At 39.1% G+C, this 262,897-nt stretch overlaps 8 protein-coding genes and 5 pseudogenes across 13 annotated transcripts; 6 read left to right on the top strand and 7 right to left on the bottom strand.

The window, feature by feature from the left end:
• Positions 1 to 7,823: 7,823 nt before the first annotated feature.
• On the bottom strand, positions 7,824 to 12,797 carry LOC127433577 (trace amine-associated receptor 13c-like). Its single transcript, XM_051685615.1, has 2 exons — positions 12,774 to 12,797; positions 7,824 to 8,801 (listed from the first exon to the last, which is right to left on the bottom strand). The coding sequence occupies exons 1-2, from the start codon at positions 12,789 to 12,791 to the stop codon at positions 7,824 to 7,826; spliced, it is 996 nt and encodes a 331-aa protein (XP_051541575.1). The 5' UTR covers positions 12,792 to 12,797.
• An 18,303-nt stretch (positions 12,798 to 31,100) lies between these two features.
• On the bottom strand, positions 31,101 to 32,114 carry LOC127433443 (trace amine-associated receptor 13c-like). Its single transcript, XM_051685353.1, has one exon. It carries the CDS (start codon positions 32,064 to 32,066, stop codon positions 31,101 to 31,103), a length of 966 nt encoding a protein of 321 aa, XP_051541313.1. The 5' UTR covers positions 32,067 to 32,114.
• Positions 32,115 to 41,600: 9,486 nt separating this feature from the next.
• LOC127433432 (trace amine-associated receptor 13c-like) lies at positions 41,601 to 42,620 on the bottom strand. The gene has a single exon (XM_051685341.1). The coding sequence runs from the start codon at positions 42,618 to 42,620 to the stop codon at positions 41,601 to 41,603; it is 1,020 nt and encodes a 339-aa protein (XP_051541301.1).
• Positions 42,621 to 43,958: 1,338 nt separating this feature from the next.
• LOC127433576 (trace amine-associated receptor 13c-like) lies at positions 43,959 to 44,978 on the bottom strand (annotated as a pseudogene).
• Positions 44,979 to 69,088: 24,110 nt separating this feature from the next.
• LOC127433423 (trace amine-associated receptor 13c-like) lies at positions 69,089 to 70,156 on the top strand. The gene has a single exon (XM_051685331.1). It carries the CDS (start codon positions 69,089 to 69,091, stop codon positions 70,154 to 70,156), a length of 1,068 nt encoding a protein of 355 aa, XP_051541291.1.
• A 13,198-nt stretch (positions 70,157 to 83,354) lies between these two features.
• LOC127433575 (trace amine-associated receptor 13c-like) lies at positions 83,355 to 86,250 on the top strand (annotated as a pseudogene).
• A 4,045-nt stretch (positions 86,251 to 90,295) lies between these two features.
• Positions 90,296 to 91,360, top strand: LOC127433426 (trace amine-associated receptor 13c-like; annotated as a pseudogene).
• Positions 91,361 to 100,351: 8,991 nt separating this feature from the next.
• On the top strand, positions 100,352 to 101,416 carry LOC127433427 (trace amine-associated receptor 13c-like). Its single transcript, XM_051685335.1, has one exon. It carries the CDS (start codon positions 100,352 to 100,354, stop codon positions 101,414 to 101,416), a length of 1,065 nt encoding a protein of 354 aa, XP_051541295.1.
• Positions 101,417 to 104,124: 2,708 nt separating this feature from the next.
• LOC127433574 (trace amine-associated receptor 13c-like) lies at positions 104,125 to 105,781 on the top strand (annotated as a pseudogene).
• A 5,071-nt stretch (positions 105,782 to 110,852) lies between these two features.
• LOC127433573 (trace amine-associated receptor 13c-like) lies at positions 110,853 to 111,999 on the top strand (annotated as a pseudogene).
• A 6,399-nt stretch (positions 112,000 to 118,398) lies between these two features.
• On the bottom strand, positions 118,399 to 122,238 carry gltpb (glycolipid transfer protein b). Its single transcript, XM_051685351.1, has 5 exons — positions 122,136 to 122,238; positions 121,080 to 121,138; positions 120,818 to 120,951; positions 120,417 to 120,567; positions 118,399 to 118,581 (listed from the first exon to the last, which is right to left on the bottom strand). The coding sequence occupies exons 1-5, from the start codon at positions 122,236 to 122,238 to the stop codon at positions 118,399 to 118,401; spliced, it is 630 nt and encodes a 209-aa protein (XP_051541311.1).
• A 901-nt stretch (positions 122,239 to 123,139) lies between these two features.
• Positions 123,140 to 144,551, bottom strand: git2b (G protein-coupled receptor kinase interacting ArfGAP 2b). Of its 2 annotated transcripts, XM_051685299.1 has the most exons (20): positions 144,380 to 144,551; positions 142,549 to 142,682; positions 141,886 to 141,998; positions 141,685 to 141,790; positions 140,599 to 140,685; positions 140,243 to 140,373; positions 139,040 to 139,134; positions 138,870 to 138,915; positions 138,609 to 138,660; positions 138,320 to 138,392; positions 136,397 to 136,494; positions 136,161 to 136,272; positions 133,953 to 134,095; positions 132,251 to 132,403; positions 130,991 to 131,200; positions 130,190 to 130,279; positions 129,257 to 129,339; positions 127,988 to 128,167; positions 125,175 to 125,238; positions 123,140 to 125,036 (listed from the first exon to the last, which is right to left on the bottom strand). In XM_051685299.1, the coding sequence occupies exons 1-20, from the start codon at positions 144,432 to 144,434 to the stop codon at positions 124,857 to 124,859; spliced, it is 2,205 nt and encodes a 734-aa protein (XP_051541259.1). In that variant the 5' UTR covers positions 144,435 to 144,551; the 3' UTR covers positions 123,140 to 124,856. The 2 variants fall into 2 exon arrangements, with proteins under 2 accessions (XP_051541259.1, XP_051541260.1); XM_051685300.1 differs by lacking the exon at positions 130,190 to 130,279.
• Positions 144,552 to 147,787: 3,236 nt separating this feature from the next.
• gramd1ba (GRAM domain containing 1Ba) lies at positions 147,788 to 215,453 on the bottom strand. Of its 5 annotated transcripts, none has more exons than XM_051685292.1 (21): positions 215,351 to 215,453; positions 212,159 to 212,726; positions 210,401 to 210,478; positions 176,755 to 176,971; positions 173,834 to 173,854; positions 169,114 to 169,198; positions 168,444 to 168,547; positions 168,054 to 168,149; positions 167,894 to 167,974; positions 167,683 to 167,798; positions 166,185 to 166,338; positions 164,980 to 165,166; positions 164,605 to 164,751; positions 164,282 to 164,400; positions 163,030 to 163,172; positions 162,813 to 162,916; positions 160,918 to 161,121; positions 160,599 to 160,689; positions 159,901 to 160,008; positions 153,088 to 153,208; positions 147,788 to 152,964 (listed from the first exon to the last, which is right to left on the bottom strand). In XM_051685292.1, exons 2-21 carry the CDS (start codon positions 212,530 to 212,532, stop codon positions 152,875 to 152,877), a joined length of 2,640 nt encoding a protein of 879 aa, XP_051541252.1. In that variant the 5' UTR covers positions 212,533 to 212,726; positions 215,351 to 215,453; the 3' UTR covers positions 147,788 to 152,874. The 5 variants fall into 5 exon arrangements, with proteins under 5 accessions (XP_051541252.1, XP_051541253.1, XP_051541254.1 ...); XM_051685293.1 differs by having other exon boundaries at positions 164,605 to 164,748; XM_051685294.1 differs by lacking the exons at positions 210,401 to 210,478; positions 212,159 to 212,726; positions 215,351 to 215,453 and adding an exon at positions 206,122 to 208,726.
• Positions 215,454 to 262,897: the final 47,444 nt, after the last annotated feature.

The following is a 262,897-nucleotide window of genomic DNA, read 5'->3' as shown; positions in this document are numbered from 1 at the left end:
CAATGTCTCGTTCCATCCATCAGGGAATGGAGGTTATAAAAGTAACCAGGATGTATCTACCAGTTGGGTTCAAAAGTCTCCAAATATCTACAAGACCAAGATTTTTACACATCCTATGAAGTGTCACAGTTGCTCTAGTGGACTTACACACTTTTGCTTCACTATGATCAAGGACTGAATCCATCAATAGATTAAAATCTCCTCCCAATATTATATCATGAGGGGTGCCAGCGGCTTGCAATCTCCCTTCAAGATCTATAAAAAAGCCCTGATCATCAGTGTTAGGTGCGTAAATATTAGCCAAAATTAAACTGTAGGGCTTTACTGGTTGTTTAGATCAGTGCTACTATCAGAAATAATTGGTAATTATTTCTTTAGTTATTAATTAATATTTAAATTAATTAATTGAATCTAACTCATTAAAACCTCATATGGGTCTCCAGTAAATGTAGTACGCTACATTTAGGAGCGGGTTTGGTTATTAGCAATAATTAATAATTATCAAAGATAATTATTAATTATTAAAATCAATAGAACATTGATGAGAATCAGTGTTAGTTTTTTTAATCCTTTAAATCAACAATTATCAAAGATAATCACCAATCATTAACATCAATGAAATATTAAAATTAACACTAGCTTATTGATCATTCAAATTCAACAGTCATCAAAGATAATTATCAATTATCAAAAATCATTACAATATTAATAAGGATTAATATATACGGGGCACCACCCTGGAATCAGGGACTAATAACCAGATTGTATAACAGTCTCAATATTAGATTGTTTTCTTAGGAAAATCGACATCCGAAGAATATCGATTTTCGGGAAAAAAAAACAATGAATGAAGGCTTGAATCCGAGCACTGACATCCCGTCAGCATGACACAGGTGTATGCAAAACAAACCAAAACACTTCTTTTTGAAGTATAACAAAGTTTATTTATGCAGTAATATCAATTAATAATTAATACAATGCAGTCAATAAACTTCCGACTTACAACTACAAACTAAACCTATAACACATGAGGGTGTGTGTGTGTGTGTGTGTGTGTGTAAGGAGGGACGCACACAAAATGGCGGACGTGACTCTCGTGGAGAGTATGTCACGCGAGACTTCCGGCCAGAGAATATGGCTGCGAATGTGGGCGGAGAGAAACCAGTCAATGGCGTCTACCAGTTACCGTGTGTATCCGCTTGTTTGATAGCTTAGGGACAAAGCTGAGCTTTATCACGAAGCTATCTACTAGCCAAAATGTGTGCGAGAATGTTTGTGAGGGGTCGCGTGTGTGTGTGTGTGGTTAGTACGAGAGAGAGAGAGAATTAAGTGATGGCCCGAAAGCCGGTTTTGCGATCGTGGGAGAGAAAGCAGCTGTTAGTTTATCACTCAGAGACTGCGGCTCATAAACCGTCCCATGGTCTTTGATTCTTTAATGGATAAACTCAGTTTGCCGGTCTCACCCGCGATGGCGGAAATGCACAACAGTCCAATATGGTTGGACTACAATACAGCAAATCACATTCGTGATAACTAATACCCTGAGTGTTAATCATAATGAGCAGACTCAGTGGTCCGTAAACTGTACAAGCAATAATGTTGATACACAAGAATAACACACTATAATATTCTATCTCTGCCCAGACGTAAACCTCTAACTTGAATCGTATGAGGACGCAGACGAATGTGTGTTCATCCGTCCTTTAACTCCAACTTGGTTCCTCGAGGCTCGGGTGATGACGGGAGGCCATTTCCTCGCTCTGTCAGTGGGCGGTATGGCTGCTGATTCTCGGCAGGCTGGTGGAGAAATCAGTGACGTCAACTTGATTGAAGATGGAAGAGAAATCTTTTATCTCTTCACTTCTGCAGGCAAATGGATGAAGATGCGGATTGCTCGGCGGTCTCCTTCGGATCCGTTAGAGTGTTGGGTGGAACACAGAGTAATCTCAACTTGTCCAGCGAGACGGAGATTGTATGGCCACAGTTTCAAGTCGGACGTTGCTTCCTTGTGCCACGAGGCTGCACCTGAGAGCTGCGATGAGCTGCATCTACACACGGCGAGCAAAGTTGCTGGAAGCAAATCCCGGAAGCATTTCAGAGGTATTTCTACTCCTGATGATGTCATGGTTGAGGTGCTTTCTGTCGTGTGCCTCATCCAATAGGAGTTGAGAGTTTGATCCTTTAGTGAGCAAGGCTTCATGGGATTTGTAGTCTGTTTTGGACTCCCTTTGTCTGATTTTGGTGCGATTTTTATCAGTAAAATGTATGACTTGGTATGTGGGCCTGAGTTAGGTTTTACGACTGTGTTAGGCCTGCCTTTGTCCTCTATCTGAATACATGAGGCCCAACAAAACTTTGCCCCTGATTTCTGCTAAAACATTAATGACTCTTCCTGATTTATCTTTGATCTGTTTGAGAAATTTGAACAGTAGATGTTTACTTACCAGTGTAATGACCCCCCTGCTCTTACTTGAGCTTGCACTAAAGAAACATGTCCATCCCATATCTTCCAAAATTTTTCAACTTCCTGCTGGGAAAGGTGCATTTCTTGAAGAAAGACTATATAACATTTCTTACATTTAAGAAAAGAAATAATCTTCCTTCTTTTAATAGGTTGCCCCAACTCATTCACATTCTGTGTGGAGAGAGATAATCCCCTCATATTAACATTTGACATTTGATATAATAGAAAAAAATAAATCGTGTGTCAAAAACAAGATTATACAGACCACATTCCAACATTATTGCAACAATCAAACCCCGAACTCCCCCCCGAAAAAAGAAAAACATGCGCATTAACCCCGCGCCAAACAGCGTCAATCCCTCTAAACTCAAAAGGTCCATGTATGCATACAAGTGTCCCCGTGACAACTTTGCCATCGGATAGCTCAAGTCCCGTGCTTCTGCACAAATTTTGTAAGGCAAAAATTACATAACAGAAAATGCTTTGTAACAGACCCCAGCCAATAGGCAGAATAAACACAAAGAACATATGGATTCATTCACTGAACTGACTCGAAGGTGTGTTCCTCCACAAAACAAATTCCAGCTGATATAAAGCCGTTCAGTTTCCTCGGACAGACAGACAAGTGTTCAGTGAGCCAGTTGTTATGAGTTTGGCAGATGACGTAATCATTCTAATGTCCCTTAAAAATATTCCACAAAAACAAACTCCAGCCAACAGGAGGCATAAGCACAAAGAACGAACAGATTCATCCACAACTGTCCCGAAGGAGTGTTATTCAACAAAACAAGCTCCAGCCACTAGGCGGAACCAGCACAAAAAAATAAAAATCAGAGTAAGTACAGCGAGTTAATCCACTCTGGAGCTACATGAAAAACCCCAAATGGCTTACTCACCCATTGTTTTTATAAAAGACAGTGCTTGCTTGGGGCACGTAAATACCCTGCGACCATCCTTCGTTTCTATTCTCAGTCTGGCCGGAAAGTGATATCCTCCAAGTCAGCATCAACCTTCGTCAGCATCACCGAGATGTTGGACAGTTGACGCTGAATTTCTTTTCCCGATGTGCCATCCAAATTGAGTCCCCGGTCCGCAGGTCCGCCAGAGGTTTCAGCTAGAGTACGTAAGTGTCTTTAAATGTCTCCAGAGTCTGAGGATTTTGACTTCTTTGCCATGTTTACCTCAAAAAGCAAATATGTAATTGGGTGTATCAAATCTCACCGAATTAAACATGAAAATAATTAAAAAACTAGCAAAGTGCGCAGAGACAGTCGCTCACACATCTGCTTCTCACATGGCATCACGTGACCTCGAACGCTCAACATCCTTATATTTAAACAGTAAAGTTTAACAGTTTAACTAAAGCCTTCATCACCCAAAAAACAAGGGACAGTGCATCTGTGTGCACTTCCACATTTAATTCAGGATGGACTTCAAAGACTTTTAGTTTTTGTATGAATCTTACAGTTCATACAAAATCATTTAGTTTAAAAATTGGCCACCAACATTTACTTAGTTTACTGATTTAACCCATGACTTGTACTACACCTAAAAAACTAATATTGGCATGCTATTCATGCTGTTTAGCCAGAGGGGAACTGGCTCCCACAGTGAGCCTTGTTTCCCCCAATGTTAATGTTCTCCATTAACCAACATCTTATGGAGTTTTGTGTTCCTTGCCACTGTCACTTTTGGCTTGCTCACTGGGGGTCTAAATACAAATATTATTTACTTGTATTTTTAAGGTGTAATCTATAATCACGTTTTTATCAGACCGCACAATGATGACTCTAAGACATTACATACATTACAGCTTAATTTTCTGTCATAGCATAATTTTCTGTAAAGTTGCTTTGAAACTATGTGTGTTGTGAAAAGCACTATACAAATAAATATGACTTGATAAACACTTGTTACATCTCTCTGATGCTCTAACATGTGCAGGTATTTACTTTGCTTTGTGGATCAGTCCATTTTAATAATATAAGTAGGCCTATGTTCCGATTTATGTAATATAAATAATATATAAATAATATATTTAAAATATCATCCTATTAACTGTCTTTAATAGCCTATACATATGATTATTTATTTTCCATAAACATCATAACTGATTTAGCAGCAAGTTCCCGTTTCAGGATTCATTCTTTTAATTTTCAGTGCATTTTGTCAACTTTAATCTAGTGAGAACTGACTTGAACTCACAAACCCTTTAGCTGACCCAAAAATGTATATTCTGTCATAACTTACTTACCTAATGTTTAGCGAACCCATATTACTTTCTTTCATGGACCCCAAAAGGAGATGTTCGGCAAAATGTTAGTCTCAGTCACCATCACTTTCATTGTATGGGAAAAAGATAAATTAAAGCGAATGGTGACTGGGACTAACATTCTGCCTAACATCTCCTTTTGTATTCCAATTTTTCTCATCTATGGTCTTAGAACAACATGAGGTTTGGTGGTCAGAATGACAGAATTAAAATGTTTGGGTGTACTATTCCTTTAAATAACTGTTTAAGTATTTGTTTAAGGTATTTGCCAAGAACAACAAGAACAAGTCGTTACACTATTGCATCACGTTTTCCTGTGAAAAGAATCACTAATTGAGAATATTGATGTGAATATGGATTCTGAATAAATTACATTTACACCACAATGGGATTTTTTCCCCCTTTTTCTCTCCGGACAAATAATGTTTTTACTCCAACAAATGAATGACCAAATTAATATATTTCAAGGGATTACAGGATTACAGGTGTCATGTGTATTGTGTTGATTCATGTCTTTTATTTTGAAATTCTAGTTCCTGGTTCATGTCATGTGTTCCTGTTTCCCTTGTCATGTGATTTCTGTTTTCCCTCCATGTTCTTGTTTCATGTTTTCATTGGGTTATTGTTTAATTATCTTGTTATCAGTTCTGTTTGTTCATTGGTTTATGTTCCCCCATGTCCATGTATTTAAGCCTCATGTTTTCCATTGTGTAGTTGTCTAGTACTGAATGTGAATGTTTACAGTCATGTTTACAGTCAAGTCATGTTTACAGTCAAGTCATGTTTACGTTTAGTTCACGTTTGTAGTCAGGGTTTTGGGATTCCACATCTGTAAATAAATTGCACTTGGGTTCTTCATCTTCACGTCTTCGTCATTGCCATCATTGTCAGCAGTTCCAGCATACGTTACAGAATACTAGACCCAACCATGAACCCAGCAGTTTTACTTCTGCGCCTACGTCAGGGGAATCGTCCCCTGGAGGACTATGTTGAGGACTTCTGCAATCTAGCCAGCCAGGTGGACTTTAATGAGGTTGCCCTCAAAGACTGTTTTAGATTTGGACTGAATGAGTCCATTTCTTTTTTGATGCCTGGCGGTCGCAGTTCCCTCAGCCTGGCTCAATATATCGACCTCGCCCTACGGTTCATTGGTTCTCCGTTCACTGTGGGGGAGGCGGATGCCAAGCCAGAGTTCCACGTCATGGCCGCCGCCGTGCCAGAGGTCCACGTCATGGCCGCCGCCGTGCCAGAGGTCCACGACATGGCCGCCGCCGAGCCAGAGTGCCACGTCACAGCAACGCCTCAGCCTGTTCCATGCCACGTCACAGCAACGCCTCAGCCTGCTCCATGCCACGTCACAGCAACGCCTCAGCCTGCTCCATGCCATGTCACAGCCACACCTGAGCAGTGAGACTTGGAGATGGTTCCCACCCTTATACCCACCCTTAGTTCTCCTGAGCAGGCAAGGGGAACTTTCGGCCCTCCGATCCCGCCTGGACCCTCTGAGCCCTGGACTTCGCCTTGGCCTGTCGGTCCCTCGACATTGCCTCAGCTCGGCGTTCCCTCGGCTCCACTATGGTCCTTCAGCCTGTCAGCTGTGCCGGGGTCCCTCGTCCCTCCGGCTCCTCCTTGGTCTGTCGGTCACCTGGCTCTGCTTTGGCTCTCCGATCCTCTGGCTGCGCCTCGTCCCTCCGATCTGTCAGCTTCACCGAGGACCTCCTTCCCTATGGCTCCACCTTGGTCCTCAGTCCCACCGGCTCCACCTCAGTCTTCCGATCCCTCAGCTCTGCCTTGCTCCTCCGAGCCTCCAGCACCGCCTTGGTCCTCCCTGCCATCGGCTCCACCCTGGCCCTTCGAGTCTTCGGCTACTCTCCGGGCACCACGTTCCATGGCTCTGCCCCTCGAGCCTCTTATGGCTCCACCTTCCATGGCTCCGCCCATCGAGCCTCTCATGGCTTCACCCCCCACGGACTTTGCCCTGGTCCCATGCCCCTCGCCCTTTCTTGCCACGCCACGCCCCACGCCTCAAGACACCCCCCCTCTCCCCGCATCTCTCTAAAGAACTTTGAATTTATGTCATGTTTTACGTGTTTTGTTTGTCATGTTAGGTCAAGTCATGTTATAGTCAAGTTCATGTTTACGTTTAGTTCACGTTTGTAGTCAGGGTTTTGGGATTCCACATCTGTAAATAAACTGCACTTAGGTTCTTCATCTTCACGTCTTCGTCATTGCCATCATTGTCAGCAGTTCCGGCATACGTTACAACAGGTTTAGTGGGGGCTCAACCCCCCCAGTTTAGCATGAGATGAAGTGATCTATTTTGTGTTTTGCTGCAATTTTCACTGCATTATTATTTGTCTGTGCTGTATTAACGTTTTGCACTACATTATTTTTCAATGCACTGTCTGTAATTTTTTTCCTTGCACCATGTGTATTCTTTATTATTATCATGTGAAGTATCATTTTTGGAAATAATGCATGGGGATTCCTAGAAATCTTGCAGAGAAAAATCAAACAACAGAAGCATTTGCACTGCTAGCACATGCGCACATTGATCAAAAGTATTTGACAAATATTTTGATAGTGTTTGTGAAACTTATTCACATTTTGAGGTCATGAAGTTTTTTAATTACTTTATCAACACTTATTTGAGAAAACTCTTTAATCACACCTCTTTCCTCTTTATGACTAAGTGAAAACATTAGGGATTTGCTTTAATTTATTCAACGTAATATTATGAGCCTTTGCAGCTGCGAATCTAGATTAGATAAATGTTAAATATTTTCACAACATTAGTGTTTAAGCTTGATCATTTTAAATTGTTCTTTTAACAACACTTGGAAGCTGTGATGTTTAATATCAGGCTTTTTTTATATCAGGAGACTGGCAACAAGGCATTTGTATACATTGTAATTCAGATCCAAGGTTTATTTTTAACAATGCAATTGTACAAAACAATTGCATACAAAAAAGTTGTTTCTAACATTTGGAATGTTATATCTACAATAGTATATTACATAAGAAATTGATTTGATCATATTCATGTTAAAAAACAAAAAAACACAATTGAATTAAAAATCATGGATTCTAATCATTAAAACAGTCCACCAGAGACGATCCTTGTTGAAATATTTTAAAAGTCAGAATGCGTTTAACTGACAATTTAAACCAGGGGTAGAACAAACCATAGATCAGAGGATTCAGACCAGAGTTTGCATACAAAATCCATAATAGAATAGTTGTGGTAGAAGCCATTTCTGCATTTTCTGATAGAGACAAAATAAAGTATGGAATCCAACAAATCAGATAAACTGTCACAATGAGTCCTAATGTCATAGCAGCCTTGCTCTCAGATTTTCTTCTCACGGAGCCTTCTGTTACATGTTTTCCTCCCTTCACCAGAGAGTTTATAATTTTGACTTGCATTTGTGCTACATAGAATATCCTCAAATATAAAGTTATAATCAAAGTACATGGAAACAGTAAGGAAAAGAACAGATCAGTGACTCTCCAGGCAAAACTAATCACAAAAGTGCACTCTCCATAACACACATCTGTTCTGTGCGAGTCAAAATGTCTGCTGCTGGTCACAAGAGCAGCATTGTAAGCTGAAGAGCAAAACCAGCAGAGACAGATGCATGCCAAAGTTTTAGTTGTAGTTATTTTCTGTGGGTACAGTAAAGGTTGACACACAGCCATGTAACGATCAACAGCAATTAAAACTAAATTACTAAGAGATGTTGAAACTAGAAGCCCAATGAATATTGAATACAGTCCACAGAAATTGTCTCCGAAGTACCAACATGTCTCAATCAGCTTGATAGCCTCCAAGGGCATAACGATAAGTCCAACAAGCAGGTCGGCCACAGCCAGAGAGAGAATGAGCAGGTTTGTTGGAGAGTGGAGCTTCTTGAAGTGAGAGATGGAGATGATCACCAGCAGATTCAGAAACACAGTCCATGCAGACAGCAATGATACAAACATGTACATGAAATTGTATTCATAAGTGGAGCGTTCTCTCTTGATGCATGATGAGTTAATTGTAAGAAAGCAGTACTGAGTCTCATGATCCTCTGTCTCATTGGCCATGAACAAGTCTCCTCCGGTCAGGAGTCTTTTCTGCTCTTTTTCTTGTGCTACACTTTATACATCATCTGGATCAGATTGGTCAATCCATCTACCACCCACTTTGATGCTGTATAATGATGTCATTATTATTATTATAATTTTTTTGCATTTAAATGCAAATTTTTTTTTTCCTGTGGATAAAGCGAGATCCTTACATTGCATGTTGAGAGTAAAAGTTGTCCAAAAACAAGACCCACGTGACCCATTTAACTTTGATTAATGTCTCTTTTAAAACCCTTTCTGTTCTCTACAGTCAGCTGTTGATTAAAAACAACAAAAAATAAACATTTAATTAAAATCATACATGGCACAGATGAGATAAAGCCGCTCTCATTAACATGTGCTTTTCTACAGATGCTTTTTACAGAAATGCCACGTTGTTAAAGAGACAATATTGGTTTTAGCTCGTTCAACAAATCAATGTAAATACTTGTAAATAGTGCACGTAAATTATGCAATTAAACAATAATCATACAACAAAAAAATAATATATTAAATATATCTTATTTATTGATTGAATACATGTATTTGCTCATTTTTAAAAAGACAAAATGTGACCAATATGATGAAAAACTAATTAAATATAATTAGTAAAATTAATATTTTCATAATGTACCCTGTATAATTAACAAATCAAGTCATTTTTATTTGTATAACTCTTTTCACAACACACATCATTTCAAAGCATGTTTACAGGAAATCATGCATAAAAAAATAGAAAAAAAAATGAAACTGTAATATCTATAATGTCTTACAGTGATCATTGTGTAGTTTGATTAAATATAATTGTAAAATGTGAATATAAATTAAATAATTAAATAATAATTGTATTTAAAACACCTGTGAGAAGCTGAAGGCGACTGTGGCAAGGAACACAAAACTGTTGTTGGTTAATGGAGAAAAATAACCTTGGGAGAAACCAGGCTCACTGTGGGGGCCAGTTCCCCTCTGGCTAACAACATGAATATAATGCCAATATTAGTTATTTGTGTGCAGTGCAAGTCATGGTTTAAAATTTGTAAATTAAGTAAATGTTAAGGTCCAGTGTTTTAAAAATAAAAATAAAATATTTTTTATGAACTTTAAGATTAATGACTAATGTCTTTGAAGTCCATCCTGGATTAACTGCAGAAGTTTACATAGATGCAATTGTCCTTTGTTAGTTGGCCGATGAAGGCTTTTGTTGGCAATTAAATTATAGTCTATGTATTCCATTTCAAGAGTGAAGTCCATCAATAGACAAAGGTGATGCAGGCAGAGATAAATGATGAGGTGTATTGCAGTTCAACCTGCAGGTCATTTTGGTGAGGTTCGGTGGGGTCCATCCTAAGTCCAAGGTTCAGGCAGTGGCATATGAAGTATCCGATGTATTACAGTTGGAGTTGGCATCATTTCATCCTCTGAAGTCAAAAAACTGAAGTGATATCTGGCTAGCACCGGCTGTAGTTTGTCGTCATAGCTCAGCGATATGTAGCAGTGGAGTCCGACACCAAGCAGGAACGGAGCTGGATCTGGCAGGCTCTGGTAACCTCGGGATATGAATCCCAAGGTTGAGACATGGAAACAAATAGAATAATATTAGCGTAGATGCCATTCAATTTTATACAGAGTTATAAATCATGATGGATGTTTCTGGTTCTGACAGACCTAACTAAAGCAGCCTAATTGTGAGTTGAAGGATAAATTAGGTGTATGCCTGGCTAAATAGATGAGTCTTAAGTCTAGACTTAAACTGAGTGAGTGTGTCTGCATCCCGAACAGTGTTAGGGAGAATATTCTATAGTTTAGGAGCCAAGTATGAAAAGAATCTCCTTTTGTGGATTTTGATATTCTTGGAATTATTAACAAGCCAGAATTTTGTGATCGTAATGAACGTGACAGAATATAGCATGTCAGAAGGTCACTTAAGTACTGTGGAGCTAGACCATTCAAAGCTTTGTATGTAGTTAACAGAATTTTTAAATTAATATGAATTTTAACAAGTAGCCAATGTAACGACGATAAAATTGGGCTAATATGATCATATTTCTTAGTTCTAGTCAGCACTCTGGCAGCTGCATTTTGAACCAATTGAAGTTTATTTATTGAACTTGCTGGACATCCTCCCAGTAATACATTACAATAATCTAGTCTTGAGGTCATGTGTCTCAACAGAGAGCATGTGTCATAATTAGGCAGTATTTCTCAGGTGGAAGAATGCTGCTCTACAATCATTGGAAATTTGATTTTTAAAGTACAGATTGGTATCAAATATAACACCTAAGTTCTTTGCTGAAGAATACGACAAAACAGTACATCCATCGAGAGTCAAATTATATTTTAGCAGCTTATATTTAGAGGTTTTTGGTCCAATCATTAGTACCTCTATTTTGTCAGAATTGAGTAGAAGGAAATTCTTGCCATCCAATCTTTGATTTCACTGATAAACTCTGCTAATTTGGAGAATTATGAATTTTCATTGGGTTTAGAAGAAATATAACGTTGGGTATTGTCGGCATAACAGTGGAAACTTATTCCATGATTCCTGATAATATCTCCCAGGGGAAGCATGTAAAAGGAGAAAAGCAGAGATCCTAAATCTGATCCCTGTGGCACTCCATACTTAACTTTTGTTTGATTTGACAATTCCTCATTTACACATACAAAGTGGTAGCAGTCTGATAAATAGGACCTAAACCATGGTAATGCAAGTCCACTAATGCCAGCATAATTCTCCAGCCTATTCAAGAGAATGTTGTGATCTATTGTGGTGAAGGCAGCATTAAGATCTAAAAGTACTAAAAGAGAAACGCAGCCACGATCAGATGATAAGAGCATCAAAAAAAGTCATTTGTAACTCTGATAAGTGCAGTCTCAGTACTGTGATGGGGCCTAAATCCTGACTGAAATTGTTCATATATTCCATTTCTCTGCAGAAATGAAATTAGTTGGGAGGACACTACCTTTTCTAGTATACATAAACAAAAAAGTTGCTTATAAGCAAAATTATGAGACACTGTTTTCTGAGGTGATGTGACGGTTGATTGCATAGTTCTGATTTTATTTCTGATTATTTCATTTTTATCAATAAAGAAATTCATGAAGTCATTACTATTGTGCTGCGACGGAATGTCTGGTTCAGTCGATGCTTAATTCTTAACCAATTTAACCACAGTACTGAATAAACACCTAGAATTGTTGTGGTTATTTCCTGTGAGTTTACTAAAATGTGCTGACCTGGCAGCTTTTAGTGCCTGTCTGTAGCTACAGACACTATCATTCCATTCACCATGAAATACCTCTAGTTTTGTATTTTTCCACTTGCGCTCCATTTTCCAAGCTACTGTGTGATCATTGTACCATGGTGTGAGGCTTTTTTATTTAATTTTCTTTAATCGAAGGGGGGTAACACTATCAAGAGTGCTAGAGAAGACTGTACAGCATTAGTATAAATTTCTTTCATATTTAAGCAAAAAATACATTATAACGGAAATATACCCATCTGAATTGATATCGAATCGGAATCTAACCGAGAGCTTGTGAATCTGAATCGAATCGGGAAATCTGTATTAAAACCCAGCCCTAGCATACAGCCATATAACAATCAATGGCACTTTTAATTATATAGAGATGCTGAGAGGAGCAGTCCAGCGGTCACTAGAAAGAGTGAACAAACAGTATCTCCAAATTAACAATGCTTCTCAATCAGTTTGATTGCCTATATGGTTTTTAAAAATAAGTCCAACAAGCAGGTCGGCCACAGCCAGAGAAAGAATAATTGTATTGAAGTGAGAAATGGAAATGATCCCAAGCAGGTTTAGAAACACAATACAGCAATGGAAAGATCACATACATGATACTGAATTCATGTTTTGAGTATATTTTTCTTGATGTATGATAAGTTAATGGCAAGAAAGTAGTATTGAGTCTCATGATCCTCTGTCTCATAGGCCATGAGTAAGTATCCTGTTAGAAGTTTGTTTTTCACTTCATCTTATCCTTATCATTTATACATGTAGTGGAGTGGCCAATCCATTTACTTCCAACTCTCGAAAAAACTCTCTACCAATTTGTTAAGGATGTTCATGCTGTTAAAGGTGCACTCAGTAATTTTTCCTCATTGAAAATGTTTAACTCCTAAAGACATGAATTGTAATTTTGCAGTATATGTAGGAAAACATGACCACTCACATTAAAATGAAGACTCCATTCATATCAGTAACCTTATAAAACCTGTTCTATATGGAGAGGGTCCGCACAAGGGGGCGATCATGTTAGAATCACATGACTAGTCAAATACTACTCGCTTAATCTCAGTAACAGTCCTGTTATTCGACACTTTCTCTCACTGATTAAAATAATCATGACTGACTGTGAATACTACATTTCTACAATGGCATCTGCAACTGAAAACTTTTGATTTTAAATGATGCTGCATCCACGCCGCTAAGTGTCAGTGTAAGTCCAATATGACACAAAGAAAAAAGTTAATTAGTGCACCTTCAATCACTAGCTCATTATTGCTTGTTTGTGTTGTTGTTGATGCAGTTGTGAAAGTTCACTTGACCTCATGACCTCAGGCCTGCCTCAACTGCATACTGTATATGCTCTCTCCTCAGAAGGAATTTGTGGAAGATTGCCTGAGAAGACTGTGTGCAGATAATTTTTTTGGTCGGTAAAACGAGTAGTCCTACCCTATACTCACATATTGGTTAAGGGAAATGAAGAGAAAGAGCTGTATCTGAGCAGCTGAAATACGACACAAATCACTAGTGTGGATGCCAAGTATGAATCTTACCTATGCATCTGTGTTCATTAACATAGTTGAATCTTTATTCATTTATTTGGTTAATAGTCCACACAACAGGACTTTAATATCTGTTTAATGTGAGATTCAAGATTTCTGTTAAATCTTGCATAATTGTGGAATAGTTAAAAATGTGCACATGCCTGTTTACATTTTGACATCAACAGAGAATAACCAGATGATATTAAATCTCATGAAAGTGTTTTTTTATTTTATTTTTTTTATTTTTTGCTCTTCAGAAATGAATCATCTGAGAAATCCATCACAGTAAAAACTCTGAAGGCCAATTATAGTCGTTTTGGCTTGTTATTTAGGAAATGTACACCTGAGGGTCCTGTTAACACCTGTGCTGCAAGCATAGACAATCCTCTGCTGATCCATTCATTAAAGGTGTTAAAGAAACACAAGCAAGCACTCACAACAGACTCATGCAATAGCTGCGACTCTCTGCTCTTGAGTTATGGCACAATGATGTTTTGTTTTGATGTCTTTTGATGAGCTAATGAGTTAATATACTAATTTATTCATCATCTAAACTAACACAACAAATAAAATTCAATAGTCATAAAAATTATCTGAGATTCTGATGCTGACTAGATGTTCAGTCAAGACAACAGTGAACAAACTAGACATATGGAATTATCATAATAGATTATTGTTAGCCTTAATTCCTCTTCATAGTCAGAATTCTTGGCAATCTGCTGAATGAAGAGTTGTCAATTGAAACAATTGTCTCTATAATGTTAATAAAAAGAGCTGATCATTATTACATGCAATTATCTGTGTAACTGACCACAAATCTTGTAAAGCAGCATTATTCTCCAACATTGGATTTAACACTTATACCCCATAAGAGAAGACTGACCATGATACTGTTAAAAATATCATGATGAGACTAATCAGAAACTTTATCATACATCTAAAAATTAATTAAATATGATTATTTAATTTTGATGAAATTACACACAAGGCAGAAAGCAAGACTGACTGCTTGGGCATTGTTCCACAACTTCAGAACTCATACCTTCTGATGAAGCAAAGAGTGAATAACATCTTGGTTACAGTTGTAACCTCTGTTCCCTGATGGAGGGAACGAGACGTTGTGTTGATGTAGTGACACTAGGGGTCGCACTTGGGAGCCCCAAACACCTCTGATATTTGAGAAAAGGTCAATGAAAATGAGCGAGTGGAATTTGCATGCCACTTTCCCGGACACTCATTCAGGTTTGTGCTGAGGAGCCGAGACAGAGTCCCAGCCATTTCAGCGGGTAGTTCAGTGTTGTGGCAGGAGGGACACAATGTCTCGTTCCCTCCATCAGGGAACAGAGGTTACAACAGTAACCAAGACATTCCCTATCTGTCACTCACTTGAACGTACTTACAATGGGAACAGGCCGCACCAGCCACTTCTGCCTTTTCTTTTTCTCCCACTTTCTTTTTATAGAAAATGAAAATCATTCAGCTGGGGCCAGATGTATTCATGTTGGGGAAGGTGTTCTTTTTTCCCAAGAGGAAAAGACACCGCAAAGACCGAAGGGCAGGTTAACGTGTGGAGAATACATCATGTGGACTTACCAACCGGTAATACACATGTGGAAAGAAGCCCCCATGGTAGGTCCTACCCAGAAGGGAGTAACTCTGCAAATGCGGCGGCTGGGGGCAGAGGAGGCTCTGCCCGAGAGAAGACATGGGTTTGCCATCAGGGAAACCGTACCGTGGAATATACATCTCATGGGGTTACGACAGGCAACCTCACACGTGGAGCACCTACCCCAGTACAGGGCATACCAGCACAAGTACTGGGCCTTGCATCGAATTCCTCTGCCGAACTCGCCTGCCACAGGGCTGAGGAAGAAAGACATCCAGGGTTCACCGTTCTCGGGAACTCACATGGGGGAAAAGTGCATGGCTTCCCCTTGGGGAGGGGAAAGGCGCTGTGTGCAAGTGGTACACCTGGCCAGCTGCCCGCCACTGATGAATCTGGCTCAGCCTGGAGATTATAAAACCTCGCAAAGGTATTGGGTGTCACCCAGCCCACTGCTCTACAAATGTCTGCTAGAGAAGCAGTGTTCGCCAAGGCCCAGGAGGATGCTAGACTCCTAGTGGAGTGTGCTCATACTCCCAGGGGGGAACGGCACACCCTGGGCCTGATATGCCAAGGCGATGGCATCCACAATCCAGTGGGCCATCCTCTGTTTGGAGACAGACTTTCCCTTCTGCTGACCCCCAAAACAGACAAAGAGCTGCTGGGAGCATCTAAATCTCTCCGTGTGGTCCAAGTAGATACATAAAGCACGTACCGGACACAGTAATGACAAGGCTGGGACTGCCACCTCCCGGGGCAGCGCTTGCAGTCTCACCACCTGGTCCCTAAAGGGAGTAGTGGGAACCTTGGGCAGATAGCCCGGTCAGGGTCTCAAGACCATGTGAGAGTATGCCAGACCGAACTCCAGGCACGTACTGCTGACAGACATGCGACCTTCGTCATGTTGTCCATCCGCTGCGAAGCCTCTGCAGGGCCAGCAATACCGCCAGCAACTTGAGGCAGTTGATATGCCAGCACATCGAGACATGGAAGTACGTGTCCTTCAGGTCTACCGGCGCAAAACAATCTTGATGTCGGATGCACGACAGGATGCACTTCTGTGTCAGAATCCTGAATGGGAGTTTGTGCAGGGCCCGATTCAGCGCTTGCAGGTCCAGGATTGGCCACAACCCACCGCCTTTCTTTGGTACGATGAAGTAGGGGCTGTAGAACCCCTTCTTCATCTCGGCTGGAGGGACAGGCTCTATCACGTCCTTCTGTAGAAGGACTGCGATCTCCACTTGCAGGACAGTGTTGGGCCTCATGTATTTAGATAGAAGACAAAGGCAGGCCTAACACAGTCGTAAAACCTAACTCAGGCCCCCACATACGAGGTCATAAATTATACTGATAAAAATTGTGCCAAAATCAAACAAAGGGAGTCCAAAACAGACTACAAATCCCATGAAGCCTTGCTCACTAAAGGATCGAACTCTCAACTCCTATTGGATGAGGCACACGACAGAACGCACCTCAACCATGGCATCATCAGGAGTAGAAATACCTCTGAAATGCTTCCGGGATTTGCTTCCAGCAACTTTGCTCGCCGTGTGTAGATGCAGCTCATCACTGCTCTCAGATGCAGCCTCGTGGCACAAGGAAGTAACGTCCGACTTGAAACTGTGGCCATACAATCTCCATCTCGCTGGACGAGTTGAGATTACTCTGTGTTCCACCTAACACTCTAACGGATCCGAAGGAGACCGCCGAGCAATCCGCATCTTCATCCGTTTGCCTGCAGAAGTGAAGAGAAAATATTTCTCTTCCCTCTTCAATCAAGTCAACGTCGCTGATTTCTCCGCCAGCCCACCAAGAATCAGCAGCCGTACCGCCCGCTGACAGAGCGAGGAAACGGCCTCCCTTCATCACCCGAGCCTCGAGGAACCGAATCTGAATTAAAGGACGGATGAACACACATTCTGCATCCTCATGCGATTCAAGTAAGAGGTTTACGTCTGGGCAGAGATAGAATGTTATAGTGTGTTATTCTTGTGTACTTAGGTTATTGCTTGTACAGTTTACGGACCGCCATGTCCGCTCATTATTAATACTCAGGGTATTAATTATCACGAATTTGATTTGCTGTATTGTGGTCCAACCACATTGGACTGTTGTGCATTTCCACCATCGCGGGTTAGACCGGCAAACTGAGTTTATCCATTAAAGAATCAAAGACCGGGACGGTTTATGAGCCGTTCACCACGTCTCTGAGTGATAAACTAACAGCTGTTTCCTCTCCCACAATCGTGAAACCGGCTTTGGGGCCGTCACTTAATTCTCTCTCTCCCTCTCTCGTACTAACCATACACACACGCGCGTGCGCGCGATCCCTCACAAACATTCTCGGACACATTGTTGGCTAGTAGATAGCTTCGTGATAAAGCTCAGCTTTGTTCCTAAGCTATCGTACAAGCGGATGCACGTGGTAACTGGTAGACACCATTGACTGGTTTCTCTCCGCCCACATTCGCGGCCATATTCCCTGGCCAGAAGTCTCGCCTGACATACTCTCCACGAGAGTCACATCTGCCATTTTGTGCGCGTCCCTCCTTACACACACACACACACACTCGCTCTCACACACACACCCTCATGTGTTATAGGATTATTTTGATTTCCATATCTAATCATATCACTGTTTAGTTTGTAGATGTAAGTTGGAAGTTTATTGACTGCATTGTATTAATTATTAATTGATATTACTGCATAAATAAACTTGGTTATATTACAAAGAGAAGTGTTTTGGTTTGTTTTGCATACACCCGTGTCATGCTGACGGGATGTCAGTGCTCGGATTCAAGCCTTCATTCATTGTTTTTTCCTGAAAATCGATATTCTTCGGATGTCGATTTTCCTAAGAAAACAATCTAATATTGAGACTGTTATACTGTCTGGTTATTAGTCCCTGATTCCAGGGTGGTGCCCTGTCAATGTTAATCCTTATTAATATTCTATTGATTTTTGATAATTGATAATTATCTTTGATGATTGTTGAATTTGAATGATCAATAAGCTAGTGTTAATTTTAATATGTCATTGATGTTAATGATTGGTGATTATCTTTGATAATTGTTGATTTAAAGGATTACAAAAACTAACACTGATTCTCATCAATGTTCTATTGATTTTAATAATTAATAATTATCTTTGATAATTATTAATTATTGCTAATAACCAAATCCGCTCCTAAATGTAGCATACTACATTTACTGGAGACCCATATGAGGTTTTAATGAGTTAGATTCAATTAATTAATTTAAATATGAATTCATAACTAAAGAAATAATTATTAACTATTTCCGATAGTAACACTGATCTAAACAACCAGTAAAGCCTTACAACAGCGGTGTCCTTGCCTCTTACCGAGGTGAAACAGACGTCATTGAAACTGGGCGGGCGCCTGGCGAACTGAATCGCGTAGCCGAGTCAGATCGTCCTGGCCAGCCAACGTGACAGGTTGGAGAGCGCTAGCCATGCCTCCAACCTCCAAGTGAGGGGCACCAAGGAAACAATCTTGTTTGACATACCTGCGGATGGGGCCTCGTGGCAGGGCGGAGCAGGAACTGCCACGTTGAGGAGCCTGGCATCCCGAGCCCGTGGCTGTGCTGAAAGAACCGCTAAAGCACTTACCTTGCTCCGCATGCCCACCATAGGACCTGTCAGCGATGGGGGAGGAGGTTGTGCGTCCTCGTGATTCATCACAACCGCCTGATATGCCATGTATGTGCCGCAGCTGGGTGCGCGAAGGCGGGGAAGCCTTATTCGTAGCACCTCGGGCCGCGAATGTCCGTAAACACCAAGTGTGTGACCCAGTGTAATGATGTTGGCTGCTGGCAATGATGGCAATGACTAAGACGATGATGAGATGAAGAACCCAAGTGCAGTTTATTTACAAAGTGAGAACCAATAACCCTGACTACACATGAACTAAACTAAACATAAACATGAACATGGCTTGACTTGATTTAAACATGGCTTGACATAAACGTGGCTTGACTTAAACATCTACGATCACATTCAATACTTGACAACTAGACAATGAAAACATGAGGGCTTAAATACAAGACATGGGAGAACATAAACCAATGAACAAACAGAACTGATAACAAGATAATTAAACAATAAACCAATGAAAACATGACACATGAACATGGAGGTAAAACAAGACATCACATGACTTGGGAACAGGAACTAAACTTTTCAAAATAAAAGACATGAATCAACAAAATACACCTGACATATCCCCCCACTAAGGGGTGGCTCCTGACACCCCAACACATAAACAAAACACGTAAAACATGACATAAATTCAAAGTTCTGTAGGGAGCTGGGGGGGGGTGTAGGGCGTGGCATGGCGAGAAAGGGCGAGGGGCATGGGACCAAGGCAAAGTCCGTGGGGGGTGGAGCCATGAGAGGCTCGAGGGGCAGAGCCATGGAACTTGGTGCCTGGAGAGTAGCCGAAGACTCGAAGGGCCAGGGTGGAGCCGATGGCAGGGAGGACCAAGGCAGTGTTGGAGGCTCGGAGGAGCAAGGCGGAGCTGGGGGATTGGAAGACTGAGGTGGAGCCGGTGGGACTGAGGACCAAGGTGGAGCCGTAGGGAAGGAGGTCCCCGGTGAAGCTGACAGATCGGAGGGACGAGGCGCAGCTAGAGGATCGGAGATCCAAAGCGGAGCCAGGTGACTGACAGACCAAGGAGGAGCCAGAGGGACGAGGGACCCCAGCAAAGCCGACAGGCTGAAGGACCGCAGTGGAGCCGAGGGAACGCAGAGCTGAGGCAATGTCGAGGGACTGACAGGCCAAGGCGAAGTCCAGGGCTCGGAGGGTCCAGGCGGGGTCGGAGGGCCGAAAGTTCCCCTTGCCTGCTCAGGAGAACTAAGGGTGGGTATAAGGGTGGGAACCATCTCCAGGTCCCACTGCTCAGGTGTGGCTGTTCCCACAGTGCAGAAACTGTATGCCTCTAAAGTTATACTTTCATGGATTAATCTCAAAATAGAAATAGTATTAATAGAAAGACATTCAATCCTTCTTTGTAGCACCCACTAACATTTATTTAAAGTGAGGGTACTCTCTGGAAAGTTTGGGGGAGTAACCAATCCAATAGGTAGCTCTAACTTTGCCATCAAGTTTGTAATATTTACTCTTCAAATCAATAAATCAGCAGTTAGAAAAATTTAGACCCTCAGAACAATTTAGGTATGGGTATTGAACCCATGGATGGCAGTCTGGAAAATCATAAACCCAATTGGTGGTATAAGACTGAAATCAACTTATCCAGAGAAATTTTAATCCACATTTGAAATGTCAAATCAGCAATGATTACCAGCAGTAATTACAGCTGGAGGACCAATCGGATAAAAGCCCACCTCATTTTCAGTGTTCTTTTTGCCCGGACTTCCTCCTGCAGTATTAGCAGATTCAATAAATCACCTGGCCCAGCCATCTGCAATGACTGGAGACTGATTCCAGAATGAGTTAGTGAAACAACATACACATAATGATGACAAAAGAAATGGTAAAACATAGTTAGTTTCAAAGACACACAGAATAGACACATCAATATGAAGTTATTAACATTCATAGTTGAGGAAGTTACGATGTTCAATTTAATCTTAATGTTTCTTTATGGGTTTCACTTACTACCAATGACCAATTTTTCCTTAGCATTTTCAATAATTTTTACAATCAAATAGGTCAAAAATATTTCTTAAATCTTCAAATCAGAACTTCTAGCACAAAAAAAAAAAAAAAAAAATGTATGCACTTCCAAAATAAGAAAACTTCTATTTTATTAGATATCAGAGCACCTGAGCAAAACTGTTTACAATGTTTGCTTAAGTCTGCCTCCTTATTGGAGGTTGGGACTTTTCCATTTTACCTGGCATGACTGGTCACAGATCAAACCCAAGATAAAAGCATCATAATATTGGCAAGGCTGTCACACATAAAGATCAGGAAAACAGATATTAAGTGCACAACTTCAGCAAACTGAAAAAGCAGAGAACATGAAATGATCCAAATCATTCTTAAATTATTTTTCCTTTAATTTTAGTCTCAAAGGCAGATCTCACTGTACCCATGATCAACCAATGCCTACATTGTGTATATAAAACAAGAAAATAAAAGAAATATAAATATCTAATCTAAACTAAAAGAATCTGCTATCTATCTTTTCTAAATTCAGGGCATCCCTTTCTGAGTGGAGACACCAAGAGAGATGAGTTTTCCCATTCAAAGTCTGCAGACTATCATTTGCACGCCATCCTCACAGAGTACGGGGTGTAACCCCTCCCGCTCACTCTCCTTACAGAGCGCGCAGAGTCTTAGGTATCTTTTTATTCAGGGCACTAACAGTATCTCACTCAATCTCTCCATCAGACAGTCCCTAACAAAATAATAAACTCTACCTATCTTTTTTTGTTGTTGTTGTTGTTGGTTGATCAAGTTTACACAGATAAACTTGCAACTCACATGTAAATTTGTTCTCCAGACATACTTAAATACATAGAAAACAAAACAAATAATCATGGGTTCTTACATTTAGATATCAAGATTTTACAGTGTTTAATTTAATATTGTTCAAAATTATATTATATTAAACTGGACCAGACAGAACTTAAAACAGACACATGAATGTGAAGTTTTCACATTTAAGGTTTTCTTTTCATACTCAAGTTACAAAATATAATTTTTCTTATTAGTCAGTTTCACCCTTATTTTTAATTTATCTTTCCCATTTCTTTGAGATTTTATCAATCAGTTCTTTTTACAGTGGATTTCTAGATTTTAGTATTTCCACTGGAGTGTTTTCCATAATTATACCTTATCGTAATGTAACAACACTTATCTTCAATACAACCTTTGTTTAAAATCCAATTATTTAGTTGACTTTAGTTTAAAGTAATATACTGGACTCAAAGCTTTATTATTTGTCCAGATAATGTGATATTCCAAATGGAATTCAATCACTTTAAAGTTCTTTATAATTTTAATATTCTTACTTGTCACTGTGATATGAACTTTAACTCTAAGCACAGTTATGCAACTTACTCTTTCTCAGTTTAGTTAATCTTATATCACGCTTCCTTCACGGCATGAAAAGAACACCCCAAGGCAAAATTTTGTCCAGCCTTAACTTTTTGCTTTCCTACACATTTAGTTTCATGGGATACAGCTGTGTTGTCTCGCCGTTTTTATTCTTTTTCCTATTGTCAATTTATACTGTATTACATTTACTCTTCCATATATTTTTTATCATTGGTACTAACTCCACTCTCATACAACCAGAATAGTTTTTAGTGCCCTCTCTGCCTCTAATGGTCAGATCTCTTCTACCTCATATATTGATGGAAGGTTGAGAATAGGCCTAAATAGATTTTCTTTTCTGTAAACTACATATATATTCCTCATTAGTTACACAGCAAAGGTTGAGTATCTCTATCTGGATCACAAATTCTACAATTTGAAGAATGACCAAACAACCTACAAAGCCAATATCTTGGAATGTTTTTAGTTTTATCTGTGTTAACAAAGAAAATTCCTTTCCAAATTTTCACAAGAGATAGGCTTTCATTCCCAACATTCATTCAACATATAAAAGACAAACCTTCTTTATTAGACAACATTTACTCCATTCAGTGTCCATTTATGATTTATGGCTCATGAAACAGTCACTTTTTTGTTCCTTTATTTTTTAGGGCTCATATTTGTACTCAGTCATACACTTCCAAACACAATCGCAATACACACACTTTCAAACACTGATACAGATACTCTCACAAACACAGAAATGTTCACACTTCTTACAAACACAAGGCCTTCATAAACACAGAGTTCTCAAATACAATAAACTTCTAAAACACAACTATCCTATCACCTCTCTTAGTCAACCTAATAAGCAGCCCTTCTCACCGATTCACTCCCTCGATACGACAGAAAGCGGTATTAGTAGGATTTATTCCTACCCGTGCAGCCCTCTGGCTAATATAGCAGAGCGGTATCCGTAGGACTTTCTTTTCCTGCCTATCTGTGCAGACCTCTTATCGCCACGCAATAGAGCGGTGTCCGTAGGACTTTTTTCCTGCCTACCCGTGCAAACCTCTTTATCGCTAATATAGCAGAGCGGTATCTGTAGGACTTTGTTCTCTGCCAACCCGTGCAGACCTCTTGTCGCTACGCAATAGAGCGGAATCTGTAGGACTTTCTACACATTAATTTATCTTAAATTCTCACTGTTATCCATCAAGGACCACTTAACAGTAGAACACAATTTTATGCATGCGAGTCAATGCTTTTGGAAACTTGTCTGTTCTTTAATTTGGAGAAGCCTTTTTAAGAATGATCTTACCCCTATGGGCAGACTTTGTGGTGAACTAACACAAACTTTTATACTAAAAGCAAAAATGCTTACCTCAGAGTGGCCACTCGTTTGTATATAGCTCGTTACAGCTGTCTCGATGTGGCAGCCTTCACTCCGTTCCTGAACCAATTCCTCATCGCCAAATTATGTTGTGGTAGATTTCTTCAACACAGCAATTGAAGTGCATTCGAGTCAAAGATTTCTGGAGACACAAAGTTCTGATTCCAAAAGCATTTATTTGTACAACCCGGCCGGGGGAGAAGCTCCTGTGGCTTTTCCCCTCTTTAATTTATGACAGGCTTATATAGGATGTACTTATGTATAGTTCCTTGTTTATATGTGTTTTTCTCCTCAGCAGATTTCCATCTGATATCAGCGAAATATCTTTTAGGATGCATTTGTATACATTCTATGTTACTCCAATGATCAGATGCATGCTCTTTATAATAAAGAGACATTTGTCTTTTGCTCAAAAACAGGATGTTCCATTTGAACTCGTAATTACAATGCTTTTCCTAGCTGCAAAGTACCTAACTATTATATTTTCTTTCACACTAGCAAAAGCATAACTATCTTAATTTATATGCATAAAACACACTATAATCACTTCATATAGTTACATACTAAATGATTAAATAAAAATATACCATAACCCCTGGTGTTCCTCAGTGATCAGTGCTTGGCCCCCTCCTCTTCTTGATGTACACAACATCACTCTGCCTCCTCCTGGGGCAGCGCTTGCAGTTTCACCACCTGGTCCCTAAAGGGGTGGTGGGAACCTTGGGCACATAGCCCGGTCAGGGTCTCAGGATCACGTGAGAGTAACCTGGACCAAACTCCAGGCACGTTTCGCTGACAGAGAACGCTTGCAGGTCACCTACCCTCTTGATGGAAGTGAGCGCAGTCAGGAGGGTAGTCTTCAAGGAGAGTGCCTTAAGCTCGGCTGACTGCAAAGGCTCAAAGGGGGCTCTCTGTAGACCCTGAAGAACTACAGAGAGGTCCGATGAGGGAACAAGGCACGGTCTGGAGGGATTTAGCCTCCTGGTGCCTCTTAGGAACCTGATGATCAGGTTGTGCTTCCCTAAGGACTTACTGTTGACTGCGTCGTGGTGTGCTGCTATGGCGGCAACGTACACCCTCAAGGTGGAAGGGGACAGCCTCCCTTCCAGCCTCTCCTGCAGGAAGGAAAGCACTGATCTGACTGTGCATCTCTGGGGGTCTTCCCGACGGGAAGAACACCACTTAGCGAACAGACGGCACTTAAAGGCATACAGGCGCCTCGTAGAGGGGGCCCTAGCCTGAGTGATCGTGTCTACCACCACAAGTGGTAGACCGCTTAGGTCTTCCGCGTCCCATCCAGGGGCCAGACATGGAGATTCCAGAGGTCTGGGTGCGGGTGCCAGATGGTGCCCCGTCCCTGAGAAAGAAGGTCCTTCCTCAGGGGAATTCGCCAGGGGGGAGCTGTCGCGAGGAGCGTGAGGTCCGAGCACCATGTCTGGGTGGGCCAGTAGGGTGCTACCAGGATGACCTGCTCATCATCCTCCCTGACCTTGCACAAGGTCTGTGCAAGCAGGCTTACTGGGGGAAACGCATATTTGTGCATGCCAGGGGGCCAGCTGTGTGCCAGTGCGTCTGTGCCAAGGGGGGCCTCGATCAGGGCGTACCAGAGCGGGCAGTGGGAAGGACTCTTGGGAGGTGAACAGGTGCACCTGTGCCTGTTGAATCGACTCCAAATCAGCTGGACCACCTGAGGGTGGAGTCTCCACTCTCCCCTGAGGGTAACCTGTCATGACAGCCGCTGTAGTGTTGAGGTTGCCCGGGATGTGAGTGGCTTGCAGCGACTTGAAGTGCTGCTGACTCCAGAGGAGGAGACGGCGGGCGAGTTGTGACAAACAACGAGAGCGCAAACAGCCTTGGCGGTTGACATATGCTACCGTTGTCGTGCTGTCTGTCTGAACTAACAAGTGCTTGCCCTGGATCAACGGCCGAAACCTCCGCAGGGCGAGCAGAATTGCCAACAACTCGAGGCAGTTGATGTGCCAATGCAGTCGTGGACCTGTCCAGAGGCCAGTGGCTGCATGCCCATTGAAAACAGTGCCCCAGCCTGTTTTGGAGGCATCTGTCGTGACCACGACGTGCCTGGAGACCAGTTCTAGAGGAACACCTGCCCATAGAAACGAGAGGTCGGTCCAAGGGCTGAAAAGATGGTGACAGACCTGCATGATGACCATGCGACGTGTCCTGTGGCGCCATGCCCATCTCGGGACTCGAGTCTGGAGCCAGTGCTGAAGTGGTCTCATATGCATCAACCCAAGCGGGGTGGCCACCGCCGAGGATGCCATATGCCCCAGAAGCCTCTGAAAAGGTTTCAGTGGAACCGCTGTTTTCTGTTTGAACACCTTCAAACAGGCCAGCACTGACTGGGCGCGCTCGTTCGTAAGGCATGCCGTCAAGGAGACTGAGTCCAACTACAAACCGAGAAAAGAGATGCTCTGAACCGGGAGGAGCTTGCTCTTTTCCTAGTTGACCCGAAGCCCTAGTCGGCTGAGGTGTGAGAGCACCAGGTCCCTGTGTGCGCACAACATGTCTCGAGAATGAGCTAGGATTAGCCAGTCGTCAAGATAGTTGAGAACGCAAATGCCCACCTCCCTTAATGGGGCAAGGGCAGCCTCTGCGACCTTCATAAAGACGCGAGGAGACAGGGACAGGCCAAAAGGGAGGACTTTGTACTGATACGCCTCACTCTAGGACGCAAACCGCAGGAAGGGTCTGTGTTGAGGAAGGATCGAGACGTGGAAGTACGCATCCTTCAGGTCTACCGCCGCGAACCAATCTTGATGCCAGACGCTCGCCAGAATGCGTTTTTGCGTCAGCATCTTGAACGGGAGTCTGTATAAAGCCTAGTTCAGAACTCACAGGTCCAAGATTGGCCACAACCCACCGCCTTTTTTCGGTACGATGAAGTAGTGGTTGAAAACCCCTTCTTCATCTCGGCTGGAGGGACAGGTTCTATCACACCCTTCCGTAGGAGGGCAGCGATCTCTGTGCAAGGTAGCAGTGTTTTCGTCCTTCACCAAGGTGAAGTGGACACCACTGAACCTGGGCGGATGCCCTGCGAAGTGAATCGTGCAGCCGAGTCGGACGGTCCGGACCAGCTCTCGCGATGGATTGGAAAGCGTAAGGCATGCGTCCAAGTTCCGCGCAAGGGGGACCAAAGGGACAATGTCATCGGACGTACCGGCAGGTGGGGCCTCGCGGCGGGGCGAAGCTTGAGGTGCCACACCACGTCGTGGCTGTGCTGAGTCTAAGGACATCGAAGCACTTACCTGGCTCCTTGTGACCACCCCCGGAACAGCCTGGGACAGGGGAGGAAGAGGCCTGTCCTCGTGACCCATGGAGACTGTCACATCGGGGGCGGATTTGTGCCACAGCTGGGCGCTCAGGGGCAGGAGACCGCTGCTGGAGCGCCAAACCTGCCAAATAGAGTGGTGGACGGTGGTCGTGATGACGGCCGTGCACACCGGATACATGACCCAGGGAACAAGGAAACCGCTCTTGCTGAGTTCTTGAGTATTGCAGCCACTTGGGCATGCAGTGCAATTAGATGCAAAAGGTAACAAAAAGATGGAGATCTGCTTACCAGCTCCAGAACAGCGGGTTTCGTTGTCCCTGGGTCGCCCGTCTCAAGGGCACTTTGAAGCCTTTCACGCTTTCTGGGCGGCTGTGAGACGGGTGGCGTCTGCTTCCTGTGGTGGGCTCCATGCTGGGGCCAGGCCGAAGGGGCGGGCTGCGGTGGAGCCAGTGCAGTCACCGCAGGGGGACGCCCTTGGCAATGAGTAGATATGCTGGCTAGCATCTACTGCTCTACCATCGAAAACTACTGGGCAAAGTCCTCGACGGTGTCGCCGAATAGGCCCGCCTGGGAAATGAGGGCAGCAAGGAATCGTGTCTTGACAGCCTCACCCATCTCGAGCCAAAGGTGGTGCTCCTGGACCACTAGTGTGGCCATCGTCCGCCCAAGAGACCGCGCTGTGACCTCCGTCTCTCGGAGAGTGAGGTCGGTCGCCGAGCGCAGTTCCTGCATCAATTCCGGGGTGGAACTACCTTCGTGCAGTTCCTTTAGCGCCTTGGTGGACTTTCAGGAGAGCCATGGCGTGCAGGGCGGAGGCGGCTTGTCCAGTGGCACCGTAGGCCTTGGCCGTCAGAGACGACATAAACCTACAGGCCTTGGACGGGGGCTTTGGGCACCCGTGGCAGGTGATGGTGCTCTGCGGGCGTAGGTGCACCGCGAGCACCTTTATCCACCGGGGGATTGCCGAATAGCCCTTGGCCGCCCCACCATTGAGGGTAGTGAGGGCGGGGAAGCTGAAAAGATCGGGACCGGGCAGTAAAAAGTGCCTCCCGCGACCTTGTCAGTTCCACTCTAGCCGATGCTCGCGGCTGCCCGGGAAAGCATGTCATCATCTCCACGTCAGCCTGTGACTGGGCAATCGACCCCGAAGGGAGGAGCCCAGCTGAGGCTTCTGACTGGACGAGCCCGCTCTCCGATGCTGTGCTCGAGAGCTCATCACTTTCGCGGGCTCCGAATAAGAGGTCGAACTCGCCGTGAGACGAGCCAGCGGAGTTCAATGAGAACATGACCATCCACGAACGCTGTCTCCATGTGAGCAGTGCCCAGACACGAAAGACAGTGATCGTGACCGTCAGAAGGCTAGAGATAACGAGTGCAACCAGGAATAACACACAATCGGAAAAGCATCTTTAAAAAGACGCGTCTTTAAAAAGACGTTCCGTGTGTGCCGCTCTTTTAGAGAAATATACTCTTTTAGAGAAATATACTCTTTTAATTCTGCCGAAGCGCCCAGGGGCATTCTCTGCAGTGCACCAGTGCAGAGGGGGGAGAAGCCACTGAAATGCGCCGTCAGATCCAGCAGAGGTGAATGAACAGTAGTATTCAGCTCAGTGAGCAAGACCGTTCAGCTCCGAAGAGAAAATCTGAATGAGTGGTTGCATACCAGCTCCTTTTATACACATATGTCCGGGGGAGTGGCATACAAATACCACTTGCCAATTTTCATTGGCCTTTTATCAAAGACCAGAGGTGTCTCGGGCTCCCAAGAGTGACCCCTAGTGTCACTACATAGACACAACGTCGAGTGAGTGACAGATAGGGAACTGTATATAATACTGAATAAAATGTATAATAATGCTTAGGGTCCTGATATTTGATAGTCCTGATAGTGCCAAATGTAATGTTTGATTTCACCAGTAAATTTATACTATGGAAAACATTAACTTACCGGATAAGCATACACTGCCATTAAACATTTATTTTTGAAAATAATAGTTCAGAAACATGTAATCAGTGACAATACTATTTTAAAACTTAAAATAATAATTTAAAATAATTAAAATGTATGTAATCAATGACAGTGCATAAGCACAGAGTATGTATTTAACATAATAATGTCTTTTTTAGCTGGGCAGATTATTATATATTTCTATTCTGGTGTCATTATTGCCCTCTGCTGGGCTGGTATTTAGTACCACGCCACCCTCTTTGGATCATTTTACTCAAAGTAACTGATTTTTACCAGAAAAATAACAAAGTTTTACAAGCAAAGGAAATTAACTGTTTTACATGTGTCATAAAAGTAATAATAATAATAATAATAATAAATCGAACTTAACTTTTCATGATTTAGGATTTGTTCAAAATTTTGTGAGTAAAGAATTGTGAATTCGGTACCGTAAATCGAACCAAATCCTTACGCCCTTTATCATTTCTGTTTTTTAAAAATCACATTTTAATAATATACAGGAAATAACATTTTATAAAATAAAAAAAATATTAATAATATTAAATGTTTTATAATAAATGTCTGGTTAATTGAATAATCGAAGAAAAAATCAAATATTAATTTATTATCAAAATGCAGCCCTACTCAAAACACATAAAAGACATTAATTTGCTGCCACCTACTAGTTATGGTGTGATTTATAAAAATTTTCACTGAATGCATCAGTGAACGAATCTGAACGAATATTTTTGGTAAATGAATTGAAGAGGCTTGAGTCAAAATTTAATGACAAAAAGAGAAACATCATCTAGAGTTTATTCACTCCACTTAATAAATGTAACATTTATTGTAGTAATAGGTTTTGTGGTGTTTGATATAACTGGAAACTGTAAAAGTTTCAAAATAATTGATTCATGTTGTATGGATGAACAAAATTGGAGAACAAAAAGGAATGATTAGGACATATAAAATAATAAATAGTTGTTTCTAATAAATAGACAGTTACACAAAATATTTGGTTTGTTTGTATTTTTCAAGCTGTTTTGGTTATTTATAACTTTATAAATATTTATTATAAAACAATATTCTGAATAAATATTAGCTTGCTGTCTTGAATGATGTAAAAACTGTTTAAAAAGACCAAACATCTTTGCAACAGAGTGGAATACATTCAATGTGCACATCTTATACTGTCGTTGGGGGCTGAGCCCCCCTAAAATTTTAATCCTAGAATCGCCCCAGCACCCTCATCATCATATTCAGTTAAGGTTTAAGTTTAAACTTTCAAAACTTTTCTGCTTTTAAATATTTTACAACCAACTTACATAAATGTATAACAGTGTGGGCCTCTCAGAGAGAAAGATCAGCTGGTCTGATTGTGTGTTTTGTTCATTTGACCTTGTTCGTTCACTCCTACTGACAGAATCAAACAGAAATGAACAATCTGAGTAATCAATTACAGCAAACTATAAAGTTAAATTGTAGTCATTCAGGTTATGGACCTGAATGTCCTCTAAACATCTGTGCAGCATGCAAAGATGATACAACCACTGCAGCATTCATGAAAAGTGTAAAACAAACATACAAACATAGATGTATAATGATGTGCCTTGCTTATTTAATTAACCAGTAGTAATTCATGCAAATGAAACATTCATATTTGAAATTAAATTCAGCAGTACAATAAACTTAAAGTTTTTCAAAAGATGTCCAGATACAATCTTAATGTTAGAAACACATAATTTTTTTTCATAGATTGACAAATCGGCAATGTATATGCATAGGTTATAAATTTGCTGAATTTCACAGCAAATACATTTTTATTATTCATTAACGCATGAATTAATATGTAGTGATTATTCACTCACTAATGCACTGTATATAATTTTCAGAGCTGAATAGTATATACAGTGCACTGGGATAGTGAAACTAAATGTATTCAAGACAGTTTGTGTGCAAGTGTCCATGAGTGTTTCTTTTTGCTTCTTTCATCACTTTTTTATTCATCGAGCTTCAGTCTGACATTGAAGGATTTATGACTAAAACCCCATATAAGAAAACTGACACTATTTTACTGTGGTTTATTTTATTTTGGTACATTTATATAAACAATTAAATAAATTAATGAATATATAAATCATGAGTCCTGATTTATTTTTTTATCTTTATTTTTTTAATTATTATTATTATGGTAAAGTCCAACCAAAATTATGCTGGCCGAAATATTCTAAGCGTTATGATGTGTTTAACTGACATTTTAAACCAGGGGTAAAATAAAGCATAGATGAGGGGATTCAGACCTGAATTGATATATGACATCCATAATAGAATATAGGCTGTAATAGAGGTCATTTCTGTGTTGTCATTTAAAGACAAAATAAAGTATGGAATCCAGCAAAACAGATAAACTGTCACAATGATTCCTAATGTTTGAGCAGCCTTGCTTTCAGATTTCCTCCTCACAGAACCTTCAGTTACACATTTTCCAAACTTTACCAGAGAGTTTATAACTTTCACTTGCTGATGTGCAACATAGAATATTCTCACATATAAAGTTACGATGATGGTACAGGGAAACAAGAAAGAAATGACCACATCAGTGATTCTCCAGGCAAAAGTAATCATGAGTGTACATTCTCCATAACATGCATATTTTCTGTTTGACATACTGATAACCATTGCAACGATATAAGTGAAAGAGCAAAACCAGCAAAGACATACAATTATTACGGTTCTAACTGTGGTTATTTTCTGTGGGTACAGTAAAGGGTGACATACAGCCACATAACGATCAACAGCAATTAAAACTAAATTACTGAGAGATGCTGAGAAGCACAGCCCCACAATGATTGAAAACAGTTTGCAGAAAGTGTCTCCCAAATACCAACATTTCTCAATCAGCCTGATCGCCTCAATGGGCATAACAATAAGTCCAACAAGCAGGTCAGCCACAGCCAGAGAAAGAATGAGCAGGTTGGTTTGAGTGTGGAGCTTCTTGAAGTGAGAGATGGAGATGATCACTAGCAGATTCAGAAACACAGTCCATGCTGACAGCACTGAAAAAAACAAGTACATGCAATTGTATTCATGTATGGAGCGTTTTCCCTTGATGCAAGATGAGTTAATGGCTGGAAAGCAGTATTGAGTCTCATGATCCTCTGTCTCATTGGCCATGAGCAAGTCTCCTCCTGTTAGGAGTTTGTTCTGCTCTATTTCTTGACCTTTTATTTACAGTCTCTGGCCCACCTTTCTACCACCCACTCTGAATCGACATAATGATAAATCTTTTTTTAATCATGTAGTTAATTTCAAAGATAAAAACAACAACAAAAAATGTGCAGTCTGGGTCAGGCAATTCTTAAAGACACATATAACAATAATAACCAAATTTATAATAACCACATGTTTTATGCTGAATTCAAACCTGGAATGATGTTTGAGATTTTAGAACTATGGCACAAGGGAATTTAAATTTCAGTCCTTAAAAGTGCTATGAACTATTTTTATTGTGATTTTTTTGTCCTTTTTAGAGCTTTACAACCTCAGTAACGATTTACCTTAAATGCATGGTGAAAAAGAAGCCAGCTGAACAACTCCTTTGTGCTCCAAAGAAGAAATCGAATAGGTTTGGAATAACTTTAAAGAATTAATAATGTATTACTGGATTTTTAGGTGAACTCTTTTAAAGGTAAACATTCACAACAGAATTCTTGTTTAATTATTGGTATTTTATTATAATATAAATAATTATTATAAGTAAAAAAAAAAAAAAAAAAAAAAAAGTACAGTATGTTACCATAGCTTATTGTTAAGCATTTTTTCTGCTCTCCTTTCCGGGGTTTTATTAATGCAGTGTTTAGGTTTGGCTGTCCAACCCATCCAATGCCCACTCTGATGCATAGTAATTCAATTAATAGTTATCAATTTATTGGACAGACTATGTAGACTAAGAGTAAATAGACTCTGCCTTTATTTCAGCCTGATCTCAAGCATTAAAGTGGCTTCTCCCCCTCTGCACCGGTGGAGTGCAATGAACATCCCTGGGCACTTCGGCAGACTAAAAGAGTATATTCTTCCTCTGAAAGAGTATATTTTCCTCTAAAAGACTGGCACTCACGGGCAGTGTCTTTTTAAAGATGCCTTTCTGTTTGTGTATTTTTCCTGGTTGCGGTCGTTACCTTTCCGCTTCTGACGGCCACGATCACTGCCTTACGTGTTTGGGTGCTGCCCACGTGGAGACAGCTTTTGTGGACGGGTCATGTCCTCACTGCGAGAACATGACCATGGCAACATTGCGGTTGCGGCTTTGTTTCATCAGAGGGAAAGCCACCCCAGCGGCTCCCCACCTCCGTCCTTCTACCTTCGGGTATGAGGCCGTGTCGATTAGCACTGGGGGCGATTTGGGGAACCCAATGGGAGCCACTTCGCCGGGTATGCCCCTGCGGACCTCCCATTCCCCAGCACACTCGTTTGCCCCGGTCAAGTTCTGGGATGAGACCGCCAGCTCGTCTCAGGGAGGGTTCACGGTCTCATTCGGGGCTCATGAAGAGGATGAGTTGTCGATCGCAGCATCGGAGAGCAGGCTTGTCCAGTCTGACACTGAGGACTCGGCTGGGCTCCCACCTTTGGGTGTAGTCGCCCAGTCGCAGGCTAACGCGGAGCTGGCGGCCATGCTTGCCCGGGCGGCTTTGAGCATCAGGCTGGAGTGGAACCCTACACTCCCCCCTGAACCCTCGCGGCTTGATGATTGGTTCATGGGCCTAGAGCGCCGCTCACGGCCATGCTCTGCCCCCGGTCCCTTTCTTCCCGGAGGTGCATGAGGAGCTTACGAGGACGTGGCGGGCACCTCTCGCTGCCTGGACCCGGTCTCTCAGCTCCTCTGCTCTCACTACCCTCGATGGTGGGGCTGCCAGGGGGTACTCGGCGATTCCCCAGATGGATAAGGCGGTCACGGTGCACCTGTGCCCGCAGAGCACCGCCACCTGGTGGAACGGCCTGAGACTCCCGTCCAGGGCCTGTAGGTTTAAGACGTCTATGGCGGCTAAGGCCTACAGTGCCACTGGACAGGCAGCCTCCGCCCTGCATGCCATGGCTCTCCTGCAAGTGCACCAAGGCAAGGCGCTAAAAGAACTGCACAAGGGTAGTTCTGACCCTGAGTGATGCAGGAGCTGCGTTCGGCAAATGACCTCGCTCTCCGGGCGACAAAGGTCACGGCGCGGCGTCTCGGGCAGGCGATGTCCACCCTCGTGGTCCAGGAACACCACCTTTGGCTCAACCTGGTCGAGATGAAGGAGGCCAACAAGGCACAGTTCCTTGACGCCCCCATCTCCCAGGCTGGCCTATTTGGCGACAACGTCGAGGACTTTGCCCAGCAGTTCTCGGCGGTTAAGAAGCAGACGGAGGCTATTCAGCACATCCTGCCCCGGCATGGATCAAGATCCTGCACCCTGTCTGCTCGTCACCAAGGGTGTCCCCCTGAGGAAACAACACCAGCTCCGCCGCAGCCCGCCCCTGTGGCCCGGCCCCAGCGCGGAGCCACCCGCAGGAAACAGACGGCCCCCGTCTCACAGCCCGCCGCCAAGAACCCAAGGAAGGCTTCGAAGCGCCCCTGAGACGGGCGACCCAGGGACGAGGAGACCCGCTGCACTGGAGGTGGTGAACAGACCACTCCATCCACTGGTGGAAGGCTGGGAGGAGAATCTTTTGTTTCCTTTTCTGTTGATTTCGCCGCATGTCCAGAGGGCTGCGGTACCCACATTGTCAACAAAAGAGCGGTTTCCTCATTTCCTGGGTCACACACCTGTAGGGCTTTACTGGTTGTTTAGATCAGTGTTACTATCAGAAATAATTAATAATTATTTCTGTAGTTATTAATCAATATTTAAATTAATTAATTGGATCTAACTCATTAAAACCTTATATAGGACTCCAGTAAATGTAGTGTGCTACGTTTAGGAGCAAGTTTGGTTATTAGCAATAATTAATAATTATCAAAGATAATTATTCATTATTAAAATCAATAGAACATTGATGAGAATCAATGTTAGCTTTTTTTTTAATCCTTTAAAATCAACACTTATCAATTGTTAACATCGATGAAACATTAAAATTAACACTAGCTTATTGATCATTCTAATTCAATCAAAGATAATTATCAATTATCAAAAATCAATAGAATATTAATAAGGATTAACATTGACGGGGCACCACCCTGAAATCAGGGACTAATAACCGAATATTAAAACAGTCTCAATATTAGATTGTTTTCTTAGGAAAATCGACATCCGAAGAATATCGATTTTCGAATAAAAAAACAATGAATGAAGGTTTGAATCCGAGCACTGACATCCCGTCAGCATGACACAGGTGTATGCAAAACAAACCAAAACACTTCTCTTTGTAATATAACAAAGTTTATTTATGCAGTAATATCAATTAATAATTAATACAATGCAGTCAATAAACTTCCGACTTACAACTACAAACTAAACAGTGATATGATTAGATATGGAAATAAAAATAATCCATAACACATAAGGTGTTTGTGTGACAGTGTGTGTGTATGTGTCAGTGTGGTTAGTGAGAGAGAGAGAGAGATGATTAAGTGACAGCCCGAAAGCTGATTTCGCGATAGCTGGAGATGAAGCAGCCGTGTTCATCACTCAGAGACGCGGTTTTACGAGCGGGGCTCGTAAAAGTCCTGTGTTATTTGACTCTTTAATGGATGAACTCAGTTGCTGTCTCACCCGCGATGGCGAAAATGCACAACAGTTCAATTTGGTTGGACTACAATACAGCAAAACAAATTCGTGATAATTAATACCCTGAGTATTAATAATTAGCGGACATGGCGGTCCGTAAACTGTACAAGCAAAAACCTTGAAACACAAGAATAACACGCTATAATATTCTATCTCTGCCCAGACGTAACCTCTTACTTGAATCGCATGAGGACACAGGTAGAATGTGTTTTCCTCCGTCCTTTAACTCTGACCCGGTTCCTTGAGGCTTGTGTGATGACGAGAGCCGTTTCCTCGTGCTGTCGGCGGCTGGTACGGCTGTTGATTCTCAGAGGGCGGTACGGCTGTTGATTCTCGGCGGGCTGGCGGAGAACTCAGAAATGTCGACTTGATTGAAGATGGAAGAGAAATCTTTAATCTCTTCACTTCTGTAGGCCAACGGATGAAGGTGCGAATTGCTCGGCGGTCTCCTTCGGATCCGTTAGAGTGTTTGGTTGAACACAGAGTAATCTCAACTCGTCCAGCGAGATGGAGATTGTATGGCTACAGTTTCAAGTCGGACATTACTTCCTTATGCCACGAGGTTACACCGGAGAGCAGCAAAAAGCTACGTCCGTATTCAGTGAACGAAGTCGCCGGAAGCAACTTTGGAAGCATTTTCAGAATTATTTGAAGTCCGGATGATGTCATGTTTGAGGGACGTTCTGTTGTGTGCCTCATCCAATAGGAGTTGAGAGCTCGATCCTTTAGAGGGCAAGGCTTCATGGATCTGTAGTCTGTTTTGGACTCCCTTTGTTTGATTTTGGCGCGATTTTTATCAGTAAGATTTACGACTTAGAAGGAGGGGGCTTGAGGAATGTTTTTGACTGTTAGGCCTGCCTTTGTCTTCTATCTGAATACATGAGGCCCAACACACCCTGTGCTCACGGCCGTCGTTATCACGACACCAGACACCGCCCCTTTACGACAGGCATGGTGCCCCAGAGGTGGGCCCCCCGCCCCGGCGCGCCCAGTTGTGCCACAAACACACCCACACCAGGGCAGTTTTGTCAGACTACGGGGACGACTTCCCTCCTTCCCCCTCCCTGACCGGTCCTATGGTGGGTATCCGGAGCCAGGTAGTACTTCGACATCCCCAGACTCAGCACGGGTTCGGGGCTCAAGCCCCCTCAACGTGGCGCCTCAGGCTCTGCCCCACCACGAGGCCCCACCCGCCGGTCACGTCCGATGTGATTGTCCCCTTGGTCCCCCTCGCCTGGAGTTTGGAGGCATGGCTTGCGCTCTCCAACCCGTCGCGGTGGCTGACCCGGACCGTCCGACTCGGCTATGCGATTCAGTTCCCCAGGCGTCGGCCCAGGTTAAATGGCGTCCGCTTCACCACGGTGAAGGGAGTGAACACCACTGCCCTGCGTGCGGAGATCGCGACCCTTCTGCAGAAAGAATGCGATAGAGCCTGTCCCTCCAGCCGAGATGAAGAAGGGGTTCTACAGCTCCTGTTTGTACTGAAGAAAGGCGGTGGGTTGTGGCCAATCTTGGACCTGCGAGTACTGAACCGGGCCTTGCACAGACTCCCGTTCAAGATGCTGACACAGAAATGCATTTTAGCAAGCGTTCGGCATCAAGATTGGTTCGCAGCAGTAGACCTGAAGGACACGTACTTCCACGTCTTGGTTTTACACTCAACACAGGCCCTTCCTGCGGTTTGCTTTTGAGGGCCGGGCATACCAGTACAAGGTCCTCCCCTTCGGTCTGTCCCTGTCGCCTCGCGTCTTCACAAAAGTCACAGAGGCAGCCCTTGCCCCACTAAGGGAAGTGGGCATCCTCAACTATCTCGATGACTGGCTAATCCTAGCTCACTTTCGGGATTTGTTATGTGCGCACAGGGACCTGGTGCTCAGGCACCTCAGCCGGCTGGGGCTTCGGGTCAACTGGGAAAAGAGCAAGCTCTCCCCGGATCAGAGTATCTCTTTTCTCGGGTTGGAGTTAGACTCAGTCTCGATGATGGCGCACCTCACAAGCAAGCACATGTAGTCGGTGCTAAACTGCCTGAAATCATTCAGGTGGAGAACAGCGGTCCCACTGAAGCAATTTCAGAGGCTCCTGGGGCATATGGCAACCTCAGCGGCGGTCACACCGCTCGGGTTGATGCATATGAGACTGCTTCAGCACTGGCCAAGATGGGCATGGCACCACGGGGCTCATCGCGTGGGTATTACGCCAATCTGTCGCCGTTTGTTCAGCCCTTGGACAGACCTGGCATTTCTACGGGCAGGGGTTCCCCTAGAGCAGGTCTCCAGGCAAGTCGTCGTCACGACAAATGCCTCCAAGTCAGGCTGGGCCGCCGTGTGCAATGTTTGGCAGCTCACGGCCATGCTCTGGAGTGGAGGGGGGAGTGGAGGGTTTGCCGGCTCCTGGACGGGGCCGTGACTGTGTTGGCACATCAACTGCTTTGAGTTGCTGGCAGTGTTGCTTGCCCTGTGGAGGCTTCGGCCGCTGATCCAGGGCAAGCACGTGTTGGTCCGGATGGACAGCACGGCGACGGTAGCATACATCAACTGCCAAGGCGGCTTGAGCTCCCATCGCATGTCGCAACTCGCCCGCCGTCTCCTCCTCTGGAGTCAGCAGCGATTCAAGTTTTTGCGAGCCACTCACATCCCGGGCGACCTCAACAGCGTGGCGGACGTGCTGTCATGGCAGGTCACACTCAGGGGAGAGTGGAGACTCCACCCCCACGTGGTCCAGCTGATTTGGAGTCGATTCGGTAAAGCGCAGGTAGACCTGTTCGCTTCCCGGGAATCCTCCTACTGCCTGCTCTGGTACGCCCTGACCGAAGCTCCCCTCGGCACGGATGCACTGGCACACAGCTGGCCCTGGGGGCTACGCAAATATGCATTCCCCCCAGTGAGCCTACTTGCACAGACCCTGTGCAAGGTCAGGGAGGACGAGGAGCCTGTCATCCTAGTAGCACCCTACTGGCCCACCCAGACTTGGTTCTCGGACCTCGTACTCCTCGCGACACCCCCCCCCCCCCCCAGCGAATTCCCCTCAGGAAGGGACTTCTTTCTCAGGGATGGGGGACCATCTTGCACCCGCGACCAGACCTCTGGAACCTCCACGTCTGGCCCTTGGATGGGACGCGGAAGACCAAAATGGCCTCTGAGCAGCGCTTTGTCTGCTTTGGAGGACAGCGGAAAGGGAGCGCTGTCTCCAAACAGAGGATCGCCCCCTGGGCCATTGACGCCATCGCTTTGGCATATCACACCCTGGGCTACGAGCACACTCTACTAGGAGTGTGGTGGCCTCCTGGGCTCTGACCAATGATGCCTCTTTAGCAGACATCTGCAGGGCAGCGGGATGGGCAACACCCACCACCTTCGCAAGGTTTTACAATCTCCGGGTTGAGCCGGTCTCGTCCCGTGTGTTGTCAGGTTAACCATAAAAACCTCATCCAAAAACACGCAAAAAATTACAATCTTTCATGTCTTTATTGAACACTTTACAGTAAACATTCACGATGCTGTGGAATTAGCAAGTGGATTAATAACTGTTTGATCCTCCTTTGGCAGCAATAATCTCAACCAAGTGTTTCTGGTCATTACGGAATAGACCTGTACAACGTTCAGAAGGAATTTTGGAACATTCTTCCATACAGAGCTGCTTCAGCTCAGCCATATTGGCACAGCATCTCTATTGGGTTAAGGTCTGGGCTCTTACTGGGCCACTCCAAAAGGTGGGGTTTCTTTTTTTTTTTTTTTTTTTTTTAAGCCATCTTTAGTGGATTTACTTAAATGTTTAGGGTCATTGTCCTGCTGCATCACCCAGCTTCTACTGAGCTACAGCTATCGCACAGCCACACTGACATTATCCTGTAGGATATCTTGATACACTTGGGAATTCATTTTTCCTCCAATGAAGGCAAGTGGTCCAGGTCCCGAAGCAGCAAAGCAACCCCAAATCATGATGCTTCCTCCACCTTACTTTACCATTGGGATGATGTTTTCATTTTGGTATGCGGTGCCCTTTTTACGCCATAAGCAGTGCTGCGTGTTCTTCCCAAATATTTCAACCTTAGTTTCATCAGTCCACAAAACATTATCCCAGTAGCATTGTGCAATGTGGCCTTTGGCAAATTCAAATGCTGCAATATTTTTGTTGGAAAGCAACGGCTTCCTTTGTGGTGTCCTGCATGCACACCATACCTTTTTAATGTTTTCCATAAAATAGACTCATGAACAGAGATGTTAACCATTTCCAATGATTCCTTCAAGTCTTTAGCTGTCACCCTAGAGTACTTTTTTTACCTCACTGAGCATTATGTGGTGTGCCCTTTGAGTCATCTTGGCTGAACAGACACTTCTAGGGAGAATAACTATAGTAATAAATCGTCTCCATTTATAGACAGTCTGTCTAACTGTGGACAGATGAATATCTAAGCTTTTCGAGATAACTTTGTAACTCTTTCCAGCTATATGCAAAGTAACAATTCTTGATCATAGGTCTTCTGAGATCTCTTTTTGGAAGGCATCATCCACTTCAGCAGGTGCTTCTTGTGAATAGCAAACTCAAAATGTTTGGTGCTTTTTATAAGTCAACGTAACTCCAACCCACACCTCCAATCTCATTTCATTAATTGGATGCCAGGTTTGCCAACTCCTGACTCTAATTAGCTTTTGTTGACTCAATTAGCCTAGGGGTTCACATAATTTTTTCAAACTACACTGTGAATGTTTGAATGATGTATTCAATATGTACAAGAACAATACAAGAATTTGTGTATTATAAGTTAAAACAGTTTGTGTTTGTTCATTATTGTAACTTAGATGAAGATCAAACCAGATTTAAATACAAATTTATACATAAATGCAGGTAATTCCATTCACATACTTTTTCTTGCCACTGTATTTTATTACCAACTTACAGAAATGTATAATAGTGTGGGCCTCTCAGAAAGAAATGCCACAGGAGCTGTTTTGTTATATACACAGTGTTAAGTGTTAACAGGTATTTGACCTGTTGTGAATTCACTCCTACTGAAAGAATAAAAAAAAAATGAACCACCTGACAAATTAAGTACACAAAACTATGACGTCCTGTTTTAATCAATAGAATTTGTTTTTTATTTATGAAATGTACACCTGGGGTTCCTGTTAACATCTGTGCAGCATTCAAAGATGATACTTTACTGAAGCATTAATTTAAATAGTAAAACAAACACACAAATACATAGATGTCCAATGATGTGTATTGCTTATTTAATTAACCAGTAGTAATTCATGCAAATGAAACATTCATATTTAAAATGAAATGTAACAATACAATAAACTTTAAGTCTTTCAAAAGATTTCCAGAAAAGACCATATTTTCTAAACAAACATATCATTTTTTTTTTATAGATCATATATCTATCTATCTATCTATCTATCTATCTATCTATCTATCTGTCTGTCTGTCTGTCATGGAGGCGGCATGACACTGATTAACAAGCAAAATAAAAAATGGCACTTCATGTCAAAAAGGTTGTAGACCCCTGCTGTACATCTTTTAATGAGTATTTTAAAGGCTTTGCAATGTAAACAATACTATAATAAAGTATATTTATACATTAATATGGTACCAAACACATTAATATAGGCATAAAACACAACACTTTTTTATTTTATGTTTTTAATAATATTAAACAACTGCTCTGTCTCTTTATCCACCAATGGGTAGAGGTTTAAGACTCCTGCCATAAGAGAAAACTGATACTACTTTTACTGTTGATATTTTTATTTAGTTACATATAATAATTGTAATACATTACAAATAATAGAAATCAATGAATATATACTGTATACCTATTTATCTTCCCTATAATTTATTTTGCATGAATAATAGTTTGTAATGAACCCAGTGGCAAACATTTTTGAGAAAACAATGCCTGTAAATCATGAGTTAGAATTATTATTATGGTCAAGTCCAACAGAAATTATGTTGTCTTAAATATTCTAAGAGTTAGAATATGTTTAACTGACATTTGAAACCAGGGGTAAAATAAAGCATAGATAAGAGGATTCAGACCTGAATTAATATATGAAATCCACAATAGAATATAAGCTGTAGTGGAAGCCATTTCTGTATTTTCTATTAAAGTCAAAATAAAGTATGGAATCCAGCAAAACAGATAAACTGTCACAATGATTCCTAATGTTAGAGCAGCCTTGCTCTCAGATTTCCTCCTCACAGAACCTTCAGTTACACATTTTCCAGCCTTTACCAGAGAGTTTATAACTTTCACTTGCCGTTGTGCAACATAAAATATTCTCAAATATAAAGTTATGATGACGGTACAGGGAAATAAGAAAGACATGAACAAATCAGTGATTTTCCAGGCAAAAGTAATCAGAAGGTTACAGTTTCCATAACATGCAAATTTTCTGTTTGACATACTGATAACAATTGCAAAGATATAAACGAAAGAGCAAAACCAGCAGATTTGTACAATAATTAATGTTCTAGCTGTGGTTATTTTCTGTGGGTACAGTAAAGGGTGACACACAGCCACATAACGATCAACAGCAATTAAAACTAAATTACTGAGAGATGCTGAGAAGCACAGCCCAAAGATGATTGAAAACAGTCTGCAGAAAGTGTCTCCAAAATACCAACATGTCTCAATCAGTTTGATAGCCTCAATGGGCATAACAATAAGTCCAACAAGCAGGTCAGCCACAGCGAGAGAGAGAATAAGCAGGTTGGTTGGAGTGTGGAGCTTCTTGAAATGAGAGATGGAGATGATCACCATCAGATTCAGAAACATAGTCCATGCTGACAGCAAAGAAAAAAACAAGTACATGAAACTGTACTCATGTATGGATCGTTTTCCCTTGATACATGATGAGTTAATGGCAGGAAAGCAGTATTGAGTCTCATGATCGTCTTTCTCATAGGCCATGAGTAAGTCTACTCCTGTTAGGAGTCTGTGCTGTTCTCCTTCTTGACCTTTCATTTATACAGTGACTGTTCAACCCACTACTGCCCGCTCTGATGCTACATAATGGCAACATCTTTTTTTTTTTTTTTCATTGAGACTATATTAATTTCATTTACTTTTACTTTCTTTATGCCATTATTTGTATTTATTTTTTACACAAAATAATAATAATAATAATAATAAAATAAGCTCTGATGATTCCATCTGGGCATGGCAATTGGTCAAAAGACATGTAAAGACAAATAATGTTTGATGACATTGATGAATCTGGCGCAACATTTTCTGAGAATGTTGACTTAAATTTCAGTTATTTAGTTACACAAAGCTATCATGTAGAAGAAAGCTCCAGTAAGAATTCAATTTAATTTCTAATGCTGATGCAGTGAACATGTCATGTTTTATATTTAATGTTCCATGATCATGATGCAAGGCAAACATGTCTCAAATATATGCCCTAATCTTTTAGCTGCATTTAGTATCAAATTCGGCTGTTGGAATTATAGATTAAGAATTTCAAATGCATCTTATATACAAACATTTTTTTATGTTTTGTCTGAGGTTCTCTTACAGAATTTTTAAACAAGTCAGTTACTAACTTTACGTATAAATGTCAGTGAAATTAGTCTTTGCGCACATCCCTAATGTTTGCGTTAGTAATTTTTGTGTTTAGCATTTGTTCTGCTCTCCTTTTTTTGCTTTCATTAATGCAGTGTTTAGAACTGACTGGCCAACCCTTTTACTTCCCACTCTGATACATAGTAATTCAGTAAGTAGTTTATTTCATTATTTGGTCACGACTGTAGTATTCAATAGCAGATGGCTCATTCAGACTCAACATAATCACATTCAATTTGTCATGACTTCAGTTTAAAGTTTTTTAGTCTGCTTTTAAATATTTAATAACCGATATACATAAATAGTGTGGGCCTTTTAGAAAGAAAAGTCAGATGGTCTAATTTGTCATGGCCACCATTATAACTGTGAAACAAACAAACACAAACACGTAAATACATAGATGTACAAGCACATCTTGATTACATAATTAACCATTCATGAAAATAAAATGAATTCATATTTCAAATTAAATCCAACAGTACAATAAACTTCAACAGATGTACAGATAAGACAGATATTTAAATAAATAAATAAACACACAAACATTTTTTTTTTTCAAAATGTTTGGAAGTGCAGATACTGTATATTTTCCTTGGTACATCCTTGGAAAATATGCTGAATTTCAAAGCAAATAAATAGAGATTATTCACTAATGCATTAAAAATTTAACTTTGTAATTTTTAAATATCACTCAAAGCTCACTATGATGTACAGTGCACTGTTAACCTGAACAGAATATTAAAATGGCTGAAATATTCTAAGAGTTAGAATATGTTTAACTGAAATTTTAAACCAAGGGTAAAATAAAGCATAGATAAGAGGATTCAGACCTGAATTAATATACGAAATCCATAATAGAATATAGGCTGTAGTGGAAGCAATTTCTGTGTATTCTGTTTGAGACAAAATATAGTATGGAATCCAGCAAAACAGATAAACTGTCACAATAATTCCTAATGTTAGAGCAGCCTTGCTCTCAGATTTCCTCCTGACTGAACCTTCAGTTACACATTTTCCAGCTTTCACCAGAGAGTTTATAACTTTCACTTGCAGTTGTGCAACATAGAATATCCTCAAATACAAAGTTATGATTATTGTGCATGGAAACAAGAAAGACATGAATATATCAGTGATTCTCCAGGGAAAAGTAATGATAATTGAACATTCTCCATAGCATGAATAATTTATGTGTGAGACACTTATAACAGCTGCAGTGTTATAAGCTGAAGAGCAAAACCAGCAAAGAAAAACAATAATTAAGGTTCTAGTCATGGTTATTTTCTGTGGGTACAGTAAAGGTTGACACACAGCCACATAACGATCAACAGCAATTAAAACTAAATTACCAAGAGATGCTGAAAAGAGCAGCCCCATTATTGTTAAAAACAGTCTACAGGGAGTGTCTCTAAAGTACCAACATGTCTCAATCAGCCTGATGGCCTCTATGGGTATCACAATAAGTCCAACAAGCAGGTCGGCCACAGCCAGAGAGAGAATGAGCAGGTTGGTTGGAGAGTGGAGCTTCTTGAAGTGAGAGATGGAGATGATCACCAGCAGATTCAGAAACACAATCCATGCAGACAGCAATGAAAAAAACACATACATGATATTGTATTCATGTGTGGAGCGTTTTCCCTTTTTGCATGATGAGTTAAAGGCAGGAAAGCAGTACTGAGTCTCATGATCCTCTGTGTTATAGGCCATGAATAAGTTTCCTCCTGTTAGAAGATTTTTCTGCTCTTATGCTTGTATTCTCATTTATATAGTATTTGGCCCACCCAGGTAACACCCACTCCGATGCTGCATAATACTAATGTAAACATGTAAATGTTATCAAAACATATTTTATTTCCTTCATTTCCTTTGAAAAGGTATTTCCCTCCTTCCTTGTGCCACTTTTGAAAAAGTACAGAGAATAGTCTTACTGTCATTGACATGTTGTAAAGTTAATCTCTGGATTGTTCTGTTATTGGGATCTCATGTACAGTAATACTCAGTTACCTCAACATTAATTTATTAATGTTCCTTTTAGTTTCAGTAATTATGTCAACATTGCATTGTTGTTGAGGTAGCTGTGACCTGACCTTATGACCTCTGGCCTTCATCTACCACATATACAGATGGTCTTTATTTTTCATGGATTTTAATGGAGTGTATATGTGGCATCACGTATGCAGATATTTGTTGTGAAGTCATGTGAACGAATCTCTACTTCAAGATTACATTATCAAAGCACCTGTGTCCTCTATTTGCTGCTGCATGCACAAGGTGCTCATGATTTCAAGCAGGGGGCAATAAAAGCCTTTTGACATTGCTGTGTGGCTGTAACTAGGGCTATCACTATCAATGATTTTTGTTATCCAGTAATCTGACGATTCTTATGACGATTAATCAAGTAATCGTAAGAAAATATTTCATAACTCAGATTGTTGAGGTGAAGCCACGTTTGGCTAAAATGTGTTCATTAGCCAAGGTTTTGATGTACACTATGTTTCAAAGATAACAACAACAAAATGATGGTGTAAACAATATCTAAAGCCAACAGACACCCAAAGCAGATCTATAATATTCAAATGTATACAGTATAATTCCAGCTGACAGACACAGGCTTCTCCAGGTTTTCCCCCAAAAAATGAATGCAAAATCTACTTTTTCATTGACAACTTTTACAAGCACTTAAGAAAGCAGGTTATTCCAGGTTTTTTTTTTTTTTTTTTTTTTAGAAAGCGGCATTATGAAATGTCATGTAAATGAGAACGGCGATTTCCTTACGCCCGTTAAGGGATTAAGAGAAAGCAGTTTAACACACCTAGGTTTCTCACAGAGAATGCTGCTGCTTATGTTGCCATGTAAACACATAAGCGGCGTTCTAACAGGTTTTTGAAGAGTGTGCATGTGCGTGGAACAGATCGAATAAGAAATGTCATAGGATGGAGCCCAACAACAAGTCAACAAAACATTTCTGGGGCTGCATTCCACTTCACTTTTAACATCCACTCACTAACTCCCCTAAGCACTTCCCTCAGGGGAATCCCCACCGCAATTTTGGAAGTCCTTTCCACTTCCTTCAGTGAGCAATGGAAGTTTCTACTGACAGACCCTCAATCCCTTGATTTTGACCAAGGGAGTGAGCCTATTCTGATGTACACTTCAGGCAGCTCCATATCCCACAATGCAACTCGACTGTGATGTGACAGCATATCGTGCTTCATCACCCCCCCCCACCCCCCACACACACACAACTCTAATGTATAATGAAAGTGAAGTTAGGTCAATTAAGCAGTTTAGAAAAGTTATATTGAGATTTAACTGCAGAATACTTGTAGCTACCTTAAACTATCTGTTTGTTGATCACGGGTATAGGGTGTTCCAGTTAAACCCACTGCACAAGTTCCATCAGTAGTGGGCACTCGCGCAACGTGAGCAATGATGTACATCCGAGTCCGTGAGACAGAGGGAAGTTAGCGAGGGAAGGGCATAAAAATATCAAGTGGAACGCAGTCTGGGAGTACAGTGGGAAAAGCACATATACTATACAATACCCATTAATATACACCACTGTAAAATATCGACGATCCCTTACTTTCGCATATATGCGCTCCTACACTGAAGGAATCCCGGAGTTTTATGTATAGGAAACCCCACTATTGAAGCGCAATTCCGCTGCAGGTCACGAAAGAAAGGTAAGGACACAAACACAGCAACAACTCTGGAATATCTGGAAATAAAGTGAAGCAATAGAGAAAAAAATTTTGAAGTCTTCCTTGGAAACCATTTTTTTACACAAGCGTTGTGGGGAAATGATGTTGCTGTGGAGAAAGCTGCTTACTGACCAAGCCATATAAATACAGAAGTAAAGAGTATGCCACTTATACAGTGCATGTAAACTGGAACACTGCTTTTTTGCAATAACCCGCTTTCTGGTGTCCATGTAAACGTAGTCACTAACTAGTTTAATGCAATCTACCCATTTCATTTTAGAACTCTAATATGGGAAAACAGACCATGGAAATAAAATATTTTATCTTTTCGGATAAAACATGTCTGCCCACCAATCACGTTTATTAAAGATGATTTATATTTATGGTTAAACAATTTTATGGAGAAAACATTTAGAGATGTTTTCACTCTCTTGCGTTGAGCTGCAGCAGTTGAAAATAACCTTCTTGCATTGTCTGGATTCAGTCAGATTTACTGAGCAGAAAGTGTTTGTGCATACGTTAATGGGTGTGGAACTTTCATCAAGTCCAACGGATGTCTTTTTCATGACATTATTTTATGTTCCTTAAAGCCTTCACTGCAAATGATTGTGTAGATAAATAGGTTTAGAGTGCTTTCAATGTGTTTTTTGGTGAGTTTAGCGTGTCCGTGTGGTAATGAAGGGCTCAACTCCTATTTCTCTTCTGGATGCAGCATTGCAAATCACAGTCTACCTACAGCAGTGAACTTACAGTGCTGTGACAAGTGGGTCTGTGAAAAGATGAAATTATGTTATGGTATTTTAGGTCGAAAATGAAATATATTGTTTTTCAAATCTAAAGTGAAAAATCTCACACAGCTGACACCTCTTGTCTTTATGAGCTGACAGCCTCATCTGCGGACTGCATTACTTCCACCTTGTTTTGGATTTGTCGATTAGGCAGTTTTCTAATTGAGGAATTTTTTTAAATTGAGGAATCAAATTAAATCGAGTAATCGTGACCGTCATAACTGATCTGAGATGCATTAGTAGGTCATGCAAGTAAAAGCATCCGCTCTAAGCTGTCCAGTGAAGAACTATTTTGAAGAACTCATAAATTAATGCATTAATTTATCTATCCATTAAACTAATCCAAATGTCAAATGCAATGTAACATGCTCAAGGAGTAGCAAACCAGCTGATTGATGTTCTAACAGACATCACATCAACATCTGCCTGAGCCTGGCATTCCTGTTTTCTTTAAATCCACTGGTGCTGAAGAAGTCAAGTGTATTCTGCCTCAATGACTACAAGCACGTGGCACTCACACTTTATGAAGTGGTTCAAGAGACTATCGTGAGTCTATAAAAGCTTGAAGATAGTTCCACAGCATCAGTGGTCTTTTGATGGAGCATGTGGAGTGAACAACAGGGGCAGGCTACCGGTACATATGAGGATATAATCAACTGTGAAAATGTTTGAGGAGAGCATAATGGAGGACGACAGCCGAAAAATCCAGTATTGCTTTACAAACAACAATTTGTCATGTTTCAGAGAAATCAAACCTGAAGTGGAATACATTGTTTTGTACATTTTTGTTTTTTCACTCTCAGTGTTCACTGTATATTTCTATCAGCAATATATTTCTATCTTGGACTGCTCCTCTCAACATCTCTTAGTAATTTAGTTTTAATTGCTGTTGATAGTTTTATGGCTGTGTGTCACCCTTTACTGTATCCACAGAATATAACCATGGCTAGAACCTTTATGAGCATCTGTATTTGCTGGTTTTGATCTTCAGCATACAATGTTGGTTATATAATTAGTAGCAGATATTAAGACATTTCAAACAGAACAGACATGTGTTACGGAGAGTGCTTCTCAATGCTGAATTTTGCCTGGAGAATCACTGATCTGATGTATTCCTTCCTGTTTCCTTGTACAGTGATTATAACTCTGTATTTGAGGATTTTCTATGTGGCACAACGACAAGTGAAAATTATAAACTCTCTTGTGAAGGCTAGAAAATGTGTAACTGATGGTTCAGTGAAGAGGAAATCGGCTGCTCTAACATTAGGAATTGTTGTGAGTTTATCTGCTTTGCTAGATTCCATACCATATGTCTTCTATAGCAGAAAACACTGTAATCTCATCCACTATTTCATATTTTCTAATATGGACCTTGTATATTATCTCATGTATAAATCCTCTTATCTATGCTTTGTTTTACAGTTGGTTTAAAAAGTCAGTTAAATATATCGTCATGGTTACTGGTGTAACCTCCGTTCCCTGATGGAGGGAACGAGATGTTGGTGTCGATGTAGTGACACTAGGGGTCACTCTTGGGAGCCCGAGACACCTCTGGTCTTTGATAAAAGGCCAATGAAAATTGGCGAGTGGTATTTGCATGCCACTCCCCCGAACATACGGGTATAAAAGGAGCTGGTATGCAACCACTCATTCAGGTTTTACGCTGAGGAGCCAATATAAGGTCCGGCCATTTCAGCGGGTAGTTCAGCGTTGTGGCAGGAGGGACCAACGTCTCGTTCCCTCTATCAGGGAACGGAGGTTACACCAGTAACCATGACGTTCCCTATCTGTCACTCACTCGACGTTGGTGTCGATGTAGTGACACTAGGGGTCCCTATACAAAACGCCACAAGGCTGAACTGTGTTACGTGAACTGGCGGTGTGTGGTGGGCAGACTTGCTGTGTGCCTCATAGCCAGCACACCAGGTCGACACGTAACCTCCCCCAACACAGTTATGAGTGTCGAACGGCCCTTTTTGGGGACAAGTCGACTACCCAGAGATAGAGACAGGCTTAACCCAGTCGTGGCCTCTTTCCCCTTCTCTTTTTCCACTCCCTAAAAAAGAAGGGGGATTATCCGACTGGGCCGCCAGGTCTAGTCGGGGGGTGTCCCTCCCAAGGGGAGGACACCGCGGAGACCACACCTCGCCCCAAGAGAGGGGGGATATTTAAGTGGAAGAATACATCACATGGTCTTTCCAACCATGTGGAGAGCCTTCAAGGTAGATCCTGCCCAATGGGGGAGGAGTTACTACAACATGGAGACTGAGGGGCTCTGCCCAAGGAAGACGCAGTTTGCCAGTAGGGAAACGAACTAGCGGAAGATATAGATCGCATGGGGTTAGCCTTACAGGGAACCGCCACATGCAGAGCACCTACCCCAGAACCGGGCTCTTAGTCAGCGCGTGTACTGGGCCGGCAGCGAGTCTCTCCGAAAACTCGACTGCCACAGGGCTCGGAGGAAGTCAACCAGGGAACAACTTTCGTGAACACTACTGGGAATTAACAGCGCACGTCTTCAGCTCAAAAGGAGGAAGGCGCTATGTGCAAGCGATACACCCGGCCGGCTATCCCGGGCTTATCCGCTTGTGTTGCGTGCCACTACCTGGGACGAAACCGGTTCCACCCGGAGGTTGTAGAACCTCGCAAAGGTGTTGGGTGTTGCCCAGCCCGCTGCTCTGCAATGTCTGTTAGAGAGGCACCTCTGGCCAGGGCCCAAGAAGCCGCTACACCACGGGTAGAATGGGCTCGTAGCCCTTCCGGGGGCGGCATGTTTTGGGCGAGACATGCCATAGTTATGGCGTCAATGAGCCAGTGGGCGATCCTCTGCTTGGAGACAGCGCTTCCTTTCCGCTGTGCACCAAAGCAGACAAAGAGCTGCTCAGAGATTCTAAAGCTCTGCGTGCGATCCAAATAGATGCGTAAAGCGCGCACCGGACACAGCAACGACAGGGCTAGGTCTGCCTCCTCCTGGGGCAGTGCTTGCAGGTTCACCACCTGGTCTCTAAAAGGAGTGGTGGGAACCTTGGGCACATAGCCCGGTCAGGGGTCTCAGGATCACGTGAGAATAGCCCGGACCGAACTCCAGGCACGTTTCGCTGACAGAGAACGCTTGCAGGTCACCTACCCTCTTGATGGAAGTGAGTGCAGTCAGGAGGGCAGTCTTCAAGGAGAGTGCCTTAAGCCCGGCTGACTGCAAAACTCAAAGGGGGCTCTCTGTAGACCCTGAAAAACTACAGAGGTCCGATGAGGGAACGAGGCGTGGCCTGGAGGGATTCAGCCTCCTGGCGCCTCTTAGGAACCTGATGATCAGATCATGCTTCCCTAAGGACTTACCATCGACTGCGTAATGGTGTGCTGCTAGATTCCAGAGGTCTGGGCGCGGGTGCCGGATGGTGCCCCTTCCCTGAGAAAGAAGGGCCTTTCTCAGGGGAATTTGCCCGGGGGGAGCTGTCACGAGGAGCGTGAGGTCCGAGCACCACGTCTGGGCGGGCCAGTAGGGTGCTTACCAGGACGACCTTCTCCTCATCCTCCCTGACCTTGCACAGGGTCTGTGCGAGCAGGCTCACTGGGGAAAACGCATATTTGTGAATGCCAGGGGATCAGCTGTGTGCCAGCGCGTCTATGCTGAGGAAGGCCTCGGTGAGGGCGTACCAGAGCGGGCAGTGGGAGGATTCTTGGGAGGCGAACAGGTGCACCTGTGCCTGACTGAATCGACTCCAAATCAGCTGGACCACCTGAAGGTGGAGTCTCCACACTCCCTTGAGGGTAACCTGTTGTTACGGCGCGTCCGCCGAAGTGTTGAGGTTGCCCGGGATGTGAGTGGCTTGCAGCGACTTGGTGCTGCTAACTCCGTTGGAGGAGACGGCGGGCGAGTTATGACATACAGCGGGAGCGCAGACCGCCTTGGCGGTTGACATATGCTACCGCTGCCGTGCTGTCTGTCCGAACTAGCACGTGCTTGCCCTGGATCAACGGCCGGAACCTCCGCAGGGCGAGCAGAATTGCCAGTAACTCGAGGCAGTTGATGTGCCAACGCAGCCGCGGACCCGTCTAGAGGCCGGCGGCTGCGTGCCCGTTGCCAACAGCGCCCCAGCCCATTTTGGAGGCGTCTGTCGTGACCACGACGCGCCTGGAGACCAGTTCTAGCGGAACACCTGCTCGTGGAAACGAGAGGTCGGTCCAAGGGCTGAAAAGACGGTGACAGACCGACGTAATGGCCACGCGGTGTGTCCCGTGGCGCCATGCCCGTCTCGGGACTCGAGTCTGGAGCCAGTGCTGAAGCGGCCTCATATGCATCAACCCAAGCGGGGTGGCCACCGCCAAGGACGCCATATACCCCAGGAGCCTCTGAAAATGTTTCAGTGGAACCGCTGTTTTCTGTTTGAACGCCTTCAAACAGGCCAGCACCGACTGGGCGCGCTCGTTCGTAAGGTGCGCCATCAAGGAGACCAAGTCCAACTCCAAACCGAGAAAAGAGATGCTCTGAACCGGGAGGAGCTTGCTCTTTTCCCAGCTGACCCGAAGCCCTAGTCGGCTGAGGTGTGAGAGCACCAGGTCCCTGTGTGCGCATAACCCGTCTCGAGAGTGAGCTAGGATTAGCCAGTCGTCGAGATAGTTGAGAATGCGAATGCCCACCTCCCTTAACGGGTCAAGGGCAGCCTCTGCGATCTTCGTAAAGATGCGAGGAGACAGGGACAGGCCGAAAGGGAGGACTTGTACTGATACGCCTGACCCTTGAACGCAAACCGCAGGAAGGGTCTGTGTCGAGGAAGGATCGAGACGTGAAAGTACGCATCCTTCGGGTCTACCGCCGCGAACCAATCTTGATGCCGGACGCTCGCTAGAATGCGTCTTTGTGTCAGCATCTTGAACGGGAGTCTGTGTAAGGCCCGGTTCAGTACTCGCAGGTCCAAGATTGGCCGCAACCCACCACCTTTTTTCAGTACAATGAAGTAGGGGCTGTAAAATCCCTTCTTCATCTCGGCTGGAGGGACAGGTTCTATCGCGTCCTTCCGTAGGAGGGTAGCGATCTCCGCGCAAGGTAGCAGCGTTTCCATCTTTCACCAAGGTGAAGTGGACACCGCTGGACCTGGGCGGATGCCCAGCGAAGTGAATCGTGCAGCCGAGTCGGACGGTCTGGACCAGCCCTCGCGACGGACTGGAAAGCGCAAGCCATGCGTCCGAGTTCCGCGCAAGGGGGACCAAAGGGACAACGTCATCGGATGTACCGGCGGGTGGGGCCTCGCGGCGGGGCGGAGCTTGAGGTGCCACACCACATCGTGGCCGTGCTGAGTCTGAGGACATCGAAGCACTTACCTGGCTCCTTGTGACCACCCCCGGAACAGCCTGGGACGGGGGAGGAAGAGGCCTGTCCTCATGACCCATGGAGACTGTCACATCGGGGGCGGATTTTTGCCACAGCTGGGCGCTCAGGGCGGGAGACCGCCGCTGGAGCGCCAACCTGCCAAATGGAGTGGTGGACGGTGGTCGTGATGCCAGCCGTACACACTGAATATGTGACCCAGGGAACAAGGAAACCACTCTTGCGGAGCTCTTGAGTACTGCAGCCACTTGGGCATGCAGCGCAATTAAATGCAAAAGGTAACAAAAAGAAGATCTGCTTACCAGCTCCAGAGCAGCGGGTTTCGTTGTCCCTGGGTCGCCCGTCTCAGGGGCGCTTTGAAGACCTCCGTGGGTTCTTTGGTGCCGGCTGTGAGACAGGTGGCGTCGGCTTCCTGCGGTGGGCTCCACGCCGGGGCCGGGCCGGAGGAGCGGGCTGCGGCGGAGCCGGTGCAGTCACCGCAGGGGGACGCCCTTGGCGATGAGTAGATGGGGGGATCTTGAGCCACGCCGGGGCAGGACAAGCCGGCTAGCATCCATCTACTGCTCTACCATCGAGAACTGCTGGGCAAAGTCCTCGACGGTGTCACCGAATAGGCCCGCCTGGAAAATGGGGGCAGCAAGGAATCGTGTCCTGTCGGCCTCACCCATCTCGACCAGGTTGAGCCAAAGGTGGCGCTCCTGGACCACTAGTGTGGCCATCGTCCGCCCGGGAGACCGCGCCGTGACCTCCGTCGCTCGGAGAGCGAGGTCGGTCGCCGAGCGCAGTTCCTGCATCAATCCCGGGGCGGAACTACCCTCGTGCAGTTCCTTTAGCGCCTTGGCGGACTTGCAGGAGAGCCATGGCGTGCAGGGCGGAGGCGGCTTGTCCAGCAGCGCCGTAGGCTTTGACCGTCAGAGACGACGACGTAAACCTACAGGCCTTGGACGAGGGCTTTGGGCACCCACGCCAGGTGGCGGCGCTCTGCGGGCATAGGTGCACCGCGAGCGCCTTTATCCACCGGGGGATTGCCGAATAACCCTTGGCCGCCCCACCATCGAGGGTAGTGAGAGCGGGGAAGCTGAAAAGATCGGGACCGGGCAGTAAAAGGTGCCTCCCGCGACCTTGTCAGCTCTTCATGCACTTCCGGGAAGAAAGGAACGGGGCGGGGCATGGCTTTGAGCGGCGCCGCGAGCCCAGGAACCAATCACAGAGCCGCGAGGGTTCAGAGAAGAGCGGTGAAATCCACTCTAACCGACGCTCGCGGCTGTCCGGGAAAGCATGTCGTCATCTCCGCGTCAGCCTGTGACTGGGCGATCGACCCCGAAGGGAGGAGCCCAGCCGAGGCTTCCAACTGGACGAGCCCGCTCTCCGATGCTGCGCTCGAGAGCTCATCACTTTCGCGGGCTACGAATAAGAGGTCGAACTCGCCGTGAGATGAGCCGGCGGACTCACCCGGAAGCCGGATCGGGGCAGACGAGCGTGCTGGGGAATGGGAGGTCCGCGGGGGGATTCCCGGCGGAGGCGGTCCCATTGGGGTCCCCAAATCGCCCCCAGTGCTAGCCGCGCCGGCCTCAAACCCGTGGGTAAAAGGACCGAGGCGGGAGCCTCTAGGGTGGCTCGCTTCCTTACGAAGGCGAGCTGCGACCGCAACGTTGCCATGGACACATTCTCGCAATGACAATGTGACCATCCACGAACGCTGTCTCCGCGTGAGCAGTGCCCAGACACGAAAGACAGTGATCGTGACCGTTAGAAGGCGAGAGATAACGAGCACAACCAGGAATAACACACAATCGGAAAAGCATCTTTAAAAAGACGCGTCTTTAAAAAGACGTTCCGTGTGTGCGCTCTTTTAGAGAAATATATACTCTTTTAGAGGGGAAAAATGCTCTTTCAGAAAATATACTCTCTAGTTTTTCTGCCGAAGCGCCCAGGGGCATTCTCTGCAGTGCACCAGTGCGGAGGAGGGAGAAGCCGCTGAAATGCGCCGTCAGATCCAGCAGGTGAATGAACAGTAGTATTCAGCTCAATGAGCATGACCGTTAGGCTCCGAGAAGAAAATCTGAATGAGTGGTTGCATACCAGCTCCTTTTATACCCGTATGTTCGGGGGCGTGGCATGCAAATACCACTGGCCAATTTTCATTGGCCTTTTATCAAAGACCAGAGGTGTCTCGGGCTCCCAAGAGTGACCCCTAGTGTCACTACATCGACACCAACGTCGAGTGAGTGACAGATAGGGAACTTGTCTCTAAAAAAATTTCATCCAGCTTTTTCTTTACTAAACATTTTTACAGAGCATTCATTATTTTTTTAATTGTTGAACAGTTTTCTCCTCAAACTGATATAGTGAGAGCAATTCCTGATATAACTCTTCATTGTAAATATTGCACATGCCAAAGAATCAACAGAAACGTTTTTGTAGCATTATTTTTGTCATTGTGTTTAGCACTTTAACTCAAACCACATGTATATTTTTAACAGTGAATATGGTGTATAACAATGTATATTGTCTGTCTTTTACTCCTACACAAAGTCTGCAACCAAGGCCTCAAACATGTGACCTATGGATGAGAGAAATATGGATTGTGATGTATTTACAAACAAGTTGTAATTTTGTAATAAAAATAAATAATAATAAAAAATATTTAACAAGTGGAAACATAATGAAACCATCTCAACATATTATGACACCATGTACTGACTGAACAAATAATTTGTTTATTGAATTTTGCTGCGACAGCTGTCCTGAAAGTATCATGCTTTTGTACATGAAAACTAAATAAAACCACTTCTGAGGATTTCAGCTTTACAGAGGCTCAGATCCCTATGATGCCCCTTATGATATGGCTCAGATGAATATTTCAGGGTGCTAATTGCAGAAATAATCACATTGTCAACATAAACATTTAACAGTTGAATCACATGATATGTTTTCCTGATATCAGAGTAAATAAAAAAAAAAAAAATGACACTTAAATGACAATTTAACACAGTGACCATTTGTTTGTGGGAGACAAATAAATATATACAGACTGAGCACATGAGGAACAGGTGAAGACAATCAACATAATGAGGCCTAGACTAGGAGGAGGGTCGGGACAGCACATGGCAAACCACAACACTGACTAAGACACGTGCAAATGCACAACACAAACACACACAGAAAATAAACAGATAAAGAACATAGGGCAGACTGAGTGGGACCATGACACACAGTTAATTATTTTGTTTGCAGTAATGTTTAGGCTCAAAGATTAGGCATATATAAAATGTAAAGTATACACATCCACAAAACAAGGGTGCAGGAGCTCACTTAAAATAAGTCATCAAAAAGGGAACATATGCTACATTAATTTGTATTTCATATTTATGCTACATAAAGATTATAATATGATCAAGAGAACAAATGTTAATAATAATTTTCCTATTTTTGCATGTAAATAGACTGCACTGTGCACTGCACTGCATGACATACATATTAATACACAACATTATGCACTGATCTGCATTAAACTGCCATATAAACTGCCATTTTTCATTTTCATTGTACTATAAAAACTTCCAGAAAGTTTTGGAACTCACAACTTCTTCCCTAGTCCAAAAGAGCATTTATTGACACCAAGCTGCAAAAACGGCTTGTTCCCTACTTCCGTGACATTTCTTCATCACACGGGGGCTCATTAATTCTTGACCATCTCCAGAGCAAGATATCAATGCCTCCTTTATCTTTATCTCCTTTAACATTATCTTGTTTCCATCTGTGCTTTTTTTAATCGTTAATGTTAACACACACTAGATGGATGTGTCTAACCATTTTGATGCGTTTCTGGCTATGTGTGCCGCATTTTAAGTGAGGAGCAAGTTAAAAAATGTGTCTTACTCTGATTCATTCCACTGCTGCTGCAAACAGATATAGAAGATGTGAGATGCCGCGGCTGTGAAGACCAGCATCTCTGCTATGGCCTCTGTTGAAGCATCCCAACATTAGGCAAGAGTGGCTGAAGTTTAACAGTTCCTGATTGCATAAGGGCACGATTATATGTGTATATTGGACCCATCTGCAAAACAGAAGTAACTAGTTTCATTTATTAATGTGTCAATCTGTAATTACTCTTTGGTATTTATAGTTATGGTGCTGCTGTACTTGAGTAAACCATCTGATACATTTGAATGCAACGTATTGGATGTTCGTTTGTGTAAACCCTGAAATATAGTTTTTGGTTTTGTGGGGCTGGTTCATTCTCTTTTAATTGAGTTTCAAATATACACACACAAAGCACTTTATCAGGAACACTATGGTACTAATAAAGTGCCCAACATGGTCTTTTGCTGTTGTAGCCCATCCGCCTCAAGGTTCAATGTGTTGTGCATTCTGAGATGCTATTCTGCACACTACAATTGTACAATTGAGGGGTTATCTGAGTTACCATAGCCTTTTTGTCAGCTCCAGCCAGTCTGGCCATTCTCCATTGACCTCTCTCATCAACAAGGCATTTCTGTCCCCAGATCTGCTGCTCACTGGATGTTTTTTTGTTTTTAGCACCATTCTGAGTAAACTCTAGACAGTTGTGTGTGAAAATCCCAGGCGATCAGTTACAGAAAAACTCAAACCAGCCTGTCTGGCACCAACAAACATACCACTGTCGAAATCACTGAGATCAAAAGTTTTCCCCATTCTGATGGTTGATGTGAACATTAACTGAAGCTCCTGACCTGTATCTGCATGATTTTATGCATTGCTCTGCTGCCACACGATTGGTTGATTAGATAGCTGCGTGAATAAGTAAGTGTACAGGTGTTCCTATAAAGTGCTCAGTGAGTGTATATGACTATATTCGAGGGGCTGCACAATGTTAGCCAATCATAAGAGTGGGCGTTTACATTTGAGATTTAAAGAGGAACAGAGGGCCAGTTACAAGGTGGGAAATTATTATATATTATGGAAACCCTGAACCGCACTGTGAAAAAAAAAAATAACTTCACTAGGTCTCAAAATGTTTTTTCTCTCCAAAAAAAAAAAAAAAAAAAAAAAACAAAAAAAAAACAATTCTCTCCCAAAAAATATTTTCTCTCCAAAAAAATAAATAAAATAATAATAATGTTTTTTTTTTTTTCTCTCCCCCAAATTTTTTTTCTCCTCAAGAGGCAACAAAGGAGAATTTTTTTATTTTTTGTTTTGCTTGCTAGCTAACAATTAGCATGCGGTACCAGCCTCGGACTCCAGGTGCCACTATCAGTAAGCATGAAATCTTGTGCTTAAGGTGACAGATGACAGCTGTGGTGCTTGATCTGTTTATTTTTATTGTTGTAAAATACAAAAGGAATGTTTTGCAAATCTTAATTAAGGAAAGAAACATGCTGTATATAATGTTTGAGAGTCTACTAATACGTGAGATCCCACAATTAAATGAATATACCTCAGGTTACTATGTTTCATTTGGCATTTGTTGTGAAGTGTGACAACGGGAGCTCTTTCTGGTTTTTTGATTACATTAACCGATGGGAATATCGATGCTGCTATTGATATTGTGCGTTTTTTTTAATTGTATTTTATTATTTGTTGGCCCATTTAAACATGCGCTACATAGACATCTTTGACCGTTACAACACCTCTCACTCTGGTTTCAGTGCTGTGTTTAAAGGGATGACTCATGTTAGAGTTGCCCAATTCAATGAACTCTTTGGAGTGATGCGTCAGCTTCAACCACGGCACCATGTCAAGTTAAAGGAAGATGCAGAGCTGCTTGAGGAAATGGTGCACACTTCGTGTTCAGTCATCGTCTGGCTTTCTGGTTGACCTTGTTCTGTCAAATGAGGGGAAGCACTGAGAACTTTGCGTCTCTTAAATATTGCAACATAGGCAATGCCTGTCCTTTTGTTGTGATGTGTGTACAACTGGTAATGTTGTTGTAAGTAATGTTATAATTTCTTTTACGTTTAACAAAAGTAAAATCATGCAGATTTATTTACGTTGGAACTTCGTCACAATTGAAGCTCAGCAATATGAGATCATGAAATACAGGTGAAAATCCAAAGCCTGCATAGAGTTTGCAAAGCAAATTGTTAGATCTTAATAATCGTATTATAATGTGGGTTGCTTTTGGTTATATGCTACCAGGATGGTGTGCCCATTAAAACACTTTCAGCTCACATTCTCATTTTCCATAGTGTGTTCCGGCAGCAAGTGGTTAAATATCCCATAAAAGAAGCTGTTGATTTAAAACGCAACTCCAAAATGGTTGCGGTTCAAAGCTCTCGTTAATTTACAAACGTTTTTACAAACTACTTAGATAACGATGCTTTTAGGAAACGTGTATTAGAGATTAAGTACTACTTAAGTGCTACTAACATTCTACTTAGTGCTTCGGGATACCCAGCCATATAACCAAGGACGGATTAAGAACATAAAGGCCCATGGGCCAGTACACCATGGAGGCCCTCAGTGACATGTCACATGACTACGTTCACTTTTATGCGCACAGGACGCTTGCCAGGTTTGGTTGGATTTTTCAAATTGACGGGAGAAATGTTTGGAGCAATGTCTTACACAGACAGTTATATGTACTTTTTAATTATGAATCGATCCAAAAACATGCATTATTAATAAAGATGTGCATGGTATTCAAATAACACTGCACGTGTTTAGAGTTCTTCAACCCGATCTGAGTCCGACAGTACCCAACAAACCTACAAGTTTTGGTCCAAGTTCGGGTCAGTTTTTTCTACACAATTTCACGGCGAAATCGTAAGGATTCATACGACTTTTCTAAATTTGGCAGATTCATATGCTATCGTACGACTTTCACTACAGCCAATGACGTCGCTGGACATCATTTCCATCTAATATGCGACAAGTACTTGCTTCTGTCACACACAACAGCTTCCTATCATGTTTACTCAATCCACTGATTGGTAAGGTTTAGATAAGTGGTTTGGGTAAGGGCATAATATTAATAAGCATGTCCTTAATGCCTCGTGCGCGAAACTCACACTTACTTACACATTAGACATCTGGGCATTTGTACATGATGAAATCATACAAATTCATGCAACGAACTCGTACGAAATCATACGAAATAGCTAACTCATAAAATATGTTCAAATGTTCATGAGACTGGGTTGGTTTTTCAAGTATGCTATAGGGTGAGTTACAGGCTGTTCACACGTGTGTCGAGGCCATGTTAACACGCACTGGATGGACGTCTTTGATCGTTGGTCCACAACTCACTGTTAAGTTTAAAAGAACTTTAATATTTATAAACGCATCTCAAGACACCTGCGTTCTGTTTTACAATTTGTTGTGCAGGACCGTCACATTTTTTAGACACTGTTAACTTCAAAATAATTTTTATATGAATGCATCTCGAGACACCTGTGTTCTCTTTCACCATTTGTTGTGCTGCATCAAGCTTTTTCAGTGCTGGTGTCACAAATCGACATTCTGATGAAGTTCAGGTTGCAAAGTTTCACTTGATTCCAGATTGTTTTTCACCTGGCAAAGTTTCAGCGCTTGATAAACTGTGAGCCAATGTTTTTCCACCCTTTTGCTCTGGTGTGCAGACAATAATTGCACAAGTTAAAAGCTGAATCATTTAAAACCAAAGCATCACAAAGAAGTACTATATTGCTTAGCGTTCGCTGCCTCATGGAAAGTGAAACTGCCTGGGCAGAATTACGCATTTTCCATTTATTAAGAATAGGCTGATTATGTTGCAGGCAGTGACAGATAGTTTTTGTTCAACTTTAATGTGATTTTATCATTTGAAGATCTATGTATTGTGCTATTTAGGCTACATAGCTCACTGTGCACTTTATTCCCTGCTCTCTGAGATTGTGTTTGACGCATCCATGGCAATAAACCTTTTTTATTCCTGAGTCCCAACTCCCGACAAATACCACAATAATCGTTCGTGAACTCTCGTGGTTAACCAAATATTAAAAAAGGTTACTGTGCACACATTTAGGGTATTAAGGCACCTTTCTCTTCATCATTAAACATTAAATGCATACAGGACTTTTTAAAGTCCTCTATACTGTTGCACGAATTCTGTCGCATATAAGGTAGTGTAGTCAAGAGCAGGGGTTTTCAATCCTGTTCCTGGGGACCCACAGCTCTGCACATTTTGAATGTTGCCCTAATTTAACACACCTGACTGAAATAATCAGTTCATTAGTAGAGGCTCAATGACCTGAACTGGGTGTGTCAGATTAGGGAGACATACAAAATGTGCAGAGCTGTGGGTCCCCAGGAACAGGATTAAAAGCCCCCGGTCTAGGGCATATTCAGGCATACGCCGTATGCCCATCTATCTTTCTTAGGATTTTGCGTATGCCCACCTGAAATAAGTGATGATACATATGGCTGCCAAAACAACGAGTAGTCGTTTGACCCGGAACTTTTTCAATCTACTAATGCGATACTGCAGCACCATTGACTGAATTGTGTACAGGGTACATTTACATTTTTTTAAAGTGTACTAAGATTCTCTCTAAACGTGCATGGAGATGGAGATGCTTATGTTTTAAGTTAGGAAGAGTTCAGAAATCAATATTTGGTGGAATAACCCTGATTTTCAATCACAGCTTTCATGCGTCTTGGCATGTTCTCTACCAGTCTTTCAAATTGCTGTTGGTTGACTTTATGCCACTCCTGGTGCAACAATTCAAGCAGTTCGGATTTGTTTGATGGCTTGTGGCCATCCATCTTCCTCTTCATCGCATTCCAGAGGTTTTCAATGTGGTTCAGGTCTGGAGACTGGGCTGGCCATGACAGGGTTGACATTGATCCAGTGGTCCTCCATACACACCTTGATTGAGTGTGTGGCATGGAGCATTGTCCTGCTGGAAAAATCAATCCTCAGAGTTGGGGAACATTGTCAGAGCAGAAGGAAGCAAGCTTTCTTCCAGGATAACCTTGTACATGGCTTGATTCATGCGTCCTTCTCAAAGACAAATCTGCCCGATTCCAGCCTTGCTGAAGCACTCCCAGATCATCATCGATCCTCCACTTGGTCGTCTAATGGTTAGGCGGAGACCTGGAGAGGCCTTCAAGCCACAGTGTCTCGCACCCACTGTGAAATTTGGTAGAGGCACGGTGATGATCTGGGGGTTCTTCAGTGAGGTTGGAATCGTGCAGATTCGTCTTTGTAAAGGAGTTACGTTGCCAATTAGTTGGCTAAATCATTAAATTAATTACCAATAAGGACGAGTAAGTTACGTAACTGGTACATCATGTGTTAGCAGGGATTGTTTTTGTACATTAAGCCACATTAAGCGTTTTCTTTATAACGGTTTTCTATGGGAGGAAATCGCATAACGTGCAACTTTTCACATTGCATTCAGATTCTGGGTTCATCTGCTTCTCTGTATATAGTATGCATAATCAATAAGGTGCATACAGAATCTGGCCTTCAAATATCTGGCCTTTAGTAAATTAAGCCATGTTCAGCATTTTTCACATGAAACATTTTAGAATGTCCCCTATATTTGTAAAAAGGATAACACTTTTTAACGCTTTTCCTTCCTTTATGTTTAAAAGAACAAAATCGCCACTCTAAGCAGTGTTTCTCAACTGGTGGGTCGCAGGTTTTCAGCAGGGAAGGAACAAAACATAATCCCCCATTGAAATATTTTAAGCGGCCACCCACATGAAATTTAGGTCTGCCGAAGCCAATTTAATGATAATCTAATACACGCAAAAGACTTCTCTACAACACTATATTTTCGTGATGCGATTAAAGCCTGTTTTGCATGCAAGCGTACGAACAACTCGTGCCAGTGATCTGCTCTAATGTACTGTATCTCTGGAATGGCTTCTAGTGAGAATTTTCTAGTTTAAATCACTATGGAGGAAGTCAAACCTCTCAAACAGGCAGCCCCGACATTATAAACAGCGGTGAGTTGGGACAGTCAACACTGTGTTATGCAGCAAAATAAAGTTGTTGTTTTTCTTTTAGAAGAAGAAGCTTTATTTTTGTCACACATTATTCATTTGCACATATTCAGAGAAATTCTTTTTTTCACATATCTCAGCTAAGCTGGGGTCAGAGCGCAGGTTCAGCTATGATACGGCACCCCTGGAGCAGGTAGGATCAAGGCCCTTGCTCAAGGGCCCAACAGTGGCATCATAGGTGCTGGGGCTTGAACCCCCAACCTTCTGGTAGTAACCCAGAGCCTTAACCACTGAGCCACTACTGCCTTAAAATTACTCATCACCCTTACAAAAAATGTTTCATGATTTTACAGTAGTAACACTAACCCCGGTAAGCGAGTCTGACATGAGCAGCATGGTGGAAAGGTGTGTGAGTGAGTGTGTGTGTGTGTGTGTGTGTGTGTGAGTGAGACTGTGTGCTGTAAACTAAACCTATTGGCTTTTTTTAAAAACGAGATGAGAAACGATGAGTCATTCGACATGTTCCACCCCTAATTCCTGTTTCAGTAGGAAATACATCAAAACAGCGAACTAAACAGCACACGTCAAGGCACTTCAGTGCAACGTTAACTGTTATTTTATTTTGTTCTAACTGGTTACCATTTGGAAAGAAGGCATGAACTGGAGTGAATGAACCAAAATAAAGAATATTTAGTTATTAGTCCCTGATTATAACTACAGTTTATATAAAGTGTACTGAACTTGGTACATTGTGCCTGTTGGCACTTCTGCTACATTTACACTGGGATGTGTATGGTTGCTATAACTTCCTCAAGTGTCCAATCATAGAGTGCTTGTAAGCAGCTCCTAATCAGGCAATCCTGATGTAGGAGGCAGGAGTTGTCGGAATACAGGTGGAAAAGCAAGTGAGCAGTCTACATTTTTAAGCACTCGCAGCGTGCGTATGAGGAGAGAAATCAAGTGAGAACTTGCACATGCAACAAACTATGGAGTAACATAAATGTCAGAATTCTGTGCAAATTCACATTAAAATAAACTTTGAGTGCAAAATTTATTTTTAGTTTGCTCAAAATTCATTTGTCTTTGCAAGAAGATACATTACAAAACTTATCATGTAAGTTCATGCACGTGCAAAATAACTTTTTGTGCGATCAAAGTATCATCTTGTGTGCTTAAAATATAATCTTACGCATACATAATATTTTAGTGCACTAAAGACTTCATCTTGCATGCTCGAAATATCATCTTGAGCATGCAGAGTTGTGGCAAAAAAAAAAAAAAAAACCCATAGCTGAAAACAGATGGTACTTCAAGCTTGAATTGCTCCGATGGTAGGAATATTTGTTTTTACAGTCCATAATTAATCACACTGAATTATCACATTAAATTGACGGCCCTAATTTTTAATTATTGCAGTCATGTCTATTCAAATTTTATTGTTAGATATTTTACTGCCAGGAGTAACAAATATCATGTTTTATGTACCTAAGAGCTATACATTGCAGTGTATTGTGCCCTGGCACTTTGACCTCTGATGCATCTACAGTAGCTGTAACTTCTTATGAATAAATGTGGTGGTGACTTGGCACAACCTGTACACATTAGATGGAACTATAGAGAGATGGAGATGAGAGATGTAATACTGTTGAAGTTGTGTTTAAGCATTTATCTTCACTCTGTTGCTTAATACAGGTAGTTCTGGTAATAGCATTTTACACAAAGCATTTTTGCTATTTCTGCCTTACTGGTCAATGGTGCTGTATTATGAGCGAGCGGCGCGAAGTGACACAGCAAAACTAGATTGCAATGTAGAAAGCTGTGTTGGTTCTAAACAGAAGAAATAGATTTATTGCGTCACTCACTTGCAGAGACATGGTATAACAAAATTTGTGTGTTGAATTAACAGGCTTATATATGTTTTACCCAACGATCATGCATCTTTAACATAAGTTTAGGAAATATGTGAAAACGCGCTTCCTTTGCTCACTGCACATGCTTATATTACACTCAAAAAGCGTACAGTGAGCTGCTGAATTAATTAAGCATGAGAGAGAGAGAGAGAGAGAGAGAGAGAGAGAAGGACACGGTAGTGCTTGTTTACTTGCTCTGATACAGAAATCAGAATCAGATAAAATTATCATTATCATCTGTGTGGACTCAATTACTACTTCCCAACTTTATGTTAAAGTGAATAAACGTGTAAAAGATTTCCTCACATTATGAATGCGCAAATTGCAGAAAATATTAAAATATTGTGCACAATTCTAGCAATCCAGTGCCGAATTTTAGACCCTGGTAATTCAGTTTTGAAACAACATAAGGTTGAATTAATTATGACAGAGTTCAAAGGAATGTTTGCTTATGCTTCATTGTCCAAAACGACAATAATATTGTGCTTCATACTGGCACCTGTCAACAATGCAGCATCTTTCAAAAGCGCTTTCATATCTCTCGTTTTTGTCCTCTTATGCACATAATTTCACTGCCAAGTTTGGAATTATTCAAATAAAATTATTATTTCATTCTGTAACATCAAAGGGGGTGGTGGATGGACTGGCCATTCTGATCCAGACTGTATAAATGAAAGGACAAGAAAGAGAGTAGAACAAACTTCTAACAGGAGCAGACTATCTCATGCCCTATGAGACAAAGGATCATCAGACTCAGTACTGCTTTCCTGCCATTAACTCATTGTGTATAAAGAGAACATGCTCCACCAGGGGCGGACTGGCCATCGGGAGCACCGGGCGTTTTGCTGATGGGATGCTGGGTAATTTGGGCTGGCTCGTTGCTGCGCAAGTACTTGCCCATCCAACAGTTGATATAGGCGGCCACCCTGGGATCCAACATGCCCGCACGGACCCCATTACAGAGTGAATATTCAAAAAACTCCCCATTACAGAGTGAATATTCAAAAAATTCTGTAAGTCAATACAATGGCTTATATTTTGAAAAACTTAAATAACTTTCATTTTGGGATTACTTACACATCATAGCACAATTCCCTATGTGCGCATACCTCCCTAACTCCTGTGGAGCTCATTATTTGACATACAAATCCCAGTAATGGTGACAACCAAAGACAACATATTAAGTATAAGATGAATAATCAAAAAATGACAAATAACTGCAAGTTACAACAAATACAATAACAGCAGCATATATAAAATCTGCAAACAGTAAAGCTATGAGCAGTACATAGTCATTTGAATAATTTATTCATACCGCAGAGAGCTGAAGTGCGGAAAATAAGTCATGAAAATATTACTTTGTGGCTATTTGAGTCTTTGAGGCTTACTTTGTTTAAAGTAAAGCAGAAACAGTGCTTGTCAAAGCATTGGGCTTTTCACTTTTTCTCAAGAATTATCTGGGGAAGGAATTAAAATATTGCAGATATAAAGATGCAACAAACTCACATAGAGTGAAAATATGAGCAATTAATCTGTAAAATATCTGCAAAGTTCTACACTTTAAGAGGTATGTTTATTTTGTTTTACATATATTTATTTATATTTATATATGTACATATTCTGGCCAACTTTTGAAAATGTAACATTTTAATTTAATTCTGCTCAAATGAACGAAATGACTTTAATAAAGATTCGTTCATTTTGCTGAATGAGACTCAAAGATCCAAGTCAGTAAAATGACCCAATCTTCCCATCTCTGCTGAGAAGAGAGAAAAAGCTCATCAGTTTATTGTGTTTGTCTGTGTTTATTTTATACCTTTAATGAACAGTTCACACTTTAATTGAGGGTTCCGTGTAGGATCAGAACATAACAAATCATAACAATTATAAATGTGCCCCAGAGTCCTCAAGTTTTCTGCTATTTTTATCTTACTTTTTTCTAACAGTAAGAGTAAACAAACTCAATAAAGACATGTCATTTTGTATGACAAGTCTACCCACATCACTTTTCCTTGAGAGAGGACAAGCCCACACTGTCATTTGTTCATTGTATTTACTTCAGAGGATCAAATGACACCTGCTGTGTATTTCTTCCAATAATGTTCATTTCTGTCATTAAGGTGGTCTGGATGGCCAACCTAACATTATGTGTACAGGCCTCACCCATGTACAGTAGCTGTATTGTGTATAGCTCTACGGCAGGGTTTTTCTGCAAAATCCAATTGCCTGTACCATAAACTGTACAGTTTGCTAGTGGGAAATAAGGGATGCTGGTGGTATGGTAAATGTCATTGTCTTTACAAAACCAACCAAATTCAGCTGAATTGTACTAAATTGCTGGATTTCTATGTCACTGAACAGCAGTGGCGGCCTGTGCATTTTAAGTCTAGGCCTTCAGTGCGATTCATGCCATTAAGAAAACACAGTTTCACAATGAATAAGACACTGTATGCCTATTATACATTACGTGGCAGTCAACTAATAATACCAACTGACATTTTAAAAACACGTCCACGCATGAAAACCAGAAGCAAGGAAGTCTAATACGAAGAAAATTCTATCTAATATTTGCGGTTTAAATGTTGCTTGCAATAAATTTTGTTTCATCAGGGTACATGGTTACTTTTAAAAACTTGATCCAACACTGAATGCTCAAGCAGCTTAATTTCCACTTAGAAAACTCCTGATGTTACTATAACAATGCAACAAGCACTTACCAATTTACTTGAAGTGAAAATCAGCCCTCCTTTCCTGTTTAATTAATCAATCGTATGATCATGCAGAACATCTCAGGTTTTTAAATCCATAAGGATCTCTTTCTCAATGGTGATGACAGCAGTGACAGCTGACTCATCAGCATCTCACGCTCTTTGCTTTCAAATTACATACATCACTTAAAGCGTGATTGCTTCACTCAAGGCCAGCTAGAAGGCCTGGACTGGGACATATCCTAAAGACCACACCCACCAAGAACAAATAAATCAATCCAATTGGCTGATGAATCTGACAATCTGACTTTAGATGCCTATTCACTGCAGTGTTAAGGGATTCTGTGGAAATACTGAAGGCCCAATGGGGTGGAGCTCAGACTCACGCACTGCTTCAACTAAGGAGCATGGATTCGGGCATGCGATTTGTGAAACAGTTGTCACACTTCGCTTGTAAGCATCGAGGAATAAATTCTGATTGGATGAACATTTTGTTTTTTGCTATTTGTTTGTAGTTGAATTAGGAGTGGAAAGCGATTGCAAATACATAGGCAAAAAGGTCAATGAGAATGAAAGGATGAAAAAATATGTCTTTATAAGGCATGTTACACCAGCAGAGAAGGCTTTGATGGCCCTGAGAAATCACCACTGCTGAACAGTTCTCGTAAAGAAAAATGGCATTAGCCTAAAACAGTGATTCTCTTACTCAGTAATAGAATTGTAAGTCTAAAGGAATATGTTGTCAATCCTTTTTCAAAGGAATACCTCTTTAAAATTAAAATTCTGTCTAGAGTACTCAAGCTTATGTAGTTCCGATCCCATACTCTATCATTTTCTTTTTCTTTTTCTGTGGAACACAAAAGGAGAAATTTTAAAGAATGTGCATGCTCATTTTTTTTAGAATCAGGAGCACAAGACAATATTTGCATTGTCAAAGACCTTCTGCTGTGGCTGTTCTCATTTCCAGATCTTCTATATAAATTTTAAATTTGTCATTGCTAAACCCCCATTAAAGCTCTAATGAACAACTTAACTGTAACAATGCAGCAACAACATCAGTATTGTGGTACGACTAAAAACACATCTTTTCCATGAGCACTTAACCAGTCATTAAATTTTTTTTTTTTTTAAATTCTGTTGCACTTTATTCTGTTTTGAATACTATTATGATGCTAGTGATACTTTGTAATACAGCACTTTTCATACCACTGTCTCCTAAGATGATTCGCTTATGTTTTCCTCTTTTGTAAGTCGCTTTGGATAAAAGCGTCTGCCAAATGAATAAATGTAAATGTAAATGTAAATGTATAGATAAATCCTCCAGTGTTTGGAGAGGCCTAGATAAAGTTACTAAATCTACTTGAAACAAACAAGTAATAATAATAAACAGAAAACAGGCCTTATCTATTTTGTGTTAAAGTATCACATCAAGGTTAGAGTGCTTAAAATAAACTTTTTTTTTTTTTTTTAAAGAAATGTAATTATGCAGCATTAGAGTGGGCGGTAGATGGGTTGGCCAGACTGATGAAGACACTGTATAAATGAAAGGACAAGAAGGAGAGCAGAACAAACTCCTAACTGGAGGAGACTTACTGATGGCCTATGAGACAGAGGATCATGATACTCAATACTGCTTTCCTGCCATTAACTCATCGTGTATCAAGGGGAGGCGCTCTATATATGAATACAATGTCATGTACTTGTTTTTTTCATTGCTGTCAGCATGTACTGTGTTTCTGAACCTGTTGGTGATCATCTCCATCTCTCACTTCAAGATGCTCCACACTCCAACCAACCTGCTCATCCTCTCTCTGGCTGTGGCCGACCTGCTTGTTGGACTAATTGTCATGCCCATAGAGGCCATCAAGTTGATTGAGACATGTTGGTACTATGGAGACACTGTTTGTAGACTGTTTATGATGATCACTGGGTTGCTTCTCTCTGCATCTCTTGGTAATTTAGTTTTAATTGGTGTTGATCGTTATGTGGCTGTGTGTCAACCTTTACTGTATCCACAGAAAATAACCACAACTAAAACTGTAGTGAGCATCTGTATTTGCTGGTCTTGCTGTTCAGCTTACAACAGTGCTATTGTAATTAGTAATGGATATTATACCTCACAGAGAAAAGACATTTGTTATGGCAAGTGTATTGGTATGATTACTTCTGCTTGGATATTCACTGATTTGACAATTTCCTTCTTGTTTCCTTGTACTGTGATCATCACTGTATATTTGAGGATATTCTATGTCGCTCATCGGCAAGTGAAAGTTATAAACTCTCTGTTTAAAAGTGAAAAATGTGTAATGGAAGGTTCTGTGAGGAGGAAATCTGAGAGCAAGGCTGCTTTAACATTAGGAATCATTGTGACAGTTTATTTGCTTTGCTGGATTCCATACTATATCTTATCTCTAACAGAAAGTACAGTAATCTCTACCACTACAATAACAATTCTGTCATGGGCCTTATATATTAACTCTGGCCTCAATCCTCTTATTTATGCATTTTTTTATCACTGGTTTAAAATGTCAATTAAACACATCTTTACTCTTAAAATATTTCAGACAGCATCATCTCTTATGGATATTTTAACAGATTACCATTCATGATTGCTTCAGGGGTTGACGTTGAATTTAGAGCACAACCTCTGAGATCATTCACTGAAAATGCATGAATGCTGATATTACTGCAAATATCATAAATAATTTAAATTCCCTATTACACTCCTTTCATGTATATTAATGAACAGAGAGGAATGTACTGGAGATGGTACCAATTCACTCTTTTAATATTGGGGCCAGCATCCTCTTTAGTGGACGTTTTTACAGATGATTAATTATTTTTGTTTTAGATTGATTTTAATATTATTAGTTTGTTAGTATGAATTATTATTTAGTCTAAGTTTGTAGACTGAGCGTAAACATATTACGTACTGATTTTCTTTAATTGTCATAAGATCATTAACAGGAAAACTAAAATATGTTTCACATTTAAATAAAAGTAAATAAATACATATAAGCTGACATAAATAAACCAGCCAAACTAGTCCTGTGCTTAGCATACAATTATATCATGGTAAAAAAATTCAAACATGTCGACAGTTTGTTTTGTTGATATTTCATGTTCTTTCAGTATGCATATTGTCAGCTATACAAATCATATATACAAGTCTGAACCATAATAGTCATCACAGTAAACAAATGAGGTACAAACACTTTTCTTTCTTTTTTTTTTTTTTTTTTTTTTTATTTATTTATTTTTTTTTTTTTGGTGGTCCAAGCAGAATAAGAAAAAAGGCCAAAATTCATGTTTGACAACATTTCTGTGCTATTATGGATGGTAACAATCCTATTTATAATCCAGCCTTGAGATGTCACCAGAGTATTTAATGTCTTTCTTTACAAATTGACAAAGGAATGACTTAATTGATTTTGTTCCCATAAAAATACTAAATGAAAGCAATGACACTGTAAATGTATCATCATTTAGTGGAATAGTTTTAGCTGCACTATGCATGAGTCCTGACAGTCTTGAGTGCTTTGCTGTGGAGCATAAGAAACTCTGTTGCTCAGTCTTATTCTGACTGTGGCCGACTTGCTTTTTGGACTTATTGTAATTCCCATGAAGGTAGAGTCGGCTGAAATAAGTAAGGGGGCATTTGGAATTTCTAAGTGGGACATATTTTGTGACAATAAGCTAAATCTGAAGATCGATCGATAGATAGACAGACAGATACATAGATGACATTGAAATATGTACTGCTTGTATATCTGCTCCCACTCTCCAGACCAGTCCACTATCAGCATGTGTAAATGAAATTAAAAAAATGGCTTAACTCCAACTTCCTAAAATTGAACATGGATAAAACTGAGATCATTATTATTGGAACACCAACACTTACGAAAAAATATTCTTTATGACTTTAGTTGTTATATTGATGGCACTTTCATTAAACCATCCAATATTGTAAAATTAGGTATCAGCTTTTATCCCTCCCTCACTTTTGAAGCTCATATTAACTACGTCTCTAAAATTGCCTTCTTTCACCTTCGCCGCATTGCTCACCTTCGTCCCTTTATCAGTCTCAAAGGTGCCGAAACACTGGTTCATGCATTTATATCCACACGTCTTGACTATTGCAACGCCCTCTTCATTGGTTTACCTGCTAACTCTATTGCTAGGTTGCAATATATTCAAAATTCTGCTGCTGGAATTCATACACATACCAAGCACTCAGCTCATATTACTCCATTCCTATTTGAACTTCACTGGTTACCAGTTTTGTTTTGCATCAAATATAAAATCCTGCTTACAGTTAAATTACTTCATGGTCTGGCACCTCGCTATCTTAGTGAATTGCTTCTCCCCTACAACCCGATCAGCTCGCTCAAGTCTTCTAGGTCCGGACTCCTTTCTGTTCCTAGATCTCGCCTCTCTACTATGGGTGGCAGGTCATTCAGTGTAGTAGCACCCAATATTTGGAATTCACTCCTCTGACTCTTCTCAGCATCTCTTCTATCTCTGAGTTTAAATCTCAACTTAAAACTTTTTTGTTTTCTCAGTGTTATTTGTCTTAATGTGTTATGTATTCACTCTCAGTGACTATACTATCTGAACTGTGTTTTTGTGACCTTTCATTGTTTATGTATTATTGTGTTACTATTGTAAAGCGTCCTTGAGCTCTGGAAAGGTGCTATATAAATTAAATATATGATAGATAGATAGATAGATAGATAGCTAGATAGATAGATAGGGGTCTTGATCAGTGCATCGATCTAATCATCAATGATGCGATGTTATCGATTCAACATGTACATGTAAACATCGATGTCTAAGCAACCTTATGATATTCATTTCATTTTATAACTACTAAATATGCTTCTCATGTCAGGTGGGACACAGATGTGTGCGGAGTGATTGAAGCCTGAGGTTGCACTGTGCTCTATCCATGCTCGCCCATCAACAGGGCTGAAAGCTCTGGTGTAGATAGTGCAGAATGGCTCACATGTACGATTAAATCAGGCTTCCCTTGATATCGTTGTGCATTCAACACATTTGAATTCTGCATGCAAATGTTCTATTTTAAAGTACTATTGAGCAATTCAGCCAATTCAAATAACTAAACAGCCCCAATATTCTGAACGGGGCTGAGGAGGGAAAGAGAAAACAGCAGCCCTACACCGACATAAACTACAGTTGATAGTTATGCATTTTTAATCTTTATGCTTTTCAATATACAGAATTGTTTATTCGCACAATTTAAACTTGCTTAGTTATTGATGTTGGGTCTGTTTGGATAGGTGTAATTGTAGGTAGGTGGGGGTGTGTGTGGGGGGGGGGGAGGGGGCATTTTAAAAATCTGCTTAGGGCCCCCAAAAAAACAAGGATAGCACATACTCTCCTTCCGTGGGTAAGTATTTTGAATTGAACCAGGAACCTGGGAGTGGTGGTAGATGACCAGCTTAATTTCACTGCACACATCTCATCAACCGCCCGATTTAGCAGATTCATGCTTTACAACATCAGGAAAATCAGACCTTTCCTATATAAATATGCTACACAGCTCCTGGTCCTGGTCATTTCAAGACTGGACTACTGCAATGATCTGTTGTCTGGCCTTCCAGCTAGCACAATTAAGCCACTTCAGATGGTCCATAATGCAGCAGCATGTCTGGTCTTCAATCAGTCAAAAAGTGCATGTCACCCCACTGGCTACCTGGAGCAGCCTGCATCAAATTCAAGGCTTTGACTCTGGCTTTCAGGACAGCCAATGGAACCACACCCTCTTACTTCAATTCACTTCTTAAGGTCTATGCTCCAACTCGCTCTCTGCAGTCTATGAACGAGTGACACCTGGTGGTCCCATCACAAAGTGGCTCAAAGTCTGTTTCACGATCGTTCACTTTCTCTGCTCCTCTGTGGTGGAATGAACTTCCAACCTCCACACGATCTGCTGATACCATCTCAACATTCAAGAAACAACTGGAAACACATCTGTTCCACGAGCACTTAACCAACCCACACTACTTGCCCTTACCACTGCACTTAACATGCACTTAATGTAAAGAAAAAATAAAAATAAAAAAAAAAATAAAAAAATAAAAAAATCCTTGTCTGTCTTTTTCTTCTGTCCTAGCATCTTTACTACTCCAGCCACTGTGAGAACTTGGCAGTCCTATACTGCAGATGTAAACTTTGTATGACAAATTGATTGCTATGTGTCTCATTTGTAAGTCGCTTTGGATAAAAATGACTAAATGTAAATTGAAAGACGTGCTTGATTGTTGTAGAGATGACAAATTGTCATTATAGTGTTTACCTCATTCCAAAAGGCAATGAGCTGTCATCAAAGGAATTATGATCACATGTATGCGACTTTATTTTTTTATATTATTTATTTTTCTGTATTATATTTTTTTGTGTGGATGTCCCAGTGTGGTTGCTGGATTTGCACTTTTCAAAGAGCACAATAAAATGTTCAAATTATAATCAAAGTGCAATTGTGAGATGTGTAATTGATTGTGTGCAATAGGCACATAATATCGTAATATAGATCGAGGGCCCCTGAATCAAATCGAAATCACATTGCAGCAGACTTTAAAGTATCAGAAAACATCGGATCGTGATTGAAGTTGCGATTTTCACCCCTAATATACAGTGTATATATATATATATATACACTGGGGGCCAAAAGTTTGGAATAATGTACAGATTTTGCTGTTTCGGAAGGAAATTGATACTTTAATTCACCAAAGTGGCATTCAACTGATCACAAAGTATAGTCAGGACATTACTGATGTAAAAAACAGCACCATCACTATTTGAAAAAAGTAATTTTTGATCAAATCTAGACAGGCTCCATTTCCAGCAGCCATCACTCCAGCACTTTATCCTTGAGTAATCATGCTAAATTGATAATTTGGTACTTGAAAATCACTTGCCATTATATCAAACACAGTTGAAAGATATTTGGTTTGTGAAATGAAGCTTAACATTGTCTTTGTGTTTGTTTTTGAGTTGCCACAGTATGCAATAGACTGGCATGTCTAAAGGTTGATATTAGAAGAAAAAAAAACAGCATTCTCTAGAAACTCGTCAGTCAATCCTTGTTTTGAGGAATGAGGGCTATGCTTGAAATTGCCAAAGTATGAAGATTTCAGACAAAGGTGTACACTACAGTCTTCAAAGACAAAGGACAATTGGCTCTAACAAGGACAGAAAGAGATGTGGGAAGCCCAATGTACAACTAAACAAGAGGATAAGTGCATCAGAGTCTCTAGTTTTAGAAATAGTTGCCTCACATGTCCTCAGCAGACAGCTTTATTGAATTCTACCCACTCAACACCAGTTTCATGTACAACAGTAAGGAGAAGACTCAGGGGTGCAGGCCTTATGGGAAGAATTGCAAAGAAAAAGCCACTTTTGAAACAGAAAAAGAAAAAAATGTGTTACTGAAAAGAATGTTATGGATCTTAACTCCATTGAGCTTTTGTGGGATCAGCAAGACTGTAAGGTGCGTGAGAAGTGCCCGACAAGATAGCCACATCAATGGCAAATGCTACAGGAAGCGTGGGGTGAAATGTCACATGAGTATCTGGACAAACTAACAGCTAGAATGCCAAGGATCTGCAAAGCTGTCATTGCTGCACGTGGAGGATTTTTTGATGAGAACTCTTTGAAGTAGTTTAAGAAGTTTTGAACATTTTTTTTCAAATTCAAACAGCTGAATGCCAGTTTGGTGAATAAAAGTATCAATTACTTTCCATAAGAGCAAAATCTGTACATTATTCCAAACTTTTGGCCACCAGTGTGTGTGTGTATATATACAGGTGCATCTCAATAAATTAGAATGTCGTGGAAAAGTTCATTTATTTCAGTAATTCAACTCAAATTGTGAAACTGTATTAAAATTGTGTATTAAATAAATTAAATGCACACAGACTGAAGTAGTTTAAGTCTTTGGTTCTTTTAATTGTGATGATTTTGACTCACATTTAACAAAAACCCAACAATTCACTATCTCAAAAAATTAGAATACATCATAAGACCAATAAAAAAAAACATTTTTAGTGAATTGTTGGCCTTCTGGAAAGTATGTTCATTTACTGTATATGTACTCAATACTTGGTAGGGGCTCCTTTTGCTTTAATTACTGCCTCAATTCGGCGTGGCATGGAGGTGATCAGTTTGTGGCACTGCTGAGGTGGTATGGAAGCCCAGGTTTCTTTGACAGTGGCCTTCAGCTCATCTGCATTTTTTGGTCTCTTGTTTCTCATTTTCCTCTTGACAATACCCCATAGATTCTCTATGGGGTTCAGGTCTAGTGAGTTTGCTGGCCAGTCAAGCACACCAACACCATGGTCATTTAACCAACTTTTGGCGCTTTTGGCAGTGTGGGCAGGTGCCAAATCCTGCTGGAAAATGAAATCAGCATCTTTAAAAAGCTGGTCAGCAGAAGGAAGCCTGAAGTGCTCCAAAATTTCTTGGTAAACGGGTGCAGTGACTTTGGTTTTCAAAAAACACAATGGACCAACACCAGCAGATGACATTGCACCCCAAATCATCACAGACTGTGGAAACTTAACACTGGACTTCAAGCAACTTGGGCTATGAGCTTCTCCACCCTTCCTCCAGACTCTAGGACCTTGGTTTCCAAATGAAATACAAAACTTGCTCTCATCTGAAAAGAGGACTTTGGAACACTGGGCAACAGTCCAGTTCTTCTTCTCCTTAGCCCAGGTAAGATGCCTCTGACGTTGTCTGTGGTTCAGGAGTGGCTTAACAAGAGGAATACGACAACTGTAGCCAAATTCCTTGACACGTCTGTGTGTGGTGGCTCTTGATGCCTTGACCCCAGCCTCAGTCCATTCCTTGTGAAGTTCACCCAAATTCTTGAATCGATTTTGCTTGACAATCATAAGGCTGCGGTTCTCTCGGTTGGTTGTGCATCTTTTTCTTCCACACTTTTTCCTTCCACTCAACTTTCTGTTAACATGCTTGGATACAGCACTCTGTGAACAGCCAGCTTCTTTGGCAATGAATGTTTGTGGCTTACCCTCCTTGTGAAGGGTGTCAATGATTGTCTTCTGGACAACTGTCAGATCAGCAGTCTTCCCCATGATTGTGTAGCCTAGTGAACCAAACTGAGAGACCATTTTGAAGGCTCAGGAAACCTTTGCAGGTGTTTTGAGTTGATTAGCTGATTGGCATGTCACCATATTCTAATTTTTTGAGATAGTGAATTGGTGGGTTTTTGTTAAATGTGAGCCAAAATCATCACGATTAAAAGAACCAAAGACTTAAACTACTTCAGTCTGTGTGCATTGAATTTATTTAATACACCAGTTTCACAATTTGAGTTGAATTACTGAAATAAATGAACTTTTCCACGACATTCTAATTTATTGAGATGCACCTGTACAGTAAAACAGACACTCAGTATTAAAGTACAGGGCTTAAAATTGCTCAAAGTAATTTTTTGCTTGTGTTTCATTGTCCAAAATGGCAATATTACTGTGCTTTATACTGACACCTCTCAGTGTGAAAATAATTATGAAATAACTAAATCCCCTTAAATGCTCTCGTGCATCCCTGGTTTAAAGTAGGATGTTTAAATCGTATCTTTATTTTGAAATATTGGGGCCAGTATACTCTAGTCGAATTTTTACAGATTATTCATGATTTTTGAAGAAACTCTGCTGTTTATACTCTCTTTCTTGCTGTAGCTGACTTGCTTGTTGGAATTATTGTCATACCCACGGAATCATGATCATTGTGTTTGTTAGTGTTATCAATATGGTCATTGACACTTTAATGACACTTCCATTTGACTTCTGGATTAGTTTAAAGGAAAGACAAATTATTAAATTTCTCATTCATCAGAAGACATCAAAACAAAACAGAATGCCAAAGACCCCTGAGAAGAAAGACAAAGCTATTACATCAGTTTATTTTGTGTGTTTTCCTGTGTTTATTTGACACCTTTAATGAACAGTTCACACCTTTAATGGAGGGTTTAGTGTAGGATCAGAGCATAACAAATCATAACAAGTATAATTGGGCCCTGGAGTTCTCACATGTTTTCTAACTTCAGTAAGAGTAAACAAACTGAAAAATGTTACTTTGAATTACAAGTCTACCCACATTACTTTTCCTTGAGAGAGGACAAAGTTCACTGTATTTACCTCAGAGTATCAAATGACACATGCTGAATATTTCTTCAAATAATGTTAATTTCTTCCATTAAGTTGGTCTGGATGGCTGACCTAACATTATGTGTACAGGCCACACCCATGTACAGTAGCTGTATTGTGTATAGCTCTACGGCAGGGTTTTTCTGCAAAATCCATTTGCCAGTACCTTCTTTTCCCTCAGCTGTCCAGTTTGCTAGTGGGAAATGAGGGTTCCCTATCTGTCACTCACTCAATGTTGAGTCGATGTAGTGACACTAGGGGTCACTCTTGGGAGCCCCAAACACCCCTGATCTTTGAGAAAAGGTCAATTTGCATGCCACTCTCCCGGACATATGGGTATAAAAGGAGCTGGCTCGTAACCACTCATTCAGATTTTTTCTTCGGAGCCGAGCGGTGTTGAATCAGCTAGTTCCACTGCTGTTCCATTCACCTCGCGATTTGTATGCTGTTGGATATACGGCGCATTACAGTGATTTCTCCCCCTCGTGCACGACTAGTGCAGAGTACGCCCCTGGGTGCTTCGACAGCTAAGAGAGTATATATCCTGATAAAAGAGTATATTTACCTCTAAAAGAGTGGCACTGATGGAGAGCATCTTTTTAAAGATGACTTTCCATCTGTGTATAGTTTCTGGTTGCGGTCGTTACCTCTCTGCCTCTGACAGCCACGAACGCTGCCTCACATGTCTGGGCCACAGCCACGCTGAGACAGTGTTCGTGGATGGCTCATGCGCTCACTGCGAGAGCATGACCATGGCAACGTTGCAGTCGCGGCTTTCCTTCCTAAGGAGGAAAGCCACTCCGGCCGCTCCCCGCCCTGGTCCTTCTAACTATGGGTACGAGGCCGTGACGGTTAGCACTGGGGGCGATTTGGGGACCCCAATGGGAGTGGTTCCACCGGGTGAACCCCCACGGACCTCCCATTCCCCAGTGCGCTCATTTGCCCTGGTCGAGTTCTGGGATGAGACAGGCGGCTCGCACCAGGGTGAGTTGGATGTCTCATTCGGGGCTCGAGAGCAGGATGAGCTCTCGATTGCAGCATCGGAGAGCGGGCTGATCCAGTTGGATGCGGAGGACTCAACTGGGCTCCCACCTTCGGGTGTGGTTGCCCAGTCTGAGGCCGATGCAAAGCTGGCTTGCCCGGGCTGCCGCGAGCGTCAGGCTTGAGTGGAACCCTCCACCCTGCCCTGAGCCCTCGCAGCTTGATGATTGGTTCTTGGGCTCAGAGCGCCGCTCATGGCCATACCCCGCCCCGGTTACATTCTTCCCGGAGCTCACGAAGTCATGGCAGGCACCTTTTACTGCCTGGACCCGACCTCTGAGCTTCTCCGCTCTCACTACCCTCGACGGTGGGGCGGCCTGGGTGTACACGGCGATTCTCCAGGTGGACAAGGTGGTTGCGGTGCACCTGTACCTGCAAAACGCCGCCACCTGGTGGAATCGCCTGAGACTCCCATCCAAGGCCTGTAAGTCCACGTCGTCCATGGTGACCAAGGCTTACAGTGCCGATGGACAGACCACCTCCGCCCTGCATGCCATGGCCCTCCTGCAAGTGCACCAGGCCAATGTGCTGAAAAAGCTGCATGAGGGTAGTCCCGACCCAGGACTTGGTGTGGGCTCTCGGGCAGGCAATGTCCACCTTGGCGGTCCAGGAGCGCCACCTGTGGCTTAACCTGGTCGAGATGAAGGATGCCGACAAGGTACGTTTCCTTGACGCCCCCATCTCCCAGGCTGGCCTGTTCGGCGACTCCGACGAGGACTTTTCCCAGCAGTTCTCGGCAGTCAAGAAGCAGATGGAGGCTATCCAACACATCCTGCCCCGGTGTGGCTCAAAGTCCTGCACCCCATCTGCTCGTTGCCATGGGTGTCCCCCTGTAGTGATGACACCGGCTCCGCCGCAGCCCAGGCCAACTGCCCGGCCCTGGCGTAGAGCCCCCCGCAGGAAGCTGACGCCCCCGTCCCATGATCCAGCACCAAGAACCCTAGGAAGGCTTTGAAGCGCCCCTGAGACGGGCGACCCAGGGATGAGGAGATCCGCTGTAAGCTTGGAGGTGGTGGACAGACCATTCCATCCCCCGGTGGAGGGCCGAGAGGAGAATCTTTTGTTTCCTTTGAATTTGATTTCGCTGCATGCCCGAGGGGCTGCGGCACCCACATTTTCAAAGAAAGAGTGGTTTCCTCATTTCCTGGGTCACACAGCTTGTGTTAACGGCCGTTGTTATCACGACAGCTGGACACCAAACGTTCACGGCAGGCACGGCACTGCAGAAGCGGGTTCCCCACACACACACCCATGCCCAGGCAGTTGTGACGAGTCACGAGGATGTTCACCCTCCTCCTCCGTCGCTGACCGGTCCTGTGGTGGGCACGCGGAATTAGGTAAGTGTTTTGACCTTTCTCTCAGCACAGCTACGAGCTCGGGATGCGAGGCTCCTCGACGTGGCAACTCCTGCTTCGCCCCACCATAAGGCCCCACCCGCAGGTACGTCAGACGCGATTGTCCCCTTTGTGACCCTCGCTCGGAGTTTGGAGGCATGGCTAGCGCTCTCCAATCTGTCGCGCTGGCTGGCCAGGACGATCCGACTTGGCTATGCGATTCAGTTCGCCAGGCGCCCACCCAGGCTCTGCATTATCCGCTTCACCTCAGTGAGGTGTGAGAATGCCACTGCCCTGCGTGCAGAGGTCGCGATCCTTCTGCAGAGGGACGTGATAGAGCCTGTCACTCCAGCCGAGATGAAGAAGGGGTTCTACAGCCCCTACTTCATCGTGCCAAAGAAAGGTGGTGGGTTGTGGCCAATCTTGGACCTGCGAGTGCTGAACCGGGCCTTGCACAGATTCCCGTTCAAGATGCTGACGCAGAAGCGCATTCTGTCATGCGTCCAGCATCAAGATTGGTTCACGGCGGTAGACCTGAAGGACACGTACTTCCTCATCTCGGTTTTACCTTGGCACAGACCCTTTCTGTGGTTTGCCTTCGAGGGCCAGGCATATCAGTACAAGTTCCTCCCCTTTGGTCTGTCCCTGTTGCCTCGCGTCTTTATGAAAGTCGCAGAGGCAGCCCTTGCCCCGCTAAGGAAAGTGGGCATTCGTGTCCTCAATTATCTAGATGACTGGCTGATTTTAGCTCACTCTCGAGACCTGTTGTGTGCGCACAGGGACCTGGTGCTCAGACACCTCAGCCGGTTGGGGCTTCTGGTCAACTGGGAAAAGAGCAAGCTCTCCCCGGTTCAGAGCATCTCTTTTCTCAGGATGGAGTTAGACTCAGTCTCTATGATAGCGCGCCTCATGAACGGGCATGCGCAGTCGGTGCTGAACTGCCTGAAGTCGATCAGGCGGAGAACATCGATCCCACTGAAACAGTTTCAGAGGCTCCTGGGGCATATGGCGTCCTCGGCGGCGTCATGCCGCTCGGGTTTATGCATATGAGACCGCTCCAGCACTGGCTTCAGACTCAAGTCCCAAGATGGGCATGGTGCCACGGCACGCATCGCAGGGCCATCACGCCAGTCTGCCGCCGCATGTTCAGCCCTTGGTTGGACCTTGCATTTCTGCAGGCAGGGGTCCCCTTAGAGCAAGTGTCCATGTGTGTCATTGTTACGACAGAAGCCCCCAAGTTAGGCTGGGACATTGTGTGCAACAGGCACGCAGCCGCAGGCTCCTGGACAGGGCCGCGACTGCATTGGCATATCAACTGCCTCGAGTTGCTGCCATTATTGCTGGCCCTGCGGAGGCTTCTGCCGTTGATCCAGGGCAAGCACATGTTGGTCTGGATGGACAACACGGCGTTGGTAGCGTATATAAACCACCACACTGAAGTCGTTGCGCGCCATTCACATCTCGGGCAACCTGAACCATGCAGCGGACGTGCTGTCGCAGCAGATTACGCTCAGGGGAGTGTGGAGACTACCAGGTGGTCCAGCTGATTTGGAGTCGATTCGGTGAAGCACAGGTAGACCTGTTTGCTTCCCGGGAATCCTCCCACTGCCCGCTCTGGTACTCCCTGGCCGAGGCTCCCCTCGGCACAGACACACTGGCACACAGCTGGCCCCGAGGGCTGCGCAAGTGTGCGTTTCCCCAAGTGAGCCTGCTTGCACATACTTTGTGCAAGGTCAGGGAGGACGAGGAACAGGTCATCCTGGTGGCGCCCTACTGGCCCACCCAGACTTGGTTCTCAGAGCTCACGCTCCTTGTGACAGCCCCTCCCTGGCAAGTTTCCCTGAGGTAGGACCTCCTCTCTCAGGGACAGGGCACCATCTGGCACCTGCAACCAGACCTCTGGAGTCTCCATGTCTGGCCCCTAGATGGGACGCGGAAGACCTAAGTGGCCTACCGCCGGCGGTGGTAGACACGATAACTCAGGCCAGGGCTCCCTCTATGAGGTACCTGTATGCCTTGAAGTGGCGTTTGTTTGCAAATTGGTGTTCTTCCCCAGGTGAAGACCCCCAGAGATGTGCAGTTGGGTCGGTGCTTTCCTTCTTGCAGGAGAGGTTGTAGGGGTGGCTGTCCCCCTCCACCTTGAAGGTATATGTGGCCACTATAGTGGCGCAATACGACGCGCTGGACGGTAAGTCCCTTAGGAAGCACGACCTGACCATCAGGTTCCTTAGAGGTGCGAGGAGGTTGAATCCTACGCTGAGCTACCTGCTGAAATGGCCGAAACAGTGAAAAACCTGAATGAGTGGTTGCGAGCCAGCTCCTTTTATACCGGTATGTCCTGGGGAGTGGCATGCAAATTCCACTCGCCAATTCCCACTGGCCTTTTCTCAAAGATCAGAGGTGTTTGGGGCTCCCAAGAGCGACCCCTAGTGTCACTACATCAACACAACGTCTCATTCCCTCCATCAGGGAACGGAGGTTATGACAGTAACCAAGACGATGCTGGTGGTATGGTAAATGTCTTTGTAAAGAATGTGTTGGTAAAAAAAACAACTAAATTCAGCTGAATTGTACTGCATTGCTGGCCTTCTATGTCACTGAACAGTTCTCATAAAGAAAAATGACATTAGCCTAAGGCAGTGATGCTCTTACTCTGCAGTAGCATTGTAAGTCTTAAGGAATATGTTGTGTCCAACCTTTTTTAAAGGAATACCTCTTTAAAATTAAAATTCTGTCTAGATGCATTCAAACTCACGTAGTTCCAAACCCATACACTATCATTTTTAATTTTTTTATTTTTTTTATTTTTTTGTGGAACACAAAAGGAGAAATTTTAAAGAATGTGCATGCTCCTCTTTTTAGGATCAGGAGCACAAGACAACATTTGCATTACCTTGCCAAAGGCATTCTGCTGTGGCTGTTCTCATCTCCAGTTCTTCCAAATAAATTCTAAATGTGTCATTGCTTAACCCCCACTAAAGCTCTAATGGACAATATGACAGTAGCAATACAGCAACAGCATCAGCATTGTGGTATAGATAAATCCTCCAGTGTTTGGAGAGGCCTAGATAAAGTTTCTAAATCTACTTGAAACAAACAAGTAATAATAATAAACAGAAAACAGGCCTTATCAATTTTGTGTTAAAGTATCACATCAAGGTTTTTTTTAAGAAATGTCCTTATGCAGCATTAGAGTGGGCAGTAGATGGGTTGGCCAGTCTGATGAAGACACTGTATAAATGAAAGGACAAGAAGGAGAGCAGAACAAACTCCTAACAGGAGACTTACTCATGCCCTATGAGACAGAGGGTCATGATCCTCAGTACTGCTTTCCTGCCATTAACTTATCGTGTGTCAAGGGAAGGTGTTCTATATATGAATACAATTTCATGTACATGTTTCTTCATTGTTGTCAGCATATGCTGTGTTTCTAAATCTGCTGGTGATCATCTCCATCTCTCACTTTAAGAAGCTCCACACTCCAACCAACCTGCTCATTCTCTCTCTGGCTGTGGAGACCTGCTTGTTGGACTAATTGTCATGCCCATAGATGCCATCAAGTTGATTGAGACATGTTGGTACTATGGAGACATTGTTTGTGGACTGTTTATGATGATCACTGGGTTGCTCCTCTCTGAATCTCTTAATAATTTAGTATTAATTGCTGTTGATCATTATGTGGTCGTGTCACCCTTTACTGTATCCACAGAAAATAACCACAACCAAAACTTTAGCAAGCACCTGTATTTGCTGGTCTTGCTGATCAGGTTACAACAGTGCTATTGTAATTAGTAATAGATATTATGCCTTACAGAGAAAAGACGTTTGTATGGCAAGTGTATTGGTATGATTACTTCTGCTTGGATATTCACTGATGTGACCATTTCCTTGTTTCCTTGTACTGTGATCATCGCTGTATATTTGAGGATATTCTATGTCACACATCGGCAAATGTAAAAAGATGGAAAATGTGTAATGGAAGGTTCTGTGAGGTGGAAATCTGAGAGCAAGTCTGCTTTAACATTAGGAATCATTGTGACAGTTTATCTGCTTTGCTGGATTTCATACTATATCTTATCTCTAATACAATGTACAGTAATCTCTACCACTACAATATCAATTCTATCATGGGCCTTGTATGCAGTGGCGTATCCAGGACATTTTTACTGGGGTGGCCAAAATGGGGCACAGACCTAGTGAGGGGTGGCGATACCGGGAGAACCTTTATGAATGGCACATGATCAAAATGTGTAAATATCGCATTGCTTTGCTTCAACATCTACACATGTAGAATAAATGAATTCTTAAACTCATGTTAGCATTCACTGAATTGTTTGTATTCAATATCAGACTGTTGTTTTGACATTTGACAGTTTTCTATTCCTGTTCTATTTCAACCTATTACAGTTTCTGGGAATCTCTGGTTATTTTAACATAACATCCATTTTTAAATCATTAATTGTTTAGGAAAAGTCAGTTACACATTTTTAAGAGCTATTCTCATTGTAGAGAATTAATCTGCGTATAAAATCAGGTATAGTGTATAATCATAAAAAGATACAATTACAGGTGATAACTGATTGAGGCACAATTCAATCAGTCATTCAATCAATTATTCATTCATTTATTAGCTATAACTGCACTGTCCAGCAGAAATATTGTTAAATTGGGTACAAATCAGTGTGTGAAATTGGCTACGAGGGCTTATAGGTGTCTGTCTGGAAACCCCAAAATTGCAGATTGAGCTCTGAATACAGTAAAAAACATTTACAGCGTCTACTCAGGTTTATTTTCCACATGTTCTGATAGCTTCAATTACTTTGAATATTACCAAATAAAATAGTTAGTCAAATCATTTGCAGCATTTAAGTGCAATTTGCCCTGCCTCTGCATATTTAAAATGTCAAATAAGGTTTAAAAACTTTGAAGATTTTATTGGTCTGACTGACCAATAATACACATAAAGAGCTCATAAATAACTCATGTAAAGATTCAAAGTACAGTCACAGCACAAACCCTTCCATTTCACACACAGGTTAGCCATATATATATAACTTTAGCTATTGAACATATACATCTGTAAAACGCTTTACACACCTCCGTCATTAAATCAGAAAACATGGCATTTCATATTTCATGTCAATATAAAGATAACATGCTGAATGTGGTGTAGGGTCTAGCTTACTCTTTAACCTAGCTACTGTAACAATGAAAAAATGTTTTCACATTCACATGGAAATTCGGGATAAATTAAAACGTTAGATTAGATGAAGATACCTCTCAAATAACAGCTTTCTTTTTGACCACAAATCGACGTCGTCAACTCATTGGAAGTTGGAGGTAGACGCTAGCTCGTGTCAGCTTCGTGCTTCTGACCGACCATTATACTCCAGACCTGGCGCCCGCTGCCCGCGACCTGCGGCACCTGCCTGGCCACCCGTGGCCTGCTCCTCCCCCCACTGATCAAAGAGCAGCTCACACAGCTTCAGTCCCACCACTACTATAATGGTCAGAAATATAAAACTGACCCTGGGTCAGTGTGGCTCTAAATCAACAAATGACCTGAGATGTCATCTTTGATTGACAGGTGTTTCTATTGGTTCTTTGTTCTTGTGGGTGGCCAATGAGATTTCAGGGGTGGCCCAGGCCAATGCCAAGTTTTCATTTGGATAATCTGGACCCTGCAAGAAAGTAGTTGAAGAGCCTGTGTCAGACGGGTTTGGCTCATATGCTTAAATTTAGAGAAAACTTGATGTGAAAATGTAGTAACTACAGAATCCACATCAAAATAATTTGATGGATGGACGGACGGACAGACGGATAGATTGACAGATGGATGGATGGATGGATGAATGGAAAGTAATGCCATGTCAGCACCAAAGGTTATTTTCATGGCAAAAACAGAGTAGTTTAAAACGTAATTACAAAAAACAAAAAACTATCACAGCACTGTAAAAAGATGCTGTATCCAGCCATTGTCACAAATGGTACCATCAGCTAATATTGGCAGGTATGGAACTTTACAATTCAGGTCCAGTATTTCGCGAACACCTGCAGCATGATTTTGGGGAGATGAGGTGGAGGGAGTGTGAGATATTTGATGAGCGGGAAGAGGGAGCCTGTGTGGTACTTTAACAGAAGCCACATAGTCACTGCTAGAGACACTACTAGGCATCTTTACAGATACTAAAAACCTATGCATTGTACAATAATATCTCATATTACCATTCTCGCTCGCATGACGTCTCCGAGTCTCTGGTTTGCAGCATCCGCTTCTTGAGCATGTCATTGCTTTTGGCCAATGACAAAAACAGAAAAATACTACAAATTTCTGGTGCTATTTTGTGATTGGTTGGGGTAGTCTATAGCCCTCCCTCAATGTTTGCAACACATAACCAGCCCCCAAATTGCTTTTAACCCTCTGGGGTCTGAGGGTGTTTTGGGCCCTGTAGAAGTTTTGACATGCCTTGACATTTGTGCTTTTTTCAGTTGCTTAAAAACATATTAATGGCTAAAGTCTGATAACAATGTATTCAGTACAAACTGGGCTACAATAATATGTGAGCAACATGTATGTACATGTTTGTATTTTTGAGAAAATAACGTTTATGCATGGTTTTTGAAAAAAACAAAAATTTTAAGTCACTGAAATAAGGCCACATAACACATACTAAACATTTGTTCACAAAACCTCTGAGAACTGGATCTTGTAGCCTAGAGTTTTTGCTTCAAAATGATGTGAAAACCATCCTGATCACTCATTCATACAAAACAATATAGTAATTTAACTTTTGTAAGACACTTTTAGTGTTAGAAAGGCCATATGCGAGGAGGCGTGGATGATCATGAATATTGATGTGATTCACTCCTGATGAGACAAAGACCCCTCCCCTGGGCCTATCAATGAGGAATGTGACTGAGAGAGAATGAATGTGAGGAGACTTAATGATTGAATGTATTGTTTGTAGCTTATTCACAAAATCAAGTTTAAGTTAAAAGAAGTAATTTGACTATACATTTACATAAAGACTTTACTTAAAAACTTTAGACCTACACTACCATTGAAAAGTTTTAGATCGGTAAGACTTTTTAATGATGTTTTTAAAAGAAGTCTCTTCTGCTCACCAAGGCTGCATTTATTTGATCCAAAAAACAGCAAAAACAGTGATATTGTGCAATATTTTTACAATTTAAAATAACTGTTTTCTATTTGAATATATTGTAAAATGCAATTTATTCCTGTGATCAAAGCTGAATTTTCAGCATCATTACTGCAGTCTTCAGTGTCATATGATCCTTCAGAAATCATTCTAATATGCTGATTTGCTGCTCAAGAATATGCTGCTTTTATATCATATTATATATCATATTTATATCATACAGCATTCAATTTAAATACCTGCTTTAGCCGAAACAACATTTAAATGTAACTAAAACTTGCCTATTAGGACATATTGCACATTTCAATACTCTGAATACTAGTAAAATATGTACATGTTTATATAAAATAGCATGTCAACTAATGTAAGTAAAGACTTACTCATCCGAAATTGTATCCTCGGCTGGATCAAGTTGCTCTTCAAAATGCAAATGTTCATCGTCGGAGTCCTGCTCTACTTCTGAGGAAAATGTGAACTCTTCATCACTATCCAGGACCATCTGTAGAGCTTCCTCACCTGTGTAGCGTGCCATCTTCCAAACACACAGGAAAGTGAATGAATCTGATGAGAAACTTAATGCTTTTTAAGGCATTGCTGGGGACATTTACCATTTGCTTTGATCGCCTCAGCACATTACCTTATGAATAGCACACTCTGCACGTGGGTGGGATCACATTAACGATAATTAGCTGAGCCAGGAGAAACTGTACATCTCTTTAGTTTCATACAGATTACATTGCAGGAGAATATTTGTTTTAAATTTGAATTGTTTATTTAAAAGTAGACATTTTAAGCTTTCTTTAGACATATGTTTCATGTTTGTCTGATAAGTAATCACTGAGTTTCAGTTCATTTTTGTGACATGTTTCAGAAAGATGCTTGCAGAGACAGAGACGGCTGAAAGCACACCCTGTTTATTTTCTTTATTTTACAAAAGCACAAGGTATTGTTGTTATTTTGAGTGTACACAAATAAAAGTAGACCCTTTATAGTCTTTAATGATGTCTTACACTTATCTGTATGCCCAAAAATGACGGACTAGCTTAAGTTGTTTCCGCTTTTATGAGGAAAAAATTCAGCAGGACCGTCCGTCGACCCCTGAGGGTTAACCAATGCACAAATCGTAAAAAATCCAATATTTTATTTAATGCAGTTTGCCAAATGTTTGATAGGGTGGGCAAGACTTATGTTTGGGTGGGCTCAGCCCACCCCTGCCCATGCCTACATCCGGCCACGGCCAACCCGCTGAGACATGGACTCTACAAGACCCCTGAAGGTGTGCTGTGGTATCTGGTACAAAACATTAGTAGCAGATCCTTCAAGCTGCAAGGTGGAGCTGCCGTGGATCGGACTTGATGGTCCAGCACATCCCACAGATGCTCAATTGGATTGAGATCTGGGGAATTTGGAGGCCATGGTAACACCTTGAACTCTTCATTATGTTCCTCCAACCATTCCCGAACAATGTGTGCAGTGTGTCACGGCGCATTATCCTGCTGAAAGAGGCCACTGCCATCAGGGAATATCATGAAGAGGTGTACCTGGTCTGCAACAATGTTTTGGTAGGTGGCACATGTCAAATTGACATCCACATGAATGGCCGGACCCAGGGATTCCTAGCAGAACATTGCCCAGAGCTTCACACTCCCTCCACCGGCTTGTCGTCTTCCCACAGTGAATCCTGGTGCTATTATTTCCCCAGGTAAACGGTGCACACATACACGGCCATTCAACACGTTGACTATGAGAACTGATTGTTCGCTTACCATCTAATCTACCCAGACCTTGACATGTGGCCTTATTAAGAGATGATCACCATTATTTGCTTCACCTGTGTCATAATGTTTTGGCTCATCTGTGTGTGTGTGTGTGTATATATATATACTGTATATATATATGTATAAAAATAATGTACTGTATATATTTACACTACTGGTCAAAACTTTTGAAACACTTCACTGAAATGTTTCTCATGATTTTAAAAATCTTTTGATCTGAAGGTGTATGCTTAAATGTTTGAAATTAGTTTTGTAGATAAAAATATAATTGTGCCACCATATTAATGTATTTCATTATAAAACGAAACTTTAAATGAAAAAAAAAGTTTAAAATTTATGACTTGGACTAAATAATAAAGAAAAGCAGCCAATAAGTGCCCAACATATATGGGAACTTCTTCAATACTGTTTAAAAAGCGTCCCAGGGTGATACCTCAAGAAGTTGGTTGAGAAAGTGTCAAGAGTACATGGCAAAGGCTGACTACTTTGAAGATGCTAAAATATAACAGTTTTGATTTATTTTGGATTTTGTTTAGTCACAACATAATTCCCATAGTTCCATTTATTCCATAGTTTTGATGACTTTACTATTATTCTAAAATGTGAAATATATATACAGTATATATATATATATATATATATATATATATATATATATATATATATATATATAATAAAGAATGAGTAAGTGTTTCAAAACTTTTGACCGGTAGTGTGTGTATATATATATATATATATATATATATATATATATATATATATATATATATATATATATATACACATTTTTATAAGTGACTTTATGAAAAAACAAGCCCAAAGTCACTAATAACAAGCAGACTTGGCAACTACGCCTGTCAGATGCAGAATCACTGAGCGCGAGCTGCAGTAGCCAAACATGCCATTGGCCACTGCGGTAATCAAACACACGATTGGCCGTGATTGTAATTCACGAGAGGACCGTTGAGGTAACGTATGCCTCATTTAGAGTTCAGGCAGTTAGACATAAATAAACTCTTACATATCGTCAGCATCAACTGTAATATACTTACATTTGTATTTTTTACATTGCAATACCAAATGCTGGGGTGAAATAAAAAGAAATAAACAAAAAATTTAACAGAAAACAAGTATATTCAATCACATCAAGGTTGGAGCTATTAAAAGAAAATAATTTAGTCATTATGCAGCATCAGAGTGGATGGTAGATGGGTTGGCCAATCTGATCAAGACACTGTATAAATGAAAGGACAAGAATGAGAGCAGAACAAACTTCTCACAGGAGTAGACTTACTCATGGCATATAAAACAGAGGATCGTGAGACTCAATACTGCTTTCCTGCCATTAACTCATCATGCATCAAGAGAACACGCTCCAAACATGAATACAATTTCATGTACATGTTTTTTTCCTTGTTGTCAGCATTTACTGTGTTTCTGAACCTGCTGGTGATCATCTCCATCTCTCACTTCAAGAAGCTTCACACTCCAACCAACCTGCTCATTCTCTCTCTGGCTGTGGCCGACCTGCTTGTTGGACTTATTGTGATACCTGTGGAGGGAATCAAACTCATTGAGATGTGTTGGTTTTTTGGAGACACTTACTGTGGACTGTTTATAACAACGAGTGGGTTGCTTCTCTCAGCATCTCTTAGTAATTTAATTTTAATTGCTGTTGATCGATATATGGCTGTGTGTCACCCTTTACTGTATCCACAAAAAATAACCATGACTAAAACTTTAATGAGCATCTGTCTCTGTTGGTCTTGCTGTTCAATTTACAATTTTACCATTGTATTTAATAACAGTTATTTTGATACCTTACACAGAAAAGTGTGTTATGGCAAGTGTATTGTCATGATCAGTTCTGCTTGGAGTTTCACTGATTTGACGGTATCCTTTATATTTCCTTGTATTGTGATCTTCACTTTATATTTGAGGATATTTTATGTTGCTCATAGGCAAGTGAAAGCGATAAACTCTCTTGTAAAGGGTGGAAGAAATGTCATAGAGTGTTCAGAAAGGAGGAAATCTGAGAGCAAGGCTGCTCTAACATTAGGATGCATTGTTACAGTGTATCTGTGTTGCTGGATTCCATACTATATCTTGTCTGTAACAGAACACACAATAATCTCTTCCACTACAATATCAATTCTATCATGGGCCTTGTATATTAACTCCAGTCTGAATCCTCTTATCTATGCTTTATTTTACCATTGGTTTAAAATATCAATTAAACACATATTAACTCTTACAATATTTCAGCCAGCATCTTCTCTGCTAGATATTTTTACAGATCATTCATGATACTTGCATGATGTTGAAACTTATTTAAGTTTAACATTTTTCAATCAGATAAACCACAAACTCTGATACTTATCATATTGTGATGGTTCTATAGTATTAATTTGTTGACCATGTGTTATTTTATTTTTATTTATTTTACTTATTTCCCTGGCCTATAGATTTTTTGAGGTTATTCATTAAAGTTAGTATACCTGTAATACTGTTACCAGTAGTGCCATTCCACGAAGATCTGGGCCTTTTCCATTTTTATTTTTATTTTTATTTTTTTTTAAGGTGATTAGATTCTAAAGTAAATTTCTTTAAGATTTTAAACATTCTATCAGACAAATAATTTCTTGTAGTGTAAATAAATGTATTTACAATTTATTTAAATATATACATTTATTTCAATATTTCTTTTAAATGTATGTTGGTATATATCTACTGTTTAAAAAACTATTTTATAAAGAACTAATATATATATATATATATATATATATATATATATATATATATATATATATATATATATATACACTATATTGCCAAAAGTATTCGCTCACCCATCCAAATAATTGAATTCAGGTGTTCCAATCACTTCCATGGCCACAGGTGTATAAAATGAAGCACCTAGGCATGCAGACTGCTTCTACAAACATTTGTGAAAGAATGGGCCGCTCTCAGGAGCTCAGTGAATTCCAGCGTGTTACTGTAATAGGATGCCACCTGTGCAACAAGTCCAGTCGTGAAATTTCCTCGCTACTAAATATTCCACAGTCAACTGTCAGCGGTATTATAACAAAGTGGAAGCGATTGGGAATGACAGCAACTCAGCCACGAAGTGGTAGGCCACGTAAAATGACAGAGCGGGGTCAGCGGATGCTGAGGCGCATAGTGCGCAGAGGTCGCCAACTTTCTGCAGAGTCAATCGCTACTGACCTCCAAAGTTCCTGTGGCCTTCAGATTAGCTCAAGAACAGTGCATAGAGAGCTTCATGGAATGGGTTTCCATGGCCGAGCAGCTGCATCCAAGCCATACATCACCAAGTGCAATGCAAAGCGTCGGATGCAGTGGTGTAAAGCACGCCGCCACTGGACTCTAGAGCAGTGGAGACGCGTTCTCTGGAGTGACGAATCACGCTTCTCCATCTGGCAATCTGATGGACGAGTCTGGGTTTGGCAGTTGCCAGGAGAACGGTACTTGTCTGACTGCATTGTGCCAACTGTGAAGTTTGGTGGAGGGGGATTATGGTGTGGGGTTGTTTTTCAGGAGCTGGGCTTGGCCCCTTAGTTCCAGTGAAAGGAACTCTGAATGCTTCAGCATACCAAGAGATTTTGGACAATTCCATGCTCCCAACTTTGTGGGAACAGTTTGGGGATGGCCCCTTCCTGTTCCAACATGACTGCGCACCAGTGCACAAAGCAAGGTCCATAAAGACATGGATGAGCGAGTTTGGTGTGGAAGAACTTGACTGGCCTGCACAGAGTCCTGACCTCAACCCGATAGAGCACCTTTGGGATGAATTAGAGTAAAGACTGCGAGCCAGGACTTCTCGTCCAACATCAGTGTCTGACCTCACAAATGCGCTTCTGGAAGAATGGTCAAAAATTCCCATAAACACACTCCTAAACCTTGTGGAAAGCCTTCCCAGAAGAGTTGAAGCTGTTATAGCTGCAAAGGGTGGGCCGACGTCATATTAAACCCTATGGATTAAGAATGGGATGTCACTTAAGTTCATATGCGTCTAAAGGCAGATGAGCGAATACTTTTGGCAATATAGTGTATATATATATATATATATATATTCAATCAAGATGTGCATTTTTGCTAATACCTAATGACAAGTTGGGAAAACAGGGCTGGGGACAGGCCAGAAGGCATCCTCATAAAGAAAGATAATGAAAAACAAACACTTCAAAATAAAATAATGTTACTGGATTTTTGCTGGTGTAACAACAATATTGCCTATAATAACTTGTCATAAAAGTTATAAACTCTAAGTCATTGTTTACACATATGTTAACAAAGGACACAAAAGACACAGAGTTTGCAGAATTACCCAGGAATTAGAAACAAATGGGCAACTTCACGTAACAGTTGGGGCACTTTTACGCGTGTTTTTTTTTTTTTTTTTTTTTAACCTGATAACCTGCGTCTTATTCACTAACTATCCAGTTTAACCAGGCACAATGAGCACTAAAATACAGCTGCGCTGTGAGTATTTAAATTAAGTAATTGTCAGTCTTTTCAGCACAGATCCAAGGCTCACTGTACCTTAGATTGTGCTTAATTCACCAAGCTGCAGTTTTCCTGGTGCAATAAACATTGCAGTGTTGCCACCCACAGAAAGCAAGGAGTAAATGGAATTTTACTTAAAACAAAGATGTTTGTACACATTTTTTAGTGATCATGGCAGGAATGATTCATCAAGTTGTAATCAAATGTTGGAGAAGAGCATATTTAACTGGCCATATATTTAGACATGTGGTGTACTTAAGAGCATGCTCGGCATTTCAATTGCCGAAAATCTTGCGAGAATCGCATGCCGCATTCACAACATGTTTTTTTTTGTCTAACAGAAGTCCCACAGAAACCCTAAATCTACCCTTACCCCTAAACCTAACCGTAACCCTACCCCTAAATCTAACCCTAACCCTAACATAAGTAACAAAAGAATGAGACTCTTGTGAGTCTTTGGCTGCCGGACGGTTACCTTCTATCTAGACACTTACGTGCCATCACACATATGTGACGGTTACTAACTGGGCCCCAGACAGTAGCGTCACACGTGTTTCTGCAACAGCCAGTTATGTTACAAGCTTCTAGATTCAAATCGGCTTTTGCGCCGACACAGGATGCGCTGGTCAAATGTCTGTAATTTATATTTGCTCAAACAGTTACTCATACAGTCTTTTAAACCACGGAATAAGTTTATTTTATGTACATACATCCAACTCTTCACCAAAGTACCACGATAAAAAGTTTACAGCTCTTATACGCACAGTCAATACATCAAATGCGATATTCCTCCGATGCGTGCTGCCATTTGTTTACATTAGTAGCGGTTGTCATTCATCAAACAAATAGTTACTCAAAGAGTCTTTTCAAGCACATAATATGATTATTTTATGTAACAAACAGCCTAGCTGTCACCAAAATAACATGATAACAGTTCACAGCTTGTATATGCACAGCCATCAAATCTAAACGTGATCTTCCCATGCACGCAGCCACATCTACTTATTAGGTGCAGATGCGGTTTTCATTCACACAATCAGCAACTCAAACAGTCTTTTCATATAATATGTTTGTTTTCTGAAATAGACAGCCAAACTATCACAAAAACACCACGATAACAGTTTAAAACTTGTATACTCACAGTGAAAACATGCTGGTTGAGCATAATTATCCGATGCACGCAGCCAAGTCTGTTTACATTAGCGCTTGTCACACACAAACACACACACACAATGTCTGAGAAGTCAAACAGTGAATATAGGCAAACCAGACTGCTGATATTATTTGTTTTTTACAGCTATAAAAATGAAATAAATAAAAGAAATACAATACAGCAGACATAACCTATTTGTTCACATGTTTACTATATTATATACAGTATTTTATTATTTTTTTTATGACAAGAAATTTAAAAAATTAAATTAAATAAATGAAAAACTACTCCACTACACTCTGTCCTCCTTGTCAAGGTTCGCGTTCCGCGTGAACCTAGGAAGAAAGGGCAGGACTCAAAAATACAGAATGATGGGTGTTTATTAAACAAACTAAAGTTACAACATAAAAGGAAACAGAAAAACAAAACCTCCAAAAGGGGAGAAAAGCACAGTCCAGGGCGACTAAATAAAGACGAGCTGGGCTGGAGCAGACAAAACCTGATTGCGCATCGCAAATCAGCCACATGATGCACGCAACAGGCGACAAAAGAGACGAGACCCATGTGCAAGAGTTCGGCCACAAATAAACCAGACATCTCAGACCGAAGTGACGAAACCTCAGCACAACGTGAAGACAGATCGTGACCTGGACACGTAGCGCAAAGTGGGCGCAACGCGAAGCGTGCACGAGGATGCAAGAGACCGGGATTGGGAGGGTCACTTTTGTAATGTATTCCACGACAGATTACAGAATACATGCTGTAAAATGTAATTTGTAACATATTTCGTTAGATTACTCAAGGTCAGTAACGTATTCTAAATACTTTGGATTACTTCTTCAGCACTGGTAGATTTTTCACTTGTTTTGACTATAAAAACTCTGTCAGTACAGTAAAACAAAATACACATGTTAAAAATACATTCTCTGAAAAACCTAAATATCTTATGCAGTGTTGTTTCTAAAACAAGATCAATCAGACTGATCTTGCTTTAAGGATTTTTAGATATTTTTACAGGAAAACAATACAAAAATTATCAAGAATATGATTTTTGCCCTAATATCAAAGGTCTTACTAGAAAAAAGAAATTATGATCCAACGTGAATTTTCTTGATAAAAAAATATGATCGTGCCTGGTAACACGTGCATGTAAAAAGGCTTGAAATAGCATTTTAGCTTAGCAAAAAGCTGACAATTTAAACAAGGTTTATTTCTATTTCTTCTGCTCCAAACTTACTTCAAACTTACTTCTCTGTCTGCTCAAATGAATGTAACACATCATAAGAAAATGTTTCACTACTGTTCAAATGCACTTTGGATCGCATCATTTATATGTATAAATGTTTTCCATCTGAAAGGACTAAATATTAAATTAAACAATGAAATTAAAATGCAAAGTAATCTCTTCAATAATCAAAATACTTTTTTAATGTAACTGTATTCTAAATACCAATGATTTAAATTGTAACTGTAGTGGAATACAGTTACTTATATTTTGTATTTTAAATATGTAATCCCGTTACATGTATTTCGTTACTCCCCAACCCTGCGAGAGACAGACACAAACCACTGGCGCGAGTGCATACGGCCAAGATGACAAAAAGAGCAATGCACTCACACCAGTAACAGACAAGACATGAGAACGCATGACAATGCCAATAAGGCAAGCCATGCATTCTCACACAAGACACAGACTAGACAAGACACTAAACATGAATGTCAGAGCTCAGCCACAAAGACAATAAAAACATTAAAAACAATAAAAAAAGACAATAAAAACCCTGACACACCTCTACCAGCTGTGTAGTGTCATGTGGAAAAAATAACTCACTCCAGGGGGCACTGCAGGAAAATTTAGACCCTGCTCATGAAAAGGTTATAAACATAACAAAACAATAAACAATTCTGTGAAAGATTTCATTTTTTAATTTTAATTTTTATTTAATTTGTATTTTTTTATTGTTCTGTTTTGTTTTGCAAAACTTGACCTGGAGAAGATCGACGAGAGCAAGAGCAGGAAGAGGAGACAGCTTAGATCAGGGGTCAGCAACCTGTGGCACGTGTGCCAGCATTGGCATGCGGAGGAGTAATCACTGGCACGCCAGCAATGGCGAGAGAGGAGTAGACTATTTTATTTTTATAAATTCCGCACCTGCATTCCAATCTACATCTTGTAATCCTTCCTTATGATCACACATTGTGTTTTCATGCACTGAATGGGCAGTGGCATATCCAGGACATTTTTACTGGGGTGGCCAAGATGGGGCACAGACCTAGTGAGGGGTGGCGATACCGGGAGAATCTTTATGAATGGCACATGATCAAAATGTGTAAATATCGCATTGCTTTGCTTCAACATCTACACATGTAGAATAAATGAATTCTTAAACTCATGTTAGCATTCACTGAATTGTTTGTATTCAATATCAGACTGTTGTTTTGACATTTGACAGTTTTCTATTCCTGTTCTATTTCAGCCTATTACAGTTTCTGGGAATCTCTGGTTATTTTAACACAACATCCATTTTTAAATCATTAATTGTTTAGGAAAAGTCAGTTACACATTTTTAAGAGCTATTCTCATTGTAGAGAATTAATCTGCGTATAACATCAGGTATAGTGTATAATCATAAAAAGATACAAGTACAGGTGATAACTGATTGAGGCACAATTCAATCAATCATTCAATCAATTATTCATTCATTTATTAGCTATAACTGCACTGTCCAGCAGAAATATTGTTAAATTGGGTACAAATCAGTGTGTGAAATTGGCTACGAGGGCTTATAGGTGTCTGTCTGGAAACCCCAAAATTGCAGATTGAGCTCTGAATACAGTAAAAAACATTTACAGTGTCTACTCAGGTTTATTTTCCACATGTTCTGATAGCTTCAATTACTTTGAATATTACCAAATAAAATAGTTAGTCAAATCATTTGCAGCATTTAAGTGCAATTTGCCCTGCCTCTGCATATTTAAAATGTCAAATAAGGTATAAAAACTTTGAAGATTTTATTGGTCTGACTGACCAATAATACACATAAAGAGCTCATAAATAACTCATGTAAAGATTCAAAGTACAGTCACAGCACAAACCCTTCCATTTCACACACAGGTTAGCCATATATATATAACTTTAGCTATTGAACATATACATCTGTAAAACGCTTTACACACCTCCGTCATTAAATCAGAAAACATGGCATTTCATATTTCATGTCAATATAAAGATAACATGCTGAATGTGGTGTAGGGTCTAGCTTACTCTTTAACCTAGCTACTGTAACAATGAAAAAATGTTTTCACATTCACATGGAAATTCGGGATAAATTAAACGTTAGATTAGATGAACATACCTCTCAAATAACAGCTTTCTTTGGAAGTTGGAGGTAGACGCTAGCTCGTGTCAGCTTCGTGCTTCTGACCGACCATTATACTCCAGACCTGGCGCCCGCGACCTGCGGCACCTGCCTGGCCACCTGCGGCCTGCCCCTCCCCCCACTGATCAAAGAGCAGCTCACACAGCTTCAGTCCCACCACTACTATAATGGTCAGAAATATAAAGCTGACCCTGGGTCAGTGTGGCTCTAAATCAACAAATGACCTGAGATGTCATCTTTGATTGACAGGTTTTTCTATTGGTTCTTCATTCTTGTGTTGATGATCATGATGAACTACCAATCAGTTCTGGGGTGGCCACAGGGTGGCCAATGAGATTTCAGGGGTGGCCCAGGCCACCACAGGCCACCCCCTAAAATCGCCAGTGGGTACACCCTCCTTAAACCATGGTCACACTCAAAATTACATTAAACAATTAAAAGAGAAAACATTAATCCACATCGTGGGCTTCAAAAATCTGAGTCTATTCAAAATATACATTAAACCTGGAAATCAAGTTTTAGGATTTTGCAGGTGCGATTCACCGAAAAGGGCTAAATAGTTGAATGGCTGTTGATGCGCGAATGGCTTGAATGCACAGCACGAGTCTCGTTACACTTTAATATTGTTTAGTCTCGCATTCAGCTGACGAAAACATGCTGCGTGATCATGAGGAAGGATTACATCAAGATGTAGATCGGAATGCAGTTGTGAAAAACTTCTTATAAGTAAAATAGCCTGCTCCTCTCTCAATGTTGCTTGCGTGCTAGTGATTACCCCTCTGCGTGATTTTGAAAAATGTATGGCAAAATATAAAAAGCACTTTCACAAGATGCCCTGTGAAAATTCACATGCAGGATCATGATTATATATTATATCATCGGGTTTTGTAAAAAAAAAAAATTCACTCAAAATACATGCTGATAATATAATTTGTAATGAAAAATAAATGATTAAAATAGAAACATTTTCACAAGTGGACTCAGTCTTCGGAAAATCACATCCATGCTCATGTTTTTATTTTCTTTATTGTTTGTCCCCTTTTCATCGCTTAGCATGATTATACTTGTGCTTCCAACACAATGCCTCTTGAAACAATTGTGTAACTGTGTAGTTTTCTAACACTGATTTCAACTAGCTATAAAATCAACGCTGTAATAAATAGGATAGATAGTATGTACACATAACAAACATTACACAGTTCAAAAACATATTTTTTAGTGCATAATGCAAACATTAAAACCTTTAAAAGGTGCAAACAACAGTGCAAAAGAGGCAGTGCTAACAGGTAAGTAAAATATGTAAAGTACTAAATAGCAGAATGAATAAGAAAATAAAAATTGAAAATATTTTATTATAATAAAGAGCCTCTCATAAAAAGTTCACACGAGTTGTGTGGCAACAGTCTTGGTTCAGTTAATTAACTCTTACAGGTGACTGAAAAAAAATAATCATTTTAGAAGCCCAGTAGAAAATAAAAACTCAATTTAATGTCACAATCAGGTGCTGGTGGAATTTATTTCCTTGATTCAAATGGCTGGCAAGTTAAAGGCACACTTCCCCGGTGAAGTGCCTTTCTTGAAAAGAACAATAGTAAATGTTCTGTGGACATGTCTTGAAGAGAAAAAATAAATAAATCAGTTTGAACTACTAAAAGAAAGTAATTATGTTGGCTCGACAAAGCCAACATGCTGTTATTTTATAAACTTGGTTTAGGGTTTTTTCACAATCCCTAAACCAAGACCAAACACTAACTCCTCCTAGATCTTTGAAGCTACATCCACCAAACTTGGTATAGACATTCAAACTGTTCTGACTTAGTGTGCTATGTCTTTTCTAATGGACCGATTTTACGGTTTTCGTACAATGTACGATTAAAAAAATGGAAAAATCCCATAGACTTGACGAAATGTTCAAACTGGCCAACAATTGTTTGGAATTTTAGAATGCGCTATGTCCTCTGCCAGATGCGTCCGGTGTATGACCCCCTTTAAGCTACTCTCTACTCAGTCTATCTATCTATCTATCTATCTGACGGTTTATCTGACTAAACAGGTGGCTGTTTGTCTAACTGTAATGTTTGTTTAACTATCCAACTTCAAACTTTTAAAACTAGTTCAAACTTTCAGACAAGGCTTTGTCAAGCCTCAAAGTTTGTCTTAATAAACTTTACCTAATTATGTCATTATGTTGCATCAGAGTGGGTGGTAGATGGGTTTGGCAGTCTGATCAAGACACTGTAAATGAAAGGACAAGAAGGAGAGCAAAATAAACCCCTAACAGAAGGAGACTTACTGATGGCCTATGAGACAGAGGATCATGAGACTCAGTACTGCTTTCCTGCCATTAACTCATCATGTATCAAGGGAAAACGCTCTAAATATGAATATAATATCATGTATGTGTTTGTATCATTGCTGTCAGCATGGACTGTGTTTTTGAACCTGCTGGTGATCATCTCCATCTCTCACTTCAAGAAGCTCCATACTCCAACCAACCTGCTCATCCTCTCTCTGGCTGTGAACGACCTGCTTGTTGGAATTATTGTGATACCTGTGGAGGGCATCAAATTAATTGAGACATGCTGGTACTTTGGACACAATTTCTGTGGAATTTTTATATTAACCATCGCACTGCTTTTCTCTGCATCACTTAGTAATTTAATTTTTATTGCTGTTGATCGTTTTATTGCTGTGTGTTACCCTTTACTGTACCCACAGAAAATAACCATGACTAAAACCATACTTATCATCTGTCTTTGCTGGTTTTGCTCCTTAACATATAACATTACCGGACTGATAAGTAATGGATATGTTGACATATCGAACAAAACAGATGTATGTTATGGACAGTGCTTCATAGTGGCTAATTTTGCCTGGAGGGTCACTGATCTGTTCTTGTCCTTCGTGTTTCCATGTATTGGGATCATAACATTATATTTGAGGATATTTTATGTTGTGCATAAGCAAGTGAAAGTTATAAACTCTCTGGTGAAATTTGGTAAAAGTGTAATGGAAAGTTCAGTGAGGAGGAAATCTGAGAGCAAGGCTGCTCTAACATTAGGAATCATTGTGACAGTTTATCTGCTTTGCTGGATCCCATACTATATTTTGTCTGTAACATATACTGAAAATGCTTTCACAATAATGAATTTTCTAACATGGGCCTTGTATGTTAATTCAGGTCTGAATCCTCTTATCTATGCTTTATTTTACAGGTGGTTTAAAATGTCAGTTAAACACATCTTAACTCTCAGAATAAGTCAGCCATCATCCTCTCTGCTGAACATTTTTACAGATGTTGTATGATGTTTGTGGGGTTTGATTTATTAAAGTCTTGTTTTTTACACACTCATAAAGTACAGAATCTGAGTTCATTCGTCTTTGTTTGTAGACTGGATGTGAACACTTTGAATACTGCTGTATGTCTTGATTAATTGACATAAGCTAATACTGCATCAACAAAATGTGGCATTTTAAAAGATATTTTGCATTTACTGAAGGCAAATAAGTACTTTTAAGCTGTCTCAGCATTAATAAACCAATCAAACTAGTGTCTCTTTCCTCTGACCTGACTGCTTGGTTTATAATCCTGTCATGGCCTTTGTTTATTTAGAGGTGATTTTTAAACATGCATGGCTGTCCTGATTTAGATGCAATTGAGACATAGCTGAGTTGTTTCAAAAGTTCACTTTTTTAAAGAAAAAATAAAAATAAAAAATAACAAAGAATGTGCTTTACTATTTTATACTGCAAATGCATTGCATATTTAAAAGCAAAAATGAAAGCAGGTGATTCTAGGTGATTCTCACACATTTGACTTGTGCACAGACAATCAGTGAAGCTCTCTACATTCACTGAAGACCCTTCATAGTTATTGTTAGTTACCATTTTTTGAGGAAAGGTGGGGGCTTTTGAATATTGTCCTGGTTGGCCTTAGAGGATCCTAAATAAGTAGATCATTCATTTAGATTATCTACATGGCTACTGGTTTTTAGACCTATATTAAGTTTCAAAAACTACTTGAAACAAACAAAGACATAATAGCAATAGGCACAGGCCTCAACCCTTTCGCACCTGCGATTAAACCAGTGTGATTACACTAGGCTGTGCTCAGAGCCGTGCCATCAAAGCAGTGTGATCTGAATTTGCGCTACTGTTTACCAGGAGAGAAAGACTGCAGTAGTTGTCTAAATAAAAGAGTTTCTTTTCAGCATTACAATATCTTCACTTTCATATTGCAAACATTCAAATATCACAAAAGAACTTGGAAAAAAGTTGAAATCTGTTACCATTTGAACAGGCTGGCTACAAATGAGTATTGTACAGAGCGTACGTATGTGAAACATAAAAACAACCTTTCAAGTATTTTCACTGCACGAAATGTATGAACATGCAATAGACAAGAGGATATTAAGAAGAATTGCTTGTATATCAATCAATGCCTATGTTTTCACTTTATTTGCTCATTAAATAGCTTCTAGATATCCAACAAGCTAGCATCTGGAAGACTGCATGCCATTATATTTGACATTAGGATAGGTTACAAGTTCTGAATAATGTGGCTCTTTCATACTAATAATATCCTGATTTTGGGACAGTCTGAAATGTACATAAATTCCAGCTTGAGGCTAATTTAACTAAAGTTGGCATAAGAACATAAAACGTTCTTGTTGATTCATGGCGCCATTGTGTGGTGGGTTCGTAATACGTGCTATTGACTGAAATGCATTGAGGTAGGCAGTGGGAAATTTAAACTTGGTTATATCCATCGCCAACTTTGTCTGGAACACGGCAATTTCAAAGATGTGCAGAGGTGGAAATACCAGAGTTGAAATTTCTACCATGACTCCACAAGTCAGATATCTGAGTTCAAGTGCTGTTCCAGTCTGTATTTACAAGTAGGAGGTGGGAAAATTAAGAGTTCCAGTACAAGCTGGCTTTCTCTTTTGGTAACTGCCAAAACACATGGAACCATTGTCCATTCGGATATTTGAACTCCCCAGCTGAGTTCAGTATCTTCCTCCATAAGGCCATGAGTGACATCGCTACCCGCAGTAAACTCATCTACATGGATGACATCCTCTTGAGGAACCAGACCATTGATGAACACTTGACCGAGATCCAACATGTACTTAACCGACTCTCCATCACTGGAGCCAAGCTTGCACTAGCCATGGGCCAGTGGTGCCATACCAAGGTTGAGTATGTGGGTCTAACAGTGAGTGCAGATGGCATCGATCCCCAAGCTGGGAGAGTTCAAGCCATCCACGAGGACTATGCGGAGGTAGCCAGAGCCCTCACGGAATTACTCCGTAAAGATAAAACATTCGAGTGGGGAGAGCCCCAGGAACAGTCTTTCCTCCAGATGAAAGACAAGCTCAGCTCTGCACCCTGTCTGGCCTACCCAGACAAGGATAAAGAGTTCCACCTCGAGGCAAGCTTCTCATCCCACTGTCTCAGTGCCACCCTGACAGAGAAACAAAACACAGACAAACGTGTAGTCGCCTACAAGAGCCGACCTCTTAGTGTTGTTGAGATTAAGTTCTCTGACTGCGAGAAGGCCCTCCTGGGCTGTGGAACACTTCCGTAGCTACATTGGGGGTCAGAAGACAGTCGTTGAGACTTGTCACCAACCTGTCACCTTCCTGAACAGCCAATGGCTGAGGGAGGGGTTGGTATCCAACAGTCACATTGCCACTTGGATGATGGCACTGCAAGGCTATGACATTGAGGTAAAGTACACCCAGAATCATAAAATGGCCTTGGGCCAGGGCCTGGCTGAATGCCAACATTGTGACTGTGAAGGGCAACCGAGCCCAGAATCCTTACTTATCACCACTCTGCTGCTCCTGTCAAATCATCGTTACTATGATGAGAATACCTGTGCAGACCTCACAAGAGTCTATGTGGATGGTTGTTCATTCCACCACAAAAGTCAGACTTGGGCAGGAGCCGGTATTGTTTGGTTCAACCGCAACGTCAACGAACCAAACAACTACTGACTGGGCAACAAGATGATCCAGTACGCCGAGATTGTAGCAGTGCTCATCACGCTCCAGCAAGCCGCAAAGTTGACTGTTGAGCAACTGACGATCTGTTCTGACTCAAACTGTGCTCATCATAGTTTTATCTCTCACTTTCCCACATGGAAAGAGAACGGCATGAGGAACTTGAGAAACAAGGAAGTCAAGTACCTGGAACTCTTCCTGGCTTGCGATTGACTTGTGACAGCCTTGGGAATGACAGTGTACTGGAAAAATTTCAAAGGTCATTCCCAAATCTCCGGTCCTGACAAAGACAGTAATGACGAAGCCATTATTGCGGATATTACACATTGTTTATTTTTATGTGTTCGCATAGCACAATCTGGCAAATCAAATTTAATACACACAAACATACAGATATACATATTAACAGAGTTGTAGTAGACTCATGATCAGTTACACATATCATTGCAAGCTTTTGCCGACCCATTTATTGTCATGCCCTTCAAGGTCATCAAATTGATTGAGACGTGATGTACTTTTGCGACTCTTGCTGTGGACTGTTACAAATTACCCTTGGATTGCTTTTATCAGCATCTCTTAGTACTTTTTTATGTGGCTGTGTGTTTTCCTTTGTAGTACCTACAGTAAATAACCAAAGCTAAAACCTTAACGAGCCTCTGTCTCTGCTGGTTTTGCTTTTCAGCTTAAAACACTGCCATTGTGAGCAGCAATAGGTGTTTTGACTTTTCAAACAGAACAGATGTGTTTCATGGAGAATGCACTTTATTGATTAGTTTTACCTGGAGAGTTATTGACATCTTCCTGTCCTTCCTGTTTCCTTGTACTGTAATCATAACTTTATATTTGATGATATTTTATGTTGTACAACACCAAGTTAAAAGGTTGAACATGTGTAACAGAAGCTTCTGTGAAAATGTGAGAAGCTTTAAAGTGAAAACATTCTCATTCTCTCTCTGGCTGTGACTGACCTGCTTATTGGACTTCTTGCCATGCCATTTCAGGCCATCAAGCTGATTTAGATGTGTTGGTACTTTGGACATACTGCCTGTAGACTGTTAAAAATTACCCTCGGACTGATTGCCTCAACATCTCTTAGAAATTTAGTTTTAATTACTGTTGATCGTTATGTGGCCGTGTGTCTCCCTTTGCAGCACCCACAGAAAATAACCAAAACTAAAATATTAATGAGCATCTGTTTCTGCATGTTTTGCTCTTCAGCATACAACACTGCTTTTGTGAGCAGCAGTGAAAATTTTGACACTTCAAACAGAACTGACGTATGTTATGAAGACTGCAGCTTCATGATTAGTCTACCTGGAGAGTTATTGACATATACATGTCCTTCCTGTTTCCTTGTACTTCAATCATAACTTTATATTTGAGGATATTTATTGTAGTACAAGAGCACGTGCAAGTTATTAACTCTCTGGTGAAGCCTGGAAATTGTGTAACAGAAGTTTCTGTGAGGAGGAAATCTGAGAACAAGGCTGCTCAGGCATTTGGAATCATTGTGACAATTCATATGCTTTGCTGGTTACCAATGTACATTTTTTTTTTCTTACAGAGACAGTAATGTCTCCAGCAACTATAAACATTTTAACATGGGTTATGTATATAAATTCAGGTCTGAATCCTCTTATTTTACCCCTGGTTTAAAAAGTAAATTAAACACATTTTAACTCCAACCAGCGTCCTCCTTGGTCAGTATTTGTATAGATCATCATTCATGATTCGTATTTCAGTATGATTTGATTTCTCAAGTGTAAAGCACAAACACAAGCGATTTTTGTTTTTTGCAAACATGTAATTCCCAATTTATCTAGTTTGTGCTGTTTCTAAATTAAAGATGATAGTTAAACAATATATTGTACATGATAAAGAACTAGCACAGTTTCAACACTGTGCACTAAAGGACAAACATCGAGAAATTAGAAAGACAGAAATTGCCATTGTTATCTCTGCTTTGACTGGATCTGTTTTAACACTGCAATTTTCATTTCCAATAATTGATTTTTAAATCGCCAAGAATTCTTAATCAGATGATGAAAAAAGTATCATGTTAATCCATGCAGACAACAGACTTTAGTCAAGGTGGACACAATACTTCATTTTCTTCAATTGAAAATTAGGCTGTTAGGTATAGATGTACAGTCAGTTCAATGGGTAGTACTATCTAAAAAATAATTAAGATCACATCTAATTATCAAAACCCATGTTTCTGGAAGTTTATGTCAACAAGATCTCTTTTGGCGTGACATATTTTTAATGTTTCGTCAGCTGAACAAAGATACTAAACAATACAACCCATAGAACAGAATTGAACAGCTTCAGAAGCTCACAGATTTTTTTCATTTTTATAAGATTGTAACAATTCATTCAGACCTTTGGATTAGTTTAGTGGACAGATAAAGGATTCAACTGTTTGTTTATAAAGAGGAATCAAATAACAGTATGTTATTGACCCCTGAGTTAAGATCAGCAGCTATTGCATCAGTCTGGTGTGTGTGTTTGTTTGTTTCACACCTTTAATGAGTGGCTCAGTGGAGGATCATCTTTGTACTGTATTCAGCACAGGTGTTAACAGGACCCTCATGTGTACATTACTAAATAATAAATCAGAATGACTATAATTAGGATTCAGAGTTTTTACTGTATTTGATTTCTCAGATGATTCATTCTTATCTGACAACACAAACAAAACATTAATTTAACAAATAAACTAAATCCTATGTGACCCAGTGAGAGGCAGTTTAAACCTTTGTTTTTACATCAAAATACCAAATGACATATATTTGTTCTATTAATTATTTTGAATAAGGAAAAATGACAGCTCTAACCATGTCTTTGACCCAGGACATATTTCTAAAATGTTACATTTTTCAGACACAAGAGCATCAGTGAGGTCACGGTCATTGTGGTTTAAGGATCAGTAACCGCTTTTCCACTCAGGCCCGGTTCTACGGGGGTGCTTGAGGGTGCTAAGCACCATCAAACAAACCTTAGAGCACCCTCAATTGCAGACCAGGGCAAACTACTGCCCGCGGGTTGATTTATCATGAACGTTTTTTATTAGATCTTACATTCATCTGGCTTTGGGACCTTTCGCACATCCACAAGCTTTTAATATGCTCAGGGTTGTCAGATAATAGATGCAACACCCTAATCAGAGATTTATATTTGCACAAATAGGAAATATTTTGCCTTATGTCATACTTAATTTATGCAATCTGGCAACCATGCATGCGAGTGCGCGCGCTTTCTCCTCTTCGAAAAAAAACCTTAAAGTGCTCAATAGTGCAATATTCAAAAGTGTGATGTAGCCACTCCGTGTCCATTCATGAGGCTGCGTGTGCTGTTTAGTGCCAAGTCTGCGAGCAAACCTTTTCAGTGATGAACTTTAGTAAAATTCCAATAGATCTTCGCGTCATTCGCACACGGAGGGGACACGCGAGCAAAACCAAGTGAGAGAGGAAAATGTTTGTTCTTTGTGTTATTTGTAAAATGATGAAGTCCCTCACACATGTATGTGAATGTTACTCAGGCAGTAATCATTTATCAGTGTCACGCAGCCTGTTTTATTCAGTGGTGTGCTGAATGGGGTGCCAAACATTGACAAGACCCACATCATGACCCATGAGCATGTAAACAGGTTGATAATGTTCTGAGAATAAAACAAAAGTGTCCACATTGCGGCAAACATTAAAATAAGCCTTTAGAATTTATAATTTCAGAATATTTTATTTTACAATTAAACCAGACTCCTAATGCAGTGTGTTAAATTGAATTCAGTTTTACTAACATGTGGTAGAAATGTAGCAGCAAAACTTCAAGCAATCGCAGAATGGTCCCATCAGAATACACTTCAGAAAATTGTGCATCATTCATTGAGTGCATGAGTGCACTACTACTTCTGGGATTAATAGATACAACTATGCAGAAATGTGTATCTTCTCTCTTACATGTTCTACTTAATGGCTGATGTGACCCCTGTACCAAAACAAGTGCACACCTCTGCTCAGTTGAATATGTAAGTCTAATACTGTAAATTGGCAAGCAGATTTCCTTGAATCCCATCAAACACACAAAAATCCCTGCAGTTTGTGAACACACAATTGCTGCATCAAAACTTATAAATGTGTATGATTGTGCAAATCAGCATGTCCTAATCTGCACGCGAAGAATTTTGCTGTCATTTTCAGCGACAGATCATTTGAAAAAACTAAGCAATAAATGTTTTGTACATAAAAAACTGTTATTTATATCATTTTAGTAGCATTTAAACATTATTTTATATATTTTAAAAATGTGTAATTACAATACACTTTATACAGAGCACCCCCACTATTTTTAGAAGAACCCTCAGTAATTTTGATCTGGAACCGGGCCTGTTTCCACTTTATCGGGCCAGTGCGAGCCAGGACGATCAGCCGGCCAGCCGGGGCCAATAGCCTTGGACCTCGAGCCACGTTCCCACCATCGGGCCAATAGCCCCACAGCATTGCCATAAAACCCACCCTTAATACACCGCTCTGGTGCCAACGTCACACACTCCGCCCATTTCACAAACAAACAAGCTGAGGTATCAGACTCTGGAGAGGAGATTAGCTAGCCCTTGAAATAAACATGGATTTGTACTGTGTCTGCAATGTTTTTATTTTTCCCAAACCTGTACCGTTGTGCTCTAGATACACAACTTGGCAAGTTTGGCAACAATATACATAATCACGTCTTTATTCGGCAGCAGTGTTAATCTCGTCAACGAAATCACTATTGAGGGTTTGTGTGTGTGTGTGTGTGTGTGTGAGAAAGATTTCGTCAACATTCGCAACAAGACGCATCATGATGATAATTAAACAATTTTATTAAAGCATACTGATGATGAAAATATGACAAGAAAAATAATATTACTGCAAGACATTAACAGTGCAAGATATAAACAATAGTATAAGTGAAATATAGCATAGAATCTAGCTAAATATCTGTTTATAAAAGAAGCTATTAGATATGGATTCATCTAATTTAATAATCCAGTATGTTGCTTGAGTTGTGTGAGTTGAATGTGCCAAACACAGGCAAAATGAAATGCTTTAAAATGGGTTAATTACCTTGGTACATGTTTAAATTAAGAAAATGTTTATACATTTTTCCTAAAAGTTTGAAAATTTGATTAAAGTTTGGTCTTACAATCTGACACGTTTTGTGTGTGTGTGTGTGTGTGTGTGTGTGTGTGTGTGTGTGTGTGTGTGTCATTTTGCACATTATCATCAACTAAAATATATTTTCGTTGACTAAATATGTAATTTTAGTCAGAGTAAAACTGACTAAAATTAATGAAAATGACATGATGAAATATTGACAAATTTTAAAGGACATTTTTTTTTTTTCTCAAAAGACTAAAACTATGACTAAAACTAATTTTTAAAAAAACATTTACACTGTTCGGCAGAAAAGGTTGATGTGACGTTGCACATTTTCATCAGTACAAATATTCAGAAGAGCCTTGATTTCGTCTACTGACCAGTACTGACAATTCATCATTCTCCGTTGTTCTGTTAAGGTAAGCTTGTAGCTAGATATAAAAAAATTGTGAATGAGTATCTTGGTGCTGAAACATCTGAACTGACTCAACTAAACTCTGCCTTTGACATCGATGCCACCTCAAGCCAAAGTTTGGCCCAAGGGTAATAGGCAGACTAGGGCGCTTGTCCATTGGCCCCGAGTAAGCCCCAAGTAGGGATGGGCGGATTGATCCTAAAGTATTGATATTTCCGATTCTGGTGTTGTATCAAAAATATCGATACTCACACAAAAATATCGATTCTGACATTTTTTTTAAACTAGGAATTTTATCATTTGGTTACCATGAACATGAACAATAATCATAAGATTCAAAGTGAAATAAAAATGATTAGGCTATATTAGCAAATACTTGTGCAGGATGGGAACTATTACTTCTTCCGCTCATCTTAACATGCATGCTGAAAGACACAAGCAGACAAGCACTTGTGCCGTAACAAGGCTTGGACCTGAAACTATTGCTATCGAAAAGTAAATAAGTGGTATCGCCTATCCCTACCAAGGAGGCACGATGAAGCCCCGGAATTGACAGTGGGAATACAACTGGCCCTGGCACTCACTAGCTCGCCCTCATTTGGCCAGATAGTGGAAATGCGGCTAGTGTGTATGATGGGTTGAAAATCTCAACTATTGGTAGTGGTAACCTCTTACAGTAAAAAAAAAAAAAAAAAAAAAAATTAAAAAGCAACTTATAAAATAAGAAAATATAGGCTATCACCTGCTCAACCATGCAAAGCAGCCATTTACCATACTTTCCAGAATATAAGTCACGTTTTTTTTTTTCATCATCTGAAAGGTCCTACAACTTACACCGATGAGCCAAAACATTATGACCACCTGCCTAATATGCTGTTGGTCCTCCACATATCGCCAAAACAGCACCGACCTGCTGAGGCATGGGCTCTACAAGACCCCTGAAGATGTCCTGTGGTATCTGAAATCAAGATATTAGCAGCAGATCCTTTAAGTCCTGTTAGCTGCAAGGTGGAGCCACCATGGATCTGACTTGTTGGTCCAGCACATCCCATGTGGTGATTACATCTTCTTCTTGCACTTCTTTGTGACCACAATGACCCAAAATGGGAGTGTTGCCACCTTGTGGACCCACTAATTAGTGCAAATAACTCCAGGCGCATGCGCATTCTGCGCATTCAAAGATGCACAAAGGTTAGAAAAATTGGGCTGCATGCGTTTGGTGCTCACACACTCTGCTGATGAAAAGATGTGCATCACGCATCCTGTACTCAGCTGTCTTTATTAAGACAATCTCATTTGCATTGCATTGTGGGGAAAGTAAGACACCAAACAACTTTAAACAAAATTGCCGACACTGATGGGTTGGCCAGTCTGATCTAGACACCGTATAAACTGAAGCTCAAGAAGGAGAGCAGAACAAACTCCTAACATGATGAAACTTACTTATGGCCAATGATCATGAGACTCAGTACTGCTTTCTTGCTATTCAAGAAGCTCCATACTCCAACCAGCCTGCTTATTCTCTCTCTGTCTGTAGCCGACATGCTTGTTGGACTTATTGTTATGCCTATGGATGGCATCAGGCTGATTGAGACCTGTTGGTACTTTGGAGACACTGCTTGTGGCTTGTTTTTGATTACAATTAGTTCGCTCCTCTCTGTGTCTCTTTGTAATTTAGTTTTCATTGCTGTTGATCGTTATATGGCTGTGTGTCACCCTTTGCTGTGCCCACAGAAAATAACCACAACTAAAACTGTAATGATAATCTGTCATGGCTGGTTTTGTGCTATAACGTACAACATTGCTCTTATAGTAAGTAATGGATTTTTGGAAACTGTACATAGAAAAGATGTTTGTAATGGGGCACACACTATTATAATTAGTTTTACATGGACAGTCACTGGTTTATTTTTTTTCTTTCTGTTTCCATGTATTCTGATCACAGCTTTATATTTGAGGATATTTTATATTGCACAGCAGCAAGTGAAAGTTGTAAATTCTTTTATAAATAGTGTAAAAAGTGTAACAGAAGCTTCTGTGAGAAGGAAATCTGAGAGCAAGGCTGCTCTAACATTAGGAATCATTGTGACAGTTTATCTGCTTTGCTGGATCCCATACTATATCTGTTCTTTTACGGGGAACACAAACACATCCTTAGCTACATTAAATGCTCTATTATGGACTATGCATATTAATTCTGTTCTGAATCCTCTTATCTATGCTTTGTTTTACCCTTGGTTTAGAAAATCAGTTAAACACATCTTTCTACCAGCATCCTAGAATATTTCTACCAGCGTCCTATCTGGCCTATTTTACAGATTATCATAAATAATATTATTTTATCAAAATAATAAAGCACAAATCTGACTGCAATCCCTGATAAAATGTACATATGACATATGCCATTATATATGATTTTAATAACCATGGTAGAATTTTTAAGAAATTTAAACTGAGTTAAACATTTTAAAATTAACGTTTTTTGTTGCATTTAATGACAAATGTGAATAAATTACTATATTAAATGTTTGGTTTTGTTGATTGAAAAAAAAGTCTTGACAATGAACCAGATGAGCAGAAAAGTGGCAGTTATTATTGTCCTCACATGGATAGTTAAACACCTGAAATCTCTGACATTGTGAGGAGCAGCCAACGATCCCTACAAGAAAAACAACTGGGTAAACATACTAAATAATGTCTTAATGAAAATATAAAAATGCAAAAAAGGTTTCTGCGCAGGTTAGTAAACATGTGAAATTAGTAAATGAACAGATCAAATGAATAATAGCACTGTATGCAAATATGACAGGCTCTCCCTTAGGACATTTCTTTGCAAGAGGCCTACTCTTCCATAAATACAGTTTACGTTGTTTACATAAATGTGTTACAGTCTTCATTCCAGAGATACATGCTCAAAAAGTGATAGACTAAAGAAATAACTCTGTATCAAACTGACAGATCAAATAAAAAGATAAACAGAAGGGAATTAATCAGGTATTGTACACTACAGGACTCAAGCTCGTCTCCTTTGATGTTTTGAGTCGCCGACTGGTCTGCAATGAGTCTCGGATCTCACGACGAATGGTCTTGTTGTGTGCGCAATCCTACGACAGGCCTAGACTAGTCCCAGATGCTACGACAGACTTCAAAACAGCTTGATATCTAGACGTCTTATCGTCAGGTGTTCAGACAAACGAAAGACCGACAATGAGCCAAAGCCAATAAATATAGAGAGAGCGCAAGGGGAGAGCAAGGTGTTGGGAAGCAGAAGACAAAAAATTATTAGAAAATAAAATTAAACTGGGGGTACACGTGACGTGTTGATGATGATGCTGTGCTAGAGAACGGCTCCATAAACCACTCGTCTAGTTTCAGGTCCGTAGAGGTAATTCAGACATCTAATTGCACCAGACCACCGTAATGGCGACCTAGACTACTCCTGTTCATGCCGGCGACAGTGGAAACGTATTTTATTTATAAACTTTATTAAAAAGAGATTAAAGATTCATCCACCGTCTCTCGGGCCGAGTGGGACGATGCCATTTTAGCTGCTGTGGAACTGGCTCTGAGCAAACAGCGAATCGAGCTGAACGAAGTCATCACTGCTACTGTTAAGGTGGCGATAGATTAAGTATTAATACCGTGAATTTCAAACATGAAAAGAGAGCTTGAAAATACCATCAAAGATGTCACCTTCGTGATAGGTTGAGCCGAGAAACTAGAAAAGGCAGTTCATGCACTTAAGTCCAGGCACGATTCCATCCAGGCTGCTGTGTGGGGTGACAAGGAACAGATCAGGGTGATGAAGTTGAAAATGGATGACATCTAACGTCCAGTTAGTCGGCCTTAAAGAAGGTGAGGAGGCAGATAACCGCATGGTCTTTCTAAAGGCCAATCTGCCTAAATGGATACTCTTTCTTGCGGACAGAGAAATTTAAATCGAACTGATAAAGTTTAGTGTTATCCTAAAAAGATGGACAGCACTGTGGAGGTAGGAGGTAGCGTTGTTTTCTTTTCTTTTTATTTTTTTATAGAATTATGCTTTATTTGGGTGTATTGTACCTTCACAACACTGTAAAGGTACACCAGAGGACTGATGTGCATATTATTGAGGTTTACTCGCCACAACCTACAAATGCGACATTTGGCAAATGGGGTGGAGCACACTGCATGCCAGTCACGGCTCTAACAAACTGTTCTTGTACATAAGCCAGAAGGTTGACACAACGTTTGCAGCTTGTACAGTCTCTGTATATAAACTCAGCAAAAAAGAAACGTCCCTTTTTCAGGACACAATATTTTAAAGACAATTTTGTAAAAATCCAAATAATTTTACAGATCTTTATTGTAAAGGGTTTAAACAATGTTTTCCATGCTTGTTCAATGAACCATAAACAATTAATGAACATGCATCTGTGGAACGGTCGTTAAGACACTAACAGCTTACAGATGGTAGGCAATTAAGGTCACAGTTATAAAAACTTAGGACACTAAAAAGACCTTTCTACTGACTCTGAAAAACACCAAAAGAAAGATGCTCAGGGTCCCTGCTCATCTGCGTGTACGTGCCTTAAGCATGCTACATGGAGGCCTGAGGACTGCAGATGTGGCCAGGAAAATACATTTCAATGTCCGTACTGTGAGACGCCTAAGACAGCACTACAGGGAGACAGGAAGGACAGCTGATCGTCCTCACAGTGGCAGATCACGTGTAACAACACCTGCACAGGATCAGTACATCCGAATATCATGCCTGCGGGACAGGTACAGGATGGCAACAACAATTGCCCAAGTTACACCAGGAATGCACAATCCCTCCATCAGTGCTCAGACTGTCCGCATTAGGTTGAGAGAGGCTGGACTGAGGTCTTGTAGGCCTGTTGTAAGGCAGGTCCTTACCAGACATCACCAGCAACAACGTCGCCTATGGGCACAAACCCACCTTTGCTGGACCAGACAGGACTGGCAAAAAGTGCTCTTCACTGACAAGTCACGGTTTTGTCTCACCAGGGGTGATGGTCGGACTAGCGTTTATCATCGAAGGAATGAGCATTCCACCGAGGCCTGTACTCTGGAGCGGGATCGATTTGGAGGTGGAGCGTCCGTCATGGTCTGGGGTGGTGTGTCACAGCATCATCGGACTAAGCTTGTTGTCATTGCAGGCAATTTCAACGCTGTGCATTACAGGGAAGACATCCTCCTCCCTCATGTGGTACCCTTCCTCCAGGCTCATCCTGACATGACCCTCCAGCATGACAATGCCACCAGCCATACTGCTCTTTCTGTGCGTGATTTCCTGCAAGACAGGAATGTCAGTGTTCTGCAATGGCCAGCGAAGAGCCCGGATCTCAATCCCATTGAGCATGTCTGGGACCTGTTGGATCAGAGGGTGAGGGCTAGGGCCATTCCCCCCAAAAATGTCTGGGAAATTGCAAGTGCCTTGGTGGAAAAGTAGAGTAACATCTCACATTCTGGCAAATCTGGTGCAGTCCATGAGGGGGAGATGCACTGCAGTACTCAATGCAGCTGGTGGCCACACCAGATACTGACTGTTACTTTTGATTTTGAAGTTCATCTGGAGAGGAAAGCGTCCCAGAGTCAGTCTCTCGACATTACAGCGCATAAAGCCACATGGTGTTCTCGCTCTTCCACATCTTAAGTTTTACTACTGGGCCTTCCAATTGAGGCCAATGTGAGTATGGGGGGACTCACGTTCCAAAGTGCCATGGAGAAGCATTGAAGCAGACCACGCTCTTCCTGGTAGACTTCAGGATATCCCTTTTGCTGGTATACAACCACTGAACTTGAAAGCTAAATTCAGAAGCATTATTTCAACCACTCTGATGGCATGGTACGCTGCTAAGAATGTAGCAGGACACTCAAAGACTGTTTCTTGCCAATCTCCCCTCTGGAACAATGTTAATTTGCTTTCAGAAGGCCAGCCCTTCGTTTATCCCCCCTGGTCATCGAGATTTGCTGATATCTTCAATGGTAATGGACTGCATATATTCCAAGACATTCAAGGAGTTTACTCTCTACCAGACACATCTTTTTTTCTTTATCTGAGGCTCAGTTCTTCAATGAAGGCATACAGCGTCCTATGGGACTCCCCCTTAATAGAGCACCCTTTATTAAAGTGAATGGATCACACTGTAGGCTCTCAGGGTGCTGTCACTTTGAGCTACAACAGCCTATTTACAGTAAATATTCCTACAAGCCATTGAAAATATTGACTACCTGGGAGAGGGAACTCACTTGGTTAGGTTTCAGGCTGGACTGGGACATGATATGGTCTAATTTTACCTTATTCTAAAATCCCCTCACACATACGAATTATTTTTTAGACTATTCACAGGATGTACTGTGCCCCATGCAAACGATTCCTAATGAAGCATTCGCCAGATCCTTATTGTAGTTTGTGTAATTCTAACTCCAAGGATACTTTCTTACATATGTTTTGGGACTGTACAACCATCACATGTTTTTGGAAATATGTGGTCCAGGTACTTTGCCATCTTATGAAGCTCCAACTTCACCTTGATCCTTGCCTACTGTTACTTAATGGCGATTCTTCCCAGAAAAGGTTGCTGATGTCAGGCTTTACTGCTGCTAAAAAATAAATTAAAAATAAATAAAATTAAAAAAACTATTCTGCAATCATAGATTGCTCCAGATACTAACATGAACAGATACTGATGCAGTTTTAATTTCAGATGTCTGTAATGAGATTGTAATGTAATGGCATTTTAAGATATATTTAATTACACTTTAATTTAATAATATATGAAATATGGCATGTTCAAATTCATTTCATATGGTACATTTCAATGTAATAATTCACTTCATTTAATGTAACAAAAATGATTTTTACTTTGGCTTTGATTTTACAATGGATTTTTCATTTGTATAGATATCATATTTTTTTAGATCAGAAAAAGGAATACTTACTAGTAACATGAGTTGACAAACCAGCACAAAAATTGTGGCCTGATATAGGCTAAACAACCTTTGCTGAAATGCCTTTGAGATGCAATGATTTTTTGCCTTTTTTAGGCATGTCAAAAAAAAATAAAAATAAAAAATCATTCTAATGTGTCATTGCAAGTGCCTCACTGTAACCTTGATTTGTTTTTGTTTTGTTTTTTCAAAGTAAAAATAATTTTTTGTGGTAATCATTATTATGCCACAAATGCTGTCTATTGACCCTGTATTGAACCCGGAAATGTCCTATAAATCAAAATCACACTGAGCTAGCTGACAAAGCACTCTCATAATGATACGTACCTATATGCCTTGCCTGCGCCACCTAAACATCATTTTACTCATCGCTTTATTTATTTATTGGTTATTTGCTTATTGTTTTGTTTGCTGTAGGACATAGGCCCCTTTTACACCTTGCATTAACATGCGTTTCATATCCGGATAGTATCTGGATATTCTTTAGTTCCCTGTTTAATCCATGTCTTCTGAAGCGATCAGATCGGTTTTGGGTGAGAACAGACCAAAATGTAACTTCTTATTCACTGTACATCTTAACATCTGCAGTCTCCTTGGCAATCATGATTCCAAGCTCGAATACACTTCCTAGTGCCATCTAGCACTCTGTGCATGCTTCAAGCACTAGGAAGTGTAATCGAACTTGAAATCATGATAATGCCTAGAGACTGCAATGGCAAGATGAAAAAGGATTTACATTTTGGTCTGTTCTCACCCAAAAACGATTAGATCGCTTCAGGAGACATGGATTAAACCACTGGAGTCTTATAGATTACTTTTATGATGCCTTTATTTGCTTTTTGGAGCTTCAAAAATTTGAACCCCATTCACTTGCATTGTATGAACCTACAGAGCTTAGATATTCTTCTAAAAATCTTCGTTTGTGTTCTGCAGAAGAAAAAAAGTCAAACACGTCTTGGATAGAATGGTAGTAAATGATGAGAGCATTTTCCATTTTGGGTGAACGATTCCTTCAATGCTAGGTGAAATGGGGCCACAAAGGGTGTTTCCAGAATATACGGTTCAAAAAATGAGAAAAGCACCATAAAAATTATCATTAAAATAATCCTTGCTATTTGTGCGATGGATTCAGAATTTTCCAGTGTCATGTGATGGCTTTGTGTGAGGGACAGATCCAAATTCAGGCCTTTATGCATCTACCGTAACAGTCAGATCCCACTCTTCTCTTTTAAACATTCAAAATTGCTGCCACAACAAGCGTTACAACAGCTTTGATGTAAGTGATTTCTTTCATAGTACTTTTTTGTCTTTTGCAGGAATAAATTATTGTGAATGTACTTGTAACTGCTTGTTACATCTTTTATATTGTTGGTTGGTTATATTGTTGTTATATTATTGATTAGGTTTAGACGTGGGGGGGGGTTCGGTGTTCAGAATATCTATTTTATAGTGTAATGTAAATAAAATTATTGTGACTATATTTACCTGCCAGTTACATGTTTTATATTGTAAAATGGACTTATATTTTCCCTATCTGTTTCCACTGACAAAAGGCTATGTGAGAAATTAAAAATAGCAAAGTTAATTAAAAATATTTATTATCTGGCTATTTTTAAATTATGCATGCAGAGTATATTATTTATCTGATATAACAACACAATAAAGCATAAAACAGTCAGTGATGACTCATGATGAGAGGGCCCTATCAAACATTTATCACATTGTCTATATAAACTGTGCTGAATAGTCAAGGCCACCGAGAGTGATGTTTCAAACCAAGTAGTCCAGTTCAGCATTCATTGTGGAATACATTTCATAAATGGCATCCACAGTTGTAGTGAAGTTTATCAAGAACTGATTCACTTTTGCTAAGCAATCGTCCTCTGCAACTTCTTGATCCTTGGATAAAGCTTTTAGAAAATCGGACCGGCATGGTGCAGCAAATAATGCAGCCTATAGTGGAACAAAGAAAAAGTAATTATTTTCTTATTCAATATTCCATTTTTATTCACAGCATATCTTGGGATATGGACTACTTTTGGTCTCCGTTAAAAGGCCCATAAAACATACACAGCAAAATTCTTTGGATTATATATATTTATACAACAGTTAGTTGCGGTCCTTGAATCTGATTGAACAAGAGGCGTTGCAAATTTGTATCACTTCACTTGTGTTTGTGGCATTCCAAACCAGGGTAATGAGAGCAACGCAGAGAGCTAGAAGTTGGGATTTTATTCATCCCTGTAACATTACTTATTTATGCCAATAGTTGGTGACAAATGGCCATCAAAAGCACTGTAAACACTGTGTCCGATTTTGTGTACTGTCAAACTATGTACTGCATTTGATAAAGAATGTAGTTGGCTGTTAAAACTGTATGTTCTTTAGGTAAAATAATATTAATAATAATAATAATAATAATATATATATATATATATATATATATATATATTAGCCTATGTTTTAAGATTTATGCATTTCTAGGGCCCTGTGATTTCTGTCATGCAGAAAACACGGACGGACATCTGGTTTTCCACCAAAATAAAAGCTCCATTTAACTAGACGCGCGAAAATGCGACAGAAATATATTACTTCTGTATAGTAAAATGTAATATTCAATGTAGTAGTAGTAGTAATAATAATAATGATAATAATAATATCTCAATAATATTTACATTATATTTAAGAAATATCTCCAGCAAGAATTTCATTACTGCTTTCATTAATACTGTGATGCTCTACTATAATATTATTAATAATAATAATAATAATAATAATAATAATAATTAAAAAGAAATGTGGGTTTTGGATTGTGAGGATCAGTATAGATGCTTTTCATTTAATAAAAATAATGCAATGGTATGTTGAAATCCTATGAATTAATATGATAAAATATAATTAAACTTTAAAACCCGGAATTCAGAGAAAATAAAACGGAAAACACAGAATATAGAAAAAAATAAAACGGAATTTGGGAAAAAAAATCTAATGAATTTCACAGGGCCCTACATTTCATTTTCAAAAAAATTTTTTTTTTTTTTTTTTTTTTTTTTAAAGTGACACTTTATATAGAGTGATACTCAAAAGGGGACATATTTCATTTGTCTATGTGAACACTGAACATGGCCCAAATATATGACTTAGTAACAACAAAAAAGAGATCCTTGATACACAGTTCTCCAACATTTGTTATTATTTTTTATTCAGCATTTAGAAAATGACATCATCTAAGCTCCTGTGAGATTATAGTAGTAAAGTGTCCGGTCAATGCACACTCCAGAATCTCACCGGATGTGGTAGGTCATCTGGGTATTTCTTACCTACTGTTTTTTTTATATTAAGGATTCTGACATACTATTCAATTGCCATACTATATTAGGGAAATATGCACATTCTGATGCGGGATGTCAAAACACTGATTTGTTCACACACAAAACACCACTAGAGAACATCTGCATTGTCTGTTAGTGAGCGGGGTTTCATGAAAGTCAAAACATTGACATTGTCACTCCATTATCACTCAGAGCAGGATTCTAGCACTCTACAGCTGCGAAATATTGTTAAACCAGCAGCTTTGGCATTATTTCTGATCATTATTAAGAGATGTGACAGACGCAAGTAATCACACATGCTCAATCGCTCTTCATCACACTTTCTCTCCCGAGCAATTGTGCTGATATACAGAACAACAGCACTCTTTATTGTGTGATATTGCTTAAATATACTCTGCTTCAACTTCTTTGAGCTATATTTAGAACAGTTCATTCCCACATGCTGAAAACACCTACCTTGAAAACCTTCTGGACTATCCAGCCATGGTACTTCTTGAGGGCTTGGTCATAAGCTTTAGTGATATTGATGCGGATAAGATTAGGATTGTTTTCATCTCTCTCACCATCAGCTAGACTTTGAAGTAAAATCTGAATAAACCGCAGACCTCTATAAGAAAAAGAACAGTAAACTGCTCACACAGCAGCACTGCCAAACAATTTATGATCAATTATACAATGTACAGACTACAGAGCATACTTCTATTAAAGTGATTTGTATTTTAAATTAATTTATAAGTACTTAAGGCTGGAAGAACAACCCTATAAAAGGGGATTGTTATTGTAAAGTTAGGTTTTTGATACAAGACATGTCTTGGTGAATAAAACTTAAATTGTTCTGATTCATGAGAACTAATTACCTCTTTAACCACATAAGTGCCAATGTGGCTCCAACTTTAGGCCACTCTGAACCATGGATGCTTTTCTCTGCTGACAATATCTGCTGAAGCGTCTCATACTTCACTGGATCTGAGTCGTAGACAGCTTTAATTTTCTTGTGAGAATTGGGAAGAATTCAGAACACTCTTCAATACATTTTTATGTAAATTGAAACAGACATTTTCTTTACAAAAAGAGATCATTCTAATAATTAATAATGCATAAAAGACATTTTAAACTTACCGTGATATTTCCATTTATGTCAGCCTTAATTGGGGCAAAAACTTTCGAACCAAGACAATCTGAAAAAGAAACATTTATTTTACAATTACGAATCCCTGTCCCTATAAAGGACTAAGGGTCATACGTTAAAAAAAATCAAGGAATAAATTATCAGTTTATTAGTGATAAATTAATAAAATAAATCACTTAACAAACTGACAAATAATTATAAATGTCGTTAATAATAAATCAATCATTTTTAAATACAACCTTAAATGTGCTATAAAAATGTTTTTTTTTTTTTTTTTTTTGTTTTTTTTTGACTACTCTTTATATTCATATTATTCACAAACATCATATTAACCTCCACTGCTGCTACAGACACACACATTTATCTGCTATTATAATTTCACCTGAAGAATGTTACAAAATTTTGGACAACAAATTATGAAAATGAACTTTTAGATCTATTTATAATCTGTAGACCAAGCTGATGCTTGTGGTCAGTACATCTGCTTGCTTGTTGTCTACTACAAACATTTCTAACTCACCAGAAAAAAAATGTATTGCATACTGTGCATACTATTGCATACCATATACTATTTAATTAGTACGCATTACACCGTAACTTTTAATAGAGCAGTATGCAATACAGGTATTGGTAATTTGGCGCCGCTGTGAGGATGAAAGATGTATTGAAGACCATATTTATTCTACGCTAAGGGAGAGAACATATAGGCCTATCCGTCTGTCCACTTAATATTTAATGACCTCCCATTTGCTTTTGACACAGTTTTGGACAATTCATACATTCAGAAGTCAAATTAAAATGTCAAATTAGAATACAATGGCATTAATAAAAAGCCTTGCATTCAATGTGTCTACTTATAATCAACTTCGGTGGCTACACTGGTCTTTCTTTTGATGGCTCAGAAAAACAATTGTATCAATATATATATATATATATATATATATATATATATATATATATATATATATATATTTTTTTTTTTTTTAATTTATTTATTTATTTTTTTTTACTATAACTCACAGGTAGCTTACAAATTCACGACTCACCGAAAAAAAGCGGAACATGAGAAACCGACTCCAAAAACGTCTTTGTAACGATCTGGTTGGTGTCAGAGAGCGGCGCGAACTGGTTATCCAGTAAAAGTGTCATCGCAAAACATGAAAATGAAACTTGTTTCAAGTATCGAAGGCTATTAGAATTGATACGGGCGCGTAGCTTCGTTTCTCATTTCAACGGCGTCCTGTGTGCCGTGACAAATATTCAACAGGTATGCGAGTAAAGTGTCAATGAGACCCGACTAATGAAGGAAAGAGCAGACAGTCCTCAGCGTTAATAAAACATGCCTGCATTTCAAATGCTTAGTTCCTGCTGAGAAACGACATATTATGACATGGTTTTAATTAAAAAAATTAAATGAATAATTATATAAAAATATATGAATATGATTATAAAAAATAGTTTTATTTTAGCATAAAATGTAGAAACATTAGTCATAAATAATACCACAAATGGAAGTATGAGAATTATGTAGTAAGCAAACAATCTAATATATATAATAAAAACTATATTTTAGATTCTTTCAAAGTAGCCACCCCCTACATTACAGCTCTGCACACTCAGTCAAGTGCAACGTGGGGTGTTTTTTCTAATGTATTAAAAAACTTTAAAGAAATGTATATATAGGCTCAATTATATTTATGTACAAAACCAACTTAAAAACAAAAAGCTTAAGTCAAATGTTTGAACACACGACTGAATTTATGTTTATCATGAACCTTTTGATCTTAAGGCAGATGATGATGATTGATTGATAGATAGGAGTGATAGATACAGTAGATATATAGATAGTTGGATAGATCTATAGATAGATGATAGAGTGACAGACAGACACAGACTGATAGAAAAGAGTGATAGATAGATAAATAGATAAGCTTGACTTTAGACATAATCCTACAAGTATGAAAAAATACCTTTGAGAATGTTACAATACTATTCAAGGTTTTTAACACATAATCAGATATGCATTAAAAGTACACAGGCTGTAGCTTGATTACAGTTAAAGTGCTGTTTTATTATTTAGTAACAACACTCTCATGGAAGCAGCATAAACCGCATTATGTTTATCCCATATGAAGGCCACAGTAACCTTCAGCATTGAGAAGGTAGATGCATGAAGACACATCCACCAGCAACAGGTGAAAGAAATACAAAGACAAGATTTAACTCACACCAGAGTAGTTGCATACATAATTGACAACCAGCAGCTTACATACATGATAACTTGAATATAAATATAATACAAGGTGTTAAATAATACAAAGCAATACCACATAAACCCAGAATCACACAGCAGCTGGTAGCCGTTAAGCAATTGTTTGTTACTGGTATTTTTAGGCAACACCTGAACACATTCTTTGGACAGACAAGGTAACAAATGAACATATCACTTCAATATCACATAGATTATTCATGGGCTTTTTTTTCTTTTCCAGTTGACCATGAATAAACAGCCATATGAAGGCGTTTTAGTTCCACCTTTTGAATAGATCATTGAATAGTTTGAAATGGATAAATACATGGTGTTGTATTTTAAATGTTTTTATTTGATTATGTTTTATCTTTAACTTTAAATCAATCTGTTTTTATATCACTCTGTCATTTTGTTTATTTGATCTGTAAAGCACTTTGGGTCAACTTCTGTTGTTTTTTAAATGTGCTCTATAAATAAAGGTTGACTTGACACCTTAAAATAAAAAAATAAAAAATAGAGAAATTAAAAGACTTTATTTTATTTTAACGTGGTACTAAAATGCTGTCATACTGCCATTTTTCGATGACCTGGATGAATGAAAACCTTCACAGATAAACCTGGGATTAAAATGCAAAGAAATAAAACAAATTACAGAGAATCTCTAATCTGGATAGCAATGAGAAAAAACAAATTAAATCATTATTTATAGTGAAAATAATTATAAACATACATACAGCCCTTACTAGGTGCACTACACACATATCACATCAGAGTGTGCCGTGTGAGGAAGTATATATTTTGAGTTTATAATTGACACACAAACACACATACATGTATGAGTGATGTATAACAGCTCACATCTTAAAGCACTTCATTATAAGACTACACACTCTGAATACTTAAAACAATGGTAACACCAGGAGGAGTAAGGTAGCATTCTGCAGCAAGGCAAAAAGGTATTTATTGCACAGGAAATGAGGCATTTTGCACCCTCACATCTACGTTACTGTCACATTGTGAGTGAGCTGTTATCAAGACAGCGAAACACTTACTAAACCATTTCAGCAGTAGCCAAGTCCAACGGCAAAGAACCAGTTGATGATTTTCTTTTGTGTAAAACTGAAACACCTCATCTGGTATTTTTGAAATGTGCAGGTTGTAAATGAATACATGCCTTGTTCGGTTTATCCATACACAAAAGCAAAACAGACATTGTTATAATCTGTTAATTAGCACCATGGGAAACAAATAAAATATGGATTTCATTTAAAAAGTAAGCCACTGCTTATCAAGGCTTAGTGCCTTGCAAGTTAAGTTAGTCTATGTAGAAAGATGCATACATTAAAAAAAAATAAAAAAATACTTGGAATAATACAGCAAAGACAAATTCAATTGTGTTTTATGCAGAAACAACACACCACCAATAAAATTGTTGCCGTAAAACAGGAACAAAGCTAATAAAAAAATGAACACCATCAAACAAAATGGACAGAAAAGGCGCTCAGATACTCCTAAGTCAGGTACTGTCTTTGGTGGTCACAGTAACTAGCTGTTTAGCAGCCTTCGCAATGTCATAGGCACACTGAATAACCTGCTGGGAGTCATGTGTTGAGGCCTTTTGACATTCGCCCTGCAGACGACTGGCACTGGAGGTCAGCAGACGCAAGGACCCGCAAACCGTCTCAGAACTCGGCCTCTGTTTCGGGAAACATGGGAAAGGTGTATTTCAGAGCACTTTTACCCAAGTGTTTACTCTACATGCAACACTAGAACAGGATATGACGGGTTATTTATCCATTATGGCAAAATGTTTACTTGTAGAGTGAAGACTTACCTTAGGAAATAACGTGGCCATTTCTGTCACTGCAACAAGAATTCTTTCCGAACACAGGACAAAGCTGGGACAAAGGAAGACAATGAATGTTATTCTGTAGGAAACTAAAATGCAGGTAAGACTAAGAAATGGCATCTAATAAAGTAGATGAAATGCTTCATTTTAAATAATTAGGATGCACCGAAATTAACAGTTTTGGACGATACGATACCAATTTTAACAAAAAAATGATTGGCCGATACTGATATTTTGCCACATACCTTATTTTGTCATCAGATCATTGTTTTGCTCAGAAATTATGTTTTAAAAATGTACAAAGAGGTACAAAAGCTTTTTATCGTTCTAAAAATAAATAATTTCCATTAAACATGAATTGGATCTGTTGAACACATGACAGGCCAACATTTTAAAGAGAGCAACAATGAAAGATAAATAGAAGATAAAAAAAAAATCTAACATAAATGCATGATGATTAATGTTTAAAAAAAGATTATTTTGTACTTCTAAAACATTTTTGCACTTCTGTGTTTGCAGTTCAAAACAAAAGCTCACATTTTACATGTTTTTACTGTATAAAATAAACTTCATATTATGCATATGTTGGGCAATTCCACGTAAATGTCAACCACATAATGGAACAACAAAAAGTTACCAAAGGAACAAAACACCCTTTTAAGTTATTTTGTGGCATAATGGATAATGGAAAATGCCGTCTAGACCGCTAGAGGGTGCCGCTTGCTTACACAATGCTGACTGAATCACTGAATGCATTCGATTTTTAAGGTTTCAAGGTTTAGTATTGGTGTCAGGCCATATTGCAATTTCAATCGTAACTTAATCAATCGTGTATGGATACCATACCAATGTCTAAGAAGTTAAAGTTTGCTGGTTTCAAAGCATTTTGGATGGTTTTACCTGTATGTAAGTGCTGCTTTCAGAACTGTCATGTCTGTAACAACATTTTTTCCTCAATGTGAGAACAAGAATGATTTTTAATTAAATATTACATGTTCTTAGGAGTGCCAACCCTTCTACATTCTGTGTCTATCATTATTCCTGGTTTGTGCATTTTAAATTTGTTTTTACAAAGATTGATGATAATGAATTATAATAAACCATTGGTTTTTCATATCGGCGTTCTCATGCTTAAAACCGATTTGCAGATGGTTTTAATTTGGTCAATAATTGTCTAATAAATATCGGCGGCCGATAGCCTACATCAGTGCATCCTTATGTATACTGTATGTGAAATGTATTAAAAATGTGAAATCTAGGCCATATAAAACCAAACATTGGTCTAACCATCCACACAAAAGCTAAACACACACTTAAATGGCCTAACGTAGCTTCAAGTAAAGAAAGAAAAAAACAATCCAAGTACCATATTTACACATACTAATTTAAAAGAATATTCCAGGTTTAATATAAATTAAACTACACTGACAGCATTTGTGGCATAATGTAGTTTACCACCAAAAAATAATCGTCTCGTCCCTCATTAAAACCCCCCCAGCAAAAATCATTGTTACTAAAAAGTATTTATAATGGAAGTGAAAGGGGCCAGTTCTACATGTTCAGATGCACACTGTTTCTAAATTATAGCCACAAGATGTAAACATTATACATGTCAACATGATTTTAGTGGGATAAAATCATTTTATGAACCTTATCTGTGTAGTTATGTCCAATATTACAACTTTATAAATCCTTGATTTTATCACACTAAGTCATGTTAACATATCATTTTTACATCTTGTGGTTATACTTGTGGTTTGCTTCTTTCCTTTCACTTCCATTGTCAGTGCCTTACCGTAACCTTTTTTTATTTTTTATTTAAATAAACGAGCAACGAGTCCAAATTTAGGGTTATGGATATGATCTACCCCCATGCACACCATGTCAACCATCCACAACACACTAGCATTGTGGTAGTCAGTTTTGCATAGGGAAGCTTCACTCAAATTTAATTCTGAACATGTACAATTTTTCTTAGAGTTACAATTCAGATTCCAATCCACCATGGGGAAACCACAAACCACACAGTGATTACTAACCATTTCACTTTATTTTACACTGTGAAAAGACATTATAAAAAATTCTAAGTTTCAAGTTAGCCCTTGCATAGAGAGCATAGAAAGTCTGGGTGAGCTGAAATGCTAACCTACGGTATCGTTTTCCCATTAATGCATAATGATTGTTACAGATCTAAGACTGAATACCAGCGTAGGCCAAGCAACAAAGACTCAGTGTTCAAAAAACTGGATCCAAATAACTGTTTGTCCATTCAGTGACATACTGCACTTCATCCTAATGGTGCTTTTCTGAATAAAGTGTGTAAATTTTTTTAAATGTAAGTAAGGATAAAATACTTTCTCCTATGCCAGGTTATTATGCAGAGGCAACTATAAATAAGCCATTTGTAGGCAAATTTCCCCACAAAGTGAAAACACTGACTCTGTGGCTCTTTCAAAACTTAACACTGTTTGTTTCAAAAATCATATTTTCATTAAAAAAAAATAAAAAATCATATTGTCCTACCTACAAAGATAAAAAGAATTTAAGGTAAATTCAGTAAAACCAGCAAAAATAAACAAAATATGAGCCATTTATAAATCTAGATAAATGTATATTTCCACCTGAAAGCTTCTTGGAAATGTCCCAGCTGTGTTTGGCACAATCCCATCATTTGGCAAACAGACAAAAGAGATACTGTATCATGTGGACTGAGTATCATCAGATTGCTGGGTCCTGTAACATGTTTCAGTGTATGGCACCATGCCACTAACCTACCAAGGCTGACTAACTTTCCTTACCTCTCATGCTTCTTATCCTGCGCAGCTCTCAGTAATTCCTGGATGTTCTTAGTGATTAGCTCTGTTTTGCTGATGACATCCTCTGTACATGGTAAAGTGGAGTCACACTCAACCTCAGATGGGTTTTCTGTACCGTCGCCCGGCCAGCCGTTCCCTCTGGAGAGGTTACTCTGCGTAGACCTGTGGGGAAAGTGGCAAGAACCAGCCATCATTTCATAATTGTACAAAATACACACACACAAAATTACAATAGTGGTTCTCAACTGGTGACTCACGACCCAAAAATGGCTCACAAGTCTGTTCTGGTAAGATTGCCAACAGAAAAAAAAAAAATTCTGATTAATTAACTGATTAATTTAGTGCAATTTATTATATAAAAATAAATATGCTGAAAATATAAACGCAATAAATCATAGATCATAAATTCCGTAATCAAATCAGAATATATTCATGCTTGAATTACATGTAACTTCGTGTTTTTACGAGCCGTGTTAGCAGGGGGCACTCAGTCGCAAACAAACCTTACAAGCAGCAAAGTCACATAATAAAAGATGGTCACACAGGACGTGCTCTTGACAGCTGGACGAAGCACAACAGAATGCTTGAATCTTGAGATGCGATTTTACTACTTACGAGAAGTATAAACTACTTTTAACTTGACACAGCGTCCTAAAAACGCTGCACTTATGATGCTGAAAACCAGTGAAGTGTCCGTCTGACACATATAAACATACAAGAATACAAAACGCTGCTGTTGACTGTACTCGTATGTTGTGGTTGTAGAATGCTATGGTAATAAAACTTTTGTTTTATCTATATCTTTTGTTGTTGACATCAAAGGATGTAAATGCAAACAAACTCTACTCTATATTGGGGTAAATTCACCTGTCATTTAGTATAAATAAGCCAAATTTAGGCACATGCCAGAATGAACAAGTTGAACGATATTCATCAGTTCATTCTCAAAAACCATGAGCAAAACTAGGCAAAGTAAAAGGCATAATAATAAATTCTAATGTCTATTTTTGTACGATAAGCAATAGTGAGATAGGTCTCCACTCGCCACATAATGTACGATATAAAATCTTATGCAAAGTAAAAGACATATTAATACATTCTTATGTTTACTTTTGTCGAATAAGCTGAGATAGTTATCCACTCGCAACATAATGTTCGATATAAAATCTGGCTTCTAAAGCAAAAACAGTTGAGAACTACTGAATTACAATACATATGTTTTATTAACCACTGAGAAGTGAAAAGACAAACCCAGGATCTTCCAACGTGACATGGTTAAGTGTATTATCATAGTCACTCTCTGGCATGTTGCTCTGGGCATCTAGGCTGGAGCCCTGTAAGAGTACAGCCATAATAAACTTTCTACAGGAGCAAAAGATGAAACCTGCTGACAATCAGTGCTTTCTCAACAAAGCTTGAAGACACAGCATACCTTCATGCTTTTGGTGTAGAAACAAAACATCAGCATAACAGTGCTGTAAAGGAAGGCTAGAAACATGCTCTACGCAAATGCAAGTGTGCAATTTGATACTTAATAAGTGCTGCATTGCGTTACTGAGGTGGTAAAAACCTCAATACTCAAGAAGGTGAAAAAAGTTAGCTTAAAATGTCTGTACCATTAGTACCATAAAGTCTTTTTAGCAAGTCAGTCCACTGGCGGCCATCTTTGGAACGCTCTAGGGCAGCTATTTTTCTATGTAAACAAGCGGCATACAAGTACAGCTATCTACTTGAATGGGGAAAGACCGAAATCTCCAAAACAGTTGGTCAAGATTACGATAATTTACATTTATTTATTTGGCAAATGCTTTTATCCAAAGCGACGTACGGTGCATTGAATCTATACTGTTTTCCAGTCAGTCCGCATGTAAATGTAGTGACAATGTGTTCACTGGGAGCTCGTGTAACTAGAAGCAACTGCGTAAAGTATGTTTCAAGCCTTAGATATCAGAGAGCCAGTGACTGCTTCGCACATCCAGCAAAGTGGCGAGTAATGTTAATGGCTGGTATCTCGCTGTGCATGTAAATCTAGTTAAGATTAGTAGTCCAGCAAAGGAACAAGAAGGAACATGTTGTCCATTGGTTGCAACTGTTGCATAGATCTGAAGTTCATGCACTAAGTGAATGGGAGACAGGTAGAAGATAAGCCCTTTCAACAGCCTGTTCACTGAGCAGGTACTTCACCCTTTGAGTTCTCTCATCCCACGACCAGGACAGAGATGAAGGGAACGAGGGAAGGGACGAGAAGGCGGTCATGGAGGGACCCTTCCCAATCTAGAAAGGGTTCAGATTGCGTTTTAAGTGGGCAAAGGGATTTGTTTAATATAAATCCATAAAAAAGGAGGAAAGGGGCTATCAAAACATACCTGTATTGATGATTCACTGGGTTACCAGCTGAGCTAACAGATTAAAAGGGATAGTTCACCAAAAAATGACATTTGTCATAATTTACTCACCCTCATATCGTTCCAAGCCCGTATTACTATTTTAGTCTAATGCGGAACGAGAGAGAAGATGTTTGAATGAATATTGCTAAATTTAAGTCATTTTTCAGTGTATATATTGGCAGCTATTTCATGTTTATGAGCACTAAACAACACAAGAGCCACAGTGAATAAGCTTCTCTTATAGCGTTTATGAATGTGCAACAGCAAGATTTGCTTCGAAAAATAAAAACATTTCAAACTCACCAAAACCTATTTTATGCCTTTAGTAGACTTGTAATATGATGCATGGACTACTTTTATGATACTTCTGGATTCTTTTTTAAGCTTTAAAAGTGACACACTCTCCATTACCATTGTATTGAAAATATCTTCTTTTGTGTTCCGCATAGGAAAGAAAGTCAGGCATGGGTTTGGAATGACATCAGGGTGAGTAAATTATGATTTTTTTTTTATTTTAGGATGAACTATTCCTTTAAAAAGAAAATTATGAAAATGGAACTCCTCAAAGATTTCTAGCCGTGGTTTTATTTGTACTTACATTAGAAGGCAGTGGCTGAAGAATGAGGGTTGTGTCAGGATGGGCGGTCTCTCCTCTAGGGTGGTACTGCCTCAGACCGGAGCCGGTCTCATACATTGACATGGCTCTGCAGCCGCGTGGAGGTGCCCTGTGCGGAAGGTCCTGCGGCCTTGCTAAACTGTTAGGAGTCTGCCATTTCAGTGTGCTGTTCTCATTCTGGAGGGAGTTCAACTGAAACAAACCACACAATCAGACTCCACAGCAACTACAGGAAGTCTCTATCAGCTACATGGGCATCTAGCTTTTAATATAACAAAGTATATGTCTACATGTGCTTTCGCGTTAAACAAAAGTATTATGCATGACACCATGGAAGACCATCCCCTTTATGTTAGCGGTAGTTTCCCTTTGCATTTGCATGTCTGCCGCAGATGCATTGCAAGAGAACTGCTCGCCAATCATGCAATCAATAGTGATTTACTTCCGCAAGTTTTACGAAGGATTGATTTCATACCAAGCTTTCCACATGCACAGCACCCAAGTCCCCCATTTCAAAGTTGACTCATGTTCGCATTTCCCAAATTCGGAAAACCGCTTTTACAGCAAATGAACCAAACAGTTTTTAGTGTTCATTTCAGTATTTTTAGTGTACATCTTATTTGCTACCATTAAACTGTATTTGTCACATCAATACTGGCATTATATGAAGTATCTGTCAACCTGAAAAACCCATATCTACTCAGAATAGTGTGGTTTGCCAGCTTGAATGAAACCTCTTCAAAGCTATATACAGAGAAATTGCATAATAATTTCTAATCTTTCAGTTTGCGCAGTTACACCAGTTTCATACACTAACCTGCAAACTCATCAACGTCACTAAGTTCATTCTTGAAATAGTACAAAAACCTTCTTTTGTGTGTATGGTGACTACCTTGACAGCTGTCACCTGCCGCATCCTGTGTGTGTTCCTACCCGCGAATGGTTTCATTAAATGTTATATCACCCTCTTGTAGTCTCCTAATACTATTACGCCAGACTACATTAAACAGAAGGCCAACAGTGAATTGGAAAACACACAAATTAGGCACTAAATGTTGGCTAATGTTAATATATCGATGTCTCAAAAATGTATTGATAAAATAACGAGCACGATCAATAATCGATATATCAATATTTTATGAAATGCCTACTCAGCAGATGTGTTAAGTAAAAAAAAAAATGTTGATGGTGCATGTATAAGTGCTGATGATGTGTGGTATAATGGTTCAGCAAACTTCTTACCTTGCTCTGCATGAGCTTCAGCTCCTCACTAAGATGACAATTGACTTTGAGGAGCTGCTGGATCTTTGCCTCAGAGGCATTGAGGGCACTTTTCACCTCCATGAACTCCTGCACAGTGATGGGGCTGTCTGAAAGGTCTGAAGATTCAGAACTCTGAGAAGTGAGAGATCACAGTTAGACCTGAACCAGAGCTAATTAAATTCAACATGAAAACAAAAGTGACCCTTTTAACTTTAATAAACATTCCTAGTCTTATTGCGCACGATTTAGCGGTGCACGTTATTCCAAAGAAAAAGGTTTATCTTCGTAATCTTTCAGCAAGTAATAACTTGCTTAGCCATGTAACATCTAGGGATGCACCGATACCACTTTTTCTCTTCCGATCCGATTCCGATATCTGAAATCTCAGTACCGGCCGATACCGATCCGATACCAGTGTTGTTTTTTTCATAATCAGTTTAGAATATCTATACCTCACTGAGTAATGCTAATTATATGTAAAGAAATACAAACCTTTAACTACACATTATTTCAACATAAATGTACAAACTATTAAGAAAAACTTTAGTGTTAAGTAGTCTACTGGATAATGCTGCAGCAAAATTAACAGTAATTCCAGTCTAAGTGTTCAGTAGAAAACTCTCCAGGAAGTCATTCTGAATTCTCCAGGAAGTCCTGTATGTGTCTGTTTGTTAGCAAGTTCACAGTAGTTTAATTAGCTTCTTATTCAAATTCAAATAAGTGAACCGAATTATTGAGCATCTACATCTGATATGTTGATCGTGAGTAGCGCTCAAATGTTGTGCAACGCGTGAAGGCTAAAAATAGCCGCGGGTGTGTGTAAACAGAGCAGCGCCATTCAATAAAGTGCTGGCGCTGCACGTGTATATTACATATTTACTTATTAAACACAGCCTTTTGTGATTCACAGACCTATCGCACGTCTTCAAGTGGCTTTGAATAAAATGCACGAGTCATATGAACTACTTCAATGGTGTTTTTATGGTTCTTTTATGTCATTTTTGGAGCTTGACAGGAACGAACATGGCCAACACACAGTATCAGATTCGGATCGGGCTCGTCGGACCGATACCCGATCCATCTAAAAATGTCAGTATCGGAGCCGATACCGATCAGAAAGACGACAGCTTATGAAAATAAAATGGGTTGCAAATGCTGTTTCATGGTGATTTAAAGCCAAACCACATAACAGGAACTAAATAGCCATGTTTCCACTATTAGGCCAAATGAGGGCGTGCTGCTGTGTGCCAGGGCCAGTTGCGTTCCTGGGGCTCCATCGTACCTCCTCGGGGCTTCCTCGAGGCCAACGACCAAGCGCATTTAGCCTGATGATTAACCTTGGTCCAAAGAAGGACAACTGGGAATTGACCAAAGACCAAAATAAGCAAACAAAAGGCAGCTTCAGTCTCCACCATGTTCATTTTGAGGGTCAGCTAGTCTTCAGAGTCTGATACCTCAGCTTGAGCTTCTCTCTTGCTTGTGAAATGGGCAGGGTGTGTGACGATGGCACCAAAACAGCATATTAAGAGCGGGTTTTAGGGCAATGCTGTGGGGCTATTGGCCCGATGGTGGGAATGCAGATAGATTCTGGTTTTCCGGCTCAAGGCTACTGACCCCGGCTGACCAGTTGATAGCCCTGGCTCACACTGGCCTGATTGTGGAAACACAGCTTATGATGTACCTTGGTCCGCTCGTCATTTCCAGATGTTGGTTCATGCTCAGTATCCTCATCTGAAGCCACACTGTCGTAATCCGGTTGGTCAATCTCTGGACTTTCACTGCCGTGCCGGTTGCCAATGTCCTTCAGAATTAACTCTACATTATCTGGGTGGGAAAAATGACCAAGGGCACAACTTTTACTTAATTGATCATTCAAGGAATAGTGAAAATGTAATAAAATAGTGCAAAGTCTGTCATAATTTACTCCAAAATAGACAAAAAAGCACTCTCACAAAGCTTTTATTTAGATTCAGAAGCTTTGGAATACACCGCATATACAGTTGAAGTCACAAGTTTACATACACTTAGGTTGAAGTCATTAAAACTCATTTTTTAACCACTCCACAGATTTAATATTAGCAAACTATAGTTTTGGCAAGTCGTTTAGGACATCTACTTTGTGCATGACATGAGTAATTTTTCCAACAATTGTTTACAGACAGATTGTTTCACTTTTAATCGACTATATCACAATTTCAGTGTGTCAGAAGTTTACATACACTAAGTTAACTGTGCCTTTAAACAGCTTGGAAAATTTCAGAAAATTATGTCAAGCCTTTAAACAATTAGCTTCTGATAGGAGGTGTACTGAATTGGAGGTGTACCTATGAATGTATTTTAAGGCCTACCGTTAAACTCAGTGCCTCTTTGCTTGACATCATTGGAAAATCCAAAGAAATTAGACAAGAAAAAAATGTGGACCTCCACAAGTCTGGTTCATCCTTGGATGCAACTTCCAAATGCCTGAAGGTACCACGTTCATCAGTACAAACAATAGTATGCAAGTATAAACACCATGGGACCAAGCAGCCATCATACCGCTCAGGAAGGAGAAGCATTCTGTCTCTTAGAGATGAATGTAGTTTGGTACGAAAAGTGCAAATCAATCCCAGAACAACAACAAAGGACCTTGTGAAGATGCTGGAGGAAACAGGTAGACAAGTATCTATATCCACAGTAAAAACAAGTCCTATATCAATATAATCTGAAAGGCTGCTCAGCAAGGAAGAAGCCACTGCTCCAAAACTGCCATAAAAAAGCCAGACTTCAGTTTGCAAGTGCAAATGGGGACAAAAAATCTTTTGGAGAACTTTCCTCTGGTCCGATGAAACAAAAATTGAACTTTTTGGCCATAATGACTATCGTTATGTTTGGAGGAAAAAGGGTAAGGCTTGCAAGCCGAAGAACACCATCCCAACCATGAAGCACGGGGGTGGCAGCATCATGTTGTGGGGGTGCTTTGCTGCAGGAGTGACTGGTGCACTTCACGGTGCACTTCACAAAATAGATGGCATCATGAGGAAGGAAAATTATGTGGATATACTGACGCAACATCTCAAGATATCAGCCAGGAAGTTAAAGCTTGGTTGCAAATTGGTCTTCCAATTTGACAATGACCCCAAGCATACCTCCAAAGTTGTGGCAAAATGGCTTAAGGACAACAAAGTCAAGGTATTGGAGTGGCCATCACAAAGCCCTGACCTCAATCAGATAGAAAATTTGTGGGCAGTACTGAAAAGGCATGTGCGAGCAAGGAGGCCTACAAACCTGACTCAGTTACACCAGTTCTGTCTGGAGGAATGGGCCAAAATTCCAGCAACTTATTGTGAGAAGCTTGTGAAAGGCTACCCAAAAAGTTTGACCCAAGTTAAACAATTTAAAGGCAATGCTACCAAATACTTACAAAGTGTATGTAAATGACTGACCCACTGGGAATGTGATGAAAGAATTAAAAGCTGAAAAAAATCATTCTCTCTACTATTATTCTGACATTTCACATTCTTATAAAAAGTAGTGATCCTTACTGACCTAAGACAAGGAATGTTTTCTACGATTAAATGTCAGAAATTGTGAAAAACTGAGTTTAAATGTATTTGGCTTAGGTGTATGTAAACTTCTGACTTCAACTTTATATAGAGAATACATAATGAGCTCTTTGCGGTAATTTTTTGTTATTTTTGGAACTTGAAACCTGTGGTGGTCATTATGAACTGCTGCTGTATGGAAAAACTCTATGTGAAGATTCTTCAAAATTCTCCTGTTGTGTTCCATGAAAAAAACAGGTTTAAAACAACATGGGGGTGAGTAAATAATGACAGAAATGTCATTTTTGAGTGAACTTTTCCTTTCAGTTAATGAGGTAAAAGGCAAACCCTAGACCTTTCATCACCTTTGATATTATCAGGAGAATTTCCTTGCTGACGACGTTTGGCATCAGTTAAAATATCAATAATCAACGTAGCAAACTCATGTGCATTGAATCTCGCAAGCTTTTGTCGGCCCTGCAAAAAAAAAAAAAAAAAAAAAAGACAATCATGCCATGAACGGATGAAAACTGACTGATATCTTGCTAGCAACAGGTAACGTGTGCTTTTAGGAAGTGTGTGCAAATCTTTGTCTATGTACCTGATTCCTAGTCGAAGAATATTCAGGGTTGACAGGGAGGAAAGGTACCACTGTAGTGTCTGTTACCAATGTACTGTGGTTCTGAGTTGCAAGCCACACTAAAACAGCACAAGAATGACATCATTAAAAACTATAAAGGTAAAAGCAGTATTTCCAGGGTTCCAACATTTTTTGATCAATTTGTTTAGATGACTTTTCCCGTCATCTAAATAAGGAGTTTAAACATTAAAATTCTGACAGATTTGATAATGAATCATTTAGACCAATTTGTGAATCGGATCAACAGATAATCAACTCAAAATAATGTATATAAATATTATATATTCATGAAAAATGCATAATCACTCTAGACATTTTATTTATTACCATGAATTTCCCAGGCCCAGAAAACACAATTTTAAAGGGGTCATGACATGAGGAATACAATTTTCCTTGATCTTTTGACATATAAGAGGTCATTGAACTATAAAAACATTTTATAACTTGCTCCTTAATAGAAAAAGAGCAATTATTTAAACCAAGCTGCAAAAACGGCTCATTTGGGATTCGTGGAACTTGTGACGTCACAAGGACCAAATACATCTGCATATGCAGCCTATTTTTCCGTCATTGCACCCTTGACCCTGCCTACTGGTGCTCAGTCAGTCACAAAGGTGAAGAGGAGAGAGATGGGCCTATCATGGGAGATTCATCCAAAGTGGACTTACACAGGACACTTTCATGTGCCTGTCTGGATTTAAATGATTTTCTACATAAACGTGCACTAGACGAATGGCTTTGACCGTTATCATTCATCTCATGCCGCTTTTAAAAGATGCAATGTCAAGTTATAACTCTAAAAAGGATCCCCCATAGTGTTTCATTAAGCTAAGCTGTCTTGCTGTTTTGGAAGGCGTCCTGGACCGTTTTTGCACCCATCTATGCTATTTTTAATTGTTGGTCTTTTGTAAACATCTTTGATAGTTTTGCTGGTTTCCGGCGACATGCGCTCCATTTTAAGAGCGCTACAAGCGCAACTTTCAAAAACGCATCTCATTCTGCTGCTGCCACTGGCTGGGAGAAACACCTGCAGTCCTGTGTATAAACAAACTGGGAAAATGTGAGATGTGAAGACCAGCGTCTCTGCTTTGGCCTGTTGAAGCCGGTTGAAGCACCCAACATCACCGTGGATTGTATTACGTTTGTGTAATCAGAAGATTTCAGCATGAATTGCTTGTTAAACAGTCACAATATGATTCAAGCTTTGCAAAGGAACTGTTATTGAAAGATGGGGCAGTTAAAATTGGGCTATTATATGACAAACTGTAAGTAACCAATTTCATCCATGAATATTTCATATGTCATGACTGTTTGATAATTTATGCTGTGCTTAAGTGAACAGTTTGATACATTCAGATGAAATGTGTTGGGTGTACGTTACGTTTTAACCCTAAAATGTAGTTTTAATATAGTGTGGAGTTTGTACATTTTCTGTGGATTGCGTTTTAAATATGCCTGTATTGGAAGAGCTGCATGATGTTAGCCAATCACAACAGTGGGCATTTACATTGAAGTCTTAAAGGGCCAGGCAGCTCAAAACAGCGTTTCAGACAGAGGGCCAGAGACAGGGTGGAAAATTATTATATATGAATAAATTATTATATTGTATATGACTGTTTGGTGCAAAAAACACTTCACTAACATTCTAAGTGGACCTCAGGGAAGATAATAAAATTATTTTTTTTAAAAATATAAAAATAAAAGAGTACGTCATAACCCCTTTTAAATTTCCTGACATTCCCATGTTTTACATGACAGTGGGAACCCTGTATTTCAGATTAGGATCAAATTTAGGATAATACATGTATTTGAAGTTAGTAAAAGAAAAAGGGAGTTATGTTGAAAAGTGTAAAGGCAGCAGGTAATTAATTATTCATTTCTAACCTCCATCTGTTTCTCTTCTGTCAACTTCATCGTAAACGTCCATGGCAAGTTCTTCAAACTGATGATTACTGAGCTGAGAACAACAAAACAAGGCCATTACATAATCAGAAAACCTCAGGCGTCAACAAGATGGTGTAATGAATAAGATTTAATAATGCTGCCTGAGATCAAGTGCTGTCGATTATATTATTATTCCTACATGTGTGGAGAGTTTGCCTTTATTTTAGATTTTGCAAACTAAGGTTTGACTATGTAAAAAAAAAAAAAAATAAAATAAAACAAAACTTACAGATTGAAGTTTCTTCTTTGCTGCTTTGGCCAATTCTGACAAATCAAGACTGCTGTATATAAAATAAATATAAGAAAACTGTTACCAACTTCTCATAAATTGTTCTAAGAAAGCGATCACTCACATGCATATCTGTACTTACACATTTCTTATCCATATGGAGCAAGACAAGAAAACAAATTATGTAATTAAAGATTATATTTAATATATATATATATATATTAAATTATATACACATTATATAAAAAGAGCTTCTCCTACCTGTCTGCTATTTGAGGAATTAGAAAGTGTTGACCGTTTTTATGATCTAAGAAAAATAAATAAATGCAGAGCATTTACAATATTAAAATCTTTGAAATACATGCTGTACAGTACAATTACAAAAATAATAATGAATTCACATGTAAAGCCGTCATACTACACATACTGACCTGGCTTTCTTCCACACAGATAGAATGCTAGTCTGTCTGTCAGCTCAAACTGTATCTCTACCAGCCTGTCAGCGAGGTCCTGGTGTCCTGCTTGCCTGTAGCAGGACATTATAGATAACATTATACATAGCTCATAATAGAATTTAATGTAAAATTTTTATAATAGGGCTGTTGATTCAACTAGTTAATTCAGAGTGAATAAATATATTTAAAAAATAACGCATTAAAAAAACTTACGCAATGAATCATTCCTGGACCATAATTAGGAATATTAACATTTACATTTATTAATTTAGCAGACGCTTTTATCCAAAGCGACTCACAAAATGAGGAAGGATACAACATAAGTGATTAATCTTAAAGGGTAGTTATAAAAAAAAGTGCTGCATTACAAAGTTTAAACTGTGTTAGAAAAGTACATGCCAACAAAAAGAGATTAGAGTGCAAACAAATATTATATATATATTTATATAGATTTTCTTTTTTTATTTTTTATTAAAGGGATAGTTCACCCGAAAATGAAAATTACTCACCCTCATGCCATCCCAGATGTGTATGACATTCTTTCTTCTCCCAAACACTAAAAAAAGATTTTTAGAAAAATATCTCAGCTCTGTAGGTCCGATGGCCAGAACTTTGAAGGTCCAAAAGGCATATAAAGGCAGCATAAAAGTATTCCATATGACTCCAGTGGTTAAATCCATATTTTCAGAAATGATATGATAGGTTTGGGGAGGAAACAGATTATTATTTAAGTCCTTTTTACTATAAATCTCAATTTACAATTTCACATTCTTCTCTTATGTTTTTGGCGATTCGCATTATTTGTGCATATCGCCACCTTCTGGCCAGGGAGGAGAACTTAAGAGTAAAAAAGGACTTAAATATTGTTCTCTTTCTCACCCTCACTTATTATATCACTTCTAAAATATGGATTTAACCACTGGATTACTTTATGCTGCCTTGATGAGCTTTTTGGACCTTCAAAGATCTGGTCATCATTCACTTGCACTGTATGGACCTACAGAGCTGAAATATTCTTCTAAAAATCTTTGTGTTCAGCAGAAAAACGAAACTCATACACATCTGGGATGGCATGAGGGTGAGTAAATTATTCATCCTCGATTAAAAATGTTCAATTGAAAGCCCTACTTTGTTGATTTCTCAGGTTTGGTGTCTTGATCTGCCATGTGTTTCTCTCACCTGGCGTAGTCAATAGGTGTATTCCCAGAACTGTCTTGAGCTCCAGGATCTGCCCCATACACCGTAAGCAGCTCTGCCTGTAACAGCTGACCTGCTTTAGCTGCCACATGTAATGGAGTATTTCCTTTCTCCTAAAGATTACAAACAAATACATACATATTGGAATAATTCAAGATTGCAAACTCAGCCATGGACAAAACGCCTGCTACAAATGTCCTGACAACGTATCTGCCATACATCTGGCATGCAAAATATTCAAAAGCAATTCAGTTTTATTCTAAACTAAGTGAATAAATACAGAGAGCTCTATCTTTATTCTACCAAAACACAGAGAATTAACTGGCTTTGAAACTTACTGGATGGAAAAAGTTAGCCTGCGCTCCCAATGAAATCAGCCTTAGACACGTTTCCAAATTGCCGGTTCTCACACTTGAGTGAAGTTGCTGAAAACAAGGGTGAAGTGACGGTCATCAACACAGTTTATATGCATTATTTTGTGCTCTTGGTTCAAAGACCTTTAAAGACCACACCAATCTTAGATTGACCTGGGTTCCATCTCTGAAATGGAGCAAGATCTATAATTCCACTTGTCAGGTTATACTTATTTCTGATGAGGAAAGAGCTGACTTACACAGAAACTTGTTTCCTAATAATTAATAGTAGATGTGTAAAATAATCATATATCACCATTTTGTTCTTGATTAACAAGACGCATAAAGGGATAGGTCACCCAAAAATCTACATTTTATTATCTTTTTCTTATCCTCATGCCATTCAAGATTTATGACTTACTTTCTTCTGCTTAACACAAACAAAGATTTTTAGGAGAATATTTCAGCTCTGTAGGTCCATATGATGCAAGTGAATGGGTACCAAAATTTTGAAGCCCCAAAGGAAGCATAAAAGTAACCAATATGACTCCAGTTGTTAAATACATATCTTCAGAAGAAACAGATCGATATTTAAGTCCTTTTTTTACTATCAATCTCCACTTTCACATTCTTCTTTTTTGGGGGGCGATTTGCATTGTTCGTGCATAATAGACAGGGAGTAGAATTTACAGTAAAAAAGGACTTTAATATTGATTTGTTTCTCACCCACACTTATACCGCTTATGAAGATATATAGATTTAACCACTGGAGTCTTATGGATTACTTCTATGCTGCCTTTATATGCTTTTTGGAGCTTCAAATTTTGGTCACCATTCACTTGCATTGTGAGGACCTACAAAGCTGAGATATTCTTCTAAAAATCTTTGTTTGTGTTCAGCAGAAGAAAGAAAGTCATACACATCTGGGATGGCATGTAAATAATTAAATAATGAGAGAATTTTCATTTTTGGGTGAACTATCCCTTTAAATCCAAGATAATAGTGTGAGAGATCCCCCCCACCATAAGTTATATTATTTTATTGCATAAGTTATATTCCAGTTTGTCTTACCTTGCTGAGGTCTTTAGCAGTGACACTATCATCTTCTCGACACGGCATAAGATGAACAAAAGCCAGCATTTGATATTTAGCCTTTATGAAATCCGTTTTGTTGGGGCTGAGAGAGAAGGTAAACACAATAAAGCGAGCATGTTTATACTGAGAGATGCACTTGACTCTAAATGTCATGATACATGAGACTCTATAGCTCACTGGACTCTGTCATGAGGGTTTGCTTTACGCTTTCCACTCATGATGGAAGATGGATCCAGAAGACTGTGTTCCCAGATTGAATTTGCTCCATTATCGTACAAGGACTTCACCATCTGTGGATAAACACCAAACAAAATTAAATAAATCTAACTAGTTAAACTTGTCGGTCCTTTAAACTCAACCACTTTCAATGCTGATTTATTTGCAATGTGTGATGCTGTTATTGCATATACACATTGGCAACATAAAGGATTTAGACACTTAAGAATGTGTGAATGTCACTGTGTTAGACAACAAAATATCAAACCAAGTAGAATCTGCAAAGAAAATTATGTGCATTTCTCAGAACAAACGTACATTTGTATAGCCAGTTTTGCAATCGATGTGGTTTTAGTGGAGGTATGAAGTTTACACAAGTGTCCTGGCAAAGTAACTACAGGTTTTTGAATTACAAAATCTACATTTAATCACAACTGTGAAGCCGCTAAAGATACACACAAAGAATAAAAGAGAAGAATCGGTGAGTGATTGAGGGAAACTATACAGACCACTGTGTTCTATTTCTGTTTGAGGAAATGAGACACAATGCCTCATTTCCTCTTAAGGAAACTCACTAAACACGCAAAGTGCATCAAAACCCGAGAGTGTAGCATGGGTCTTCACCTGTAGCTGAGAGGGGGGCCACACAGTTTGGGTCAGATGCCGGATCTGAGAACTGTGGCGACCCAGACCTCGGTGAATACTGCAGCATTCATCACAGATCAGAACGCCACGATTGATTGAAGCCCAACGAGCATCTGAGGAAGAGAATGAATAATAAAAAATAAAAACGTGGTTAACACAGTGCACATCATATGATCCTATCATTATTCTAATTACATTCCATTTCCTCTACCTGTAGCCAAAAAATTACTGTGGAAAACTGCCTAAATAACAACATAATACATAATATGAAAATCCTTTATATCATAAAATCGTTATTTTTATTATTATTATTATTTATAATAATCTTTGTAAAACAAATTTTGATTGACCAATGAATTTTTCAGTAACACTTTACAATAAGGTTTCATTTAACATGAACTAACAATGAACAATACTTTTACAGTATTTATTAATCTAGCTTAATGTAAATTTCAACATAAACTTATACATTTTTCAAACCAAAAGCTGTTTATGTAATGCAATATGAAATGAACTAACAATGAACAACTGTATTTTTATTAACCAACATTATCAAAGATTAATAAATGCTGTAAAAAAAAATATTGTTCATTGTTAGTTCATGATACCTAATGCATTAACTAATGTTAATGTATGGAACCTTATTGTGAAGTTTTACCAGATTTTATATATATACACCGATCAGCCACAATATTAAAACCAAATGCCTAATATTGTGCAGGTCTCCCTTGTGCCGCCAAAACAGTGCCAACCCACATCTCAGAATAGCATTCAGAGATGATATTCTTCTCACCACAATTGTACAGAGCGGTTATCTGAGTAATCGCAGAATTTATCAGTTCAAACCAGTCTGGCCATTCTCTGTTGACCTCTCTAGTCAACAAGGCATTTCCGTCCACAGAACTGCCGCTCACTGGATGTTTTTTTGTTTTTGGCACCATTCTGAGTAAATTCTAGAGACTTTTGTGTGTGAAAATCCCAGGAGATCAGCAGTTACAGAAATACTCAAACCAGCCCGTCTGGCACCAACAATCATCCATACAAATATTGAATCAGCCAATCGATTGGTAGCAGTTCAGTGCATAAAATCATTCAGATACGGGTCAGGAGCTTCAGTTAATGTTTACATCAACCATCAGAATGGGGGAAAAATGTGATCTAAGTGATTTGGACCGTGGCATGTTTGTTGGTGCCAGACGGTCTGGCTTGAGTATTTCTGTAACCTCTGATCTGGGATTTTCACCAAAAACAAAAAACATCCAGTGAGCGTCAGTTCTGTGGACGGAAATGCCTTGTTGATGAGAGAGGTCAATGGAGAATGGCCAGACTGGTTCGAACTGACAAAGTCTACGGTAACTCAGATAACCGCTCTGTACAATTGTGGTGAGAAGAATAGCTGTTCTAAAATGAGGGTTGGCGCAGTTTTGGTGGCACAAGGGGGACCTGAACAATATTAGGCAGGTAGTTTTAATGTTGTGGCTGATTGGTGTGGTAATATATTGATATATATTATTGCCTCATTCGATCTAATCCGGACCCAAATTATCCCTAAAACTGGGATTATTACTGTGTTTGCATGAAAATAATCTCGGATTAATTCCGTGTAGAAACATCTGGCTGAATAAATCCCTGAAAGATTTTAATAAACACAAGCATCGGGGCTGATTCGCCAGCTACACTTTTTATTAATTACCCTGAATAATAAAATAAGCGAAACTACTAATGAATGATTAAAAACATTTCCTCTTATAAAAGTAACGGATTGTGTGTTTCCGTTTGTTTGTGGTTTGTTTTGTTGCGTTTATCTTACCGGGAGCGCTGCAGTCGGCGCAGATCTCTCTGTTTCGCCCTCTTATTGACATCATACACGCCGATCTGGATGATACTCTAAAGAATTTAAGTGATTAACGCATTAATGCGGGAAAGGGACAAATGTGGGGAGGACGTGTTTTCCCTTTTTCCTTCTTGTTTAATGCTTTTTTTTTTTTCATTTCCTGGAAGAGGAGGAGATCAGGAGCCATGGGCGGAGAAATAACGGGCGTTCTTCAAGGCGACGCAACGCTCCCATTATAACCAATGGATCAATCAGTAGCGTCCTAGTTTGTAGCGTCACTGGCGGTGTAGATTGAGTAACGATAAATATGCAAATAAACCCCCCACCAAAATTTACCTTATTTTGGATTTAGGCCCTACTTGATACTTAAAGCTGCCCATCATCCTGATCTTAACCTCAGTCTTGTTTTAGACAGATCTGTAGCAACGTTTTTTACTTGTCTCTCAGAACATATTTCTTTAATTGGAGCATTTAGAAGAAGAACCTTACAGATCTTCTAGCGTCACTTTTCCTGTCTTTTACTGTCTCTTGTATTCTGCTCTGCTGTATGTCTTTAGGGGGGAAATAATCCTTATTTAAAGATGCAGTATCTTCTATCAGCCTCAAGGTGGAGACAAACACTAACAGAATTCAAAGAATTAAACATCCAGGAATGCCAAGTGAAAGTGAACACAACGTTCTAAACCAGGGGTTTCCAAATTTTTTGATGTCAAGGACCCCCAAATATGACAATCACCTTGCGAGGGACCCCCTTCTAAAATATATAAAGGTCGCTATATATTTTGTGTATAAAGACCAGAGAAAAATTAAGAAAAATTGAATTGTGATATTATAAAGACAATTGAACTAATTAGCTTTTATATTGTTATTGTACTAAAGCTAAAATAAATTATTAAAATATTATCTGTAGGGATGCACCGACGTATCGGACAATTATTGATTAAATTAAAATAATCGGCTATAACCATTTTTATAAACCTTGATTTTCATTAAAGGGGTCATGAATTGGAAAATCAAACTTACCATGATATTTTGACATGTGACAGTGTTCATATCACTATAAAAACATACTGTAAATTTCAGAACCGAAAACTTCTTCGTTAGTCCAAAAAAAGCCTTTATTGAAACCAAGGTGCCAAAATGACTTGTTCTCTACTTCCGCCTCACTATTACGTCATAGTGAGGCGTTACATCAGCACAGGCCAGACTCTGCACAAACAGATCAACTCCTACTTTATCGTCGACACTGTTTAGGCCCGCCCACCGGTCTTGCAGTTAGAGTAGAGCAGTGAGATTATTTTTGGAGCAACAGGAGATGTCACAGTGGCCACGAAGATGTCAAGACATTGTGCAGTGCCAGGTTGTGGGAAACTAGATTTCTTGCATTTGCTTCGCAAGGATCCCAACATTAAGAAAGAGTGGCTGACATTTATTTTTAATGAAGTCCCGGATCGCATCGGTAAGAACGTGTTTGTTTGCTCGCTTCATTTTACCGATGATTCTTTCACAAACAAGACACAGTTCGAAGCAGGCTTTGCAGTAAAAGTTGATGCAGTGCCAACTATATTGGACCCGACAGGGATGTCGCAACAAACAAGTGTGAGTATCCATGTTAAATGTTTTGCTTCGTATGTTACAGACTGTTAGAAGTGTACTGAGTATTATATGTATTCATTTTAATGCACAGGGATCTCTAAGCAGCATATATTTTCTTGTTCTGTTGGCATGATGGCACAATTGCCACAGATGCACCTAAAGAGTATTGATATCAGTATATTTAGACAATCTCTTTCCTTTTTAATGAAAACATGACTCATTGTAATGAACAACGTATGCGTTTGTCACCACACTGAATATTTGACGAAAGATGATTATATGACGAACGACAGTGCGACAAACACCGGTGAATGTATCCTGTATACGTTTACATGTTACACGGTAAGTGTATCCTTTCACTGTTATAAATGTGATAGCACCATGTATTTACACTTTATTTGGTACTGTCATGCATTACTCAGCATTTGTAAAACACAGAAATGTTTCACTGTTGGAAAATACCCCAACTATGTAACAAGATACACACCGTTGTGTCGCACCTTTTTTTAACCATTCGAAGTTTTCAAAACAACCCCTCACGCGCGTAATGGCGGGGGCGTTTACACTTAGCCACATGCAAAGATGTTACCCAATCACAGCAGTGGGCGTTTCCACTGAAGTCTTCAAGAACACACGCCCCCAAAAATGGAGCGTTTGAATCAGAGGCACAAAAACTGGACAGAAAATGACTAATTATTCCTAAATTATGACTACTTTTAATGAAAAAAATCAAACTAACATTATAAGTGGACCTCAAGGAACATTATAAAATAAAATTAAAATCCAATTCATGACACCTTTAAAATACTTCTTACATTTTATTGCGTTGTAAGAAAGCCCTAACAAAATAAAGGAAATTCGAAAGAGTAAAGCATGTTGAATATTATAATTCACAATATGAATTTGTAATGTTCTATCATAATATGTAAAATGTGTTCTATTCAGAAATGCAAAAACAGAGGTGTACAAATGTTTTAGAAGTGCCAATATATATATATATATATATATATATATATATATATATATATGTATATTTCCCCCACACAGAAATCGTCCTGTTATATATTTTTAAAAATCTTTTAATCTTGTATTTATCTTTCATTGCAGCTCTCTCATATGTTCAAACGTTTTGCTCTGTAGTGTTCAAAAAATGCAATCCATGTACAATAGAAATTATTTATTGTTTGAAAAAGAATATAGCTTTTTTTTTTTTTTTACTCCTTTTTACATTTTAAAGCATATTTCCTAAGCAAAACAGTGATCTGATGACAAAATAAGGTAAGTGAGTGGAAACACATCGGTATCAGCCTATAGTTTTTTGTTAAAATCAGCAAAAAAATTAATAAAAAGAATAATAAAAGAATAACTTCAGTGCATTCCTAATTATCTGGAAAATATTTAGCCTACTTTGTAGTACGCTGACAGCATCTCTTTTTACCCAGTAATTGGGTAATGCTAAATGTATAAACCTGAAGAGAAACATTTTAATTAAACTGAAATGGCAATAATGTAGAATTCAGTAAGTATATTCTTTTTTACATTTTATTAACACTTTTTTATTTGACCCCCTAACAGCCCCCCGGAGGTCCCCGGAACCCAGATTGAAAACCCTGTTCTAAGCTACTATAATAATAGCTCAACTAATTCTGTTTAATTCACTTTTCTGTTTATCTTTTACACATGAATGTATATTTAAATATTAGTAACCAACTGGCTGTTTTGTCATTATATATTGTAAACAATTAATAACAGTGTGTGTAATGTAAAGAGAAACAAATCACATGAAAATATCTCTTAAATACTTTTATTCATTCCACTTATTTCTTGACAACACAAATGTAGTTATTATATTTCATCTGAAAGTTTTCCATGAATCCCACACAGTGCGGCCAGCGCATGTTGGATGTGCACTGTACACAACATATACATACATTTCAGTATACTTGTGTGTATTTACATTTTGAATAGAGAAATTTAATTAGTAAAAAAAACACATTTGTAAACTCACTGTTTTAAATTACAATACATTTTCAAAATGTTGTAATTTTTATTCCTTAAACCTTTTTAATTTTACATTTTGATTAAGTTCTTTAGCAATAATTACTTTGTTTCAAGGCTGGAAGCTACTTCATAAAAATTTTGAGGGTACTACATATGTAACCGCAGCGTAGTTTTAGCAGGAAGACTCGCAGCTGTACATCATCGCACCATTAGCTAGGTAACTCCTAGCTCATGTGTCAGCCATCGCTTTATAAGTCTGCTTACAATCTATCACATTGCTGTTTCAGTGTGCCAACACAGCAACCTCCACCACCCACCACCACCAGTTGTGTCCCGTCCTGCACGAGGGTAGGCTACTCGCCCCTGCCTCCTATCTCCGGCATGATCTGACAGTTCCAAGTACAACTTCTTCGGACCGCCAGATGGGACTTACGCCAAAGAGAGACATTACATTCCTGTTTCATATTCATCAAATAAATGTCATCTTAAACTTTACTCAAGTCTGCGAGTCCTCCTGATAGAAATATTTTCCTTGGTAACAAAACCAATAACAGAAAAACATTGAACTTTCAGGGTGTCTGATTTCTGGAATTGGTTTAGTGAACGTATTCGAAGACATTTTATGATTTTATTTGATAATTTGAAAAGATTTACATTTTAAATGTTTTTTTGGGGGAAAACAGACCAAACTAATGCTGTGTGTTCTGTTGTGTGTTGCTGCTGAATTTGACATGATTTTTAATAATTTCGAAATCATAATGAAATAAATAAATACAAATTAGACAATCAATGCATTTTCAATAAGTCTGGACCATAACAGTCACAGCCACAGAAAAGCAATCATCCTGTCTCTTCACATAGTATACAGTACAGAAAAATAATAGGCCTATTTTTAGGGCCTGACAGTGTGCAGTGTTGCACCATTGTTGCATTTTGGCCTCCAAGTTCTTGACATCAAAAGATTTTTGCCCTCTAAATCTCCAGTGCTTTAAAAACCAGCAGATTACATCCAAATAAATACATTCACACAGAGGCGGTCCATGTGTGGATTCATACACACTCTACTTGAAGTTGAACACACAGCCATTGCACATTATGTACTGCATATTGGTTTAAAATATGATATTGTACATGAAGGTAGAGAGACACATATGAACTGTAGTCCCCTTCCTGGACCATTTTTTTAAAGCAACAAAACCATCATGAGAGTCATTAAACCCTAGTGAAACTTAATAACGTATGAATGAGAGGAGACTGCTATGACTGGAAATGCTCTCTGATTTATCTCTGTTGATATTTTGTGGGTGGTCATCCCTGTCCCCATGATAATAAAGTACCAAAGCATCCATTCTTAAAGGGATAGTCCATCCCAAAAGGAAATTTTGTCATCATTTACTTACCCTCATGTTGCTCCAAACCTATATGTCTTTCTAATGTGGATCCATTAGCGTTTTTTGCATCTTTTATTCAATACAATGAAAGTGACTGGTGACTGAGACTGAAATTCTGTCTATAATCTAATTTTAAATTCCACAGAGGAAAGAAAATCATACAAGTTTGGAACAACATGAGGGTGACTAACTATCTATCTATTACATATGGATACAAGACCAGCAAGGATTAAAGGAATATTCCGTGTTCAGTACAAGTTAAGCTCAATCGACAGCATTTGTGATATAATGTTCATTACCACAAAAATGTATTTTGACTCTTCCCTCATTTTTTTAAAGAAGCAAAAATGTAGGTTACGGTGAGGTGCTTACAATGGAAGTGAATGGAGAATATCTGTAAACTTTAAAATACTCACTGTTTCAAAAGTATAGCCACAAGCTATAAACAATATGTGTGATAACATAATTTTAGTGTGATAAAATCGCTTACCTTTTCTGCGTAAAGTTATATCCAATGTTACAACTTCGTTGCCATGGCGAATTATATTCTTAAACCCTGTAATCCCGGAAAAGTGACGATTCAAACAACTTTACAGCTCAAATAATACATACGTTTTAACAGAAGAATTAATGTATGCGTATTTCTGCCTTTAAACCCTCCAAAAATTGGCCCCATTCACTTCCATTGTGCCTCACTGTAACCTCGATTTGTTTTCTTTTCTTTTTTTATGAAAAAGGAGAGACGGGTCATAATTAATTTTTGAGGTATTCACCATTGTGCCACAAATGCTGTCGATTGAGCTGAACTTGTATTGAACCCAGAATATTCCTTTAAGATCCAGCTGACCTTGAGTGACCCCACCAGTGAAAGACTGACACATCAAATCAGTCCATCCGAGACATGATTTTATCTTTGTATCAATGTGTATATCCACATTGCTTTTAACATGGCAAGGCCTAATTGTTCGCACTTTACAATTAGGTTCCATTTGTTACCATTAGTTAACAACATTAGTTTACATAAACTAACAATGAACAATTGTACTTTTATCAACAAACTTGAATAAATATATTGTTCATTGTTAGTTCATGTTAACTAATGTTGTTAACTAATGTTAACAAATTGAACCTTATTTTAAAGTGTTACAGACTAATTTATGAGTCAATCAAAAAATTAATGAGGCAGACAGTCGACTCCCTAACAGAATAAATCAAATTCTAAAATTCAGAATTTTTGGAATCTACACCAATCATAAACTGGAACACTCAGTATAATAAGTGGAAGTCTTCAAAAAATACCAGATTTTTAATTACACAAATCAGACTACCATTAATTGATTGTAAAATTCTTGCTTAGCAATAAATCCAGTCCAGTAAATACATTTTCTACTTTTATTTTTTTGTCCTTTTTGCCACTTTTATAGATAGAGATAATAAGAGAATGACAAGAAATGATGGGTAGGAGAGAACATGATCAAGAAATGGATTCGAAACTGGACTTGAACCCGTGTCGCCCACATGTGCACCACAGCTCAATGTGTCAAGAGGTGTTATTATTACACTCTTTTGGGCTTTTGTGTTTGGGTTTTCATACAAGAAGACACAACTTTGCTTGTAGCACCGCAAGAGGTTAAGGTTACGTTGACCTTTATAAGTAAGTTGAACAATTAAAAACAATTGTAGTTATATTTGCCAGAGGCTCTGAATACTGATCAGTTTAAAGTCAAGCATAATTGGAATTATTCACAGTTCAGTCAAAAAAAACAAAACAAAAAAAAAACATTTGCTGGTCTCTCTTTAAGAAAGAATCAATAAAATAATGCTGTCCAGCTTCATTGCAACTGACCAAATCACATTCGATATGTTCTCACATGACCGATATGTGTCTGTCACCCTTCCAACAGTTAATTTAGCATCAAAGTCTCCATCAATACACAGAGACAACATAAGACATTGGACAAAAGTCATAAAATGGCTTTAAAATAAAAACACATTTGAAAAGCTTGGCAATATGAAGTTGTTTACATCTGCCTGCAGGATATAAATGAACCCCTGGGACAAAACAGAAACATATTTATGTAAAAATAAATAATTCACAAGTGAATGGATGCTGCAGTTTTTATCGTTAACCACTGATACTCCACAACTGTTACAGCATGAGAGATTTGGTTGACCACAAGCTTGTAAGACATGATGGCTGCATCCCAATTTGCATAATAGATGTTCTAAATACTATGCCAGAAAAGGATTAGTATGTCCAAAATCATACTGCATTAGAAATATCCTGCCAAAAATGCACTATTTCCAGTGGATTGTCAAAGTGTGCATTCGTGAATCCTTTGCGGCTAATGTTGCCTATAGTCCCTTTAGAAGAGGAGGAGTTTGTGATGCTTCCATGTCGACTTTTTAATTATCGAAAACTGACAAGAACTGCAAGGCCAAAGCTGCCACAGCAGTTTTTAAATGTATGAACCTTAAAGAGAAGTGTGTGGTTTCTGCACCTAGTGTCACTAAACTAATTTTCCAACAAGTTTACCCAAATACTCCCACCCGTCTTCCACTGGTTGGGCAAAAAGATAGCCCTGCCCAAAGCTCATACCATTGGTTGAGCTAGAAGAAAGTAATTCATACAGGTTTGGAACAACATGGTAATTAAATGATAACAGAATTTTTATTTTCGGGTGAATTATCCCTTTATCCCCCATCACTAGTGAAGCAGACACTTTTAGTACGTAGTAGAAGTATGAAAAATTGGAATGCAGCCAATGACACAGTCGATAAATCTACCGTCATTCAATCACAAAAGTGACTGTTACAAATCAATCAGGGAAAGTATGTAACTCCTCCACACAGAGGAGGAAAAATAAGTTGCATATAGTTGATGCACCATGGCGCAAGCTATCAAGGAACCAGCCTTGATTCTCCATGGAAGACTGTTATAAATTAACTCTGGCAACAAATATAACTCTACTTACAAATAATATATTTTCATGTGTATTCATTATATACTTCAATTCCATATTTTCTAAATAAATAAATGTATACATGTCCAAATAACTCCATATTTTTTGGTCCCAGACTCCTTTTAAGAAAGGGGATGCTGCTGCGTTAAACATCCCATTTAGTCTTTCAGATGTTTACACCAGACAGTCTGTGACAGTTTTGTAATTGAATTGTTTTGGTTTGTTGGTTTGTTTTAGCCCTGGGTGATGATTTCTTATCGTCGTGATCCGACAGCAAAATGCAGAAAGAAAAGATGGAAAAATACGAGAAAGAGAAGACAGATGATAGCGCAGGGTTTCCGTGTCAACTGTCAGAAAGGACTGACAACAATTCCAGGTATTGCAGCCAGATGGTGAGAGCATTTAAGTTGGTGCCGCCCACTTCATCTGCCCCACCCTATCCATCCCCGACCGGCCCAGCTCATTAAATCTCTTCCAAGTGGAGATGTTCCTTACGTTTGCTGAGCTGGGACTCTGTTTGTCAGTGATGGCGTGTTTTTTTCTCCTCACTCTCAGATTCGTAGTCTCTTAATCCAGCACCTTTCTGTAGCTTCATTAAAGATTCTCTCATCTGTAAATAAAGAAATACACTTTTGAAATCCCACAGTGATTAGTTCTTAGTGTCTGTGTTTCTTTCATCTCCATTAACTGATGTTATTGATATGATACAAATATGAAAGTTTCAAGATCATACCTCGTCTAACAACAGTACAGATGACTTTAATATTTCCCTCCATTTCTCCAGCTCGTTTACATGGTAACGCTGCTGAGAGTCCAAAAGTTGGGCCCATTCTATTTGTGTCTGCGGAAGTTTACTGTTACAGATACACACACAGAGTGAAAAATATTCATCACACCAAACTGTAAAGAGAACTAGAATTTTTTGTAAGAAAATGTGAGTGATGCTTGCCCATGCAAAACTCTATACCACGATGCTAGAAGGTTGTGGCTGATTGGCAGGGTGTGGCTATGAGGTTGCTAGGGCATTGCTGAAAGGTTACTTAAGGGCCCAAGTTTAAAGAGCCAATCCCTAAGTCTTTATTATATTCTGGTCCCTAGAAATAGACCAAAAAATTACTATGGAGCCATTGGCTCCTAAAATAAAACATTTACGAGCCAAATGGCCGTTTTTAGTTGCCAAATTACGTAATTTCTTGATTTAGACGGCTAAGCAAGGTAGAAAGCTGAAAAAACAAAGATGATGTTCTAAGTCTTTACTTATTGTAATGGGGCGACCAAGACACAGAGGCTACAAGAGTAATAATAGGCAGAAAAAAAAGAAACGGATTTGGTGCATAAACTAGAGACTACTACTACTACTACTACTACAAAGTGAATATTTTCATATAGAAAAATGATCAGTAATTCATTAACAGTATATCATCAGTGACCGCTGTCATAAATGTCTGGTTTTCTGGTAATCCGGTATAATTAAAACAGACACTGTCATTCAACATACAATGCCACGTTCACACAAATACATTTTAGATTGAAAACACATACATTTTGCTACATTTTGGCCTTCTGTCCACACCAAGACGGCGATTTTGTCACGAAAAACTGAGCTTTTCAAAAACGCTCTCTCAAGTGGATACATTTGAAAACACCGTCTTCGCGTTATACTAGTGTGGACAGAGAAAACGGAGATATTCGAAAACGATGACATAATTTTTGTCATGTGACGCAGTCATGTGATCCATTCAACCAAAATCATCAAGATGGTGGCTCGTATTATAGCGCGTTGTTCTTCCTGCTATCCACACAGATAGAATTGTCTAAGATGTTACTTTAAACAACCTTCACACTGCATTCCTTTAAAGGCGACGGGAAGTTTACACGAAATTCCTGTCCAGCAGCCAGTGCTAATTTTTACACAGTTTTTGTTTTAGTCATAGTTTTAGTCTTTTGACAAAAATGTCCTTTAAAATTAGTCTGTATTTCGTCATGTCAAATTCATTCATTTTAGTCAGTTTTACTCTGACTAAAATGACATATAATTTGTCAACAAAAGTAATATCTTTTAGTTGATGATAATGTGCAAAATGACAAAAACGTGTGTCAAACTGTAACAGAACACACTTTAATTAAACATTTAGAAAAAGATTATAAACATAAACTTAATTTAAAAATGTATCAAACATATAACAGATAGGCTACATACAAAATACTGTACAACTGTCCTTGTGAAAACCTGAGCTCCTAAAAAAAAATAGCATATAATGAATATAATGAAGTATTAGATAATAGCCTACTGTATTATGAATTCTTCATGCTTTAGAAACATATTAATTTGCCATGTTTAACCAATTTAGGAAACTGCATTGTGTGTAGAGTATTTTTTACAGAAACGGCGTATCCACAGCGTAAGTATATACAGGTGCATCTCAATAAATTAGAATGTCATGGAAAAGTTCATTTATTTCAGTAATTCAACTCAAATTGTGAAACTCGTGTATTAAATAAATTCAATGCACACAGACTGAAGTAGTTTAAGTCTTTGGTTCTTTTAATTGTGATGATTTTGGCTCACATTTAACAAAAAACATCTGGAAAGTATGTTCATTTACTGTATATGTACTCAATACTTGGTAGGGGCTCCTTTTGCTTTAATTACTGCCTCAGTTCGGCATGGCATGGAGGTGATCAGTTTGTGGCACTGCTGAGGTGGTATGGAAGCCCAGGTTTCTTTGACAGTGGCCTTCAGCTCATCTGCATTTTTTGGTCTCTTGTTTCTCATTTTTCTCTTGACAATACCCCATAGATTCTTTATGGGGTTCAGGTCTGGTGAGTTTGCTGGCCAGTCAAGCACACCAACACCATGGTCATTTAACCAACTTTTGGTGCTTTTAGCAGTGTGGGTAGGTGCCAAATCCTGCTGGAAAATGAAATCAGCATCTTTAAAAAGCTGGTCAGCAGAAGGAAGCATGAAGTGCTCCAAAATGTCTTGGAAAACGGGTGCAGTGACTTCGGTTTTCAAAAAACACAATGGACCAACATCAGCAGATGACATTGCACCCCAAATCATCACAGACTGTGGAAACTTAACACTGGACTTCAAGCAACTTGGGCTATGAGCTTCTCCACCCTTCCTCCAGACTCTAGAACCTTGGTTTCCAAATGAAATACAAAACTTGCTCTCATCTGAAAAGAAGACTTTGGACCACTGGGCAACAGTCCAGTTCTTCTTCTCCTTAGCCCAGGTAAGACGCCTCTGACGTTGTCTGTGGTTCAGGAGTGGCTTAACAAGAGGAATACGACAACTGTAGCCAAATTCCTTGACACGTCTGTGTGTGGTGGCTCTTGATGCCTTGACCCCAGCCTCAGTCCATTCCTTGTGAAGTTCACCCAAATTCTTGAATCGATTTTGCTTGACAATCATAAGGCTGCGGTTCTCTCGGTTGGTTGTGCATCTTTTTCTTCCACACTTTTTCCTTCCACTCAACTTTCTGTTAACATGCTTGGATACAGCACTCTGTGAACAGCCAGCTTCTTTGGCAATGAATGTTTGTGGCTTACCCTCCTTGTGAAGGGTGTCAATGATTGTCTTCTGGACAACTGTCAGATCAGCAGTCTTCCCCATGATTGTGTAGCCTAGTGAACTAAACTGAGAGACCATTTTGAAGGCTCAGGAAACCTTTGCAGGTGTTTTGAGTTGATTAGCTGATTGGCATGTCACCATATTCTAATTTTTTGAGATAGTGAATTGGTGGGTTTTTGTTAAATGTGAGCCAAAATCATCACAATTAAAAGAACCAAAGACTTAAACTACTTCAGTCTGTGTGCATTGAATTTATTTAATACACGAGTTTCACAATTTGAGTTGAATTACTGAAATAAATGAACTTTTCCATGACATTCTAATTTATTGAGATGCACCTGTATAGAGAGAGAGAGAGAGAGACAGTGAGAGAGAGAGAGAGAGAGAGAGAGAGAACTAGACTGCTCATGACATCATATCAGTGAAGCCACTGCGCCGCCATATTGCTATGCCCAAACATTCCAATGTCCCTAATGACTTAATAGGAAATCATCTCATTTCAGCGAGTAAACATTAGTCTTTCAATCACTGATTTTATATCTGAAATCTGCATGTACATCCCTACAACGCAAACATCTTACACATGTAATTAGTGATTTAATTAAAGTCTGGAATTTTTCCTGTTTCTTGAAAGCCCAAGTGAGTTATGTATATCTACTGTATATAAAACAGTCAACCTCTAACAAACATAATTGAGGAACAGATCAGCTGAATGTTAACAAGTTCACTGAAACTGAGGTAAGATATAAACAGACATTTTCAGAACATCAAACACCGAAGTGTTTGTTCAGAGTTACTTGTTTTATGTTTTCATCATAAAGTGCCTTGTTCTTGCGCTCACTTGAATAAGAGTGCACTCTCTCTTTCCCTCTATCCACCTTTTTCCTGACTTCTCCATGGGTGGTGCCACTGCGACGAGAGACTTCCTCTCGGATGCTCCACACTTCCGCTTAGTTGTTGTTATCAGCTAGGCTAACGTTACTGGTGATAGCAAGCAGCTGAGTGTCTGGATAATTATGCGCCGTTATAGGGTGTTATAAAAACTACAGGTGGCTTAAAATCTACTGGAAAATTAATGTTACAACAATAAGCCCCCCAAAAGCTGCCAATGCTGAAACATTCCGAGTGGAACCAGAAGTAATAACCAGAGGTTGCATTAAACAAATTCTCCATCACTTGCCTTTTAAAAAAAAAACATTGACAGATAATTCCAAATACTGTCCGTCATTTTGGAAGATAACGAAGATAAGAAACATTTAAACCAAGCCTTTGTTTTATTAATCATATTTACGAGGTTAGATTTATCTCATGTGGCGCTGTGAGTGTATGTGAATGAGGGAGAGACCAAGTTGTTCTCGGCAGAGTGCATGAGAAGGTGGCACTTTTTAATGCAGAAATAATGCAAAAGGTATGTGCCTCCATTTTTAAATGAAACCTATTATGACAATACGTCCTCTTTTCACAGATGTTTCCTCTTTTTTCGAACCTTAAAGAGTGACCAGTCGGGATTTCTAGATTCCCTAAATGTCCGCGATTTGGTTGTTTTCATATTGAACTGCTCAACAAAAAACGTAATTAAATCTAGCTCATCATATACGTGAATTCTCTCTCTCTCTCTCTCTCTCTCTCTCTCTCTCTCTCTCTCTCTCACACACACACACACACACACACACACACATACAGGGCACGTGCAGAGAGCGCTAGAGCCCAGTAACTTTACCATGTAAATGTGTGTGATTGTGTACTAATCTATTCAGGGATTGCCGTCGAAACCAAAAGTCCTCACGCGTCCTTTAGTGAGAAAGGTATTTACGTTAAGTAAATACGGTATTCACTCATTTTTGACTGTTGTTAGTGATATTTCAGTGCTTGGTAATGGGAATAAGCTGCGAAGCGGAAGTCTGTAGCATCCGCATTGGAAGAATACGCTAAGCATAATGGGTAATTTCGCTGCCTGTGAAAAAGGTGGATAATCACACACACAGCGGGCACACTGAGATTGAGCGAGAGACATGCAAAGCACTGATACTCTAGATTTAAATGGCAAACGAACACGTATTTATGACATGTATCCATCTATGACTACAGAGAGCACTTCAATATGAAAACAAGCAAATCCCGGGCATTTAAGGCAATTTAGAAATCCCGGTCTGACTTTTTATCCCGGTTTATCCCTTTAGGGGGTAAGGATGTATTATCACCCTAAACAAGCAGATATTACATTTTTTCCACCCTACATTACAACTTGTGGACAGTTTTCCCGCTTCTTTTGATGATTGTTGTGCTGCACTGATAGACTGAACACCGGGGCAGGTGCTCTGACATTGTGATCTGCATATATCTTCTCCCTCGTAAAGAATATTATCCATAACAGCTAATTAAACATGATTGTCACTAGTGGACGAAATGCAACGGTCGTATCCGCAGGTCGGAGATGGTGAAACGGGGGCGTTCGCCTGTCAGTCACTGACGCTCTATGAGAGTTTAAGATGGCTTTTAAGATTTAAGATGACTAAGATGGCCGCTCAAACACTTCCGGTGGCTTCACCTCTTGCTGGTAGTTTACCATTGCATCAGCGATCCAGTTATATATATATATATGTCAGTGGTATTATGACTAGCGTAACGCATAGCTCACACAGCTTCAACTTGTACGCCTCAAGCGGGAAATCCCTAACATACTGAATTATTGGATTTTATAAATCCATACTTAATATCTTCTTCTATTAACATGTTTCTCTAGATGTTTCTTCTGTTTATTTCTTGCACTGTTAATATCTTGCAGTATTATTTTTTTCTCGTCATATTTTCGTCAACAGTCTGCTTTAATAAAAATGTTTAATTATCGTCATGATGTATTTTCTTTGTCTCGTATTCATTATCATTAAAAAAAAAAAAAAAAAAAAACCTTCATCATCAAACAGTTTTGTCAGTGATTTAGTTGACGAGATTAATACTGCCGACAGTGGTACACGAGGACAATTGTATGTCAGATCATACATGGAACATATTTTTGCATGTGCAGTAAGGGGATTTAAGCATTTTTAGATGTTTTGGTGTGGACGAGAAACCTTTGGAAAAAGTCTGAAGACGGCAGTGTGGACTGAGAGCATTTTGAAATGAAAACTACATTTTCTAATTTATCCGTAATATTAACTCATCAGTCAATAGAGGTAATTTAAATAATCTCCCTAATTCTCCTTTCAAGTTTTAATATTCATATTTAGTTATTCTTGGTCACATTTGTGAGCATTTAAGTCGCAGTCTGGAGCCTGCTTATATTGTTCCAAACCCGTATTACTTTTTTTTTTTTTCAGGAGATGTAAGACAATACTCAGTCTGATTGAGTATTGTGATAATACTGTCAGTCACAATTCATTTTCATTGTATGGACAAAAGATGAAATGAAAGTTAATGGTGACATAGGCTATCACTCCCTAACATTCTGCCTAAAGGTGTAGTCACATTCACTTTTGCACGGTGAAATTCTGAGGCCGAAAAAAAACCGCTGGCGGACGTTAAGCATGTGAAAACAACAAAAAACGAATTGCCAAGCAGTCTCTTTTTAATACTGCACTTTATACTTTGTGAGAGTAAATTTAAAAAGAAACTTTTAAACTATGACATCCTTGTCCATTGTCCATCCTATAGGTCAACAAGGCGAATTCACCTGTCAAAGTTCACCAAACTTGAACTCCATGTGAATTCCCCATGGGAAAATTTGCCAGCGGAATTTCACCTAACAAAGGTATATGTTACTATGCCTTAACATTTTCTTTTGTGATCAATGGAAGAAAAAAACCTCATTCAGGTTAGGAACAACACAAGGGTGTGTAAATGATGACAGAATTTAAATTTTTTCAAATCCCTAACCTAAGTAAGAACAATAGTTATAACAAATGAACAGTAAACCTCACATTTCATCTAATACAACAACAACAAATAAACACAGTAAGTAGGTGTACTTACCTTTCATGAGACCTGAGACCATGCCAGGAGGTCAAACTCTGGGCCGTGTACTCCAGCATCCAGAGCTTATAAAACAGCATCATATTTAAAAATACCAGCAGCACCAGACTGAAGAAGAAAAAAAAACAGAACACAAACCCAAATCAGTCATTCAGCTCACTCTACAACAATGTATCAAATAGATCAAATCTCTTCTTTGTAGAGTTGAATATGCTTTGACATTATCCTACAATCATACAGATGAAAACAATGAATACCTTACACAAATCCTGCAGGATGCAATGCAAACAGGAGAGAGAAAAGACATGAAGACAAAAAACAACACAGACAGTAATGATTCTCTGCTGAGAAACAAACTGAGAAACCTGTTCATTCTGAATGAGAGTGTGAGGGACAGACACAGATTGAAAACAGACTTCCACACCAGAGCAAACATAATGTATGTGTAAATGGCCTTTTGACTTCCTAATATAAGTCTTCCTATTGTTCATCAGTGCAGGCCATCATATGCCCAACATATGTTAATATATTCACGACTGTGATGTAAAAACCATCAGACTGATTTATTTTAACTTTTAACATGGAACAATTATGTATTCCATGATGTGGCTGCTTTAATTGAGCTACATGTGACTTTGTTCATTAAGTCTAGCTGTGATCTTTTGGTTGGACTCTCATCTCTCAGTGAGAATACTCACACAGAGCTGATGATGAGCAAAAGTTTGGAAACGCTGTAGAGAGCCAGGCCTTCGGATCTGTGTTCTGAGATGTGTCTGGTCTGCGTGGATCCTGTAGAAATAATATGTGTGAATGGGGCAACAGTGTATAGATTATAATAAAAAAACACATTAAACAACAATATTGCTGCGCTGAGAAATGTTTATGCATACAATTGTTTGTTTTTTCATATAATACAAATGAGTAAAATGTGTAAAGCGACGTTCCTTTAAGACAGTACAACCACAAAATCCACAGTGGATATGAGTCTTTCAGGAGGAAGTTTGGGTGATGTCCCACCTGCCACGTGTTTGATGCGATGGACGACACTCTTCCCGTCCTCAGGTGTGTTGACGGGACTGAGCGCCTCGTCCAGGTGCTGCTGCCTCATGTGCGTCAGGGGGCGTTTCCGTCGCCTCACTGTAGCGGTGCGTAATGCTTTGGATTTGGGAGACTGTTTGTGAGGTTCAGAAAACAGCAGTTGTATCTTACCCAACTCCAACTCTATACACACACACACAGAAACAAAGAGAATGTTAGCATATGTAGTCATAGTTCTTAGTCAAATCCTGTACAAGCATATTTAGTCTATTTAGTCTAATCTTAAAGGTGCAATATGTAACAATTTTCACAAAAAAAAAATGTTTTGCCAATGTGTGAACGGCTTGTAATGCAACTTAAAAAATGAGTCCTTCCCGGACTTCCTAGGTTGCCTATTAAAGCCTATCGACTGATTTTCATGCGAAGGGAGCGGGTCGCTTTTGCCGGGAAAATCCAAAGGATGTGGCGTTTATGCGTGCTCCCGAAAGCCTTGCCTCAGTGCTTCTCTTCTGCTATTCAACAGCAACAACAAATTGCAACACTAGGTAACGTTATCTTAGACATAGAATCCAGCAAACGTCCGGTGCCCAGCACAACACCGACTCCTATACAAACTCAGAGTAAGCCAAAAAAACAAAAACATTTACCTACTGAATCCCATCTGGCTAAGCGGGAACGTGATCGTGGTCGAGCGATAACTAGAGTGAACATCGGCAGGACATTGATTCCTGGAGGGACTTTTGTTCGGTTTTGGGGATCAAAACCGACCCTGAATTGGCATTCTTCTTATTGGACAGGTAAGCTTACATAACTGCAAAGCATGTGAAATATAGTGCCATAAGGATTGTTCTGTGTAATTTTAGCTAAACTACAATAACACATGAAATGAATGCTAGACAATGTTCAAGATAATGCAAAAAGACCCATTCATTAGTGTAACGTAACTTGGTTATACAGAAAATATATACATTCTATTATTATAAAATAATAGTGCATCGATATATCAAAATGGCAGTTGTGATGGAATCACATCAATACTGAATTGTCAACATTTATAATGTACAGTCTATTTTATAAACAGCTACTGTCATCATCCACCAAATTTAGCTAACAGCTATTGATAAAGCTGGATAGCTAGCTAACGCCGACATAGACTATCGTATAAATGCAGTCAATGTTTCATGCAAAGAAAAGTGATTACTTCAAACTACAGTCTTGCATAGTCAGACCTACAGTATATCCACACTTTGTTTTAGCCTTGTTCCAGCACTGGAGAGTCAAATATAATATACAGTCTCAAAGTTTGTAGTAAAACAATCATAACTGTGTAATTTTAATTACGCTACCTCATCTGTCAGCATGATGCCAGTGAATCATGCTTAGTCTCTTTGTACGTTACGTCATTGTTTTGGTCGATGCTCGCTCACTCGCGTCCCTGTGGAGTGTGCGCACGAGCGCGAGTACAAGCAACAGGTAGCTGGCTGCAGTTCACTTAATGGCCACAGTTGTCATTAATAACAAGGGTTTCTGAATCTTACATACTGCACCTTTAACTTTATGCTTCTTAATTACTTGTATGTATAATTCTTTAATTACTGTGTTACTTAATTTATTTTGCTATAATTTATGGCTTAATTTATTATAATTTTCTTTTTAAATATTGTATTTATTAATATTAATTGTTTACTCCATTTGTGCTATTGTTATTTTACTTTATATTATGTATTTCTGAACTATTTTCATAGTACGCAGCTAAGGTTCAAACACAGCTGTAAGGTTCAAACATTTTCGCAATGCAATAAATAACAGTTGCTTTCTTTCAATGAAAATATGCAGTGTGTTTATTGTGCTATCCCTGCTCTGTCAAAACTCACCTAAATATCTGAAATATTCATCCAGGCCACTCCAGAAGTTTCTCTCTATGAAGCCCTTGACCAATCCCCATGGCTGCTTCCTGAACCGCAGTTCAGCCGATACCCTACGAAGTCCATTAACACAAGAGTGTTTTTTAGTCTTACATTTACATGGTATAAAATGTTAGAAAGTTCTAATGTTTATAGTAATTGGATTATAATATTGTGCACACTTTACCTCAGGCGGCACTTGTTCTTGGCGACTCTAGTGAGCATGTAACGGTTGAGCGTGTAAAAGTAATCGTGATACGGGACATCGTGAGTGATGACTTCAGCGTCGATGATGTAACACTCGCTCACCTGACTGGCATTGTGCAAAGTCTAGAGGTAAAACACAAATAAACTACAGCTTTTCAAACATCATCATAACGACAGAAACTACACTAAACATGTCCCACATATAGTATAAGCTGGGCTGCATAATTCATCAAATAAATAATCGAGATTACAGTTATAGCTGCCACAATCAACTAATAGTGAAAAGTGTCATTTATAGCTTTCCATTGAGGTCTACTCTGATTCTGGAAGTAAAAATCCCATTCATTTCTTCCACAGACTGATAGATTTTCAGTGCTAACTTATAAACGTTTAGAGGACAGGTCTTCCATAAGCTCCAAAGATGTTCATCGATGGTATATGCTTCCGTTGAAACCATCCGTCTGTGTTATTTTTACTTCATTGTTTAAAAATAATTTTTAATAGCAGAATTCCTGTTGAACAACTACATTACCCATGGTCCAGCAGAGACAGCTCCACCAATCAGAGAACAGCGGCCAACAAAGCCCACAAATAAGCCCGTGGAAGCGACCGCCCACTCCCATAACACACTCTGAATGACGCAAACGAGTTGGTCTCCCTGCACTCTCAAACTACTTATATATTTGTGAATGTCGGAATATTCTGCAATAAATATAAACTATATTTATATACTTATAATCAACAACCTAAAATCGATAATTTGATATATTTTGATAGTTTTATATTCGATTATGTCATTCGCAGTGCTTCATGGGATTGTAGCCTGTGCCCTCACGAAAGACGGTAAGTACACAGACTTGTACCTTGTCTTTTTGTCGGATTTTCGAATACTTTTTTGCCTTAAAACAAAGTTTGGAATTTTGCGATTCACCTTGGAGCTGGTTGGTTTGGTTCATGCTTTACAACTCTTTAATGGATGTTTTTATGAAAAGTCTATGGAAGAAATGTATGGGAAAAATACTTCCGGAAACCAGATGGCTGAAAAAGAGGGCGGGCACTGTTGTGCTGTATTGCCCCAGACAAAATAAATAATTGAATGTAAATTCTATTAATCAGAATTCATCACAATTACAATATAAAGAGATATAATCGACAATCATAATTTTTGTCATAATCGTGCAGCCCTAAGTATAAGGCTTGTTTATCATTTCCGGTGACTCAGGTAAGCACACCTGTGTCTCTGTGACTGTGGCTGTCTTTGGGGCCATCGGGTTGGAGAGGGAGATGGTGTACATGATCTCTCTGGTCTGATTACCCGTTTCTTCTTTCCTCCAGGGGTGATAAACCACACCTACAGAGAGAGAGGGAGAGAAGGTAAGAAAAGGGTGGAAAAAAGCCAGTGGAACATTTTGAGTAAATATTGAGCGAAATGTTTATTTTGTTTACAACTTTTTTGCTATTAATACAATTTTATAATATCAACATATATATATTGGATCAACCATCTGTCACCTTACTCTCTAGATATTGGTATCAGCCTGGTTTAGGTGCTCACCTGAAAAGCGTCGCTGCTCCAGAAAGTCCCTCATGAACTGTGATTCGGTGAATAGGATGTCATGCAATTTATCCACACTAAACTTATACACCTCATTAATGTAAAGCTTCCCATTCAAATCCTCCTGGAAGGCCTGCACTTCCCCTGCTGAGAACACACACATACACATACATGAGATCTGTATTTTGTTTTAACAGGAAGACACCCTATGTCATTAAGTGTGACCAAAGTTGTTGTGGCAGTGTCCCCAAAGACACAGTAAGTCAATCTTGGACAAACTGACATCCAAAATAATTTTTAAAATCAAAATATTCCTTTTCTTATCAAGTTGATGAAAACATCATCATATAAAGTGTCTCAAAAGAATTTACACACCCTCGTCGTGTGTTTCTGAGGAGTCGCTGAGTTCGGTTGGCAGGTCCTCATTGTCGTTGAAGTCAATGGAGGGGGCAGGAACAGGGGCGGAGCCACTGGTCTCTGTCATGTTGTTGTCAGGTAAAGGCAGGGGCGGTAGATCTTCTGGAACACAATCTGTAAAATCTTCCACTGGGGGCACGTCAAACTACACAGACACATTAAGTATTTATGTATAATTTCCATGAACACTGTGTATGTCTGGTTTATGAAAAAACATATTTTAAATGGTCAAGGTGACCACAATACAGCATAACCTCAGTACAAAAGTACACTCAAAATTTTAGTACTGAGGTTATGCTGTATTGTGGCCACCTTGACTATTTGAAATATTAATTACTTAGTTCAGGCATAAAACTCTGAATGGCGCAAGCTGATAGGTCCTTTGAACTTGTTGTCTGTTAGGCAATCAGCTTGCGTACTCTCTCTTTGTCTAACATTTAAACTGCTCATTTTGCAAGTAAGCTGGTTTCACTGCAGCACGCTGCAAGAGTTTTCTCTAAACCCTCAACCTTCACATGTCTAGATCTGCTTAATGGGGATTGTTTGTCTAATTGTGCAGCATGATCTGTGTTTTTCTAATTGTGTTGCAGCAGTAGCATGTCCACATGCTTAACTTAGTATGTCTGTGTGTGTTCTGGCAGTAGCAAGTCTCAGTACTTGCACTGCAGCACCAGCAGCAGCATAGCAGATCTCGTCAGCCAAGACCAACATCTATAAATATGTCATACTCACATTAACATGCTAAATCTTTTGAGAGTCTGGACTACAGTAATGTTATGTTCACGTCATGTCGGAATTACCGTAATGATGAGATTTGGTGCTGTTCATGTCCTCAAAAATTATTCTCAAATCTTCTTGATTGGCCAAAATTTAGCTGACTATGATTAAGTGGTTGGCTAGCCAACTCTTTTGTGCAAGCTATGTCAACAATAAACCACACTGATTTTCAAATTAAAATGTTATTTCAGTTGCCATTTTTTTGTTTATTTATTGTTTTTAGTTGTAAAGTGGTAAGACGTTTCTTTTTTATTATTATTCAGAACTTCCAACGTAATAATGTGTTCATCAAATAAACATTTTATACAAGATGGGAGAATCATGTGACCTTATTTTATTCCCACTGTAATGTTGTGATGTGTTTTGTAAAGGAACCTGGTGCTTACATTGACCGGTGCATCCGTGCTGTCCATGGAATTGAGACTGCTATTTAGAAACACTTTCCTGTGGAGCTGGGGGCTGATGTCTATTTTAGCTTCAGGGGTTTTGGGGCCATTGTCGATGGCTTCATTGACTTCGGCGGGAATCTCTTCACAGTACCTGCACCAGGGAGAGGGGCAACAGCTGCAGGTCAAGATTACCAGCTCGGGCAACAGAACAGACCCACTCCCACAAATAATGATGGGATGGACAGTGGAAGAAAAGATGTTGTGGAGAAATGAGGAAACAAGAGATGTCTGCAGCAAATGAATGATGAGCTGTTATCTGGATATCGGGTGTTGTAAGTTTTACTAGGTATATCTGATTCAGTGTTTTTGATTGGCTGTGTCTGAATGGGTGTTTATGATTGGCTACATCTGATTGGGTGTTTTTGATTGGCTGTATCTAACTGGGTGTTTTTGATTTGCTGTATCTGATTGGGCGTATTCAATTCGCTGTATCTGACTGGTTGTACATGTATTAGATTGGGTGTTATTTGTTTTTGATTTGCTGTGTATGACTGGGTGTAATCAGTTTGCTGTATCTGATTGGGTTTTTTGATTATCTGTATTTTATCTGATTTGGTGTATTTTTTGGCTCAAATTTCAAAGTTCTTTTTAATGCCATTCGCAAAGATTACACAAGGTAAGAATTGGGCATTCAAATGGTAGACTCTGCTAACATAAACATGCAACATTTATTATCTCAACACGACAAGAAATTTAGTGCAACAGCAAAATTAAATAAAACTAGGGCAGGAATTACTTAATAATAGAAATATATCTATGTGTCAAGTGCAATATTCAAACAACATAAAACAACATCCATAATAACAGTGCAACCTAAATATAATATACAAGTGTATGATATCATAACTGATGTAAGCAGCGTATCTATAGATCTGTACCATAGTGGTGAAGGGGTTAGAGAGAAAGCCTATTGTATCTGTATCTAATTTGGTGTATTTTTTTGGCTGTATCTTACTGGGTGTTTTTGACTGGCTTTATCTGATTGGGTGTATTAAATTTGCTTTATCTGACTGGGAGTTTGACTGGTTGTACATATATCTGATAATGTGTTTTTTATTGGCTGAATCTGACTGGGTGTTTTTGACTGGCTATGTCTGATTGTGTGCTTTTGACTGGCTGTATCTAACTGGGTGTTTTTGATTAGCTGTATCTGATTGGTTATTTTTGATTATCTGTTTCTGATTGGGTGTATTTTATTGGCTGTATTTGATTGGGTGTTTTTGACTGGCTACGTCTGATTGGGTGTTTTTGAATGCTGTATCTGACTGGGAGTATTCAATTTGCTGTATCTGATTGGATATTTTTGATTATCTGTAATTCTTTATCTGATTGGCTGTATCTGATTGGGTGTATTTGATTTGCTGTCTCTTATGGTGTGTTATGTAAATTATGAATCACGTAGATGACACAACATTTATGACAGGGCAAGACTAACCCCATGGTGTTGAAGTCATCATCAGGAGGTACATAATCTTCATCGTCACTGGTCAAACCCAGCTCATTCCCATAACACTGATGGACAAAATGCCACAGCTCTTTGGGACATAATGGCTAGATCCCAAAAAAGAGAGAGAGAGAGAGAGAGAGCTTACATGGCCACCATACTGTATATAAACATTTGGGAATAATATCAAGTATTGTCCAACCTTGTCCAGGAGAGCATTTTGCCAGAGTCTGAACATCATCATGTATGTTCGATCTCTGGCACCAAATGAGGTAAAAAAGTGCTGGAAGAGAATACATACAATATTAGAGCATGAACAGCAGAGTTCATTACGGCGGTGGAAATACTGGGCCTGTTTATACCTTTTCACTGTCTGTGCACAGCTGAATGGCATTGGGAATGAGTCTAGCTGTTTTCTCTTTCGTCATGGAGCAGACATCTTTCAACCTCACAGTCAGCTATTTACAGAAATAAAGAGAGAGACCTCAACATTAACTCAACCTAAACAAACCAGCAGCAGCCAGATCTCACCGTGCTGAAACACAGTATATTCAATGTACATCAATTTCCAGAGCTAAAATGACAGGAATAAATCGCTTACACCTCAAAAGAGGGGCAGAAATGTGAGTTTTAAGCAGAATCAGCTGTTTCCCACTCACAGCTTTGCTGATCCAGCTGTGTAACGAAGAAAGCATGTGGAATGTGAGACTGATGCTCTCTGTCTGGGAGGCGAGAGTAATCCTTTAACTCACCAGCGTTTCCCAGCGGAAGATGTTGCTATAGAAACAGATCCAGTTTTCTGAGAGGTAGAGGCGACCCTGCAGGAGAATATCTCTCTGCAGAGCACAGGAGTAGTCTGTCGGGACAAGGTGAGAGGTCATAGATATTAAGATACATAAATGATGTGCTAAATATGTTAAATATGTACAAGTAATGCTGAGCATTTTGTTAATTGTATAACTCAAAGACAATCAAATGTATTCATTTACTGGGAGTGAAAAACAGGCTAATATCTATTTTATTGTAACTGTAGTATTGTATGAACATTTTGAGTATAAGTTTAAACAAAAGTTTAAGAAATTTCCAGTGTCAATGTAATGTTAAAAGGAATAGATCACCCACAAATGAAAATTCTATCATTATTTACACCTATGTTTCTCGAATATGTATGACTTTTCCCCCCCATGGAACACAAAACCAGCTGAATGTTCTTTTACATACAATGAAAGTGGATGGTGACTTGGGCTGTCAAGCTCCAAAGAGGACCATTTATGTTGTGTATATAACTTGTGTGCTATGCTCCAAAATCCAATTTTGTGTTCCATGGAAAAAAGTGTACGTGTTTCAAGCATAATGAATAGATTTTGGTTGAACTATACCTTTAACTGACTATGTAATGAAGATTCTTGCTCATGCACTCACCCACGATGAGACGCTCAGTGTCAGGCAGCTGCTTAAAGAGCTTCCGGAAGTCTTCATTTCGCTGCTTGTATGTGGGACTCAAAACCTGAAAGACAAGAAAAGAGTATGAGATTTGCTTAACAGACACACACAAACCCAAACAGAGACATACACAGTCAAAACATTTAGCATGCATCAGATCAGAGGTTTATATCAGAGGTTTGATAGACCAAATCTTGTTTATTGGAGACAAATTATTTGTAAAAGTGTTTTTGATTCTGCTTTGTACTTAGAAGAAACTTTTTTCTGTGTAAATAAAACAAAGTTACAGTAGACAACACGAAAGGCTTTGGTAAGTGATGTCTTCTTTGATCTGCTCTACTAAACATAGCCTAGAAAAGAAAAAGTAAAAATACTCTTCAAACACATGGAGGTTTCCTAAATTCTTCCACAAGTTAAGAGGTATGTAGACTCCTCAAAGTGTGATTCTCAAGGAACCTGTCAAGAAAATGTCCTGGGGCCAGATTCACGAAACATTTCTAAGAAGGAATTTCTTCTAAACTACCATTTTCTTCTGAATTTCTTAAGTTAAGAATATTTAAAAAAAAAATTGTATTAAAAATATATATATAAATTATAAAAAACTTCTTAAGAAAGTTCATATCTTTTTTCTTATGGGCTGTTTATGTAAAAATGTGATTTCAGACCAAAAAACGTTTTTGACTCTTTTGTGTTTTATGTTATTTTTATTTTCAGCTGTCACCCCATGTAAATGTGATCATGAATTAATAAAAAAAACATGTTGTTTTAAATCTTCTTAATGTTAATGATAGTTCATTCAAATGGATGCGCTGCAAAGCGCTCTTTCGCTTTGATTCCATAGAATCATAATAATTATATCACTAGGAATCTAATTAGAGACTTTTCACCACATCCACATCCCTAACGGAGTTGGCCACAGCGGTGACAGTCTCTGCCACAATTTCCCTTACTTTCCAACCTGATATATTATCAAACTTACCAAGGTGAACTTTTTTCCTTGCAGTAATTTCCTCATTGAGAACCTCTATCTCTTATCTACTAAAGTTTTTGTTTCTTTTCTTTTCCTCCATGTCAAAAGTTGTCAAATGGTTACCAGCAAGTAAGTTCTCCTATGATGGCTAATGTCATTAAACTAACACATCTCACGCACTTTACAATAAAAAAATAATTGTGAGCTGCTTGCTATTTAAAAAAAGGTTAATAGATAGATAAATTTGTCGTTACGATTTGCAAGTATTGAAGTAGACAAGGGAACCTCATGAGCAGGCTAGTAGGCTATAATCAGACAATGTCAAAGCTAGTCATTTTATAAAAATAATAAAAAAAATAAAAAATTTCTTAAGAAAATATTTAAGAACTTCTTAAGAATGTTTTAAGAATTGCACTTAATTATTATACACTTAAAATGATTATATATTATTTAAACTGTAAAGAATTTATACATCACATTCGTACTGCCTTTCATGTTCCCTGATTTTAATGTAGAAAATAACTGTACAACAGCACAATTTTTACTGTAATACAGTGAAAGAAAATAACTGAGAATCATCATTGAAAACAACAGGAGTAATATAAGTAAAACATCCAGACACATTATGGTAATGAGAATTGGGGGAACAAATGTTCTTGTCACAATGCAAAAAAATATTGATGGTCCTAAATGTAGGCTTGATTCTCTTTATGAAAAATATGTTTTCCTATTTTTTGGGGGTTAAATATAACCAGGACTTTACAGGTTTTGTAACAATAACCCCAAGCATCTAGCATGCACAGGTGGTCTCTAGACCCCCAGAAAACCATCACTGAATGATCCTGAGGGTCTATCATAACCAATGCAAACCAAAGTAAAATGCTGCACTACAATGGACTAAAAGAGGGACGCCTCCCTCATCCTCTGCTCTCTGATTGTTTTCTTACAGCAGAAACACTATCAGATTCCGAATCCCATTCAGTCCAGTGATGCTGGGCTGCTTCAGGCTGTTGGATCGCCTCCCAGTCAAAGAGGCAATCAGATTCCATCTCAAAGCTAAGGAATTTCATTTCTCATTGGAGACGTTCCACTGCCTACAGTATCTCAGTTCCTGATGATGGCTGAATTCCTCACAACATGCGTGTTAAGCTCCAGTCCAGCCCAAACTCTGAAATGACCTGGAGTAACCTCTGTAGCCCTTGAGGAGGCATCGTCTGGCATTACCTTTTTTTCACTTAAGGGATTCAGTTTACAAGCTCTACATCTTAGCTTATAAGCAACACCTCAAGACAATCCTCCACAGACAACAAGATAATTCTTTCAAACTCCTCACATAGCTATGGTTAACAGAAGTGGTGAAACAGAATTTCTTTGGAGCTTTGACGTTCTCAAAATGGAAATTTTCCTTTATAGCTGTTGTCTTCAATTTTTAAGGCTCCAGAGCCAATAGGTTTTGTGGGATATTTCAGATCCAAACTTTTCATGAAGGTTTGCTGATGCAGTTATCTAATGGAAACCTTTACAGACATCCCAGATGATTGAAAAAAAAAAAAAAAGAACAGAGAAAGTTTTTTGACATGAAAGTGATTCTGTTATCACCAGAGGTGGAGGATCTCTTTTCACAAATCTAATCTTGGGAATGCACTAATATCCCCTCAAGCCTAGATTCATTCATCTGTTGTAAGTTGTTTTTTAGTAAAGATCTCCACAGAGGATGCAAAATATGTTACAAATCTAATTTAATCAGACAGCAAGACCATCCTGTGCTGTAACAGCCCTTAACTACAGCAAGGCAGAGTTCTCGTTGAGACTTTCTACAAAGCAATTCTGCAGAAAGGAGTGGGAGGGGCTTGAGGGAATAGGAGGGGCTAGGGAAGCCATCAAGCCAAAAGAATATACAGGAGAGGAGAGGGGTGGAGCAGTGTCAGATGTAGTGGGATTTTCGCTTTAGACAGTACATTCTTCTCAATCACGATCGAGAGTTTGTGAGATTTATGTCTTCAGTCTTTAAGCTCTTTCTGTCATAACAACACTCCCTCAGCATGTCAGATTTAGTGTCTCTATATAAAAGTTGCAAAAACACTCTTAAAGGGATAGTTCACCCAAAATTAAAATTCTGTCTGTATTTACTCACCCTCTTGTTCCAAACCTGTATGATTGTCATTCATTCATGGAGCACAAAAGGAGACGTTATACACAAACCTCAGTCACCATTCACATTTATTGCATCTTTTTTCAGTGCAATGAAAGTGAATGGTGACTGATGCTAGCATACAGCCTAACAACTCCTTTTGTGTTCCACAAAAGATTGAAAGTCATACAGGTTTGGATGCGAGTGATTTAAATTATGACAGTATTTTCATTTTTGGGTCAACTATCTGTTTAAGAGTGACAGTGATGGCAACTGTTACCAGTTTCCCTAAAGTACCATATATTTAACCTGAGCTCACACCTTGAATTCAGAATGGCCAGCTGCAGAGGCCTGCAGGGACCCAATACGAAACTGAAAAAAGTAGCAGGAGCAGTAGAGGTATTTGGTTCCATGAGGTGCAAGAAAAAGATAAAAACAGTGGGATGTTAAGAGAAAGAAAGGATAGAGTTTGAGATGGAAACACAGTGCCCCATTTGTGCACATGGGTCATTTTATGGTATTGGTGTTGAGGCAGGGCAATGGACATCACCTCAGTCTTCCTTCACTCCCTCGTTCTCTTACTCTCACAGGGTGAATGAACCTTGGTAAACTTCCTAAACTGGAGGAAAGTGGGACGAGGATTGGATGTCAAATGTGTGAATCTTTCTCTCTCTCTTGTCTCTCCTCCAATCGCCTCTCAAGAGAAAACACGATGCCACCATTTAAGCAGACTTGTTGTTCAGGAGCAAGGCTGAGGCATCCAGCACTGAACTTCATGACAGAGGTCAATGGGATTTCCCTGCGACCACACACAGGATGTGATTATTTACAGTCATGAGGAGCAGCTGAAAGCGAACAGTCTTCTGCTCAGTAGAACAAACATGAGCGTAAGTAAGTAGGTGAGTAGGCGGAGTGATGGATGGATGGATGGATGGATGGATGGACAGATAGATACCATCTTTGTTCAAATGTTTGCAGTGCACATTCGTCAGGGTTGCCCAGAGGTTATGGCCACCCAGATATTGACAAAACATCATGAAGGCACTTGTAATATGCTGAAAAATGTCATCAAGAGCTGACATGAAAAAAAAATCAATTTTTTCCCAAGGGAACAGAAATGTTGTAAAATGTAAGATCAAACACAGTCAAACGTTAGGTCACAGAAAAAAGAGGTCATAATTTCCTCTCCCACAGTGATTGTATAACAACATCGGGAGGCAACACCCTCAGAAATTCATGTGGCGTTGCAGTGTGATGAGATTAAATGCTGAGGATATTTTCACATCCAACAAATGATAAGGTCACTCGGAATGGTCCAGTTCTGAACTAATGACCTTAAAATGACAATACCAATATCATGGAATGGAAACGAAAAAAAATATACAAATCTTTATATAAAGATGTCCCAAATGATCCAGATATTGCTCTAGACAAATCTGTAATGCAGCTTCCAATCAGAATCCAGCTCAGCATGTCACTATACACACCCAAAACACCACATATAAAAAAAAGAAAGAAAGAAAGAAAAAAAAAAAAGCATATAACATTCAATATCACTTATACAAGCAAAAGGAAATGAAGAGTAAAAACAGACTTACGTTATACCAGCTTTGACTTTTCTGGGAGTTTGAAGAATCCGGTGGATAAATGAGAAAAGAAGGAAACATTACAACAGTGTGAGATTTTAATATGCCTCAATACTTAACATACACATATTAACCATATATATCACACAGATACGACAGGGTTTAATTTCAAATCTGCATGTATACCTGTGTGCTTTATATAAAGACTCCAGTCTGTTATAATTTTCTAGTACAATGCCTTGACATTGTAAATTACCTTTATATCAAAATCAGTTATAAGTTTGATTATGATGAAAACCCATCAATAATGACAATATTTATTTGATATATTTTTTAAGATATGCTGTATAACAATATTTTCAAATGACAGTAGGAATTAAAAAGTATCTATCATCTGTCTGTCAGTCTGTCTGTCTGTCTGTCTGTCTGTCTATCTATCCAGCACAGGTATAAGTGCAATTCATTTGGGAATACATTATAAAATAAGGGATTATGGGAAAGCTCTGCTTGTGTATGGGGTATTCCGCACAGAAAATACTTAACACCTTTTAGATAATGCATATTACCCATACAACAAACTACCACAAGGGGGCAGTATTTGCACTAAATCAAACTGTTCTTATGTGTCGGTGAAATGTTGCAAAAATAGGAACATAAACTATAGATTCAAAGCTTTTTCACTGGAAGAAGACCTTTATAACCACATCTATCCCAAAGGACTCTTCATTTATTCAGTTTTATATATATATATATATATATATATATATATATATATATATATATATATATATATATATATATATATATGCAAAGATCCAAAAGTAATCTTTATTTCTCTCTCTCTCTGACACTCGACAAATCAGAAAAAGTAATAATAAAAGTTTAAGAAGATCATTGGACAGATAATTTCACTTATACTGGGCCTCTACATAATTCTACTGTGGTCTCATTGGAGGGATCAGGGCTCAAGGGCAGGTCAAACAAATACTGATTTCTTACTTTAATCAGATTTAGCCTGTCATACTGGAGAGGAAATTAATGAAGAGTAAGAGGTCAGGTGACAGTGAGACACCAGAGCGATGCCAGGAAAGCTTATTGTATTTTCGACTAATATATACATACAGTATGTATTTGTTTCTCTTCATTTGTCTTTGCACAACTGGAGGTGTGAAATAAAAAAAAGTTGCAGTGTTACCTCAGAATGATTTATGGATTGAGAGGTATTTTGTACAACATTGTAAATGTGTTAATCTAATTCACTTTAGAGTCCCACAATTCCAGTGCATATTAAAATGCAGCTAAAATCATTGCACAGATGTGAAAGTAGACTGGGGCATTTCAGATGTTTATGTGTGTTACAGACAGCACGATATGTGAATCCATCTGTCTTTGCATACTGTATGTGTTTCTAGCGACAACACTTACAGCAAACTGTATCTGCACTAGATAACAAGCCTGGTAACTCAACTAGGCCTAATAGAAATGGTATTTAGACAAGATAAACTAAGCCCACATCCACATTAATCCATTTTCATTTGAAAACTCTGTTTTCAGTTTCCTTATGTCATGGTTTTGAAGTGTCATGTCATGGCGGACAGGTAGCATTTTTTTAAATGCTCCATTTTTCGTTGGAGGAAAACAGAGTTGTAGTGTGAATGAGAGGCGTACACATAGCAAAATGGATGCATTTTCAAATGAAAACGTATTAGTGTGGATGTGGCCTAATGTAGTGAGGTTTTGATGACAGAATTAAATATGCATTAAATGTAGTTTCTGTATACAGGAAGAAAACTGAGAAAAATGCTTAGAGTTATTGGGATGTTAACAGGAAAGTTTAGCACTTAAAAACTTCAAATTTACTATTGTTAAACCATACAGGGATCTCTTTCAAGCAATGTAATATCAGTTTTACTATAGTAACAATAAGTTAAGTTACAGTACTATAATATTTTGTCAGGAACTGCTTACTGTGGTATATTTGACCTGTTCAAGCTACTTTCAGGTGATCCAGGCGAGAAACACTGACATTATTTATGTAGTTACTTTACTTTTTAATAAACTTTTTGTAGCCAAGTGTACCACAAAACATTTAGCTTTGCATTAACAGCTACCTTAACAGGATTGGCATGTATTAGCACACGCAAGTGAAGCAGAACATTATGGGATGGGTCACAGGCAGGGGTCAGAGAGAGCAGAAAAGAGTGATGCTTACTTTAGACAGTCTCTTGTGTGACTAGCATGCACGAGAGGAAGAAAAAATATCAGAAAACAAACAAAAATAAAACTTTATGAATTATGTGCACAGAAAATGAAACACTTCCGGGTGGCAAAACTTCTCCACGTATTAAAGCAAAAGTGATATTCTGTGTCAACATAAAAATTCTCCCTGTTTATGAGGTGCTGATGAATATGGAATTACAATGATTAATATTGATTACATGTGACTCTTCACTTTCATTATATGGCCAAAAAAAAGGCATGTAAATATTATTCAAATTTTTCTTTTTTTATTTCACAGAAATAAAAGAAAGTAATGCAGGTTGGAAGGACATTAGGGTGAGTAAATAATGACAGAATTTAAATTTTTGAGTGAACTATTATTTAAAGGTCTAAATCAGGACATTCTTGTGTCATGAGGAACTGAACAATACACGGCACACAACTGTATATGAAGTAAAAGCCAAAACGTTGCTATCATATTTGCTGATGCCTCTTTATGGGTACAAATCATCTGGGGCCAGACTCGCGAAACATTTTCGTAACTATTTTCTTCTTACATAGAATTTATCCTAAGTTATGTATCCTAATGTAATCTTATACACCATTTTTTTTTTTCTCCAGTCCCGGTCATTTTTTAAATAAGAGTCAGATATTTAGTTTACAGGCTAGGTAAACCTGCACATAAAATGATTTTATTCCCACATATAATTTACCTTGGAGTTTTTGCCGCCAGGGCGGGTGGTGTGAGGCGTCTGGCTGTGTGTGCGCTGAGCGGCTTGTTCTGGGGTGGAGGTGGATTTGTCGGAGGAATGATCTGAGCTCTTCTCCACCATGTTCTCTCCCTCTGGACTCTGGGGCGTTGGGGAGCGCGAGCGTTTACGCAGGACGGGTGAACAGGCCGGCGTGCTGCGGTTCGAGTTACTGGCAGTGCTAAAGAGAAAAGTAAAAAAAATAAGAAGTGACCAAATAAATACAAAACAGATTGTCCACTTGAGTCATATTGAAAATAATGCAAGTAGCTGTTTGAGCCATGGTTTAGTGGTTAGTGCATGCGGTATAGAGGCATACAGTACAGCGTTAATTTGGGATATGCAGTTTCAAGTTTGGACTCCTGATTCTCTATTGTAATTATTGTAATGTACAGCTTTAGAAATGTAAAAAAAATATGACTCCTTTTGTGTCCCATGGCAAACCAAATAAAAATGTAATGATTAAGTAATGATTAAATAATGACCTTAAATACAAAATCTTGGTTGAAGTGATATAATATATAATAATCCTTTGGAAAGTGTTTAATAAGGCAACAGAAATCACATAGAACTGAATAAAACTGTTATGTAAATTATAATGTCAAACTAGGTGAATGCGTCAACTGTGTAAAATAGTGATGGCACTGAACATTCAATTAATCTCACTGATTATAAATACTGTTTAAAAAAATGAATTACATGAAAGATTCATAAACATTTGTCCACCTCTGAAGTTGTTTATATGTAAAATCATTTACGTTTTAGAAGCTGTCAATACATCAATATTATACGTTTCAGTCTGCGCAAACATTAGCAAATGTACGTGTATTAGAACCACACTTTAACTAAGAATACATACAAATACTCATGAGATCATGATGGATAGTCAAACTTGTGGCAAGAGTTTGACTTGTATTGCAGGTAAAGGTTGCAATGCAGATGTAGTCTGGGTTCCTTACTGAATGTGTCATCAGATCTGACATATTCTGAACTGTTTCTGTGCATGTGTTGGTTAAACCTTCCCAGCAGGGGCCTCGTTGGCATTACACCTCTGCCATGTCAGCTTCCAGGAATGTATTCAGACTGACACCTCTCACCAAAACAGAGCAGTGAGGGTTCAAACATCAGTGTGCTTCAATTTGGGTGGGAATTTCCACATCATTGATAAAGTGGTATCAGGAGATTTATAGCTCCAACACATGGGTCAAAACATAGGAACTAATCATCTAACGATCAATTAAATTCTTCTTCTTTTTTTTTTTTTTTGGCTAGAATGATCAAGCTGATGTGTCCATCCATGCTCTCACATTACATAAAGAACAAACAACAAATTACAAATGAGATCTCTTTAAAATCACAATGTTACATCTAAACAGCTATAAGATTGAATGAAGTGCAAAAGTGGACATTTACACAAGTCTACTGGTTCTATGATTTCCTCTAAGAATTAAAAATAACTGTCAGAACAACCCAGATTACCAGATCTGTCAGTAAATAGACTTCATTTGCTTACAAAGGTCAAGATGATGAAGATAAAAGATGAAAAGGCTTCCAGAAAGATCCTTCAATCTCTCTCTCTCTCTCTCTCTCTCTCTCTCTTATCCTACAGTCATCCCATCATGTGTCCCTCAGAAAGGGCACAGAGCTCTATCTTAATTATTAATGTTCTGTACCTGAGCTAAGAGCTGGCTGCATGGAAAAACAAACAGTGTGACAAAAGAGAGATAAAGGCTGAGAGAGAGAAAGAGCAGATAAAATACGATGTAGAGCAGTGCTCCTCAAACTTTTTAACTCCGAGGTCCCCCACTGTCAAAGTCGAAAGCCCTTTTACACAAACTACTGTATGAATTTTCCTCTAGCACTTTTTTCTGAAATTATAGCAAAGCTTGTATTCACACTTTTAGTGAAACGTGATTGGTTAATAGACATTGTAAAGTGTTGATTATTTTTTAATCCAATTTTGTATACGCACAAAAGTTTTCAGATTTATAAATCCGTACATATGCCAGAACCAGCCAAAGTTCCCTTTATAAATCCCAGTTAGCAGAAGATTGTACATACATCCACATGCTTTATTCCCCACCTGACTACTCCCCGAAATAACCATATATGGAGCTTACAATGCCTCATCTGCATATAATTACCATATGCAAGCTGACATCCAGGCACGTGATACTACCGCATTTAGAGGTACAAAAAACTGTAGAAGATAATATGCTTCTGCTACTAAAAAAAAAAAAATCTTGTTTTAGTGTAAAAATATCTAAACATTCGTTAAACAAGATCAATTTACCTGAGAAGCATTATTAGATCTAAAGACTTGTTTACAGAGTATATATCTTAAGTGTCTTATTTTCCCACCGCTGCAAAATTATTTTTTGTTAAGCATAAACTTAAGCTAACTTATGCAATTTTGCTTTGAACACCTGTCTGTGTGTCACGTCACATCAAAAGCAATAGAATCTATTAAAATCAATTATGTTGTCTACTGGAAGCATCAGTTGCGGTGCTTTGCGGTGCATCGTGATGATAGTAAGGGCGCCTACACACTAGAGTTAATGCTGCATCAGAGAAAGCTGCAAATGCATTGATTTTAAAGGGCACGGTACATCGGAAGGATGGACAGGGAAAACGCAAGGTTTTCTGATAGTGAAGCTCCGTCATGCGAACAAAAGTTGAGAACATTTCAACTTTTGCTGCAACGCACTCTGGTGTAGGCATCCGTTGACCAATGAGAATCTCGGAGAGGCGGGACTAGCTGTGCTGTGAAATCGAAAAACATGGTGGACGAGCTCAAACATACGGAGGATTCATTCCCTGTCCTCAATTATCTTTCTCTGTCAGGCTAAAAAGATAGTAATTGTGGAAAGAGAGCCTGGAGAAGAGTTTCAATGTTTACTGGTACATTTTCAAAAAGATATATTTTAAATATCTATATATTTTAAACATTTCTATCAGTGATCACCTCTACCCTCTGTTGTGCACGCCTTCCAAACGGGCCTTTCGCAGTCCCATGTGTCCAACGCTCCGTCGGCGCTTTCCCTAGCATATAAGCACCCTAAACGGGTGTCCCATTCCATTTTGCGCTGCTCACGCTGGTGCTACTACTGCCAACAACACAAATAAACGTTTTAGAATGTTCATGTCAACACGTCCAATGTAGACTGCCTCAAGCCGTTGCCTCATGTCGCGTCAACAGATGTACCTGGTGTAGACAGGGTGTACAGTACCATGTTTCTGACCTTTCCAGACAGCCAACCACCAGTCTTTTCAATGGTCCATTCGACTACTGAATGCGTCAGTTTTACCAGGCCATTCCACGTTAGTCAAGTGCGCATCACAGATCATCTTTATTTGAATGTTGTATTTTACCCCGTATTTTCTGTAATAAAACACAATTCAAGGCAGATGGCCTTTGGGAATCGAAAATATCACGAGCCAAGAAATCCTGGCTGTCATTATAAGTATGTTCCCTCCGTATGATGCCATAGGAAAGACTTCCAAAAGCAGCGCATCCATTCCCAATATTTTCCTTTTCACAGCTTATATTTTAATGCATTTTCAATTAGTTACGTAAAATTAATATAGCCTATCCTATTCTATAAAACACCTCGCAATCTCTCTCGCTCTCTCTGGGTTCATGATATCAGACTAATGCACTTGTGATTTTGCCCATGTAGCAACACTCAAACACTCATTCATTCCCAGAACAGACGTCCATGTGTTCTAGAAGCTTCTGTGTGAGAATAAATCACTGCAGAGCTTCATAGAAACAGCGGCATCAAGTTACCTGTGCATAGAGCGACATCTGTCATGCTGTCAAGACACTGTTAGGTCAGCTGTCCGTATGTTTTGTTAAGGGTAAATTCACATCATCACATTATATGTACATAGCATGGTTGAAAAGCATTTTATGTTTTTTTTTGTTTTTTTTTTTTTCACAAAAAGCATTTATTTTAATGGGAGAGTATCTAATGTTTATGTGGGAATAGTTAAAAAAAAAAAAACAAATGTTTTGCTCCAAACCTGTATGCTGTTGGAACACAAAATGAGATTTTTTTGAAGGATTTTTACTCGCTCTTAACAATACAATGACAAAACTCCAAAAAGTACAAAAAACACCATAAAAGAACCAGAAAATTACAGTAGTTACTTTGATTCGTGCTCTAAATTCCAAGTCTTCTGAATCCATACAATGGATCTGTGTGACAAACAGCCCAAAATCTAAGTTCCGTATTCATGGAAAATCTTCTACTCTGCTGGTCGCAGGACCTTTCAGATGACAAAAACAAAAAACAAAAAACAACTGTAAATGTAAAAAAAAAAAAAAAAAAAAAAAAAAAACGCTTACTGTAAATTCTTGAAAATATAGTATTTGAGAACTAACGCGTTAATGATGTAAAATCTGGCACAACACATTATTTTAATTTTTTTTGAACATGACTTTTAAATGATTCAGCAGAAGGAAACATTACCAGTGTATAATGGCCTACATTTTTTCTGACACAAAGCTATCGTATAACTTCAGAATAGGGCTGCTCGATTATGGCAAAAATCAGAATCACGATTATTTTGGTCAATATTGAGATCATGATTATTTAACATGATTACTCATTGACTTTGGAAACATTATGCATTTATTGAACTTGGAGTTTAAAAAAAACTTGTCTTTTTAACAGTGCATTTCCCTGAACTTGAAATGTAAACTGCACTAGGAAGGGGAAGAGGCTATTGTCATATGATAATTATTTTATGTTACGTATGGTATTCAAATAAAGGAAAGCCTCCATCGCCATCATTTACAGCAGGGGTGCTCACACTTCGATGGAATGAGATGTACTTTTTAATCATGTTATTGCAGCAATATCTACCATGTACAATAAAGGCTATACATTATCACAATAACAAAATTTCAGTAGTCGGTAATGAAATTTGACAATTCTCAATACCAGCTTCAAAACCACAACAAATAATAACCTTAACTAATATTCAAGTTGTTAAGTAATTAATCAAGACTAGTAAACAGTCAGTAATAAAATAACAATAAAAAACAGCTATTAATAGAAATACAAAAAATACAAATTAAGAAAATTCAGTGCTTTTGTAACAGCTTTAAAAGTTTTTAACAGCAGTATCAATTATTCAAGTAAACATTCAGAAAAAATGCAACATAAAACTACTACTGGTCTTCACTCAATGATTATAATACATTAATACTTTTTAAAGCTACTAAAGTTACCCAGTCAAGAGCAGTGAGTGTTTTCTCGTTTTCTTGTTATGGTTGTTTGATTATTATAATGACACACTACACTAGACAGCAGCAGGTCTATTAGCTTACATTTATTCTTACAAGCAGGGCCGTAACCGCAATATACATTGAGGGGGACAAGTCCCCCCCAATAATCAGATATGGCCAGATTGTCCCCCCCAACAATTGATATCCCTGTTGCTGTTCTGCTGCAGTCCATTACACGTCTAGTTGTCATTAAGTTGTTGCAAGAATAACATAAATGTTTAAAAAAAAAAAAGTTTTTAGCGTGCTCAGTAGTCTAACACCGTTCGTCAATGTCATTTGAGATAGCCAATCAAATCGATGAAGGTGGGAGTTGCGGGACTCAAGTTTCAGAAGCTAAACGGAAACCTCATGGATTATTCCAGCACCGCGCATCAGCAAGCAGTTCAGATTAAGAGTGTCTGTGTAATGTGAGATGAAAGTATCTAAATATGCAAAATTTGAACACTGTTTTATGATTAAAATGTTGTACCAACCGAAAGTAATTCCCAAGGGTGTAAACTTATCTATTTAAGTTTAAGCAGCTCTATTCCATAGAATAACAGTTTATAGTGAGCAGGAGCTGTCAAGCTTCATAAAGTACAAACACTATAAAGTTCAGTATTTAGACATCTTAACAGCAGTCCAAATGACTTGTGCACTATGTTCCAAGCTTTCTGTGTCCATAGAAAAGCTTAGTGTTGTACTGACTACTTTTATGGTATTTTACTGATGATTATTTTTTTCTCTTTGGACCTTGACAGCAGTGGTCAATATGAACAGTTTTTGTATATAAAAGAGCAGCATTCGGGTTCTCGCAGAATAGACTGTGTTAAGATTCTACTGGGGGAAAAAAACACAATGAGGCACAACTTTAGGAGAGTAAATAATTTTGTGTATTTTCTTTTGCTAGCCAGCTGATGTCATGTCACTTTACAGATACATCAGTGATGAAAAGAAATTCAAATTATATTCGTCTTTTCTTTGATACAGCATAAAAAAGAAAGAAAAGATGACTGAAACAGGCATATTGCTAGCAATGCAGACACAGTGTTTGTCTTGTACTGTGTGAACTTAAAAAAAACAAAAAACATATCTTTTAAAACCAAGAATTATCAAATTTTGGTCGCATTTAAAAAACTTGAACACATTTAAAGCCTTTATTCAGAAAATTATAATTTTATTGCCTTTACTATTTTAAAGGACTGAGGACCATTATATTTGTGACCTCAACACCCATGACCCCCAACCCCCAAAATGGTCTGGTACCCCCCTAATGTTCAAGACATGGTTACAGCCTTGCTTACAAGTCTGACATTTCTCCGCTGTTTACATTCACTTTAGATATCACTCTCTTTGTTTACATGAATACCTCACCAAGACAGGCATTTTGGCAGAATTTTGAAATGTATTTGACCGTTCAGGTGTGAATTAGCGTGAGCATTTTCTGTCAGTCAAACAGGGCGCAGCTGTTACTAGATCACTAGCGAATTATAAAACTATGTGCTCTGGATTACTTTCAACAGCAGAATAAGAATATGAACTTTCTAATAAGTGACACAGGCCTAGGCTATCTCAAATATAGCCGTTTTTAAAGTCCGGTCGGGCAAGTAAAATTCTCTTTCACCTGCCCCTTCAAAAATCCACTTGTCCCGGACAAAAGTTAATTTGGAGTCCTGATTAAATATTGTACAAAATTACAGAGGACTCATGTCGATTAGTTTTATGGTGTTTTGGAGCTTTGAGGTCACTATGAAGTGTAATTGTATGGAAAAGTGGAATGTAAAGATCCATTTCTACATTTCTCCTTTTGTGTTTCACAAAAAAAAAACAACAAAAAAAAACATACAGGTTTGGAACGACACATGGGTTATAAAATTATGACAGTATTCTTTTAAATCTAAAAGTGTACGGCCATGTGTATCATTACATTAGAGTTTATCTCTCGACATACTCATGAAGTGATAAAATGTCTTTATCACAACTTTTTGAGAAAAAAAAATCAAACACCAGTATTTTGTGCGGGTTATGACTTTATACACCTCTGCCTTTATACTGAGACAAGATCACCAACACATAGAGCAAAAATTTTCTGAAACCATTAGTAATGAGACAGCGAGAGAAGCTTCTCACGCTCCACTGAGTCACATAAACTGCAGCAATTCACATCTTCCTTACACTCATCAAAAGGGTGAAAACACTCCCATGTGGTGCAAAATTCTTGCCATGCATGCAGCAAACATGATGCACTGCTATAATTAAATGCAGTTGATTAAACAATTACATGGTGATGGAAGCGATGTTGAGAACTCAAATGCTGGAATTTGTAGCTAATGCACATGTCAACTGTGAGGTCCAATCATGCAAATAAATAAATAAATCAATAATAAAAATTACTTCCCTTCATAATTCCCATCACACAAAAATGACACACAGACAAACCTGGTGGCCATGAGGGGCTGCACGGAAGCATTAGTTTGGCTTTGCTTCATTCATTCAGATTGGCTGTGGTGCGAGGATGGGGTGATGTAAGGAGGACAGGAGAGGAGGCGGAGCTACCATCTCTGAATCCAGCATCCCTTCTGTTCTCTCACTCAAGCTTGCACGTTCCTTCTAGATGTTCTTTTCTTTTTGCCTTCTCTGTTTCCGTCTGTTTTGTCTTGGTTAGGTCTCTCTGTTTCTCGTGGTCAGGAAGGGCATGAGGATGGTGAGCTGTTGGCGTGAAAAAAAGCTGCTGCGTGGTGCAGTGTGGCGGCTCGGTTGATTTAATATTCATGGAGTTCTTGAATGAAGCTGCTCACGTCAGCAGGTGGCACGTCAACAAGCCAGTCTCTCACTCTGTACCCCTCCCCCCATTCAACCACACCCCTCCCATTTCTCTCTCTCTCTTTCTCTCTGCCTCTCACTCTAACCAGTCTTTGCAGTCTACTCCTGTCATGCATACACCGATCAGCCACAACATTAAAACCACCTGCCTAATATTGTGTAGGTCCCACTCATGCTGCCATAACAGCGCCAACCCAGAATGCTATTCTGAGATGATATTCTTCTCACCACAATTGTACAGAGCGGTTATCTGAGTTACCGTAGACTTTGTCAGTTCAAACCAGTCTGGCCATTCTCTGTTGACCTCTCTCATGAACAAGGCATTTCTGTCCACAGAACTGCCACTCACTGGATGTTTTTTGTTTTTGGCACCATTCTGAGTAAATTCTAGAGACTGTTGTATGTGAAAATCCCAGGAGATCAGCAGTTACAGAAATACTCAAACCAGCTTATCTGACACCAACAATCATGCCACAGTCCAAATCACTAAGATCACAATTTTTCCCCATTCTGATGGTTGATGTGAACATTAACTAAAGCTCCTGACCTGTATCTTCATGATTTTATGCACTGCACTGCTGCCACACGTTTGGCTGATTAGATAATCGCATGGATGATTGTTGGTGCCAGACGGGATGGTTTGAGTATTTCTGTAACTACTGATTTCAGAATGCTTGTATGTCTATTAAATATGCTTTTATACACATATGTTTTACAAATATATTATGGACTGACTGTATAATTTAGAACAGTACTGTATTGTCAATAGACTAAAGCAGTAGTTCTTGGTGGGTCAACAAATTGGTCACAGGCCTGTTCTAATAAGGTCACGGACAGCAGGGAAAAAACAATGCTAAATGCAAATACTAAATAAATAAAATAAAATAAAACTTTGACAAAATGAGTGAAATTGAAGCAGTATCCAAAAGTGCCCCATTGATTTGCACAGGCTATGATGTTACATAGCTTCAACTGTGATTACCATATGTTATGTTATTAATTTTGCATTATGTTTGGCCTATTGCAATATTAATACAATTAAGTGAAATGTTTAATTTTGAGGCCATTTTTTTTTTCATTTTGAATGATAAACAATTTTAGCTATCAGACATAAGATTTTTATCTGACTGACGATAAAACCCATTAGACTTACACTGAAGGAGGTCCCTCCTTTTATCATACAAACCATAGCTAGAGATAAAAATGGAGAATTGGAGGTGAGCTCTTTTGACTTGGCAGTAAGCAGCTACCTAGCAACTATCCAGAGCACCCTAGCAACCAACTAGAAATGTCCTGGCAGCCACATAGAAATACATCAAAAAACACTCAGCACCTTAGCAATTGCTTACCCATGCCTTGGCAACACCCAGAACACCCTAACACTGTGGTGGCGAGTTTTGCAATTTGACTCTAAATATATATTTTTTCCTTCAGCTCCTATTCTAGAAATAGCACTATGATCCTGTTAGTGTGCTAGCGTGTTTTTAAGGGCACTTTTAAGAAGTTTTGTCTTAGTATACACTTCTGTAGACCTAAATTTAGCTTTATGAAACACAGAAATCATTTAAGACTGCTGATTTTTCTCCCAAGGGGACAGAATGAGTGGTTAGATGTTCAGATGATCCTGAGCATGTGATCTATGTGAATGTCTGCAGTTAATCCAGGATGGACTTCAAAGACATTATTCATTAATCTTAAAGTTCACGCTTATTTAATTTACAAATTTAAAACCATGACTTGCACTGCACACAAATAACTAATATTGGCATTATATTCATGTGGTTTAGCCAGAGGGGAACTGGCCCCCACAGTGAGCCTGGTTTCTCCCAAGGTTATTTTTCTCCATTAAATAGCATCTTATGGAGTTTTGTGTTCCTTGCCACAGTCACCTTAAGCTTACTCGCAGGGGTTCTAAATACAATTATTATTTAATAATTTAATTTCTATACACATTTTACAATCATATTTAATCAAACTACACAATGATCACTTTAAGACATTATAGATATTACAGTTTCATTTTTTTTTTTTTACATTTTTTTTATGCATGATTTCCTATAAAGTTGCTTTGAAATTGTTGTGAAAAGCACTATACAAATAAAAATGACTTGACTTGATATAACACAGTCCAATCAGATAAGAGTCTGTTTAAATCAGGGGCTAATTATACCAGGGTCTAATCAAAGCAGTGCCAGATTAAATCAGTCAGATCAGATCTGAGTCTAATCAAGGTATAGTCAGATAAGGAGGTGGTAAGATCAAATCAAAATCAGATCAGGGTCAGATAAGATCAGAGTCAAATCATATCAGAGAAGCCGGTTCAAACTGTGGTCTGTTCAGACTTTGATCAGATTAGATCAGGGTCAGATCAGGACCTGATACATGTAGATAAGTGTCTCATTAGACTAGGGTCTTAAAATCAGATCAGAGTCCCATCAGATTCAAATCAGATTGGATTATTGTCAAATTAGATCACTCTTAGATCAGAGTCAAAACAGATCAAAATTAAATCCAAGATCCAATAAGATTAGAGTCAGATCAGATCAAATCAGATGGGTCTGAACAGATTGCAGAATCTGGATTAGAGTCAAGTCAGATCACGGTCCAATCATATCAAAGAGATCAGTTAAGGATTGGATTATATTTGGAGTCAAAACTGCAGAATAATCAAGAGATTCACAATCACAACTTCTCAGAAATTTCTAAACTGTAAAAATCTGAATGTTTCATTTGCATCTGAATGTTCCATGACTGATCTATTTACTGTAAACTGCCAAACTGCAAGTTAAGAAAATAATGTCTAAAAGAAGAAGCATTGAAATCAGTCTGATCTAGACTGAATAATAGCAGAGAGCATCAGAAAGAGAGAGAGAGAGAGAGAGAGAGAGAGAGAGAGAGAGAGAGAGAGAGAGATGAGAGCACAACTCTGCTTAAAATAGTCCTGTAATCTGCTTTTCAACTATCTCATTCAGGACAGTAGAATACATGGAAAGTCATGTGCCTGAGTCTGTACTACTGCAACAAATCAGTAGATAAATAAGCACATGCAAACTTTTGGGATCATTTACGCTTTTTTTAAGTCCCTTTCTAAATTTCTACTATTTTGTAATTTAATGTAATCTGGGGACAGCAGAATTTTACAACTGTCAAGAATCCTTCCATTTATAGTCACTGGCCCACGTAAACAGACAACTCTTGTTTATTTTTCGATGAGGATTGGTCAAAGCTTTCTCCTCACCCAACAGCAGATCAACATTCTGCTTATTGTCACATATAATCACTGGTGACTTTCTAATAGGAAGATTAAATATGTTTACTTATTGATGATGTAGTTTGGTGTATTTTAAAAACAACAAAACAAAGTTTATGTGATTATGTGGATATCAGCCAGTAAGATATTTGGAAAAAATTGGGCCTAATGGGCCTAAAACATGTTTGTCATCCAATAACCACATAATGACCCCAGTCAGAGAGGAATTCACACACTAAAATGTGTGGCATGGAATAATCAAACCTCTCTAGCCTTTTTTCATTGAAGTTGACAAGAATATAAGCGGTTTATCAAATCAGAAAATGTTCTGATCATTTGCAACTGGGCAAAAGAGTGGCAACAGAGTGCATCTGTACTGAGAGGTCACAATATAACTCAAACAAGCTGCATTAGTGCAGTTCCTCTGGGTTCCTCAAATCAAAAGTCCAGCGTTTTGTTTTTCAAAGGTCATGAATAATGTCTCTTTAAAAATAAACTCTCTTGAACATTCATGTCCACTGACTATTAAGTCTGTAAAAGTAATAATAATAGATAAAAAAAATTCGTATTATAAAGCAACCTTTCTCCTGGAAAACATTGCATAGAGAAATTAACCCTATATACACTCACTGAACACTTTATTAGGAAGACCTGTACACCTAAATGCGATTATCTAATCAGTCAATCCAGTGCACTGCATAAAATCATGCAGAAACAGATCAGGGGCTTCAGTTAATGTTCACATCAACCATCAAAATGGGGAAAAATGTGATCTCAGTGATTTTGACCTTGGAATGATTGTTGGTGCCAGACGGGCTGGTTTGGGTATTTCTGTAACTGCTGATCTCCTGGGATTTTCACACACAAACATTTTTAGAGATTACTCAGAATGGTGCTAAAAACAAAAAAAAACATCCAGTGAGCAGCAGTTTTACACTTTTATGATAATAGAGGTCAACAGAGAATGGTCCGCATGGTTCGAGATGACAGAAAGGCTATGGTAACTCAGATAACCACTCTGTACATTTGTAGTGAGCAGAATAGTATCTAAGAATGCACAACACATCAAACCTTGAGGTGGAAGGGCTCGATCAGCAGAAGACCATGTCGGGCACTTTATTAGGACCATAATGTTCCTAATAAAGTGCTCACTGAGTGTATTTACATTTACGAACCCATGATATTGGCGCATTTGCAATAGGAAGTACATTCTATGAACACTACGGAATGCTAAGAGCTAAAGGACATAGACATCATATTGAATCGATATCTTAAACCAGGATTCTGCTAAATGAATAAATGTTAATGGATTTTTAATCCGGAGAGAGATGGAGATGCAAAGAGAGAGAAAGCGTAAAATTGTCAAAAGCAACCACATGGAAATAAAAACAGTAAATTATCAGATTAGATGAGGGATTCATATATTATATATTCAGAATAACACCTACTGTGTCAAACTGAAAATAAATGTGGCTCTTGTGTTTACAACCTTTCACTGCTGTAAACACACAGATGGACTCAGTGAGGGAGTCTGATCCAAGGACACACTCTGATCAATTACCAGCATTTGGACAAGTGTCCCACCAAAGGACACAGCAAAATACGGATACTGAGACTATCCACATTGTTACTGCAGAGCAGCTAATCTGCAGATGTCCGTACAACTACCTGAATGAAGCCAGCTGGTAGGAAAACATTAGCAAAAAAGTGCCTTGGTATTACCTTTTTTTCAGGGACATGTATCATGGGAATTCCATGGTATACTTCGAAGTATCTTGAAGTGTCATGCAAATACCATTGTACAAAAGCAACAATGCATAGCAGCTAGACTCTAAATCACCATCAACATGTTAGCCTCAGTCACCATTCACTTTCATTGGATCTTTTTTTTCATACAATACAATTAAATAGTTACTTAAGCTGACATTCTGCTTAACATCTTCTTTTGTGTTCCACATAAAGAAAGTCATACAGGTTTGGAACAACATGACAGTGAGTAAATGATGAAGAATGTTCATTTTGGGTGAACTATCCCTTTAAGTTTTGAGACCCAAAGCAAGAGACCAAGAGTAATAAGACCAAGGCAACGTTTATGTTGTCTTGAGATGTCTTGTGGTCAAGACTCCATCTCTACCAGAATTAACATCCTAACAACCAGGTCTTCATAAACACAAGATTTATCAACTGCTGATCACTGGAACAGATTTTCAAGGCAAGATATCAACACAAATTTTGCACTTGTGATGTTTATTATCAACATAAAATATAAAAACAGAAAATCTGAGAATCTGAAATTAATGCATGAAAACTGCACTGTCACTATTACTCTAAAGACTAATCTGCATAAGTATCCTGGCCTGAACTCAGTGCCACTAAAATAAGCTTCCACTATCCAACAGGGAAGACTCATTCTGCCATCTAACAGAGTTACATAAGCATTTAAAAAAGTTTAACATTACTGTAATATCACAAGACGGAGCCTTAGAATTTACAATCATCAGACCAAGTCGACGCTGTACTAGGTTATTGAAAGAAAATGCACCAATATGTCACCGCAGTTCTCAGACAGCGACAGATAGAGAGACAGAGCGCTTTTACTGTACCGCACAATGCAGGTATTTAGGATGGAGGGATGAATGTGGAGAAGAAACCAATTTTTTTTGCCTCCTGTGTTACAGTGTAACTTTCCACTAAAAATATCAGAGAACCAACAGGAGGAAACACTCAAACAAACAAACAAACAGACAAACAAACAAAAATATCACCGTGGAGTGGACAGGAGAAGGAAAAGGAAGAGGAAAATGGAGAGGAAGAGGAGAGACAACAGAGAAAGGTAAGGAAAAGGAAAGGAAAAGTAAAAAGGAAGTGGAAGGGGAAAAGGAAAGGAAAAGTAAGAGAAAATGGAAAAGGACAAGCAAAGGAAAGGAAAGTAAGAGGAAATGAAAGGAAAAATTAAAAGGAAAAATAAAGGAAAAGGAAGAGAACAAGGTAGAGGAAAGGAAAAGGAAAAGGAAATGTAAGAGGAGAGAAACAGCAAAGGAAACAAAGGTAAGGAAAAAAGAAACTGAAGAGGAAAAGAAAGAGAAAAGGAAAGGAAAAAGGAAGAGGAAAAGAAAGAAATGAAAGGAAAAGGGAAGAGGAAGAGGAAAAGAAAGAGTAAAGGAAAGAAAAAGAAGAGGAAATGGAAAAGCAGAGACGACATGACAGCAAAGGGAAGAAAGGAAAGGACAGAAAAAGGAAAGGGAGGATGAGAAGAGATGGTTTTAGTCAAGCATTACACCCATTAGTGACTGGTTGGCAAGAAGAGGTAATACCCGTTGTCTGTCTGTCACAGAGGAGATCTTACCAGGCGAGTTTGAAGCCTTTCATTAGTGCAGTACGGGTTGTCCTGATCCCATATTGTCATCTTCCCAATTCACGGGCCGCCTTTCCCAAGGCATCCCGAGCAGGTGGCTGTTAATCCGTGTCAGTTCTGTTGATCCCATGGCCGCGACTCAGAACGCTTCATTCAGCTTTCTGTCCTTGGAATTGTCATACTTCCACATCCTGTGTGTATGTAAACAGCAGCAGCTCATGTGCACCTCTCAAATGCAGCAGCCTCTCTCACTCTCTTTTCCTGCAGATGAGGGCATGAGCTGCTCTTGTCACAATCCGGTGTGCATGGAGTATGCGCAGTTCCCTTAAGCCCCTCCCCTCGGCTCAGTACAGCATGCTTCCTTCCTGACTCAAAGAGATTCCTGTCTAGAGCTTACTGCTGCTGCAGTCTGTGGGAGAGCATGTGTGTGTGTGCGTGTGTGTGGGTGGGACTATGGAGCTTCAACAGCTGGTCATCTAATCCCTTAATATAGGATGGACAGTGAATACTGCGAAAGTGTGTTTGTGTGAGTGGATATGAGAAATATATTGTATGGTGCCTTGTTATTTCAGTTATTTATTTTGTTATTTAAGCTTCAATATGCCACACACACAAACAGATTTCAGATTTCATTGGCCTTATGCAGTACAATTTATTGTCCCTCAAAACACATCCATACATGAACACACATGCATGTGTCAACACAGTTCTACTTTCAACTATTTGTCTCAATGGTTGTTGTCGCTCATGTGGCCTCAAGTTATCTATCTTTACAAATTAATGACTTCCAATCTAGAGAACTAGACTACTATGTTACTCAACAAAATGCACCAACACACACAGACACAAGCAAAACATAAAACACATCTATTAAAACCCATATTTGGTCATATAATTCCTTGTTCCATTGTTTAATTATCATAAAATTCATGAACATAAATAATGCACCCAATAAAATTTCAGCATGATGCCAGTCACGAAATCAGCCAATCAGAGTGTGCCACTGTCGTAGCACTGGCCAATCAGAGCATTTCAAAGTGGTGCTGAATGGACAGCTCCATCACAGGCTCATCAGAGCATCTGAATTGAACATATCACAGCAGTTTTATCTGGAACTAAAATGTATAAGAGACTCCAGTGATGTGAAACTTTTTTTAGATCAACTAAAAAATGTACACATTGTTATGCCATTATAGATTAAATAAGATAATTTGACCAAAAAAGCTGTGAACAAAGAGAATCCTTTAAAAAAAATCCATTCTCTGATGCTGATATGATCATCTAATATAAGACATTCCCTATCTGTCACTCACTCGATGTTGTGACTGCTTTTTTGAAAAAAGGCCAATGAGAATTGGCGAGTGGAATTTGCATGCCACTCCCTCGGACATACGGGTATAAAAGGAGCTGGTATGCAACCACTCATTCAGATTTTCTCTTCGGAGCCGAGCGATTCCATTCATTGAAGCTGAATCATCCGCAAGCTCATTCACCTCGTCTGCTGGATTTTACGGCGCATTTCAGTGGCTTGTCCCCCTCTGCACCCATGGAGTGCAGAAAACGCCCCTGGGCACTTCGGCAGAACAACAAAAGAGTATATTCTAAAAAAAGAGAGTATATTTTCATTCTAAAGGAGTGGCACACATGGAACATCTTTTTAAAGATGCCTTTCCGTTTGTGTGTTATTCCTGGTTGCGGTCGTTATCTCTCCGCTTCTGACGGCCACGATCGCTGTCTTACGTGTCTGGGCGCTGCCCATGCGGAGACATCGTTCGTGGATGGGTCTTGTCCTCATTGCGAGAACATGACCATGGCAACGTTGCGGTCGCGGCTTGCATTCGTAGGAAAGCAAGCCACCCAAGCGGCTCCCCGCCTCAGTCCTTCTACCTACGGGTATGAGGCCGTGCCGGTTAGCACTGGGGGCGATTTGGGGACATCAATGGGACCGCCTCCACCGGGTATCCCCCCATGGACCTCCCATTCCCCAGCACGCTAGATTGCCCCGGTCGGGCACTCGGACGAGACCGCTGGCTCGTCTCAGGACGAGTTCGACCTCTTGTTCGGAGCCCGGGAAGATGACGAGTTATCGAGTGCAGCATCGGAGAGCGGGCTCGTCCAGTCGGACGCATAGCCTTCAACTGGGCTTCCTCCTTTGGGAATGGTCGCCCAGTCCCAGGCCTACGCGGAAATGAAGGACATGCTTTCCCGGGCGGCCACGAGTGTCGGGCTAGAGTGGAACCCTCCATTCTCCCCTGAACCCTCGCGGCTCGACGATTGGTTCCTGGCTCGGGGTGCCGCCCATGGCCACGCCCCACCCCCGTTTCTTTCTTCCCGGAAGTGCATGAGGAGCTGACAAGATTATGGGAGGCACCTTTTACTGCCCGGTCCCGGTCTTTAAGCTCCCCCGCTCTCACTACCCTTGATGGTGGAGTGGCCAGGAGGTATTCGGTGATCCCCCAGGTGGATAAGGCGCTCACGGTGCACTTGTGTCTGCAGAGCGCCGCCACCTGGCATGGGCGCCCGAAGCTCCCGTCCAGGGCCTGTAGGTTTACGTCGTCCTTGACAGCTAGGGCTTACAGTGCCGCTGGACAAGCCGCCTCCGCCCTGCACGCCATGGCTCTCCTGCAAGTACACCAAGCCAAGGCGCTAAAAGAACTGCCCCGGGATTGATGCAGGAACTGCGCTTGGCGACCGACCTCGCTCTCAAGAAGCAGATGGAGGCCATACAACACATCCTGCCTCGGCGCGGCTCAAGACCCCGCACCCCGTCTGCTCGTCGCCAAGGGCATCTTCCTGCAGCAACAACACCGGCTCCGCTGCAGCCCGCCCCTGTGGCCCGGCCCTGGCGTGGACCCCAACGCAGGAAGCAGATGCCACCCGTCTCACAGCCGGCCACTAAGAACCCGAGGAAGGCTTCGAAGCGCCCCTGAGACGCCCACACATGTGGCACAAACACGCCCACACAGGATTGGTTCCGGTGGACTACGGGGACGAGATTCCTCCTCCCCCCTCCTCGGCCAATATTATAGTGGGCGGCAGGAGCCAAGTAAGTCATGCTCCTCGCGATAGCACCCCCCCTCCACCTTGAAGGTGTATGTAGCTGCTATTTTGGCTCATTATGATGCAGTAGATGGTAAGTACTTGGGGAAGCACAACTTAATCATCAGGTTCCTGAGAGGCGCTAGGAGGTTGAATCCCTCTAGATCACGCCTCGTCCCCTCGTGGGGCCTCTCTGTAGTCCTTCGGGGTCTACAGGGAGCTCCCTTTGAGCCCTTGGAGACAGCTGAGTTTAAGGCACTCTTTTTGAGGACTGCCCTCCTGACTGCGCTCACTTCCATCAAGAGGATAGGGGACCTACAGGCATTCTCTGTCAGCGAACCGTGCCTGGAGTTCGGTCCGAGTTACTCTCACGTGATCCTGAGACCCCGACCGGGCTATGTGACCAAGGTTCCCACGACCCCTTTTAGAGATCAGGTGGTGAACCTGCAAGCGCTGCCCCAGGAGGAGGCAGACCCAGCCTTGGCATTGCTGTGTCCGGTGCGAGCTTTACACATCTATTTGGATCACACGCAGAGCTTTAGAAGCTCCGAGCAGCTCTTTGTCTGCTTTGGTGGACAGCGGAAAGGAAGTGCTATCTCCAAACAGAGGATCGCCCACTGGGTCATTGATGCCATCGCGATGGCATATCAGGCTCAGGACGTGCCACCCCCTGTGGGGTTATGAGCCCACTCTACCAGGAGTGTGGCGGCCTCCAGGGCCCTGGCCAGAGGCGCCTCTTTGGAAGACATCTGCAGAGCAGCGGGCTGGGCAGCACCCAACACATTTGCGAGGTTCTACAATCTCCGGGTTGAGCCGGTCTCATACCGTGTATTGGCAGGCACGAGCAGGTAAGTTCTGGGACAGCTGGCCAGGTGTACCGTTTGCACATAGCACGTTTCCCCTCCGTTGAGGTGAAGACGTGCGCTCTTGACTCCCAGTCGTGTTCACAGACTGTGATCCCTGGATGATTTTCCTCCTTAGCCCTCTGGCAGTTGAGTTTGCAGAGAAACTCGCTGCCGGCCCAGTACATGTGCTAATGAGACCCTGTACTGTGGTAGGTGCTCCACATGTGCTGGTTCTCCGAAGGCGACCCCATGTGATATCTTCCGCAAAATCGTTTCCCTGTCGGTAAACTGCATCTTCCTTGGGCAGAGGCCCCTCTTCCCCCAGTCGCAATGCTCTGTAGAAACTCCTCCCCCTTCAGGTAGGACCTACCATGAGACCTCTCCACATGACATACTTCTGACAAGACTCGGTAAGACCATGTGACGTATTCCACTCAAAATACCCCCCCCCCAGGTGGGGTGTGGTCTCCACGGTGTCTTCCCCTTGGGAGGGACACCCCCCGACACAGACACTTATGGCTCCCAGTCGGTTAACAAATTCCACTCTTTTTGGGGAGAAAAGAGAGGAAAAGAGGCCTCAGCTGGGCTAGCCTGTCCCTATCGTTGGGCAGTCAACTTGTTCCTGAAGGACTGTTTGACGCTCATAAGAGCATTGGGGGAGGTTATGTGATGGCCTGGTGCGCTGGCTACGAGGCACACAGCGGTCTGCCCGTCACACACCGCCAGTTCACGTAACACAGTTCAGATAGTTGTGGCGTTTTGTATAGGGACCCCTAGTGTCACTACATCGACACAATGTCGAGTGAGTGACAGATAGGGAACGTCATAGTTACTTTCGTAACCTCCGTTCCCTGATGGAGGGAACAAGACGTTGTGTCCCTCTTGTCACAACGCTGAACTACACGCTGAAATGGCCAGGACCTGGTCTCGGCTCCTCAGCACAAAACCTGAATGAGTTGTTGCATACCAGCTCCTTTTATACCCGTATGTCCGGGGGAGTGGCATGTAAATTCCATTCACCAATTCTCACTGGCCTTTTTTCAAAAAAGCAGAGGTGTTTGGGGCTCCCAAGAGGCCACTACGTGTCACTACATCAACACAACGTCTCGTTCCCTCCATCAGGGAACGGAGGTTACAAAAGTAACCATGACGTTATGTGTGCCAAAGGTTTGTGGTGTCCAATTTTACCAAATACAATTTGTTTCTTTGTATTTCAAATATGGCAAAATCATTATAAAACATATTGCTGAAATATCAGAATTGCACATTGTGGCAAGGAGGAGGGCGGGGCCGCTAATCAGGCTAATCAAGCTGACGAGAGGGATAAAGGCCACCGGAGGCAGCAGTTCAGGAGAGAGAGAGAGCTACGGGCAGCTGCCCTGTATGTGTTTATGTTTGTATGTTTTTGTTTAATTAAATATTACTTTGATGCTTCGTCCGGTTTTCGCCTCCTCCTTTCCCTGTTACCCTGTTACATTAGTTACCCCTACCATCCACCAAAATGCGGCGGGGCGTTCCGTCCGCCAGGGGCCGGAGGACTGCCTCCGATCCACCCAGGGAGGAGCGGCTGTCATCCACTAGAGGGTGAAAGAGTGACAGAGGACCAGGCTTCAGCGTATCAGAGAACCGGCGAGTACGTTTTTTTTCTCTCTCTCTACTCTCTCCCACTGTCGCTCTGTGCTGGCCTTTCCCTCTCTTTTTTTTTTTTTCCTCCCAGGTCCGAGAAGGCGGGGAAAACCTGGTGGCAGGCGGGGCCTGAAGGGCATGCCCCCCCAGAAAGGAGGGGGGGGGGCTGTATGTCATGCCGTGATGACGCACGCCCGGCCCCTAATCAGGCTAATCAAGACAATGAGAGGGATAAAGGCCACCGGAGGCAGCAGTTCGGGAGAGAGAGAGGTATGGGCAGCTGCCCTGTATGTGTTTATGTTTGTATGTTTTTATTTAATTAAATATTACTTTGATGCTTCGTCCGGTTCTCGCCTCCTCCTTTCCCTATTACCCTGTTACACACATGTAATCAGTTGTGTCAACATGTTCCTTTGCCCTGGCCTGGTCTCTAGGAGTCTGAGTGAGGATGAGCAGATGAGAAACTCTGAATCCAAATGGCCTACGAAACCCAGCCAATGAAGGCTGCAGTTTAATACTGCCGGTCCAGCTCTGCTTTATTTATCCTCCCGGCCACATGGCCCCACCCCCTTGGCATTGCTGAGCTCACTGACACATGGAGGCTGACAGGAGCCAGCCAATCAGAGGAGAGCGTAAGGAGTCATGTGATGAGGTGACTGTCAGGTTCGGTTAGTGAGCGTGCTGGAGAAGAGTAGTGAGGCAGCTAATCCCTGCTCACAAACACACAGCAACAAGCCCATGCACTGCACACAGCCCTGACCAGCACATTATTATTATGTCACTGAAAAGAGTTCAGAGTTATGAAAACATATTACTCATACCAAGCCATCAACAGATATGTTTTTTTTCAATGGGTGATGACAATACCAATATATCTAGAGGGCTATGTCCGATGAACAATATATAATGATGATATTGTTATACAATTCAATAAATTCAGTATTAAAAAAAAAATAAGACCTATTTTACACAATATTTACCCAAAATTCAGTATAAAAAAATAATTTACAAATAACAACTGAATTGTTATTATCCTTAGACATGGCTGTCAGCAGATTCTGGAACTGACGCAAGAGGGCTTTAACAGTTCATACAAGCAGTGATGGTTATGTCCAACATGATATTCTCAAAATGTCCAAATATCATCTGATTAATCACCCTAGCCCAATAAATCTGATTTATCAGCCTATAACTACACAAAATTAGGCCCTCAAAAAATTAGTGCAATTATTAATTTGTTCTGCATTAATTTTATGGGACAATTTACGGAATTCTGCTAAATAGAATTAAATATATTCAAATATGCTACTAAGAGATGTGAGAAAAAGAGATTCAGAAACCTACTCTCTCTTACTGATAGCTGAAAGACATTTATTCAAACTATTCAAATGAAAACCAATAAAAAAAGCAAACATGCAAGGATTCAGGGATGTGCAGAATTTTGAATGATGTGCTATATGGTGTGTGCCATAATTACTAGATGGAAACTTGGAGGTTCTTCTCGGAGCTGTTTACATCCTCAGAAAATTATTTGTTTCTATGGCAGCACTCATAAGGCAAAAATGACTTTGTTGTTGATAACAGCAAAAAATGTAACACTATATGAATTCATTAGTTCACCTCTTAATATTCTTATAAAGATAAATGTTTTCATTACCTTTAACTTTTGAGGTCGCTGCCATATTTGTTCTTATTACATGACGTCATGACTGTCAAATCAGCGTTATAGAATTCAGATTTTACAACTTGTTATTATGAGGTCTACGAAGATATGAATGCATTTACATGTCGGAAACTCATAATTGCGGTAATTTCGACATGACGTGAACGCACCATTGGAATTCTGCAGAAATCTGTGGAGCTTTCTGTGGACACAAATTCCATGCAGAAATTCTCATAACAAGGCTCACATGGAATCGGAACAATTTTCTCACATTTTCTGCACTGATCATGGGGGAAATCTGCGGATTTCTTTATTGCAGTACAACAGAGCTGAGAGTACTATAATCTTTTTGGAAACTAAAACTCAAATCAAATTAGTCTAAATTTTTAATAAACAAACAATCAATGGGTCCCCAAATGTGCATAACCTTGCATTTGACAGGCATTCAGATTCTGCTGAAAATTTTGCATAATTGTGCAAGCGCTTTACCGTGTAGGCCTACTTATAAGCCACAGATTAAAGTGGAACAGAGTTATGATGTGAAATCTGAGGTGTGTTTATTGAGGTTTATAAAGCAGTACTGGTTTAAAATAAATCCCACATAGCAAGGAAAACTTAATCATTCTTTCATGACCTACTTTCACTGGCTCAATACAGCATACTCTTCTTCAGAGAGGACCCAAAGGACTCTGAGACAATCTGCAAGTAAAGCGGCCTAGTGCCCACAGACAGACAGAAAGACAGACAGATAGGTGTGGAGAGAGGATTCAGTTTACATATGGTTGAGGAAAGAGCCCAACAGGAAGTCAGAAGTGCACATCAGCTACACTATGAAAGACAGGATTCTGATTGCAGCTCAGTGGAAGAAAGAGATAGTCAGAGAGAGCAGTATCTGATTGGGGTGTTAGATAACATCAGTCTGCAGTTCTCTGATGAATCATCAGCTTTGGTAACAGGACACTGCTGGTTCAGGTCTCTCACCCCGCCCCCCGCCCCCCCCTCCCCCCTTTCTCTCTCTTCTGTTCTGTGTAATCTCAGCTGTAAAAGTGCTTGTTTATCTTTCAAAGGGATCTGGCCAATTACAGAAGAACACAGGAACAAATGAGGCATCCAGAGCACATTGAGGTCAGAGATGAGAGATCTCAAGCACCCTCAACATGATTACAGGAACAACATCAAACAATTATGTGCTTGCATATTCTACTGCTATTTTGTCAGTCATCTTGATAAAATGATGGTGCTAAGAAATCATCTGTGCAGGGTGAGCCCACTGTTAATAGTAAAAACATGCATTTCTTTCCTTAAAGGGACAGTTCACCCAAAAAATAAAAAGTCATCATTTACTCACCCTCACGTTGTTCCAAATCAGTATGACGTTTTCTCTTCTGTGAAACACAAAAGGAGATGTTAGGCAGAATGTTGGTCTCAGTCACCGTTCATTTTCATTGCATCTTTTTTCTATACAATGAAAATGATTGATGACTGAGGCTGTAATTCTGGTTTGGAACAACATACAGGTAAATAATAAAAAAAATTTAGTGAGCTATCTCTTTAAGGAGTAATTTCTACCTGATCTGACCCTTTTGTTTGTTTATCCAAGTGTCAGATTGATTCTGTCATAATAAATGATCCTTTTGGCTTGATTAAAACCGGTTCAGTCATGACAACTCTGAAAGATTTAGCATGTAAACATGGGTATGACATATTGATAGGATATTGGTCTGGGTGGACTAGATCTGCTACGCTGCTGATGCAGAGCAAGTAAGGAGACTTGCTACTGCTAGAAAATACACAGACATACTGAGTTAAGCATGTAGACATGCTGCTGCTGCACAATTGACACTTCGCTAAGCCCTGCCTTAAAAGCGTTTCTGACCAATCCTGTCTAAGCAATTGTTGCCGGCCCGCCATTACTCTGATATGCATTTGCTATTTTCCAGTGAGAGTCTATGGGAGTGGTGTGTGTTTGAGTGGTTTTAAGTGGGATTTTATCAAAATGATCGAAAAAATTTCAAACATGTTGTTGCCGCTGAGTTATTTGTAATGGTGACACGAGGTACCGAGAGAGGATACACGCAGTGTTTTTCTTTCTTTAAAAAAAAAAAATGTCAAGAAGAGCATACTATAGACTTAACTGTGTCAGTCCTCATTCCCCAGTGAACATGAATAACATCAGCGAGGAAACCTACATTTGCTCCAAGGTAAAATAAAGCTAATAGCTAAACATTAATTCATTTATGTACTGATTCATGTAATAGGATAAGCTGTTCTGTTCACATCCATTCATGTTATCAGGTGTGTAATTGCTATCAAATGACGCTTTTCTCTTTTCAAGTGACTGTGACAATCGTTTTTCTTTATTCTGATTCACAGTCACTGCAGTTTTCAATCAAATTATTGTGTAATTGAATGATTTCTGTTATAAAAAAACGTCAGATAAATATGCCTTACAATTTAACTCTTCATTCTAGACCAGTTAAGAATATTATCCACGCCGTTACTGAGAATATTTAGCAAAAAAATTTGCCGTTCACGCACCAATCTCCCATTCATTCCTATGGGGAGTTCTGCAGAGCTTGTCAGAGAGAGCCACTGTAACCAAGGGGGGCGGAGCTTAGCAAAGGGTCATTTAGACAAAACACAAGACATGCTGCATCAAGCATGTATGAACATGTAGACATTACAAACATTGCCCATGTAATAGTTCTAGACCAGCAGAGCTAGGTTGGAGGTGGGTTTCAGAGAAAAAACTCTCGTAGCACGCTGCAGTGAGACCGGCTTGTCTGCAAAACTGAGCAATTTAAATGTTACACAAAAAGAGAGATGCAAGTTGATTGGCTACTCGATTACCTGTCAAAGGGCCAATCAGCTAACACCATGAGAGCTGACTGGCTTAACATCTCGCATGTGAGCAAGCCGACTGGCCAACAGATAACAAGCTCAAAGAACCTATCAACTTGTGCCATATAGAGTTTTGATCATTTGGTCATTTAGCTTGACAATTGACACACTTTTAGGGTGCTTTCACACTAGCACTTTTGGTGCACACCAGGATTCAAATGACGTCAAAGTTTGGTTTGTTTGGATGATGTAAATGCTGTTTTCTGAACTTGGGTACGCACCCACGAACCACATTCGAGTCCGTTTTAAATGGTGGTCTGGTGAACGGTTCATGTAATTTGCATCTTTGCAGGCTTCTGATCGCAATAATTTAGGGTGACCATACGTCCTCTTTTTCCCGGACATGTCCTCTTTTTCGGACCTTAAAAAAGCGTCCGGGTGGGATTTCTAAATTTGCGAAAATGTCCAGGATTCGGCTTTAGTTGCATTATGATGTGCATCTGGTCTAATACTTCATTGCGTGTGCGCGCATATTTGCATTGCTTTAACCCCTCTTTGTAAGTCCCGCACACCAATTGGTCGATTATAAGAGTCTTGCAGCAACTACTGGCCAAATTCCTGCCTGTCAATCTCTCCGTGAACGCTCGAAGAGCTGTTGTGTTCGGCATCAAACAGTTGCTTGACAGTAGCAGCAAATGACAGCTGAGTGGAAACAATGCCCAAACGAAAGTGCAAATTTACAGAAGATTTGCACAAAAAATTCCCATGCTTTCGACCAGGTGGAGATCCGTGGGAAGCAGAATGTATAACATGTAAAGCTGGCACTTATGTGTCAGTTGCTAATAAAGGTGCAAGTGATTTAGAATCACACATTAGCTCTGCGAAGCATAAAGGGTCAGCAAAAGGTGAAAGTTCATCAGGTAAATTAACGGACTACTTTTTGCAACCAGGTAAAATTGTCATCACATTGCTTCATTTTCCATGGCCATTCAAAATAATAGTAATAGTAAATGAATTGGCATCAAATATTTTATTTTAGTACATGGACATTCAAAAGAATGTTGGAAATTTTTAATTTATTTATATATATTTATGTTATGCTAATAAGAGTGTATTTTTCACTGTATTAAAGTTTGCATTCATAATAACACTGTTTTGGACCCTATTATTCCACGCCACCAAAACCGAATATGGTCACCCTACAATAATTATGTTATAATGCATTTCTCATACCTGTTTGTCTCCAAATTAATCCCCTTCAGAGAGCAGCTCACATTTTTCACATCTCTTGCAATGCATCGGCGGGCTTGCGGCAGGTAAGCGCTAACAATTATCACATCATTGCACATTCAATTCCTCCATGGCAGACAAACACAAGTGTTGTTCTGTGCAAGGTAATTTTTGGTGATAAATCCAAAGAGACAAACTTTAATAGTTCACTTAACACAGTGAAGCTGACGTCTTCTCGATTTGTTACCAAGTTACAATGGTTCGGACCCAAATAATATGTTGAGAACAGAGACCAGCAGGGGCAGGTGGACGGGGAAGGAAACTAAATTAGGTTTGGTCCAAGCAATCGGCAAGGGCAGGGGGAGGAAACGAACTCTGGTTCGGTCCAAGCAATCGAACCAAATGTGAAAGCACCCTTAGGTTACCTTTCAAAATATTTGTTGACAGAAACTTTGTCAAATTTTGAAATATTTTGTTTCCTTCTGAGCTGTTAGGTCACTGTAGGTCTAGATATACTGTACGTACAGTGGTATTTGTACACTTCATCCACACTTAAAAATTTATGAATTAGGCTACATTGCAAACATAACAAAATATCAAAAGAAGTGGCTTCTACAAACAAATGATGCTAGAGCTTTTCTCTGAACTAACTTCAGGCCTATTTACACTTGGCCACTTCATGCATTTTTACTGATCGGATTGCTATCTGATTGAAAAAGCTCATTACATTTACACTTGTCCACATCAATGTGTCTCCACCAAACGGATAAAAAAAATCGATCTTCAATTCCCATGCTATATGCAAATAAAACAGAGTTCACTTCCGTAATTATGCTAATTCCGGGCAGTGAATTTAAAAGATGTGCTTTATTATTTGATTCCAAGTGAATTTGCCCAGCGTTCGTTTGTCTGTGTATGGGCGTGCTGTCTCTTTTTCCCCTCAGGGCTTGTTGTAGATAAGACGCGTCATGCGCATCAGCTGCACTCATGTCAGTGTTAGTTTTTTTCAGGAAAAAAGTTCTGTCTCTTCTACAACATGCATTCATCTCTTTCTTTGTTATTATTTACTGTGCGACACAAGCCCAATGCAAATTTTCATGACAGCTGTTATGTTTTGCATTTTTCCTATGCTGACGTAGCGGTGTTTGGGAGGACCAAAAAACTGCACCCAAGACTTTCACCCACTATTGCACTTGTGTATATGGTTGTGTGACAATAAAAGTGAAGTGAAGTTTACATATGTGACTTGAACAGCCAGATGCATTTAGACTTGACCAGTTTTGTCTGGAATGCATCTCAAACCACCTCCTGAAGTGGTCTGAGCGATCGGATTCGTCTCATATGCGTTTCGGAGAAAAACACATGAAGTGGCCAAGTGTAAACAGGCCCTTCACTTTTCTGAGCCATTTTTGCAATTACTTTTTAACCAATACTTTCTGGATCGACTTTATCTGTAAACCTTCTCTGTATACAAAAATGAAACACAAAGCAAGTTAAATATAATTTTACTTGCATTGCTCAATATAATCTTTTGGGTGAGAAAGCAGAGAATTGTGTGAATAATGTATGAGTCCCATAAGAGGCCAGCTGCACTTTTTTTCTGCAGTGTAAGCATTTCCTAACAAACTATAGCAAAAAGGGAAACTCAGAATGTTGCTGAGCATGTCAAAACAAGAACCCTCTCCAATGAACAAGATCTGATATCCGGCTGTACAGTATTGCCCTCTCTCTCTCACACACACACACACCCACACACTGCATCTGTGTTCATCAAAGCTTTTTGCCTAAACAGAAACAGATCTAGTTAGCCTGTGACAGGGACACAATGACCCAGAGCTCATGTCAACCAGAGGAACATGACATCCCTCTTTCACTCTCTCAAGTCAAGTTCTTCCTGCACATCATCACTGTAATTAATCTGTTCTGTGTTCCAGCTGATCACACAGTCGATCACTCTGCCTCCTCTTACCTTGTGCTTGTACTGTATGTTTGTCTAATTTTTCCAACGTTTAAAGCTGCAAAACCACACATACCCACTCTGACTGCTGCAACCCACTGCACCAGCTCAAATAAGTTTCCCTATCAGCATGAAAGATGCTGTGAACAAAATCACAGTCAAAACTCACCCATTACATTCTGGTACAAAATTAAATTACATTATCAGAGAAAATGTAAAATTGTGTGCATTTGTATTTTCTTTATTACTCAGAACTACAATGTGTTATGAAAATTTGGGAACACTTTATTTCAAGCTTGTAAATATAACAATGCAATCATAAAGGTATTCATAATGACTTGTAACATACACATTTCATTGATACAATTGAAATTAATTTTCTCGTAAAAATCTCTAAAACTCCTAATAAAAGAAAAAAATACATGAGAAGCAGAATGACAAGATATTATGTCTTGTTTTCAGAAAATGAGTTTGCTTAAAAAAAAGAAAAAAAATGATTTCCCAATGGGTTAAGAAAAAAAAAACTTGTTTTCCCTTTGAGTCAATTGGCAAAGTGTTGTCTTGTTATAAGCATACACATTACTACATTTTGTTTGATTTCTCTGAAAACAAGAATATTTTATGCCATTTTACTTCTTAAGTAAATGTATCTTGTTTTAAGAATATTTAGATATTTTTACTGGAAAACAAGACAAAAATACTCACTAAGACATTTTTTTGGTGGGTTTCTTTCAACAACAAAAAAAAAATTAAAAAATCTATCCACAGTTGTTATTGACTATAATACCCATCTATTCATGGTGATACCTTTGAAGAGTATTATTCTTTATAACACATATGTGTTGATCATGTGTTATAATGTATTATCAGTAGCACACCAACTATACTCTTTACAGGTATAACCATAATGCGTAGGAAAGTATATGTATTATTTATGCAAAGACAGACATTTCAATGTGTATTTTAAGGCATTATAAAGACCTTTATAATGCATTAAATATTTACCGTAGACAAGCTTGAAATGCTACATTATTTGATGTATCTTACAAACACCTGCACAAATCAGTTTACAGCCTCCATGTGGCCTCATAAAAACATAAATGTCCACATTTTGACAATACCAGCATTGCCATTTTATTTTTTTCTTAATGACTGTAAGATCCTGTCAGTTAAAAACTGCAGGAGGACACTTTAGGACAAACATGGCTCATATGCATCAATACAGTGAATAATCAGCAGTTATTCAACTTCATGTCCTTTAGAAGTATCTGGTTTAAAAGACTTAAGTGTAATTCAATAGATCAGAGGAAACAGTATCTGCTACAGTAATACAGACTGGATCAACTGACAATGAATTTACAGTCAGAACACAGAACTCTTCATTTGGAATAGAAAGAGACAGACTCAAACAGACAGAAAGTACTCACTGGTCCCGGCGGAAGTGGAGTCTTTTCCTAAGAGTGGATACTCGCGGGTGGCAGCCCTGTTTGACGGGTGAGGTACACGATAAAGTCCTGCTCTGAACCATGTTGATCTGAACTCATAAGTCCAGCATGCGATACAAACACACCCTACCAAAGACTCCTCATACTGAACTTACCTCACCCCCTCCTCTCCTCTCTCTCCCTCTTTCTCTCTCTCTGCACAGCCCATATCTTGTCCTGCGGTGACCTAGATCCTTCATTCTCTGTGTGTGTTTCTGTGTGTGTGTGTGTGTGTGTGTGTGTGTGTATTCAGAGCAGCTTGTTTCCTCACCTGTGATTCAGCAGTGGTCAGTTCACCAGCAGAGAGAGCAATTTCACCATCAATGTCTCAGAGACTGTCTTGAGTCGTAATAGACTGATATAAACTCACTGAACACATTATTAGTAACCCCCGTACACCTACTTATTCATGCAATTATCTAATCAGCCAATCGTGTTGCAGCAGTGTAAAGCATAAAATCACACAGATACGGGTCGGGAGCTTCAGTTAATGTTCACATCAACCATCAGAATGGGGAAAAAATGTGATCACAGTGATTTCGACCATGGCATGATTGTTGGTGCCTGATGGGCTGGTTTGAGTATTTCTGTAACTGCTGATCTCCTGGGATTTTCACACACAACAGTCACTAGAGTTTTCTCAGAAAAAAAAAAAAAAAAAAAAACATCCAGTGAGCTGCAGTTCTGTGGAAGGAAATGCCTTGTTGATGAGAGAGGTCAAAAGATAATGGCCAGACTGTTTGGAGCTGACAGAAAAGCTATGGTAACTCAGATAACCGCTCTGTACAATTGTAGTGAGCAGAATAGCATCTCAGAATGCACATCATGTTGAACCTTGAGGCGGATGAGCTACAACAATAGAAGACCACATCAGGCACTTTATTAAGACCATTGTGTAACTAATGAAGTGCTCAGCGAGTATAACAACACATGAGGGAAAGAGGAAGGATGGAGAGATAAATAGTGAATGGCAGTGGTACCGGTAGTTTCTTAGAGAAGTCAGCTGATTTCAACTGTGCATGTGTGTGTGTGTGGTTCTTCACTATGATCCATTCAGTCTAACGGGACACACCAGCAACCTGACCATTCATCACCTGTAATGTGCATTTGCTGCTCTTACGTCACAACACAAAACAGATTTAAAAATAAGCTCAGGAATCAGCAAAAATGAGCTGCTGGCAACTCTGCACGCACTGAAGTTAGCAGGTGTATAAAAATGCACACTCACGCACAGAATCACATTGCCAACTAGGTGGTTACATACAGGCCCAAGTCAAAAGAGCCCACACCAAAGTCTCTGTGATATTCTGGACCCCAGATATTGTTCAAAATCTTCCTTCAATGTAATGTAGACATCCCTAATAACCACAAAAATTTATTTCAGCATGTCATTTTCTTTAAAAACAAAAATCTAGGTTGCAATACTGCACTTTCAACGGAAGTGAATGGGGCAAATCTGTAAATGTTAAAATACTCACTGCCACAAGATGGAAACAATATGTGCGTTAAAATGATTTTAGTGTGATAAAATTGCTACGTTACGATGGCAATGTAACTCTATAAACCCTGTAATCGTGCAAAAACGACAATTTAAACAATTTACAGCTCAAATCATACACAACTTGTAAAGAATTTAACTAAGTGCTTTTATAAGACTATAAGCTTAACATTTCTGCCTTTAAACCATCCAAAAATTGGCCTATATTCACTTCCATTGTAAGTACCTCATTATAACCTCGAAAAGGAGGGTTAAAATACATTTTTGTGGTAATCAGCATTATGCCACATATAAGATTGAGCTTAACTTGTATTGAACCCGGAATATTCCTTTAAGGCCAAGTACTTCTTTTTTGTGTGTGCCGGTACATCTCACACACAGTGCGCTTGATGTAAATTTTGTCATCTGCACAGTATGCATGGACTGTACTTGTGCAGCCTAGTTTTACTAGACAAGTGGACAGTCCGCCTGCGGTTGAATGTATTAAAATAGTATTACAAAGTAGTCATAGTGCATATGTGTTTTATGTGCACATGCATTCTATGAAAGCGTGGTCAAAAGAATAAACTTTGAAAGGCTGAGCACTTCACTGCTTGCAGGGTGGAATGGCACATGGAAAAATTTAGTATATCCTAGCCTTTAGGGTTTCAGCTCTTATGAGCAATAGTAACAGTGATGCTTGCCTTAGAAAGTGCCACTAATAAAGTGATAGATAGTGTTTTCAGAGAAACAGAGGGTCAACTGCATAATGCTAAAAAGCAACAACAAACACAAAACGAATCAATGCACAAACGAAACATATTTCATAAATCCAGACAAAAGAACACAGTGTTCTGAGGGGTTGGATAAAACAGCACCAATGAACACATACGCCTGGAGGAAATAACGCTCGTGATATTCCAGTCAGGGATCGGTGTGTTCTCTTCCCAGCTGGGCACAACAAAACATTTGAGCACAGCTAAAAATCTGAGCTTTCAGATATTTTCACTAACAACTTGCTTTGCAAATTTCAACCTGTGCAGCACCTGGATTAGCTCAACAGAAATGCGATCTTTCTAAGAAGACAACAAAACTGATCTGAGAAGATGCAATGAGCTGTTCAGAAGCCCTACCGTGGAAAAGTGAAATATGCAGAGCAGTTTTTTGAAGTGGCACAAAGTGTACAAGATAGAAAGCAAGATCTGTGGTCAGGCTCTCAAAACCAGACAAGATGCAGAACTTGACACAGAAAGAAGAACAACTTCAAAAGCCAAATATGAACAACATCTTCTCAACCACACTTGGGAACCAACAATGAGATGGTTAAACCCAGTTGCCTACAGAAAGTTCAGATCATGTAAACAACCTTTTAGTGACAGAGGCTAAAAACCAATTTGCCTACTTTCTGTCCTATATCAGACACCAGATTAAAATTATTATGGATGTCTGCCAAATCACTGTATGTTGAAAACAGTAGGCCTTAAAAGTGAACAGATGACATATTATATCCTCTGCATTTTCGATGTATGCATCTGTGTATGCTTTTTTTGGCAATAATTGTAATACCGAATGGTATGCAGATGTATCACATGGTATCAAGACAAAATTTGTTGACATGTATATATTCCCATCAAAAACACAGTATATACTTTTTGCGCATTGTAGAAATCTGCAAATTGGGATTCAGTCATTTTGTTAAAGGGATAGTTCTCCCAAAAATGAAAGTGCTCTGATAATTTACCCACCCTCATGACATGTGAGATGTGTATGACTGTCTTTCTTCTGCAAAACTCTTTTGAAGATCTGTAGAAAAAGATCCAGGCTCAGCAGGTCCTTGAGACAGAGTGGGAGAGGATGGTGATTAGATATCTGTAGGTCTAAAAAGCACAGATAGTTGGCATAAGAGTAATCCATCTTATCTCCAGCGGTGAAATTCATGTCTTATAAAATGAATCGATCACTTTGTGTGTGAAAAAGAACGATATTTAAGCACTTTTTAACTATAAAAGATTGCTTCCAGTCAGGCTTTGATGGAATTCACCATCAAATTTACCCGAGTGCTCCTGTGATGCACGCGCATTGGCACGTTCCTTCGACTCATTGGTTGTGTGTCTGTCACGCGTCAGTTCATGTGCCATGGTGCTGACTTCACGGGAGCACTAGGGTAAATTTGCCCATTCATCAACACCTGACTGGAAGTGATCTTTAATAGTTAAAAAGTGCTTAAATATAGATATTTTTCACGAACAAAGTGATCAATTCGCTTTAGAAGACATTAATATCACCACTGGAGATAGGACGGATTACTCTTATGCTGACTATCTGTGCTTTTTGACCTACAAATATCAAATCACTATCCTCTCCCATTCTAAGGACCTGCTGAACCTGGATCTTATTCTACAAATCTTCAAAAGTGTTTTGCAGAAGAAAGAAAGTCATACACATCTCAGATGGCATGAGGGTCAGTAAATTATCAGAGAATTTTCATTTTTGGGTGAACTATCACTTTAAGGCATACTGTGATCTGACCAACCACTTCCACCTGTTGGACATAAGAGGAAACTGCGATGAGATGTTGCTAGTGCTAATGATGGCAACAGAAGCACAACTAAGCAGAAACTTAAATGCAAGACCATTAAGATGAATGACTTCATTAATCAGACTCAAATCAAACTTTAGAATACAGTTTAGGCCAAAGGTCTCAGCTCACACACACAAACTGTAATGAATGAGATTGGTATGTACCTGTCCTCGCGGGTATAGGGGCTCAGGTAGCGTGTGTACTCTTCCTCATGGCTGCTCTGCAGGCTGCTCTGCTGACTGCTGTAACACAGTGTCAAATCTTTATCAGAACAACAGCAATACACACAGACCAAACTTCCTCTTATGAGAATGAGACAACAGACAGTGCAATTTGGACACATAGTAATAACTTTTAACAACGTCTGAAAACAGATACTCATTAAGCAAGACAAACAAGATTGAAACACAACACACAATGTAAACAGAGCTCTAGCCTTCTCTGTTAATAGATGAACCAAATAAAATTGTACACGTCAAACAATGCAATCTAATGAAAGTGTAACAGAGATGCAGTGTTTACACTTTTGGGAAGAAATCAGCCTACTTATAGTTATCTCTGCACATGGGACAGGGAAGACCCAAATTATTCAAGCACAAGTTAATGCGCAACCATTCAAGATCCAGGCCTGAGTAGACTAAACCATTACAAGAATCTTCTGTATTTAGTGAATCTTGTCCATTAGAGGGCAGCAGAGAGTATTCCATTTGTTCTGTGTCTGTGAAGGACAAGTTAAGTTCACTCGACAGCATTTGTAGCATAATATTAATTACCACAGAAAATAGAAAGAAAGAAAAAAATTACTACTTACGGTAAGGCACTTATATTGATAGTGAATGGTTCCAGGCCATAAACATAAAAATACACATAGTTTCAAAAATATTGCCACAAGACGTAAACATTATACATTCTAACAGGATTTTAGTGTGATAACATCGCTTATTGGGCTTACCAGCATTACTTTGTCATAGCAAAAAAAGTTTTAATTTTGGATATAACTTTAATCTGGATATAACACAGATAAGGTAAATAAGCAACATTATGCCACAAATGCTGTCGATTGAGTTTAACTTGTACTGAACCTGGAAAATTCCTTTAAATCGAACCCTAACATGAATGATCAAATATTCACAATTTCCCCATGTGTTAAATGTACAGTGAGCTGTTGTCACAAAACTTACAAAGTTCAGTTAAAATGTCTATCCTGCAACCTGCAGTCTGTGCATTTAACTATAATAATGGTTCCTTGGGCTCATTTCCCATTTCTCAAAAGGAAGCAGGTGATGGCCTAACGCCACATGACAACAGAGCTCTAGATCAGTTAAAACTCATGTTTAAGAAGGTTTTTTTTACAGGCAAACACTTGACAGCTCATGGTTAAGAAGTGATTCACATGCCAGACCAGACCAGACCAGACCAAACCAAACAAACACGTCAGATTTATACATTACAAGTCTAAATTTTAAACCTGAAATCTCCCAAACTAATTTCAGATGTGATAAGGGTTGTAAAAAACGAGTTAAGGTCACAGCAGAAATAAACTGCATGTTGTATTTTTGTCTATAAAAAAATCGAAAACGCTAGCGAAGGTAATGAATTTTTAAGAAGTTCCTAGAAGAATCGCCGTCAGCATTCCAGGCAGCAGCAGGCACCTGCTTGTTCTTCCCTTCAGACTATAAATGTCACAGTCGGGACTTCAGTCTCTTCTGTATAAACGGAACACGCACACACACAATGCATAAACACCACAGTCAAGCTCACACTCCGAAGGCTCAAAAGAAGTCAAGCACATTAATCATGATGGACAGTGGGAATGGAGAATGGATGAGTTTAATGCGCTCAGATCAGGCAGTGCAGGACGGGGTTGGGGTGGACTCTAGACGGGGGTTAAGGTGGATGTAGTGTCACATGCTCTTACAGACCTGCTCTCACTGCCATGCTCTTTTTTCTCGCCACCTCTGAGCCACTTGCGTAAGAGGAAACGTTTGCGTTGGGGCGAGGCGCTGGGCGTGGAACAGCTCGACCACGCAGCATCCTCGTCACTAGATGGAGTGATTTCGATGGATGGAAGCTGCAAGTATTCCTTGGATGTGGATCGCTGAAGCTGTTCCTTCTCCAGTTGCTCTTTTTCGCTCCAAACGTTCTTCATACGTCGCATTTTAAAGCGCTTGCGACGTAGAGATGGGCTGGATGAGCTGGACAGGGCCAGATACCCCTCGGATCCATTGCAGATCCTCGGATCCCCGTCGCCCGGGCCTTGGATCTGCAGCGCAGGCAGCTGCAGGGTCTCGGACATGGTTCTGCTTGAGCTCAGTTTCACATGAGTCCAGAACCAAATACAGAAGTGAATAAGCAGCAGAGATCTCAAAGAGTCCACACCTGGGTTGAGCTGAGTTTAGCACTTCCTGTGAGATGGGTCAGCGCTGACATATTTAGTGTTATAGAAGATTTCCTTTAAAAATCTTCCGTCCAGAACACCAGGGCAACTCCCTAGAGGTCAGAGGAAGGTCAAAGGGTGTGCTAGGTGGACAAAGCCTACATGCACTCGTTTACAATCAGCATATACACAAACTTTACAAGAAAAAAGACTTTCCAGAAAGGAAAGGGAAAAACACACAAACCAGATCAAGTCTGTCACACACTGAAAGGAAGCATGACAAATTTGCTCTCTCATACCCATGCTTTTTCCTGCTCTGCTCTGGAGTTTTAATGTAAAAACATTTGATTTTGAAGCTCAATTTCACACATCCTTGCATTATGAAATGTATCAGAATACAATACACAGCACACAGTCAGTTTTTGCTTATAGGTCAACTACTCACACGGTGAAGCAACAGTTTGAAGAGAGTTTGAGCATGCAACGAATATGGGCAACAGGATATTCTGTCACACTGTAAGGTTTCTGTTTTTAATAAATAGTAAATTATAATAATTGTAAATTAAAAATGTTAAAATATTACACTTTCCCACAACACATTCTGCTTTGAAGTTTGCATTCTTCGTATTGAGCTTAAAGGTCAATCTGAGATATTTGGATCCTCTATTGGTCAAATGTCTTTTTGTTATGTGTCAGAGCTCACCAAAGTTCAATGCACCTTAAAGGAATATTACGGGTTCAATACAAATTAAGCTCAATTGAACAAGCAGATGGGCATTTGTTTCGTAATGTTGATTACCACAAACATTTTGACTTGTCCCTCACTGCCCCCCCCCCCCCCCAAAAAAATGGGACTAATCCATAAACATTTAAATACTCACTGTTTCAAAAGGAAAGCCACAAGACATAAACATTATACCTGTTAACATAATTTTAGTGTGATAAAATGACTTAACCTTTTCTGTGTAAAGTTGTATCCAATCTTACAACTTTGTTGCCATGACAACGTTACGACTTAAACCCTAAAATCCCCCCATAAACAACCGTAAACACCTTTACAGCGCAAATAATCAACACATTTTAAAATAATAATTAATGTGGGTGCTTTTATAAAATAACAAGCCTTACATTTCTGCCTTTAAACCCTCCAAAAACTGGCCCCATTCTAAGTGCCTCACTGTATCATCAATTTTGATTTTTGATTTTTAAAGAAAAGGAGGGACAAGTCGAATTTTTTTTGGTGGGAATTAACATTATACCACAAATGTTGTCGACTGAGCTTAACTTGTATTGAACTCAGAATATTCCTTTAATGCAAGAATTAACATTAAGTATGGACGGTGGGACTGCATGCTTGCAAAGTGTCGTCCAAGCATTCGCGTCTGCATACTTGCATTCTTGAGTATGTTCCTTGCCATAGTGATCATATCTTGTGTTTAATGGGATAGTTCACCAGATTTTTTTTTTTTTAATGATGTCATCATTTACTCACTCTCATGTTGCTCCAAACCCATATGACTTTATTCCTTTCATGGAAAAACAAAGGAGATTAGGCAGTATGTTTGTGTAAATCATCATTAATTTTTATTACATCTTTTTCTATACAATGAAAGTAAATGGTAACTGAGGCTGTCATTCCACCTAACATCTCCTATTGAGTTCCTCAAAGAAGGGTATATGTCTTTGGAACAACACGAGGGACAGTAAATTATGACAACATTTTTATTTTGGGTGAAAGGTTTGCAAAACATTTTCACAAATGAAAATCGGGTCACAGAGGGACACAATGTTACATATTAATCAGGGTCGCAGACATGAATCATGCAAAGTCCTCTTCTTTTTGAGCCAGCCATGCATGTCAGTTAACATAACAGGCTTCATGTAGCTGCACTTCACGTGTGTATAAGGAAGTCAGGCATAAAAATGCGAGCTTGTTACAGGCAGAAGTGCAGCAAGCCGCAGTCCACTGAGAGCAGACACATGGGCTGCCCATCTGCCTGTTCAACGGATCACACAATCTGCTTACTGACCCCTACGGCGGTTTAGTAACATGCCACACACTGTTAGATCACTCTGATACTGCTCCACTGAAGATGAGCAATTTTTCTTGTTCTAATAAAAAGAAGTCTTGGCAGGCATGTCCATTGCAATAAATGGCAAATGTATTACGGTAGTTCGGTACCCTTAGAATAAGATCTGCCGATTATTTACAAAACAAACAGTCACGCGCCCCACGTGCCCCTCGGGGGCTCTGGGGCGCGCGCACACACATTACTGTATCACAGTGCCTAAATTGTACATGTATGATCTGTAACTTCCTTAAAGAAAGCGAGGCTCTAAAACGAGGTCAGCAAATTTTGTTTTTCAAGAACCTAAAAAAGTACATTAGAAGTGCATAAAGTGCAGTTGTCTATGGTATATTAAATGCATGTATATCAGTCTTGCGTGACATTGTTTCAAGCTTGATGCTCATAGAAACATAGAATATCAAGACATCCTAACTGCAGCTTAATGCATAAATCCAGAATGCAAAATTTAACACTGCTATTCTGCAACACCAAAATGCATAAAAATATCGTATATATGCAGCATTTTTTATTTTAAGAATACAAGAAATAAAACAGTGGATTTATTTTGAAATGATTAAAAACTGAAATTAGAAGTCCGAACCGAACCACAGGGAGCGATTCAAATAAAAAGTTGTAATGTGCACAAATTAGAAAAGAAAACGTCTTACCTTTATACATCACTCTTAAACAAAACCCGTTTTATAACATGCTGCCATTTTCATCAAGTTCCAATGGGTTGAAATGAATGAGCAACAGTAACGGCGTTTAATCCCACACTGCTCCACACTGTTCCGTTACCATGATCTTCACGTTTCCTTTTCCCCGGACGAATCCATTCCGATACATGGGGGCGAGAAAGTGTGTACAAAGAAAACAAATGCTGTTTCGAGACAAAACGTCGCCTAAGTTTGTGATGAGACAAAGCTAATGTTACATATTTGTGATGACACATTTACGTGCAAAAATCGATCCGATGGTTAATATAGGGAGATGGAGAGTTTCGCATCACCCCTTCTCTTTCGGCGTTTAAAACCCCCCGAGCTCTCAGTTTAAACTCCGCTAACACTTCTGTTCTGTGAATCTGACCTACTCGCTCAGGATGACTTACCGGTAGTTTAAACTGTCATGTTTGATTCAGAAAACGAGCTTCTTTCTCAAAATAAGCTGCCTTTACTGTTACAAAATGGACAGCACATCCTGTCAGCTGGAAATACAGTCAGAATGCACAACCACCTTAATAACTGAGAAAAAAAGTTGAGTAAATCTTGACCCATTAAAATGAACAACCATCTTAATAGCTGAGGTAAATAAATAAATAAATAAAACAAAACAAGGTAAGAGCATCTTGTCAGTCAGTCAGAAAATACCTACCAGGATGCACTACAGCATTATTTAAGGGATATTTCACCCAGTAATGACAATTATTTCATCACTTACTCACCCTCATGCCATCCCAGATGTGTATGACTTTCTTTCTTCTGATGAACACAAACAAAGATTTTTAGAAGAGTATCTCAGTTCTGTAGGTCCATACAATACAAGTAAATGGTGGACAGAACTATGAAGGTCCAAAAAGCACATAAAGGCAGCATAAAATTAATCCATATGACTCTAGTGGTTTAATCCATATCTTCAGAAGCAATATAAAAAATGTGGGTGAGAAACAGATAAATATGAGTCCTTTTTTACTATAAATTTCCACTTTCACTCCGACATTCCTTTTAGCAATTCGCATTCTTCATGCATATCGCCACCTACTGGGCAGGAAGAAGAATTTATAGTAAAAAAGGACTTAAATATTTATCTGTTTCTCACCCTCATCTATCATATTACTTCTGAAGACATGGATTAAACCACTGGAGTCTTATGGATTACTTTTATGCTGACTCTATATGCTTTTTGGACCTTCAAATTTCTGGCCACCGTTCACTTGCATTGTATGAACCTACAGAGATCTGGGATGGCAAGAGGATGAATAAATGATTAGAGAATTTTCATTTTTGAGTGCACTATCCCTTTAAATGTGTTACAAACAGAGCAGCCCCCTTTCCAAGGTAGAAATACCTATTAGAATGCACTACCACCTCAGTAAATGTGTTAAAAACACAGGTTGCACATTTTGTTAAATAGGGCATTCCTTCAACCTAAACGACAAGTACATTGTTTTAGCATCACAGAAATGTAACTACAGTGTTGAATTTCATTTTCTAAATTTACAATAATCTTTTATCCTACAATAAGCATATTTTCATTCTGCAATATTATTTTACAGACATTTTCTGTCTTATTTAATTTTACACAAATGAAAAGAAGGCTATGAGGCATTAAATTACAGTCTGTTAAATACATTATACTGTCTTAAGGTCCTACATCTTCCCTAATTTTCTTAACCCATGCATGTTTTGGCGAGGTTTTTGCCTAATGGGAATTTTTTGGAAGACATATTTTAAATGTTCTGTTCAGTGGTGTAGTGACTGAAGAGGTGGGCATACTGTGATTTTATCGAGGATCCCCCCACCCCTAAAAAAAATAATAAAAAAAAATAATATATATATATATATATATATATATATATATATATATATATATATATATATATATATATATATATATATATACACACACACACACACACACACACACACACACATATAACACACCCGGTCTCAAAAAATCACTTGAATAAAAGGTGTAATAAAATTTTATTTTTCAAGACATAAATAAATAATAATAACAATGTATGGTCCATTGTAATCATAGTCTCATTTGATTATAAAATGTATGTCAGGGTAAGACTGTATATTGTTGGCAAGGTGTACAGTACACTACTAAAGCTTGATATTAAATATCTATTTAAATTTATAGGTTTGATTAACTGTTCTTTTAATTAACAGTATAACAGGTTTTATACTTACTCTAATTAATAAACTAATACAAAGGTAACCTTATACAAAAAAAAAAAAAAAAAAAAAAAACATTGTATAGGTAATGACTGAGTAGTAATGTTCACATTAACATGTATATTAATATGTATATTACTTCTTATATCTTATATTATATTACTTATTATCTTATTAGGCTATTTGTTTTATTTGTGTACAAAAATATAATTTTCTGTGTATAGTGAAATATCTTTCCTATTAAGAAATATACACTGTCGGCCAAAAGTTTGGAATATTGTACAGATTTTGCTCTTATAGAAAGACTTTTATTCACCAAAGTGGCATTCAACTGATCACAATGTATAGTCAGGACATTAATAACGTGAGAAATTGCTATTACAATTAAAAAAAAAAAAGAAAATTCAGAACTTCTTAAACTACTTCAAAGAGTTCTCATCAAAAAAATCCTCCACGTGCAGCAATGACAGCTTTGCAGATCCTTGGCAATCTAGCTGTCAGTTTGTCCAGATACTCAGGTGACATTTCACCCCATGCTTCCTGTAGCACTTGCCATAGATGTGGCTGTTTTGTTGGGCACTTCTCACACACCTCACAGTCTAGCTGATCCCAAAAAAGCTCAATGGGGTTAAGATCCATAACATCCTTTTCCAATTATCTGTTGTCCAATGTTTGTGTTTCTTTGCACACTCTAACCTTTTCTTTTTGATTTTCAGTTTCAAAAGTGGCTTTTTCTTTGCAATTCTTCCCATAAGGCCTGCACCCCTGAGTCTTCTCTTTACTGTTGTACATGAAACTGGTGTTGAGCGGGTAGAATTCAATGAAGCTGTCAGCTGAGGACATGTGAGGCATCTATTTCTAAAACTAGAGACTCTGATGTACTTATCCTCTTGTTTAGTTGTACATCTGACCTTCCACATCTCTTTCTGTCCTTGTTAGAGCCAGTTGCCCTTTGTCTTTGAAGACTGTAGTATACACCTTTGTATGAAATCTTCAGTTTTTTTGGCAATTTCAAGCACTGTATAGCCTTCATTCCTCAAAACAATGATTGACTGATGAGTTTCTAGAGAAAGCTGTTTCTTTTTTTGCCATTTTTGACCTAATATTGAACTTAAGACATGCCAGTCTATTGCATACTGTGGCAACTCAAAAACAAACACAAAGACAATGTTAAGCTAAAATGTTAGTTTAACTAACCAAATAGCTTTCAGCTGTGTTTGATATAATGGCAAGTGATTTTCTAGTACCAAATTATCAATTTAGTATGATTACTCAAGGATAAGGTGCTGGAGTGATGGCTGCTGGAAATGGGGCCTGTCTAGATTTGATCAAAAATTACTTTTTTCAAATAGTGATGGTGCTGTTTTTTTACATCAGTAATGTCCTGACTATACTTTGTGATCAGCTGAATGCCACTTTGGTGAATTAATGTGCCAATTTCCTTCCAAAACAGCAAAATTCGTACATTATTCCAAACTTTTGGCCACCAGTGTAAATTAAGATGATTTGACGTCACGAGGAAAAAAAGGAACCACTGACAGCAGTAAAAAATGAAAAAAATTTGATACAATTATGGGACAACTTTCCATCTGCGAAGAACATTAAAAAAAAAAAACTAGCACGGGTGCAGTGACATTCATTATTTTCCCGAATTTAATTGCAAAAGTTTTTATTTAAATGCATTCATATTTTCACTTTTAGCAGCAAAGTAAATAGTGTATACAGTGCAAAATAATTAATGGAGATTCCAGGGCTGCAGGCGCATCAGCATTTCACTGTAGAGAAAAAAATGTCCCACCCCTTATTGAAACAGAAAATATGATTGGTTAAAAAATATCCAATCGTGTCTAAAACGATCATTCTAATTGGTAGCTCAGCTGAGTCGAACTGTCAATTTCGCCCATGCCTTCAGTTGCAGTTCCGCCTCCCGCTGCTCTGTACAAAGAATCTCTGTAGGCTACACTTATTAAAAAAAATTATTATAATCACATTTCACGCAACGGTGCTGCGGCATCACCTCAGTATAATTGAAAGGTATGGGTCAAAAGCCTTCTCGCTGTTTTGGTGGCCACATGTGTCATAACTAATTTCAGGTGGGCATACGCAAAATCCTTTGAAAGATAAGTGGGCATACGGCGTATGCCCTAGACTACACAACTGGTTTTGTTGCTTTCCTGAATGATTAACACCCAGATCCAACATATTGAGCAGACTATACTTCTGTCCCTAACATCATTTTCATTCATCAAATTGAACATTACATCAAACCTGATTAAGGTCTATTAATCAATGAAGTTTATCTTTATGGGCAGTTCTTAAAAATGACTTTTTCATGGCAGCAATTGCATTGTGCGATTGATGTTGTTTGTTCGAGAGATTCATGATACCAATTCAACAGGCTATAAAATCGGTAAACAAATGTCCGTACCATCAAATACGAGTTATGATGGATGTTAGGGAATTTGTCATCATTCATATACACAAAGCTGAGTCGTTAAAAAGTCCCTAAGAGGACACCAACTCATTTAAACTCATTCCACAAAGAACATCTATAGATCCTGCTTCTTTTCATTATGTTGTTTACCCAGCTATGCTGTGAGTATTTAACTTATTTTTGTATGCCAATATTTTCTACCATAAGCCCTTAGTAATGTGCTTCAAAGCTTTGTCTTTGGGGAGTCTCTTTAATTGGCTGCCATATAGGGAGCTGGATTTATTTGGCAGATGGCTGCTTCATTATGACAGATAGAGTTGTCCCACAGCACAACATTGCATAAAACCTTCCAGATGTATTTATTCAGTACACCAGAGTGAAAATATGTTCCTACCAGCCTTTTTTGTGATTCTTTTTTGTGAGTCTGTTGCACCATTCAACATCACTGATGAGAAATCAGCTGCAGCTTGCTGAGGACACCGGTCCATAAAGACATGTGATAACAGCGCGTCTGTAATTAACACCTTTGGTCATCTGCATTCACATCCTGACGTTTAGGAATAGAAATAAAACACTTCTCATTTCTGAGTGTAAATGAAACACCAAACTGGAAGGGGAATCACCCAAAAATGAAAGTTCTGTTTTTATTTAGTCACCATCATGTCATTCCAATCCCATATGACTTTCTTTGTTCCATGGAACACAAAAGAAGTTTTTAAGAAGTTTCACTCCGCTTTCTTCCATACAATGAAAGTGGATGAAGACAAGGGGCTGTCAAGCTCCAAAAAGTACCTTAAAAGCATCATAAAATTCAAACATTCGGATTTCGAAGAACATGAGGCAAAATAAATAATGACATAATTTTCATTTTTTGGTGAACTATTCCTTTAATAGCTTCTTCTGACCCACATATATATAGCATTTCTTAAAGATCTCTATCTGTTAGCAGTGATGAAAGCTAATCTTGAGTCTCAAAAAGCTTTTTAATGGCTTACATATTCATCTTCAGTGACAAAGGCTTTCTTCAACCTGGGAATTCCTCCACAATAGGATGTAAACTGCTCTTTTCTGCAGTTCTCACACACTCACTCTCTTTTTTAAAGGTTATATAAGGTCTTATATAAATCATCATCCAAGTGCATTAGATATGGGTGAGGATTCATTCAACCCAGTGGCCCCCAAAGTTTTGTTCTTACAGAATTCTGTAGCCATCTCTACAGTGAATGATAAATACTGGAATACATGTTCAGAGTAATGAAGCAGAATAAAATTACTTGTGTCTGTTTAAAGAAGATCCTGTAATCTGTTCTTGGAGCTTGTAATGTATACACAGGACTAAAGAATAATAGATTTATTAAAGGGATAGAGAGGTACCTATATGGTGTATCTATGGTCTTCAAAACTAAATAAAAAAAGTAGATTATTTTTCAACAGTAATTATCTGTAGGCTACTAAGTGAGTTGGAGAATCTAAATTGCTCCGTAGGTGTGAGTGAGAGTCCCCTAGCCACTGGGGGCTGCGTCAGGAAGGACATCCGGCGTAAAAACTGTGCCAGGTCTAATATGTGGATCACAGATTGTCCGCTGTGGCGATCCCTAACGGGAGCAGCCGAAAGAAGAAGAAAAAGGAGAAGAAGAAGAAGAAGAAGAAGGATTATCTGTAGGCTACTGTATGTATATTTCAACATTTACTTTTCTGATTTGAGAGGCATTGAACTGCATTATTAAATCTAAAAAGAAACAACACTGCCTCTTATGACATTATGCCAAATGCCACATAATAGGCTATTGCGAACTCCAGAGGATCAAGGTTTGGAGTAAATATGGAGAAAGATCTTAAATGAATGGAAGAGAGATTAGTTCCTCCTTCAATGTAAAAAATGTCTGTAATTTTAACAGAAGAATGTAAAAATGCTACAGTAAAAAACTTTAATTGGTTAACTGGTAGTTACCTTAAAATATACGTTAAAAATTATAAAATATTTAAAAAGAAAACATGTAATTTTAGGTAAAATGTTGTAAAAATGACCTTTTTTAGATGTAAAGAGTGTGATTTTACCATATAATTAACATTATGTTTAACAAGAGAGTACATGTACTTTTTACGGTAAATTATTTTTAAAATTATGGTAAAAGAAATGTTCCCAGAATTCCTTGCGTGACCCATCACATTTCATAATATTAATGGGAACAGTTGTGATTCTTCTTATCTTTAATATCACTAATCTAAATTAGGGTGTTTTGTGTTATATTTGATGCAGTTTACTTAATGTTTATTGCATTATTTTAATTTCACAGGTTACCCTGATGGTGTTTAGTGTTTGTGTGAGTGACTTAGCACTGTCTACATGTTTATTGATCATTGTTCTTGAAAAGGCCACAATTGATGAACTTCATGCCATCATGTGCATTTCTGTAATTACTACAGTGAGTAAAAATACATTATAAAGTTAAAAGCAGATTTTTATAGTTTCAGAAGTTTAAAGTATTAAGTTTATATAATTTAATAATAAAAAACGGTAATGCTCTGTAAAATGTACAGGCATCAAAATTACATCCCGTAAAGCCTGAAGCGTGGTTACCGTATTTTTTACTATGAATTTCTAGCAACAACAGCTGCCAGTTTTTTACCATAAATTTAACAGGACTTTTTTTTACAGTGTTCATACCTCTTGCTCCGTCTTTCTTTCTTAGTGAAAGTTGGGCTTAAATTTCAGATCACAAGTAAAACAAAAAGAGAAAAAGAAACCCATCACATCAACCCAAACATTTTAGCAAACTGTCCTGAACAAAAACAGGTTTTTAACAATTTTGTCTATAAATACACATACACGTGCAATGTATGTCCTTGATAACTAATTCAAATGAATCCTGAGAGGTTAAAAGGAGGGAAATGGTGCCTGGAGACATCGCAGAGGCCCTTCTGGAGTAATCAAAAAGGTTTGCGTGAATAATTTAGCAGCTACAACTACAAAAAAGGCCCAAATTATAACATATGGACAAATAGGAAAAGTGTATAGTCTAGATTTTTTTTAGATTACTTAATTCAATTTCCATTACATTTGAATTAATTTAACCATCAGAGCTCTGACGCACACCATTAGGAAAGGGAATTTCTATATACTGAGTTGAGAATTGTTTGGTAGAGAAAAAGAAGAAAGGTCAAATATGGTAAATGTTCCTCACAGCATGTGCATTGAGTGAGAAGTCACTGCTAGTTCACATGTCACATCCTGTCATGGACATGCCAGTCACTGTGTCATCATGTCGTGGATGATTAGACACATTTCCATGGGTTTCTGACTGCTCAGCCATTTGCCTTACTTTCACACAGATGCCATTACAAAAGCTAAAAAAAAACAAAGTAAACCATAATTTGATTTCCGTATAAGTATGTGGGTAATAGACATAAAATTCTTAGCAAATTGGTAAACCTTACAGGGATAGTTCCCCCAAAAAATTGCCCCAAATTCTCTCATCATTTGCTCACCTTCATGCCATCCCAGATGTGTATGACCTTCTTTCTTCTGCTGAACTCAGAAGGGTGAGAAACAGATCAATATGTAAGTCCTTTTTTCCTATAAATTCTCCTCCCTGCCCAGTAGGTGTCGATATGCAGGATATGCACAAAGAATGTGACTCACCAAAAACAAAAGAAGAAGAATGTGAAAGTGGAGATTGATAGTAAAAAGGACTTAAATATTGATCTGTTTCTCACCCACTTATCATATCACTTCAGAAGACATGGATTTAACCACTGAAGTCTTAAGGATTATTTTATGCTGTCTTTATGTCCTTTTGCAGCTTCAAAATTTTGGTCACTGAGTTGAAATATTCTTCTAAAAATCTTTGTTTGTGATCTGCAGAAGAAAGAAAGTCATACACATCTGGGATGGCATGAGGTTGAGTAAATGATGAGGGAATTATAATTTTTGGGTGAACTATTGATTTAAGAGGAATGGTGACCAGTTACAAATTCATATAAATACTAACCTAAAATCTTGATATTGATGGGGGAAAAAAACTGCATGTTCTGCAAGTAAAAATAGCTTTATAAATATTCTGATCCTAATCTCTGATGACCAGTTCAACAAACTGAATTTTTCTGACTCTAAATGTCAAATTGAAAGAACCAAGGGACTGAATGGAACGTTTTATGCCTCTCAGCAACAAAGCTCTGCCTGATCATAAGAAAATGCACTCCTCAGGTCAATGTTACCATGACAACCATTCTCAAAGTCTGATGGGATGTTTTGGGAACTTATAAAATGGTAAAGCATTGGGAGTCCCCAGCCATATGAATGAATGAACGAGACAGAACTGGAATGCGTAAGCAGGAACCTAGAACCGTACCCAGGATGAGTTGCATAGGAGCCAACATTTAATTAGAAAAGTAGCATTCAGAAACAAAGCAGACTCATTCTGGAAAACGCTGGAGCATAGTCAGAGTTTGAATACATTTGATTGGCAGCTCTTGCCCGTTTGGATGCGTTTGTCGATTCTGAGTCAAGTTTGAAAAGACCAGCTTCACTACAGAAAACTGCTAGTTGGACAAATGCGGTGACATTTAAATCAATCACTTTTAATGAAGATTTGTTATTTGTTTTAAGTTTTATAAATATGCTAAACTGGGGCACCTAATGACACCACTGATTTGAAAATGCTGTAAATTTAACACAAAGGAACACCTTAGGCAGAAGAGAATTTGAAATCTATGTCCATGTTAACGGGGAAATAAATGCAGCTGTCAGGGTGATGTCTGAATGTTATGAAACAGCCCCCATAAAGAAATCTATGTCTATTCAGAGCCAAAAAGAATGAAGCTGGACAAATCACTGACGCAATAACACATCTCGGTTGTTAAGGACTACCTATGGCTGTTTTGAATTGTTGATATTGAAAGCCACCAGACAACCTTCATAAAAGATACTTTTGAGTAAACAAAAACAGATAGGCTAAAACTCTGATAGAATTAGATAAGATAAGAAATGACAGTTGCAGAACAAAATGTTTACATTTGTGTGTGGGGCTTGCTAGTGCAAAACTCGTCACCATGATGCTAGGGTTTGCTAAGTGGTTGCCAGGGTATTGCTGTGTCAACATAAGCTGCTTTTCCATCATCGAGCCGAACCGTTCTTGTTGCGAAACCATGCTGTTCCGTGCTTATCCAGGCCAGTTGGCAAGGTTTAGGGCTTGGCGATATGCAAAAATGTTTTCAAGATGTTTTTGTAAAAAAAATTAAAAAATTGATTCCCGATTACATCGACACCCCCCATCCCGGCCGAAGGATCTGTGAATATTCTCACTTCATTGATTTTGCTTTAAAAATGTAATTAATTTACTGAAACATGAAAAACTCAAACCAAAGATATATCTAAATTCAAATTGCACTTCAGACAATAAAGCAATTAAAATATCAAAGTGGTCAAAAAGATAAATAAAATAAAAAATAAATAAATCGTATATAACCACCCTTCCATTTACCATCACACAAGTATCAGTCTACAACAGGTGGAAAATTACTTATGAAAATTAAGATCTAAAGACAATTATAAATGTAAACATATTAATAATGATGATGATAATAATAATAATAATAATATGAATTATATTGAAATATAAATCAACTTTAGGTTCAAAAGGTAAACTTGTTTAGGATGTATACACATGTATAAGCTGTAAAGTGAACCTGCAGATTTGCGTCAAAGTCTCTGGTTGTGTTCAAAATGCATTTTAAGTGCAAAATGCTCCATGAAAATAAAGCGAACTGAACTTCCAGCACCTCCTGAGATGGTTTGAGGTCACTTGCATCATTCTCATAGACCACACTATTCTTGCAAACAGTTTTCAGACAACTGAAACAGAAAAGAACCTCTTTATATGAGCGTGTTCCACAAGACATGCCTGTGCTGCACGCCGATGGCTTTTTTTAGTTAGGGCTTTGTGTCTAACAGCATTTATTGTCATGTGTCATGAGATGTCTTACAGTTAGCCCACCACAGTGGCAGGTAGATGAGAAAAATTACCCGCCATACACATGATAGGCTGCCCGCATTTGGTGAGTGCTAATTTCATATCCTGGGCTACTATTTAATATATTTGCCAACTTCACAACTCAATGGTTTTGTATTTTCCCGACACTGTCGATCATCGTCTGTCAATGAGTGTCGCAGTTGGCATTGGGATATTTGTCAGATATCGTGGATATCAATTACATCGTCCTATTGCCCAGCCCTAGCATGGTTACGGTTTCTTTATCCACTGTGGTGTTTGAATGTACGTAATAAATACTTCAGTAGAAAAATAATCAGAAAAATTATGTACTATAGCCTGCTAGTTAAACCATCATCATACAATCATAAAGATACACCAAACATACACTATTTTTTATTAAATGTTATTAACCTCATCTAGCAAACTCGCCACGTACTAAAGCCCAGAGAAAACCAGGCAGAGAATGGTTTGTAATCGTGCCGTGCCAAACCGTGCTCAAGTGGAAATCTTATTTGAACCGCACAGAACCATGCTCAAAACCGTTCGGCCGGATGGTTATAGTCTTATGGCAACTTAACAATTCGCATTATATGTCAAAATCGTAAGATATCGTACGAGTTGGCTCGTACAAAAAGGTACGACTTTTATTCCCGTAGAGACCAAACCAACAAATAGAATTTCAAATCGACACAATATGGTAGGGATGGGAATCTTTAGGAATTTAACGATTCCAGTTCCGATTCCTCTTAATGATTCTGATTCCTTAAAGGTGCAATATGTAACAATTTTCATGTAATATTCGCCCTTTTTTTGCCAATGTGTGAACGGCTTGTAACGCAACTTAAAAAATTAGCTCTTTCCGGACTTCCTAGGTTGCCTATTAAAGACTGTAGACTGAATTTCATGCGAAGGGAGCGGGTCGCTTTTGCCGGGAAAATCCAAAGGATGTGACGTTTATGCGTGCTCCCGAAAGCCTTGCCTCAGTGCTTCTCTTCAGCAATTCAACAGCGACAACAAACTGCAACACTAGGTAACGTTATCTTAGAGATGGAATCCAGCAAACTTCCGGCTCCCAGCACAACACCGACTCCTACACAAACTCAGAGTAAGCCATAAAAAATAAAAAAAAACATTTATCTACTGAATCCTGTCTGGCTAAGTGGGAACGTGATCGAGCGAAAACTAGAGAGGGAATTTGATTCCTGGAGGGACCTTCATTCGGTTTTGGGGATCAAAACCGACCCTGAATTGGCATTCTTCTTATTGGACAGGTAAGCTTACATAACTGCAAAGCATGTGAAATATAGTGCCATAAGGACTGATCTGTGTAATTTTAGCTAAACTACAATAACACATGAAATGAATGCTAGACAATGTTCAAGATAATGCAAAAAGACCCATTCATTAGTGTAACGTAACTTGGTTATACAGAAAATATATATATTCTATTATTATAAAACAATAGCGCATCGATATATCAAAATGACAATTGTGATGGAATCACATCAATACTGAATAGTGTCAACATATTTATAAATGTACAGTCTATTTTATAAACAGCTACTCTAATCATCCACCAAATTTAGCAAACAGCTATTGATAAAGCTGGATAGCTAGCTAACGCCGACATAGGGTATTTTATAAATGAATTTGTATAAATTTGTATACATTTTTGTATTACTTCAAACTACAGTCTCGCACAGTCACACCTATACCCACACTTTGTTTTAGCCCTGTTCCAGCACTGGAGAGTCAAATATACAGTCTCAAAGTTTGTAGTAAAACAATCATAACTGTGTAATTTTAATTATGCTACCTCATCTGTCAGCATGATGTCAGTGAATGACGTTGTCTCTTTGCACGTTACGTAATCGTCTTGGTCGATGCTCACTTGCCCGCGTCCCTATGGAGTGTGTGCAAGAGCACGAGCACGAGCAACAGGTAGCTGCAGTTCACTTAATGGCCACAGGTGTCATTAATAACAAGGGTTTCTGATTCTCACATACTGCACCTTTAACGGTTCCAGTAATGATTCCAGTAGTTGTTATTGTATTTTTGAGGAAGAATTATTTGGAAAAGAGAAATGCTTATTGGATTTACTGTCCTCTGCAGTCTGTAGATCCTTTAAGATTTCTACAGAGCAGATATAACAAATCAGAAATAAAATTAATACAATTCATGTAAAAGGTGTGTTTGCTGAATTTTTAGAGACATATATCCAATCCAATAATTGATCCTAACTAGACTATATCTGGACTGTATCTAAACAAACAAGAAAAAGTGTTGGCATATTTCATTCATTCATTTTTTTTTTTTTTTTTTTAATATAAAATTCCTTGTATTACAAAACTTGTGTATCTTTAATTAAACATTGTCATATGAATAACCAGTCAGTAACGGCACTGCCTGATTAAAGTCTCACAGGTCTAAAGTCACATGACAGTAACAGTTCCAGAGTGTTCTGTTGTCTAATGTTGTACTTCAAGCTTGTAAGACTTCAACAGTTCTTATTTAATTTCAAGTTGTACATTCATAACTTGCACATCAGTGTAAGATTAATACTATACCGGACTAGACCGGAAGCGCTGTATGTTTCGCGCTTTACATTAAAAAGAATCGGCTCATATGAGTCATCCTTTCGGGAATCAGACTGTTCCGGAAGTGCAGTATGTTTTGCGTTGTAGATTTAAAAGAACCGGCTCATCTAAATCGTTCTGTTGGAAATGGACCATACTGGAAGCGCTGTCTGTTTCACACTGAAGATTCATCAGAACCGGCTCATAAGATTCATTTGTTTGTGTGTTTTACACATTTGACCCAGCAGAGGGCAGCGGTCCTGCAGAAATGCGCTGCTGGAAACGCTTTCAGAGTATTTTAGTACGGTGTTCCTGCCGCATCGGCAGAAAATTCATGCACAGGAACCCTTAACGGAACCGAAAGTCGCTAAGATCATCTGATTCCAGTATTTTGTAATGAATGGAACTGGTTCCAATCAAGAATCGGTTCTCGGTTCACAACCCTACAATACCGGCATTACATTTTAGCTTTAACCTCCAATCCGACACTTTATTTAAGAAAGGAAACTTCTGTGAACAAATTTTTTCACTCATTCCATGTTTATTTATGCAATAAAATTGACTGATGTATGTCAATAACCTGTTACATGTTTAACTCGACTCATTCCAAACCCTGATGTTTCTCTTTCTTCATGTCATACACAACAGTGTTTTCCTATTAAAATCATAGTTAGGTTTTTAGGGTTTGGGTAAGGGGTTTGACTTATGGTTATTTTTAGGTTTGGGTTTAATTAAGAAAAACTCGTAATAACATTGTTCGATGGTTCGTTTATTTTTCTCTATGGGAGTAAAAGTCGTATATTTTTGTACAAGACAACTCATACGATTTTTACATTTTCGCCATCTCGTTCTAATATTATGGCTTGTAGAAAGACCGGGTTGGCTATGTGGTTGCTAAGGCATTGCTAGGGTGTTCTTGTCAGTTGCCGAGGCTTTACTCTGAGGTTGCTAGGGTGCTCTGGGTGCCTGTTAGGTGGTTACTTACTCAAAAGAGCTATTCTCAAAAAGGACATTCTCATCCCAAGATGTAACTCAAGTTCCTCCTTCAAAGTAAGCATTGGGATGTTTTTGCCCATTTTATCATCTGCTAAGCAAATATTGAAAATCTGATTGATTGGAAAAGTAAAAGCACATCTCTCTTCAAAAAGTCACTTGATTTAAAGTATCATTCTTGCCCATAGCACAAACAGTATTACATTTTGGTGTATAACTCACCCAGCACTAAGGGTTACAGGTTTTGAAAAAAGTATGAGCAATTATAATAGCAATATTTGCCATAGCAAGCACAATTAATGATAAATAACTCAAGTGTACTCATCTGCATGGATATAAGAGCATCCCTGTCTTTGACAGCCAGACTGTCTCAGACAGTTGAGAGTTGGGCACAATGACCTCAGCAGGAGGCCACAGTCGTTAGCCTTCTATTCAGGGACATACACATGTGATCTCATGAATATGGAAAAAGAAGCTGCCAGAGGGTTCAGAATATGTTTGCCCAGCATGATGCTGAATAACGGCGAGTATCAAAAAGCTAAAGAGAGATGGAGGCAGAGGCAACGAGGGACACAGTAAAGTCCATCCGAAATATGATGCTTTTAATGGATACAAGACACCGCAAGGCATTAGAAGTATTCCTGGCACTGTCTAAAATAGGGACACTACCCTCTTCTTCCTCCTCAGGTAGTTTAACTGACTGAACTAACTGGTAAACTCTCAGTTGAGTCAACTGACTCAAGTCTACATAGAACCATCCAACATATTCACAGTATTAGTGCGTATTTATAACTGTATATAGGGGTGACTCACTCAAAAATAAAAAATAAATAAAAATAAAAATAAAATAAATTGTATTTTGCATTAGGAAAATTAAGTCTGTTTTTAGGACCATGATAATGACCATATTTGTTTCAGTGTGACGTTTTTTTAATTTATTTTTTTAATGATGATTTTTGGGGAAAATGTGATTAATAATTATGTAAAGAATGTCACAATCCAAATAAATAAATAAATTAAATACAAATACAAATTTAACAATCAAAAGAATAGCCTTCATTTTCCTTATAAGTTTTTTTCTTAGGATTGTGGGGTGACTGTGGTGTATTTTTTGCAAAATTATATTTTGTTGTTTATTACATATAACACTGCAGATCGTTGAGGTTTTATTGCTCTATCGAGTTTTAAATTAACAAAACCTACCTACCTCCCTAACCTGAGATGAAAAATGCAATTGCTGAAGCAACTACATCGTGCTTCTAAGACACTTTCAGCTCACATATCGACTTGGGTGCTCTTCAGCACCCTGATCCTTTTCATCGCAAATGCTCAGAGTTCCATCAGTTGAGCTACCGTACAATTTGATTGCACACAAACAAGCTTGTAAATATAGTTGGTTTTGTAATGTAAATGTTAAAATGTATCGCCTTACAAGTCATACACTATACTAAAAGGGCTCTGATGTCATAAGATAGCATTGTTAGAGGAACAAGAAGAAAAGTATGTGTTGAGGAACTGACAATCTGACGTTTTACTCGTGATTTGAGTGAAAGTCAATAAAAGTAATTGTTGTTGTAGTGCCTCCAGTGTATATTTCACCAGGAAACAATATGTACGACAAGTCAATAAAAATAAATACAATAATCATTATTATTATTATTTTGCAAAAATGTAGGTATAGTAATGTATAGTATAGTAACTATGAGAATAAGTTATAAAATATGACCCAGACATTTCTTAGTGAGTTTCACCAAGATTGATTGTGCTCCAAAGCAGAGGAGGAACTGTAATATAAATTTTCTGATTCATTCTAAAATCATGCTCCATCAACATAAACTCATCCATAAACAAAAATAAAAGTAAATAGGACCCTTACAGCAACAAACTCAACATGCATATCAACATGAAACACTACATGATTTGTTTTCATGCATAAACTAAACAGGACATGCACAGCATTTAAAAACAGAGCTGTAACCATTACCTGACCTCTACCGTGTGAAACAACACGCTAACGTGTGCGATACAATGTAGCCTCCGCTTTTCTCCCAGCACAACAAGAGGAACAGAGCTTTGAAAGGTCGCAGTCGAACTGCATTCAGCCCACATGCGTTGGCACACAAATAAAAGAAACAGTGCAGCACTTATTCACGAGACACTGAGCACACGTCACACTGCTGCCCAGTCAGCTGTGCACTCTCTCCCTCTCCAGGTGTTCTGTTCTCCTTCCCTAACTTCTCTCTCTGCGCACGTCTCTCTAAATACGCTCCGTCCTGTGATGCTTTATGGTGTAAAACATTACTTATTTGTGTAGAACCCATTTCAACCCATTCCAACTGATACATCCAAGACATTCTCGCAATTTAAACAAATTCTCATCTACAGTATGTCGCTAGATAACTTTATCTTGTTGACATATTTAAAATCAGCACAATTTCGCAACAACAATGCCCAATACATCACAGAAATCCAAATGTTTAAGTTTGCAAAGCATTAAAGGAATATTTCACCCAATAATTAAAATTCTCTCATCATTTACTCACCCTCATGCCATCACAGATGTGTATGATTTTCTTTCTTCTGCTGAAAAAAACTAATATTTTTAGAATACTATCTCAGCTCTGTAGGTCCTTTCAATGCAAGTGAATGGTGGTCACAACTTTAAAGCCCCTAAAATCAAATAAAGGCTACATAAAAGTAATCCACAAGACTCCAGTCATTAAATACAATATATGTTTTCTAAAGCAATGCAATCGCTTTGGGTGAGAAACAGATCAATATTTAAATATTATTTTACTATAAATATCCACTTTTACTTTCACTTTCAGAATGTGAAAATGAAAGTGGAGATTTTATAGTAAGAAAGGACTTAAATATTAATCTTTTTTATCACCCACACCTATAATATCACTTCTAAAGACTTGGATTTAACCACTGGAGTCATATGGATTACTTTTATGCTGCCTTTATGGGCTTTTGGAGCTTGAAAGCTCTGGTCACCATTCACTTCCATTGTATGGACCTAAACAGCTGAAATATTCTTCTAAGAATCTTCATTTGTATTTTGCAGAAGAAAGAAAGTCATACACATCTGGGATGGCATGAAGGTGAGTAAATGATGAGAGAATTGTACATGATCAACAAGCGTAGAATGTAGTGCCCCAACCAAGCGCAACCCAATTTTTCAGACGTTTTGGACACATACATTTTTACCATGGGACTTCATAAAATCCTTCATAAAAGAGCTATTAGCCATGAACCAAACCAACCAGCTCCGAGGTAAATCACACCATTACAAACTTTAATTTTAAGCAAAAAAGATGAAGGTACCAGACTGTGTTCTTAACGTCTTTCACTAGGGCAGAAACTACAATCCTAAGCATAGCAAATGTTGTAATCAAATTAAAAACGATAGAAACGTATAAAACTATTGATTTTAAGGTATTGATTACAAGCATAGAAGCAATATGACTTAATTTTATTGCAAAATATTCACATATATACAAATATATAAGTAGTTTGAGAGTGTAATTCACAGTTTGCATCATTCAAAGTGTGTCATGGGAGTGGGCGCTCGCTGCAGAATTCTTTTTTTCACTGCGATTCTGATTGGTGGGCCTTTCTCTTAAGGATTCACAAGTAGTGCAAAAAAAAATTACTTTGACATTATGTGGACTGATGACTTCAGCCGAAGCATATACCATCGATTAGGAACCTCCGTGCTCATGGTAGGTCTGTCTTTAAAGACTTATAAGTTATCATAAAAATCTATTTAACTGTGGAGAAAATGAATGGGATGTCTACTTCCGGAACCTGACTGTAGCACTCAGCTGGCCCGAAATGCTTTCACACTGGCCTTGGGACACTGACCCATCCTTACTGTTGAGTCCTGGAAAGACTCAAATTAACTTTAATGAACATCTCTCATCAACTGAACAGGCTCTTCAGAACACATCGAGCGCTCTGTCAGAGGCAGAAGCTTTCTCTACAACTGCTGACTTAGATTTCAAAACTGCATCCAAAAAGACTTCATGCAGCTTTAAAGTATCCTGGTAGTTTGGGCTGGAACTGGTTCATTTTTGTGATTAGGGTAGATTGATTCTTCAGGCGAGCCGGGAATAAATTGGCACAGTTTAAATGAGTTTCAAGTATCTGGGGATTTGATTGACATTCTCAGCTGTGCCTGTTTAAATGTGATGAGCGGAGACACATGCATATACACATCCAGAGAACAAGGAGACTGTAGTATCTGAAGTATCATTATGATGCATTCCACGCAACATCAGTGTTGAAAATAAAGACTTGTGCATCTATGAGAAATCCTCGAAAATCTCCTTGAAGATAACAAGATAACCACAAAGATCTTTAAAAGCCCTTAAAAGGAATTCAACCAGAAATGAAAATACTGTCATCATTTATTCACCTTCATGTTCTTCCATTCCTGTATGACTTTTTTTTCTCTGTGGAATACAAAAGGGGAAGTTTAGCAGACTGTCAAAAGTGTTGTTTGTCTTTTAATGAAAGTGAATTGGGTCGGGTTTGGTTGAGCTCCAAAATGCACCCTAAAAGTGTCATAAAATTAGTCCATATAACTAGTTCGCTATATTTAGCACCTTCTGAAGCCATATTACAGCTTTGTGTGAGGAACAGACCACAATTAGTTGTTATTGGCTTAAATTGATAGGAAAAATCTCAAAATTTTATGGGTTTGAAATGACATGCAGATGAGTTTGATGACAGAATTTTCATTTTGGGGTGAACCATCTTTTAAAAAACAAAACAAGTTTTGTGTTACATGCTGTATAGCTATTAGTTGAAAATACATTGTCATTTACCAGGAGCTTTTCATTCACACAGTCTTCTTAGGGTTATGTTCTTTACTCAAGGGCACAGTGGTGATCACTCCTTGAACGGCTCAAAACTGCAAAACTAATGGTAACCATCCTGGTTTAGAAACGTCCATTAATTACTACATTGAGATTCCCTACTTTCATTGGACAGTTGAGAAACGCCCATCCTGGTTTAGATACGGCCACTGATTACTACAATGAGATTCCCTACTTTCATTGGATAGTTGAAAAACGCCCATCCTGATTTAGAAACGCCCACTGATTTCTACATTGAGATTCCCTACTTTCATTGGATAGTTGAGAAACGCCCATACTGGTTTAAAAACACCCACTGATTTCTACATTGAGATTCCCTACTTTCAGTGGATAGTTGAGAAACGCCCATACTGGTTTAAAAACACCCACTGATTTCTACATTGAGATTCCCTACTTTCATTGGATAGTTGAAAAACACCCATCCCAGTTTGAAAACAGCCATAGATTGGGGAACGCCCATTACTGTTCTGCAGAGACCTATACTTCTTTTTTTCTGTGGACAACAAATGGAACCTTTCAAAGAACCTGATCCATTTTTTATTTGAGAGTAAAAAAACTTTGGTTTCGGTCTCACAAAGCTATCGTATGGCTTTAGACGATTTAAAATATAGCGCACGAGTTGTATGGATTACTTTTATGATACTTAACAAAAGTACTTTGTCGTTTTATGGAATAGAGGTGAATGAAATTAACATTATACATTACATTACATGAATGAACAATTAAATGAGGGCGAGTAAATACAAAGGCCAGAAGAAAGTATGACCTGATTTATAGGAGATTTAATGTTGTTAATTCATGTTTACTCCAAAAGCCAAGAGCTCCCCAGTGAACTGGAACTCAAAATTGGTAGTGCAGTATCAAGTCACGTTAAGAAACCATTCAATGAAGGATTATGTTGATTTTGGCTCTGAATGTTGCCTGGAACCATGAGTTTCTGCTTAGATATTGCTCTAGCAGATTTGCCAGTTGATATTTCCATTTTGCAAAAAAAGGGAAGTGTAAAAGCCTTTAGGCTCTCCAGCTTGACCTTATTACTACCATTAGCATATTTTGATAAACAGAAGCCCACACAATGTTTCTTCCGCAGGGTGAACAAACCTGCCACTGCCTCCACTTCTCTGTTCACAGGGGCCAATTTGACTCCTGGCAAAAAAAAACAAAAAAAAACAAAACAAAAAAATATATATATATATATATATATATATATATATATATATATATATATATATAGTTTAGAAGCTTCACAGTGGGTGAAGAAATCTTTCTCTTCTTTCTCTTTTTGTCCCTCCCAGATCAGGGGAAAATAACAGGTTTGTCACACAAAGCCTGTGCCTGACTTTATCAGCCCACGGAAAACCAAACTAGGGTGAATGAACAAGTTGAAGTGATCATGTGATAAGCTGTCAATTTATACATCCAAAAATTTACAAATGTACAAACTCTGTGTCCTTTGGCTCCACAGTCAAGAGGAAAGTGTTTTCCAGGCTCTTAAATGGGATTGGATCAGACAGCATAATCATATACCGTAAACCTCAAGGGGTGCTGTGTCTAAAGCTTCCACCACCTTAAAATGCTGTGAAATTAAAATGTAAAATTCAAAGTCAGCCAGCACCAGCATAAAGCTGATTCAGAATCAGAATCAGAATGAGCTTTATTGCTTTATAAATGTTCTCATGTACACAAGAAAGTTTTTTGGTGATAGGAGAAACAAGTGCACACAGAACATTACAGTGAGGTACATAATATAAAACAAGGTATGAATATAAATAGACATACAAATAATAGGACATATTCCAGAATGGTGTATGTACATGTGCAAGTGGTAATGTATATGCAGTGTAGGGGTATGTACAGTTATTGAATTAAATATGTGAATTTACTTATGTACATGAGATATGTATTTACATTATTGCACTATGGGGGAGTCCTGAGTCAGTTTAATTGTTCATGTGGAAAATGGCCTGAAGGTAAAAACTGTTGGGTTAAATGTGTGTGATAGTGCTTTGCCTTGGGGGCCATGGCACATTCATGGACTGAAAACAGGAAAATGACACATCATAGTGTGACCATTTTCAGCCCTGCTTATACACGATCAGCAAGGCTGAAAAAAGTATCCGTGAGAGGGAGGATTAAAAAATTCCCTGATCACAGATTATGTATTTTAAATTGTTTAATATATATTTTGCTGGAAGTGGATTCAGAGAAATAACAATGCATCTATGAATCCACTTGTCTCAGCCACAAAGAGTGCTCACACTAACAAATGAATAAATCTTAAATTGTCTCAGGCAATGGATCACATGAGCTTCACTGTCTGTACTTCCACTGGTAGTCTCCACAAGCGTCACTGTGTAGTTGCCTAAAGTTGAACTCAGCTCATATTCAGAACCGCTTATGTTTAAAATAAAATACCAGAACCAAATGATTTTCATGAATTCCGCCGAAGCAAACAGGACACCTTATCAAAATACACTGACAGTGTTTTGTGCCACACCCATACCATTCAGCGGCACTGCAATAGGGATGGGCGGATCAATTCTAAAGTATCGATACTTTCGATACTAATGTTGTTTCGAGAATATCAATTCTTCAAATATCGATTCTAAACTTCTTTTTTTAAACTAGAGATATTTTTATTTTGTTATCATGAACATGAACATTAATCATAAGCTTCAAAGATATTATATTAGCAAATGGCGTATTTGGAGCAGTGCTTGGCTGAAGTAATGATAGAACAACAGAGAAACTGCTTCTAAATAAATAATTTAGAAGCTTCTAAATATTTACACTAAATTACAATAAACCTAAAGGTGACATTTATTATAATGGATTTGTGTTATGTTTGTTACAAGTTTATTTAATTTAAAAGTTAGATCAAATGGCCTCAAAATCAACCTTTAGACACCATACACAAACATGTCATGGATCAGGAAAATTTTGCAGTGCATAATGACAAACAGGTGTTTAGGAAATTGCTGTGGTAGCTTTTGTTGCTATTTAGTGTTTTGGGAGAAAACATAAATCAAAGGAGCCTTTTCCCACAAGGGGTCTTTAGCCCCGTTGTACCCTAACTTTGGTTTAACTAAATACCATTGTTAAACTATGGTTACTGTAGTAAAACCATGGTTAATTTTCACAAGGGTAAACAAAACAGAAGCCTAATAATTTTCTGTGTAGGCCCATAAATGTAAAAAATAAAAAAATAAAAAATCAATAATAATAATGACTTGAATTATGTCTAAAAATAATATTTAAAACTACCCATTTTATCCAAAGAAATAAATATATATATTTTTTATTATATATAGGTATCGTATTGGTATCGACGATAATTGGACTTGAATTATTGGTTTTGGATCAAAAAGAAAATGAGTGGTATTGCCCATCCCTACACTGCAAAACCGCTACTGAATCAACAAAGCTAAATAAAAGTGCAATCAGTGTAGACCAATTCCAGAACAAACAACTCTTATGAGTTGGTTCTTTTAAATCTAAAATGCAAAACATACAGCGCGACCAGTGGCACCTAATTTCCAAACAAATGACTCTTATGAGTCGGATCTTTTAAATCTAAAACGCTAAATATATATAAAAAAAATACAAATAATTTATCTACATCTTGAAACATACAGCACAATCAGTGTAGCCTGATTCCAGAATAATGACTCTACTTTTGAATCTACAATGCAAAACAGCATGACCAGTGGAAAGTTGTATTTGTAAGATACTTGGGCAGATATAATGAGCGCTTCTGAAGAACTAGTCACTAGATATGCCAATTTTTGCAAGGTTCAGGTCATCACATTTTTTAGACTTTTGTTTGAGATACTCAGCAGCAAATAAAAAGATATTCTAGAGCACACTTGTACGTTCCACTTTGTTCTCATAATTAATTCTCATTTCTCATTTACCCACCCCCTAGAATCTGGGCATTTTACATATCTATCAGACAGCCCTCTCCTGTCTAAATGGGCAATTCTTGGCCAGAATAAACTGCAAAGTGTACCAGACTTCACGCTAAAATTCTGGCTATGAGAGACTATGCCCCCACTAATCCAACATTTACCATCAAAAACACAATCGATCAGTTTCCAAACCTAATGAACTGCAGCTTGCTCTCTACTGCCTACGTAGGCAACTGCCTTCTAAGGTTGCATCCTAACTGAAATGGACTGTCCATTTGAAACACTCTACATAGGCAGCAACTCTCCCTTAGAATTTAGCCAAAAGAAGTTATAATAGAGCTAATGTTTTTGAGTTCCACAGAGACTTATCAGTGACAAATGGATGTTGTTGAGGATTGCTGGATGAGTTGATAAGATGCTTCTGATCAAGAAAGCCGACATGTGCTTTTGGGAAATCAGCAAAACTCTATTTAACAACTTAAAAATCAAGCGCTCTCTAATGATGAAAACCTAAATGAACTAACATAAAAGATCTTGAACTCCTGAACTCTTAGCGGGAATGTGTTCTGCAATGCAAGAGGACTAAAGCATCAATAGCACAAACACTAAAAGGCCAAGAGCAAGTAGTCCCACTGCTAACACATCCACTGGAGCCATCAGAACATCAGAAGAGCTTCTGCTGATGATGTTTAAACCTCCAAGGCTGTCCTGATGTGTTCACATAACACTGGCTGAATGTGTGGGAATGTTACACAACATCATGAGTAACACCACATAAACAACAGAATCTTTTTATAAAATGTATTTATGATAAACACCCACTCAGCATTGTTCATGTAACTTTTTTTGTTTGTTTTTTTAGAATGACCTTATTAATTTTTCTTTTGTCCAGTTTAGCTCTTTCTGAGTCACCTGCTTTACTCACCATGGTGAAAATGCAAAGTGAAATAAAAGTTATGATGTGAAATTAATAAACATATTTCTAGGTCACTACACAAATATCAGGCCAGATTTTCTTGCTTCCATTGAAACACACCAGATGCTTTTTTTAACAATTCCCAAATCATGCTGGGATAACATGGAACATCAGGTTTTGCACAAACTTGTGGAGTCCATGCTAACTTAAAGGAATATTCCGGGTTCATTACAAGTTAAGCTCAATCGACAGCTTTTATGGCATAATATTTATCACCACAAAATTTATTTTGACTGGTTTCTCCTTTTCTTTAAAAAAAAGCAAAAATCAAGGTTACAGTGAGGAACTTACAACAGAAGGGAATAGGGCCAATTTTTTGAGGGCTTAAAGGCAGAAATGTGAAGCTAAAATTTTTATAAAAGCACTTACAATCATTCTACTGTTAAAGTTTGTGTATTATTAAAGCTGTAAAGCTGTTTAAATTTTAGTTTTTACGGTCATTTTAGGGTATTAGTGTTTATGGCGTTATGTCGACATGGCAACAAAGTTGTAAAATTGGATATAACTTTACACAGAAATGATTAGCAAGTGATTTTATCACACTAAAATCATGTTAAAACACATATTGTTTTTATTTTTTGGCTTTATTTTTGAAAAAGTTAGTAATTTAAAGTTTACGGATTTGCCCCATTTACTTCCATTATAAGTGCCTCACTGTAACCCAGATTTTATTTTATTTTTTTATTAAGAAAATGAGGAACAAGTCGAAATTAATTTTTGTGGTAATCAACAGTGTGTCACAACTGCTGTTGATTGATCTTAACTTGTATTGAACCTGGAATATTCCTTTAAATGTCATTAAAGCAAAATACCAAATTGTTATGGTGATAATTTATTGTAATGAAGAAGTTTGAAAGAAGGAAATAATTAAAAATAGAAGTATTTTCACTAATAGTGACAGTCTCATATTTTTGGACCCCAAAGTATAAATTTCCTTCTCTCTTCCAAATATATTAAATAAATATATTTAATAATATATTAAATATATTAATAATATATTTAATATATTATTAAATATATTTATTCCTAGTTAGACCCCTTTAAACAATTGGTTGTGAGCTTTGTATGTATCAGTACTGCCCTCTGGTGATTGCAAGTTGTATAGACTGTGTAATTAAATGTAAATAATATACTGTAAAAGCATAGCTAAAATAACCAACTGAAAAAAGAGTGAAATTCTCCCTTCGCACAATAGTTGTATAGTTTATGGACATTATTATCTTCACACTAGATCCCAGAGGGGTCACGACCTGCAGTATAAACATATAAACACAGAAAAACAAAAATATGCATTTATTACCTTTCCAAAATGTGAATTCACATAGTTCATGGATTGCTGCTTGCAGGTTTTGAACCTACTGTACAACCTTTTGATTACCAGCCCAAATCTTTAACCACTGTGCGACACAACTGCAATCCTTTGGACTGCATTTTCCCTTAGAGACTAATAAAATAACTCTATCAGCTAACTATTTTACTGGAATTATGATGAAATGATGAAAGTATGTAAACTTTAGGTGTCTAAGTGTATGAGAGCACAACCAAACACTACTAGCTCATCAGCAATGTATTTATTACTAACAAAGGGTGCTGTCCATGGTGCTGATATCTCTGTTATCTCTGTGTTATCTGTATGACAGGAATGCTGAAGGGTCCCTGGCAGGAGTGGGTTTGTCAAGGCTCTGTGCTCAGTTTGACTCACAAAGACTCATCAAGGGCATATTTCTGTGAGTCTGTGCTGCTCTAAAGGACAACAAACATGGCATGACATGACAAACACAGTGGCTTCTCTGTACAGCCTTGAAAGAAGCTAAAATATGAATGGCCGGACTTAGGGTTTCCCAGCAGATCATTGCCAAGAGCATCACACTCCCTCCACTGGCTTGTCATATTCCCACACTGCATCCTGTTGCCATCTCTCTCACTTTCCATCACAATATGAAGATCTCAAATGTAGGTGGCACTCAAACACATTTTAGCCCTCACAGATGTGCTATTACTGTCTATTTTTCAGTCCATGCAACACCCCCATTGTTTCATCGAATATCTCGGTTTCTGAGTGGACTAGAAGCTCAATCTAATCCATAACATTGGATTATTCACACAAGCAAGCTCACAGACAAGTAAAAAATGGCTCATTTTGTAAAAACTGCCAAAGGTAAGAGCAGATATAAATTTTAGGGCTGTCAATCGATTAAAATTTGTAATCAAATTAATTACATAGTATGCCGATTAATTAATCGAATTAATCGCAATTGATCGCATATATAAATATTTGCTTAGAAAGCCCCTCAAATAAAAATAATTCAATAAATGATTAAATACTTATAAATAGCTATATTTAAATCATTATAAATAAAATATGTATTATAGAATATTATAATATAGATAATTAAAATGCATTACATCATTGTGGCACATGAGTAAAGCATTAAAAAAGATGGTAACGCTTTACAATAAGGTTCTATTTGTTCTATTTCATAAACATACAGTTTTTAGGTCGCTGTGTCAAGCTAAACATAGTTTGAAACTTGGACAAAACACGTCTTGAGATCTCTGCGTTCATATTTGCACTCCATCAAGCTGTGTTTGAATGCAATAATGTGTTTTCATCTTGTTTTGTCTGCTGTCGGTGAGTGTGGTTTTTTCTCTGTACAAGAAGAAGCCTTTATTATGTCACACATTATACATTTTGCATATATACAGTGAAATTTTTTTTTTTTTTACATATCCCAGCTAAGCTGGGGTCAGAGCACAGGGTCAGCCATGATACAGTGCCCCTGGAGCAGATAGGGTCAAGGGCCTTGCTCAAGGGCCCAGCAGTGGCATCTTGGAGGTGCTGGGGCTTGAACCCCCGACCTTCTGGTCAGTAGCCCAGAGCCTTAACCACTGAGCCTTCTGCTGTTTGTTGCCCAAACTGAAGAAGTTTCGCTTACTGCTCCCTGGAGAAAACAGGTGGTACTTCAAGCTTAAATTGCTCAGATGGAAGGAATATTCCTTATCACGGTCCGGGGACATGATTTTTTTTAACGCTTTCTTTTTTTATATAATTAATTGCACTGAATTAACGCTTTAAATCGACAACCCTAATAAATGTATTGGCTATTTGGGGCTTACAGCAGCAGTGATTGGCACGTTTGAAAAAACTTACAAAAATCATACTTTGTGATTCTTTTGAAAATCTTTTTAATTGTGTATTAGGTCAACAAAATAAGTTGTACAGTCACATTCCTGAGAGTGTGAGCTTTCATTTGATATATGATATTTCTATTTAAGTACTTAAAGACTTTTATATTCATATTAATATTTCTAAAAATGACCTCTAGGTGGCGCTTATTTGCGACACAGATGTTTTCAGGCCTTATTTTGTTATTTTATGTAATGTAAATGTAGAAGTGATGATTATCTATGAAAAGTTCTGATTCTAAGCTTTCAAACGACACCACATTTACCTGACTTAAGTATATGGCACAGCGCCCCCTTTTGGAACCCCGCCGGCGGGTCCACAGAGTCGAAGAGGTTATGCTCTTCTTACTACTGAAAAAATAAATAAATAAAAAACACACACAAAAAAGCATCAAACGGATATAAAGTCTTCATCAACATTTGAAGATACCTCTAAAGATTTAAGCCAAGGTATCCTTTGCTTTTCCATGTGCCAGTACATCAGTGTGCATGATAAAAATTCCATCATCAGCAAGTACGCGCAGACTGTTCGTGTGCAACCTTGTTTTTCTAAATAAGTAAACTTGATAGCAAATGAACATCAGTCTCTTGATCAACAAAAATCCTGTCAGAAAAACCTAAAACACAAGCTGCTGCTGTTTGATTACAAACCTTTCTAAAACCTAGAATATTCTCAGCACAGTCAGGTGTGGTTCCATGGCACATTCATTATCGTTCCAAGTCTAATATCAATTTACTACCGAAGGTTTAATGCACAAGTTGGAAAATATGATATCACTCCATTCCACAGCTAGAATATATCTCAACTCTGGGATCACATGTCTAATTCTGGCCGGGATGTGTTGGGTATCTCATAGAGGTCACAGGTAATGGACAAACAATCAATAATGTGCACAATGGGCCGCACTGCGCAATGTGAACCAGAACTGGCCTGTGGAAATAAGGATCCTAATGATTTATATTTCACTCTGTGTGTGTGTGTGTGTGTGTGTGTGTGTGTGTGTGTATTGGGGGGCATCTTTTTACAGTTCAGACATAAAGTATTATAATACACAAAAAATACTCAGTAAATAGATTTTGCTGAGCAGGTGCTGCAGTGGGTAATTTTAAAAAAGTCATTGTTTTTAAGCCAACGTTTCAACATCTGATGAGTTACACCATGAAGCGCACATATACGCAGTTGTCGTTCACTCTGCTGTGCATAATGGCACCAAAATAACAAAAAAACAAAAAGTATGATGAGTCGCATTGTGTTCTCCATGCGTGTTTGTGATGACGTAAAATGAATGCAAATGGACCGGGGTTCGATAGAATCAAGTGAGTGTGAAACCAGACCAAAGCTGCAGGGGGCACCGGGAACAATCGCACTTGGAATCGGACCGCAACAAACGTGCCCAGTGTGAAAGCCCCCTAATAAATTTTTCTTGACCAGCCACTGGGTGGCGCCATGATGATTCTGATGGTTTTCTGCTTCTGGTCTCCATTAGAATCCAACCGAAATGAGCGATCCAGATGGAGAACAACAACGATTTAAAGTGTTAATTGGAGTAAAAATTAGTTTAAGCTCAATTTGGGCAGATGTTGGCTGTCATTAACAACTCAAAATAGTTAATGATATCAATGTAAATAACCATCTAACCACTTTGTCATCTACCCACTTAAAATTTGACGGGTGAGGACAGCACTGTCAGAAGTCGGTCACTGCGACTCTGTAAAATATGGACATTATGGAGCCACGTTCTCTTTTTTTGGCAATTTTAGAAATGCAATATACTAAACGTCACATTATCCACCAAGAACATACACCAATGCAACTGAAAACACTGGAGACCGGAAAATCCAAACAGGCTTCCTTTATGAATCGTGGAAAACATTCATGTTCAGGAAAAGGGTGGAAAAATGTAACACTTTGGGTTAGGAGTTTGTTTAAAGTATGAGCAATAGCAAAGACTATTTAGCAGAGACAGGCCACTTCTATTAAAATGAATGGGAGAAACTGGAACTCCCAACATCCAATGGATGTAGAAAGGATATCCTGCCTCACAGGTAAAAGAGCCAATCACCTTTTAGATACAGACATCACCTGTCAATCAACTCGAGAACACACATGCGCATTTGCTGTACAAGCCTTGAAAATTGTGTTTTTTAGCATAATCTGAGGTCATGATGCACATTTTATCAGAATCAGAACCAGAATCAGAATGAGCTTTATTGCCAAGTATATTTACACATACAAGGAATTTGTCTTGGTGATAGGAGCTTCCAGTACACAACAATACAAAACAGCAACAAGACTTTTAAAATAATAAAAAATTGAATAAAAAAAAAATAAAATAAATAAATAAATATATATATATATATATATATATATATATACACACACACATATATATACATACATAAATAAACACACATACATATACACATATATATATATATATATATATATATACACATGTGTATATATATATACACACACATACATACATACACACATACACATACGTAGTGCAAATCTAAATACAAATCAGTTATATACAGTGCAAGGGAATGTAATGGCAGAAGAGGTTGGATGTGATGGATAATCTAAAAAGACTAAGCTGTGTATTGCACATTAATTATTGCTCAATGGGGCAGTTTTAACTCTTCATGAGATGGATAGCCTGAGGGAAAAAACTGTTCCTGTGCCTGACGGTTCAGAGCTCTGAAGCGTTGGCCAGAAGGCAACAATTCAAAAAGGTAGTGGGCAGGGTGAGTGATTTTTACAGCCTTTTTCCACACTCTGGAAGTGTATAGTTCTTGAAGGGAGAGCAGGGGGCAACCAATAATCCTCTCAGCAGTCCGAACTGTCCTTTGTAGTCTTCTGAAATCTGATTTCGTAGCTGAAACAAACCAGACAGATATTGAAGTGCAGAGGACAGACTCAGTGACTGCTGAGTAGAACTGGATCAGCAGCGCCTGTGACAAGTAGAACTTCCTCAACTGGTGAAGGAAGTACAACCTCTGCTGGGCCTTTTTAACAATGGAGTCAATGTGGGTCTCCCACTTCAGGTCCTGTGAGATGGTAGTGCCCAGGAACCTGAACGACTCCACCTCTGCCACAGTGCTGTTTAGAATGGTGAGGCAGGACAGTGTTGGGGTGTTCAACACTCTCATCTCAACCGTTTTGAGCATGTTCAGCTCAAGGTTGTTTTGACTGCACCAGACAGCCAGCTATTTAACCTCCCTTCTGTATGCAGACTCATCGTCACCTCAGATGAGGCCAATGACAGTGGTGTCATCTGCAAACTTCAGGAGCTTGACAGAGGGGTCCTTGGCGATGCAGTCGTTGGTGTAGAGGGAGAAGAGTAGTGGGGAGAGTACACATCCCTGGGGGGCACCAGTGCTGATTGTACAGGTGCTGGAAGTGAATTTCCCCTGTCTCACAAGCTGCTGCCTGTCTGTCAGAAAGCTGGTGATCCACTGACAGATAGACATGGGAACAGAGAGTTGGTGTAATTTAGTCCGGAGAATAGCTGTGATGATGGTGTTGAAAGCCGAACTGAAGTCCACAAAAAGGATCCTTGCATATGTCCCTGGTCTGTCCAGATGTTGCAGGATATGATGCAATCTCGATAAGCAAATTGAAGGGGATCTAGAAAGTGTCCAGTGATGTCCTTCAGGTGGCCCAACACCAGTCTCTCAAATGACTTCATGACCACAGACGTCAGGGTGACTGGTCTATAGTCATTAAATCCTGTGATTTTTGGTTTCTTTGGGATGGGGACGATAGTGGAGCGTTTGAAGCAGCATGGGACTTCACACTGCTCTAGTGATCTATTGAAGATCTGTGTGAAGATGGGGGCCAGCTGGTTAGCACAGGATCTAAGACCATATCCTGTCTGATTGCAGTAAAATTTTGTCATATTTTACTGCTGATTTGAGATGTTCTTTGATCGTAATGTTGACCAACCATTTTGGAGATTTCGGTCTTTCCCCATTCAAGTAAATAGGAGCTGCTCTTGTAGCTGCTTATTTAAATAGAAAAATAGCCGAGAGCATTCCAAAGATGGCCGCTAGAAAGACTTTTGCAATAGAAATAGAAAAGACCCTTGAAAGCCCCACTAACTATATCATCACAGACTTACCCCACTAACTATATCATTACAGACTTGCTCTCACTCCAAAGATGAGAATCCCCATATGATCACCTCCTGAACAGGGCTCATTTAAAAAAACAGCCCTTCTAAATATATCTGTACAAGCAGGGGCGTAGATTCCGGGGGGGGGGTAACCCCCCAAATAATCAAAACAAGCAAGTACAGAACACCCCCCCCCCCCCCAATATTGATCAATGGAAACATGTAAATGCTTCACGTTGCAACCCCCCCAAAGTTCAAGCTAAATCTACGCCCTTGTGTACAAGTCTAATTTCATCCTTCAGAAAGCCTTGTCATGATGTAACAGCCTTGAGATTCTCTCTCTAGAGAGAAGCCAAGGAATGTCTCATACAGCCTCAGATAAAACATCACACTTTGTCCAAAGCATGTTGTCCTTGAGTTTCCGGCAATCTTAGTGGCAAGGTTACAGGAATGAATGAATAATGGCTGGGTAAAACCAGAGAGTATATCCCAGTAAATCAATCATTTGATATGGCAGTGCCTACGACCTACCATGACTCTGATTGTTAGGCATAATATGCTGATTGTACGGTTTATAATCTGTGTAGTCAAGCTAATAAAAGACTTTATATCTGCCACACTTATTCACAAGTCTGCTAATGGTGCTTTTGACCATAACCGACCTTTCTCTTTACTGCAGTAGTACATAAGCAGCAAAGTGTACAAGATACTAGAAATACAAAGAGGACAAAATGTGTCACTAAGACATCTGACTTCCATTCTCTGTGCTCTGAGCACCTTAAACTAATCTCTGTTAGCTGAGGACCCAATCGCTGTAAGGATAAAGTGAAAACCAGCGCAAATCGTAAGCACATACATTTAATTCAAACCAATTTTCAGTAGGTCATATGCATATGAACATGAAGGTTAATAAAGCATGGAAGCTCTCTAGACCTTTTCAGCATCCATGCATGGCTGCATTATCATAATGAAGGTCGGTCAGAATAATTTCATCCACATCTCCCTTGAACAATAGCTCTTACCCTCTGCAATGCATTCTAAATCTCCCAGCTCAATGGTTGTTTATCAATTCCTTCACCCGTTATAGCTGCCCGTCTGTGGCCTGGAATCGAGATCGGCACATGGCTTCACATGTTCCCTTTGGCTGTAAATCTACAATCTGTTTCATTGATAGTCACCATACTGAGAGGTCATCGTCAACCCTAAACTAGACTGAAAAATATGTGCTTAGCACATGTTTATTTACAGATCTACTAAAAGCATTTAATTAAATACTCAGCTAATGAGGTTTTGGGAGTCCTCTGGAGCATTTGCCATAATTGCTCGCAATCTAATTTCGGCAGATTGCTTCTGCTCTTCTGCAAGCACACAATGTTTGGACGCCCCACAGATTTAAAAGCTGCAGAGATTGAAACAACTTCAAAGATGGCAGAAAATATCAATTTACAAGAGCTATTATTTTTCATTTGGATCTTTATTAAGGTTCTGAAATAATATGTGATTCTTGCAAGGGGATAAAATTAAGGATTTAACTATTTGAGATATGGCGTATGTCTGATGATGTTTACGCAAAAGTCACAAAAGTTTGTAACTTAAGACAAATTAGTAAAACTTTTAAACTTCCTTTGTTAATGAGTTGTCAAAATAGGCTATTAAACTGAGATAAGACTTTTGTCTGTGCCAACATTATCCAAGCTGTTTATTTGTTGTTATATCACCAATTTCAACCTTTTATTCACCACGATGTGACGAAATGCATTAGATATTCAACATCGCACTGGATCAGAGACAGATGCGTTTCTTACCTCTGATGTTTCCGTAAACTGAACGGAGAGAAGGTTTTGCTCCGCCGGGAGGAGATGCTCCAGGACGGGCTGCAGTCATCCGCCTCCTCCACGTTTAACTGCGGTATGATCTGTCCACCACCTACAGTACAAGCCATGTTTCTCGATTACACAGGTAATATGCGTAATCGAGATATGTCGGTGTATCTGACCAAGCGTAAAGAGGAAAGTTGGGCTCGGGACGCTAAGGACGGAGTAAGGACGGGATGACGATGATGACGACGATGATGATAGAGGTGGTTGTGCTCTCCGTGGTTCTGGACATGGGCTAGACTGCAGGGGTTGGGAAAATGGAAGTGAGCTGACTGAAATGATCTCTGGTTTAAAGGTGACACCTTAAGTATATAAAACACAATTATTGTTACTATATAGATTATTGTATAATCCATATGTTCAACATTATTTGTCTCGTGATCTTGAAGTACCGCGGTTAGTTTGACGTTCGACATTCGTTAGATATTCGGTTTCGCTTACCCGCGCTCCCTTCAGTCGACAATCTTACAAAGGTGTCATTAGCACACTTGGTTTAAAGGGAGTACAACTATACTATATGGGCATAAAAATTGGATTCGGTACAGTCAACGCTTGGTGTGGCTGCAAAATTATGCCTGAAATGCTCCGATGCGTTTTGACTAACTAGCAGATGTAAGGGACCGTCTGAAAACTCCACCCACTAAGCTAAAACATAGAAGATGTCCACTCATTCGTTCAATTGACGTGCAAGTTATACATGGAAAAAAAAAAAAAAAAAAGGTAAAATACATTTTCACATTCAGAATGTTCTAATAACTTCCCAGAGGATATATGGACTTACTATAGGTGAGATTATTACAATATGATCAATAATATAAGTACAGTAATCAATTATTTTAGAAACAAAAAAATCACTAAAATTCACCAAAATTATATTTTGTCATTCTAAAGGTTGTAGTAACTTCTTAGAGGATAAATGGACAGGTGCGATTATTACAGTATGATCAATTACCTGAGTACAGTAATCAATTATTTTAGAAACATATTCACTAAAATTCACCAAAATAATATTTTCTCATTCTAAAGTTTGTAGTAACTTCTTAGAGGATAGATGGACTTACTACAGGTGCGATTATTACAGTATGATCAATTATATAAGTACAGTGTTCAATTATTTTATTTAAAAAATCACAAAAATTCACCAAAATAATATTTTCTCATTATAAAGGCTGTAGTAACTTCCCAGAGGATAGATGGATTTACTACAGGTGAGATTATTACAGTATGATCAATTATATAAGTACAGTAATCAATTATTTTAGAAAAATCTTCACTAAAATTCACCAAAATGATATTTTCTCATTTTAAATGTTGTAGTAACCTTTCAGAGGATATACGGATTTACAACAGGTGAGATTATTACAGTGTGTTCTATTTTATGAATACAGAAATCAATTATTTTAGAAACAATTCTATACATTTCTGTTAATACTGTATCTGCTTCCTGTTATATAGGCTTAACAGGAGAGATGGCATAATAAAGTCTGATTGCTGACGGCAAGAGAGATCTCCACTATCGCTTCCTAGAGCACGGTGCTCATAAAATCACTGTTGTGGGGAGGATGCTTTAACATCTAACTTCAGTAAATGTATATCAAGTCTGGTATAGCTGTCCTTTCTGATAATTTCCTTTCCTTTAGTCATCTGCTCTGATGTACAGGTGCATCTCAATAAATTAGAATGTCGTGGAAAAGTTCATTTATTTCAGTAATTCAACTCAAATTGTGAAACTCGTGTATTAAATAAATTCAATGCACACAGACTGAAGTAGTTTAAGTCTTTGGTTCTTTTAATTGTGATGATTTTGGCTCACATTTAACAAAAACCCACCAATTCACTATCTCATAAAATTAGAATATGGTGACATGCCAATCAGCTAATCAACTCAAAACACCTGCAAAAGTTTCCTGAGCCTTCAAAATGGTCTCTCAGTTTGGTTCACTAGGCTACACAATCATGGGGAAGACTGCTGATCTGACAGTTGTCCAGAAGACAATCATTGACACCCTTCACAAGGAGGATAAGCCACAAACATTCATTGCCAAAGAAGCTGGCTGTTCACAGAGTGCTGTATCCAAGCATGTTAACAGAAAGTTGAGTGGAAGGAAAAAGTGTGGAAGAAAAAGATGCACTACCAACCGAGAGAACCGCAGCCTTATGAGGATTGTCAAGCAAAATCGATTCAAGAATTTGGGTGAACTTCACAAGGAATGGACTGAGGCTGGGGTCAAGGCATCAAGAGCCACCACACACAGACGTGTCAAGGAATTTGGCTACAGTTGTCGTATTCCTCTTGTTAAGCCACTCCTGAACCACAGACAACGTCAGAGGCATCTTACCTGGGCTAAGGAGAAGAAGAACTGGACTGTTGCCCAGTGTTCCAAAGTCCTCTTTTCAGATGAGAGCAAGTTTTGTATTTCATTTGGAAACCAAGGTCCTAGAGTCTGGAGGAAGGGTGGAGAAGCTCATAGCCCAAGTTGCTTGAAGTCCAGGGTTAAGTTTCCACAGTCTGTGATGATTTGGGGTGCAATGTCATCTGCTAGTGTTGGTCCATTGTGTTTTTTGAAAACCAAAGTCACTGCACCCGTTTACCAAGAAATTTTGAAGCACTTCATGCTTCCTTCTGCTGACCAGCTTTTTAAAGATGCTGATTTCATTTTCCAGCAGGATTTGGCACCTGCCCACACTGCCAAAAGCACCAAAAGTTGGTTAAATGACCATGGTGTTGGTGTGCTTGACTGGCCAGCAAACTCACCAGACCTGAACCCCATAGAGAATCTATGGGGTATTGTCAAGAGGAAAATGAGAAACAAGAGACCAAAAAATGCAGATGAGCTGAAGGCCACTGTCAAAGAAACCTGGGCTTCCATACCACCTCGGCAGTGCCACAAACTGATCACCTCCATGCCACGCCGAATTGAGGCAGTAATTAAAGCAAAAGGAGCCCCTACCAAGTATTGAGTACATATACAGTAAATGAACACTTTCCAGAAGGCCAACAATTCACTAAAAATGTTTTTTTTATTGGTCTTATGATGTATTCTAATTTTTTGAGATAGTGAATTGGTGGGTTTTTGTTAAATGTGAGCAAAATCATCACAATTAAAAGAACCAAAGACTTAAACTACTTCAGTCTGTGTGCATTGAATTTATTTAATACACGAGTTTCACAATTTGAGTTGAATTACTGAAATAAATGAACTTTTCCACGACATTCTAATTTATTGAGATGCACCTGTATTGTTGCATCCTGTGCGTCAATGATAGTCAGACTCAGGGGTTCCTTCAGAGTGCACCACCAACTTTTTTATGTTTGTGATATTCAGCTGCAGTTGTTTCCTACAATACAAGACAAAGTCATCCACCAACTTTTTGTAATCGGAGTCTTCTCCATTTTCAATGCAACATCCAGTTGAAGTTTCGACTGCAAACTTAATACAAGGAAACTGTGTTTGTATGAGTATTGCTCCAACTGGCTGTTTCATCAGATATTTCATTTTATATGAAGTAAGATAAGACCTGATATAAAAGTAATTGTAACGTTGAGACAGGCTGAAGACAGGAACAGACAATGACGAGTGAACCCAAGTGCAGTATTTATTAACAACGTGAAATCCAAAACGAAACAAACATAAATGACTTGACTTGACAACGTTACACCAAAGCAATACTTAATAAAAGACAATAGCAAACACGAAGGCTTAAATACATGAATATGTGTAACCACATGACAGAGACAACAAATGATGAGACTAAACTAATGAACATGATAACAAGGCAATGAAACAAGAACCAGTGATAAAACAGAACTGATAACAAGACTCATAAACATAGACCAATGAAGATACAGGACTAATAAACATGGTGGAAAATGTTTAAAAGACATTAAAACATGACAATAATATTACTGTGATAGTTCCCAGTAACAAATAAGTAGGACATCTGTGGTATTTATTTTTTTCAAAAAATCTTTTATAATGATCCCCAAGTTAAGTTAATGCTGTCATAAATAGTTTTCTAAACTTAGGTATATTCACTACATTTCCATTAACAAAATTTATAACAAATTCATAACAAATTTTCCACCAAAATGTTTATTGCTATTATTCTATATTTGTATTCCTTTTGTAAGACTATTTTAAATTCATTTGGGATCTTCTTTAAAGCTTGTGACAGACAAGTCAGTTTGCAGTGTTTTTCATTTTATTTCAGTAAATAACTGAATAAGTTGTTGCTAATTAATTGGCTTTGAGTGACACTGGAGATTTTAAGGGATACAATGGTTCAAATCGATGGTTGTTTCAGTCAGGACCATTTGCATTAAGTGTATCAATTTAACTTTCATTTGAAGTAATAATTTCATTGTATGCTTCTTTTCTGGGCTCTCAATGCTCTTAATGGGTAGAGCAGGGAGAACAGAACTGAAGTTATAGTGAAAGTCCAATCAGTGGGCAAATTCATTAAATCAGGGCAAGAAAAATGTAAAGTAGCATTGGTTGCAACAGGCAGGGAGGCAGAAAACCAGATGAAAAAAGCCTTAATTTAGAGACACACAAGGAACATTCAAAACTCCCTGAACAAGTAGCAGGAACAGACAGAAAGCAGATGATCTAACACATGATGATCTAGCAAAAAGCTAAATAACAGGCAGAGTATAAATTCATAGGGGAAAAGAAGACAGTAGCACAATAATTATGCGGGTGGAGGTGGAAATGTACAACTATTTATTATTTTCTAAAATAATTCATTATTGTACTCATATTGTTATAAATACTGTATTAAATTGTATATAAATTACTGTTTGAAGTCCGTCTATCCTCTGGGAAGTTACTACAGCCTTTAGAATGTTAAAATATAATTTTGGTGAATGTTTGTGATTTTTTAAATAAAATAATTGAACACTGTACTTATATAATTGATGATACTGTAATAATCTCACCTGTAGTAAGTTAATCTATCCTCTATGAAGTTACTACAGCCTTTAAAATGAGAAAATATTATTTTTGGTGAATTTTAGTGAATATTTTTCTAAAATAATTCATTACTGTACACATGTAATTGATCATACTGTAATAATCGCACCTGTAGTAAGTCCATGTATCCTCTAAGAAGTTACTACAACCTTTAGAATGAGAAAATATAATTTTGGTGAATTTTATTTATTTTTATTTATTTATTTATTTATTTTTTCCTAAAATAATTGATTACTGTACTTATATAATTAATGATACTGTAATAATCTCACCTATTGTAAGTCCATATATCCTCTGGAAAATTATTAGAACATTCTGAATGTGAAAATGTATTTTACGTTTTTTTTTGTTTTTCATGTATATCTTGCACGTCAATTGAACGAATGAGTGGACATCTTCTATGTTTTAGCGTAGTGGATGGAGTTTTCAGACGGTCCCTTACATCTGCTAGGCAGTCAAAACGCATCGGAGCATTTCAGGCATAATTTTGCAGCCACACCAAGCGTTGACTGTACCGAATCCAATTTTTATGCCCATATAATATAGTTGCACTCCCTTTAAACCAAGTGTGCTAATGACACCTTTGTAAGATTGTCGACTGAAGGGAGCGCGGGTAAGCGAAACCGAATATCTAACGAATGTCGAACGTCAAACTAACTTTACCGCGGTTCTTGAAGTAGCCTACCGAAATGTACCCTAACTAGTTCTCGCCAAAATGCCCAAGTTAACTTGTAGCCTGTTACTAATATAAAATCATAATAAATTAATATGGGATGTCCTTCGAAATGTGTAAGGGGCTGTTCACACCGAATACGTCTTTGCGTCTGTCTGCGCTGTTTTCCCCAGTTGTTTTCTAACTAAACATGCGTTAGACTGACGTCTTTAACTGTTGCGTTTTTAAAGTTTTTATATTATATTTAAATATAATTTTATTTACTGTAATTATATATATTCACCTACTGTAGTAATTTTTTTCAGGGCTTGTCCAACTAGAACCGAAGAGAGTACCTTCCCACCCTAAAGGTAAAAAAGAAAATCACATCCTAGTGCCAGCCCTGACACAAAGTGACTATTTACCACAGATTAAAACCAAACTATAACCACAGATTCCTGTAATGAACAGACTGTGGTTTATATCAAGTATGTTTTGTTAGCCTATCTTATTAGCTGCGTCTTGACATGTTTGACAGATATGCTGAATTCACTGTATAAATGGAAAGTTGGACATGATGAATCCAGTCAAAGCTTCAGAGGTTTTTGTTTTTAGTTGCATGGTGTTAAAAATGCTTTCAATGAAGCAATGACTTGCTCTGGAAGTCAAGTCATTGCTCAGTCAGGGATTGAGAGGTATCTTAAGGGTTAATAGAAGTTAAAGTTGCTTTAAGCGATTTTAGCCGTTCTGGAATTTCCACAAGCTCAAACTGAGCTGTTGGATTAGCTACGCCCCCTCTTTCCAAAACCCCATACTCCAAAGATACCAAATGATTTTTTTTTTTTTAGCCCTACACCGAGCAGCAGCAGTTGTCAAAATCGATATCAGCAAAATAGCGCCCTCAACTGACAATTGTGATGAACAACATGACATAAAAATGCCATTAAAGGAATAGTTCACCCAAAAATTTAAATTCTCTCATCAATTACCCACCTTTATGCCATCCCGAATATGTATGACATTCTTTCTTCAGCAGAACACAAATAAAGATTTTTAGAAGAATATCTCTTTTCTTTTTCTTTTTTCTTTTCTTTTGGTCCATGCAATGCAAGTGAATGGGTGCCAAAATTTTGAAGCTCCAAAAATCACATAAATCAACATAAAATTAATCCACATGACTCCAGTGGTTAAATCAATGTACATTTACATTGTACATTTAGTCATTTAGCAGACGCTTTTATCCAAAGCAACTTACAAATGAGACACATCGCAAGCAATTTGTCATACAAAGTTTAACAACATCTGCAGTATAGGATTGCCAAGTTCTCACAGTGGCTGGAGTAGTAAAGATGCTAGCACAGAAGAAAGAGACAGACAAGGATTTTTTTTAATTTTTTACACTTTAAGTGTATGTTAAGTGCAGTGGTAAGTGCAATTAGTGTGGGTTGGTTAAGTGCTCACAGGACAGATGTATTTTCAGCTGGTTCTTGAATGCTGAGAAGGTAACAGCAGATCATATGGAGGTTGGGAGTTCATTCCACCACAGAGGATCAGAGAAAGTGAATGATTGTGAAATAGACTTTGAGCCTCTTTGTGATGGGACCACCAGGCATTGCTCGTTCATAGACCGCAGAGAACTGGCTGCTGATGCTCACTACCTTGTCAGTAAAAAACGTGGCAAAATCATCAGCAGTCAGAGAAGTACATTTACATTTATGCATTTGGCAGATGCTTTTATCCAAAGCAACTTACAATGCCCTGATTACAGGGACAATCCCCCTGGAGCAACCTGGAGTTAAGTGCCTTGCTCAAGGACACAATGGTGGTGGCTGTGGGGATTGAACCAACAACCTTCTGCTTATCAGGTCAGTGCTTTAGTCCAGTACACCACCACCACACACAGAAGTAGTAGGATGGGTTGGAGGTGGATAGAGAAGAGATGAGAAAGGTGAAAATAGTTTATGTGAATCTGAAGTGTTACTGATCTTGTTTTGGTAATAATCAATTTTAGCAACAGAAACTCTAGCGGAAAAAGAGGAGAGAAGTGATTGATACTTAAACAGGTCAGCAGGGTCATTTGACTTGTGCCGCTTTCTCTCCGCAGCCCTCGGTTCGGTGATCACGAAGTCTCTCCGACAACCAGGGGCTGGAGGGTGTGGCACGTGCTGGCCTGGAGGTAAGAGGGCAGACAATATCAAGACAAGAATTTGATGTTGAGCAAAGAGCATTTGTAGCTTCATTTAAATCAAGTCAAGAAAAATGGTTAGTAGAGGGAAGGGATGCATAGACTATGGAAGAGAAGCGAGTGGGTGAGAGAGAGCGAAGGTTGTGGTGGAAGGAGGCCATAGGTGGAGTAAGAGGTAAAGAAGATGGGAGAGTAAAAGAAAACTAGGGGTGTAACCTTGGTGTCCTGACCAAATTTCCCCCATAGGCCCTTCTCAATCATGGCCTCCTAATAATCCCCATCCATTAATTGGCTGTATCACTCTGCTCTCTCCTCTCCACCAATAGTCGGTGTGTGGTGAGCGTTCTGGCGCACTATGGCTGCCGTCGCATCATCCAGGTAGATGCTGCACACTGGTGGTGGTTGAGGAGAGTCCCCCTATACTATCTAAAGCGCTTTGAGTGCCTAGAAAAGCACTATATAAATGTAAGGAATTATTATTATTTTTGAAAACTGGATGAAGAAATGGTCAGAGATATGAAGAGGGGTAATAATATCTTTAGAAGTGATAAGATAGGTGTGGATGAGAAACAGCTCAATATTTAAGTACATTTTTACTATAAATTCTCCTCCCTGCTCAGTCAATCTCCACTTTAACTTTCACTTTCACATTCTTCTTGTGTTTTTGGTGATTCACATTCTTCATGCATACACACCCTACTGGGCAGGGAGAAGTATTTCTAGCAAAAATGGACTTAAATATTGATTTGTTTCTCATGCACACCTATTATATCACTATCTGAAGATATGGATTTAACTACTGGAATCATATGGATTACTTTTATTCTGCCTTTATGTGCTTTTTGGAGCATCAAAATTTTGGCACACATTTGCTTGCATTGTGAGGACCTACAGAGCTGAGATATTCTAAAAAAATCGCCAAATGGGGTCACAATCTCCAAAAGAGGGTGGAGTTACTCCAAAAGGGGGCGGGGCTACTCCAAAAGGGGGTTGCACCAACTCCAAAACCTGGCGTCACTTCAGTTAGGGTTAGGGAAAGGGTTAGGTTAAGGTATCCCTAAATCTTTGTTGGTGGAACTCAGCTTGCAGTTATATAATTCGCTGCAACTACAATACACTAGAACAGAAGGTGCAAAATGATTGACAGCAAGAAAGCGTCAGAGATCGTGGCTCACGGACACATTTTTGTTTGCTGTTTACAGAGTCTATAGTGCTGTCACAGAGACTGGTGAGATATCTCACGACGCTTATTTCATTCATATCTTTCAGGGAGTAGGAACATTTTTTGCATATCTTTCCATGAAAAACTCCCTTACAGCACAGTTAATAAAGTTTTTTTTTTTTTTTTAGATTATCATGCTGATTTCTTCAATTTTATCAAACAGGATGGAAAGTTTTAGAGTGAGAGAAACCAACCAATGCCACAAAACATCAATGAATTAATCAAACCAAATAGGCTGCTGATTAAGTCGTAGGCCTAGATTAAGGTAGGGATGGTAGAGACATGTCCCTGCCAACTTTCAGAAAATCAGAAATGTCCTAACCAACATTTTAAACAATGTTTTTATTTTCATTTTAATGACTATCAAATGTAATTTTTCATGTGTAAATTATTGCCCTACCTCTTCTGAAGCTACGCATTAAAAGGCATTGTCCCGTGGCATCTGTAACTTTTCTCAGCGCTGTTCATGATGCTCCAATCACAGTCGTTTGTGATTATTGTGTAAAGATTTTTTTTAAAAAACCATCCTTTGGAGATTACACGGGCATATTTCCATCCAAAAGCTGAAATTAAACAAGCATACTCTTCATGTACAAATGTTTCCAGTCAAAGTAAAAATAAAATAAAAAATGTCCTGTGGTTGCATGTGGCACAATTAATGGAGGATTCTGCTTCGGTCAGTAAGTGCCTTTTGAGGAAAACACCTTTGAATATGAACAACTGTCAGGTAAGGTTGTGGATTTTTTTTTTTTAAATACCAACATTTTGAAAATCCCCCTCCTGGCAATACTGTATGTCCCTACCAACTTTCAAACCAAACCTACGCCCTTGGATTAAGTATTTGATTCTGTTGTTTTCCCACAAGAAGTGTTTCTGTTAAGAAACTAATATTTCCATCTTTAAAAATGTATAATAATATTTTATCCAATGTATGGTGTGACATAGAAATGTAGTCTGACGAATAGAATGACAAACAAATGTTTATTCATCAGCTTTATAAACGCTTAAACTGCACAAATATCCCTAAAACCACCCTACTTTAGTATCAGTTCCAGTTGTCAATGGACCTGAAGTGTGAAGGTCGAACTGTTAAAATGCTAAATGCTTTTCTCAGTTTAAATTCACTCAGATGTTGTCGGCCTGTACACTTCGCACTTAGCCAGTAGAGGGCACAATAGTATAAAGACTTGGTTCAACCATTGTGAACCTCTTTATGAGATCATCTTTTTGTTACTAGTGAGGAACAAAGAGGGCTTAGAGTGATTAAATATTTCAGATGAAAAATATCTCAAAACAAAGTTGGCATGAAGCTGTGTGGTTATATTTCTTTTGTATAGGAGATTTGGGTCAGTGTTTTTACAAAGCTTTGCTGTTTCACTCATTTTCTATAAGTGAGGTGCTCACAGGCTCTGTGTTAATGATTTTGTCAGAGTGCATACTGATGAAACATGCTGGAATTACAATGAGACTGAGAGAACAATTACACCACAATGGAAGGATTAAGCAATGAATAATTAACTTCTTTTTTTTTTTATTTTTATTCTAAGCCCATAAGACGCTTGAGAACTCCAGAAGATTTTCTGCTAACTTACATGACTCTAAAAGCTTTATTAAATAGGAACAACATCACAGATGGATGGCTGTCATCATAAAGGAAATATATAATTTTTTTTTTTTTTTTTCCCCCAGTCATAAATATCATGTTGTACTTGTTTAAGGATTTGCATATAAATTGCCATCTTCAAATTTGCTTTTACTGTAAGTTTGGATTTACTGTAGATTCATTGTTTGAATAAGGAAACATAATTTTACCAAAGACAAAAGGAAGCTTAGCTACTTTCGAGAGAGTAAAACTCGGTAATATTCAAAAATAGCAGTCAGACTTCCTGAAAGTCCTGTAAAACTTTGAAAGAAAAAGACATTTACATTAATACATTTGCCAGACACTTTTATCCAAAGTGACTGACAGTGCATTCTAGATACAGTATACATTTTATCAGTATGTGTGTTCCCTGGGAATCAAATCCATGGCATGAACTTGGCATTGTCAGCTTCATGCTTTACTAAGTAAGTTTCAGAAACAAAAGGACATTACCTTTATTGCCTTGCCATTGAATGCTTTATTACAAACCAAAGAAAATCTCATTAAGATATTTTACAAATATACATCACATCTGAATAGAAGATAGGAGATATATACATGTATTTTTTTTGTCTTTTGACCAAAAAAAAAAAAAAAAAAAAAACGATAGAAGGAAAGTGTGGCTTGTGGTATTCAAACTCATGCAGTCTTGAACAAAACCAGCCTAACCGGACTAAACTAAAGAGAGCACATCTGTAGAAGTGCAAAAAAAAAACATTCATCCAATGTTCATTCTGTACTTTATAATGACAGTTGAGGTAAATACAAAATGCCCATTATTAACATTAGTAACATTTTTACCAAAACCCCCCCTTTGTTTAATAATATATGGCTCTTAGTATATAATATACTGCCAAAATACTTGTCTTTCTTTAGCTATCTATGTCATGCAGGTCCATTGCCAATAGTGTTTAGATGCACATTATATCAAGCAATTGTATGCAGGGTGTTTAACATTAGAGCTCAGCATTCAAACTATTCAGCTGTGACAGACCGAACACAAACTCAACTGAACCATGCGTCTCAGCGCATATCAACAGCAGACTCAGCCGTACAGGAGCAGCGGGTTGCAAGAATGTACTTTGACTAATATGACTTTATTTCCCCACTTTCCTCGTCATTGGAAATAGATTTCAGACTGAGAAAATTGAGCAGGCTGTGAGCTGAAGCTAAATCAATGAAACTGGGTGCACATCCTGTGTACTTTTACATTGGCCTTCTGAAATATTTCAGTAAATAAGGTCAGCCTTTGGTTCATCTGCCTTGCCAAGTACTGTCCTTCCGAATAAAAACTATGACAAAATTTTGTTCCATGCACACAATCATAGAAATAGATATTCCTGGGTGATTTGGAAATAAGACATTGTTATTTCCCTAAATGGATAGTTCACCCAAAAATGGAAATTCTCTCAACATTTACTCATCCTCATGTCAACCCAGATGTGTATGACTTTCCTCCTCCTTCTGATCACAAACAAAGATTTTAAGAATATCTCAGTTCTGTAGGTCCATACAATGCAAGTGAATGGTGGCCAGAACTTTGAAGGTCCAAAAGCACATAAAGACAGCATAAAAGTAATCCACACGACTCCAGTGGTTAAATCCATATATTCAGAAGCGATATGATAGGTGTGGGTGAGAAACAGATAAATATTTAAGTCATTTTTTTTTACTATAAATTCTCCTTCCTGTTCAGTAGGTGGTGATATGTACAAAGAATGTGAATCGACAAAAACAAAAGAGTGGAGTGGAGATTGATAGTAAGAAAGGACTTAAATATTGATCTGTTTCTCACCCACACCTATCATATCACTTTGGAAGATATAGATTTAACCACTGAAGTCGTATGGATTACTTTTATGCTGCCTTTATATGCTTTTTGGACCTTCAAAGTTCTAGCCACCATTCACTTGCATTATATGGGCCTACAGAGCTGAGATATTTTTTCTAAAAAATTTTGTTTCTGCAGAAGAAAGAAAGCCATACACATCTGGGATGGCATTAGGGTGAGTAAATGATGAGAGAATTTTCATTTTTGGGTGAACTATCCCTTTAAGGGCGTTACCCTTAGAGATCTTCTTCATCCATCTACGTCATTCGGAAGAAATAAATAACTCTCTTTGCAGGGAGACATCCATGTTACATCCCCCTGATGTTTAATAAAGTGGTCGAAAAGCAAATTCTGCCAACTGGTTCTGTGCTGTTCAGAGAATGAATGCCACTCCAAGCATTAAAATTCATTCAATTGTATGATAATTTTAGATGGTAAAACAGTGGACAATAGAAAGTATATAAGCAATGACATTAAAATAACCTAATACAATTAGGTTGCAAAAAAGGTTGTTGTTTATTAAAATAGTGAATTCTTATCTGCACTTAAGAGTTTAAAGCTTCTAACCTAAAGCAGTTACAGTGATGCTAAAAAGCCAAAAGAAAACTTAAAACTAAATGGTTGAATAAAAAAAAAAAAAAAAAAAAATGTGCAAAAATATCCAGCTGTATAATATTAAACACATTCAAAAGATCGCTCTTTCGCAGGCTCAGACAGAATCTGCAGAATTCAAAAAAAATTTCTGAGCTGATTTTGCTGGAAAATCTGCATAATGGATTTGTTATTTTTTTTTTAAAGGAAATTATCTTAAAAAAGCTGAAAGTACTACATTATTATTGATACTTTATATGCATATATATATATATATATATATATATATATATATATATATATATATATATATATATACACACACACACACACACACAATTTTTTATAAAAAGCACAAGGGCTGCGGTATATGAAGAAATTTATGAATGACGGGCATTCCGATTGTGCGGAAATATACTGAGCTTTCTGTGTGGGCCTGCTCATTTGGTTTCACAGTAATTGTTTAGACATAGCAATAAATTGACAGATCCATTTAATTCAAACAAACCAAAACAGAATAAGCATGACCCAACATCATTCAGCGTTCATCCAATGGGATACACCAACCAGAGATACGATTTTAATTGCAAATTCCAGGAACCAGGAGCGAAGAATCCAAACCATTTCCCAATCCAGAAAACCTCATTACTCTTTGCATAATTATGAAGACATGTTTCCAACTGTGAATGAATGCTTTAAAGGGAATGAACTTGACACACATCACAAATGGTTTTTAGATTCTGTTAGATACTTTAACTAAAATATTTATGTGGAATTCTTATAAATACCTATTAAATATGGAATACTTACATTTACTTACTTTAATGAGCAACAAACAAATCTACTGTTATCCTTTATGTTGTGGTGTGTTTATTTGTTTGTTCTCCTTGTTTTGGGCCAATCGTAGTGTCTGTGCCCAGTAGTTGGCCTGCTATTGGCTGTTGAGGTGTGATGTGTGCAGGGCTGCCTGGCAAATGCTGATTGGCTGAGGAAATGAGTGGCAGGTGTGAATCCTTGTGGGGGTGTAAATCGAACACGGCTGCTGAAAAAGAGCCCACTTTATGTGAGTTTCTGTAACTGTCCGTTTTAACCAAGCGCACGCAGACTGTAAGAGTGTGGTCAGGTAGACAGGCTGTCTGTCTGAGTAAAGGCAGAGCTTTATCTCTGTTCAACTCTGCCACGTTTGTTTGTTCAAACGCAACATAACAACAGAAGGCACAGCCCTCCTTTCCGAAACCCCCCTCATTTCTTGTCTTTACCCTTTAAAAA

Source organism: Myxocyprinus asiaticus, chromosome 43 (genome assembly GCF_019703515.2).
Source record: "Myxocyprinus asiaticus isolate MX2 ecotype Aquarium Trade chromosome 43, UBuf_Myxa_2, whole genome shotgun sequence".
In the NCBI taxonomy this organism is placed as follows: Eukaryota; Metazoa; Chordata; class Actinopteri; order Cypriniformes; family Catostomidae; genus Myxocyprinus; species Myxocyprinus asiaticus.
Note: the sequence above shows the minus strand (reverse complement) of the source record. Positions and strands in the feature narration are given on the sequence as shown.

What these genes read in the sequence shown, in the direction of transcription:
- LOC127433443 (XM_051685353.1), bottom strand. Translation starts at nt 32,066, where the DNA reads ATGGCCAATGAGACAGAGGATCATGAGACTCAATACTGCTTTCCAGCC.
- LOC127433432 (XM_051685341.1), bottom strand. Translation starts at nt 42,620, where the DNA reads ATGAAAGGTCAAGAAGGAGAACAGCACAGACTCCTAACAGGAGTAGAC.
- LOC127433423 (XM_051685331.1), top strand. Translation starts at nt 69,089, where the DNA reads ATGAAAGGACAAGAAGGAGAGCAGAACAAACTCCTAACTGGAGGAGAC.
- LOC127433427 (XM_051685335.1), top strand. Translation starts at nt 100,352, where the DNA reads ATGAAAGGACAAGAAGGAGAGCAAAATAAACCCCTAACAGAAGGAGAC.
- gltpb (XM_051685351.1), bottom strand. Translation starts at nt 122,238, where the DNA reads ATGACACTTTTACTGGATAACCAGTTCGCGCCGCTCTCTGACACCAAC. An exon ending in TCATGTTCCGCTTTTTTTCG is followed by an intron (nt 121,139 to 122,135) that starts GTGAGTCGTGAA and finishes TTTCTTTTTCAG; the next exon opens with ATTGTCTTGGTTCGAAAGTT. An exon ending in ACATAAATGGAAATATCACG is followed by an intron (nt 120,952 to 121,079) that starts GTAAGTTTAAAA and finishes AATTCTCACAAG; the next exon opens with AAAATTAAAGCTGTCTACGA.
- git2b (XM_051685299.1), bottom strand. Translation starts at nt 144,434, where the DNA reads ATGATGTCAATAAGAGGGCGAAACAGAGAGATCTGCGCCGACTGCAGC. An exon ending in AACCCTCATGACAGAGTCCA is followed by an intron (nt 141,791 to 141,885) that starts GTGAGCTATAGA and finishes CTTCTCTCTCAG; the next exon opens with CCCCAACAAAACGGATTTCA. An exon ending in AGGCTAACTTTTTCCATCCA is followed by an intron (nt 140,374 to 140,598) that starts GTAAGTTTCAAA and finishes TGTAATCTTTAG; the next exon opens with GAGAAAGGAAATACTCCATT.
- gramd1ba (XM_051685292.1), bottom strand. Translation starts at nt 212,532, where the DNA reads ATGTCCGAGACCCTGCAGCTGCCTGCGCTGCAGATCCAAGGCCCGGGC. An exon ending in CCCTATACCCGCGAGGACAG is followed by an intron (nt 176,972 to 210,400) that starts GTACATACCAAT and finishes TTTTCTCTTTAG; the next exon opens with CACTGCCAGTAACTCGAACC. An exon ending in TCGCATCAAACACGTGGCAG is followed by an intron (nt 160,690 to 160,917) that starts GTGGGACATCAC and finishes TTATTTCTACAG; the next exon opens with GATCCACGCAGACCAGACAC.